Genomic DNA, 203,155 nt, shown 5'->3' on the forward strand with positions numbered 1-203,155 from the left:
GGCTAAAGGATAGAAACGAATGGCATCAGATCAGATGTATTGCTTCTACCCATCATTAGTTGGAGGTAATAGTCAAAGGATAACACATACATACGGCCTTCCATCCGGCCCAAAGATCCTGATGGGCGTAGCGCTTGATGATCTCGCGAGCTTCCTTCAGAATGCCGTAGTCTCCTACGCAATTGAGTTTTGCGACCCGACAGCGGGGTGGTAGGAGACCGTCATAATCGATTCCTGTGTTATTCAAGTAGGTCCAGTATGCCAAGACACTGAGATGCATCGAAGACAAATTGTCTGGAATTGGATAAAGTTCTGCGGCGTCCAAGACTTTAGTCGTCAAGCCAAATTGGGTCAATGGACAAAGTTTCGATCCACACTTGCCGACATCCTTGGTGAAAGTGTTATGCAAGGCGGTTTTGCATGTCTGTAGGAGCTCTTGAAGTACGGCGGTACGGATTTGACCGGCTTGAGCTATATGAAGGATTAGCATCTATGAGATGGCAAAAGTAAGGCATTGTGCAAGGAAAAAAACGGAACAGACCTGCAGCCTACATCAAGATGAAAGCATGCAAAGTAGATGATCCAACGTCAACGTAAGCTCCAGGGTGTTCAATCCTTTTCCCTTGACTGATCTCGGCCTGTGTACTCACCTTGAATACGTGCGGGGAAGTCAGCTCGGACATGCACTAGCTTATCATTGTGTACCACGCAGTAACGCTTGTCTTTATCGACGGAGATCTCCATGGCCAGCTTATTGATCAGGTATTCGTAGTCAGCCGTGAGCCCGAACGCGGCCGTAATCATCGTAAAGTCTTGAAGATCGATGTCGGAAGGCCAAGACACGCCACCGTCTTTGTGTTGTTGGATCCAGTTCTTCAACTCGGCTGCAGCATGTAGGAGACGCTCGAGGTCGTACTTGTCGGACAAGATTGCAATCTGTACCAGCTCCTGCTGTGACAGCGTTGCAGGTAGCTCTTGAAGTTGCCAGTGAGCGATTCGGAGGACAATATGGAAGGCATAGGCTGAATCCTCAGGAAAGGCGATCTCGGACATGTCGCTCTCAGCCCAGTTGCCGCTCATCATGGCGTCCCAGGCTTTGCTAGCATGTCGAAAGACACCCTTGTTGACTTGATAGGCCTTTTGACCATCAACGTGCTCCGGAGACCCTACGATCAGGGTCAGATCGTACTGCCTGTCGATCGTAACGATTTCGAGGCCAGGATCGGTAATTTTTCTCTTGTTCTGGAGGTCAAGTGGGTCATCATGGAACTCGAGCGACTCTCCATTGTAACACCCACTACCGAATATGGAGTCGTCGTTTGCAGCTGCAAGAGTGGATTGAGCATCTGATGTATCTTGTAGGCTATCGCTAGGGCTGACAGCACTTGATGGTGTGGTCATGATGTAGATGGCCTGAAGACTCGTGATGGTTTTTGAGGGATGCTTTGTCGATACTGTATACTCGAAAGTATAGGGTAGAGTTGATGTTAGAGTCCTGGAACAGACCAAGTAGGCGGTAGGTATATATATTACCGGTCGGACGATCAGCTAGCAACAGCCGAAGCTGTCAGGCAGGTGAGAGAAGCTTGAACGATACCATTTTCCCCGAAGTCGTCTGTTCGCCACCGGATCTGAGGTAATAACTTCATGCATCGTGGAAGTACCTTTACCAACCCCTTCGCTGATTGTAAGGCGATGTATACCTAGTGACCTGGTATTGCGGTAGATTTTAATACCTAGAAGCTTGAGTCGTCACCCACGTATCCCATACCCTTCCTCCACCAATTCCAAACACTCATCTTCTGCATACTAACTCCGAAGTCTTTCACGCTCTCCACTTCTTCTAATTTCCCATACGCGACGTTGTCTCCCGCCTCTTTCCCTTCGACCTCCTTTCCGGCAGGCTTCTTTACGAGTTGGAAATCCTTGTAACGCAGTCTCTGGACACTTGCTACCCATTCCTTTACACCTGCTTCGGAGCCTTGGCAATACATGATGCCTGGACAGCCACCATACCGTAGTAGAGCGTAAATATGACAGTTGGATGCAGCAGCTTTCAGCTTGGCCACTTTCTTGCGAGAAGTTATGTGATGGGTTCTTATTAGCGCGTTATAGATCGGATGCGACATGCCATCGATAGGGGTATACCCAAAGCAGAAAACGGACGTTGTGTTCGCAATGTCATGGTTTGCGAACGACGCACGAGAATGAACGCGGCCGCACGTGACGTCACTAGCGCAAAATGATTTTCCAAGATCGCCGAACGCCAATGACGTGCGGGCGAGACGTGAGCGATATTCTCGAACAACTTTAACAACGACCGTATGGATCGCTGCCGTATACGGAACTCTACGTATGGAAAGTTATGAAGCCTACTTTGCTTCATAGAGTCGCCGCCCCATCACCGTCGGTTCTGAGCTTCCTGAGGGCCCAAGTCACCAATGCGTTCGACCGACCGCTGGCGCAATGCGCACGAGTAACCCAGCAACGACGCGGGTATGGGACGAATCCTGGGACGAGATGGGCTCCTGGAGATGTAACATGCAGGATAAAGACACAAAGTTGCAAGAGGAGAGAGGGCAGTAGGACATTCGCAACTTCGCAATGTCTCCCGGCCAGGAAGGTTTCACAATCAGTCATCGAGACTTCGCTTGCCGTTCCACAGGCTACGGCTCTTTCAATTCGAGACGTAGACCCTCAGGGCCACCGCAGTTTCTCTACGACACCTTCAAACAATGGGTGGAACATCTTCAATTCAGCAAAGATGCGAAAACTGGCCCAACTGCAAGCACCGCAGCCGCCACCAGAGGAAACTTCGTCAGGCACAACAGGGTTCGGCAGCAGCCTGGGGCGTATAATGCGACCTACGAACGAGCTCAAGATGCGGTGTACGGAACTTGACGAACACGGCAATGTCACCCTTGTTAGCGGAGAGTTCAAGAAGAGCGAGCTGATCGCTAAGGTACGCATTGAAACGGACCTGCCTAGAATGCATGACTGATAGTTGAGAGTAGTACGGTCTACTTCCTCGCGATCTGCGCAAAATCGATTCCTCGCTCCTCCCACATATTCTCGTCCGGCCGTCTGCGATCCTGATAAACCTCCTCAACCTTCGTGTCCTCCTCAAGCACAACCGCGTACTTGTCTTCGACGCCTACGGCACCACCGACTCAAAGTCGCAGTCTGTCTTTATGTACGACCTCGATCTCAAACTCCGCCAGAAAGAGTCCACAGTCAACGGCACCCTCGCCTACGAATTCCGAGCACTTGAAGCTGTCCTCATAAGCGTAACACTGAGTCTGGAGAAGGAGTTCGAAGGTGTCAGTGAGCCGGTGGTGAGAGTTCTCAGGGAGTTGGAAGAAGACATAGACAGGGACAAGCTGCGGTACCTGCTCATCTACAGTAAGAAGCTGGGTAGTTTCGAACAAAAGGCACGACTAGTCAGGAATGCGCTCGAAGAATTGCTGGAAGCGGACGATGATCTCAGCGCCATGTACTTGACTGAGAAGGCTGAGGGAAAGACGCGCGAAGACGACGATCACACGGAAGTTGAGATGCTCCTGGAATCTTACCACAAGGTCGCCGACGAAATCGTTCAAGCAGCTGAGAACTTGGTGTCGAGCATCAGGAACACCGAGGAGATGTATGTGGTCTATTCTTCTCGTACAGTCTCCTGTCACTAACTCTCCACAGCGTCAAAGCGATTCTCGACGCCAACCGCAACTCCCTCATGCTTCTCGACCTCAAATTTTCGATCCTTACCCTCGCGATCACAGCCGGAACCTTCGTCGCCGCTCTATACGGTATGAACTTGAAGAACTTCATCGAAGAGTCCGATCTTGGTTTCTTCGGTATAAGCGCCTGGTGTTCAGTCTTCGGCTTCTTTGTCGCTGTATACGGTCTGTCGAGGCTTCGAAAGGTACAACGGGTCAGCATGTATGGCCATGGACCTGGTGCGCTCGTTAGCAGGGAGCCAACCAGGCCGACTGTAGCTCCAGGCGGAGGATGGGGCCTTGGTGCGTGGGGTGGTGGCAGTAGAAACGGGGTCAGCCGAGGAGACATGGGCAGCACGATGCCGACCGGAGCACCGGATCTGGGAGGAATAACGAAGAGAGGTGACACACTAGCCAGTGTCATGGAAAGAGAAAGAGCGTTGGCGAGGAAGTTGGCTAAGGTCGAGCAGAGGGCTGACGATGCAACAAGACGTTGAGGTTGGCTTCATTAGCCCGTGTGGAAGGTTCTTGCATTTTCTCGATCTGGTTTTGATCTCTGCTCAGATATCCCTCCTTTTTCTTAGACGCTTTTTGTATGAGTAACGCACGGGTTTGGCTGCATAGCGATGGCGTTTGGGACTGATGATAAGACGAGCATTCTAAGACAGGATGCTCAAGTTGTATCATCAATGTATAGTAGTGTACGTGTCCATGCCCTGCTTGAGCCTATGCCATCCTCCAAGCAATCATAGTCGATTTGCATGCAGTCCTCACATCGTTTGTTTCGTGAAGCCCAGTTTTCTGCCCCTATGCGCCGATAGTCCTGTCCATATCCTTGTCTCCACCGTACCCTTGCTCTCTCCTCTGCTTCGCCGCATTCTCGTCATCGTCCTTCAACGCCTCAGTACCGCCGAATCCACCTGCTCATGATTAGCCTGCCATGCACAACTACAACATCTATTTGCCGTTGACGTACCTTCCGCGTTCGCTTGGCCCGTTGAGCTTGTTGTCTTACCACCCATACCGCCTTCTTGGATACTTTGTCCGTATCGAATCTTGTCTGCGGGGGTAATGCCTTGGGTGTTGGGCGCGCCGGGGTCGGAGGTCTTCTTGTTGACTGAGGTGCCTGTTGAGGGATCTGCGGAAGCCATTGGTTAGCAGTTGCACATTGACAGGGAGAGGGAGGAAGTCATACCACCTAGTTGACCGGCTTCCTTCGTGTGAGGCTCAACGAATGTGTGAACGCCTTCGTACTGGTTCTGGCGCTCGCCGCCGGGCTCGGTGTCCATGAGTTTGTCTGACATGTTTGCACGTATGGAACTGTTCTTCGTGGGTATGGAAAGATTTGTGTGCGGAGGACGTGTACAAGAATTTGGATTGTGTGAGGTGGTAGTGGTATTGAAGCTCAGAAACTCGAGGTATGGGGAAAGCTCCATGCTATGACGTAACCACCAAACGCCGAACGCGAGACGCGCTCTGCAGCGCCAGAACACCCTGGTATGATGACACATTATCTACTTTTCCTCCACGTCTGGACCGTATGTGTGTGAATGCACGACTATGATGAATCGAAATCGATGCCCATGGCGTAGCTGCGACAGTTGTTAGTGTAGGCCTGACTTTCTGGAGTCCAGTACATACCTCTCGTACAATCTCATGTACTTTGCGACGAAAGCCTCCAAATGGAAGATCTGCTTGGCGCCCATCTTACACCTGTGCTCGTAGAACGCTGCCCACTTGATGACCTCAGGCTTCAGCGCATCTTCCGTCATTGGTATGAGTTTCCAGGTAAGCGTTTTTATGATGGTCGTGGAGTCGATGCAATGCGATAGCAGATCGTAGAGTGACGCGCGGACTTGCAGAAGGCGTTGAGGAGATCGCTCCTCGACGATTTGGCGGGCGATTTGCTGGATGAGTGCTTCCCAGTCAGGCGGTGGAATGTGCGTCTGGTCTGTGATTTTCTCGCTGTTGACACGTTAGCATGAGATTGGGGGTGTAGAAGGAGATGAAGCCATACTTTTGAGCGTGCACTGCCTCGAACATCAACAGCGCTTTCCTCAGGTTTCGCCCGCTATCCTTCGCTATCCTCTGGTTCAGACTCTCGACATCCTTCCATCCCTCCTTCTTGCCCACTTTGCTCAACACACTACAGATCTCGGTCTCTGTAGGCGCTGAAACCCTCACAAGTAGCGTCCTACTCCTGATGGGCGCGATGATGTTGCTCGTAGAGTTGGCGAGCAGAATCAATCGCAAGTTGGGACTGTACTTCTCCATAGTACGTCTCAGCGCCGCCTGCGCATCTCTCGTCAGATGGTCTGCCTCATTGATCACTACGACCTTGAAGCGCTGCTTTGCGCCCAAGTCGACCTGTTGTGTCTGTGCAACTTCCTTGAGCAGGTCTTGGACGACCACTCTGTCGTAGTTTCCGACATCTGAAGGTGTGATTTCGAGGTGGTATACGGAAGCCACGATGTTGAATTCGAGTTTGCGGTTCGTGGTAGTCTGGAAGACGCGCGCGTCGATCTTGATCTTTTCGACACCGGGGCCGTAGAGCTCTTTCAGTGTGGCGACTATGCGCGTCTTCTTTCCTGCGCCGGAAGGACCGTATACGAGCAGATGTGGGAAGTCGCCGCTTTGTGCCTACACAATGTTGCGTTAGTTGCCGCAATCGATGGGGCATTTAAAGGTTTCCTTACAAGAGCTCGGAGACGATCTGAAAGCTCGGGATGGTAACTGAGCGCCTCAAGATTGCGCGGTCTATGCTTGTCTACTAGGAGCGCCATTGTTTGGGTACGTCGTGGTGTTGTTCGTGAATTTGCGGCTATCGGTGGATGGTGAGTTGGACGCGTCCGGCCGACGCGTAAAGTGGTGGGCTAGCTTGGCAGCCCACACGTCGACGCCTGATCGCGCTCTTCATCACATTCCATCCTAAAGCAAAGATCTGATTGTTTCCAGTACAGCGATTGCGCTTCAACAAATGGATCTATCATTTAGCATTCTACTCAGTGAAGGAAAAACCCGTCCATCGATCGAGCCATAAACCCGTTACCAACACATGTGTCTCCTCGGAATCCAAATAGACTAACTACTTCAGCTGACGAAGATTCTTCCAATATCACCCTCCGTTACTCAGTCCATGTCCTCATTCTCTCTGGTTAGACCAACAATGGTCGACGGGACCACCATCACACGCCCATTCGGTGACCGCCCAACCTCTTTGTCGACGTACTGGAGACATCCAGAGTGTACCGGGGCGCAGATGCTGACTGAAGCAGTCGCGGGTTCCCTATCCATGGGACCAGGATCGTTGCGCAAGCCCTCACGAGTGTCGCCGACCCACATCATACCGATAGTGCAGCTGTTATCCAGAGTCACCTGCCTGAGATCTGTGGGTGAAGCAGCAACGTCAGAGCCTGATGTTGGTCATTGTGTCCTGGGGTTGCTTACCATGAAAGTCAAATCCGTTGGATATGCGTGTTCGCGATGAACGATTCTTGTTTTTGACTCTGGTTATCGAGGCGTTGAGGTGAAAGTATGGGATGTACAGAGCGAGTGCCGCGATTATGATGAGAAGCCAAAACTCGGTTCGACCCATGGTAGAGGCTTGATGTTGGTATAGATGGCTGTCATGTCGTGCATGTGGAAGAAAGGGGAGTAGGTGTCGATGTTTAGAAATAGTACGATCCGGGTTAACCTAGTCAGAAAGTGAAGGTGAAAGAGCCAGGCCGATCACGTATTGGGGCAAACAAACATTGCACGGAAACGCGAATATCACCAGTAAGTAGGTGCAGGATCATAACCCGAAGATTCGCCTGTATCAACTCAACGTTCTCAACCTGCTAGGTCTTCTCTACTCATGGGTACCGACCTCTTGCGTTAAGTGAGACGTCTCAGGAGCCAGATACTTGCCTTCTAGAACCAGGCGAGGGTACTGGAAAAGCCGCGTTCAGCTGAAATAAGCGGTGAAACAGTCGGAGCACAAGTACCTGTCGCTAGCACAGAGTTCCATCACGCAGCGGAATCACCTGGATCATACATATGGTATATTATCATATTCTTCCTCCCTCACAATGGATCAAAACACATTCCAGTCACTTCAACGCAACTGCGCGCTTTCAACTGCAGGGTCTCAGGTGCTACTCAGAAAGATATCCACCAAGACGACGACAAACTTCCCGTCGACTTCAACTTTCCAACTTCGAAACCGCCATGGCAGCATTCCATGGACCTTCTACCACGCCATCAAGCGAGCTGAACTCCTCAGAGTCCGGTAAGCTGATGAGAAGAACATCAAGCGAGTCAAACGACTATGATAGTGAGTCTTCCGGCACAGAGCAATCGTTTCGTACTGCATACGCCGATATGCCTCCAAAGCCTAGGCAGACTCGTTTCATCGAGCGCTTCGAAAGCGTAAAGCAGCTGACGGAGAGTAACCTCGCTGTGTTACAGGCTGGGTATACGGGCGCACCACCACAGCCTACCTCACCTTTAGACGGCGAGCTGCACCTCAGACCATCTCCACGCGCAACGGCATTCCTCATCAAACGCAAGCCGCTCCCAGATACAGCGCAAAAGGCACTCATAGAGATAATAGATGGGGTGGGTGCAGAGTCACTTACAAGAAGCGCAGACGAAGCTTCCAATCAAAATAACACACTTGGACATCCAAGTCACGGCCGCAGACCATCTTTCCACCGAACGAATACCGTGTTCACGGATTTCTTGCCGTACGACCAGGTGCGAACTTGGCAACAGGTTGATAACGAGGAATATCAGGACCGACGTAGGCATTCTCTCTCAGCTATTGCGCTGGACAGAATGAAAAAGCTCAACCTAGACCGCGATGCACTGTTGGATCAGAGCAAGAACGCTGCGAATCAGTTGAAGAAGGTGATTAAACAGCACATACTTGACAAGGAGAAGTCAATTTTATAGATCTTTAACGAACAACAAGTTGTTGCGCGACGCATATCAGGTTGGGGGTTGTAGAAGTTGTGCTTGATAGTAAAAAAAATATTTCTACGACTGATGTACCTACCGTCTGCAAACCTAGCATTCCATACAAACTTCATGAGCAAAAAGACTGTTTCGTTCCGATACTTTGTGAGCATTACCGTAGCGTGCATGAGCAAAAAGAACATCGCCCGACCAGGGACTCGAACCCTGAGCCTTGAGATTAAAAGTCTCACGCGCTAACCAATTGTGCCAGCCGGGCTATGATTTGTTGATGAGCAAATTCCACGTAAGATAATACTAGTACTCAACGCAACTACGGCACATCTGCGAAGTCGAAGTTTGCCAAAGGAAGTTTGACACAAAGAATGTTAACCGGTTCCACGGGGTCACGCTGCGAACGATTTACCTAATGGTTGGTAGCAGTGGTGGGGTGGGTCCACGCATTATGCGTCATCGATTTGCTCCATCAAAGGAACCATACAGGCAACATGAACAAAGAATGTAGTTATTCGCATGCCTCACAGCTAAAGCGTCGAGCGAAACCCAGAGAACAAGTTTATATGTTGTTAGATGTAATTACACATCTCCCAGATCCATTTACAGAAGAAGGCACTTTTGTGCTATATATCCAACATGCTTAAGTCGTCATATCATGGATGCCCCAGGCAACAACACTTACTGTGGGGCGTTGACCTTTCCAGCAACAAGCGCAATGAGCGCAGCACCAACACCGGATCCATCCTTCGCGATACCGATCCTGACTCTCTTCTCGCCCTTTGCACCGATTTCGGGCACCGCACGTAGCGCCTCACGGATGTACTTCTCAAAGTTGGGGTAAAATTCAACGAGCGAGCCATCGACACCGACATCGATCTCGTCGCCTTCAGTGGCTTCGACATCCCCACGTGCAGGCTCAATGCCTGACTTTTGCTCTGTGGTAGCTGATCCCGAGGACTTGTCCAGACGACCTGTGTTGATGACAATACCGGCGATGGCGACGGCAGCAAGACGCGCCGCGCGGCGACCGATTGCCCCAGCGATTTCGCGGACTGCTTCTGCGTCCTCTTTGCTGGCGGCGGAGATTTTATACTTATCAAGTTCCTGTCGGAGCATCTGGTTGCCAGGCTTGTCATCGCCAGCGCACACGCTGAGCAAGCTAGTGTCGAGACCCCACTGCTTCCATATCGGGCTATCGTCGTGAATTTGAGTGGTGCTGTGGACATCGTTTGAAGACGAGTTGTCGTCAGTGAAAAGCGGAACATTGGGGTCCTTGATGAGCCTGAGCAGGGCAAGACGTAGAAGCTCTCCCAAGAACATGCCCGACACGCGCTTTTCGAACATTTGGATTCCAGGGTTCACAGAGTCCTTGTCAAGCTGAACGTCGTAGGGGCTGTTGGGCAGAGTGCGGAGAGAGTTGTCAAACGAGCCCCACTCAGTGTTGACAATCATCTCCCCGGTTGACTTGTCGTATGCGCCATCGCTGGTGTCCTTTGACATCTTCTTGACCTTGTCCAGCTTCTCAACGTAGGCTCCGTTGGTACCAGTTCCAAAGATGGCACCCAGTAATGTGCCAGTTTTTCCGGGCGAAGTGTATGAGCGCGCCATGAGAGTTCCGACAGTGTCGTTCACCAACGCAGCCACCTTGACAGGGAGGTGGAGCTCGTCAATCTCCTGCTGCAGCAGAGCGCATACATCCTTGCCAACCGCATCTTGAATGTCGAAGCCCTTTGTCCAGCGCATCAGCATACCCTTGTTGATTCCGATCTGGTGTACAGGGAATGAGAAGGTGAAGCCCAGGTTGAATATCTCCTCATCTTCTGGCTCGCCTGCCTTTCCGTCTCTGCGCCTGAGTGTTCCAGCGTAGTGTTCTTCGTGGTGCAGTTTGAGGAAGGCTTCGATCTGTTTCGCGAGGAAGGAGAAAAGCTCTTTCGATGTCTTCGCGACCATCAGCTCGCGGGGGATGGCTACCTTGCTCTGGGTGAGGGAGAAGGTGGTGTTGCCGCGGAGCTCGATAGAGCAGACGCGGAAGTTGGTCCCGCCGAGATCGACGGCCATGTAGAGGCCCTGTACAGCATTAGATGACGGTGAAGACCGGCGCATATAGGACCCATACCTTTTCCGTGCCATTGGGGACGGCAGTGACGTATGTCGGGATCTGGCTCATCTCAGTGCCTTCCTTCTCTAGACCCTCGTCTGCGCGTCGTCAGTGACCAGTTGCCCACTCCATATTCTCGTGCGTACCCATCTCCCGAATAAACTCCTTGACGGCCTTGTTGACGGCATTGTCGTCGAAGTCGAACTCCGCGGCGACGCGCTTCGCCTGGTCTGCGAGTGTCATGCTGCGCTTGTATTGGGTGTTGAAGGTACCGACAAACTCGACCTGCTGCTCAGGCTTCGGGCAAGTACTCGGTTCCTGGAGGACGATTGGATTCCGGAGGGTGAAGGAGGGAACTTGTTTGTTGATAACAGTGCGTAAGACGGCGTTGGAGAAGTGGGGTGCGAAGAAACCGGTACCCAGCGCTAGCAGCAGAACAAGGACGGTGACTACCGTGTGGGTCGCGAAGGGACTTCTTGTAGGTCTTGGGCGATCGGGTCGCGCGCTCTGTGTCGGGCTCTGAAGCGGGCGCGTGGCTTTATTGGGGCGTGACAGCGAGCTGATGCTCATTCTGCCCCGCGTTGTCCAGCTATGACGGAGAACGAGGGGTAGGCAAGCTTGGGCGTGCAATTACCATGCATGAACACCATCACTTGCATGCCAACGCGTTGGGATACGAGTCAAATTCACTCCCGGGACGTGCAATTGGTTTAAAGGCGGGACGAGAGCATTGCCTCTCTGTCGGAAGCTCTTTGCACGGCACGCTGCGCTAGTGAAAGTAACGAGCGACCTAGCCGTCGGCATCGTGAAGTGAGGAGCTTGAGCACGTGCACAATTTCCCGTGATTTACGTAGGCGGCTGATTCCGGAATTACGGCACTACGCAGTCTCCGCACAATCACAGAGCCCAGAACTTGGCAACAGCTTGATATCCTCTGTTAATCTCTTGCCTCCCCTGACAAGAAATCAGCTCGGGCAGGACATCTCGCCAGTCACGAACAGAACATGGGGGAACATAGTCAGGAGAAAGGAACGTCTTGCTTGCTTTTGTGCTCGTCGGCCTACATATGCTCAACTACGAAAATGCTTCTCCATCCAGCCTTCAAAATGGTACGCGCTACGGCTTGTGTAGCTATGATAGATATACACAGCACTTGGGAATAGGATAAGCCCATGGGGGCAAACAAAGGAAAAAATGAATGACAAGGTACAAGCAAGCAAAATCCATATGCATGTATCAAACTCCGTAGTATAGCAAACAAGTGGTAAAGGGAAATAACCCAACCTCCACTGAGCATAAAACCCATGCAAACAAGGAAAACATGATTAGCGGGCTGCCACAGTCTGTGTGTGAAGGAGAAAAAGGGAGGCTGTTGCCGCCGCCGTAAGAGCGTTCTACAAGTATGTACGATATAGACAAAAGAGAAAACCCGAAAGCAAAGGCTTCAGTCGTGCGAGGCCGGTTTGTGTACGTCAAATGTGTCCCTTGCCGGCCCAATTCTATTCGTCATTAGGACATCCACCATCTGGACGAGCCTCTGGCTGTCCATGAAGCCTCCCGGACCGCCATGGAGAGTCTTGTCGGCCGGATGGTGATGCTTCGGTGCGTATACGTGTTTGTGGAAAAAGGTGTCGAAAGAGACGTCTAGACTGCTTCGCTAGCTGTCTTAGACGAGAAAGGATGTGTGTCGAGTGAGGACCAGTAGATGATTTCGCCAATGTCGTCGAGGTTGAAACAGTGTCCATGCCAGATGCCAACATTCAAAACGGATGGCCGCCAAATCTAAGTCGAACATTATCCCAATTACCGAACGCCAACCGGGGGACGGGGTCCAAGGCTGCTTTGGCTGCTGTGCGCAGAGTTTTCCGTGGAATCTACTGCTTTTGCGCTAGCGGAACTATTTGATGCGCTTCCAGTCAGACTGCGAACTTGGGGACGAGACTTGGGCGGGTAGAGATTGCTCACCCCAGCGTGTTGTTCAACTTGTTGTGGTGCCACCTCGTTTCCAGGGTTTCGTGGCATGGGCTGCCTCATGCCAGGAGGCGATGGACGCCCGTTAGGAATCATTCCATTTGGGGGCATGCCGTTAGGAGCCATGCCATTGGGAGCCATGCCGTTTGGTGGCATGCCGTTGAAGCCGTTTGGCGGCGAGGGTCGGCCCATGGGTCGCGGGCCCGGACTGAGCGGGTTGCCAGGTGACTGGCTCATGCGACGGGCGTTTGGTGCAGGGTAAGCACCGTAGCCTGCGCCCCCTGAAAGCTCATCTAGACGAGCCGATGTCAGTGAGTTGGTTCTGGATTGCGCGCCCATAGCACCGCGATCGACGTGTCCGTAGCGGTCGGAGGAGTAGCCCATGAGGGGATTGTTCATGATAGAGTCGTGGAGACCAGGAACATCTGCCATCAACCGAGCACTACTCCGATTCTTGTTCATCCCCGGACGTCCAAATGGGCCCCTGCCGCCCCGGTTTGGTCCAGGCGCGAAGCCTGCGCCCTCAGGGTTTTGACGAATCTGCTTGGCGCTGGGTGCTGAGCGGTTGCGACGCGACGTGACGCTCATCATGTCGAAGTTGTCGGGGTCGATGATTGGGCCTCCACGACCGCCCATGGGATCGAAGAAGTCATCGCCATCGTCATCATCGTCATCAAATCCGCCCATTGATGGGGGTGGCGGAGGACGTCCCCGACCACGACCCATCGGACCCATCGGAGGACCCATCGGAGGTCCCATAGGGCCGGGACCCATTGGACCGCCACGTCCGCCTCGCATGTTCATCTCCTGCTCTCTGATCTGGAGTTCTCTCTGCCTAAGCATCAGTTCTCTCTCGCGAAGTGCCAGGTTGTTGGAAGAGCCTCCGGCGCTCTCATAGGGACCGCCATTGACAGCACCGTCTGGAACCATGTCGTCGTAGAGCATGAGGTGGGAAAACTCCTCAAGGTTGCCGGGGTCCTCGAAGGAGGGACGCCTGTTGGGACCTCCGTTCATCCTAGGGGGGTAACCGTTGGGGCCCGGGGGCGGACCACGACGCATCATTGGAGGACCTCCGTTGATTGACGGAGCACGGCTTCCCGGGCGAGGGCCGCCCTTCATACCGTTACCGTTCATCATGGGCCCTTGGGGAGGGGGCCCACGAGGCATCGGCGCCGAAGATTGTCTGGGAGGGGGTTGCATGCCATTTTGAGGAGATTGTGTGGCGGGAACTGGAGCAGCTGGGCGTGTTCGATTGACGATGTTGAGGTGATGGAGTGTGGCATACAACGTCTCGATCCGAGGCACGGCGACACCAGTTTCTTGTGCAATCTTGAGAGGGGACCCGAGATACGTCTCGATTTCCATCGGGCGCTTGGCCTCAAAGTCCATCCACATGGTGCTGTTGTTGTCCTTTGGACGGGTCATCTCTTGAAGCGTTGTCTCGCGGAAATCGTCGGGGAATGTGCAGTTGGAAGCATTTGCAAGCGCGATCATCTCATCGAGCACTCCGGTGATGAGAGCACGCACGCCGACCTTGTCCATGAGTTCAGCGTGGTTGGGTGTCTCGAATACGACACTGGCAGGGTGGAAAGCGATTGGACTGTGGAACGTTAGTTGATGATGTGCGACCATGGCACAAATGACATACCCTATCATTCGCTCGAACTGCTGCTGTCGTATGTTGGACGAGACCTTGCAGTCGACCTGTCCGGAACTCAATGTCATGGCCAGGGCTTCGGCCATGTCTGACTGGATCTGCGCAGGAATGTTGGCATTTTTGTTGGCAGGACCAACCCAGATGTCGGTCGCGCCTTTGTGCTCGAATTCGCTAGCTCCGAGCTGCGAAATTTCTGCTCCCGATACCAATGAAAGCACGACGTTTGTGGGAAAACGCTGCTCGAGATAGGATTCAACGCCAAGGCTGTGTGTAGTGTTCATAAGGATGCACGTATGCTGAGGAGAGACGACCGACTCGATGATGTTGGCGATATCGTATACATCGGGTAGGGCTTTTACGCAAAGGAGGACGTAATCAAAAGGCTGCTTGGAAGAATGGGCGGCATCTTCGGGTGTGCGGACGACTGAGGGTGTTAGCTGTACGTCAAGGATAACCGTGAGCTCGTTGCCTTACCAGCATGGGGCTTGAATCGCTCGTTGCCGTACAGGGCGGATCTATGGCCGGTTAGTGAGTGGCCGGAGCAGGTGCGGTGGCGGGAGGGCCTACTTGAATGATATGCCGTACTGGGCAACGCTCTCGTATCCCGACTTCCATACGAGGGTGACGTCGCAGGCATTGGTTGCTTGCAGTCGCCATGATAAGAAGGCCGAGACGGCATTACCGCCCACTGGAGAGAGTCAGCAGTTGTTCGGGCGCTGTGATGACGCGGCCCAACGCCCACGATGCAAGAGCAGGCATGGGCGGCGTATATGGTACAAGCAGAGCGTGTGCGAGGGCAGCGGAGCCGTCGGCTGCCGTGCGACGCTCGCGGGGAGATGACGCACCTGACAGAATGCGTAATCGGGGGACTGCTGGAGCCATGTTGGGAGCGCCTTAGGGTGGGCCGCGAGGTGACAGGCGACAGCGGCGGTGTGGTGAGGGTGAGGAGAGCCAAAAAGTTGGCGTTGGGAGCGCGCTTCGATGTAGCGCAATTGGCGGGCAACAACGGACAGCGGCAGGTGAATTATCGATTAAGATAGTAGCGGAAACGAGTGTGCGGCGGCCTGGGAGATGAATCACTGGGGCGACTCGTAGCAGAACATTAAGAGAGAGGCGCGGGTGAGGAGGCAGGACGGGACAAGACCAGACGGACTGGGTCGTGACGGGCGCAGACGGCGGAGGGTCAGGAAGCTACCACGACTGCTGGCGTCGGGTCAGCGTGAGAAGGAGCGCACGGCGGGACGCGGGTTCCACGGCAGAGTCTCTACAAAGCGAGCGGACGCAGGCAGCAAAGATGCAGTGCAGGGCAGAGGACAGAGGATGGGTGAGGATGCTGGGTGTCGAGGCAGCGGTAGCGGTAGCGGTAGCAGACAAGCAAGCAAGTGCAAGCAAGGTTGATGCGCTGCCACGCAGACTGGCTTGATATCCCGCTGACTGCCTGCTGGTGCCCACTAGAATGCTTTGGGCACAGGCCCTGCACTTATCGCTGTCGACGCCAAATCCATCGCTGATTTATTATGGGCGGGGCCGTGCCCGTCGTCATTGTTTTTTTGCTTCATAAAAAGGCATATGCGCGGCGTGGCGTGCACATTGCGCTCACGGTGCTCATGATTGCGACAGCGCGAACGCAGATCACGGATAGGTTGCCATTGCCTCTGCGACGCGCTGCAAACTGAGTGTTTTGTTAAGCGTCTTGCTGAGAAAACGCTGGAAACACGCTGGAAACAAATCCACCTCGCAAGCCCTGGCTGCTGGATGCGTGCGCGGCATCATCCCGGCGAGCCATGGAGATCCGCTTCGCCCACATGCACTCGACGATCTGAAGCCTTCGCCTATCACGAAAACCTGCTGCACCTCGCGCTTGGTGTCGAGCGCGCCGGCCATGGCTAGCTTTATGTCGCCCTTCATACACGGCGCTGGCACGCTGCCTCAACCACCTGCGCGCGTCTGGTTCACAACTCACCACCGTCAGCGCCAGCCCGCAACCGTGCTAGGCCCAATCAAACTCGCGTGCTAGTCGTCACTGCAGCTCCGCGCGTCTGACGTCGACGTTCGCTACGTCTGGGCCAAGACCAGACCGTCCCAACGCCTATTCCACCGTCGAACTGGGGGCCGTGCGACCGCTGTCAATTCCCATCCTTGGTCCATCTCTCAACGGGCAGCCTGAAAATCCTCTAAAAGGGGCTGCCACTGTCCGAGATACAGCCCCGCCCAGATAGGGCTATGGCTAATTTCCACCTGGGCCGTTTGCACTGCTCGGAGCTTCATTACGCCCGCTGCTGCTCCGTCGAGTTTAGTCCTCGCGCAGCCTTACTCAGTGGAATAACCAGTGGGCCTAGCTGTACCTTGGACTCGGTCTTTTCACCACCACCTCACCGCGAGCGGCAGTGCCGCCCGGAGCCACTACCGTACCATTTCCTGCGACTAAACCCACCGACTGGAAATGCACGGCTCGACTTGCTTCCCGCACCCGAGCCGCGTTGCGAGCTTACAAAATCAGACCAGAACTGGAGCGCCCAACATAGCCCCGGGTACATGTGCCAGCAGCCAACACAACAGCAGCAATACACAGCGCTCGCCGTGTCTGAGGTTGAGCAACCCATCAATCTGCACTCCAATAATTAGCTGTCGCTCTTGCCACATTCTAATACGCCACCAGCTGCGTCGACCACTGTCAGCAGCCTGTGATATCGCCGCATGCAGCAGATCCGCGACTTGCTCCTGGATAGGACATCTCGCCAAGACATGCGCGAATCACTGTCCATGATCACTGCTTCCTTCGCCTACTCCGTGTATTCCTACCCGCACAACTGAGCTTCAACAGCTTCACATAATCAAACTGTGCGAGTTTATCTGGAAGCGAAGCCATCGCTCTCGCGCGGTCGACACCCGACCCACTGCGATCGAGATCTCGCTTCAGACGCGACCGCTCCTTCCTCGCCCATCTCATCTCTGCCAGTTGCACTTGCTCGGTGGTCGCTCCTTCTACTTCCGTTACGTATCACATCAACGCTAGCCTTCACTTACTTAGCCCACTCTTTGGACTCGCCCACGGTCTCCTTTCTCACCATGGTACGTCTTACATACAGAAGTTGCCGCGCGATGCCGGTGACTCTGACAGCGGGCGCCAGGAGGCGGGAATCACTACCACTCCATTTCGTCCGTCAACGTTGAAAAGCTTAACGCCTTAACCTAGCTAAGCAATCGCGCCTTTGGTGTTCCCTGCGCGCGGGGCAGGGGATCCCGTATTCGTATCCTCCCGCTGCGTTGGAAGCAGTCGAACTACTAGCAGACGGTGGACGTGGAAAACGCGTCCAGCTAGGAGGCACGCGTTCCGGCCAACGGTCGCTCAGCATGTTCCATAACACGCGTCGTATACACGGGGAGCGGGACAGCCTAGATGTTTCAACCGCTAACACAGCATTCATACGCGCTAACACTACAGTCAAGACGCCACATGAATGCGATCGAACATGTATGGGAAATGGCGACTGCGATTTTGCAAGCCTGCCTATAATGCAAACCCCTACCATATGCGGTGAGGCAACCGCTTTCGGAACGCGATCTCAAAATAGATCCCTTCCCCTCTGCCCATCACTTTACACGCTGCCTGAAGCTTCATCTGCAAAGGGGCGACACGGCTCGCTCCATTATCAGCAAATCGATTTGACAGACGTCTCGCGATAGTCACTGCATTATTGAAACACGACTCTGCATCTCGTTACCTCTTATCGAATCACAAACTATGTGGCTTTAGCCTTCTGACATTTCGCTACCCATGTCTCATTTCAACCTCACTAACCGCTTCTGAGATCCTCGCTCGTGCTCCTGAGCGCCGCCCCGCCACGCGAGTCACTCTGCTCTTGTTCCTGACATGTGGCGCCACTGCGGCCCGGCAATGTGCGCGGCTGCCGAACAAGGGACTGGGTCGCCGCTGTCGATCTTCACATCACGAATTTCCGCAATAGAAATATCGAAATAGCAACGCGGTGATCATCGCCTTATGTTGAGCCCGACCTTATGGATGGTGGTCGCGATACGCGGCAGGCCCCTCCAAACCTTTGTCTCCCGCACACACCGCCTACCAACTTTACCAACTTCTGTCTGTCGGCTAAAGAGAGACCAATAGTCCCTGATGTTGACAAAATACCAGTGATCTTCATTTCACCAATCGTCTCGTTTAGGGGCACCCGCGGCTCGTATCGCTTGCTCGGAACTTGTCGCAGCCGTGCTCTATGCTCCGCAACCATATTTTGACGTCTATCAAATCTTATTGATGTGATATGCAGGTACGGACATGCCGTTGATGCTCGAACGGGAGTTGCAGAAGCGAGATGAGCTTTGGTAGCAGCCCTTGCCCGTGAGAGCGTTCAGCATATGGAACCCGCAGGCATCCCGCCAACTTTTCTCCGCTGACCTGCCGCACCAACAACTGTGCTCATATCGGATATGAGTAATCTATGCGATACCCATAGTATAGCCAGACGTAGTATACACCAAGTGGAGAGCGAATCTTATGTCATGTTCTGGTTATGTATCGGCTCGTAGATCGGTACATGTTCCCCGTGAACATATAGACTGGGGGCTTGCTTATAGCTGATATGCGGCTCGGGGCCCGCGATCTAGAGAAGAGAAGCTGTTTCCTGATCTACATTCGTAAAGCACAGTCTCTGTCGCAGCGACTCTATCATCCTCGCTACAAGATTGGCCGACTATCTTACAAGTTCTTCAAGAGGATTACATGAGTCTGGTAGGCACAACACGAAATACCGAAGCCTTCAAGCTCATGGTAGGATCATGCCGTTTCCGAAACCAAGCCATTGCTAGAATCTGTAGTCGCGTTTGCTGTATGGTGTTCTGACTGGTCGGTTCCAAATGGAACATTAACACGAAACTCCACAGCTTTTCGACACTGCTCAGAGTAGGCTGAACGTCTGTCGCATAGTGAAACCGCTTATAAATTCCCCGCACAACCTCGAGAGCAAGCAAACATGTATCTAGCAGCCTTTCCCTACAGAATCACGTCTCAGCCCTCGGTAACACCATGAAAGAACACTTCAAGCACACCCGACTCCCGTCCCACGCGTTCGGTAACCCATCCACAAGCCATCTGTACTTTTCTCTACCAAAATGCACATATGCCCTTTTCAGACAACTGATCTACAGACCCTGAAGCGACGATAGTCGCTTACTGCGGCAGTAGCCGTGGTTGAGGAAGAAGCAAACGGGAAAAGCCCTCTTCTAGCCTGCACGCTCGAGCACGAATGAGCCTATAATTAGGAATACGCTGAGAGAGACAGAGCTTCGGACTCCGATGTCCTTTCCATTTCTTCTTTGGCACGCGGCACTCTTCGGAAGCAGGGCGTGTTGGGCCTGCTTCTGCGATTGCCCGAGCCGAGAGAATGTCGTGCTCAGCCAAAGCAATGCGGGTAGGAGAAAAAGGAACGAGGTACACTGTCATGTTCGTGCGTGATGTCTAGAGCGTCGGAACGTTGAGATCACATTTGCGCAAAAGAAGTTATTGTGGACAGAAGATTCGCATATCAATTTCTTTGGTTCCTCTCATAGCGAGATAATAACTCTTGAAGACTGGAATTCAGAACAGCCTTCACCAACTTAAGAACCACCTTGCGCCGTTGCTTACGTGTTCATTGCACCGAAGGTCAATCGTGACTTTTGTCCAAAAGAAAGAACCCTCTCCTGCACCTTTTCCGTCACTCCGTCCGGGCGGATTTTAGTTGTCCATGTAGGTGGACGAGTTGATACCATCCTCGGGGAACTCAGGAAGCTCGACCTGGAAGCGCTCTTCGATCGACTTGAGGACAGCCTCGTCGTCTGGGCTGCTCACAAACGAGATACTGAGACCCTTGGTTCCGAAACGACCGGCACGACCGACGCGGTGGAGGTAGGCATCGGCCTTGTCGGGCATGTCGTAGTTGATGGCCACGTTGATGCGCTCGACGTCGATACCACGACCGAAGATGTCGGTGGAGACACAGATACGGGTCTGGAACTCCTTGAACTCCTTGTAGCGCTTGATACTAGAAAAGAATTAGTTTTGAGCTAGCGAGTGGAGTACAGTTGAGTACATACCGCTCTTCTTGGCTGATGCCAGAGTGAACAGCAGTGCTGGGGAAGTTGCACTCGCGGAGAAGCTTGTCGAGCTCGGAGCAGCGCAGAGTGGAGCGAACGAAGATGATGACCTGGTTGAACTCCAAGCTGTCGAGAAGGTCGTTAAGCTTGCGGTTCTTCTCCTTCTCGTCAAGCTTCATGTAGTACTGCTGGAGACCGTGAAGCGTCAACTTCTTCTCGTCATCGACGTAGATCTCGAGCGGGTTCTGCATGAACTTCTTGCAAACAACGCGCACCTCCTTGTTGAGGGTGGCGGAGAACATCATCACCTGCTTGTGCTGGGGTGTAGCGCGGAAGATGGCTTGAACGTCGTTGCGCATGTCTGCAAAGGGTTAGCGGAAGTCGGCCAGGACAGACGGTTTGTACTAACCGGGCTGGTCCAACATCTTGTCGCACTCATCGAGGACGAAGTGCTTCAGGTTGGCGAGGCGGAGATGCCTATCGCGGACGAGGGCGTTGATACGACCGGGAGTACCGACGATGATGTGAGGGTGAGTGTCCTTGTTGCTAAGGAGCTCGATGTCCTTCTGAACGGGAGTTCCTCCGTAGAAGACACCAACCTTGACGTCAGGCAAGAACTTGGCGAAGCGGTTGTACTCGTTGCGGATCTGGTAGGCCAACTCGCGAGTGTGGCACATGACCAGGATAGTGGCGGTACCGGGCTCGGGCTTCTCGTCCATCTGCTGAAGGGTTGCGAGAACGAAGACGGCAGTCTTTCCGAGACCAGACTTGGCCTGGCAGAGGACATCGTTTCCTAGGATGGCCTGGGGAATGGTAACTTGCTGGACTGTAGGGCACACGTTATGTCAGAATGGTCTTTAAAACGGTCGAAACGAAGCGTGGGAAGCGAAGCGTCCGTCCATCTTGTGTAGCCGAGGTTTTCCATCTAGCGCGCGTGCCAGTCTGTCTATCCTCCCCATACGCTCAATGGTGTGCCTCCTCCTGTACACCTGCAACATGCACTCCTCCTCTGAAACCAGTCCTTCGGGACCACGGTAGTGGGCCAATAGGCACCACTGGCTTCTCAATGCATATACCGGTGCGCCTGCGAATGCAGTGCGCGTCGACGCTCGTTGGTAGCGGAAGGCACTCGGTCCCTCGCCACTTTGCTCGAATATAGACAGACCAGGCCGCATTACAGATAGTGCTCGTTTCGTAGATGGACAGACGCTTGTAGGTGGATAAGGCTGAGGGGAATTATTAGACTAACCCTCGGAAGGATGTTCGAAGCCACAGTCCGTGATTGCTCGTACGAGCTCGTCCTTGAGCAAGAAGTCGCGGAAACCGGTCGAGTGGATGCCGACGTAGCTGCCCTTCTTGTCGCCTGCAGCATCACCGGCGGTGACGCCGCCCTTGCTTGCAGCTGCGCTGCCGTTGGCGGGCGCATCAGTCGTCTGGATCTCCTCGTCGGAGTAGTCGATGAGATCTTCCTCGTGAGACATGATGGATTATGTGTCCGTGTAGGAGTGTGTGTGGTGTGTAGAGTCGGTGATTGCGCGTGTCGCAAGTAAGGCTGCCAAACAAAGTGGAGTCGCGACGGTACCGAGGCGAGGTATTATACTAAGAGCTACGAGTAGAAGAGATCAGCAGTTGTTTCGCGATTTCACGGTAACGCGAATTCGACGAGGTTGCTGTGGCTTGAGAGGTTCGTGGTGGGCGGTGGACAAGAGCGTTCGCCGGTTGCTCATGTCGAGGTAAAAAGCTCGGGGCGCCTTGCTGGGCGCGCACTAGGCCGCAAGCGGACTGCTCTGAATCACGACCCACCACTGCCAAATCCTCTGATCTTCTATCACCTATCTGTGAAATCGTAAGCTACGTACAAGACCAGACGACAATACAGCGCAGCATCATGAGCAAGGTCAAAGCACCAAAGACGAAGGGCATCCCGAACAAGCATCTGCACGCCCGCTCGACTTTTCTCTACCAAGCAGCCACCTATCTGACGCTGCAAACGGCTACGCAAGAGGACGTCGCAGCTGATGTCGCAGGAGACAAAGACAATGGATCGATCGAGACCCCACGACATTCGCCGCTGGCACTCGAACTCGGATCCGATCTTCAACAGGTATCACGGAAAGGCCAGCTACGGCTGGCTGTCGACTTGAAGCGCTCCATGTGCAAAAGCTGTAATACAGTCCTTGTTCCTGGACGCACTCTTACTCAAAACATTGAGAACCCCAGCAAAGGCGGTAAGAAGCCTTGGGCAGATGTACTCGTCGTTACTTGTCTCATTTGTGGCGGCAAGAAGAGGTTTCCAGTGGGCGCAACAAAACAACTCAAGAAGGCTAAGAGGATGACAACCCATACAAATTCGTTATCAAAAACTGCTTCGGAAGATGGCCAATACTCAGAAACTACCTTTGCGACGGCCACTGACTGACTTGACGTCACGGTGCGATTTATTCCGCTCATTTACTACATGCCATGCCGGAATCGCTCAATTGAGGAACCCATGAAGGCCTCCAGAACTCCCAAATCGATTCACCAGGGAAGATCTGAAAGCTGCTATGGCTCAGACCGCAGAGATCACAGTGAAATACACAGGAGCATTTGCCGCCTCCCAACTATGCTCGCTCCACGCACGTCCAGTTACGCCACGAGGGGATCTAAAGTTTCGCCTGGACAACTTCTCCAGTCAAAAAGCCGAGCGAAAACATCGCATGAGAACAACTTGATCTTCACCAACCGTTCTCCTCAACGTAAACGGTCATGGATAGTCAAGCTCACAAGGAAAGTATCTCGCCTCTCCAGTCTCTGCCACAAGAGATCCTGTCAAGCGTCTGCAGTTACCTACCGCAAGGGGCTCTCTACCAACTAACCCTCGTCAACAAAGATATCGGTCAGCGCGTAGTACCAGCCCTGTACAGTTCCTTCAGCCAAAATGGAGGCGACAGCATGCAAGTTCGACAGTACTTCAGAACCGCGGTGCGGGAGCCTGAGTTAGCTGAGCATCTTCGCGAGGTTACTATTCAGGGTTCTATCAGGATAACCCACAAGCAAATGCGGAAATGCCTCCAGAAATTGGACAAAGATACCTGGGCTCATCGGCTTCACGAACAACACCCCCGTCTCGCTTACGAATATTTTCCGTATGGACCAGACCTGGCCATTGCTCTGTTACTGAGCTTGGAACCCAAGATACACTCTATTCGTGCTCTGCATCCTCCGAACCCCATAAAGAAAGGGAACACATTCAAACTCCCTATCTACCTCGAACCCATTCGGGGCATTCTGGCAGCAGGTTCTCCACTACCGCAATGGACCAATGATCTATCCACGTTAGAGATCACCGTTCGGACCATATCATGGCCGTGTATTGCCCCACTGTTCCGGCTACCGGTACTCAAGACGCTGATCCTGAACGGTGGAAGCGATTTCAACGATGCAGAAGACGACAATATGAACCACATGACTGCTACAGAGCTAGGAGCTTCGATGCAATCATGGCCAATAATAGCTCCGACTCATTCATCCCCGGTCGAGGTGCTTGACTTTGGAAGGTGGGTGGGCTCCTTGACGACGATTGCAATAGCTGTATCTGTTTGCAAATCACTGCGTGTCCTACGACATAGCGATTGCGACAATTGGGCGGCAGCTCATCATTTGCATTTACTCCAGCAGTTACATGAGCATGCGAGCACGCTGTCCACCCTCAAAACGTGCTGCTGGCACGCCCCCAAGAGCCCTTCAACTAAAGATGTGGTACTGGCGGACTTCACTGCTCTAAAAGAGCTCGAGGTGCACTATTCTCATGTCGAAGACGACCTCCTACCGCCAAATCTTTGCCGGCTCGTCGTATGCGCAACTACTCGCGACAGGAAATGCATCATAAAAGACATGGAAACACTAGCACAAAAGCTCGGCAAGCGATCAAACCTCGACGCAACACTGAAGTATCGGCACTACAGGAAGTTAGACTACAAGCTTCCAAAACTAAGCGAACTGCCATCCATATTCGCCATGTCAGATCTCAAGCTATCGCTTTACGTGTATTCTGATGTCGGCTCATCATGTAAGTTGCCCGTAGCAATGTCTCTTCAGAACGAGCTAACAGTCAGAACAGGGTCCTTGATCGCCAAGTTCGACAACAGTGCTGCACGGTTATCGCAGAGGCCTAGCAACATAGTCTCAAATGAGCTGAGAACTTGGTCGAAGCGATTAGATTCGACGTACAATTACCGGGACATTGTGCTCGAGGAGATCAAATGTATGGTCGGAAAGCACGAGAACCTTTGGAAGAGCAACGACTACGATCTTGACTTCATGCTACCTTATCTATCTAGAAACAGGTACAAGGCCTGAGGAGAGCAGTCAGTTAATACGAAAACGTGGGCGGAAGGGTTGATCTGTCACGGATTGGAAGGTGGATTGGAAGAGCACTGAATGGTAGCTCTTTCTCCAAACTTGACCTCGTTCTGAAAACATCATCGGCGCTATCTCTATGATCATCGCCTACTTACCTTCACCACCTACTACCCACCACTTCTTCCTAATCGCTCGTGAAAATTCTAATACCGACTCATAAAACGCCCACCTATTGACCTGCCACCCCTTCCGCCCCAAGACCCAGGTTCTACACATCTCAGAAACAGCACCTCCTGGTACCGAAGGCCATGGCATCCAACAACGTTGAAGACTTCAACTCATCAGCTGACTCCGAATTTCACGAGGAATACCACACCAACGAAAACGTCCGCAAGACCAGCAAAGGGAAGACTATGCTCAAGATATGCATCCTCGTTCCCTTAACCCCCTTCATAATAGCCGCGTTTGCGCTCGATGTGGGGCTCGATGTGGGAAAAATTCTCGCAGGTGAGCAAACTGCCATACTGCACTTTATGTTACGACTTTTTTGCTAAACTAGTACCTAGAGTCGCTTGTAGAAGGTGGGCAGTCAGTCAAAGGCCGGATACGGGCACACCAGGATGCAAGGGCCAGAAAGTGGCTAGGAGAAGCTGTCACTTGAGTAAGCAAGAGAGAGGAGTTCAAAGGGTTTGCTCTCGATTCAGCTCTCTATCATGCTGCCGTGTCAGCTTAGTCTTCCGCGGTACGGCTATACATCTCTTTGACGGAACGAGCCCTAAGACGAGAATGGAGATAAACATCGATACTGCGTTGTACCTAGGCTGCAATCAAGACGCTTAACTGTGCAACTAAAGCCTAGTCTACAATCGTAGTAAGAGCCTTGTGCTGTGTCCTCCATTCGGTTCACTTTCACCACTCATCATTCACATCTCACAGGCTGCAGCTTCTTCAAAAGCCACTAACAAACTATAGATCATATCACCTCAGCGACCTCTCCCTTGACACTTCAAAGCTTCGCATCCTACCTACAACAACCTGGAAAACACGAAGATGAACTATGGTCCGCCACCCCCCGGAAGCGTTCTGCCAGCTCCTCCCCATGGCACTGATGGCGGGGGCTTGGGTGCTTATTACGCCCATCTTCATCGTTGCGCCGTTTGCAGCTGCCCCCGTTTTTGCGCTCGCACAAATCTGTAGTGGTAAAATATAAGCCCTCCCTTTGCTCACATGAAGTCGGGTACTAACAGTTTGAAGTTCCAATCGCTACGGTCATCAATGCGATGTGTGAAGGAGTCGTTTACGCTGCCAAAGCAGCAAAGAAGGAAAGCTTCAACGAATACGAGGGACAGAAGTGGCATCACTGGCAGGGATATCCCGTTGACACTATCATTTGCAACGTTGATGGGGAATGTGTGGAGATCAAGATACGGGAGCGAGACGAGTAGATCATCGCCATTACGAAATGGAGGCTACAACGGGCAAATCTCTACTCCAATTGCCAGACTTGTCTACAAGTACGGATATAAAGGTCGATGTGAGCATTTTCGATTGGAAGATGATCACATCCAGTTATATGTACACGCAGTCTATCCATGTGGTATATAACAAATGTATCCCATCTTCTACAACCCCAACACACCCCTCAACCCCCTAACCTTCCCCCTCAAATCCCCATACCCCAACCAAACAATCCCCTCCGCCATCTTCCACGCCTTCTCCCCCGCCCCCTCCCCTCTCAACGGGATATCCATAGGCGGCGGAATCGCCGTCTTAATCCCCGCCCAAGCCCACCGATCCCTCGTAATACTCTTCTGATTACACAGACTCCTCAGTCCCTCTTTACCCGCAAAGCGACCATACCCACTACCCTTTGTACCGCCAAACGGCATCTGAACCATGTAGTAGACTGCAAAGTCGTTGACGGCAACCATGCCGGCTTGTAGGGAGCGGACGACGAGTTCGAGGTCGCGGGTCGAGGTACCGAAGACGGAGGAGCCGAGGGCGTAGGTGGTACTGTTGGCGATTGTGATAGCGTCTGTGACGGATTCGGCGCGCATGAGGAGGAAGACGGGGGCGAAGAGTTCGGTTTGTGCGATCTTCATGGTTGGGGTTACGTCGGCGATGAAGGTGGGTGTGAAGTAGTGGCCTTGGGGGTGGTCGGGGTGGGTGTAGCGTTTTCCACCTGCTAGGAGGCGGGCGCCGTTGTTGACGGCATCTTGGATGAGCTCTTCGAGCTTCGTGTAACTCGCGTCGGAAATCGATGCGCCGATGTCGATGGGTGTGTCTGAGGTGTTGTTGAGAATGGAGCCTGGGCGGAGTGCCTGGATCTTGGGTGCGAGGTACTCGATGAAGCGGTCGTAGACTTTGGGCAGGGCGATGACGCGCTCGATGCCGATGCAATTCTGGCCTGCAGACTGGAATGTGCCCCTCATGAGGATACTGGCAACGCGCTTGAAGTCGCTGTTGGACAGATCATCCAGTACTATTGCCGGGTCTTTGCCGCCCAATTCCACGCACACTGGTGTCAATGCCTTCGCCGCCGATGCGCAGACATGGTGGGCTACCGGTCGTGATCCAATAAAGGTTATGTGTGATATCGACGGGTGCGAAGTAAGGTGATCGGCGACGTCAGGCCAGCAGACGACAGACTGGACAATATCGGGCGAGTGACCGCATGCTTCGAGGGCGCGAGTAGCAATCGAAGCGAAGTATGACGAGGACCAGGCAGTTGCTTCAGAGCCTTTGACGATGATGGCGTTGCCGGCGAAGATGGATGCTATTACGGGGCTTATAAGGTTGTGGAAGGGGTAGCTAGAAGCCTGTTAGCCGCCATGATGAGATTCAGTGACCTTTGACACTTACTTCCAGCTCACGCAAGCCGCAACGACGCCCAGCGGCTCATAAACAACCTCATTCCACTTGTACATCATGAGGAAGTTTGTGTCCCTCTTCTCAGCCTTCAGGCTCTTTTCGCCATGTTTGATCGTCCACCTCAGCTTTTCTACCGTCACCAGGATCTCGCCCAAACTCGCGTCCACCATGGTCTTGCCAGAGTCCAGACATGCGACTCGCGCAATCTCTTCTTGGTTCTCCAGAATGAACTTAAGCATAGTGCGCAGCACCTTTCGCCTCCTGAGGAAGCTTGTCTGAGCCCATTGTACCTGGGCTGCCTTGGCTTTGGCGATTGCGCGGTCGATGCCGTCGGCCGTGGAGGGGTTGATGCGCCCAAGGGCTTCACCAGTCGCGGGAGCGTAGCATTGGATCAGGGAAGAGCCCGGTACCTGCTTAAGTCAGCTACCGAAATCAGAACATAGGGAGTTTAGTTGTACCTTCAATTGCGGCTTCTCAAGCACCTGGCCCTTCCATCCTCTGCGTGCCTGCTCAGGTGTGTCGACTTCATACTTGACAGGCTCCTCTGGATCAGCACGACAAGTAATCCATATAAAAGAGAGCGCAGCTATCCAGAGCGCGCCATACAAGGCGACATTGAAGTCGTTGTCAGCGCGTGCGGTAATGCGGTCCATGTTGCCGATGACGGTCTGACCAGATGTCGCGTGGTCCAAGAAAGTCCGATCCTGGCCGCCTGGACCCTGAAACGCCATCCCAACGCGGATGCGCTAAGACGCGTGGTCATCTGAAACTACTGCAGGCGTCGAGGGCAAACTTCACCGAACGAATCACTCCTCCACCTCATTTCCAATTCCCATACTCACGCTCGGTCAGAAAATCCCGAACGAATTGCATAGAGCTTCTTACTTACGCTGTTGGGCAATTTAAAAGAAGTGTTGATTGCAGTGGAAGACGTCCCGTAGCCACTCAGCGCACTCCTCTGTGAACGGTCGTCTATAAGCTTCTGTGGCAGCTGCATGAGTCGCGTTCTTGACTTCATCAGAGTTCAATGTCTTGCCGCGACATCTGCAATAGTGAGCAGTTCGTGCTAACGTACAATATGATCGTCAAGAAGAGTAGGAGTTTCACTGGTGGTATTGTTCGTCATAAGATTTGATCTCATATATCATACATCCCTCATAGCCATGATTCCCTGTCCGTGGGCCTTGGTACTCTTCTGATCCTCGGATAACTTGACTCTTTGAACCCGCATTTATTTAGCGTTGTTCTTGGGCGCCTCGGTAGGTGGTCCGTCAGGCGTGGTGTAACACCTGGTCATGCCACCATCGATGACGAAATCGGTGCCGTTGACGAAGCTGCTCTCATCGCTGGCGAGGAAGAGGACACCCTGAGCCTGCTCTATGGCCTCACCGAAGCGACCAGTGGGGAAGTGGACTTCGCGACGGTGACGCTTAGCCTGGTCGTCACCAAGCCAATCTTGCAGGAGTGGTGTGCTATTCATGTTAGTATGTCATGAGTAGCACGTTGGTTGGGAAAGAACCTACTTCAACGGAGCTGGGCATAGCGCGTTGAACCTGAAGCCCTCACGTGCGTGAACCATAGCCAACTCCCGTGTCATAGCCAGTACGGCACCCTTGCTGGCGGTGTATGCGAGCTGTGGGGTTGCGCTACCGACCAATGCGACAACGCTGGCGGTGTTGATGACACTGGTCTTCTTCTTGCCGTTCTTCCTGAAGCTGTTGACTGCGTGCTTGCAGCCGAACCATACACCCTTGACGTTGATGGCTTGTGTCAGGTCCCAGATCTTCTCGGGTGTGTTGACAGCGTCATCGTCGTCTGAGTGCATAATGCCTGCGTTGTTGAAGAGTACATCCAGACCACCCCATGAGTCCACGTGCTCAACCATAGCCTGCACATCGGCCTCCTTGGAAACATCGGTAATCTTAGTCTCGACCTTTTTGGCCTCTGGAACAATCTCTTTCAGCTTGGCCGAAGCCTTCTCCAGGGCTGGGCCGGAAATATCAGAGAGAAGAACATTGGCGCCTTCCCGAGCAAAGAGGATGGCAGTCTCGAGACCGATACCGCTAGTGATTGTCAGTACGTATGCGGCATGATTCTGCGTGTGCTGCTCCCCGCGTTGAAAAATGATCACATTGGCGTTGAAGCCAGTAATGAAACATGGTCAAAAGGGTATATGACTGCAAAAGAAATGCTGATAGAAAATCTGTCGTGGGACGTGCGGGATCGGTGCTTACCCAGCGCCTCCAGTGATGATGCAGTTCCTGCCTTCAAGACGACCCATGTTGAATGTTTGGTCTGGTTATTGTGCTGATAGAAGTGTAGTGAAGGTGCTGCAATGCGGTCAATGGATATGAAGGGTGAGGCAAAGTTTTGTGGAAGCTGTGAGATATGACTAATATTTTGCTAGAGGAAGCGTCATGAGAACAACACGCGGGCCTGTGAATGGGGAAGGTTTGCCAAAGGCGCAAACAGTGCCAGTCTCCACACTCACCTATGAATCGGACTTTGCAGTGCGGGCTGGCGTATGAGGAGCGTTGTCGGAATGGAGAGTGCGAGGAGATGGAGATGACGAACGGGTAGTCTCGGACAGCGTGCAAGTCATTCAAACATCAAGGGTCCCGAAATCGGCCCATTGCATTGATAGACTACGATAAGGGCGGGCTATCGCGTTGGCGGCTGTCATCTTTGGGCACACGACGAAGGAGCGGTGGGCGAAGGCACGATAGCAGCCTCGAATTAACATCTGTCCTACACGGCATGGATGCGCCAAACGCCGTTAGACGTCAGGGCTGATGAAGTATGGCCACTACCCCGCCATGATGGATGACGTGCGTGCGTGCCCGTCTCTTGCATGCCGGCGCATCATCACGTTGTCGCATAGGGATTCATGTTGTCGCATTGGGAGGGTGTCGAGGTGTCGCGTAGGAGAGATAGCACACACACGCGTGACTATGCAAGATATAGCCTGTACGCGCATGCAAGGCCAGGCTATGATGTCGTTGGATGCATCGCAGCCCGCATCCCGATAACCCCTCATTGGCCCACCCCAGCTGTCCCGCCTATCGCATCCTAAACGCCTTGGGCCCTTAAGCTCTCTATCCGCGCAAACCTGATTGCGACGTGATATCTCTTACCAACGACACTCCTTTCACTCGTACGCTTCAACAGCTACATCTCTCCAGCCCCCTCCATCCTCACCATGGCTGCCGAATTCGATGCCTCCAAGCTGACGGCCGAGCAACTGCCCGAACTCCTCAAAAATGACCTCGCAGTCAAGGTCGCAGGCATCGATGTCGACGGCGTGTTACGCGGCAAGCTCATGGCCAAGAAAAAGTTCCTCAGCATAGCCAACGAGGGCTTCGGTTTCTGCAGCGTCATCTTCGGATGGGACATGCACGACCAGACATACTTCAAGGAGCTGGCCATCTCCAACAAGGAGAACGGATACCGCGACTTGCTCGCCATACCCGACCTGACGTCCTTCCGGAGGATACCATGGGAGGACAACGTGCCCTTCTTCCTCATCAGTTTCCACGACCCGGACACCAAGAGCACCCTCAGCGCATGCCCGAGGAGTCTGTTGAAGCGCGCCGTGGACAAGCTGAAGGAGAATGGATATGGCGCGATGGCTGGTGGTGAGTCCAACGCCAGTTGAAGAGCGGGTGCTGCGCGTCGTCAATGAAGCTGATGTGTTACTGTGTAGCCGAGTATGAGTTCTACCAATTCCGCGCGCCCCAGAGCCACGATGGCTCAGAGAGGAACACATCGAGCACCGCCGCCTTCTTGCGCGACAACCCCGTCAACTCGCTCCCAAGTCTTACCGAAGGCATGTTCGGATACAGCATCACGCGACCCGTTCACAACCAGGAGTATTATTACGGCATCTTTAACACATGCGCCCAGTTTGGCTGCGGCATCGAAGGATGGCATACAGAGTCCGGTCCGGGTGTCTTTGAAGCGGTGGGTCTATCAACTCGTGGGCACAGGCAAAGCAGACTGACACAGCATAGGCTCTCGAATTCGGAGAGATCCAGCAAATGGCGGACAAAGCGTCGCTCTTCAAGCTTGTCGTCAAGTCTCTCGGATCCAAGTACGGCATAACACCGTGCTTCATGGCAAAGCCGCGTGAAGGCCTCCCAGGAAACAGCGGTCACATGCACGTTTCCATCGTGGACAAAGAAAACAAGAACCTCTTCTACAGAGGCGAAGAGGACAAGAACGCGCCATACTCAGACATCGCGTACCTTTCGGACCTTGGTCGGCATTTCCTCGCAGGTTTGATCGACGGTCTCCCCGACATCATGCCTATTCTAGCACCCAATGTCAACAGTTACAAACGGCTGGTGGAAAACTTCTGGGCACCCGTCACTGTGTCATGGGGTCTCGAACATCGCGCAGCGTCCATCCGCCTCATCTCCCCTCCTACCTCTTCTGGCAAGGCAACACGCTTTGAAGTGCGCGTGCCAGGCGCAGACACAAACCCACACTTTGTCCTTGCTGCCATTCTAGCTCTTGGCTGGCGAGGTATCGAGAAGAAGATGGAGATTAGCATACCGCCCCTAGGCAAAGGCGAAGATGTTGGCGGAGAAGCGGACAAGGGCGAGCGCCTAGCCAAGAGCTTGAAGGAGGCCACAGAGCGGTTCATGAGGAAAGAAAGTGTTGCGAGAGAGGTATTTGGCGACCAGTTTGTGGACCACTTTGGCGGTACCAGGCAACACGAGATTAGGCTGTGGGATGAAGCCGTGACTGACTGGGAAGTGAGAAGGTATATCGAGACGGTATAAGTTCTTGATCGTGATTGAGGTAAGATTAAGGAAAGAGGTGGAACCTCTTACTATGTAACCTACTGTTGGCTCTATGATACCACATTCCTATCCGCGACACGCGTTATCTTGCATTGATCAATGCCCTTTCCAAGAGTTGAACACCAGTCCCAAGACTCGAATGCGAGTAGCACCGGAAGTATTGACGCCCAGAGGAATACATCCGGGAAAATTTCCCGGTGCGTCATTAGCGGCAACGAGAAGTCACACTACACATGCAACTACCTGATCCTACCAAGCACTCCAAGCTTCGCTAGAACACACGAGGCTACTCTTCGGCGGGCACTGCGCCGAAAACTTGAGGTCTGGGGTAGATCGCCGCTCACGATGCGGAGGTATTTCATTGCGGGTGCAATTATCCGGCTCAGGCGTGCGGGAATCTTGGAAGGTATTTAAGTCGATGTTAAGTTGAGGGCGAAGTCGTCCTTGGATGCGCCTGTGTTGTGTATAGATCAAGATGAAGGTAATCAGCTTCGTCGTAGCGTATCTTGCCACGTGTGTAAGTGCTGCAGTAACGAAACGTAGCAAGACAGTACTTTCTCCTAGTATGTCAATCATGCTTTCGTACTCCATGTTGCATGTCTTCTAACAGTCCCAACCAGACGCACAAGACCTGTTCGATTGGTCTATGCACATCCAAGATAACCGCTATGACGCCTCCTACAACTTCATCCAGTACTCTGACAAAGGGCCATGGTCTGTTCGCTTCACAGCATGGTACGTAGCCGGATTATTGCACAGAAACCAGGGAGATGATGTGAAGCATGCAGAAGCCTCTATCAGGAATATGTAGGTATCATTCGAACATAGGAGAGTCGAACGAAAAGAAGCTCGAGACTGACAATGAAAACAGACTGGCCTGCCAAATGACAGATGATTTCGACGCTCCATGGTACGGAACATACAAGCTATCCCCCGATGAACCAGATCCAACGCCCGATTCAGGGTTATACGTACCGAAGATATACGTACGTTGACCAGCATCTAATGTCCTCCTCCCAACCCTCAAACTAACAGAAACCCTCCAAAGACGACCTACGACCCCAACTGGCGCGACTTCATCGGCACACAACTAATCCAAATCCTCTCCGAATTCTCGTCCCTCCTCGCCCCCTCCCTCATAACCTCCATCGAAGATTCGCTCGAAGTCGCCGCCGTGGGCAGTATGCGCCGCAACGGCACCTACCCCACAATCGACGACAACCTAACAATCGGCTACACAAACCCAGCTATGATGCGCGCTCTCCTCTGCGAATACATCGGTACACGTCGATCTAACAACACGTATCTTTCGTTTGCGGAAGACCAAGGAAACAAGATATTGCAGTTATTCCAACGAGAAGGCGCGGAGACGGTCAGCGAGTACAACGCGCCTACGTACTACGGAATCGATGTCTGGGCCATGGGCGCACAGATCAAGTACGGGATTGGTAACTTCAGCATGACGCAAGCTGCGAAGTATATTCTGCCGCGGATGATGGGTGATTTAGCGGCTCATTATAATGGGTATTTGGGAAATGTGGTCGGGCCGTATGATAGGGCGTATACGAGGGATATCACGCAGCATTCGTCTGTTTTGTCCTTGGTACTGTGGGGTCTCTGGGGCAGGGAACGGACGAGCCAGCCGAAGAAGATGGAGGGGGATTTACTGTTTGATGTTGCGCAAGGAGCGGCTATGGCGCTTGTTTTGGGGGGTGTGGAGGAGCTTCTACCAGCGCATGTGGAAGAGGCGTTCACGACGAGGGACTTCATTGGAGAGTCAAGGTGGCTGAACCGAACGGTCTGGGATGAGCTCGAGGGAGGTGAACCGAGGATCGCGTCGAGTTGGGTGAGCAAAGAGTTGATGATTGGCGGGCAACAGGTGGATGAGGACGTGAATAGAGGGGATCAGTTCGTTCCTGCTATTGTGCATTGGGCGGGTGATAAGGAGCATAAGCCTTATCCGCTTAACACCTTCTTCGCCCTTTACCCGTCTGCGTCGTCGATCCACGCTGTCGCATCGCCGAATCATCTATCTGTTAGCTATCCCAACCGGACGCAAGAAGGAAGCGATATCTTCACGTTTGCGCTGTCGAATGTGCCGCCGAGTTGGACGCTGGGAACCGGAAGACGGATTACGGGATTTGAGGATTTGCCGTGTGTGGATATTGAGATCGAGGCGGGGGGCTTGGTGAAGCAGAATGTGACGTATGGAACGGCGCTGAGGAACCACTTGTTCTACAATATTTCGTATGTGGTTCCGGAGGATTTCGAGGGCGTGCCGAGGGTGGATTTGGATATCAAGTATACGTGCTAGCTAGCTGGCGACGTATAATATATCATGACTACCCGTTCGAGAAGGCGCTTATCTCCGGCATTGAACTTGTCGTGGTTTATGGCTCAAGCATCAGACCTCTTCCATAGCATCCTTCTCATGCTGCCCAAAGAGTTCTTCTACCAACCCAACAAACTCGGCCATGGCATCTTTCTCCCCCTCTTTTCCCTCCCCTTCTCTTATGCCCTTCAACTCCTCCATCGCGTCCTTGTCTCCCTTCTTCTGGGTCCAATACTCTTCCTTCTTCTCCTGCCCTCCATTCCAGCCTCCGCGTCCACCCCTCCATGCCCCTCGGCCCCTTCCTCTCATACCTCTTCCTCGCGAAGCGTTCCGTTCGAGCATGCGCCGCCGACTCTCAGCTTCGGGATCTGGTTTTATGGTCTTGGCGTATACGCGTTGGAGTGTCGGGAGTAGTGTTGGGTGTGTTTTGAGTAGCTCTTGAAATTTAGGGTTCGTTGCTAAGACAGAGAAGTCGGTGCGCGTCTTTAGGTAGCGCGGTACTGGAGCAGGAGGTGGTGGTTGTGGGAGAGCGGGCTCTGCTGGCTTCGTGGCGGCCGATGTGGTTTCGGGATGTGTTGTTTTGTGCGATTTGAAGCATGATAATGAGCAGCTGTATGCGATCAGTGTTGTAGATCCGAGAGATCAAAAATGGCAACGAACTATGGAAGCGCGCAAGTCGGGCACTTGTATTTCTTGGGCTCTGCGTTGCAAACGCCGCAGAGAACTTCTGACATTGTGCTATTTGTTGGCGGGGGTCGCAACTTCAAATTTAATAAGGAAAAGACGAATGTGTGTCGTATGAATGGTGGTGCTGGGCGTGTCGAAGATGACGTCCGCAATCACTCGCGACTTTTGCGCTCCAAGACGCGTTCCCAATCGGGCTAAATCCCGCGGCGAACTTCCATTGCTCATCACTCCGCCGAGGTTTCGTCCATTGGCTCGTTGACTCTTACAACACAACAATACAACATGTCTGCCGCATCGCCATTACGACAACTTCCCTCACGGTCGCTGGGATCCTGGACTTGCCTGTCATGCTCTCGCTCGCTCAATAGGATCCCGCGCGCCCGCAATCCCGCCTTGACCGCACGAAGATGGATCAACAGCACAAATCCCGCGCGGCAGCATGGCACCGTGCCAAGAATGGACCAGATGCATGCGCAATATAAGATGAAGAACCGCACAGTCATGTACGTGCAAGGTTGTGTTGGCAGAAAGCGCAATCGCTGACCGAGTATAGGAACTATGTCTTCAGTGTAATAATAGGCTTCACAGCGCTCAGTTATGGCTCAGTACCGTTTTACAAGATGGTATGGTCATAGATCATGACCTTGTCGACAAGAACCCAATCTCACAAATTCTATAGATCTGCCAGGAAACTGGTTGGGGAGGCCAGCCCATAAAGTCAGCGGCCCACGGCGGCGATACTTCCGTCGATCCCTCCGAGCGCCTAAAGCCCGTCGAACACCATCCACGTATCCGAATCACATTCAATGGCTCCGTATCCGACGTCCTACCGTGGAAGTTCGTTCCTCAACAACGCGAAGTCCGAGTCCTCCCCGGCGAGACTGCCCTCGCTTTCTACACCGCGACCAACAAATCGTCAGAAGATATCATTGGCGTAGCTACATATTCTGTCACGCCAGGACAGGTCGCCCCATACTTCAGCAAGATTCAATGTTTTTGCTTCGAAGAGCAGAGACTAAATGCTGGGGAAACGGTGGACATGCCCGTCTTCTTCTACATCGATCCCGAATTCACAAAGGATATTAACATGAAGGGCATTGAGACCGTCACACTGAGCTACACGTTCTTCAAGGCGAAATACGACAAGGATGGCCATCTGACGCCTGTCCCTATGTGAGGGGGGTGGGGTATGTACAACATTTGTATGCATCAGTATGCATCAGTATGCATCAGTATGGGATAAGGCTTCTCCGCACATGCAGGCGAAAGCACTGTTTCCAATCAATGTATCATTACGCCTAGTCATGAGGTCTGGCAACAGTTGGATAGTAGACATCTCACTGCATGGTTACCAAAGCACTGAGTTCGTAACAGGCATTACGGTATACGGTATTGGATTAAACAATCGAAAGCGACCTCCACAGTCTCGACAGTAGCGACGACGAAACAACAACGGGTTCTCCATGTTCCTCTGACCCTGCTCTCGGTGCCATGTCTTCGTCTGTCTCTGACACCATCGGTGTCTCCAATGAATAGACGTTCTTCATCAACGGCCTCCATTCTTCCTCCATCCGGATGTGATTGCTTGCAAACTGCCACAAAGTTCCTGTAATACACGCGTGTTGGAGGCCTAGTGGATGTGCTGTCTGCAAAACCCTTTTGTAGATTTCCATTAACGTGTAGGTCTCCTCTAACTTGGTGCAGTTGACGAAGCCATAGTCGAGGCTCACTTCCGGAACGGGCGGATACTTCACTGGGTCTTCGATGTCAAGGAACCATTTCAAATCCCACACGGAGAAGCGCGAGCCGGAAAAGAAGACCTCCAAGAGTGGCAAATTGGATCGAAGAGTCTTGAGGCCTTTCGAATCCATGAGCTGTATGAGTGTTCCCGCTTCGTACGCTTTCCAAAATTGCGTCAATCCGACAGGTGAGTTGTGGTCCCTTCGGCTGTTGTAGAACTCGTAAAAGTAACTGCCATCATCCTCAAGAAGGAGAAGCTGGTAGACTTGCAGGAGTGTGTTCTCCTCGCTCTTTCCACGACAGGTCACAAACCCAAAAGAGTACCAGTTTTGTTCGATCGGATTCGGCGACATCTGGTGAGACACTTGAGCCAGCAAGGTGAAGCTATCCCGCTTGGCTTCAGGCGTCAACTCATCAAGCGCTCTGTTGCGATCTTCGATATCCAAATACGGTCTGGCTTTAGCAAACATGCTTGCGACGAGGTTTTGCGTCGCCTGTTGTTTGGTCGTGGGCCGCTCGAAGGCAGGGAGGTTTTTCAAGAACCAAGGAAAGTAGCCTCCGCGGGAATCTTCAGGAAGGCTGTAGAAGAACTCCTTGATCTTCTCGGTGAGGATACCTTCGATACGCCAGTTATGGAAGTCTTCCGCTGAGAATCTGCCGGACAGATAGAGACCGGCATATACACCAAAAAGGTATGATCTTCCTTGACCAAACTCCACACCGTTGAACCCAAAATCTTCCAAAACATCTTCTTCCTCTGGTATGAGGTCTTCTACTAATGATCTCCATAAGAAATCAGCTGTCGTGAGCGGGCGTTTCGAGCAATTGAACACATGCCGCGAAGGCATCTTGTCCTCACAACGCTCGCTGCAGAAAGAGTCCTTGTTGCAGAAACCGCATCTTCGAGTCGTTCGCTTGTAGCATACGTCACACTCTCGGGCCGTATCCCGTCCGTCAGAGGGGGAGTATCTATACTGGGCTGATCTGGTTGGGTTTTCGCCTCGTCTGTGACGGTTAGACAGGGGCCTAATACGAGCAGGAACCGGCGACATCGAGAATTTGCAGCATCACTGACCTGCGGAATCTTTCTAAAACTTTCTCGTGTACACCTTTTGCTTCCATTTGGTCGATCTGCGATCTTCTTGATGGAGTCTTTTCCGGCCACTTACTCACGATACTACTTCCGCCAACTACCGAAGTTCGTTCGTGTCGAATATGAGTCTCGATCGACTCCTTGAGCTTTTTCTTGAGCTGCTTTTGGACCGACACGAGAGCTCTTGCGATGCGATCAGACTGTCCCGGCAATAACCCCTCTGCATTTGGTACGGTCCACGGTTTGAAAAGACGTCCATGGCATCCTCTCGTAGTAAATCGCCCATATGCCTGTATGAAACGACTACACATGAAACAGCTCAATTTGCTGCACCCAAAATATGGAAACAGATCCGACTTCACCGATTCGTTCGCAGCCAAAGCTATCAGCATCTGCACCTCGGCGTGCACGTTGAGGTTCTGCTTTTGCAGATTCTTGAACCTCTCTTCAGTCTTACCGACGGTCCAATCATTACCCAGGACTTTCTTCATTATGTTAAGATTCAAGTCCAACTTAAGCATTCCCAAAGTTTGTTTTAAAGTTGCCGGTCGTTGAGGTGGTTTTGGAGATACAGCAGGACGGGGAACGAGGACGAATTTGATGTGCCCAAAACTTGGCAAAGTCTGGGCTATTTCGATGAAGGTGCGATACGCCACGCGAACACGGGAGAAAAGGCAGATGCTGATCCACAACGTTCTCGACTTCAGAGTCGAACTCGCGCCGCTATTTAGTGCCTCTTCAACGGCAGCTTCCCGGCGCAGGTCGTACGACGCCACAATCAGCTTTGTGTGCTTATTGAAAGTACTGATGTCACTCGGCAGGCTATTGAACAGAACGTCACGCAAGGCGGATAGCTCTGCATCGACGACTGACCGATCTGGTGTCGTGTTGGCAACATGTCGCGTTTGTTCAGCGTCGTAAGCTTTGAAGCTTTGCCTCAGGTTGGGAATATAATCCTGTTTGATGCGGCTACTGTGGTACGAAACCATGTGTTCCCATAGGAGATCCTTGGAGTCCTGGACTATGAGCACGAGCCTCAGTTAGCGCGCGAGCGCACATGGCAGAGTTACGGAACTTACCGCCGTTGTAGGACAGAGAACTCAGTATCTCTCCCAATCTTTCGAAAACAGGACGATCGCCATTGGAAAAGCCGTCGTTGCGAGCGAGCCAGATGACGACGTCATTCTCAGCCTCTTTCATCGCCGAGCAAGCAACTGCTGTGCCGCCCTTTTTGTTCGCGGCGAACCCAGCCACGGCATCGAGAAACCGCTTCTTGAGTTTACCATGACCTGAGTCAGATATCTGGTTTGCCAAAGCAGTGTTGACGCTACGAGAATCCTCATCTTCTTCGTCGTTGACCTCCGAATCTAGCTCAGGCTCAGTGTCGAATTTCACAGTAGGCTCGACTTGGCCGCCATTGCGAAGTGAAAGAAGGTTCGCGAGTGAATGGAAGTGTGTCCGATTCAGTTCCGGGCGGCTCCAGTCAAAGTTCTCCATCACTGTGAGCGGTGGTGTTCATCAGCGTGATGCTGTGAAGTGTTATCGTGCGGGGAACCTTGTGACACGTTACTGAGCTGCCGTTAGTCAGCTATGCAGCTCGTCCTCGCTATTCAGCGAATAGTAACCGATTGAAATGTTGTCATAGTAAAGTCAAGACAGCGGTTGCTAGAGACGATCGATACGTACCGTATAAGTTATGACTGCGCATTGAGGCTAAAACCACGAGACGTCTCCAGGGCAAGGAACAAGCTATCAGGTAATGAGGCGAGTTATTTTCAGGCTTTAGAAGGCAATAAACTTTAGGGAAGTACAACGGTAATTGTCTCTTTTCCTCTAAACCCTTGTTTGTCTGATCAGCTTCTGGCATGTGTTGGGTCAGCCCAACTACTCACTCTAGAACCATGCCAAAGTGGCTGGCAGTCAATCGCTGGCCTATCTCACTCATTCAGATAGGAAGCGAAGTGCAGTGAAATTACAATGAGTGTTTGGGGCCTTTGCCGAAGTGCTATTGTTTAACAGTGCTACACCCTACTATGCATCATTCACCTCTTAAGAGGCCAAGCCACCCCGGACCTCCGAGTCCTTCGCGATTCTTCCATTGATTGACACCGTTCCCCCTGACGGTTGGAGTACCACTATCAACCCTTTACTTAAAGACTCCATACACCTCCCTATGGAAACTCACGTAGAAGAAGAAGAGCTTCGGGAAAGCTATTACATTCATTGCCGCAACAGGGGCTACACCGTCGAAGAAGCCTCCGAACGCAGCCTCAATTACATCAAACGTGTCCTCAACGCCGATTCTCTTACCTCAAAATGGTACCTGGAAGAGCTAGATCAAGCGAGTATAGCGCACCAGAACTATTCATCGTCTCCACTCTCGTATGACGATGACCCGCCGATGCATAGAACAAGGAGAGCCAGAGATGGCAGTGGATACGATGCTTTCAGTGGGATCTCCGGTATGATGTGGAGTCTTCTTGACGACAATGACAGCATATTTGCAGAGCCGCGATCGCAAGCTGAAGTAGACTGGAGCATACCAAGTGTACCAGAATATTGCGCTCCTCAGCACATCCCCTCCCATTACAACTACCAGGGCAATGTTCAGGAGCCGCAATGGCAACACGCGGAGGATCGGAGTACGCCGAGCTATCGCCGTCCGGATTACATCCCTTCTGCCTACGACTATCAGAACCATGCTCAACCATCGCGAGGAAACTCCGATAGATATACTGCTAGAGATTCTGGCCTGCAGCGTTCATCCTCTTATAACCCTCGTTTTCATGCATACAGCTGGTCTTCCTCCTGTAATAGAGACCGCAAGCCACATCCAGGCTATCGGCGTTGGACTGCAGAGTCGAGTCAACCCATGTACTCTTCCTCACCACCAAGCTACACATTCTACTCGTCGTCTGATTCGTATCCGACCAATTCTTCATACTCTTTCCGCCCCGGCGCTCCACCTAGGACCTCCTATGTACCACCACCACCAGCATCATCATCTCAACGCCCAGTCACGCCGCCTCCACAGGGCATCAAACCCGCAACAGACCTTTACATCGTACTTGGTCTTAGCCGAGGTGCCACAGCTGCGGATATCAAGAAAGCACACCGTTCTATGAGTCTAAAGTGGCATCCTGATCGCTGTCGTGGGCAAGATAAGAAGAAAGCTACCGAGAGGATGGCGGAGATTAATCAGGCGAATGATGTATTGTGTGATGAGGTCAAGAGAAAGTTTTATGATAGATGGGGGGTGTTGCCTAGTGAGGTGTAGAAAAAGCAAGAGACTTTCACAAATATAGATTCCCCAATGGAGTTCATTGATAGTACGGGCTGGGAGGCCCTCCAGCGTGAAGCTCGAGCCATTCGAAAGCCGTGATCTCACAATGAAAAGCATTTAGCCCTACTCTTACTCAAGGTACGATTCGACGCCAGGTTCAGGTCTGCCGTCCGATTTACGAAGACACAGCAATAGCTTCATTGCATCAGCCAAAGCCTCCCGCGGATATCCGTCGATAAACTGCATCCAGCCATATCCGTCTTTTGAGTCATCGTAGGCTGAGTGCGCAAACCTGTCAGCAATTATGCGCCGAACAGGAGATCCTGAAGGTGTGCCTTCATAGACGATGCTGACACTCTCTGGTCCCATACTCCAGCGCGAACTCCTTTGGGCGTCGAATATGGCCTTCACTACTGCATTCTTGTACTGAGTGTCGATGATCTTCTCCCCGAAGATGTATGCTTCGGCGAGTAGACAGAAAACTTTCTCCGCTTCTTCGGCCTTCTTTTCAAGCTTGTCGGCTCCAGCTTCGTAAAGTTTGATTGCTATCTTGTCGTAGTATAGCCACTTGATGTAGTCGATGACCGTGTTCGCGGAATCCTCCGGAAGAGTGACGACGTTCTCTTCCCGATTGGTCCACTCCGGCTTTATTGCGTTCTGAAGAAAGCCCGAGCTCTTACAGAGAACACCGCGGTGAACGTTGAGACGTACCGTCTCCCCAGCGCAGCTCGGGACTACCAACTGAATGATTAAGTCTGTCGGACTACGTCTGTTAGTGACTGTGAGTAAATTCATGGACTGCAGGGTATAGTCACTCCATTTTGGCCGCTACGTTGGATTGACAGTTGGTGAGTACGGATGCGCGTACTGCCGTAAAGTGTTGAGTTGTTGCTACGGGAGTGCGAGAGAGCGCGACGACGAGGGTAAAGTGAGCTGCTTGTCTGCAGGGAAGGTGTGATGTGACGCAATGTCTGGGTGCGCGGCTAACGATTGTCTTTCACACAGTGTGAGCGCGAAATCACTGCATTTACGGTGAGTATGATGTCTCAGAACGAAGCGTTGCTTTTGTCTTTTACTGACGTGTAATTTGGTTGATCCACATCGTCCCATGCCGTAGCGCGCAGCACCAGGGGGTCGATAGGGCTGAAACAGCGTATCATTGCCGTGAAGTGCTGTTAGGGGCCTATTATCTAAAGTTTAGCTAACAGAAGCATATTATTGTTAACATTGTGACTTTAGACGATAGCTATTTTCTAGCTTATATATTGTACAGGAGACGCTTTTAAAGCTCTTTTAAAGGTAATAGAGGTCACTTCTAAGTGCTTTTGCATAGATTCTAGTAAGGTATGCTAAGCTTTGGACGTGCCTACGCTCTAGATAGGTGAATGTTCTACGTTCTTTACTGCAAGTACAGTTAGGAGGTGCAGCGCGTTAACAATATATAAGACTCCTTTTTGCAGCTACTCCTGACGTCTCTTATGCTTGTTGTTAACAGCGTTAGTGGTGTTGTTGACGTTCTTAGTGCCCTCGTAAGTTGGGATAGAAGGCACTACCTGCATGCTTTAACAGGCTCGAAATTTAACATTAATTACGCCCCTAACATCTTTTACTTATAACACGACATTAGGGAGCTATTAGGGGCGACAGCTATCTCAGAAATATCGCATTTTATCACCCTATCCTACCCCTAACAACCCCCCTACGGTGCGCGTGACGGTGGTATTGCGGTGGCACAAGGCAGACGAGCGACTTACAACTTTCGAGATCCATATGCACCCTTACAACCAAGTCCTCTCTAATTGGAAGTATCTTTGATAGGAGTATTTGAAGTGTACCCAGGTAGTCTTTGCACTGTGCGGTTACTCGTAGGGATGATCGCCGAAACGTAGAGGTTACAAACGTGTTAAAGTCATTCCAACTTCATTCCTATTACCAATGCTTCACTACTGACGCTCCCCAGATTATGTGTATCTAGGCAGTTCCATAGACACTACCTACGTAGTTCCATCATCCAACGCTTGACGATACGTCACTAGCCAAGACCTGGTACGTCTCACAGCCCCGCCCCGTGCACGGTATCAACTGCTTGCAGCCTGAACACTCTGACCCTCCACAGCCTCTGCACCGTCCGGGTCTCAGATTCCTCCCGCACTCTGTGCAAAACAACGGCTGCCCTCCATCTCTCGTACGTGTCTCCTCATTCACTACCACATCCATTAGCCCCCCACTATCCCCACTAAAGCCTGGGAAACAGCAGAATAGAGGTGAGCATCCGTAGAATATATTAAATTGTACGTTGACGCACCCCACACTTACGGGCGCTGCCTCTGATTGAAGCCACTCCAACATCCTCCGCACCTAACGGTGTGTCTTTCTTCCGCTTAACCCTCATCTTGACTTTATTCCCCCCATTGGCAAGGCCAGCTCGCAACTGCGACTGATCCGGTCGTCTGACCTTTGACAAACGTCCGCGTCAATTCTCCACCGTAATATTAGGCATTCTGACCGTCTGCCGTTGCCCCAGCGGAGGCAAATACTCAGTCGGCACCCTAGAATATATATCTGGGCATGTGAAATTCGGATTGCTAAGCCACCCTTAGAATCTTCTGGAACACTCTGTTAACACCGCTTAAATCCTGGCTGATATCGCAGCGCATAAGCGTTGTGTAACCAGGCCGAGCCAATCCAGGTTGCGATACACTGTCACGCGCATGGAGACTGGCAAGCTGAGAGGTGCTAGTGTGTCTTCGGCTTAGACTGTTGCTTAGTCTTTTGGGGGTTAGATACATTTACCGCATGCGCTATGCTGTTCATGTCGAGGCTTTACCCAAAGAATACAGCAGTGGGATCTGTGACAGATGAGCACTTGCTTTCAGTGAGGGTATCTTATCCGTTCACGCTAGACTGAGGGATAGGCCAACAAGCGAAAATGAGATCAGTGCTGGCGCTTCGGATAGCACATAGATGTTTCCCAGAGCTCGCACCAGTGGATGCAGCCATATTCCTTCTCACTTTGCAAAATCGTAAGCTTCAGGCGCACAAGACACCAGGTGAGCAAACACGCTTTATCATATCGAACACCAATTGCATTTATGAGACTAAATGGTTCAAGACAAAGCTCGATGGTTCGAAGTACGGCGACCAGAGTAGGCAAAAAGACCAATCGAAGTCCGCCGGTGTTGGACTGCTACCGAAGCAGTCAAACATCGCGACATAGCTCTCAACAGACAGAATGACATCTCTCCTCAACTAGATCCAGAAGTCGAGCTCCTTAGCCACATCTTCTCTCGATAAGGACGGCTGCTTGTTTACAGAACCAGCTGCTGTCAGCGACGCGTCGGGCTGGCAAGCCGCGTCAATGTAATGGGGTTTCCGGCTTTTGTTTCCACGATGCGAAGAGGGCCGAGAAGCAATGGGAGTAGTCGAATCTTTAGAATTGTAATCGGGTCGACGGGAATAATAGATAAGAGGTGACTTTTCGACTACCGTCTTTCGCTCTCTCGTTGCATGGTCTGGCCTAGCGGATCGAACACTCGGCGCGTCTGGGGCAGATCTGGTTGGCGAAACTTGCGGATGCGTGCGGGACGATGCGCCCGGTTTGCGATCTTTGGGATGGCCTGCGGCACTCTGCGAACTACTCATGCCGTTTGCACTGCCTGGTCTCGGGTCCAGTGTCTGTACTGAGGCGAGAGTAGCTGCATCACGAACAGCGTTTTTCTTGCGGCATTTTCGTACAAACTTGTGGTTTTCCTTAATAGCCTTGATCTTTGCTTTCTCCCATCCCTCTCTTATCCTGCTATGACGGCTGCTAGTCAGGAATAAGTAACCTTGATCCTGAGGAAGTCTAAAGCGAATCTTGTCAATTACTTCGCCGTAGTCAGCGATATGTATAAAAGCTAAGGGAGCAGACAGCTTACTGCGGCGACGCTGGCTGTCAACAACATGCCCATCTGTGGAGAGAGAAGTTCGAACTTTTCCATGACATTTCATAGCCTCTTCATCAGTAGTAGAACTTCCTGAAGTCAAGACTCGGCTTTCTTGTTTGGTAATCGATGTCCGCTTTGACCCAATGCTCTCTCGTTCTGGGCCAAGGCATCTCTCGGCATCTTCTTCATCCCAAAGACGACTACGGAGTGACTCAGGGTACCGTTCTTCGGATGAGATTCGCTTGTGTGCTTTGTTTCGCAAAAGACCAAGTTTTTTGAGTTGCTCACGTACCCGATCGTGTTCTTGATCATCTACCAGCGCATCGTCAGCAAAAGACCTTCTCAACGACCCCATTCAAGGCTCACCAGGTTGGTGTAGTCCCGGTGCCTCCGCATGCGTGGACCCTGAATTACGGTATTCTTCCCATGCTCGTAACTGGGCTTCATATGCTTCGCGATTCATGGTCCCTAGATTGAGAATATAGTCGCGAGGGTGCAGATGTTCAATAGAGCTTCTCAAAGCCTAGAATCTTTTATATCACGTCCAAATGAGTCCACCGCAGTGCATGACTGACCCGAGTAGGAGTACGCATGGTCGTTGACGGCGTCTGTGAGTGACGCGTGAGAGAAGCTGCCTCAAAGGTGTACATGTTGAGTCTTCGTATGACGCATCGGTGTATGACTGCACGCGAACGGTATGACTCCGAGGTTTACCTCTTATCAGATACCGACTGAGAAAACTGAATCGGAGGGAGGAAGATACCCTGCAAAGATGCGTGCAAATCTTGGCCCATGAGATTGCGGCGTTTTCAGGCGCATGAAATGCCAGATCCTTTGCGCCACCGCCAGATTGTCTCACCTTTGGGGCCAACAACAATCACATTGAGCTTGGACTCCAGAGTTCAAAGCGATCGCAGCGGTGACGAAAGCCCAACTTGACATGCCACGTATCTTCCGCCTGGATAGTCCACCGTAAACCGGAAGACGCAGCGCACGCCAGTCCCGCGGAGCATCTCGGCATCGACCCTGTAATCAGTAGTTCCTTGGACGCAACCCTTTTGGGTGAAGACTCAATGCTTGTAGTGTTGAAATGCAATCGTGCGTCGAAACATGTTTAAGTATTGGCCCCAGACTTGCGCAAAGGGCAGCCCCTTGCGTATGCCCTTTGTTATCGCACAGCCCCCAGCCTCAGGCTTGGCCGAAATATCTGAGTGCAGATTGGTCCAGATTCAACTGCGCTGCAGGAGGAAAATTGGTGCCGAGCGTCGCACTCGTAGATTTAGCAGCTGGTGGTCGCTTTTGATGCATATCTAATAGGTCAACATCCAGCGTTTTATTTACCAGCGCTCTTATCAAGTTTCGAATACCGGAAAGACCTACACGCGATTTTATCCGCCTCCCCCGAGCCGGAACGCCTTCAGATTTGGATGACAACCGAAAAGACACGAGAGATAGAGACCGATGACGTCGAGATCTTCAAAATGGCTCAGCGGCTGTCGATGGATTGTATAACGACCTTGGGTAGCGAGAGAGAAGACAAGGAATGTGCGGAAAGAGAAGGGAAGGACGAGCATGCCAGGCCTGTGCTAGCTCGTAGGCACACTGAACCCATACCTTTTCGAACCACGAAGCCAGATCTGCATGTCGCAACAAATAACAGATCCGTTAGCGACTCTCACAACGTTGCTGAAGAGGCGATTTCGCTGGTTCATCACCACACATTCTATGCGCAGTCCTCCAGGAAACAGTGCTCGGAGAGTACGATCGAAGATCCACCACTGCAGTCGGAGTCTTCGTACCCAAAAAGCAGCCTGGCCTCGTCAGCCACATGGCCTGATCCCTGTGTCTCAGAGGATCACCGCGCCCTTGACGAGCGCACAGGAGCTACAGCAAGACGCCTTTTGAAATCGGCGATTAGTACGAGGCACTCAACATTGGGGAATATCCCCAGATCCGCCGTGCAGGCAAGCGACTTTCGCCTACCTCCTCAACAGCCGGAGAAACGCTTCGTTGACGACATCGGGATGTTGTTTCCTGGGGTCTCCGATCGTCAGCAATGTACTCGATCCGAAGCGCATTTTGTGACTTCCTTTCGCCTCTGCGAACCCACAGAGTACACGACTGCGCTAGCAGACCATGGTCTCACGTATGAAGATTATTGTCGCTTGATCACTGCGCTGCGGGACTTCTTGAACACGATCTGGACGGGAATAAGGAGAAAGAAATGCGCAGGACCAGTCTCGGCATCCACTGCTGAAGCCTCTAAACGCAAGACTTCCCGAAAGAAGCACGGGCCAGGCAAATGCGGCAGGTTTTGGGATACAACCGAACAGTTGAAGAAAAACCAGCAAGAGGCCGTTGCGCTCAATCAGCTACTCGAGGAAATAACGTGGAACCTCCAGGCTAAGGGCGTTTCGGTGATGGTTTGCGTGCATTCATTCTCGCTTTTCGCGCCCTCTCGTATCTCAGAGTCACATATTCAGATACTCCATGTCGACCGCGACCAAACCTTGCAAGCGGCACTGATGTCTGCGCCTCCAGGCAAGCCCAGTCAGCGTATGGGGCCGCGTCTGTCTTTCGTCGATGCATTTCCATCTGCTGAGGAGTCTGACCCAAGACCAACACTTGAGCGTCAAGCAATGTCTGCGTCGGAGACGATCGGGTGTGCAAATGACCCCATTCCCCACCACGCACAAAGTCGGGACCGTTCGAAGCCATATCCTCTTTGGCCTAATGCTGTCCCGCTTCGCAAACGGCAGGTTCTGAATGCCAACATCGACCGATATGGTGTCGATCCTTACTTTCGAACCTGGATGAGAGCAAGCATCAATGCCAGCACGCGGCGCAGTACATATGCAAAGTATCTGGCTGAGATGGAAGACAATCCTCTAGCGAATAGGAGGAAGCAGTATGCCGATACTACACTGAAGCAAGATATCGTTGCCGCGCTGGTGAGCGATGATCGAGCGTGGAAGGAGCAGTTTCCTAGTGCTGTGAACAGAACCAGCTACGAGCATAACAGAAGATTGGAATGCCGTCAGACGGTAGAACGAGGTACCAGACTCCGAGTACTGCGCTTCTCTTTTAGACATCCCATCTATCCACCTCATACACCTGAAATGGACGCGCTCGGTCTCAACAAGCATGCGTACCACGCAATCTTGACGGACATCGACCGAATGCACACGAAGATGCGCCTCAACACGAGATGTCCAGGAATGTATGTGTTAGCGTCGTTGATGAAGGTTCGGCGAAAGTGTACTAAGGATGCGGTTATGAAAGCGAGGGAGTACATCCGACGATTGAACGCGTCACAACGAGAACTTGTGTGGACCATTGAGAAGATACCCTGGGTGTACGATAAAGGAGGCGGGAGGAATCGTACAGAATGGGAAATCAGCGCTTGGAACGCAGCAGATCCGCTCGAGCTGCTCATGCAGCTTGAGAGATGGGGGATTATCCAGAACCGAATGAGTCTTGGCGATGAAGATTGATCACGCGTTCGCTCTGGGCGTTGAGGTCCGAATGGAAAGATTCATCGTGCTGCAATATCAGTGGCTCCGCAAAATATGCAGTATCAACCAAAAAGTGTTCTTTGGGATGGTGATGTGACAAGGAAGGTGGGAAAGCGCAAAGTAACAGCTCAAGAAGATGAGTGACGGCGCCCGCGGGCCCGCGGGCGTGCGCGCGACTTCCACACTCACGATCAGGATCTGGCTAGCGCCTTGGCGCGGCGGTGGATTTCCGCGCGATGTGCTAAGCAAACCCCAACATCAGCCTTCTGGCGACTTGAACCTGATCTATTGGCATGCCACCTTCGGTGTGATTACAGTATCAGCTTACGGCGATAGAGCCCTTATCATGCACTACTTCCGCAGCGAAGCTTCTGGAGAGTGCTTGTCGGACAGATTGAGTACACCGGCCTTATATCTACCCAAGCACCTGAGTGTCGACGAACACTAGTATCGTAAGCAATGACGCCACAACATAACCAGATTGCATACCATGTGCGGCTTGGATTCGGCCTTCGTTACTAAGTTGACGCGGTTGTACGACGCGGATTGGGAAGCAGGGCGGATTTGGGGATGTGGGGCCCTATACCTGCATCATAGCTATACATAATCACGTCTTCCTCGTGGTATATATGAGACAGCGTCTTCATCGGCAGAGTCAACCACACAATCCACGATACTAACAAGCTCAAGATCACTTTTCACACTACAATCTATTCAAGCATCCGATCTGTTCAGACTCCACCATCAACACTTATCTAGCATGTCTATCAAGAACGTCATCATCATCGGCGTAGGTACACCTGCCAAGCTTCTCCTGTATACAACAACTAACAACATCAGGCGAGCGGCAACCTTGGTCCCTCCATTTTGAACGCCTTCCTCAAAGATTCTTCCTTCAACACAACTGTCCTCTCGCGCCAAGGCTCCAGCTCGACCTTTCCCGAAGGCGTCAAAGTCATCCGCGCGGACTATGAGTCCCACGACAGCTTGAAGGAAGCGTTCCAAGGCCAAGACGCTGTCCTTTCAATCGTCGGCGGCATGGCACTGGGCGACCAAAACAAACTGATCGATGCCGCCATCGCAGCGGGTGTGAAGCGTTTCCTTCCTTCAGAGTATGGAAGCAACAATCTTGACGAGCGCGCTCACGAGATCGTGCCTGCGTTCGTCGCGAAGTTCGAGACGATCAACTACCTCAAGACCAAGGAGAAGGAGATTAGCTGGACTGGCATCGCCACTGGCCCCTTCTTCGACTGGGGCCTCAGGGTAGCGTTCTTGGGCTTTGACGGCAAGTCAAAGACTGCTACCCTCTTTGATGATGGTGAAGCTGTTTTCTCAAGCACCAACCTCAACCAAATCGGTGTTGCGACTGTCAACGCACTCAAGAACCCCGACTTGACTAAGAACCAATATGTCTACATTAGTGGATTCCAGACAACGCAAAAGGAGATCTTGGCCACAGCAGAGAAGGTCACTGGCACGAAGTGGACTGTCAAAAAGGTCAATGTGAAGGAGCACATCGAGCAAGGACGTGCCAAGCTCCAGTCGGGAGATCATATGGGTATCATGAATTTGATTCAAGGCGCCACGTTTGGCAAGGAACAGCAACTGGGTGACTTCGCATACAAGGGTCTTTGGAACGAGAAGCTGGGCGTGCCCAAGGAGGATCTCGAGGAGACTGTCAAGGCCGTGTTTACTTGAGAAGGGGACAGGTAATAGTCACTTAGTCGTCCGATGTACTCATAATATCCAAAACATCTTACAATCGAAGATCAGATTAGTTATAAGTAACTAGTGATATTTCCAAGAATTGCAATCCCTTCTCAATGTTGTCCTGCGTGCATGATCATCGTCCGTTCTATGGAGGGAAGATGTGCGCTAGCCTCTTTGGGCCTAATCGGACCTGGGGAAGATCCCGGCGAATCTCCATCTGAAGGTTGATAGAATGGCCGATGACCAACACGCGTAGAATTGTCGCAACACGCCATTGGAACCACTTTTAATATCCAGAATATCATCTTACCAATCGCAAAGATGGCAGATCGCGCGGCGAAACGCATGCGACGGATAAGCACCGAGCATGACGAATCCGAGGGCGAGGGATGGGACCAGCGAGGAAACAGCACCAGGTATGTGGCTGACAAGGCGAGCGAATAGCTTGCACCCATCGCCAAGGGCAGCGCAGCGAGTACAACATCCCCAAGAGGCCGTCACTGCCCCCAGAGGCGCCCCTCTCACCACCACCTTTGTGCCACCCGCCTGCACACCCCTGCCCCAGGCCAACGGACCCGACGGCCTATCTGACGCCGTCGCAATCCTTCCTATCTGCCTCCTCCCGCTTTTGCCGGCCTTGCTCTTCGCTCCTCTGCAATCATGCCTCGCCTCCGCGCGCGCGCACCGCCAGCTCCTCTAACAATCTCCAGTGCCCCGACCGCTTCCTCGACCCGCCCTCGCCGCGGCACTGCCAACCAGTCGCCCGCTGCGGCTGTCATACAGCGCTCCTCGCCCGAAGAGACGCGCCAGTCGATCCACCTCACTGTCAAGTCATCGCCCAATAAGCTCAGACAGGCCACTGGTGGAGTTGTACCAAAGGCAGGCGTCAGCAGGCAGAACATAGTCGCGGGCAAACGCGCATCTAGGAGTAGTCGCGTAGTGCGGGAGATCGACAGCGAGGACGACGATGACGAAGATGACGACGACGCCGAGGAGGTTGATGCCATGGACGTGGACGACGACTCCGACGAGCCAGACGCTGAAGGAGACGAGGATGAGGACATGGACGCCGAGGGGGATGAAGACGACGACATGGAGGACACACCAGCACCACGCATCACCGTAAATGCGAGCAGAGGGATCCCCGTCCAGCCAGCGCCAGCCATAAAGCTCACAAAGGCACAAGACAAGGTCGAGGCCAAGGAAATGGCCATGGACGACGATGATGACGACGACCTCAGCGACCCCGACTCGGACCTTGAGGAGGAAGACGCAGAGGGCGAAGACGAGGATGCTGAGGGCGAGGAAGACGACGACATGGGTGTCACACCAGGTGGAGACATGGACGAGATGGACAGCGACGAAGACCTCAGCCGCGACCAGACCCCCGATGTCAGCAAGATGACGAAGCGTCAACGCGCCCTAATCAACGAAGAAGAAGACGGCGCACTCCTGGCTCTCTCAAACGAGGCACAGAAGAAGAAACACCTCACAGCCGAAGAGCACGCCATGCGAAGGGCAGAAATGGCAAGGCGGAGGAAGAACCTCAGCGAGAAGAGGAACGAAGAGGAGAAGGTTTGTTGAACCCAGCATATCTTAGTATACACAGTTACTGACCTTCCACCCCTAGCTCGACACCATCAACCGTCTCCTCAAGAAACAACCCCCGAAGCGCGGCCGTAAATCCATGATCGAGCTCAATGAAGATGGCGAAGAGATCGAACAGGAGCCCGAGCGAGCGAACCCACTCTACGTACGATACATCCAGAACGCCAAGGGGACACAACTTGCTGTGCCAGACGAGTGGCTCCAAGCCCCTGTCGGCAGTGTCTTCTCTGGGGAGACGCAGAAAGGGACCCAGAAGCCTTTCAGTGGACGCATGGTTGAGGAAGTTGCTTAGCCTTATCATTGGGTACACTCATCGATGACAAGGGGAAGAGTAGATGTACATTTAGCGGTGCATAATCACGGCGTTATTTGTCTTTTCTTATATACCGAGCTTCGATAGATCAAATATCCTATTTCCTGTCTCTATCTACTTCACCTCCAATCTCATAGCGTCATACTGCACATATACCGCTTCAGGCAACAACGCACTTTCGTAGTTGGTTCCGTTGTACGGCAGGCTGAGTATCAAACTGTTCTCCCCTTCCTTCAGCATAGCCGAAGGGAAAAGGAATTTGTGCGCGAGGTTGTAGCATATGACTGCTGAGCGGACGGCGCAGGATGAGGATTGGTTGTATCTGATGAGTTGGTTAGTGCACTGTACGGCAGATAATGCGTAACGGACAGTGAGGACTCACGGAATAACCCAAGGCTCAAGATCCACCCCATTCACATTAACCGTATACGGCAGATTCGAATACGGCTCACTCGCGTTAAAAACATCCGTATTCCCCGCCGCCGTCTTCGCACCCGCAAGCTGCACCGTAAACGTCGCCGTAGTCCTGTTCTTGAGCTCATTCGCCTTAGCATCAAACAGGATAGTCCAGTTATACGGATGATCAGGCACAGGTTCCGGACGCTCGTAGTTCGCTTTCCCGCCATAAACAGCCCAGTGGACGTAGTTGAGTGCTTGAGACGCGTCGTCCGTACCGACTTTGTACGTCACGCCTTCGGGGAACTCGTCGATGAAATCGTAGGCGCCCCAGTAGAGGCGGTACTCTTCCGTGAGGAGAGGGTGTGTCGGGGACTGGGCATAGCCGTGGCGGTACTCGCCTGAGGATTTATCGGGGGTGCCGATGCGGAAGAGTTCTGTGCCGGCGGACTCGGGGGTCCATGTCGCTGCTATCGAAGTTTCTTCTCCAGCGGAGACGAGAACGTCGTCTTGGATGTAGTCACCGAAGATACCGTCGGCGTAGATTGTCAGACGGTAGTTCCCTGCTTTCACACGCGGGATGGTGACTTCGCCGGCGGGAGAAATGTCTTCCCAGTATTGGTATGCTTTGGTGTCGAAGACGTTGTCTTGGAAGTCGTGGCCGCTCTCTGTGAGGATGGCGATGGGGTTCTTGGCTCCGGTGGGCAGGTTGATCTTTGCGTTCAGGGTACCACGACCGGAGGTGGGGACGAGGTTCGGTACGTGTTTTGCGATGGAATCGTAGAAATCGGCGTTCCATTCCGGACGGAGACCATACTGTTCTGCATCTTCCCGGAGTTCTTCGAGCGAGCCGCCTGAGTTGAAGTGGAAGTACTGTGGCCCAAAGGTACGGTCGAAGCCATCGGTGATGTTGGGTGTTTGATCGCCATGGTGGTTGGAGACCATGTAGTTGTACACGATGCCATCGACGACGAGATCGGAATGAACGGGGCCGTTGAAGTAAGTCTCGACCGTGTTGTGTACGAGCCACGCGCCGTAAGTTGAGCCATTGGCGCTACCAGTACCGTCGGCGTACATACCATGGGCCTTGTGATCGCGCCATGTGTCTTGGAAGGTGTACTTGGTAAAGTAGTCTCCTACGCCGGTAACGTATGGATCTTCTTTGTTGGCTAGCCACCATGTAGCATCTTGAACGGTGACTTGTCCTTCGGTATCCGGGCGGGGTGCAGCAAACTTCTCGTTGGTAACGAAGTGCGTGAAGAGTGCTGGTTCATGGTTTGGCCTGAACAGTGTGCGAAACTCTTGCAGATTACGCAGGAAGGGAGTGGTCTTGTTGTTGTATACCACCCGGCTGAAGGTATGCAGTCCTGTTTCCCCTTCTCTTAGAAACCAGTACTGCTCTAGCCTCTGACCGGTCGGAGCGTAGGTCTCGCCCATGCTGATACCCCCATACGAAGTATTAGTAGAATCTTTGCCGTTGAACAGCTGGTACTGAACATTGCTTCCTCGACCAGGTGTCCAGAAGCCAGATGGAGTGCAGTAACAGTCGAGATATGGACCGACTCCAGTGTTGCCATCTTCTGTCCCGAGGAGGTTCTGCCCGTCAAGAGTAAGGACATTGATATATCCTCTTGTCTTGCTCACAGACGCAACTAGACGATCGTTGGCAATAGTAAGACTCTGATTGTTCTGACTCGCGTTTAGAAAAGCCCATGCTTTCGAAGACAACAAGAGCGCCGCCGCGGTCGCTGTGGTGGAGCGCATATTGTGAACGGAAGGCGCCAACGAGCACTACTTGCCCTCGGAAGTACTTCGCTCCCCATTCTTATACAGGTCTTATCCAGGTACACGGGAAAATTAATTGAAGCTAAGCTCGATGATCCTGGCCGTAATCCGGGGTAAAGGAGGAGAGAGCTATGGGGAAGACGCGCTACTCGGCCCTTCGGCGTGAAAGCGACCGAGGACAGGGTCTGTTGGAGGGCGGGACGGCCTACATGTTGCTGTCGGAGATGCGATGAGTAAACAGGCCGCACTGTATGGCCTGTTAGTGCAGATTGAATCTCGTTTTTGCATTGAGAGGTGTGCAGAGGTTGTTGACGTCGTTGTGGTGCCGTGCTCGCAACTACCTAGCTCTGCTTCTGAAGAGCTATGACGAAACGCGCTCTGTTGCCATCACGTCATCATACACGCGCGTGTCATCGCAATTCTGTACTATTAGATGATACAGGACCCCATCCGATATACTCAAACGCATACTCAGGTACGAATTCATCCTCAATAGCGCTCACAGGCTCACCTGCGTGGCGGACGGGAACTCGAGCATGTGCACCCGTGTGCATCTGGTGCCTGGATACTGGGCACCTATGCCGTCTTACTATTCGCTTTGCCCCTACCTTGATTACTCTGTGACAGTCTCGCGAACAGAATAACGCGTCTTTCGACTATTGCCTGGCTTTGTTTCTCACTGGCCGTCGCCACGCCGCATGCCGTGCCACAATCAGCACAAGGATTGGCCCGACAACTGTTACGAGCTCGATGTCTTCGACACAAGCCTCCGCATGCATAAGTACTGTACAGCGGAGCGACCGTCCACCGTTGCGCATCGCAGGCAACGTCTTCACGCGCTCTACCAAGAAAACAAAAGAATCGACGCGGCACGCGTTCACCATCGGCGCTGATGCGCTGTCTGAAAGAATACCTCATCAAAACTCTGATCGAAGCTCCCTATGGCCGCATAGCGGAGAGAAATGGACGCAAACGAGAAGAATTCCTTGACAAACTCGGAGCTGCGGCTAGTGCTAAATGGAGTGGACGCCTACCGTCTGGAACAAGCGCGGAAAGTAACGACCTCTTTGACCTCTTCTCAAGCGCAGACGTCTCGATCCAGCAACAATCCCCGCTCTTCGCAAAGTTGCCTCTAGAGCTGCGGAGGCTCATTTACGCTTATGCCATCGGCGGGGAAAAACTCCAGCTTGAACTTCATGAAGACAGTGATACCGAAGCCCCGTTCAGCATGAGATGTGTTGAGGCACGAAGGATCTTGGCTTTCACGAGATCATGTAAACTTGCGTGAGTAAACTATACCTGTTCACTAGCTCAACTCGTGGCTCTATATTCAGCATCTGAAAGAGCCGTCACAGATATATCGAAGCGTCACAGTATGTCTACAGCGACAATACGTTTCGCATTCCCAACATCACAGCATTTTTCTGCCTTCAGCGCCTTCTCCCAGCGCGCTGGTCTCATACCATTCGTTATATAAGACTGAGATGGGCATATATGCAGACGGGCGAAATGTGGGAGTTTGTCCACGGATACCCGCCTTACAATGCCTCTTGCTGGTCGCTAATGTGGTCGAAAATCTCGAAAATGAGAGCACTGAAGCATGTGAGGGTAGAGATGGTGCCCGGGTCAGCATACATCTATGCTGACTATGAATATGCTTTGTTTACTCCATTAGAAACCGCCCAGGGATCGAAAGAGTTTGAAGTTTACGCTAGTTGGCCTGAACATAAAGACCTTCACCGTCAAGGAAAGACATGGCCGTTCAAAATCACGCGGGGAGTGGAGTGGCATTTCCCAAACCAAGTATAGGCCCCAGCCTGAGTCAAAGGGGCATTCTCTTCTTCGTTAAGAGTCCAGTTGGTGATATGAGCGCAATGGTTCCGCTAGGCTAGTTGTCATCCTCCCGAAGGACATCAAGTGGGCTTTGCTACGTTCACGATGAGCTAGATAGATTCCGCTCATAATCAGCGAGGGGCCACCCTGCTTGAACCACGCCCCAATAGGACGGTTACTGTGCCGCATTCACTTCGCCACATCCGGTGATTAGGCACCAACTTACCATATTACTGATGTGCTATTTCTACTTCGGATTGAACCGTCGCTTTATTACCAACGACCTTTCCATGCTCAGAACAGCGAGCTTATGATATCGTTCTTTCTTCCCCTTATCCAATCTTCCTCTACTTTCCGTCAATGGCCATGCGACCAATCAAAGACGCAGGCTGGTATGTGCTCAGCAAGTTTGTGCAAGCAGTGATCATACCTATAATGGATAGGGGCAGAGCCAAGAATTTTCAGGAGCGAAGACGACGGAAAATAGAAGGACAGAACACGCTTCGGGCGAATTGGAACGCATCTTTACCACCTATACGCTCCGACACGGGAGAAGTCTCGGCATTGAGAGCAGCAACAGATGGAATCTCCACTCAGCCGCAATGCTTGTTCTTCATGAAATTACCTTCAGAGCTACGGAGGATGATTTACCTATACGCCCTCGGAAAAGAAGAACTTGAAATAGAGCTTTTCCCGGAAGAGATCAAATTGTGGAAATATTATCTTAATAATACTCACCCAGTACAGGTTTTCGATGTGAGATGTGCAAAGTTTCTGCAGCTCACAGCCTTTCCACGGTCGTGTAAAATGGCGTATGTTATTCCCTCCATCTGAGGCTTTGCTGGCCCACAGAAAATGACTGACTTCTCTGGGGTAGATACTCCGAATCCATACAGCATCTTTACGCGTCCAACACTTTCTACTTTCCTACCTGTACAGCATTCTTCTGCTTCCACCGTCTTGTACCAACCCACCACTTCCAGGCTATCCAATCATTGTACTTGAAGTGGGCGAGTGACAACCCCTGGAAGCTATACCTAATATGGGAGTTCTGTGATGGCGTACCGCCCTACGACGTCTCAAGCTGGAATCGGACCTGGAAGGTCATATCGAAGATGGAAGCTCTCAAGTACATGAGGGTCGACCTGGTGGCATGCGCTGATCGTCCCGAGCCATACTCCCATTTTGAAGACGTCTTATTTGCCCCGCTGAAGAAAATCCAGGGCCTGCAGCAATTCGATGTCTTTCTTAGCTGGGAAGAAGGCGAAACAGTACGTGAAGAGGGAGTGCAGCCTTTTACGATCAAAAGAACTATGGAACGTGTTCGATGAGCAGGCCCGGGCGCCGTGGATCTTTGGATGGACACATCGAGCAGCTCCCCGGGTAGTTTACCTATGTCAGATTGTCGCGTTGAGCTCCCGTCAGTCAAAGCCATAACAAACTCGCGCAAAAGTGATGCTAGGGACGCATGACCGTAAGAATTGACAGTGCTGTACTTATCCAAAATGTCGCGTTCCAGCGTCTCGGTGTTAATCCGGGACGAATGACCGGTGACGTCATCATCTGGGGGACCCGAATCCGCCTTGCGTACCTGCCTTCCGAAGCATCAACACCAAACATCGGAATCCTCGGGATCTTGTCAGCTTGCGCGGCCTTCTTCCGCAGTGATGACCTCTTCTCAACCAGAGAGCCAGCCGCTGCTGTCCAGCTCTCCAACCAAGGTCATAGCTTTCGAGCCCCACGATCCAGACGACCCCCGGAACTGGTCGAAAGCGCGCAAATGGCTAATGGTCGCCGCCATTGTTCCCATAGACCTCAGCGTCTCTTGGGGCGCGAGTGGCTTTAGTCCTGTCGCGAGCGACTTTGCGAAAGACATGGGCGTGTCACCGAGTGTCGCTGTTCTGGGACTGAGCATGTATGTTCTTGGGTTGGCTTTTGGTCCTATGACTTTGGCGCCACTTTCGGAATACTTTGGACGGAGACCTGTCTATATTGTGTCTTACGGTATCTTTCTCTTGCTACTTTTGGGGACGACATATGTAGAGAGCCTTGGGCCGTTCCTTGTTTTGCGTCTGTTCTCGGGTTATTTTTCATCCACAACAATCTCGAACTTTGGAGGCACCATCGCGGATCTTTTTCATCACCATGATACCGGGCCAGCGATGTCCTGGTTTCTCTGGGCAGCGACAGGGGGGAGTCCGACTGGCTTTGTGCTCTTCTCTTTCATCGCGCATGGCCGATCGTGGCATACGGTGTTCCGCATCATGTTCTTCATCTGCCTGTCTTTCTGGGTGGTCATGGTCATTGCGCTTTATAGCCTTGGGGAAACACGACATAGTGTCATCCTCTTGCGGAGAGCACGGGTCCTGCGACAGCAAACAGGCGACGATGGGATTGAAGTGCCAGACGAAATGAAGCAACGAGGACCGAAGCAGCTGTTTACTACAGCACTCGCCCGCCCATTCAGGTTCTTAGGCTCTGAGGCTATCGTACAATTTGGTGCACTCTACAACGGGTTCCTTTACGGTTTGAGCTTCTTGTTCAACGGCGCCTTCCACATGATCTTCGGCCCCAGCGGATACGGTTTTGATACTGTCGGCGTCGGTATCTGCTTCCTCGGGATTGTCGTCGGTATCACATCTGGCCTAGCGACCAATGTCTTACAGGAAAGACACTACCAAAGGCGAGTTTCTCAGGCCGGCCATCGTGACGTCCCCGAGGCGCGAGTGCATCATGCGAAGCTGGCAGCTATCGTGCTACCAGTGTCTCTTTTGGCTTTCGCACTTACCGCAACGCCAAACATACACCCCTTCTTCGCAGTCCTCGCCAGCGCGTTCTGGGGATGGTCGTTCTACACTCTCAGTAAGTTACAGAGATGATCCACGTCAATGATGCTGCACTAACAATTCGATGTAGTTCTCATGACGCTCACGTACACCGAAGACGCCTACAAGACGTACTCAGCATCGGCACTTGCCGGAATTGGACTCATCCGGAATCTCGCTGGTGCTGGGTTCCCACTCGTCGGAAGACACTTGTTCCTGAACGTAGGCACCAGAAACGCGAGTCTGGTGCTGATGGCGATCGCCATTTGCCTAGCGCCAATACCATTCGTGCTTGAGAGAAGAGGCGTATCATTGCGCAAGAGAAGCCCATGGGCGGCCGCGCATGAAGATGAGGACGAGAACAGCTGAACCTACTACCGCTTGCGACAGCTGTCTCGCATTGTATGGGGCTCAGTCTGTTCTGTTATGGGAAGGCGTTGGCGGGGCGTCAGATTCATGCTCCAAGTTCAAAAGATTTGGCCGTCATACGCTTCGACTATGGACCGCCTGTACAACAACTCGTACGCTGATGATGGCCGCAGTGTGCCTGGTCAAGCAGAAATGTCTTCGCAACTCTATACCTGGGCAAGAACGTGGAACGGATTCCTGTACCCGACGAACTCCATATTACAATCGAATCAGAGAGCCCTGGTCTACTCGCATTCAATCTTTCCATCAGCCACTGATATGCATTCCTCATTACTCAGCCCTTCGGCCGTCTAGGCAGCGGCAAATTAGCGACCCAGATGGTTCGATCCCGCGCACGTGACATTCACTCCACAGCAAACCCAACACACCCATTGGACAGAACAGAGCATGATGGCTACCTAAAATCAGCATAACAACGTTTCAACCACAACAGAACGTGTTGTTTCGGATCTGTCCGTGGTTTTAGCGCGTAATCCCGCTGAACGTTGCGGGCCAACCAACGCGTCGCGCAGCCGAGAGGGTCGGCGCGTAACGCTAGATCTCGCGCTGCCGACTACCCACCCGCGTATCCACCTGAGATATTCTTAGACCGTACGAAGTCTACATATGAGGCTCTGCTCTTGCGATGATAGTGCAGTATCCTCCAGCTTCAACCGTCTTTCTTTCCTTCAGTCGATTTTCATTCGGTTCTTTTCTTTTGAGTCTGTTCTGTGAACAACTCTGTGTTTCATTCTCGACATAACTTGCTTGTTTCCTTCAGTCAAGTCTCAGCATAGCGACGGAGTTTTTCTCTCATCTATCGTCTTTCGTCATTTCCCATTTTATTGTTGCGAGAGAAATTCCGACCAGCGCGCAAGTCGTGTCTAGTACCTACAACGTCATCTCGAATCACGACTACATCGCGACTCATCTACGAAACGATCGCAAGACACCTCGACAGCCTCTTCAGGAATTCCAAATACCCACAACAACACGATAAACTCTCAGTAACATCGCAAAAATGTCGTGCCAACCGTTCACTTCGGTCCCTCAACCACCCACCAACCTCCCATCGTGCGCCGTACCTGTCGGTGGCTCGAACTCTTCAATACTAGATGCATGCTGCAACGGGCACATCAACGCGATCGCGACTTATTCCGCTCCCGACTCAACCACATCATCACCATCCGCGTCCTCAACTCCAGTCATCGTCAACTCAGAAGACAACGACGGCTGCTTCCAATACTGCATCACCGATTCACCAGACATCGTCCAAAGCTGCTTGGCACAAAAGATGGAAGAATACGAGAAAGAAGGCGCAAGTGGCATGGGCATGTTCGGGTGCTTCAACACGGATAAGGCAGTCGGTGCGAGAAAGGTCGATGAGGAGCGAGGATATGCTAGTGCGGGTGTGAGGATCAGTGGAGGTGCGAGTTGGGCGGTATCAATGCTGCTGGGTCTGAGTGTCATTGGTGCAGTTGTCAGAGGCATCTGAGCTTCATTGAAGAGATCTGGACATGGCATCACCATAGAAAGATGCAAAATGCTTGATCGAGTTTTATACCAAGGCTGTTCTCTAGCATCTCCTAGCGCTGACGCTGGACGTAATGAATAATGACATATTTCAATTCCTTGACCATAGTAGCGGTGTGGAACGACAACAGTGATGAGATCTACGATAAAATGGTCTGAACGACTTGGTTGCACGTCCGAACCGCAGACATATTCGTGCAGTTCCGAAAGTAAAAAGCAAGATTTCCCCAGCCTCAAATCGTCTCCGACACCTACAAAGGCGGTGAGTGAGCAAAGGAAGACATCCATGGATTCCCCACACTCACAAAGCGCCTCAACAACATTGTGTGCTAAGAACTCCGATGCAGATCCCGTCACCGCAGTCGTAACTGCACTAAGTAGTAGTCGAGATAAATTATAAACACCCTTGGTGTTTCTTCTTACAAGTACCGTCTAAGCCTGTCGACCGGAGACCATGTCAAAAATGCCGGAGCAACCACACATCGTCAAATACTGTGACCAAGCACTGATACATCCACAACCTCGGCATCCGGTGCCCATTATCGAAATAGAAAGAATAGCAGCCAACGCTGAAAAACAAGGTTCTCCAGACCTAGCCTTCGCATCGCAGCAACAACCACAGGCGCAGCAACAGCCACAACCACAGACGAAACCAGACCAAATCCCCCAACGAAAGCGAAAAGACAGCGCGGCGCCTTCATTAAATTGTGGCTCCCCCGTCTCGGAACAATACGAGCAAGCTTCCGGAAACGAGCTGCTTGCTACCTCACACTCGCCTAAGCATGTGCCGGAGCATTTCTCCAACTCGGGCTTATTAGAAGCTGGGTTCAACCAGGAGACTTCTCGCAGAAATTCCAACTGGCGTCGCTTCTTTTGTAAGCCCCTGATCGTGAGAGATTCGGATGAGAAGTATTGCTAAGTTTTCCACCAGATGGTTCTCTAGAGTTCTTGATTCCTTTTGGAAGTGAATGGGATAGTCCGTGTTTGGCGTCCCGGAGGACTTCTGTTTGATTCGCACTCAGAGCAGGTACGCGACTTATGAATGAATGAAACTTCTAAATATGAGATCTTTTCCCAGTTGACACTGCAAGCTTGATGTGTACCTCATGGTGATGGGTCTGTGGCTGAGGGGCAGCCGATGTGGAGACGAGGGAAAGTTCCCCGCGACATTTTAGCGCTATCGCACCCCTGCCGCCGATGCGGAGCGTCATATCTTTTTCTCGAACGCGCAAACAGTCACAACCCAAATCCACACCTTATTCTCTCATAGATCTCGAGATGGCATCCGAAAAGAAGGTAGCAGAAAACATGCTCTGGGGAGGTCGTTTCACAGGTTTGTGCAGCCAATGGCTTTCTAGGGCTCACCAAAACTTGATATGACTGGTGCTAAGACGCGTTGCAGAGGGCCTTGACCCAGTCATGGAGCAATACAATGCGTCTCTCCCCTACGACCGTCTCTTCTACGCCGAAGATATTGCCGGCTCTATCGCATTCGCCCGCGCCAACAAGAACAATGGCATCCTCACCGCCGACGAGTTCGCAGCCATCGAGAAGGGCATGGCTCAGATCAAGGAGGAGTGGGCGACGAATTCCTTCGAGGTCAAGGCGAACGACGAAGACATCCACACCGCCAACGAGCGACGGCTAAGCGAGATTATCGGCAAGGACATCGGAGGCAAGCTCCACACAGGGCGAAGCAGGAACGAGCAAGTCGCGACCGACATGCGGTTATGGCTGAGGGAGCAGCTCAGGACACTAGAGGGCTACCTGAAGCTCCTGATCAAGACATCGGTACAGCGAGCAGAGGCCGAGATCGACGTGCTTATGCCGGGCTACACACATCTCCAGAAGGCGCAGCCCGTCCGGTGGTCGCACTGGATCCTATCGCATGCCACCGCTTTCGCCTCCGAGCTCGAGCGCCTCCGCGAAGTCATCAAGCGCGTCAATCGTTCCCCACTCGGCTGCGGCGCGTTGGCAGGCAACCCCTTCAACATCGACCGCGACGCCATGGCCAAGGAGCTTGGGTTTGAGGGCCTACTGACAAACTCCCTCAACGCTGTCGGAGACCGCGACTTCGTCTTCGAGACACTACAATGGGGATCGAGCTTCATGCTCAAGATGTCGCGCTGGGCGGAGGATCTGATCATATATTCGAGTCTGGAGTTTGGCTTCGTGCGGTTGGCCGATGCATACTCTACCGGAAGCTCCCTGATGCCCCAGAAGAAGAACGCAGACTCTCTCGAACTCATCCGAGGAAAGAGCGGTCGTGCTTTTGGACATATGGCGGGCTTGTATGTCACCATCAAGGGTCTTCCTACGACCTACAACAAGGATTTGCAGGAGTCTGTTGAGCCTCTCATCGATCACATCAAGACGGTCAGCGACTCAATCCAAATCGCCACCGGTGTTCTGTCGACCCTGAAGATCAACGCCGACAAGATGCACGCTGCATTGGCCCCGGAGATGCTGGCCACAGAGTTCGCAGACTACCTTGTCCGAAAAGGTGTGCCTTTCCGTGAGGGTCACCACATCTCTGGTCGCGTGGTTGCCTTGGCAGAGGACCAGAACGTTCCCATGGACAAGCTGAGCTTGGAACAGCTGAAGGGTATCGACTCCAGATTAGGCGACGACGTAGTTGAATGCTTAGACTACGAGCGCGCGGTAGAGCTGAAGAACGCCACTGGTGGCACAAGCAAGAGTGCCGTCATGGAGCAGATTGACATCCTGAAGGCGATCATCTAGACTAGAGGTTTGCCAAGCGACGCCTAAAACGGGTTTAGACAAAATTCACGTTGGTCACAGGTTAATGAGATATGAGAAACGATTACTACACCACTAAGATGTTTAGTGATGATGAAGTTGTTGCTTGCGTGTGCTGTTCGCATGTGCTTACCCCACTTCATCTGGCCAGCGGATCCGCGTTCCCATCGCAATGAACCATATGCTGTTGAATAGATCTGAATTCGCTTTAACTAACTCGCATCTTACTTCCAAGACAATCGTTAGAACCGAACATCTGCTTGAATAAAGTCACCATGCAACAAGATTCACACAACACCGATGTCATCGCCAACATAAACTACTTCCCTGCCACCGGCATCCCCATCCCCAAATCGGAATGGAAAGTCAAATACCTCGACGACAAAGATGAATACACCCGCCCGATGCTCATCCGCGACGTACGAAAAGCGAAGAAGACATTCGACCTAGACGTCAACGGCTTCACATTCGTCACACTACCACAAAAGCAGAGAGTCGACCGGCACAGCAGCGAAGAAGACGTAAAACGAGAATACTACCCTGAGTTGGAAGAAGTAGTGAGGAAATTGTATGAACCCTTACCCCCCATCCTCCATAACAGACATCAGCACACAGAAGCACGGAAGCACAGAAGACTAACACCCCCAGAACCGGTGCCCCAACCGTCCACGTCTTCAACCACGTAATCCGCGCACACACCTCCCCCTCCGCAAAGGGCATCCAAGACGCCCTCGGCCGATGGCAAGACATCCCCTCGGGCCACCCCCACGTCGACTACGCGGGCTCCGCGTCCGCACTCACCGGTACACTGACTGAACTCTCGTTGCCCGCTCACATCAACAATCTCTTCACAACATCCACGCGCTACGCCTTCCTAAACTGCTGGCGCCCATTGAAGACTGTGAAAAGGGACCCGCTGGCCGTGTGCGACGCGAATACGGTGCCTGATGCCGATTATCAGGTTAGGTTGAGGGAGTTTAGTCGCACGGGGAATAGGAGTGAGAATTATGTTTTGAGTTGTGGGGCGTTGGAAGGGAAGAAGGAGGATGAGGGGATAGGGATGGAAGAGGGGGTGGGGAAAGGGCATGAGTGGTGGTATATGAGTGGGATGCAGCCGTGGGAGATGGTTGTGTTCAAGGGGTTGGATTCGAAGAGGGAGGAGAGGGGGTGGAGGTGTCCGCATACGGCGTTTAGGGTTGAGGGGAGTGAGGGGGAGGAGGCGAGGGAGAGTATTGAGGCGAGGGTTGTGGCGTTTTGGGATTAGGGTGGCGGGGATGGGGTAGTGGGTATGTCATCTTCGAGGCTTTTTCTTAGAGATCTTTTCTGTAAATTCGCTTCGCAACGAGCTATCTAGGTTACTTGCTCTATTTTCCGGACTAGATTTTGCTATCGGTGTGCCACTCATCGTGTTCCTTTTTTCATTGCTTTCCCTGAGATGCCTCCGATAGGTAGATGTGCCTCGACATCCACACAGATCACTAATAGTTGGTCCACAGTCCCGGCCGCGCCGGCCTTGATCGAAGTGAACCTAAGCGTATGTTGGACGTAGACAGTGGCCTCGGGGGCCTCTCAGGCCGTTCGCGTATGCTGGGTAGATCATGAAGAGAGCTTGGTCTGCGTAGGTGCTCGCTGTTTCGTCGTGGTACATCAAGAAATCGGCTACTAGTCCTAGGTTCCGCCTGGTTGCTGGCTCTGAAATCCGACTGACCACTCGCCATCGCAGCCTGCTGTTCATCGCGGAGGTGTTTTGTAAAGACGAAATCTCTCCACTTGAGCTCTTTCTTCAAAGCGATAAACTTTGGCTCGGCATAGACCTCTCGATTGATTTTGGCCATGCCGTATTTGCAATGCTTGTGGTTGTAATCTTTGATTGCCTTGCCGAGCACTAGCCGAAGCGCTTCGCACGACCTTGTCCCAAGCTGGGCGACAACCATATCGTCAGAGACGAGTCGACGTGCAAGCAACTTCTGACTCTTGTCCATACCCAGTTTCCCCGGCAGGAGACCGCGACCCCGGGTCCAGAAGGACGGCTTGGTGTAGAGTAATGTCTTGTGATGATTTCCACCTTCACACCTGTGCATCCGGAAAGCGTACAGCTGCTCAAAGACGTAAGCGATGTCAACTCCAATGGCTCGTGCTGGTTCCATAATGAAGGTGCTGATGAAGTCGCGGTCGCTATCCTTTAGCAGGCTTTGCGTGTTGTCGACGACAGTCTCACACGCTTTGTGGATGACATCAGCGTATTCGAGAACTACGCGCGTTCCTTGGAAGGTCAAAAGGCTGGTATTCCGCGCGGAGAGGTTCGTGGTGGACAGTTTGGGCGAACATGCAGCGAGCGCATAATGGAGCTCGTGAAAGTCGACGTCGTAGCTGTATACCAGGATGTCGACGAGAAGGCGGACAAGGAGATCGACTGCGGCAGGCTTGTCTTGAGGAAGTTCCAAGTTTGTATCGTGGCCTAAGATTTGCTCTGGTCCGAAGGGATAAGACTCCAAGGGGTGGTGGGAGGTTTCGATCGAATTACGTGGTGTGATGGGAGGGCGATGGCTTGCGCTGTACGTTCGTTTTGGTTGCCCTGCGCTCAGGTTGCCTACACCCTCCTGAGACAGTTCCGGCATTACGAAGCCCTGTGACGAAATGAATGCTGATGAGGATAGCGAGAAAGACGACGCTGATACCGAGTGCGATTGTTCGCAGGTTTGACAAAGAGGAATGGAGAAAGGGGAATCACAATCACGAGGGTGCCTCTGAGACCCTTTTGAACTTCCTTACATCGAACAACGTAACCATCGTCAAGTTGTGACCTGTAGGGGTCCAAAGCGGAGTCGTTGGTCGTCTGACTGGCTATCCACAGCGATGTATTGCGCGACTTCTGGCATCTCAGCGGATGATTTGTTGAGAAAGTCTGAATCACATATTCAGGGTCGATGATGATGGTACTATTAAGCTTGCCTCAACCGTGAGTGCCATTCACAGTAGACCGATGCGTCGATTGCTTCTAGCAAAGTCTGTCGGTTAGTAGAGAAGGCTGAAGGTGTGATCAGCTTGGAAACATGGTCAGTGAGGTTTAAGTTGGTCCACTGCTGCATCGAAATAATGAATGAATCGCTGAAGTGAAATTGGTGGAGGTATGAGATGGAGTTGGGCATGTGAAAGCACCTGGGCAGAAGGCGAGGGGTGAATGCAGGGTGGCAGGGGTGTGCTGCATGACGCCACAGCCGAGGAGCCAAAATTACTGGCTTATCGATTAACAAAATTATCGCCGTCCCACTCTCCACCACCCACCAGACTGTGCAGCGCAGAGTCCTGACATCGCATAGTCAAGGTGGCGTCGATTCCTTTCCGATTTAAATCAGGTGGCAGCGGCAACAATATGGCGCCCATGGCTGCGACAGCGCACCACCACCGGAGCACGACCAAGAAGGACAAGAAGGGCTTCAAGTCCCGCCATGCCACCAAAGGCGCGCTGAAGGAGCAGAGCAAGGGTCAGTCGCTCCTTCCCCGCCACCGCGCCCAACGCTGCTGACTGTTTCTTCTAGGCAAGGTCAACTCCCTCTCGTTCGAATTCGGCAGCCGCAAGACCCCCCACCAGCAAGTCATGAGCAAGTTCGACCGCCGCAACCGCGCCAAGCAGATGCGCATCAACAAGGACCACGAGCACGCAAAGTCGTCCAACGTGTTCGCCGGCAAGGACGGTGCGCCGAGGATCACCGCTCTCATCCCGCTATGCTCGGACGTCTCTACCGCCGAAGCTGTTCGCAGCCTGAACGCCAGCCTGGACATTGAAGAGGAGGTTCCCGAGGCAGGATGGACTCGCACAAGCGTCGACCGTTTCAAGCAAAAGGTGCAATATTTGATCGTCAAGAGGGATCTGCTGGCCGCTCTCGACGCCTGCCGCGTCGCCGATTTTGTCGTCTTCATTCTGTCGGCGCACGAAGAGGTCGACGCAAAGGGCGAGTTGATTATGAAGTCGGTTGAAAGCCAGGGCATTTCAAACACCTTCACAGTCGTGCAAGGACTGGACAAGGTCGAGCCCGCCAAGGCCAGGCCTTCAGTCGTTTCGTCGCTCAAGTCGTACATCACCCACTGGCTACCCGCGACCGAGCGCGTCTACTCTCTCGACAACCGCCAAGAAGCCGCAAACCTCGTTCGATCGCTATGCACAACTACCACAAAGGGTGTCAGGTGGAGGGACCAAAGGAGCTACATGTTCATTGAGGATATCGCGTGGCCTGGAGGCAAGTCGGCCGTCAACGCGGACGGCACTGGCGATGTTGTCATTACCGGTGTAGTACGCGGGCTTGGGTTGAAGGCCGACAGGCTGGTGCAAGTGGGAGACTGGGGTGACTTCCAGGTCGACAAAATCGTAGCCGCCCCACTAGAGACAAGGAAGAAGCACAAAGAGGAAGAGATGGCTGTTGACACAGAAGGCGATGGCATCCTAGAGCGTCCCACAGAAGACCAAGACGACCTAGCAGATCTCGCACCCGAGGAAACAATCATGGACGACGTGACCAATTACGCCACGTCTATTGCGCCTTCTGAGCGCAAGGGTGTTTTGCTAGACGACCACCACTATTTCTCAGATGAAGAGGAGGAGGTCGCGCCGGCCAAAAAGAGGCGGCTACCAAAAGGCACAAGTGAATACCAGTCAGCATGGTATCTCGACGACATGTCCGACTCGGGCTCGGATCTGGAAGACTTCGACGACATGGAAGTTGACGAAGACGCCCAGAGCCAGCCTGCGCACCCTGCAGATGGTGTAGAGGGAATGGACGTCGATGGCAAAGCTATGACCGAGGGCGCTCCTTCAGAATACCCACAATCGGAGATGTTCCTAGATCCATCACCAGAGGACGAGGCCGCACAGATCGAGGAGTACCGGAAGTCTAGGAAGACAGAAGAGGACGAAGATCTCGAGTTCCCTGACGAGATCGAACTACACCCCAACGTGAATGCGCGAGAGCGTCTCATTCGCTACCGAGGACTGAAGAGTCTGAGAAACAGCACATGGGAGACAGAAGAGGATCGGCCATACGAGCCGGAAGAGTGGCAGCGGTTGCTCGACATTTCCGACTACAAGCGCACAGCCACCAAGTTCATGCGCGAAGCCTGGGCTGGCGGTGTCAAGCCCGGAACTCGGGTCAGCGTTCACATTCGCGGTGTCCCGCTACAATTCCAGGAGACGCAGTCACGACCAATGGCCATGTTCTCACTCCTGAGACACGAGCACAAGCGCACAGCCGCCAACTACAGCATACTGCTCAGCTCTGAGCATGATGGCCCGATCAAGTCGAAGACCGAGATGATCGTGCAGTGCGGACCAAGGAGGATAGTAATCAACCCTGTAAGTCACCTCAAGCCTCTTTTCTATCCCTCAATACTAACAGCATCCAGCTCTTCTCCCACGCCGGCAACACACCGAACAACGTGCACAAATTCTCCCGCTTCCTCCACCCCGGCCAATCGGCCATTGCATCTTTCATCGGACCGCTAACCTGGGGCAACGTCCCTCTCCTCTACTTCACCCGCACAACGCCCTCTCCCGACCACCCCTCCTCCCTTCGTCTAATCGCGACCGGAACATCTCTCCCGCCCTCCACCAACCGCATCATCGCCAAGCGCATCATCCTAACAGGCCACCCTTACAAGATCAACAAGCGCGTCGTCACAGTGCGTTACATGTTCTTCAACGACGGCGACGTCAAGTGGTTCAAGAGCTTACCGCTGTGGACGAAGCGCGGAAGGAGCGGTTTTATCAAGGAGAGTTTGGGTACGCACGGATACTTCAAGGCTACTTTCGATGGCAAGATCAGCCCTATGGATGCTGTTGCTGTTAGTTTGTACAAGAGGGTCTACCCGAGAGGCGCGAGAGCGTGGAGGGGTGAGCTGGACCAGGCAGGTGAGATGGAACAAGCTGCTTAGAGGCTTACGACGCGTCAATGACTTTTATGATATCATGGGGTTTTAGATAGGTTAAAATGGGTATGGAGTTTTGTTGTTCGTTCTCTACGAAGTCAGTCCCTCGGTCAACTATGTGTGAAGCAGATCCGTGAAATAAACGCCGTGAAATGCTGATAAAGATTCGTACTTTTCACCGCCAACGCCAACATGAAGTTTGAAACAGCATCAAGCCAATTCTCCCCAGACTCACTTCCTAGCAAACCTCTCAAGCGCGGGTCCATAATCCTTCTTCAACCTCTCCTTCCTCTCAATCTGCCTCTTCTGCATATTCTTCAACGCCTCCCTCGCCCTCTCCTTCTCCTCATCAACCACATTCTTCGTCCCACTCTTCCTCAAATACCTCCTCAGCGCCGAATTTCTACCCTTCCCCCTCTTCTTCAACATATCCACCTTATCCGGCTCCTTCTCGCCCCTCGCAGCGCGGTACTCCCGTTGCCGCTCTTCATTAGACGCGAGATCGAGGTTACCGACGAAATTGGGGTCGAGCGCAATCATCTCGGGTTGGATCTTCTCAAGCAGGGCATGCACTTCTGTTTCGCGGCGCTGCTTGGAGGTTTCGTAGGGGTTGGTGCCGGGCTCGAGGGTGTCGGGGTTGGCTTCTCCGGCGCCGGGCACGATGATGGAGGAGAAGCCTTTGTCGTGCGATATGCCGAGGACGTCTTCGAAGGGGCAGAAGCGCACGCGGCTGACGTTTAGGCCTTCGCCGCCCCAGCCCATGTACGGCATGATGGGGGGTGCGGCGTCTTCGGGGTTGCGGCGGAAAATGTCGTCTTTGTAGATGGAGGTCTGTGTGCCGTAGCCGACGGCTGTGAGGTTGCGGTCGGAGATGGAGAGCGTGGTGCCCGGGACGCGGAGGTGGGTTTGGTACATTTCCTTGAACATGCGGACGTCCCAGACGGACATGCGTCGGTCTTGGGATGTGCTGACCATGTATGTTCCTGATCTGTCGACTGCGATGCTTCGAACGGGGCCGCGATGTGGGAGGAGTTTGACGAGGGGTGTGGCGCTGTTGGGCGACCAGAGTGTTACGAGACCTTTTTGGTGGCCGACGTGCAGGATGGCGTTGTGTGAATTCTGTGCGAAAGCTGTCGCAGGGCCGAGTTTTGTGTATAGTTGTGGTAGGGATTGTCCTGTCGAAACATCGGTGTATCGTATTATACCCGCGGTCGATACCGAGGCGAGGAGGAAGTGGTAGGGGAGGTATTCGAGGTGTGTTGCTTCGGAGTGGTTCTTAAGCTTGTGCATCTCCACGCCGTCGCCCGAGTAGATGTAGACACAGTTCTTCTGCGCGACCGCAAAGTTCTTCTGGTTGCTCGTGTGCAGCCATCGCGCGTCTCGCACCGTCTCGTTGAGCTGGAGTTCGCAGCCGACCTTTCCGTCTCGCCAGTCAAAGGTCGCGACATGTCCTTTCCTGCCTGCGATCAACAAGTCACGGCCGTTGCGACTGTACTCGCATACGTCGTAAGGACCCAGACCGTCCAATTTCAATTCGAAGCCTTTCTTTGCTGTCTCCAGACCAACTTCCCGCTTGATCTCGTCTTGTCGCACCTTGTATGTCCTTTCCAGCTCATTCTCGGTTTCCAACAGTCCTGGGTTGTTCTCGAGCAGAACTTCGACATTCTTCGCTTCTATCGCCGCCTGCTTGTTCTTCGCCTCAAGCGATGTGATGTTTCTCCGCAGCTTCTTGTCCTTGACTGTTTTCGGCCGTATGCGGTCGCCGCGCCCATATTGTTTTGTGGCTGATTCGGTGAATTCTGCGATCGCGCGGGTGTCTTCGTCGTCTATGGGCGCTGCGTTTTGCGACTTGCGCCGCGGTTGCGCTGTGCTGGGCTTGGAGCCGCGTTCGGTGGCCATAATGCAGTTGCGGTGGCTGGCAGCCTTTTTGCGACAGGGGAACTTCGATCCGCTTCGTAAGCTAGTTTTGTGATTGAGGAATTGCCTGCACGTATTCGCTGAGAGAGTATGCGCAAAAGGTTCCTGGTCGCGAATGCCCCAATCCTAGAATTATTTCTGCCGGCATTCACCGCTTCGAAATCTTGGCGACACTAGTGATGCACAACCCAAACTCCACGCCTCTCTCAGCATTGCTAAACTTCTGTTTCGCTGATTTCACGTGAAATCCAACACTATCCCCGCTGATATCCGTCGAAGTCCTTAGGCCGGGTCATCTAGATTATCTTGATTAGGCATTGCAAGCAGTAGCATCTCAGCGTGACATTCACTTTGTGCCTCCGCACGAGTTATGTTTGTGTGCCGACATCCTTCCTCTCGGGGTTTCCAAGGTTCGTACTGGAGGTAGAGGTGACGTTGGAACCGAATGTACCCTTTGTCTGTTTATCGGTGCTTGATGTAAGGTCCATCGCCTCGGCATTGCTCGACATTTGAAGCTGAGGTAAGGGTTGAGCGGCTGCTTGAGCTTGAGCGTCAGCTGCTGCTTGAGCTTGTCGAAGCTGGTGCGCAGCAGCGCGGGCACGCATTTTAGCCTTTCTGGCCTCTGATGGCTTCCCAGATTGTCCCTTACGACCCATGGCAGTAGTTAAAGAGAGATTGGGAAAAGATTGAGGGGCCTGGAAACCCTGGAGATGTAGCAGAGGTTTAGACAGCTTCAAGGCTGTGTGCTCAGTGTGTATGCTCAGGTATTTGTACAGGACTCCAGACGATGACTGCTACTCAGCGCCGAGATCGCAGTATCACATGCTACGCATGTGTTGGGCAGCTGCAGCTTCTCTCACTGGCTCCTGCCTTCACCTTGAGTTCGGCCCAAACAAACAACGTGTATCCTTAGGCTTCGCTTAGGCATCCCTCTCTTATTCCCACCGTTGTACAGGGTCTCAGGGTCTCTCATGAACCTCATTGCACTCTCTCGTTCTCATACTTCACGTACTCCTCTACAACACCAGTTGCCAACGATGGGAGGCCGCCGCAATGTGCACGCTTACAACCAGGACGAGATTGACAGGTACGTACAGATAACATTGACCGGAAATGCCAAAGACAGCATGACTACTATTGAAACAACCCAGTCGTTGTTCAATTTGACGCGCTGCTAACTAGTCTTCCCAGGCTCCAGGGTATCCCGCTTCCCATGAAGATCAAATGCGGCCGGTGCCACAAGAACCTCCCTCAAGTCAAGTATTCCACCAAGCAGCTGACCGATGCGCGACACCAAATCAAAACCTCAAGCAAGATCACCAAGCCCATCAACTGCCACAGTTGCACTGGGCAGCAGAAGGTCGAGATCGAGTGCACCATGTGTGGCAAGACGAAGGGCTTGGAGGAGTTTGCGAAGTCTCAGCGCGCCAAACCCGACACTGCCAAATGCTTCAAGTGTGTTGAGCTTCAGCTTGCTGATGAGGCCGTTGACGGAGACCGCTATGAGGATCCGACTAGGTCCTTCGTTCCGCCCGACCACTCCCAGGGCCAGTTTCCCGAGTACTGGTCCGCAGCTACGAGTGAAACATCTTCTACTTATGTGGGTTTCCACAACGGCTGTATGTGGCGGCTTACTGACCTCTATAGGGAGACGATGAGTGGAAGACTGTTAACGGCATCAACCGACGAACCGAGCGCAAGGATATTGAAGACGGAGGTATTGCGCTGTCGGCTGGCTTCCAGAAGGCCATGTCCATCAACGGCTCAGCAGACGAGAGCCTCATCGACACCGAATACTCCTACCCGGCTGGCCATGGGAACGCCAACACCGACAGCTGGAGCGAGGTCCGCACCAAGTCCTGGCACACCCAGTCCAATGCGGCTCCTAGTGCGAGCTCAGGCTTCAACCCCAACGCCTATCGTCGCTCGACTTCCTCCGTCACCGGCTCGTCCCACACTTTTACCTCCAGCGTGGCTGAGCGATCTGACACTTCGGAGATCCGCCCCAACGGATGGGCCAAGATTCGTGCTGCTCCCCGAGGTCCTCCTATGGTATGTTTAACGAAGAATCCTTAGGATCATGAGTCTTAGCAAAAACAATACTGACCATGTCATAGATGCCTATGGGTGATACTGTCCGACAGACAGGATCCACTGTCGATGCTTGGGACTCGGATGAGGAGGAAGACGAAGAAGACGAGGACGATGATGACAGTGACGACGACACAGTCATCTAGTCACTTGGCCTCGGTATATGGAGATGACAGAGGTTGACAAGTATGCACAACGGACAAGATCCTGTTCTGCGAGGGGATGCGGGAGTTTGGATTGGATTGGCGTTTGATGTGTACTTGGATGATATGATTTAGCTGTGGTCATGACAGCGAATGGTCTACCACGTGCTGTCCCACCGGAGGGACGTACATAGGACTACAAAAGTTGAATTCCTGAATCGATAGCGTTATGGATAGCCCTATCGCACGACTATGGTGACGGTGAAAGAAATGCCGTCAGGGGTAGACTAATCCGGAAAAAGCGACTAATCGCCACCACGTGATTACGCGCCGCCGCCCCAACGCGCCTTCCTGCGCATGTCCCACCCCACTCACACCCAGCGCAGTCGCACCACCACGACTGAACCGCAACACCTTTCTTTCAAGTCACTTTCGTTTCAATCGCTCTTACAGTAAGAAATAGATACAGGCATCATGCAAGTCAAGATTCGCCATTCGAATCAATGAGCGCGCAAGACTAATGAGTGGCGACAGGAGCGGACGACGACCTAGAGGCGCAGGCATTCGAGGGCCGCACTCTGCCTTGACAGATTTTCTGGCGGTGAGTGACATCTGTTCTGGGGACAAGCATGCCCAACATTCGAGACTTGCGACATGGAGATCGAAAGCGGCTGGGTTCTTGCTCGATAGCGGCCGCGCAAACCTCAATGGGCGAGGCTTGAGAGGGACACTCGCTAATACCTCATTATCAGGCGAACAACATCTCTGCAGCAGAGATTCGCGATTCGTACGAACAGCGCCGTCAACAAGCCGAGCGAGACGCAGCAGAAGCAGGAGATAATGGCGAGGGACCTTCAAATGCTGGTGAAGATGACGAAGAAATCGAGGAGGACCTACAAGCCGAATCCTCTGCAATGGCAGCCGAGCGCACCCGCAAACGTAAACGCAACCAAGATGAGGCCATAGCGAAGATCAAGAAGGGCAAGGCGGCGAAGAAGGCATCAAAGAAGAAGAGCAAGAAGAAGGGCTCAGACGATGAATCCGACTTTGAAGATGTCATGGACATGTACAAGAAGGCGAAGCCACTCCCTGGCCAATTGGAGAACTGCGAAATTTGCGACAAGCGATTTACCGTCACACCCTACAGCAAAGCCGGTCCAGATGGTGGGCTCCTGTGTACACCGTGTGGAAAAGAGATGGTCAAAGATGCAAAGTCAGAGAAGAAATTGGCTAAGCCCGTCGTGCGAAAGGGTAGAAGGAAGATTGAGAGCAACCGCCTTGACGGTATGACACAGCGCGGACCCAAGACACTCCAACAATTGTGCATTGAAAAGCTCGCGAAACATTCGGAGGACATTGACGAGCTGGGCGAGATGCCAGAGGGTATCATGAACCGAATCAGCGAGATCTTTTCAAAGAAGCGGGCGATGAACTCCAACACGATGAAGCTGTTCCTCCAGTCAGACATGCAGTCAATCGCAATTCATGAGGCGGCATACCTAGAGACGGAGGACTACGACCAGATATTTGCTGTTTGCCCCAATGTCAAGCGTCTATCACTGCGCAACTGCTGCCAGTTCAAGGACAGCAACATTGACTACATGAACGAGAAGGCAAAGGCGCTGGAAGAGATACAACTGCTAGGAGCCAATCTTGTCTCCGACGACAAATGGATCGAACTCTTCATTGCTCGGGGCCAAGATCTCAAGTCGCTGAAAGTTGAGTGGTTAGACGCCGCGTTCGGCGACCACGTAGTTGAGGCACTCTCCACCTTCTGCCCCAACCTTGAACGCCTCAAGATTGAGCGCTGCAAGAAGATCGGCCCGGACAGCATCGACGCCATTGCACACCTGAAGCATCTGAAGCATCTCACACTCCGCTTCTACGACCCCATTACCCGCGAGAAGCTCGTCCATCTAGTCGATTCAGTTGGCGATAATCTCCGCACCCTGTGCCTAGAGCATTTCCTAGACAACACAACAGAGCCTACCGATGACGTTCTCGAAGCCATCCACAACAAGTGTCACTATCTCAGCAAGTTCCGCTTCACAGAGAATAACGAGTGCACCGACGCCGGCTACGTGAAGCTCTTCACTGACTGGACCAACCCACCGCTCCACTACATCGACGTCAACTCAACCCGCGATCTGGACAACACAAACCCCGACGGACCCGAAGACGAGCCAATCGGTCTCGGCTCCAACGGTTTCCGCGCCCTAATGGCCCATTCTGGCTCGCGCCTCGAATTCCTGGACATCTCCTCCTGCCGCCACATCTCCCACGCTACTTTCACAGAAATCTTCGACGGCAAGAGAGAATACCCTCATCTCCGCGAGATCAACCTCTCCTTCTGTCCCGTCGTCGACACTGAGATCGTAGCAGGCGTCTTCCGGTCGTGTCCTGCTATCAAGAAGGTCGTTACTTTCGGTTGTTTCCAGGTCGCTGACGTGGTGGTGCCGAGGGGTATTGTGTTAATCGGAGCGCCGAGGGCACAGGACCAGATTGAGCAGTTTGGTGAGGTGGTGTTGGATTATCAGAGGGAGAATGAGGAGAGTATGGGGCATATGCGTGCTATGGGGCGTATTGTTCCTGTTGTGGGTTAAATGATGTCGGGATTCTCGTAGAGATGTAGGGAATGGGTTCTTCAAAAATGGTGTATGGGCGCATGTATGGTATGGCGTACTGGAGTATTCACGTGTTCATGGCTAGTGGATGTTACAGCGGGTATAGGCGTTCTTTTTTCGTTGCTTGTGTGCGACATGATTTAGATACATATAGATGTCAGTCAGTACGCATAAGACTCTCTGCATTGAGTATGCGAATGCGGATGCTGGATGCTAATAGATACACAATACATGGTACTCCTCAAACGCGACCATTACCCTCGCGTGGACTCCTCGCTTGCCCAAATCGTCAAAATGGTAATAAGTGACAGCGTGGCTGCGCGTATTCTCAAGTCCACTCGATGAGCTGAGTGGGACAAACGTTGTCCTCTGCGCCCCCAGCGTAGATGTACTACGCCACTTTCTGTACCCCACTCATACCTTGCTCAACCAAATCATGAACCCAAATTGCACCACATAGCTATACACAAACAAAAACTGCGTCCTCCTCGACTTCTGGCCAGTCTTGATATCCTGAGGATATCCCACGGGAGCAGGAGCGCCAAAGGCGTCTTGTGGTTTATTGTCAGGCAACAGCACGTATTTCAGGCTCCTCAACAAGAAGAACGAGTTCGCGCTGAAGCAGTAAAGGAATATGACCCAGCCGACCCACGAGCTACTGAATCCGATCCAATTGGCCAAGTTGGTGATGAGCAGAGATACGATAACGTGGACGAACTTGTAGCCGCTGTATGCGACGAGGTCGAGGAGTTGCGAGGAGCTGCTGATGGCGAGGAGGAAGGTGCCGGTTCGGATGATGAGGATCTCGAGTAAGGTGACGGCGATGGCTACGGTAGCGGTCTTGCCCAGGAGTTCAGGGTTGAAGGCGCCGCGTAGACCTGCGAATAGTGTTGACAGCAGGATGTAGGTCACCAGGGCCATGGTGGGTATGTACATGTCTGGTGAGTTTACATCTTCGCGGGGAGGTTGGTATAGTAGTGCGGCGGAGGCTGATGGATCGGCCGTGTGTTGCCGTTGGCGCGACCAGGGACGGTGCCACCACGGGAAGAGGATGATGCGTAGTTTGTTGAGGACGTAGGAATTTGTGACGTTGAAGTAGTGCTTCAGTGCGGATACTGAGACAAGGCGTCCTAGCTGGAATGTTGTTAGCAGGCTGGTCATGAATGGGAGGCCTGCGCTATGCCGTGCGGACATACGTTCTGTTCCATATAGTGCTGCCCAGCGTCCACGGCGCTCTTTCCCATCTGAAACCCTAACTGAGCAGTCGGGTCGTTGATGAAGCCTCCGAACGACGGGTGCACGCCATATCCGCCTTGCTGAGGCGGCATACCTCCTGCCTGTGACCCGTAGCCATATCCGCTCTGGGGTTGTGAAGGGGGTTGCGGGGGAGGTGGTGACCGTAGCTGGGGGACTGTGGAAACGTGTTGTGGGACGGGGTGGTGTACTTGATGGAGTCAGTACACGGCATCTACAGGAGGCATGATGGGACGCGTCCTAATACGTACAAGGTGGTGAATGCGCCGGTGGTGGGTTGCCGTAGTTGGGACGCTGCATGGCTGCGCGTCGGGGTGCTGGTCGGTGTAGCGAGTGAGGTGTCTAAGAGAATGAAAAAGACGAAGAAGCCCGAGTTTTGTGATGCGCAATTGGACACGTCGCCGTCAATGTTGGTTGAATTTCTGCCTTGAGCTGCGGTGTCGTTGGCACCTCCGAATTCCGACCATCTGGCAAGAGCGTGCACGGCCCGTCGTCATATCCCACATGTGCCCGCCGCACCACCACGTCTCTCTTCCGCAACCTTCCCGCCGCCTTTCACCCTCGCCATGTTGGATACCTTCGAGATATTGACTACCTCCGGCGTAGTCTTGTGGTCGCGCACATATGTCCCGGTCGGTGCAAACGTCATCAACAGTTTAATCCGGGATGTCTTCATCGAGGAGCGCGTGCAACCTCACGCCGAAGATGCCGGCGCCAAACCTACATACAAGAAGGAGGGATATACTCTGAAGTGGACGGCGGCGAAGGATCTTGGCCTCATCTTTGTGGTATGAACGCAGTCCTCGTTCCGTCAATGGGTCGAGATAGGACCACGGCGCAATGCGACGTAGATATGCGCAAGAGCTGACCGTGCCATAGGCCGTATATCAAAGTCTAGTACACCTGACATGGGTCGACAAGCTCCTCGATAACGTGCGCGCACTCTTCGTCGGCCTCTATGGCGAGCAGCTGAAGACGGAGCACAGCAGTGTGGTCAACTGCGACAAATTCGGCGCCTACTTCGACCGACAGATGCATGACTTGGAAGGTGCCAGCGACTCTGGCGCACCAAGCATTAAGCTCACGACTCCCGAATCGAGTACCGATAACGACAGCGCCGACGAAAGCGTGCCCAAGCCAACGGCATTACAGAAACCACAGCAGTCCTTGTACGATACGAGCGCCGATTCAACACCAGTGCCCACGCCAGACACCTCGAGACCTACTACGCCGGCGCAAAGTCAGCTTTTGACTGGAAAGGCAAGACCGTTTGGAGGGAAGATGTCACGGCGAGACAAGAAGAAGGCGTCGGCATTCAGCTCAGCACCAGTGTCATCGGGTGACGAAGCATCAGCCAAGAAGAAGGGCAGGGGCTCAGCCAAGAAGGGCAGAGTGTGGGGCGAATTCGGGGCCGAAGAACAGGACGACTCCGTGCTCGACTACTCGCAATCAGACATCCAGGGCGACGCCTCTGGGAACGAGGCGCTTGAGGAGATCCGGCCAGAGACATGGGGCCACAAGACAAAGAAGGGCGAGTTCGTGCTCAAAGATCTCGACGAAGAGATGGACGAGATAATCGCAGCACAAAACGCGAAGAAGGACAAGGAGACACCCGCTGCTTCTGGCGGGCTAGTCGGGTCCAGTCTGGGTGCCATTGGCGGCCTGTTCAGGAACGTGGTCGGCGGCAAGACACTCACCAAAGAGGATTTGGCAAAACCACTTAAGGGAATGGAACAGCACCTCCTTCGCAAGAATGTGGCTCTCGAAGCTGCGGTGCGGCTATGTGAGAGCGTCGAGCGCGATCTCGTGGGCATGAAGACTCCCAGCTTTACCAGTCAGTTGACACGCCTATTCCTTACCACACCCAGCTACTAACTATCGTAATAGCAATCGAGACGACGCTCAAGTCCTCCATGGAAAAGGCTCTCACCAAGATGCTTACCCCTACGTCCTCCCTAGACCTCCTCCGCGAAATCCAACACACCAACGCCACAACATCTCGACCCTACGTGATCTCCATTGTCGGTGTGAACGGCGTCGGAAAATCGACAAACCTATCCAAGATCGCCTTTTTCCTGTTGCAAAACCACCACCGCGTGCTCATCGCAGCAGCGGATACCTTCCGTTCTGGGGCTGTGGAGCAACTCCGCGTACACGTAGATAGATTGAAGGAGCTATCGCAAAGAGAAGGAGGTCAGGTCGATTTGTTCGAAAAGGGCTATGGCAAAGATGCTGCCAACATTGCAGCGGATGCCGTTACCTTTGCCTCGAAGAACAGCTTCAACGTAGTGCTCATCGACACCGCTGGTCGCCGACACAACGACCAACGTCTCATGTCTTCCCTTGAGAAATTCGGCAAGCTAGCCAACCCAGACAAGATTCTCATGGTGGGTGAAGCGCTTGTCGGCACAGACTCTGTTGCACAGGCACGCAACTTCAACGCTTCTTTTGGCGTAGGGAGAAACCTCGACGGATTTATCATTTCAAAATGCGATACCGTCGGCGACATGGTGGGTACACTGGTGTCCATGGTGCACGCGACAGGCATTCCAGTGGTATTTTTGGGTACCGGGCAACATTACAGTGATCTAAGGACACTTAATGTTAGTGCCATTACGAGACTGCTCATGAGCTAAGTTTTCTACGGATTACCGGAGCCCTGTATTATAGTCTATCAATTTTAGTAATGATGAATCTCTGACCAGAGTAGGGAATCGCAACATAAGAACCCACTGCCCCCAAGTTGAATGCCAATGCAAGCCCATGTCCAGTCAAGCTTCAAGCGTGACTAGTGACCCACAAACCCCATTGTGGCGCCTGGAGAAAACCTGATCTTCGTCCCGTTGAAGCTTAGATGTGGCTAAGTCACTGCGCCATAACCGTTTTGGCAGAATTTGGCTGTAAGGCCCGCCCGTACACATACACTCGCAAAAGATCCTCACACGATGTCAACGACGATGTTGTTGGCCAGCGCTGCACGGGAATTGCCGTTGAACGGCAAAAACGGCAGGCTAGGTGTAACGGAGCAATGCCCAGCAGCTCTTGTTGAATGCATGACCTTGTTTTGCAGAGATTGTGCGAGTTTCGCGTTGGGCAAATGACGACACAGACGCTCGCCCCCGCGTGCGCCTTCGACGTTCACGCCTCCCAAGCTTTACAGCATGCGCGCTATCGTCTTGGATCGACGTAACCGGTAGGCTAGACCATCCTCCAGCCTCTAACCAACCTGCGTTCCAGCCTCCGGCCTCGCGCGACTTGCCCCTGGTTCATCTTGTTTGGTAGAGCATGCGACTAGTCGGAACGCGTGTGCCGACCATGTACTATGACATTGAATGTTTATGGGGAAACGCCAGAGTCTGGGTGCTATGATGCAAGCGCCGAAATGGAAAGGGTGTAACCAGGGCCGATACATCAAAGGCAGCTCGACCTGCTTAAACCACACTGAAAACGACACCCTCGTTTCGTGGCCTCATTCACATCCTCGACGTCGCGCACCATGTCTTCACCCAGCGCGTCTTCGCGGTCGGGTAGCCACCGCAGCAGCTCTTCGTCAGTATCTGCTTTGTATTCAACGCTGGTACCATGTATAGTGGTCTCTGGAATCCTCGTGGGTGCTTTCTTGCTATTGCGAGCAAAACAGAGGCGGTTATACGCACCACGAACCTTCCACGATGCACTTTTCGAAGAGTACGTGCCATCTTCTATTCACCTCTGTATCTCCAATTGAGACTGACGTAGACCACAGTGAGAAGACTCCATCGGCGGGTTCGAGCAAGTTCGGCTGGATCAAGAAGTTCATGCACATCAGTGATGATTACGTCCTCAACCACCACTCCCTCGATGCCTACCTCTACATGCGCTTTCTCAAGGTGCTCACACTCATGGCCTTTGTCGGTGCCATCATCACTTGGCCAGTGCTATTCCCTGTCAATGCGACTGGTGGAGGTGGTGAATCCGGCCTGGATATCATCAGCTTCTCCAATGTCGAAAACGACGTTCGCTACTTTGCCCATGCGCTCATGGCCTGGGTCTTCTTCGGCTGGGTCTTGTTCCTGATCGGAAGGGAGATGTTGTACCTTGTCAAGGTCCGAAAGGCCTACCTGTTGTCCACCTGGAATGCCAGTCGCATCTCGCAACGAACAGTTCTCTTCACCGACGTACCGGAGAAGGATCTATCGCTCGAGAGCTTACACACCGCGTTCCCACAAGTCGCGCAGATCTGGTTGGTACCTGACGTGAAGGACCTAGAAGATGACGTTGAAGAACTTGAAGAGAATGTACCCAAGCTGGAGGCCAGCGAGATCAAGTTCATGTCAGCTGTCACCAAGCAGCAGCAGAAGAAGGGTAGCGAGAAGAACGCAACCTACGACAAGGCATTGCGACCGACGCACAAGCTGAAGCCCCTCATTGGACACAAGGTCGACTCCATTGGCTACTACCGCAACCAGATCAAGGAGCTTCTGCCCAAGATTCAATCGGCTCAACAGTCCCATCTCGCTGGCCGGGAGAAGCTTGCTAGTGCCGTCTTCATCGAATTCGATACCATGGCCGCCGCCGAAGCCGCTTTCAACGAACATCAACATCGCAGACCAGCAAGCTTTGAATCCCGCCAGATGGGTGTCTTACCTGATGAGATCGTCTGGAAGAACCTCGGCATGGGCTCCAAGAACAGAAAACTCCGTCATATACTTGCGAATATCTTCATTGCGCTTCTGATAATGTTCTGGGCCATTCCTGTTGCGATTGTTGGTATCATCAGCAACGTCAACTATCTCACAGAGAACGTGCCGTTCTTGGCATGGATTGACTCCATTCCTGGACCCATTCTTGGTGTAGTCACTGGACTTTTGCCTACTATTCTTCTCGCTGTACTGATGGCATTGGTGCCTATTATCTGCCGCTGTAAGTTGCCCCTTAGTTCCCTACTCGTAATGCATACTGACAAATCTTAGTCGTCGCCAAACTTGCGGGAGCTGTAACTCTGTCCGAAGTCGAGCAGCAGACGCAAACCTGGTACTTTGCATTCCAAGTCATCCAAGTCTTCCTGATCACGACCTTCACCTCCAGCGCCACCGCCGTCGCCAGTCAAATCGTCAGCAATCCGGCCTCGGCTGTACCACTGCTGTCGAAGAATCTTCCCAAGGCTTCCAACTTCTACATTTCATACTTCATTCTGTACGGACTTGCAAACGCCGCAAGGTATCTCTTCAACTTGATGGGACTGGTAGGCGTGTTCATCCTGAGCAAGTTCGCAAAGACCCCGAGAAAGAAGTACATGCGCTACGTGTCTTTCACGGAGCCATCTTGGGGAGCGGAGTACCCGAAGTGGACTAACTTGGGCGTCATCGCGATCTCATACGCCTGTATCGCACCACTCGTTTTGGGCTTCGCGACACTCGGTATCGGTTTCATCTACCTCGCCTACCGTTACAACATGATCTACGTCCACGATACCCACGTTGACACCAAGGGTGGCTTCTATGCTCGCGCGCTCGAGCAGCTCATGGTGGGTGTGTACCTTGGAGAGCTCTGTCTCTTGGGTCTCTTCGGTATCGGTATCGGCAACAGTGTCACATCTGCTGGTCCTACGGTGCTCCAGATAGTGCTGATCGTAGCTACCATCATCTTTCACGTCATGATGAAGCGCAAGATCAAGCAGATGAACTTGCTCGATGACTCGAACCATCCTCAACAGCAAAACGACGCTGAAAGACATTCGGAAGGCAATGGCATGCACCCTGGATACAACAACGTGAAACGTTCGCGCGAAGACAGCAGGCGATCTGAGCAAGCTCTTGTTTCTGGCTACAGAGAGGAAAGCCGCCAGTACGCCGGTGAGCAAGGCGCTGGCATGGCTCCACCGTCCAACGCCCCGCCACAGCGATCCCTACTCAAGAAGATGTTCTCCCCGCATACACTTTCCGTCAGCGAGATCTCTGCTTCTCTGATTACACGCTTCCGCCATCCTGTACCAGCCTATACCCAGCAAGACGTTCTCGAAGCCTACCTACACCCCGCTTTGGCGCAACGCGAAGAAGTGATCTGGCTCGCGAGAGACCAAGCTGGCGTCAGCAAAAACGAGGTTGCGGAGCTGACAGAAAGCCTTGGAAGCTATGGTGTCGAGGTCACAGACGAGGGCGCAATAATGAATGAGAAGGGCAAGGTCGAATGGGATGACAACAGCGTGAGGCAGGCGCCTCTTTGGGATCACAAGGTTGTTTATTAGGGGTTTCCGTTTGCTGTAATGAAGGAAAGGACGACGATGTTTACGCGACACCAATAATTTGTATTATACCCTTAGCTGACACGATAATATATTCAAATCACACATTCCACGTCCTCGCACCTACCGCAGTCGATCATCCAGCCGCTTTCGACCCACACCGCCATTGTTACTCGTGGAAAGTCGCCCCGGGCTCGAGCGCCAAAGCCAGAACTGGCCTCAGGTACGATGACACCAAATGTGGGGGAATACGGACTACACTCGATCAGGTGCGGTGCCTGAGAGGCTTGCTGGACAAAAAAGGAACCAAGTCCACTACTTCGATGCCGGACGCTCTCCGGTCACCGCCTAGTGGGCGCCTAGTGCAACGCAACGAACAATAAACAAAAGCTATGACGTCTTTGAACCAGAGACCTAGAACTTGGGGTTGCCAACTTTCAAGTACCTAGTAGCTGGTATATGAAGGTGTCGTGTTGAAGCTGGGGTAATTGAATCATTCTTGCTACACAGCTTTGTACTGTTCTTGACCTCTAAACTACTTAACCTTTCTTTCGAATCTACGAATTGAACATCATGCCTCGCAACGGAGACGGATCTAGCGACAATGGCCCAATTGAGGGTCAAGAGCTTCTTCACGGAGCTTCTGGTGATGTACGTCTTCCAATGGACCGAAGACTGAACAGCGACTAACACGTGACCAACAGAAAACACTCCAGCACACCAAGCACGTAGCCCCCATGCCCGAAGTCGAAGCAGGAGACGGTAAGACAAAAAACCCAAAATTGCCCAAACCCGTCCATCTCGCATAGCTAACCCCACCCCAGCCCTACCCGGAATGGGCGCCGGCGGCGCCGCAGCCCCCATCGCCGACAACGCGGAAGAATTCGGCGTCAACGAACCCAAAAAGGACCCTCTCGACGAAGAAGCCGACGACTCCACGTCAGACCCGCTCCCACCCAAGAAAGACACATCCTCCTCGAAGAAGCGCACAGAACCGCACCACGGGGCCACCTCGCCCGAGCGCTCGCAGCTGGACCAAAAGTTCACAAAGCTAGATAAAGACGAGGTCGATATTTCGACGTCGTCGAGCAAGGGGCAGGAGATGGATGCAAGGGCGCAGCGTGTGGCTGATGCTGTGGGGAAGAGTAAGGGCGCGGGGGATGAGGTTGTGAGGAAGAATGGGGGGCATGCTGATGTGGAGGAATTGCATGGTGCGACGAGTTTGGAGAGTGGGGATAGCAGTAAGGATGGGAAGAGCGGTGAGGCGAAGAAGGGTGGGCAGGATGAGAAGAGTGGAAGTGGAAGTGGGAAGGGGGTTAAAGGGGATGCGGAGGGTGTGGAAGCGCATTTGGGGGATAAGGTGCAGAGGGAGCAGGCTAAGAAGTTTGGTGTTAACCTTGATAATTAGTTTGGAAGACTGAGGAGATTCGAGTTGAGATAAACCATATTACGTTATATGTAGTCTTTGGATGTGGTCGTGATGTATCGTTGTACTGTGGAGACAATGTCGGACAGTTTCAGCACCCAACCATTTCTAGAGTCTGTCTCACCCACTTAGAGCACAAAGCTCACTACACCCATCGTGACGAGTGTTGACCAGACGGCCCACGCATTTCCTCTTACGCTCGCAGCAGCACCTTCGAACTCGGGCAGCGTGTTGTTACTATGCCCACCAGGCACAGTACCATTGCCGCCGCTTTCCGCGCGACACTTTGCAATGACCTCCGGGAACAGCGCAGTAGTGTTCGCATCGACAACAAGATATTGGCAAATCTCTGCCGAGCCATCCAGAACCGCGTCGACGTACTCCTCGCTGCAAGAGCTGAGATCCCAGGTGTAGCAGTATGTCAGTCTTTCGCTAGTGAAAGCGTCGAATTGCACATCAGGGTCGGGGCGACCGGTGCTCATGTATGTGCTGCTCTCATCCGTTCCAGATGTTGATTCGGTACCAGTAGCAATGTCGAGATTGAACAGCGCGCGCGTGAAGATCTTGAACGCGGTTTCGGGTTGGTATGCTGGAATCGCGTGACCGGCTTGGTACGTGCGGATGTAGCTCAAGTTACCGTATTGTCGAACGAGGCCACCGACGTAGGAGTCGTTGGTCTGGATCTCGGCGTATTGTGCGGAGGCATAGCCAGCTGAACCAGTCCAGTTGATTGCCTTGGCAACGGCGTCACCGCCAGCCCAGGGGCAGGCAAAGTCTAAATCTCCGTAAACGAGCGAGACTTTGATGCCGTTGTCGAGCAGAAAACCAAGGTCGTCGAGCCAGTTGTCACGTGGGTAGTCACCAATGTCGCGGTATGCGGAAGAGGCTTGGGGCGAGCTGCCGGTCCAGTTGAGCGGTACGCCGAGTTCAGCTTGCACCCATTCGCGGTTCAAGTAGCCTTCATGGAATGGCGGTGGGAATGGAGGTGGCGACGGGGTCGAGATGTCGTAGTAGTCTCGGCCTGCATATTGGTTGTACGGGCTGACGATTTCCGCGCGACAGAACGATTCTGCATCTTCGCAGATTTCGTTCACACCGGCATCAATACCCAGGTTCTCGGGGTCGTCTTGTCTAGCGGCATCGCGGCAGTTCTGGATGCGCTCGAGACATTCAGGCACTGCTTCAACCATGGCGTTGTATGTCGTCTCATTGACGGCTTCGATACCGTATCCGTTTTGACGGAATGCTTGCTGGGGGTAGTAAGGGTACTGCACGTAACGATCAACGCATCCTGAGATGAGGAGCAAGGTGTCGAGATGCATGATGTAACCTTCTTCGCCCAGGGTACCATTCTCAATGCGCTGGTTCTGCTCTTCCCAGAAGGACATCATGGCGGGGCCGTAGCGTCCGCCATACGACTGAGCTGCAAGACTGATGCGGGTGTCGTTCGGAAGGTAGTGAGGAAATTCTTGGAACCAAGCCTGTGCAAACTCCCAGGCTGCTACGGCTCCGTTAACACTGCCAAAAGCGGTGTTGTTTGGCTCGCGACTGGGGAAAGTTCCGGTGAGCAAAGTGGTGTTCTGCTCAGGCACGGTAGAGGTCTCGTTGAGAAGCGTGACCTCGCCGGTAACAAGGTTCCGAGTGATGTTTTGCAGGGTATCATAGGAGCTGCGAGCTGGAGTCAACAAGAAAGTCCCTCAACCAGAGAACATGTGAAGTGCTTACAAGCCGACTTGTACCGGTTGGTCGAGATAGAGCATGTTCGAGGCTCTGTTCCAACTCCATTCCGCTGGTCGTGTAGAGTTGGAATCCGGGTTCGCATAACATGGTCCATTCTCTTCGAGAATACCATACATGGATGAAGAACCCGGTCCTCCATTCAGCCAGATGGTGAGCGGCGCATTCGTCGGATCCTCACGAGCTTCAAAGAACCAAAAGAACTAGTTTGCATTGGTAAGTGAGAGCTATGTAAGCTTTGGGCCTGCACTCACGGTGTTGATCGGGTAATCCTGTCCTTGACCCAAGTCCGCGGTTCCCGGAGGCAGATAGACGTGGCCGGAGTAGGACTTAACACCGGGCGTGGTTTCGCAAAGCGAGTTCTAACATGTACATATTAGATAAGAAGTATTGCTAATTGTTAAATCGCACGAACCTCTTTGAAGGTGATTTTCACACCATCTCCAAAGCGCGATTCTAAAACTTTGAGACCAACGGGCTCCGCTGGAAACTGCGCCAAGCCGGGCGCGGCGGAAACCAGCAACGCGACGGCTGCGGAACGAAGGGTAGGAAGCATTGCGAGGCTGTCAATCTTGAAGCTCTAGAAATCCGAAGCCCATCAAGGTTTATGTATGCGCCCGACGGTACCATCGATGCCAATGGCTTCCAAGCTTGTGTTCATCCTCGCAAGCCGTGTTATCGGCTTTGCAATCAGGCATTGTTGTGCTATACAGTCTTGGCGATGGCTTGGGTACATTCAAAGTGGGAGCGTTGAACTTTGGTTGACTACATCAGGAAGGTGGAAGAGGTGGTTGCCAAGTACCAAGTCTCATCGTGAGCGGGGCGTTGTTGTTGCGCGCGGTAGTGCGAGCCGAGCCTCGTCATCGTGCTGTAGCGACGGAATACCGCAACAACCCGTCATTGTTCAATTCGACTACGAGCCGTAAACAATAACTCCGGTCCTCAACACTGTAGTGTATTTTCCGGCATTTTCCGCGTGAGAACCGTCGCGTTTCATCACCCGAAGTATGGCTTCCCGTGTTTAATCGTTCATCGGGCCGTCGGAGCTAAGAAAGTTACTTCAGAGCCTGCTTATCCATGTGCTCAATGTGAGATTGAAGCACGGCTGAGCCTATGTCTGAGTAAATAGTCTTCAGCTTTGATCGGAGATGAAAGGCGCCAAAACACTTCTTGTGCAGAGTCAGGCCGCCATTGTTTTTGAAGGTCTCCGCCGTAACGTTTGCAGGATCCCAACTAGACCGCCGGATATGCGCTGCCATACCTGTATAGTCATGTGATTCGAAAGTCAAAATCTGAGCAGAGTGCGCGAGATCGTAAAGCTTCTGGATGCTGAAGGGAGTTTCGGAAGCTCTCCGTCGTGCTGGGTAGAGATCATTCTCCAAGAGGAAAGAGATGAAGGAACCCAGAACCATGGCTCGACACTTGGGCTCCCATGATTCATCGACCTGACAGACATACACGTGTATGATATCGTCTAGAATATCGTAAAGGACATCCAGCATAGCCGAAAGTGTAGCTTCTCTGATTTGCAACATGCGCTCTTGAAAGTTGGTTAGCATATCTGCACGATTGTTTCGATTGAGATTGAGATTTTCATACCCAGAAGCCCTGGAGGCATATACTTTGGAAGCTTTTGGCCGTCGTCCATGATAGCGTTCCCGTCGTCATCTAGCCCGATCTTCTTCACTGTAAACCGGGTAAGACGTTGAAAGCTGTCCTTGTAGCCAAAAGTCCAAGCAACGTAGAACCAGCCGGGATCGCATCGTTCTCCGGAGTCCGTATCGGGATAGTGACACTGCGCCCATCCGTAGAGATCCAGAAACGGCCGAACAAGCTTGACAATGTCGTATCTGGCGCACACGACAGCGAGCTCGAGTAGGGCATCGATTGTAAGACCGTCTTTCCGTGGTATCTCATGGAAGCGTAGATGCGCGATTCGAAGTGCAATGTACAACGCATCTACTTCGTCATCCCGGAGCGGCACCTCAATGGCACCGTTTTCTTTCCGGTGTCGCTCGAACATCGCCTTCCATACCGGGCTCGCCAAGGTCATAGCTGTCGAAGATACCTGGACCGGCTGAAGACCAGCTGAATCGGTGCCGACCAATAGGGTGGCGTCGCCGCTATCGTCGAGAACAATAGTCGGCTGCAACTCCGACATATCGACATGTCTGTCTTCCACCGATGCAGCTACATCTTCCGGCGTGTCGACCGTGCACTGCACTGCAGGTGTTGTTCTCTCAGGGGTAGGACGCGCTCGGGAAAGGAAGCTAGACCACATGATCCAGCCTCGCGCTTGCTGAGACGAATAATGATGTCCTGTGGTGGCCAAGGTGACGTCGCCAATTGTGTAATTCCGGTTGGAGTGTGAGTGTGTGGCAAGCTGGCTACGCGTGCAATGATGTGCACGCGTCCCGAGGTCGGTGCACAGTAGACGCGTCGGTGATCGCGAGGCTAAAGGGCGCTAGTGAGAAGAGGTTTCAGATGTTCGTTTTTTCAGCGCAAACAAAGACAGAACAGCCCTTCGACAGCTACCCCAGCAAGCTTCCAATTTTACTTTCGCGCGCTGCCGCCAGCCGCCACACTTCGATTGAGGCGATGAGGGTCAATGCCAACCTTGGAGAGGTCAGCCTCGCCGAGTCGTAGCCGACGCCTCATGCTTCCACAACAGGGCTCGCCCCGTACGATCCCAGATGGACGGATTGTACACCCTGTGTGTTCGTGCCTCCAGCCTCGCCGACATGTGACGACAGTGTTACCACACAGCGCCTCATAGCTTCCAATCATGGGGAACCCGCGCAATCATGCCGAACGTCGGCTCTGGCACGATCATTCGCGGCGCGACCCAATCTCCGGAGTAGTATATCCACAATAATTATACTTCGATGAACGTTCGACCCTTCGGTCATCTGGCAGTGTTGCGGTTTGAGCAGAGCTCTATAGGCGGCGATCTCCGTGGCCATTGAGCTTTGATACAACAGCCGAGCGGGTGCAGCACGTTGCAGCATGCATGTCTGCGTGCTTGCTTCCCGTACCGCGCAGCTACACGTAACACAACGACAGATTCTGGCGAGGTGCAAAGTGTTCATTATGGATCAAGTCACCACGACCTTCAGTAACTAATCAGCGGATGAGCACACCAGGGTCTCGATCCCTATCATATCCTACCCGTGCCCCGGGTCGCCCAGAGCGAACGACATGTGACCAAGCCACTGACTCCATATGAAGCTGGTCGTGCGCCAGATGTGGCCTGTCTCGGCTGTAAGAATCGATGTGCATCACCCTTTCGCTCGAAAGATTAACACTAGATGACTCGATCTGGGACCACTGCACGCGTAATGCGCATTCGCCGATGTACGCTGCGGTCAAATCCGCTGCCATGTCGAACGACCGTCTATGCGTATGAAAGCTCAACTCAGTGTTGCACGCATTTTTCGCGCATACCACCATTGCAAGGGCAGGCAGGCCTCATACGTCTAGTGTTCTGTTGGCACCACACGGCTACTTACGGTTATGGTTGCAGTCTGAGAGAGATTCGTCATCGCGTTGGCAGAATCCAGACGAGCAGGACCACATGTCATCTGACACCTACGCCTCAGGCCCAAGGCATCCAAACACCGCATTTACCCGTTGTATCGGATCAGAAAACCTCATACCGGCCAAATATCACCCTCCATAGATGAAGATGGATCGCGGAAGATACAGGTCGTTTTCTAAACTGCCGATCCAGATTGCGTCACAACTGCATATCCGATAGAGTTCCACTCTGGGTCGATTCAATGCAAGTACGCGGTTACACAGTGTTTGCAAAGACTAAAGCAGGTGTTGAAGTGACTGCGTCTCGAACACGATGCAAAGCATGTTGCATCAAGAGGCGGATGAACCGGAACGAGTCAGCGTCTTGGGCTTCATCGGGGTCATTAGCAAGGACCTCATGGCCGTGCACGATGATCTCCTCATGTTTAGAATGCTCGAAGCGAAACTTTATCACAGCATCATCGAATCACGACAGGTTTCAAGCGTTCGAGGTCCAAAATACACGTAACGTCTATTCAACGCTGCTGTGATTTCTTCACAGCTGACGAATGAGATGAAGACCATGGCTTCCCGACGAGTGGTAGACAAGATCCGGTTCAGCTACATAAATCTACGGGCTAACCGGTGGCTTAGCTTCCGCTTTGGCCTGTCCGGCTTGTCGGGTCCCCTACCTCATGGTGATCATAGCTGCAGGTTAGCGCAGCATCATCACTGTTGATACGATGGACACGAGTGGTACCCAATCGGCACAGGCACATGGCATGTTACCATGCCGGTAGCCTAGCGAGTATGATCAGCGCATCACACCGCCCAGTAACAGTTGAACCGACACATCGGACACATTCTACGCCACAAAAAGCTTCCATGACTGAGCCCGTAGCGTCCGTGTGGTAAAGCATGCACTCGATTGCATTGGTCGCAACTCATGTCACCGGAGATGGCGACAGGCCGCTTTCGTCCAGTACCGTCCCCATTACCTGTCAATGCAACTCGCAGAACCTGCAAGCATCAACTAGTCGATGTCTTTCCATCATGTTCAACGACCAGCAAGAACGTCAATCTCAACGTCATGGGAGCACATACCGGGAGCGCCCTATCACAGCAGCCGACATGCAAGGACGTTGAGCTAACCGCAAACCAGTGAGCGTGGGAGCCCTGACTACTAGACGTTCGGTACCAGTCTATGGCTTCAGCTTCTGAATCCACTTTCAAACCCCCACCGATTGTCGAGTGCGTCTCTAGATCTCATTGTCTCGGCATCGGCAAGAAAATCTACGTCCCAAATCGGGTTTGTGCCGACTGTCTTCAACGACACGATCCACAACAGCTGCGAGTTTGGGCTGACGCCAACACTACTGCCTTGCAACTCATCAACGACGAAACTGCGCGCAAGCACATTCTAAAACGCAACATCGAAGCTCGTGGTCGCTATCTTTGCGTCTTTGAAGATCCTGATTTTCAGCACTGCAGGTGGCGACTACATGACCTGAACCTCCGCGGCACTCGCCTGGACTGCCCTTCTGTCCGCAGAAAAGGTATTGCGTGTACCAGGTGTTGGAGAAGGCGTCTGCGGAAGATCCGAATCGCACAGTTCTTCACGCCGACAGGCCTATGCCATGAAGAAGCAGACAAGCTGGTGACAAGGTCGGCAGGTTCGGAGGAGGGCAGTGAGGAGTCGGACGATGACGTGGAAGGCTACAACACAATAACGAGTTGAAGCCATACCAGAAACTGACCTGGTAAGTCGCTCTGCTAGGTTGTCGGCCACGCTAACAGATAAGGTGTACCACTGTACGACCTGCTTGTCATGCTAGCACCGCCGCCGAAGCCACACTGTGCATTCGGTACCGCTTGTGGCTCACGTCCAGGAGGACAAGAACAAGGAACAGACATATGTTCATGGTGCAAGAACATGAGCTTCGACGCACTGTACAAGCAAGCCGAAGCACATCCAGACAAGCCGTTGCTGAGGTACCGCATCGATGTCTACAGGCACCAGCTTGAGCGCGACAGCTCCGAACGCATCAGGAAAGGCTGGACATATCTCTGCGCCTGCAAAGACCCAGAGTTCCGCTTCTCAGCATGGCGCAACGATTTCAACCCCCAAGATTCCCGCCTCTGCGGCACAGTTCGGCATCGCGGACAGCTGTGTGCACGATGCTACCGCAAAGCACGAGAGCAAGCCTGCCATTGGCTTTCGGAATTCGATGGCGACCGAGTGGGGTTTCCGTGTGTCTTCGAGGACCCACGACTAAGACGGCCCGTCGACAGCAACTGGAAGATTGGACCGCGGAATCAGCAGGGTGAGGCGGACCCAAGCTGGGAAAAGGATCCAAGGAGGGATGGACGCTGCGACAGGACGAGGTTTAGGAATCAGCTTTGCCAGAAGTGCTTCAATCGTATGTGCGAGATTCGAGGGTTTGGCCGGTACTTCGATACGGAGTGGGGTATACTGCGGCGTAACTATGGGGTGTGATCGCAGCGCTATCGACGAACCGATCTGAGTCAACCATCTTATCGGGTACCCTCAATACGTTTTCCGTACACCTCAGATGAGGTTCGATCACAGCCCTGGGTCGGCACACGAGCTTATCACCCACGAACGACAATGAGTTCTCCGAACATGCGACAGTACCACACCTACGGCTACTGCTTCTGGTACTCCCTTTAGGCACGGAATCAGAGGCAGACTGCCCCTTACAGCGTTATCGTATTCACAGTGTGGTCGATAAGACGACACGACTAGTGCGTATAGCACATTCCTCCGCATCGGAAAGCCAGACAGCAACACCGACACACAAGAAACGGCACATTGCAAGGGAGCCGCAAGCTGTTTCATTTACTGGATGCTACAATCGCTTCTCAAAACAAGCACATCGAGACAAAGAAGTTCAATTCTCCGCGGGATATGCCGACACAAAGATGGACCCCAAAAGGCACATTGTCTCCGCTGGTAGCAGCGCTCAGATGCAGGCGCATAGGAGTAAAAGTCGCGGCTGAGTCGAGCTTTGCGGTAGCATACCTTACACCCCTTCTGAACGGCCTTTTCCTCGGAGTTGCGGTAACTACCATTGTCGCAAGAGGGAACTAGAAATTGGTCGACTATCGGTGTGCATACATCTGGCCTGGAGGCTTGCAGGCCAACTCTAGTGCTAATCGATATGGACAAAGTGCGTCGGAATGTAGGGAAAGGGACGCCTGTATGGTCGTGGCTGTGTATATCTTGACAGTGCTAGTCTTTTGCTGTCTTTTATTCGAGAGTGTATTGGTATAGGAATTGGTCGGATTGCTGGGATTCACTCGCGTACGGATGTGTGAATCCAACCCGAACCGCGGTACCCGTGGACCTTCTAAGCAGCTACCATCTTCGCTAGGTAAAATAATACGTATTTCCCCACACATCGCTTTATCTCGTCTTCCCAACAGGACTTGCTTGCAAGTATTCGCCGATACAACATCGCACAATATGCCCACAACCTTGACTCGCGCAGAAAAGTCCTGCATCTGTACTCTCTTCGCTCTATTCCTGAATACGAACCTTAATAACGGAGAACTTGATGACATAGCGCGGGGATTGACAGTGCTTCCTCTCGAGCTTGCCGAGATCGAGATGATGTTTTGGGATGACCTATTCCCGACGCTGATTTGGAACCTACTCAGTATCCACGGACAACAGCATGCATTTGAAGAAGACATAGTCTGTGAGAGGATCGAAGTCGCACGAGCTGGGCCTCCTAAATTATATATTAGCACATTTACAAAGAAGCTCCTCTTCGGATGGATGGTGTGGCTCGACTGGATGCGTGTCAAACGCAGGTTAGTCGATACTCAACACCTGTCTTGATGCTGACTGACCTCTTGAACAGGTATCTCGCGGAGAGAAAAAAGCAGCGTAGGCGGGAAATAGAGAGGCAGTTTGACGCGACAAAGGTTGGTAGACTCGTTAGGCGAGTTGACTTTCTCCGAACGGTCTTCTCGAGCGGTCCTGATGGGACTACATGCTCAGCGGGTCCTATGAGCAGTCGTTATTCTGGATTTGGATCTTCCGCAATGACGTTGTGTTTGAGTATTCTTAGAGCGGGTGGATGGGCTGTTTGGTGGGCTGCAAGAGGACCTTTGGTGTCGGCTTGTCGGCTACCCAGAGCGCATGGCTCAGTCTTTTAGCTTTCTGACCAATCGACTGAATAAATATATATTCATGTTCGTAGAACAGTCATTCGTTCCCTGCGAATAACTACGACGGCGCGTCTTGCGGGCTGTGCTCGTTGATCGGATTACACCAACAGTCAGACAGTGCCATCATAGTCATGACTTTAGTCATTGAGACTCACTGTGCTGACTGTAGGGAGATTCTTATGACTCCACAAAGCTTTATAAAGAGCGCATTGCACAGATCCGATACTATTCTTCACAGCTTCGAGAACCCTACTGCACAGCATCAGACAATCGACCCAAAGCGACCAGACAAACGAGCTACCATCGATCTTTCAACACAACATTGCAATGGCCCATCAAATGCGGGAAGTATGCAGTCTCAAGCCAGACGCCTGTCTGAATCCGAAGGAGTTCGAGCCTGGCACTACACTTTGCGGATACTGCGAAAAGATGGACCCGAGCGTACTCAAGCTCAATCTGGATCTCAGCCGTCGGGTTGACAAATCCAGCGAAGACCTAATTGCGCAAATGGCTCCAAAGGCGGAAGCAGCCAGGCAAGATGCTATGAAAGAATCCAAACTTGTCTGCGCCATGAGAAATCCTAGGTTTTATGGGCAAGAATGGCGAACAAAGTTCCGACCTGAGACTGGGGAGCCATGCGTATTACTCGATGCTCCTGGAGCCGATGAAGGTCGTCTATGTGCAACTTGCATGGCCCACGAAATTCCAAAAGATTCCAATTGGGCAAAAGATTATATCTTGCGGCCCAGCGACACGAAGGGCAAACATCCGTACGCCCGTATCAGGTTTGATTGCGTGTGGAATCGCCCAAAACCAGCTGGCTTTGAATACCCAGATGGAGACTTCCGAAAGTGGTGGCACCTTAAACTTGGGTTCCTGGATTGTATCGACAAGAACACCTACACCAAGTTACCAAATGCCATGTGCGAATGGCACAGAGTTGCGCTCTTAACCTGGGACGCTAAGGACTATAACACTGGAAGGAAGTTCAATGAACACTTTTGGACAGATGGCAGACTCAAAGCCGACTATCCCGACGAGGAGTTGGCTCCTACGGTGCCTGGCGGAATCCCATTCGACCAATTGGAGGACTGCCATTTTGATGTTTTCGCGAAAACCGGGGAAGGCGTTCCCGGCTAATTGTGGTGGGTAGTGGAGGGAGAACGACAATTTAGCTTTTCGTTACGGATAGAACGATGGTTGTACCTTCCTTTAAAGTCGTTGTCCCTGGTGCTGTGTCTTTCACTGTAAAGAAAGTTCAAGCTTTCTGAGTTGACCATGTTCAAGCTTGCGCTACCGTATTTCGGAACGGTACTAATTATTTCATTTGCCTCTTAGTGCATGGCGATTTATTCGTGTGCGCCAGACGAGGAGGAGGTGTGGTAATGGAGCACGATGGTCTTGCGAAGGGGTCAAGGTGTTGGTGTTGGTGCGTGCCATCAGTGACTCCCGCAATGACTATCCGTGTCACCGTAACCAATGTGACTCAGTCTAGCTATTTAGCAACACCAAGAGTGCTTCAAGTCTTCTTTGAGTACTTCGCGGGAGACTATAGGCAGCAATTCAAACCGGCCATCTATCCTTCAATACATAATCCTGCCAAGAAGCCACGACGAGCGAACAAGTCCCTAACTATGGCTTCACCAACGCGAGAAGGGACGCAACCCGACGGAAAAGACAAGGAATTTTGCTGCACCTTCTGGGCGTACTATGAGAACTTTCCGGACGCTGGATGTGATCCCGATCCGGACCAAGTGGCAGACCAGCCTTGCCAGCATTGCATTAAACAGCATCCGTATCTCTGGGATGAAGCGAGAGAGATTCGTCATGAGCTAAGAAAGTCCTCAAGCGACCCCATCGACAACACAAGTCTCGACAAGCAGTTCAAAAAGCAAGAACCCGGGGTTTAATGATCTCTTCAAAGAGATCGACGCAATGAACGAGGACCCCTACACATGCGTTACCCGCCGGGAGCGATACGCGCGCACCAAGATGGCAGCACTGGTGGTCGAAAGCTGGAAACGTCGTAATGGTTTGACTTATCCCGAAAAGCCGGGCCTGATCTCCTGCAGGGGAACGGCAAAGGAAGACACCTTCTGTCATGACTGTTGGAGGTTTATGGAGCAATGCGGTTATGAGGATTACTTTAATGGGGACCGCACGGTGAATGAGGATAAACTTCTGAAGGACGCGGCTGTTTAGGACCGCTTTTGGCCATCTATGAAGGCGGTTCTGGATACAGTCATGGCCCAGGCGGCAGGTGTCAGGAAGCGAGATGTTTGCTGTATCTACAGACGTAGTGATTGTCCAGGGTTCCCATCAATGTAAAACGAGGTTTGGTAGTCTAATGTACAAAAGAGTCTCGCAATGACGTGTATGAGTTGAAAAAAGTGTGGAGTTTGGTAAGACTTGCTTCTAGAAGGAATGATGTTCGCGCGCCTTCCCCCATTGAGCCGCTAATGCCGGAGAGGAGGGGCATTACGCCGCCTTCGGCCCTCAATAAATTGCGAACACAAGACTCATACCAGACCCCGATATCTCCGCGCACCCTTACGACTGCCCATACTGTGACTCACAGTTGTTTCATCTATAAGGAAGTCAGTTCCTGGCTTTGTGCTTTTGTCACACACTCCAACTTTTCGACTTGGTATTCAGCAACATGGACGGCATTAAGAAGACGTTTGCGCAATGCAAGAAGGAGGGCAGGGTATGATCTGGCACAAGCAGGAAGAGGCATAACAGGCTGACATGTGTGTAGTCTGCCCTCGTCACCTATGTGACTGCGGGTTTCCCTACGGCAGAGGAGACGCCAGACATCATGATGGCCATGGAGGCGGGAGGTGCTGGTACGTAGGACGAGCAATTGCTGCCCCAAACGAAGCGAAGACAGTCAATTGACACGCGCAGACATCATTGAACTCGGCATGCCTTTCACGGACCCCATTGCCGACGGCCCAGCAATTCAGACTGCCAACACTGTACGTTGACTTACTCGCCACCATCCCTCCGAAACTCCTCCTGACACCATGTGTCTATAGCAAGCCCTCAAGAACGGCGTCACGATTGGCCATGTCCTCCAGATGATCCGCGACGCGAGGAAGCGGGGCTTGAAGGCACCAGTCCTCCTCATGGGATACTACAACCCTCTGCTCAGCTACGGCGAGGAGAAGATGCTGCAGGATGCGAAGGAGGCCGGAGCCAACGGCTTCATCATGGTCGACCTGCCACCGGAGGAGGCTCTGCGCTTCAGGAACTTCTGCCGTAGCTACGGGTAAGCACACTATCCAGACAAGCTTGAGACGACAGCTAACAAGACAGTCTCTCCTACGTTCCCCTCATCGCACCCGCTACGTCTGAGCACCGCATGCGCGTCCTCTGCAAAATCGCCGATTCCTTCATCTACGTCGTATCGCGCATGGGCGTCACCGGCGCCAGCGGCACAATGAACGCTGCCCTTCCTCAACTTCTCGAGCGCGTCCACAAATACTCTGGCAATGTTCCGGCAGCCGTCGGTTTCGGTGTCAGCACACGTGACCACTATCTGAGCGTAGGCAAGATCGCTGAGGGTGTCGTTATCGGGTCCCAGATCATCAACACATTGATCAAGGCTCCAGCAGGAGAGGGCGCAAAGGCAGTTGAGAAGTACTGCGACGAGATCTGCGGCAAGAGCACCCGCGAGACAACCCGTGAGGTCGGCATTGTCGAGACATTGAACGAGGCGAAGGAGCCCACCGGCGTTCACGTCGACAAGGTCATCACAGATGCCGACACACCAGATGGCCCCGGTCTCGCCGACCAGCTGGAGATGCTCAACACTGACGAGACGGACGGCGCGAATGGAACCAACCAGCAGAACGGATTCGACGAGAAGCACAAGTTCCCCGCACGATTCGGCGAGTTTGGCGGGCAATATGTGCCTGAATCTCTCATGGATTGTCTCTCTGAGCTCGAGGAAGGTTTCAACACAGCGATTGAAGACCCCAAGTTCTGGGAAGAGTACCGTTCTTACTACGACTGGATGGGCAGACCAGGACATCTGCATCTTGCCGAGCGCCTTACCGAGCACGCTGGAGGCGCCAATATCTGGTTGAAGAGAGAAGATTTGAACCACACCGGAAGTCACAAGATCAACAACGCCCTCGGACAGGTACTCATCGCCAGGAGACTGGGAAAGACTGAGATTATTGCCGAGACCGGAGCTGGCCAGCACGGTGTTGCGACAGCCACTGTCTGCGCCAAGTTCAACATGAAGTGCACCATCTACATGGGTGCCGAGGATGTCAGGCGCCAGGCCTTGAACGTCTTCCGCATTAAGTTGCTCGGTGCGCAGGTCGTTGCCGTCGAGGCTGGTGCGCAAACCCTCCGTGATGCAGTCAACGAGGCCATGCGCGCTTGGGTCGTCCACCTCGACACAACCCACTACATTATCGGATCCGCCATCGGCCCTCACCCCTTCCCTACGATTGTCCGTACTTTCCAGTCGATCATCGGAAACGAGACCAAGGAGCAGATGCAGGCCAAGCGTGGCAAGCTTCCCGACGCTGTAGTTGCCTGCGTTGGTGGTGGCAGCAATGCCGCGGGCATGTTCTACCCCTTCTCCAAGGACATGTCCGTTAAGCTTCTCGGTATTGAGGCTGGTGGTGACGGTATTGACACAGACCGCCACAGTGCAACACTCTCCGCTGGAACGAAGGGTGTGCTTCACGGCGTGCGTACCTACGTTATCCAGAACCAGCACGGACAGATCAGCGAGACTCACTCGGTCTCTGCTGGTCTCGACTACCCCGGTGTCGGCCCAGAGCTTTCCAGCTGGAAGGACAGCGACCGTGCCAAGTTCATTGCCTGCACCGATGCTGAGGCCTTCATTGGTTTCCGTCTCATGTCTCAACTCGAGGGTATCATCCCCGCACTGGAGACTTCGCACGCCGTTTTTGGTGCTATTGAGCTGGCCAAGACGATGAACAAGGACCAGGACATTGTCATCTGTGTCTCTGGACGTGGTGACAAGGACGTGCAGAGTGTTGCGGAGGAGCTGCCCAAGCTAGGACCCAAGATTGGCTGGGACCTGAGGTGTAAGTCTGACAGTATCCAAGATGGTTGAACAATGCTAACATTCTACAGTTTAAACGATGATGTTATTCACGCGACACCAGGGAAATGATTGTATATAGCTCAAAAGTGAATAAAAGTTCAAGCAATGTTCGCTACACACATTTTCAACATGATTTTCCAACTGTCTTGGTCCAAGTGAGGCGCAGAGTCATTTCGAAGACTCATCGCCGTACCGTTGATGTACATGGAGACGTACCAGCTGAGAATTAGTCGTCGGCAAATCACAGTCATCACATCCCAACCACCCAAAGTACCTTTCAAAGTTATTGCAATCGGATCATCACGAGACGAGCGCGCCAACGAGATGGTCAAAGTGAGGCTCAACAGACGATCTACCAGATATCACACGTTTTGAAGCGTGATTGGCGCAGAGGATTGCGGGCGAGCTATGCGCAACGATGATGCAGGTCGAGTGGTTTCGGCATGGGTGGGATGCAGGCCATGACTAGCTGCGGCCAGGAGCGGGCCATCGCGAAGACATGCAAAGGTCCCACTGAAGTTGACTGAAGACGAGACGGAAGCTGCATCCCATGGGACGTGGGGTTTAGGCGCGTGACGATGGACGAAGACGCTACCTGTCGCGTATCCCGAGACAGTGTATGGGCGTGGGAGGTGTGGGTGCGGGAGCGCGGCGGAGGGCCAATGGCCGGCCCATGTGTTCCGGCGCGGCCCTGGTGTGCGGTGACGAAAGGCATCCACATCTTCAGGCCAGCGCCGAGAAAGGTTCCGCGCCAATCCCACACATCTCAATGCCGCATTTCCACGTGCTGCACGCCACCTGACCGCCTGCGACTACGCCCTCTAGCCTGCCTGCCGTAGCGTCTTCGCGCTGAAGACTGCCTAACACTGCTCCTCCACAACCCGCAAGCCTCCACCCTGGACGCCTTGAGCCCTTACCGTGACGCTGCGCCCATCCAAGCCTTTGAGCTTCAACCACTCGACCCTACCCCAAAAGAGACACAGCGGGAGACCAAGAGGGAACAAAAGCGACGGGAGAAGCTCGAGCAGCTTCGCGAGGCCGACGAGATGAAGTTCTCCCACAGCCTGCAGTTCAATGCAGTGCCGGACTGGAGCAACCACTACATTGCCTACAGCAACCTCAAGAAGCAGTACGTGGCGCGTCTCGAGCACGAGGGGGGGTTTCTTAGTAAGATCGAGGGCTGACGCACTATCTACAGAATATACAGCCTTGAGACGCAGCTCAACCAGAAGCAGGCGCATACCGATGCCGAGTCCTCACCACTCCTCAACGGGGCTGCCGACGACCCTGACAAAGTCTTCACGAATACCCTCGACACGGAGCTAGAACGCGTCACGTCTTTCTACAAGCTCAAGGAGAATGAGATCTTCGAGGAGATGGAGGCCCTGCTCAAGGACGAGGAGCTGTTCGAGTACCACCAGGAAGAGTACAATGAGGAGAACGAGAATGCGCCGCCAGGGAAGAAGATGCGTAGTGGAAGTGTCTTCAAGGCCATCGGCTTCAACCGACCGCGGGCCATGAGCGGTGCAAGCGGGCGATCAACAGACCACGGCGCAGAGGCAGATGGAGATGAGGACGATTCGGACGAAGACGTCGACGAGACCGCACAGCTGCGTAAGAAGAGCCCAGACGGTCAACGGCGACGCAGACGGACCACCGACGAAGACATGGCAGCCTCGCACGTGTCCTCAAGACGGAAGACGAGCGTCGCATTCGAGGACTACAACGACATGGCTTTCTCAGCGCTGTACGACGAAGGCGTGTCGCTTAAGAAGCGGGCCGTCAGTGTCTACGTTCTCCTATGCGAGCTGCGGTCCTTCATCCAGCTGAACAAGACGGGGTTTGAAAAGGTGCTGAAAAAGTACGACAAGATCATGGACCGCAAGCTCAAAAAGACATACCTGAACAAATACGTCTACCCGGCATATCCCTTTCAGCAAAGCACCATGGACACGCTCACGCGGAACCTCGAGCGCATGGAAGAAGCGTACGCGCAGATCGGCACAAAGGGCGACATTGTAGAGGCGAAGCGCGAGCTGAGACTACATCTGCGAGAACACGTTGTATGGGAGAGAAACACAGTTTGGCGAGAGATGATTGGAATCGAACGGAAAGCACAAGCGGCCAATATCGGTATTAGCCATACACTGCTCGGACGCGATACAACGGGCGGCAAGATCAGGCGACAAGGAGACGAGGTGGAATCAGACATGAAGGAGGTGGACACCCCGATTGGAAGATATCGGTGCCCGCAATGGCTCGTCAGCAGGACCTTTTGGATTCTGCTTGCTTGCATAGCGGTCTTCATTGTGCTGCTCGTAGTGCCCATCATGGAGGCGCCTGAGCAGCAAAACTGTCTGGCCATGGTGATCTTTGTCAGTTTACTGTGGGCCACTGAGGTATGCAGAATGTTTGTAATCCTTAGTTCCATGCTAACCACCACAGGCTATACCTCTCTTCGTCACTTCACTCTTGGTACCTTTCCTCGCAGTAACGCTGAACGTAGTACGAAGCGACGTGGAACCTCACCGAAGACTAGAATCCAAGGCAGCGGCGTCCTACGTCTTTTCTGCTATGTGGACGCCAGTCATCATGCTACTATTGGGCGGTTTTACGATCGCCGCCGCGCTATCAAAGTACAACATCGCCAAGATGATGGCTACCTTTGTCCTCAGCAAGGCTGGAACGAAACCAAGGACCGTACTCGTGGTCAACATGTTCGTCGCCATGTTCGCCAGTATGTGGATCAGCAACGTTGCCGCACCCGTGCTCTGCTTCTCCATCATCCAGGTACGTCACCACCTTTCCAGCCCTTCTAACAAAGCTAACATCACAGCCCATCCTCCGTAACCTCCCCGCCGATTCCGACATGACCAAAGCACTCCTCATGGGCATCGCCCTCTCCTCCAACATCGGCGGCGCCGCCTCCCCCATCGCCTCGCCCCAGAACCTAATCGCGCTGCAAAACATGCACCCAGAACCCTCCTGGGGCGTATGGTTCTTCGTCGCACTCCCCGTGTGCATCATCTCCATCCTGCTAATCTGGGTCTTCCTCCTCATCACCTTCCAACCCGGCCGCGGCACCAGCATCGTGCCCATCCGTCCCCTGAAGGACAAGTTCACCGGCGTGCAATGGTTCATCAGCGTCGTTACGCTCGTCACCATTGTCCTGTGGTGCGTGAGCCACCAGCTCGAATCCATCTTCGGCGACATGGGCGTCGTAGCTATCATCCCCATCGTCCTCTTCTTCGGCACCGGTATCCTCACCAAAGAGGACTTCAACAACTTCCTCTGGACCATCATCATCCTCGCCGCCGGCGGTCTGTCCCTCGGTAAAGCAGTCAATTCATCGGGACTGCTGCATACGATCGCAGAGTCCATCACCGCGGGTGTCGAGGGCATGAGTCTCTACGGCGTTCTCGTCGTGTTCTGCGCGCTGATCGGTGTGGTCGCTACGTTTATCAGTCATACCGTTGCGGCGCTTATTGTGCTCCCGCTTGTGCAGCAGGTCGGGCAGCAGATGCCCGAGCCGCATCCTAATCTGCTGGTTATGGGCGCGGTGTTGATGGCTAGTGGGGCGATGGGGTTGCCGACTAGTGGATTTCCTAATATGAGTAAGTCTTCCTCCCTTCTTGAGCGTGTAATATGATACTGACCAACTGTAGCTGCGATTATGATGGAAGACCAGCGTACCGGTCAACGCTACCTTGCCGTGAAGCATTTCTTGACAAGAGGTGTGCCGGCGAGTATTATTACTTTCTGTGTTATTATTACCGTGGGTTATGGGTTGATGCTTGCTGTGGGTTTCTAGGAAGATTGCGCGCATCGTCGCATTGTTGCATCGTTTTGGACTGTTTGTCGAGTAAAGAGTTATGTTTCCGCATCTTTAGCGAGGGAGGCGGGTTTAACGAATCGAGATATCGCATTTCTTGACGGCTTTGCAATTGAGTTGTGAGCACTGACCTATCGGAAGATGCAATGACCATGCATTGTAGTCATACAATGTGTGACTGTTCATTGAGTGATTGTTGGTGTTTGCACCGTGCCCAGCACGGATGCCTTTTGTAACATACAGTATAGGAAACCGTCCCCCCGTCTCCTCCAACTCTGTAGATGACTGTTCGGAAATGACTGTTGTAAGGAAATCAACGTGCCCTGCACGGGTGTGTTTCGGAAACATAAGAGAACCCATTGTCCCCTCCGTCGTCGAGTACATTGAGCTTCGACCCTCCGCCTGTCAGGCTGTCAACTCGAGGCTACTTGTATTGCTTAGCCTCTTTTAAACTAATTTTCCCTTCCCAATAAAAGCTCGTCATTCTCTAGATACTCTAGCTTCATAACTCCGTTGTCATGGAAAAGCTCCTTGAGTCCGGCGTCGTTGCTGTCCCATACCGCACGTTCACACAAGTCGCACAACTTGAACTGAGGAGAGACACGGCTACAAGGATGATAGTTCTTTAGTGTGTATTGTGGTTCTGTTGCAATCCACTCTTCCCTTGCCTTCAATAATCCCTTGGTGAAAATAATACGAGAGTCCGGGTTTTGAGGATCAATGTATTGAAGCCAAGAGACATACATCTGCCGACCCACGCAAGGGAATTTGCCCTCCTTATCGGGACCGTCGTTGTCGGTTTGCAATTTCGTGATTTGCTTTTGGAGTATGTCGTACAATTCCATCGCTTCTTTGGCTATGTTGCTGTTGTGCTGATCCCCAGGCGCCCACTTTTCTTTCCACGCATCCAGCGCTTCTTGGAGACTTGAAGGCAGAGTCTTCTCGCAATGTTCACAGGGATCGGTCTTGTCACCGTGACGTATGTTTCCGACGAGCTGACAACAAATTCCTGCCCTCTTGAATATACATGGGTGCGGGAAGATAGGTTGAGTCATGGTGTGGTATTATTCAGTGTCTGGCTGGGTTGGATCGTTAATCGGCGTTCGTAGAGTAATGTTCAGCTTTGTAGGTTGAGTGAGACTTTGAAGCTTCTCGTTGATATATCGACTTGAAGACTTGAGATAGAGGATGTGTATTGAGTACTTTGATGTCTATTCTCTGCCATTGTCTCCAACGCTCTTTATACTCCCCATTCTTGCGTTCAGTCATAGAGTATGACTTCGTGGGTGTGAGTAGATTGATGGCTTTCTAAGGTATCGGACTTCTAGTGGGTCTGATCTCGGTGGCGCGTGGAGAAGGGGTGACTTGCGTATCCATCAATTCAACGTCGTGGAAAGACTCATGGCTGATGTTGATGGCTTGGATCGCGAGCTCGTGGCGTATGGAGGTGCGAGGCGGATCGAATTTGACTTCTTGACACGCGTGTGCGGCTCATGCTGTGCGTGAAAAGAGAAGACTCAGTATCGTCGATGAGTGTGTTCTGAATCACCTTGACAGATGTATCATCGACGCGGTGAAGCGCTTGGACAGAACATATCCACCAGCATCGTGACTGCCCAGGTGGGTTCGACGACACGGCGTCAATAGCTGCTAATCCTTCTTACTGCGAACGCGTCGTCCATGCGCGTCGATCTGGAGCCGCACTTACTGTCTTCAGACCCATTCTCATCCTTCAGAACTCCTCTTAATCATCTTGACCGCATTGTTTTTCCCAGAACACTCTCCACACGTACCTACCTAGGCAGATGGGACGGCGGTAACATCCGGGTATCTCGATCCCCATTGGCGCGGCAAGCGGCGTAGTCCTGCCAGCACGATTGTGAGAATCGAAAAATCCGAGTCGCCGTTTCGAACATTCGATCTTGCAGTGTGGTAACCATTGGTGTTGGGGCGCGAACTCAGCCTTGCGTGCCTGGGTAGGCTACCCAATCATGATCCATACCTAGGTAGATGTCAGCTTACATGCATTAGCGTCACGGAAGCCTCGAGGAACATCTCGCGTGGGGCCAATGCCAACTTCCCCCTCCGTTCCACTCTACTTTCATCGTAGTGCAATATATATCCAACGATAACGGACAAGCAAGACGCTGGAGAACTGCTATGGTATTGGGTACCTGCCCCGCGGATTAATGCAGTCAGCAAATCCTCAGCAAATCCTCAATACCATTGCAATGTCTAAGCCACGATTTTGCTTCCGTTGGGCAGGCCCATAACCATGTCGAGGAGAGCCCTTCCTTCTCTGTGCTCTACCTTTCCTTCGCTCTCCATGGATGCCAGCCAGATGCCATGGAAAATATTATCGCCGCAAGAATAGCAGTGGATGACAATCCCGGTTCACAGCATAGCGACGTCGACGACGCAGCAAGTCTTGCCGACAGGTCACCCTCAGTCCAGAATCTGCATATGTTCACCAAATACGATGGGAGCTCTTCAGGTCGCGCAAGCGCGTCGGGAAACCAATCAGATCATCAAAATGGAGCCTCAGGTCCTAACAGGCCCTTCAACTCACCAGGCATCTGCGACAAACCGAACGATGCACAGCCTTCTTCACGAAACAGCAAACATCGACAGAGGGCATGCTGGAAGACTGTGGGCACATTTATCGGGTTCTTTCTTATTGGTCAGTCTCGTCTGTCGCATACACATGGCCCCACTGACGTTCTTCGAGCTCTCTTCGCAGCGCTAGGACACTTCATGCTCGTCAAGCACCTGAATGGGAGGGCGGTCGACACAAGCTTTCTCACACAGACACAGGTTTCGGCAGTCTCTATCTTGCTGAGCACAATATTCAAAGCTGCATTGACTGCTAGTATGGGTATGTGTTTCGCACAACATCTTTGGTACCTCTTACGCGGCACGGCGATGTCTCTTTCGACAGTTGAGATGCTCTTCATCATCCGCACAAACATTTTCGCGCTACTCAACCCACACGGGATCTGGAGAGCGCCTTTACTTTTCTTCATGGCACTTTTGATCTGGTGTGTTGGGCTCGCAACGATTTACCCGCCAGGAGCACTTATTGTGGTATTCCAAGCTCAAGAGTTCACTGAATCCCGCAATTTGTCGGTCATGAACCCACCTCTTCCGCTGCATTTGGATCTGGCTGGGAACGACAACTTTCCTACTTTGAGCGGCGTTGCACTGGAGACAGGGGCAGCGGGAGCATTCGTGGGGGAGCCCGAGAATCCTCCATCTCGATATTTCTCCTACGGGTAAGTCCAACATTACGACTAGTCAGTCGAAGCTGACTTCCTAGTCAACCTTTACCCGCACTGATGTCTATTGCGCAGGCAATGATTTCCAATAATCAGGTTTTCACTCTCCCGAGTCATCCAGGAGAGAACTCCACTTATCGATTACAGTTCAGAGGACCGCACTTTAGATGTACCACTACACAGTATGATAGCACCGTCACACTCAACTACACTCCGCCAGCTTCTCTTCTGGCACCGATTTTTACAACGGCATGGGATCAAGAACGAATGATGTACATGTCCAAGCAATACGACATTGCCAACTACAGTGTACAACGCGATCTTGACAGCGAGGCACTCGTGTGGGACGCGAATTGCGTAGTCGATGAACAGATCTGCATATCTGAGTCAGTGCTCTACAATCTTAGTGTCACGTTTCCGCGAGGCCTTCAGACAGTCGATTATTCCTTCAGCGATTCAAAAGCACTGTCAAGAAAGGTCAACCCTTTCGGGGCAGAATCATATCTAAAGATTGATCTTCCACCGAAAACGCAAGCATTTCAAGACTGGTACCAGAAACTATTAACGATTATACCTGTCTCCAATGAGTGGGCCATCCTAGATGCGATGGGGGCACTCATCGAGGGCACATCATGGAGACGGGAGTCAGTACCATCGCGTTTGTCATCGTTACCCGGTTATCCACCTCTGGAGTCCGTTTTGGGGCAGCAGTGGAAGGGAGGTACAGAATGCCAGCAGAAAGAGAACTCGTCAAGTCGTACACTAGTATATGATTGCGGACCCTGGACCGATGGTATGGATTATGACACACCAAACTGTAAGTCTTCTCCACTTACTGTACAGCAATGTGAAGACTAATCAGTTTGGAGCTTTACTTAAGGGTACCATCTTCCATACCACTCGATTCGACCGCTATGAGACTGTTGCCGACTTCGACCCCAGAGAATTGCTCAACATCACCGAAGCCATGCTCAATGAGGTATTGACGAACATCACTATTTCAGCTATCTCACTCGGCACCTGGTGGGACATGGTGCCAGTGACGAGTACCAAATACCGCAGTACATACTTGCTCAGTAATCCACTTAATCTTATCCTTCCATACAGTATATGTCTAGCAGCAGCGACTGTCTTCATGGCTATTGGGATGTGGTCGCTGTGGCGCAATCGTGCGCCCGCGGTCGATGGAGGCTTCCTCCAAATCATGGTGGCGACCGTAGGCGATACGGAAATGAGCCGAGTTGTACTGAAAGAAAGCGTAGCTGCGATAGATGACATGACCGATGAGTTGAAGAGCTTGGAGATTCGCTACGGTGAATTGGTAAATGCAGACATGCTAGGGGCAGGAGGCAAACGGTTGGGATTTGGAACAGTAGATGAGACTAAACCGCTAAGTAAGACGGTGTGACAGTTTCTGGATCTCGAAGCCTCCTATCCACGCAACAAGATACCAACTATGTGTCTCATATTCTTGCTACTGTACAATGATGATTCCTACTTCATAGTCAGCCCATCAATCTCCCCCATCCGGGTCCCTCACCCACTCACCTAACTCGCCATCCACCGGCTCACAAACGGGATAATCGCCGCCGCACCAAAATGCGGTGCCGCAAACCCCAGCCCAGCATACTTCATCGTTACCAGCCCGTCGACAAATCCATCCACCGCCAACATCGTCGCCATCAACGCGACGGCCTTTACATCCCCTCGTTGCAGAAATATGCCCGCGATGATACCAAACGTTAAGTTGCGACCGCCCATACATTGGACGAAACCAGATGCGAAAGTGTCGGGCTCAACGGGCATGCCAAAGCCAGCTGCGAATGTGGTGGGTGCGAGGAGGGCGAAGAGGCCGGTGCTTAGGAGGAAGCCGGTTACGCCATAGTTGGCGAGGAGTTTGAGTTGGGTCGACATTTCGGGAGGGTTATGAGATTGGTAGAGTGTTTCTGGCATGGAAGGAACGATGTTGTGCTGAGGCAGGTACCTACGTAGGGAGGCTGGACGTGACGTCATGATGTCATTTCCTTCGCCGCAAACACCATCAATGCCTTTACATCTTGCTTCCATCGCTTCCAACGACCGCCCATTCGAATCCAACCATCAGCGTCCATGGCATTTGAGACTGTTAGGAAGTTGATGTCAGTGGTCGACAAGCATGAGATTGCGGCCCAATGTTCACACCAATAAACCTCCTAAGGCAAGGTGCGCTACACCATTATCCATACCACACCGACGGAACTACACGACGAGCAGTCGATATGGGAAGTTGGATAGATGAGTAATCCGACATGGGGTGTTGTTTCGCCAAGCTTTTAAGATGTGTCGCCGACGAGAAGTAGGGCCGACGTTTGCTTCCCACTCCGCACGTCTACATGCTACAGCTGGCGTTATGCGGTATGTCCGGTGTATCTTGGTAAATCCAACTTCCCTAGTAAGACTAGTTTGAAGGCAGAGTGTCAATGCAGGCGGAAAGAGTGGTGATATTAGCAAGGCACCCTTCCTTCGAGCTGTGTTCGAAAGGCGTCCGTAGACACCGTCTCCGACCTGCTTACGGATGGCGGAGTTTAGGTAGTTGAACAACGGCGTTTCAATCAAGGACTTACAAGGTGAGGACAAGGAGCGCATTAATTGACAACGGCAAGAGTGTATAAAAGAACAGTACTTCTCATCTGTTGTATCCTTCATCAAACACTACAGCTTTTACACTCGATTACCAACTATCTTCCCAAGTGCAACCGCCAACATGACTACTCGTTATGTCTCCGCCCATCAATCGCCAAACGGCCCCGGTGACCAACGCCCTACGGCCTCTCAGATCATCGCAGATGAAAACCTCCAAGGGAAATTGTCGGACAAGACAGTCCTCATCACCGGCTGCTCTTCTGGTCTTGGTGTTGAGACCGCGAAATCGTTGTTCGAAACCGGTGCGACGCTCTTCCTTACGGCTCGAGATCTCAACAAAGCCAAGTCCGCACTCGGAAATCTGGTAGAGAGCGAGCGCGTTCACCTCTTGGAGCTCGACCTCAACTCTTTGGCCAGCGTGCGCAAATGCGCCGACTCGTTCCTGGCCCAGCACGATCGTCTCAATGTCTTCATTGGAAACGCAGGCATCATGGCATGCCCAGAAGGGCGCACCGCAGATGGCTTTGAAACGCAGTTCGGCACGAACCACCTGGCTCACTTCCTGTTGGTCCAACTTCTTCTCCCCACGTTGGTCAAATCCAGCACTCCAGAGTTTAAGTCGCGAGTTGTCATGCTTGCGTCGACCGGTCATCGCATGGGCGGTATCCATTTGGACAATCTCAACCTCGAGGGCGAATACCATCCCTGGATAGCTTACGGTCAGAGCAAAACAGCCAACATCTACACAGCGACCGAGCTGAACCGTCGATACGGATCCCAAGGTGTACAAGCGTTCTCTGTCCATCCCGGTTTGATCTTCACCGGCCTCATGACGCATATCGACAAGGAGACGATGGAGTCATGGGACAAGAACCCTAACATCGGCAAGGCGCTCAAGAGCCCGCAGCAAGGTGCCGCGACTACGGTCTGGGCAGCTACCGCGAAGGCTTTGGAAGACCAGGGTGGCAAGTACCTTGAAGAGTGCCAGATCTCCAGCGTAGTAAATCCTGACGTTGCATCCAACGAGCCCGGTTATGCGCCTCATGCGTACGATGAGGAGAAGGAGAGATTGTTGTGGGAGAAGTCTTTGGAGTTGGTGAAGCCTTTCATGGAATAGAGTGCGCGTCGTCTATCGTGCCTGTATTCGAAGCGCTCCTTTTGCTAGATTCTACATACTGTACTTCCTTAGCAATATACAAACGCGACAAGAACTTGTTTTGGCCCATGTTTGTGCGAAGATCTCGCGAATTTTGTGCACAGTCCGTACTACAATCACACGCGAATTGATGATACATGAACAAGCCACTGTTTCGAAGTGTTCAAGAACGCGGTTGCGCATTAGCGCGAAGATTTCGTGAAGTACGGTTCTGAAGGTACGAGACTGCGTTGCGCGTACAGGCTTCGTCACGTGCGTAGAGCCTTCTCCATAGAGTGATGTAGAGTTTTTCGATGTCTCCAGTGCGAAACCCTTCGACGCCGATATTGCAGCTGTGTTAGAGCGTTCGGGACTCTCTGGGGAGGACTATGTGCCGCTGCCTGCAGCATTGGAGCTGCGTCGGGTCCACGGGTCCCGCGGACTGCAGAGACGGGACAAGGTGGTGGGGACGCTAGCTACGGATGGCGGATGAGTGGGGCACGCGAACCCAACGCGTGGCTGCCAGCTCGTCCGCCTTCTGCTCCCTCTCGCACGCCATAACATCAATACACGACTACCTTCATCATGTGTCTGAGGCTTCTTGTTGTCGACTCACTTTAGAAGGTGCGGTTCTCTCTGCACTAGCTCCAGATCTGGGATAACGCTGCAAAATCTCCTCAGACGTGGCGCGTCAGGAAACCAGCGGACGGCGCTCACTCCCTAACTCCGCAATGCTCTTCAACCGCCAACCCGAGTACTGCATCTTTCAATAAAAGATGACAAACGGTTCCATCCGAGTTCAGCAGCGCTGAGGCTTCGGACGAATGTATAAGGTTACCTAGGTAGGCGTACATAGGCTCCTTTTCATCGCGTAACTGTGGATTACTCAGCGGATAGTGTTCGCTATGATGGCGAGTATCGACGTAATTAGGCCTGGGTGCTTACCGACTTGGGTGGCCTGAGTGCTTACTGAAGAGTGAGAGACGACGACAGAAGCAACAAGAATTGCTCGGGCGTAGCCAAGGCCCAACAGATAATGCACGATCAACCCGTACAAAAAGGAAAGCAAGCTTCTTTTTCGCTTCAAGGGTTGTACACAGATAAGGGGTTCTTCGATCACCGACACAGTACTCGGAGACAGCGTGCCTTTCAATCTCAACCCAGCTCTCCTGAAAAGCCCTCAATCAACCACCGGCTATGCAACACTTTCGCGCCAGAATGAAGCTCGTGTCCATCTTCTCAGCCCTCATGGCCTCGACATTTGCCACGAATGTTTCGACGGTCTACCAATTTCCCAACGGCACATGGGCCGAAAACATTGCTGCGATGGGCAACGGCTCCCTTCTCGTGACAACTCTCGACACTGCTCAAGTGCTTATCGTCCACCCGCAAGGCTCACCTGCAAGCTCTTCCGTCATCGCCACCTTCCCGAATGCAACTGGCGCCCTAGGGATTACCGAGTTTCAGGCGGATGTCTTCGCTGTGATCGTTGCGAAGCTAGTTCCTGGAAACGCGACGAATCCACAGAGCTTTTCCTTGTGGGAACTTGATGTGACTGCCAAGGATGAGGGAGTCAAAGTCAGCAAGATGTCCGAACTGCCTGACATGGCTATGCCTAATGGCATGGCGGCATTGAATCACGAAATGTTGCTGTTGGCAGATTCGACATATGGAAACATTGCTGCATACAACGTCAGCACTGGAAAAACGGAAGTCGTTCTCGAGGATCCTAGCTTAGCAGCCAACCTCTCTGCGCCTGGCCTACAGCTTGGTGCCAACGGGATCAAATTCCACAATGAATACGTATACTACACAAACACCGCCCAGGCTCTGGCTGGCCGCGTTCGTGTCCACCCATCTACTGGCAGACCCAACGGCTTTTTCGAAACCGCGCGCGACTCAACCTTCAGCGCTCCGGACGATTTTGCAGTTGCAAAGGATGGCAGCATGTACGTCTGTGCGCCATTGGCAGCACCCTTAGGCGACAAAATTCATCACATCGAACTAAATGGCAAAGTTACGACTATTGCTGAAGGGGGATTGGTGGCAGGCTCTACGTCGTCGACATTTGGAAGAACGGAGAAAGACAACAGTACCCTTTATGTGTCTACCATGGGTGGCTTTGGACCGGATGGAACAGCGAAGGCTGGTGGGAGGGTTATTGCGGTAAAGCTGCATTAGCAGTACCTGAAATGAGTGAAGCCCTCGGACTCGAGATGGTGCTTCGGGGGTCGGGGTTTACGACAGTTGGTAGGCCTTCACAGTATGTGTACTTTGAAAACATTTGAATACCAGTGTATAGCAGAGAGTTACATATCAAGGGATCATGACTCAGGAACTACTGACGTCTGTATATGGAAGGAGAAAGTCACAAGGCTTTAAGACATTTACGGGTAGAAAGCCAAGAGTCTGCAAGCACACCTCTTCACTTTGATCGACTTTCTCATATGACCCACTTTATAACGACAAACTAGGACATATGACAAGGCCGCAACGCTTTGTCAAAGCCACACTTCTGCTACTCAACGATCCCATTCAGTGTATTGCGTGCGCTTGAACAAGAGCTACACGTCCGGCCTCCAACACCTCTCTTTCCGTACATCACCCAAAGTGCGACTCGAGGGCGCTACCTCGATCTTGCAGCCGATGCATCTCCTCACTATCTGCGCTATTGCAGTTTTCGTTATCGCGATAGCTTGTATCATGTACAGCTTCATTATTCCCGTCATCGACAAAGCCACGAACCCCCCGACACCAGATCGCCGTTACAGGCGACGTAAGTGCTTTGGATATAGGCGTAGGTGTCATGAGCCAAGTAGAATCTTGTTTTATCTGCTGACAGAGAGCTATATCATAGACGGAGACCTCAAGTATGCATTCGCCGACCGACGAGAGAGACACGACCTAGGAGATTTTTCGGATCACGAACTACTCTTGCTTGGTATAACCACGAAAAACAAAAAGAGAAGAGGGGAGTACTATGTCAAGGAATTTTGATGCACGGAGCTGTAATACACAACATACAAGGACACATCCGACTGGAATGGCGCCCAAGTGGTGATATGCAAGCTGCATAGACATCTGGAATACTGGTAGGTTATACCAATACACACGATCATTATAGCTCGCATTATACTATTGGTCTAATACTTACCTTGTTCTTCGCTGGATAACTCATCATATCATTTCCTTGCAGCTTGTTGTCTCAAGGCGGAGATATCGAAGCGCTTTATCCTGCACGTTCACATGGCAAAAAGAGCAAAGCTAAGCCAGTCGCACGAGATGGGCAATAAGACAGAATTGGAGGTGATGTCGTGAATTGCTACAAACCGCTGCGTCGGGCCGTAATGTTGGATAGCAGTCGCGCAGCCTCTCCGTGCCTTGCGGCAAAATCTACTCTAGCTCCAAGTACAAAGCTCTCAGCCGTTCTTTCTTCGAGACCTACAAATAAGGCTTGATATCGCACAGCGTTGCCTCTTAGTTGAAGTACTCTAGCAAGTGACGGAAATACCCTTGATAGCCGGGCCGAGGGCGTAGCAGTCTCCAGGCCTGGTGACATTGGCGAACTGATTCACGCTGGTGCATGTAGCATCTGTCCAGATAGCCACTAATTTTTCTTAGCTCCATTCATATCATAGTCCGATGCATGGGCTCGAAAGATAATACTCACCCTTGCAACCAACGTTGGCGTAGTTGAGCCTCAAGCTAGCTTGGCAAGCGTCGGTGATGGCATTGCATCCGGCGTGAAGATCGCCTGAGCCAGCCTTGTTGCAGATGGTTCCAGTGCAGCCACCACCAGCGTAGCGGTCGACGGAGGCAACAGTGGCGACCTGGCGAGGCGAGAAGTCGGAGGCGGGGGAGGCGGTGGCCAGACCGAGAGCGGCGACAATGATAGTGAGAGCGTACATCTTGAGAGTTTGCAGAGTGTGAGAGTTGAAGAGAGGACTTTGTGACTGTTGGCTTGAGATTGTTGTAGCAAAGAGCGGAAGGAAAGGGCATTCTTATACTTTTGATCACGTACAACTCAGAAGGATGACCATCAAGCGAGGCTGCAGTCTTGAGGCATCAGCAACTCTTCGGATCATCGGGAGGCATAGCCTCATCCTTCGGTGTGTTGTCGTTGTTGGTGACGAGAGCTCGGATGTACAGCGGTTTACGGTCTACCCCACGCATGGCCAAGAGCATCAGCGTAGTGTCAATACGATTATCAAACGCCAATAGAGATGGGAATAGCTGACTGAGTTACATGTGGCTTGTACTAGCAGATGTGGCTCTTGCGTAGCGTGGGTTGTGACGGACCAACGAGCGGTAAGATAGTGCAGCAGGCAACGTTATGTGATATCCGCGGAAGGAGCTCCGGCATCATGGATCATCGCTAGAGGTAGTTGGTATTGCTCCTTGGTAACGTGGTAGCGATTTTCGCGGTAGTCTGCAAGAGAGAAGACCGTTACCGGTATGGAGCTACTTCTGGAGGTGCAGAAGAGTGGTAAGTGTTTCTCTGCTTTCTCATAACCAAACAAGCCGGGATTCTGAACAGCCTGTGCAGGACAGCCAAGGCCATGGTAGTACAGCGTTAAGACCAGTTTGGCGCGACATAACAAAGTCCTATGCTCTTCTCAGCGGTGGCGTGTTTGCTCTGCGATGATAGGACCATTGTGCGCATTTCTCACACATCTTACTGGTAGGTCTTCCACTCAACGAAATCTCTAACACTTACGTACGCTACTGACTACCCAATGAAGGGCTACGCAAAGACGCGGGTGTCGAACAAACTGAACGTGTTGGCTGACGAGTCGGCAATCCTGGACTGTGCTCATCTTGCAGTCTACAACGTATACGAAGAGGCTCGGTCATCGAGCTGACCATAGGGGGTCGAGCATCATCGAGATACCATCGAATCCTGCAGCTATAACAGGTGGTTTCCATGCCTGCAAGTTAGGCATCATAGTATGCAAGCTCTCTGTTGGTACGATCGCGTGCGGGCTGACACATGAATTTGGTTGGCTATCACGAAGAACACTGCCGAGTATGTGCTAGTCATACCCCTAGTGTTCGTCTTCAATAGTCTGGACCTCATCCTGACTCTGCAAGGCGGGTTCGTTTGGTAAGAAATACTGTAGAGGCTGAGAGTTCTGCAGGCCTTACTGGCAAGTTCGCATGCCAGATGTCTCAACAAGCCTTCCGAAGACTAGCCTTCGGGCCACAAGCAACTGGCGGGCCGAGCCTGTTGTGTGCTTCGGCTGCCGCGTACTGCATCGCGTCTGCAGTATGTAAAGCTAAAATTCCAATTCCAATCCTGGAACTTTTGACTCCACGTGGGGCGTGCTGTCTTCACGCTGCGTAGATAGTAGACCCCTGAGGTGATCGGTAGCTATGACATGAAGACCTAGTCGTATACCTCATTCCTCTGCTCGTCCATCCGACAGATACTGGACTGTGTAAGATTATAGGTGTCCGGCCTAGAAGCGATGGTAGAATGACCGGGTAAAGTCGGTCTCGCATAATGGGCGTGCATGCAGACATCGTATTCGACCTGATAACCTGGTCTGTGGGTGCATAGGCGGTCGACGCCGGATCCCCGTCCACCAACAATGGAGCTATGTGTTTAAGCCGGTGGATTACGAGCTCGGATCGAGAAAGATGAACAGTAGGTTCCGCACAAGACGCGAGAAAGACTTGGCATCTGATGTAGATGGTTGGCGGTCCGTGTGCGGGCGCCTGACTGCTGATGCGGTGTCGAGCAGTGATAAGCGTTCGCCATGAGTTACAAAGCATCATTCACCTTGATCTGACCACCAAACGCGTCTGTCGGAACTTTCCTGACCGGATAACGTTGAAAGACGAGATGGGGCATTGTAGAGCGCGTGCTGGAAGCGTGGAAGGATGGAAGCCACGGAGCCGCTGTCCGCAAGGGCCATCTCGCTTGCGGCTTAGTAAGCCGATTCACGTGATGATGTCATCTCGACGCGTCCACCCGTGGACGGGTGAATTTCAACTTTCATCGCTATCACGTCTCGAGACATTTCCTTATCATCTGGCAGATAGTGCATCCTTGAAATAATTATGAAGTCAACCTCAGACATGCATATTTGCGATTGTATAGAACAAGGCGCTGGGGTCCACAAGCAGGTGATGGTGTAGCACAAGTGCAACGATTGCTCATATCCTCCACTTCAAATTAGACTTGACGCCTGAACCTCCTCAAGGGTCTCTGTTGATCGGCGGGTTGATCAGGATCCCAGCCAACCAAGCAATTCACAGTCTCCGCTCCAAGCCCAGGGTCGTTGATGCGGTCACCAGTCGGCATGCGGAACTGTCCCATAAGCTTGACATACGAGTCGAGCGCATCGACCATAGTCTTTCCAAGAGCCAGAGCTTTCTCAGCCCTAGTATGCGAATAGAAAGTCAGCAGTTCAAGCGCATCCTCTCGCATTCCGTTCTCCACCAAAGTCTTAGCGCTGCGCTCAACCCACTCCATATCTGCGAATGAGGCGTTTTCAAATCCGTGGAGCATGTTTTGGACGATGGGTAGGTATGACTCCGGATCTGAGCAAGTATAGTAGAGCACCTGCTTGAAGATGCGTCCGGCGAAGTGCGTGGCTTCTTGATATTGGTAGTCGGTATCCAAGAAGGTGGATGCGGCATCTTTGTAGAGATAGCGATGGAGGCCGTACTCAGGTGGTACGCTCTTCACACCTAGCCACCACGGGTTGAAGGGTGCGGTCACAGATCCGGTCGGAGCGACCCAGATGCGAATCAGATTCGGGTCCATGTCTGCGCGAAGAGACACGACCTGGCCATATCCGGCTTCATCATCTGAAATCCGGTAGTCACGAACGCGCTCGATGAGGTCTTTCTCGGTCACCGGAGCCATCGCGCGAGTCGCATTTTCGAGGGCAGCTTGAGACATGTACTTCGCACCTCCGTCTCGCGCGGTGTACCCCTCCGCTTGGTAGGCATACGCATTAAAGATGTTGAACGGCTCGGTGCCATTCGGGTTCCACCAGCCTTGTTCGACGGCAAAGCTCACGATGTTCGGGCTACCCATGTAGTCTGTACTGTTTTCGAAATCGACCGGGAAGTCCTCAATGTAACCTGGGTAAAGCACACGTACGTCGTTCTCGCCGAGACGTTCTGCAGCCCAAAGCTTCTTGCCTCCTGACATCTGCCATACGACCCATCCTTCGTTCGCGTCTGCGATGAGATGCGAGTTACCGCCGTAATCAGCATATCCGTATTCTGCAATCATCTGGCCAATGAGCTCAACACCTTCGCGTGCGGTGCTCGCGCGTTCCATAACGATACGAGCTAGGTCGGAGTATTGTAAACCTGTCTGGGGGTTCGGCGTCATGGCAATGAGGTCATCTCGGTTTTGTGCCCAGATGTCCCTGACAGCAACGCCCTTCTCATTAACACCGCCGTTCGTCAGAGGAGGTGGGAAGCCCTCGAAGTCAGAGTATTCCATGGAAAGATAGCGGAATGTATGCGGCACTTGGGATATGTTCATCAACTTGCCAGGCATCGATGCGTCTTCGGTAACGCCAACTGTGATTGTCGCATTCGGGGCGTGATCCTTTGCTGGGAAGATTTGAAGCCAGTGTGAGGACACTTCTTCTCCGGTGCCACCCAGCATAACGCTGCCATCCTGTGTTAGATTCTTTCCGACGTAAAATCCATAGCTTGCTCGGGCGGGCTTCGCGAGGCTCAGAAGCCCTACTGCAAGAAGCTGTGTAAGCATGCTGCCGTCCGGTGGTAAAGATGAAGATGCAAGAACATCGAGCAAGTATCTCGGAGTTTTTCTTGCGGATTCTTTCTCACAGCAAGGGTGGGGGTGCTTAAAAGCGGTCCGACTACGTCAGATAACTCCGACACGGCACATTGCGGAGATCACATCGACTGGAGAAGGTCAAGCTTGTGGTGTTGGAGATGCGCTATGCAGGAACCGGTTCGGTGGGCCTTGGCACCTGAGTCGTGAACTACTGTTCGGAAATATTGTCGGGCGCGGCGGCCGCTTATCGTACACGTGAGTCCAATGACCGCTGTGGCTTCACAGCTGCACTCATCCTTGACTGCTGAACGTTGCAGCGTCGTGATCTAGCAGTGTTGAGGAGCGCGTCTCGCAAATTGAGGAGGCGGGGTTAATTCGCAAGCCACTACGCTAATCATGCGCGAAGGAGCGGGTCGTCGGGTCTGACTCTTTCGTTTCGTTGTCTGAACTCCGTCGCCAGCATGCATCCAGAACTTCTCCGGTGCCTATGAGTTCATTATGCGGTGGCTTCAAACGCTATCGCTCAGAGTGACTCATAAAGGCTCATGTCTTCCGCATGTAGCAATCTCCATCAACACAACGGCCATCGTGAAGTTTTGCAGGGCTTGCGATCTCGAAAGGAGCGTTATGTTGGTGCCTGGAGGGACCGCGAGAGCGATGAGGTAAGTCTATGAGCAGACTAGGAAGGTCGACAACGCCCTCGCCGTGTTTTGCGCAGGTCGCGCCCTTGAGAAAGGCGCTGTGTTGGTATCTGGGAGGATCGCGAGGATGGTAAGCTACCTACTCTTGAGTGCATACGCTAGGCAGACAAATCGACCTGTAGGAAGGAGTATAAGTATCTGAGGCATCCAGGCTGCAATGTAGCAACCCTACACTTCCCTTCCCCAGAGTACCGGGGCCCTACAACTATCATCACATCTTTGTCATAATTGCCTACGATGTCTTCGCAGTCGGCACCCTCTACTATTCCGCGTCAGCGCATCCGCGATCTGTTACCAACTCTGCATCTTGGTCGCTACCAGCCCGGTCCAAAGAACAGTCTAACAGACATCCCCGGTGTGCTCGTACACACCGAGTCCATCCATTCATCCCCTGCCTATCCCGATGCCCCACCGAACGACATCAACACTGGGGTGACGACCATCATTCCGCGTAAGGACTGGTTTCACAAAGCTTGTTTCGCGGGCATGTTCCGGTTCAACGGCTCTGGGGAAATGACTGGAGCGCATCTGATCGAAGAGATGGGCCTTCTTTTCTCCCCAATCATCATTACGGGGAGCTTTGGCGTTGGCTCAGCGTACAACGGCATCTACGAATATGCGATCCGCGAGAACTGCGACAAGAATGGAAAGGTCGATTGGTTCCTATTGCCTGTCGTAGCGGAGACCTTTGATGGTTTCCTACACGATGTGTCCAAATTTGCTGTAACACCGAAGCATGTCGTGGATGGCATCGACAAAGCAAGTAGCGACCCTGTAAAAGAGGGAAACACGGGCGGTGGGACCGGTATGGTTTGCCATTACTTCAAGGGAGGTACTGGATCTAGCTCTCGTGTAGTGCCTGGTGAAGATGGCAAGAGTTACACAGTCGCGGCGCTAGTCCAAGCGAATTACGGCAAGATGTGGGATCTCAAAATCGGAGGCGCGCCCATCGGGAGACTTATCTATGAAGAGCAGAAGCGAAAGATTGAAGAGAACCCTGATGATCCAGAACTACTAGCACAGGCAAACCTACTGTTCAAGGTGAAGAAGGAGAAAGACAAGAAAGATGGATCCATCATAATCATCCTGGCCACGGACGCGCCGCTTCACCCGCAGCAACTGCAGAGACTCGCCAAACGTGCGACTGTCGGATTGTCTCGCGTGGGTGGGTACGGCACGAACTCTTCCGGAGATGTCTTCCTCGCGTTCTCTACCGCCAACGAGTTGAATGTGCAGACAGTCACAGCGGGGCAAGCATCTGTCGATCCGTACAAAGCGCGAGAGGTATCGGTAACCATGACCGACGATCAGACAATCAATGCCCTATTCGAGGCGAGCGCTGACGCAGTCGAAGAAGCAATATACAATGTGCTATGTATGGCGGAGACAATGGACGGCAATGGAAACAAGATTGAAGGGCTGGACCTGGGGCGCGTGAAAGAGCTGATGCAGAAGTACCTGTAGCGTAGTGCATAGTTCCGAAATACTGACCCCCGTGTGCTCGATATGATGCTTACAAAATGGTGTTATTTGGGCGCGTTACCAAGCCCACCGTCTGCGGTAGCTCGTGTAAGGATTGGGCAGTTGTACTAATTTTGATAGTTCAAGAGAGCCTGATACTTGGCCAAGGACGTGGTGCGTGTGTCGGTTGCTGTACCCTTTGATGCGATTTGACAGCTGATGCTTGTGTAGCGTGGATCGTCATGCGTGATCCAGGCACGAGCCTCATGATTGATGGCTGAATGCTCCAAGTCGATGGAACAGGATCTGAGTGCACGTGCTGGGCACGACGGCCACGAGGCTGCTCGTTTCACAGCATGGAGATCAGCACCTTTGCCAGCGCCAATGGCAAGGCTGCGCGAATCTACCATGGCCATGATCAGCAAGAGTGTGTGGGGAAAGGGTACCGATCCAAGCGAAGAGACATTCCCTACTCATCGCGCGGAGGTGTGGCGCAGAGATGCACGGGAACCGGGAAGTCGTGTGGGTAAGCTAGAGGCTGGCGAGATGGCGCGCCGCTGTATCGGAGATGCACGAGCAGTCTAGGCCTTTGGCCTACATACGAACACGATCGTCGAGCAGCTTTCGATCGGTAAACCCCGGTCGTGGGTTACACACTCAAGAAACACTGCAGTGTAGATGATGGCTCCTGACTGGAACAGGGAGGTGGAAAGCAATTCCGTAGCTGCTTCATGTATTTGAGTGGTGGAAGGGCGGTCAACTTTAAGCTTCCCGGGAATCATTCCCTCGGCAGATAGCGCACAAGGATCATACGTTGATTCTGGAGCGCGTATAGCTGCATTGAGCGGCAACACGCTGGTAGTGAGTGTTTGGGCCACATGATCCGCATCGTTGTCTTTGCGTGGTGTTCTGAGGTCTGGACACAGCGCGGTGCTGCTGCTGATGTCGGTAGCACGCTGGAGAAGACCGATGCGCTCAGCAGCAATAGTTAAATGAGATGAACAGCAGCAGGACCGAGCCGTCTTAGCAATACGTGCTCAAGGAAAAACACAAACACCATGGGCGCGTCGTGTGACGGCGTCTTAAATTCCCATGGAAGTTCCTGCCCTGTGGCAGAAACCGGCTACTGCCACTAGCGTGTGTCAAAAGTGGGTCCGGGCTGTGACGTTCGAGGCTCTCCCAGAACACCCTTCTTTTCATCTACGAGGTCTGGATCTCCGGCCACGACTGCGCGCTACCCTATAACGTCCATCTCAGCTTCAGCCCGCCTGTAAGGCCATAGTTGCGGCATCTGTCATGCCGTGTGGCAGCGCTCATATATGCCATTTGTCCCTTTTCCCATCTTCTTCCACCACAGACGTCACCCCTCATGGCGATCCCTACCTTTCCGAGTTCTTCTGTCCCAGACCTCACTGAAGTCTTGGAGCGACTTGGGCTCACTCAGTATGCTCAGGTTCTAGCTGAGAATGGGTTCCACATCTGGGAGACGGTTGTAGACATCACGGAGGACGATTTAACAGCGCTCGAGTTTAAGCTTGGCCACAGGAGATTACTACAGCGCGAGATTGCCACGTACCGCGGCATCCCTCAATCACTATCACTGGAGCCAGATAACAACTCGCCTGAGCCGACGTCATTATCGACCTCCGCCTTGGAAAGCTTCACCAGGCAAACAACGTCCCTGCCACCACGAGAGAAGAGGAGGTACAGGCGGCATCCACGGGCAGACCCAAATGCGCCAAAGAAGCCAAAGACAGCCTGTACGCTCTTCGTACATGAAATCATCAAGACTTGATCTAACTTTTTGTCAGATGTAAATTTCGCCGACCAGCTTCGTACTGACCCTGAGGTCAGCCAACTATCCTTTGTGAATATAGCGCGCGAAGTCGGTCGCAGATGGCAGGAGCTTCCTTCAGAGAGAAAGCGTATCTGGGAAAGCAATGCGGCCCGAGCCATGCAAGAGTTTGAAGCCCAAATGGACGACTACAAGAAGACGGATAACTGGCGAAAGTATCAGGCCTATCTGAACGAGTTCAAGTCGCAACAATCGACTCCGAGCACTGGCAAACAACGACCAACGAACAGTCGCTCGACCACCGACACTTCAAACAACACCAGGCAATACTCACGTGCTAGCCCGAGCTCTTCAGACAGCCCGGTCTCTCTCCAATCATGCAGCATATCAGCCGGACCCGAAGCCGAAGCATGCCATAATGCTCTAACGCTGGCCTTCAGTGAGTTGGTCACTCTCAGAGGCGAAATACTCAATGGATCCGGCCAGCAATTTAGTCAAGCGTTTTTGCCGGCTGAGGATCGTGTTCGGCGGTCAATGTACGCGTTCGTGCGAGGAACTGGGTCACTGCTCTTCATGTGGACCTACGATGAGGTTAATGAAATACTTGACCGTATCTACCGGCCCCAAAAGAAGTTGGACGACATGACGCTTGCCGAATGCTTCACGGTTGCTGCTATGGGCGCACATTACGACATCGATGCCTTCCCTGATCGGATGCGCCGATTGCTCTACGCATCTGGGACCCTTCATTTCAACGAGCAGACTGCCAGACAAGACTATTTCCGCACAATGCGCCTGCTTTTATCATTGTCCTTTTACTCTTTGCTCGAGAAGCACATGAGCGCCAAGTATCTTATCGGTATGTTCAACTCGTGCACTTGATCATGTGATCGTACTAACAAACCACAGCTGCAGGACTACAGATCGCCCGTTGGAAGTATCCGGCTCTGCAAACTTCGTCTCGCTCAGCAACGGACGACCACTGGAGAAAAATATTCCGTAGCCTCGTGTTCATGGATTCATGGCTTGCCTACACCCTTGGTTATCCTACTGAGGTGACAGCCAGTGACATCCAGGTATGCCAGGGCAAGCCTACATTGATTTTCATGATACTAACATGGCCAGGTCGCCTGCATTGCCCATCGCCAAGATCAACTGTCCATCGATGAACTCATACACATGCAAACCAGCAAGATCAACCTGATAGCCGCCGAGGTTGCCAAGACACTGGCATCTCCAGAGCTAGCTACCAAGGGGAATATCACCATGCTCACAATGAAGCTGGAAAAGTGGCGTGAAGAAGTTCCGCAAACGTTACAGATCCCTACGCTTCTGTCTAGTGCCGCACAAGACATGACAGTCTTCCAAAGGCGAGCGGTCTTTATGTTGCACGTAAGGAAACCTTCCATCTTCGTGTATCATCATTGTATTGACTGATTCAGATCATGTATCTTGGTGCACTGGTCCTGCTATACCGCCAGCTACTAGTGGCTTCAGCAGAAGCCCAGCTTATCGACGGCACTCCATCTGCGTTGAACAACATCTCAGTCGAAGATGTCAAGATATACCGACAGGAATGTGCAATGGCTGCCCAGAACATTGCTCGCATGTTGAGCCTTATCTCTTTTGACGGTACGCTGACAACGCGTTGCTGGATCATGTAAGTTCATGCACAAAACCCGAATACCCCATGAACTAACGATCATAGTATCTACTGGGCATTCTCAGCTGCAATTTGCCTGCTCTTCAGCGCAACGACTAAACTCATGGACGGTCAGACTGAAGGCGTCGAAGCTGATCTCACGTACGCCAAGTCGTGCATGGACATGCTCGAGCCATGTAAACCATGCGAACCCGTTGCCGCGCGATACCTGGAGACACTCTGGCCCCTATACGACCACTTGCAAGATGTACATCGTCGGATGATCGGCAGATCAAAGAGCAGCATCTTCGCCATCCTGCAGCCTGATCCGAGTCTGCTGAGCCCACCCATACCCGTGTCAAAGCAAGAGATGGGTCCAATCTCCGAGAAGCTTACAATGCTGCTCACTGATCCTTTCGGGAGGAAGCAGGCTGCCGACGGCACCCAAAGACGCATCCTTAGTAATGATGGGTCGTACTCAGTTTTCTGGTTTAGGTGAAGAAGGCTTCGCTGATGTTGTAATCTTTCATCATCGACGAGAAGAGATTCCGGCGACATGATCTACCCAAACAAATATTAGAGTTCACCAAAGGTGCCGCTGTCGAGATCGAGTTGTAACAAGCTGCAAGAAGCCGATGAATAGCTTTGCCCGTTATCTGAAGTCCACTGGTTGCCAGGCCCGGTAGATGCAAAGTCTACATCGGTTGGAGCCGTTTGTTACAAGACGAATCTGTCATGCTACTAAATATGGCATCGTTCTCGAACGCTTGTCACTCCGGCTTGCGCTACAAGACAATTGATCGATAGCGCGACTGCACGTTTCAGTCGTTCCTGACTAGCAGCCGAATCGACGGATTACAAGCCGATGCGTCTGCACGTCCCAGGGGTCTCCTACTGTACTGGTGGATGAGCGTGGGGGAAAGAACGAAGACCGGAAAGGGGGAAGAGGCGTCGATATCAGCCGTGGTACTGGCTGGGCATCGTCATCTCAACAGCGAAACTGATAGTCTGCACCACGATAGTGTATCTCAAGCAGGAAAGTTGAGACTGCATCGTGCTGTAGCGTCGATCACGGGAGCGCCCGTCCTCCGTAGCGCAAACGCCATCGTCAGCCAATTCCCACTCTCAGCCCGTATCAGCCTGTATCTGAATCAATCATTGTAGCGTCATGAAAATTTCACCACCAATCTTCCGTTCCACGCAAACATTTCTGTCCTGTCATTGTAGCATGTTGCGATGTTGACGGGTCGGACCCTGTTCACGGCCGCGGTACCAGCAAGCGATACGCGTAATTCGGCTCCATATTTCATAAACCGAGCGATATCGCCAGCGACGCAGGGCCGAATGGTTCGCAGTGCAGGTGTAAGAACCATTCGCATAGAGATACAGGCGGTGCGTCCATGACATCTGCAAGTCGAGAGATGGCGCAGCTGAGGTGGTGATGTCGGCCGATACGCGCTTCCAATAGTGCGGCAGTTAACAATGTCGCGATATCTAGTGCCCCTCGCGAACCCTTGGGCTACTGACGATCTTTATCGAAACGTGTTTCAGCGGGGTCGTCCTTGTCAACCGACCGCTCTACCCACGACGTCGTTTTCGTTTCGATCGCGATGTTCGGGTTGATCGGCCTCTGTGCGGTCGGGTCGGTGTAGCTGCGCTTGCATCATTGAAGATCATGCTCGCAAATTGGTTTAGGGGAAAGGGAGAGAAGTACGTAGGCGCGGGTACACCTGCTGTATGAGATACAGGAGGCAGTCCGCTTCCCTCAAATTAACGAGGCCGCAAAATAAATGCTCCACCGCTTCTTCGTTGTTGATGCCGCTGAAGTGCGGAGAAAAGCAAGCTGTTGATGCGCAACAGGGGACTAACCGCCCACGCCGCGTTTTCTGCCCGAATCCGAAAGGCAGTACTTCCCGGCCGGTGGTGATGCCATCTGGCGCGAGCTAGTTGGCTACATAAAGCAGTCGTGAGATACGGGCTCTGCACAAGCGTGGGCGGATAAGGAAAGGGGGGTGCGCAATATGCAAGTCTAGATCTACAGCAGTCTCCACCCCGGCAGCGCAGCAGCGGGTGGAGCTCCTGGGCATGAGGGAGGCTCGTTCGCGTCATTTGGGGGGTGAAATAGGGAACGGCCGTCCGTTGCAGGGAATAATGATAATACCCTCGAAGCCTTCTTTCCCTGGCATCTTGCTTGCTTTGCTCTTCCCCCTCTTATTTGCTTTTTAGCCTCGTCGTGCGAAGAAGCTTGTTCGTTCTCGTCTGCCTTTCGACTCGAGATAGCCCGACTGCATACCGATGCGAAGCGAGATAGCCACGCCGACAGAGAGATACGATGGACTACAGATACGCTGTGCCGATGGAGAGCCCTTTTGTGATCCCACATGAGGATGTAGAGGCGCTGGGCGAGTCAAAGGCCTTTTGCGCGCTGAGGAGGCATCTGGCTGGTGATGCTGAGTATGTTCATGTTCCTGTTTCTCTTCCCCCGTCGCGAGCAGCTTATCGCGCTTCGTATCGCTTCTCTCCACCTCCACATGCCTATCCACCCCCAGCTCCACGGCAAACCTCAATCGCAGTATCAAGTACTAACAAGCATGCCAGCTTCTGCGCAACACACACGCAATGTTCTCCCCAGGCGAAACAAACCTACATACTCCACCGCGATATCCTCCACGCCCTCATCATGCCCGTCGTAACCCTCTTCTCCCGCGCATCAACACTAGCCTCCGCAGCACTCTGCACACAACGCGCCTCTGATCTCGAACTCGCCTTCTCTGGCGAATCCCGCAGCGCATTCATCGGCCTGCAGTGCTTCATAACCGAAGAATCAGACTGGTGCCGCACCCGGGGCTGCCCAGCATGCGTCGTAACAGCAACCCTCAGCACCGACAGCCACATCCGCTTGACCATCGCTGCGAGTTTGCTTAGCACAGCAAACATCGCGACGCCAACGCAAGAAGAACCGCCAAAGCACATCGAAGACAGAACACTCCCTCCGCTCCCTCACATCCTCCCCGCGCTCCAACACGCCGTTATAAACGACCCGTTCTGGGAGGGCTCGGAGATCTGGGGCTACATACTCTCGCGTGCGACACAACTCTCCGCTGGCATCCAGGCTCTCATCGCTGAGTGCGTGAACCTCGAGTCCCTCGTTTCGTCGCCTACGACCGAACGCCCTGGCTCGAAGCGTGGGCTCACACATCCTACGGTGCCTTTTGTGGTATCTGGACAAGCGGTTCAGGAGAAGGGCGTCAAGCTCAGAAAGAGCAAGCTGGCGAAGCGACAACTCAGGCTGCGCGATGAGGAAGTGGAGCTCATGCGCAGAGTCGCAATGCAGTGTTGGGCGAAAGCCCAGGTACCCAAGCACGTCAGGGGCGAGGTACTAGGCTTGAGCGATAGCAAGAGGACGAGAAGTTTGACCTGCCCGTAAGCAGCGGGTCTACACGGTCTATCAGCAGTGCGTCTGATGGATCGCAAAGGTGTTATATGGCGTTTTGAGGGCTCGCATATGGATGATACCACAGCATACCACTTTTCCTTGGGTTAGGCGGCATCTGATGTCGTGGGACTGGTTGGTTCCGCGGCTGGGTTGGGGGGGCATATACATGGTATGGGGGTATTTCTTTTGTTTGGCATTAGATACTACTGGGGCACAAGTGGTCCTTAGAGGTCTAATATATCTATATGTTCGCTCTAAGTAAGTGCCCGTTCATGTCCCTTCAAATGCCTCGTTCATCCTTGTGCCGACATTACCCCGCCAAAGGCTCAGCGACATCGTACAGTGGATATTGGGGGCCATATCCGCGCGTGACGGCTCGCCAATCGGCAGGTGGGTGGCGCGGTTGCTTGTAGCTGCATGCCTTCACATAGGGTGAGCATTCCCTCCCCGCTCCCCATCTTTCCCATCTTTCTCATCTTCCATTGACACAACAGATCTTCGAACTAGCCAAATCTTTCAACACAGTATCGAACCATGCCAGAACGCAGCATCGTATCGTCTGAGATCGAACGACTGGAAACAAGCGATGACATATCCGACAAGACAATTTACGAGCCACTCCCAGCGGGCGAGTTTATACGCGTGTTGAAACTGCAACCCGGCGATACCGACCACGACATCAAGTGCAGCCTCGAGATTGTCGACTTAGAACAGTCCAAGGGCTCATATGAAGCGATATCATACGTTTGGGGCGACCCCAACGACACTATCGACGTGCAATGTAATGGACAGCGGGTGCCGATTACCTTGAGCCTCGCAGATGCTCTTCGAAACTTTCGTCACACATCTGAGCCTCGGCTACTATGGGTGGACGCTTTGTGTATCAACCAGGAAGACAAGAAGGAGAAAGGACACCAAGTCAAGAGAATGGGCGAGGTGTATGCGAACGCAAAACGTACGCTTGTCTGGCTTGGTTGCGATGATCAAAATATTGCTAAAGATGCATTTGCCCTCATCCTCGAGGCGAATGCATACTTTGCGGATTCATTCTTACAAGCGAACCAAAGAACGAGCATGATGGCGCCCTTTGTGAAACCGTATCCTATTTCTATGGACCGAGAAAGATGGTTAGGGGTCGCAAGCCTCTTCAAGTTTCCTTGGTTTAGAAGAGTATGGACTGTTCAGGAATCCGCCATCGCTGAGGAATGTCACGTTTATTGGGGCTCAGCCAGCATTGATATTGCCGATGTGTTGGAAATATGTGTGTGGCTTTCGCAAAGGCAAGATTTCAAAGGGACCATCTGCAACGTCGTTAGAAATTTCAATTACCTTGGGCCGAGAAACATAGGAACTTACCTTCGCTACAAGGCACACCGGCCAAAACGATGGCAGCAATCCCGCATAGGATTGGCTTACTTGGCCACCAAATCCGAAAACAGCACGTTTATGATGGTCCTTCAGGCTTCCCGATACCTAAAAGCAAGCGATCCCAGAGACCATGTTTACGCGTTCTTGGGTTGTCCAGCCGCGATTGACAGTACAGGCCGCACGTTCGTGGAGGCAGACTATACTTCTTCGATAGACGATCTCAATCTTCGTCTCGCCTATGCGTCAATGAAGAATGCTGCAGAAGGACCTTTCTTTCTTTCGGCTGTTCGTCACAACAGTAGAGACAGACTTCTGGACGGCGTGCATCCTTCTTGGCTACCGGTATGGCATGTTGCTGGGGAATATTGCCGGGACATAGCGAACCCGACATTTTGGTTCCAAGCTGGCGGCATCAGAAAACTCTTTACAGCCACTGAGAACGGCGAAAGGCGATTGAGCATTGGTGCTTGCACCTTCGACACCGTCATCTGGAGGTCGTCTACGATACAAAAGGATCGTGCAGACCTCACTCCCACTTATGTATCAACTAGCGGACTTCATGGAGTATTCATCGACACGTTATGGGATGATGTGATGCGGAGCTCATCACAATTGGGCATCACAGTACAATATGCCGATTTTTTCCGCAGCTTAATGATAGGCTACCCAATCAACGATGGCTTCTCTTCCATTTCCGACGAAGAACAGCAACGCATGATTGATGCATACAGAAAGAGGACCAGTGTGGCGGGACGGGGTAACCAGGAGGCTGTGATGGATGTAGTAGAGAGACGAGACGCAACATGGGTCAAGGGTATCCTTTACAATATCCACAATGCAAGCATGTTTCTGACTAGGGGTGGACGTATCGGAATAGCTCCACTGGGTCACTTGGTCGAAGTCGGCGATGTTTGCTGCATCGTCTTCGGGGCAACTGTGCCTTTTCTCCTCACGCCAGTAAGAGAAGGCCGGCACAAGCTTATAAGCGAATGCTACATCAACGGTGTGATGAATGGCGAGATCATGCAACAGTTCGCCGGAAGCGACGACCTCAGCGAGCATTGTATCGTCCTTGAATAGGCCTCGCGACGTGTTCCTGCAACAAGGCTGATCGGTGGGTGGCACACTGAGTTGGTTGGATGCTATTGGGAGACCTCATGTTACTCGGCGTGTTATTGATTATCGTAAGAGTCCTGATAAGCTGATGATATATGGATTATCGCCCTCACACACTCTCATTCAACCACTTATAGACCACTCTCGCGTCCTTCCCTTTATACCTGTCATCCTTCATTGCCTCACCAAAAGCCTCCAACGTAGGTTTATCGAGTATAGTCCGCGCCCCAACCATCTCCGCAAGCTGACTCCCCATGCCCAACACCTTTGCGCAAAGCTCGATCCGAAACCCGCCTTCGTAACCCCGTGAACTCGGTACATTGGCTTGTATACCCGGTACCGGATTGCTCTTACTCGTGACCCAACACTGACCCCCGGAGACATTGATTACATCTGTAAGCAATGCAACGTCCAACCCCATCTTCGAGCCGATGTTCAGGGCTTCAGACGCCGCGAGCGATGTAATGGCACTGAGGTAGTTGTTGATGACCTTGAACGCTGTACCTGCGCCGATGTCGCCGCAGAGAAATATCGCATCTGGCTTGCCCATGTGGCTCAGATAGCCCTTCACAGTAGGGAAGATGTCTTTGTTGTTCGCGCCTGCCATGAACGCCAGCGTACCATCCTGCGCACCCATGGGTCCACCCGACACCGGTGCATCGACAAATGTGAGCATTTTGCTTGCGCTGGAGTTCTCCACTGCGTTCGCTACCTCCAATATCGTAGCTGTTTCGATGGTTCCGCATTCCATGATCAGCTTTTCCTCTCCACCTTCTGGTAGTTTCTCCGCACCGGCCAGGACTCCTGTTTCTTTATCAAGATACACCTTCTTTACGGCATTCGAATCTGGGAGCATTGTTATGACGGTGTCGGCTCTTTGAACAGCATCATATGCGTTCTTTACTACTTCCACGGGACCCTGACCTGAAGCGTCTGATTGGAACTTCTCGAGCGCGGAGGTGGATACGTCGCAGATTAGGAGGGTATGGGAAGAGTCGAGGCCTTTGCGAAGATTCGAGGCCATGGGATAGCCCATTACGCCGAGGCCTGCGGTCCATCAGTATGATGATCGCAGAAGTATATCTAGGTAGGAAGGAACGCACCGATGAAGGCGACGGTCTTGCTCGGTAAAGACATGTTGTGTGAAGTTATCTGCTTCCGGTGCGTTGATTTAAATTGTTGATCAGTCCCTTCGGAACGTAAGAGTTAATTTCGCAAGCGTGTTCCCAGATCTGAGTATCTTGGTGTCAATGTGAGTAGTGTACTGAGTAGCGCGATGTTTACCGGGGTCCTTCAGAATTGCAGTCGCGATGGACTCACCACCGTCTTTCCCCGCACACCACTTTCCAACCTGACCACTTATTCCCAAACAGCATCTTCCTGATCAAAGTTCGCCTCGTACCAAGCCGCGTCGTGCTTCCCCAAGCCTAGCCCCGCATCTCACCCCCGCATTGGGGAACACATGGCTTCTCCACCTCCGCAACGTTCGCAGATCGGCAATCCGGCTAATACTCTACACCCTGCCACCGACGTCGACATGCAGCCTTTCTGTGTCACTCACACTTCAGGCGTCCTGCGTATCGAAGCGAGTGATGGAGGATTTATGGAAGTTGGAGAAGCAGCCAGGCCTGGACGAGGGACACGAGTAATGGGCGCAGGAAGGCGCATAGCGTACATACACACCGGATATACGCCCTGCTATTGAAGATGCATAACAGACGAGACTGCTTGAAACTTGGGTTCGTAAAGCTCTCGGGAAGCACTCCGCTACTATTTTCCTTCGCTTTCTGACATCCTTCGGCAATGGCAACGCCAGACCTTCAACGCTCGGTAACCGACGAGAAACACGAACAAGTGCAGCGCGAATACCTCGCGCAAGATGAAAACCCAGAGATCATCGCAAACAAGAAGAAAGAAGATGCGCTGCGACGAAAGCTGGATTGCTTCGTTGCGCCAGTCATGATGATGCTGATGCTCATTAGCTATCTGGATCGCGGCAACATTGGGTTTGCTGCGACGCAGGGTATGACGACGGATATTGGACTGAAGGGGAGCGAGCTGAATGTACGTTAGGATCGCGATCTCGAATGTTGGACAATGTAAGGCTAATCAAAGTGTAGACTGCTGTATCGGTGTTTTACATTTTCTACATCCTTGCCGAAGTATGTGCTATCATCAGCTACAATTCGCATATCTGACGGTAAACAGTTTCCGACTTCGCTACTTGTCAAACGTCTCCAGTTCAACCGAGTGATTCCAACAATCACTTTCTGCTGGGGCATCACATGTCTTTGTACGGGCTTTGTGCAAAACTTCGCTGGCCTGGTTACCACGCGCATCTTCCTTGGCTTCTTTGAAGGGTGTCTCTTCCCGGCGATGACACTGTTCTTATGCAACTGGTATACTAGAGAAGAGCTGGGTATCCGCATAGCGTATCTTTTCATTGCGTCGGCATTGTCGGGAGCCTTTGGTGGCCTCATCGCATTCGGCATTCTGTATATGAACGGAGTTGCTGGGTGGTCGGGGTGGAGATGGTGAGTTTCAGCTTTCGCAACTTTAGTGAGCTTTGGACTAATGCATAATATAGGCTATACGTGATCGAAGGTATCATTACCATTATATGGGCAGCCTGCTGCATCTTCCTCGTCCCCAAGTCCTTCGAAACAGCCTACTTCCTCAATGATGATGAGAAGGCTCTCATGCGCCAGCGCGCACATCGGACACAGGCCTACTCCGACTCCGAGGGCTCTGGGCATTATGGGAAAGCTGATATCAAAGAAGCAGCGAAGGACATCAGGAGCTGGGTGCATGGCGTTATTCAAATCGCCGTTGTGACGATCCTGTATGGGTTTGGCACATTCCTGCCTATCATTATTAGGAACGGGTTCAACTTCTCTACCAAACAGGTAATCTTTAGCCAACCAAAGCTTTAAATACATTGCTGACACGAAAAGGCGCAATACCTCGTTATTCCCGTCAACGTCTGGGGCGCCATCGTCTACGCAATCGGCGCATACCTGTCTGACCGGTATCAAACACGTTTCCTGCCTCTGATACTGATGGCGCCCGTAGGCATCGCAGGCTATGCCATCCTCCTCTCCCCAGTGAGCCCATACGTCCAATACTTCGCCACCTACCTTGTCGCAACGGCCTGTTTCCTCTGCACCGGCGGCAACATAACCTGGTTATCTGCGAATTGTGCACCTGATGGCAAACGCGCCGCTTCTTTGGGCATTCTGCTCACACTCACCAATATTGGCGGTGTTGTGTCAGGCCAGATTTATCAAAGCAATGCAGCGCCGAAGTATACCTTAGGCCATGCGTGGAGTCTGGGCTGTTTAGCCTTTGCGTGGTGCGGATGGTGGGTTGTTAGGGCGATTTATAGAAGAAGGGAGAAGAGGAAGGATATCAAGCTCGCTCAAGGGTATACTTTGCCTGCTGGGAAGCAGTATACGGACCGCGAACCGGACTTTAGGTATCAGATATAGCTGTGCAATCGCCTTAGGGACTTCAAGAACTTGAGGACGTCATGTGAATTGAGTCCAGCCTGGAGGATGTCGCGTGACTTTCAAGTTTCTTGTGTCAAATTATAGAGCAGCGTGATGTGCTTCAAGATTTCTACAAGCCATATGAGCAATGTTACAGGGTAGCGAGTCCTACTTCATGCTCTTCACGGACAGTATATACACTACCCACAAGCCTTAAAGTACACCAGGCTCCTACACGACATTACTCTTCGACCACTCTCATGACCCCCAGGCAGATACCAACAGTCCCACTTCCTACGGCTTCAGAAAAGACATGTTCTTGATCTGCTCAGTGACATCCTCCAAGCCTTCCATCTTATCCTGTATCAGCTCAATAGCCTTCTGCGGATCCATCCAGCCAGCGAACTTCTCAGGCATCTGCACCTGCATATTGCGTACATCCACCAGGAGAGCTTTCACTAATGGTTGATTAAACAGCTCTTCCGAGAGATAACTCGGTACTGTCTCGTCGATGGAGAGATTACTAAAGCCCGAGAAATTGCCCTTTGAGAATTGGTCTTGCGCGTGCTCATTCTGAAGGTCTTTCGCCACAACCTTCTCTTTCTTCTCCTTGTAGATGATGAACTGCATAGCCCAAGCAGATCCATGTTTCTGGTACTCTTCCACTGGCATCTGCCGGGCTACGCTCCAAAAGTCGTCCGTGGCGTATTCCTGCGGTGGAACGCACGCTTCGAGGGCTTTGACCGCCGCACCCATCCTGCCCCTAGCCTGCTTGCCCCAATGCACCAGATCATACTGGCTTGTGCGCCAAAGTCGAGCGATCCAGTAATCGCGCTTCTCCTTCCCGTCGTACTCGATATGCATCGCCGTTTCCAGCCATGCGCCGACGAACTGTTCGAGGAATACAATGAGTTTCTCTGCGAGAAACTTGCGCGCATTAGGCGTGTTGAGGACGATATGGGCTAGGAGGACGTTGAATCGGACTTCCTTGTGCCAACTTGAGAACGACTGGGTCTGGCTGATCTGCCAATGCCATGTTGCCATGCAGACTTTGATGTCTTGGTCGTTCTTTCGCGCGAGGAAGTTGGCGGCGGCGAAGTCGTTGTAGTTGGCAAACACGAAGTCGAGCTGCAGATTCGGAGGAATGGTAGGGACGATGAGGCTGTCTGGGTTCTCGTAGATGTCGCGGAGGGTGGGGAGGCGGCCTGAGGGGAACACGCGGCTGGGGATTTTGAGCTTGGATAGCTTGTGTTTGAGGAGGTGACCGGCTTTGTTGTGGAGGTCGAGGAGTTGTTGGTTGGTAAGCACCATCTTGAGGATGGGAGGGTGAGGAAAGATAGGTGTGTGGATTGTGACACGCAGAGTTGGTAAGGTCGATAGAAGTTGGTTTTATGGTACAAAATCGAGGTGAAGGTGAGCCGCTCGCGCGACAAGAAAAACATTGATGACGCCATGTTCTTGATCGAAAGTAAAGGTAGGTTGGCAACCTGAGAGCAAACGCGCGCGATCCTCGCTCACCTCGACACGTCCTTTAACGCCGTCACCTCATACAACTCAAAACTCTAAATAGGTCTGCAGCCTACATCAACACAAAAACCTGCAAAGTAGCTAGCCCAACGTCAACGTAGTCTCTAGACCTACTCAGACCTTTCCTAGATTAACGTGCTGTGGTATTCAAGAAGAAAAGGAATCGCCAAAAACAAAGTAATGGCGCTGACAACCTACTAACACAGAGTCGTACTCTATAGCGTGCTTTCTGTTGTCAACTGTAGTGAATCGAACCCACGAGCGACCATGGGTATGACTCTTGCAATGCTGATAGCCAGTGTGGGTGAGACAACTGACTAGACTAGCCGGTAATGCGCATTGCTGTCTTCTTCGTTTCAATGAAAGTCTCTCCAGTGATGGGCTTTATATACCCGGAAAATGTCGCGATGCACTCACCACAAGCAATTTTGGGGGTGAGGCGGCGGGCTGCGATGTGAAGTGAAGGGCGCACGTCATTATGGGCGTGGACGGGAGAGTCTGTGCGGAGCTGGTGGGTTAGGCGAGAGTGTTGATGGTGGGAGAGATGATGAGCTGCAGGTGAGAGGGCGGGAGCGCGGAGACAGTGGGTTGGGGATGTATCGAGATGCTTTGGAAATAAGAGCGATTGCAACGTATGATGGAGAGACTGCAAGACAGAGAAGACAATGGGAGATAACTCAGTGACAAGAGGTGACAAAGTGTCCTAGGCGAGGCATTGGAAGTCGAAGTAAACATGGAGGCACCGATGACATAGCAAACGAGAACGTCAGAGTGGGGAGATGCTGATAGAGCGGTGAGAGAAATCATCGTATCATGCAAGAGTAAACAGGTGCTTTGCCGACTACATTGGTTTAAAAGTCAAAGTTACGCAAGGTCCAAAGGTAATGTAGACTCCTAGGTGATACGTATTTAGCTTTGTCCTGGTATGAAGTGCTCCAATCCAGATATCCAGTCACGACCAAGGCCAGGGTGACGGGCACCTTGATATATATTTTACATTTCTCCTGCTTCAGTATCTTACTTTCATAGTAAAACGCCACGCGTCTCTCAATGCGAAGATCTAATACAGTGACACGAAGTCAAGCCAGCGTTAATCACGCACTTCCTCCGTTCATGTACTCGCCTGCTTCAGCGCTTCTAGCTTCTCAACCTGCCTCCTGAGCATAACAAGCGCGCCGAGACTGATCTTTCTGAGTCCATCACGCTCACCCTCCTCACTGCCTTCGGCGCTTTGCTCGACAACGTCCTTAGCGGCTTCGATGGCCTTGTCGAGGAGTTTTGGCGCACCATCTTCTTGGCTGCGGTAGAGGTACTGTAGCTCCTCTTTGAATGGCGCGACCTCATGTGTGAGTGCGTGATGGATGAAAGCGCGGGCGCGGAAGTAAGCGCGTTCAGTGTATAGAGCGGAACTGAGCTTCGTCTCTGGCGCTGAGCGGTGAACGTCGTAGCCAGCTTCGTTGTAGTAAGGTTCCTTGACTAGCACAAGTCCCATGATGGATACTAGAACCTGCAGTAGCGTGCTCTTTGCGGGACTCCAGCTCTCGTTCCGCTCATCAGTATGCCATGTACCCAGTAGACTCAGACAAATCTTGCCGTCCTCGTATAGGTTCGGGTTGACAGGTCCGTTGCCGTTTGTCCAGCTGTGGAAAAAGGCTGATGGTGCTTCTTGTGGGTATGCCGATCCGAGATGGAAGTCGATGACGAAGGGCGCGTACTCGTAGGGTGTGTCGTTGGGGCCGATCATGAGGACCCGGAGGAGATCTAATCGAGATTCCCATGTGCGGACGTAGATGCCTGGTGGAAGTGAGCTTCGGAGGATCTTGTGCTCTTTTGCTATCCGGCGCATGAAAGCTGATGATGACGCCGATGATTGAGAGATGTAGTGATGAGAAGCCGGTGGGGCATCTTCAAGGATGAGGAACGAAGCTGGCCCCTCTGTCGGCTGTCCCGTGTGATCATCCAGCGCTATACCGCCGTCTTCATCGGGTTGCTCTTCGGGAGTCGTCTTCGATGTATCGACTTCTTTCGTGATGTCGACAAGATCGGGCATCGATGTATCCGTGTTGCCATCATCTTCTTCCTCTTCGTCCTCATCCTCCGTCGACCAATCTCCTTCGTCACCAACAGGCTGTTCACCGTCCATGCCCTCATACTCAATCCACATCTCGTTGAATGACGCCGTGTCAAAATCGCTCTCATCACTCTCGTCAGAGTCATCGATGTATTCACCTTCTAGCGGATCCATGTTACCGAAGTCATCAGCCATGTCGCTGCTGTAGGCAAGAGTGACGCGTTCGTAGGGAACCTTGACATCAACGACAGGCTTTGCTGCGCCAAGGCGGACGGTAAGTTTTCCGTCAAGACCCAGGTCGATGACTTCTCCAAACCAGTCGGGGCCAGTGACGTTGAGCGGCGTCTGTACACCTTCGATTGAGTCTGGATGTACAAGTACAAAGTCGCCGCGCCTTCGTGTTAGTGCTGGGAAAGAGTAAATGTCGTATAGACTGACGTCTTCAACGGTCTCGTGTAATTCCCCTGTACTTGACGGAGGAAGTAGGTCTGGGCCAAAGAACTCGATGGAAGGATTCTTGAACCATCGCACAGTGGCTATCCGATCTCGGCCCTTGACTGTTTGGACAACACCCACTTTTGAAGGCTTCTTTGTCGCAGAGTCATCAGCGTTGTCACCCTCGCGATTCTCTTTGGAGAAAACAACTTCACCAGGCCAGACCTCGTCGTCGTCTTCTACATTGGGGTCTGGCAGTAGAGAAGAGCTGAGATCGTGCGTTATGGACAGGTCTTGCCATTGAACGGTGACCCGACTGTGAGTCTGCATCACTAAGAAGACATTGAGATCGTATCCCAGGCTTTCCGTCCGCGCGATGCGTGTCACCTTCCCTTGTGGATATCCGTTGGGTAGTTCCCTCGTGCCGTCGTACTTTACAGCAGCGCCGGCGATGTCCTTGAACCGTACCCGATCACCCACGGCCACATCGGTAACATGGTATGACTTGTCGACGCCGTTTTCCGAGACGGGAAGTGTTGTGGCTGTACCTCCTGAGGCATCGTATCGGTAGAAGTTAGGGCTCTCGAATTCGTCTCGACCGATTGTCGCCGGAGGCTCGTCTGCGTTGAAGGCGACGTTGCGCGCGCCAATGCTTCTTGCTAGCCACTGCACGTCGATCTCGGACGCTCTTGTCTCGACTACCATGCCCACAGGCGGTACGCTCGGATCGTATGCGCCGAATCTCCAGTTTCCGCGCCGCAGGTTGCCCTTCTTGGTCTTGACTGTGTCGCCTACGCTGAGCCGCTCGAGAGTGGTGTCGTCCTGTTCCAGCTCGGCCGGGTCCTCGACGACCACGACTGAGTTGTTGGCCAGCCTGATGGCGACCTCGTCGTATACGTTCTCTACCCGCCCCACCCAGTCGCCGTAGACGACCAAGGCGCCCTCGACGAATTCGTGTACGTTGATGAGCTCGTCGGCCGGAATGTTTCGTATGGATAGATCGTCGGTGGTTGTCTGTGTGATCTGGCCGCCGTTGAAGAGGGTCGCGGGAAAGAGGGTGCAGACTGCCTGGGTGCCAATGACGGTACCACTAATATGATCCTCGGCCTTCCTCTTGACCACATCACCTACGTACAGCGCGCGATCTAGCAGCTGAAGCTTTGCTTCTGGTATGAGTTCCGTCTTGTACTGGGTCTGCCATGACACTAGGACGGTACCCCGCGGTGGGATACCGTCTTTCATGAACTTCCAAAAATCTTCCCTGGGGATATCGGTGTGGCGTTCGATGTCGTCGGGGTAGTCGCGCTGTGGCCGGGGCTCGTGCGAGTCGACATCGCCAAAAGACCTCTCTATGATGCCGACGCTGTACTTGTCGTCCTTGAGCCCCACGGTATCCTCGACACAGAAGACGACATCCTGCGCGCTTTGCATTTGGCGTGCTGAAGTATGCGGTGGTGTGATTCCTGTCACTTGTGCAGTGTCGACTGGAATTTGCGGTACTGAAAAAGTATTTGAGGCGGTGAAGAAAGGCACGAGGTGATTCGAGGGTAGCGTTCGCGGCGAAATCGGTCGTGTTGGTGCAGCTTCGTCGTCGGCGGCCGAGAGGTCTGTGAGAAAACGATTCTGGAACAGCTCAGCGAGGAAGCGCTCGACTGCGTTAGGTTGCTGTGGTCTGTTTGCGTCGTCGTCCGCGCTATTGGGGTTGTCTGTGTGGGAGTGGCCGCGATCCATGAGTCCTGCGGTTCCAATGTTGCGGTAGCGGCCGCATGTGAAGTGCAAAGGGCGCTAACGCGGCAGGGGTCAGCCTCGTGGCACCTCCGCCCGCAACTCGACACCTGGGCAGCCACCCCACGCTGCCCTCGACACGCAATTCAACAGCTGCACGCGCCATTGGACGAGTGAAACGCGACAACATGGCGGATCCCCTCTACGAACTACTGATACCCTACTTCGACGCCCAGGACGCGCAGCTACGGCCCTCCCCCAATGACGCCGTTACCAACACGTACCTCTCCCGCCTCACGACCCTGCCCTTAGCGGCCCTCACATCCTCAGAGCAACAATCGCTATCACAGAGCTCGCAGTCCATACTACGATCACTGCAAGCTCTCTCGAAACGGTCGCATAAACCCATAATATCCTCGACCGACCACCTCCTACACCTCCGCAAGACACTCCCGCAGATAGGCCAAGATGCAGGCACCGTACAGACGCAGCTGCCGAATCTGGAAACAGCCGCGCAGAACTTCTCCGAGAAATACAGCAGAGGCGCAGATAATGCGATACTAGATAGACGGAGAAAGGCAATGCTGCTGTCCCGCAACATTGACCGCGTATCCGATGTGCTCGACCTACCGACCCTTCTCTCGTCCGCCATCAGCTCCTCTACAGCCGCCGCCCAAGCTTCGTCGTCAACGGCCACCGCCAACGCGAATTATGCCTCGGCTCTCGACCTCCACGCACACATCAAGCGCCTCCACACCCTTTACCCAAACTCAGAGCTGGTCTCATCGCTCACTGCCCAGGCTGAGCAGGAGATGAAGACTATGACAACCAATCTCATAAGCTCGCTCCAGACTCAGGGCATCAAACTGGCAGGTGCCATGCGAACAATCGGGTGGCTTAGACGAGTGGCCCCAGAACTGGATGAAGCATGGTCAACAAAACAAGCCGGCATAGGCAGTGGAGAAGGCACACTGGGCGCATTGTTCCTCGTATGCCGATTGGTCTGCCTGGAGCTGATGCTCAGCGCACTAGATCCTCTTCGCGAACTTGCAGATCAAGAGACAGAAAAGCGAACGACCAAGGCAGCGAAAGGCGACGCTGGCTGGGCCGTAGGTCAGCAAACAGAAAAGTATCTGAAGAAGTACCTCGAAGTCTTCCGAGAACAAAGCTTCGCCATCATATCCATGTACAAGAGCATCTTCCCCTCCGCCTTACCAGCACCAGGGTCCGACGAAAGCGCGCCAGCTGTAAAGCCAGTCAACACATCCAACCCCCTACAACCGATACCATCGGCCCTCGCAACGTTTCCGCTACACCTAGTAGAGATGCTCTTCGACACTCTGCGAACATATCTTCCAAACGTGCAAGATCGGTCACAACGGGACTCGCTCCTCACCCAGGTCTTATACTGTGCTGGTTCGCTGGGTAGACTGGGTGGCGATTTCAGCATGATGATTGCCCTATTGGAAGAGGACCTGCGGGCAGAGCTAGGAGAAGGTACGGAGGATACCGAGGTGCAGGAGGTCGAGGAAGAGTGGGTAGAAGTCATGAAGAAGCACCGTGTCCAGGCATCCAGACTTGAACTACTGGCTTCTGGTGTCGGCGCCGGAAGAACAAGTAGTCCTGTAGACCGAGCAGCGAGTCCAATGAGATAAAGCTTTTGCTGTACTCCGGTTTCAATACACGCCAGATGTCTGCATGGGTGTTTGTCTCATCGGCACATCCATGTGAAGATCCGCGAACACCTTCCGGGTGCATTACCGTAACCCTTTTCAAGAGCGCAAATCCCATCGTATTTCTTTAGCACGCGCACATGCCGTACACCCTTTGGACTTAGGCCGACCGATTAGGCCTAGCGTACATGCATCCCGGACACTCCTTCCAAGGGAAGCCGGCCGGGGAGCTGCGCCATCCTTACATGTGACAACGCGACTACCTCCTCGATTCATCATCAGATGTAGTTTGAGCTTGCAGTCTCCCGTGTATCCTCCTGGCGTAATCACCTTACGCTGCGCAATCAGAGATATGCCACATGTCACAAGGCCTTTGCCGGAGACATTGATCGTGGGCTTGCTCTATGCTCCGTAGGAAAGACCATGTATATCCCAGGCTACCCTTTCCCACTTAGGGTTAAACTTCAAAGCACCGTTGTAGCCTCTACGGGTTATTATACCTCACTGAACTGCTGGGAGGTAGGTCGACGTATTCATCAAACCGCTCCTGCATGCTACGGGTTTCTTCCCAAAGAAGTCAACGAGGAAGCTGCAGACCAACACTTCTGGGAAAGAGTAAGCCGGACTTCAAGCAGCAGCGCATGAGCACCTGCCCACGTTGTAGCTGCAATGTAATGAATCTCGCTCCGCGTCCTGTTTCCTGTTCCCTAGCACCCACAACAAGGGAACAGGTATGTGCATTTTTCTCAAGGCCTTTTTTTCTTTCACTGCAATTCTGCTTCAATGCGCTAACAATTATGTATCTATGTAGCTATCAACACTAAAAATCTCGCGAAAATGTTCGCCTGGCTCGACTGGAATCAAGTCGCCAACAAATGTCTCGGCGACTGCATCGCCGTCATGATTGGCCTGTTTCTGGCCTTTTTGCTGTGGCGTTTCGGCCCCGACGGGCTGTGGCTGAGGTTGGGTGGGGCGCTCGAGCGTCGCATCCTTGATGCGATGGTGAGGGAGGCGTTGAGGGAGGCGAGGAGGCAGATGGAGAGGGAGCGGGAGGAGATGCAGGAGGAGATGCGGGAGGTTTTGGCGCTTCTTCACCGTGAATTGTGATTTTCTACACTTATGCATGTCGCAACAGACCTACCTGGCAATACATGATACCACTACAAGATTCACACCTCAAACCAACTGCACGAGGATAGTATACACGCACCTCATCGCTATATCTTCGGCTCTAGTAGCCAGATCACCTCCATAAGCTCATCGTACCTAGCAAGCCGACACTCCTCGGATCTGGCTGGACAACAGCTACCGCCTTCCGCTCTAGCCATACAAGACGTCGTTCGCAGTCGAGTGATGTCGCAATCACTCAAAACGAACCCATCGCTTCCGCAAAATCTTCGCAACGCTTCCGCAGAACCTGATTTACTCACTCGATTATGGATGTAACCACTGGTCAGACCATTGAGTAGACAGTAACATTAGATAATGCAGCCCAAAGCCATACTCCAGACTCATCGCATATGTCCACGATACTGCGATGATTCATTGCCAAACAGCTACCCATCACCCCTAGAGCTCATCTCATACCTGTAATCAAGCAGCAATAATCCAAAGACGGAGCTATATCAATGCCAGGCCTGGCCCGTACGAGTCGACCTCGAGAGCACCCTAGAGTCTACATCAATGTTGCATCACTCACTTTGCATGGTCTCATGTTGTTGTAGGCTGCAACCCTGGTTAGGATTCTCCGTACATCGGGTGGAAGGCTCGACCTTGGGAGCACCCTGGTGTCTACATTGATGTTGGATTACCCACCTTTTCCGTGTATTTGGTGGGAGATTCGACCTCAAAAGCACCCTAGAGGCTACATATATGTTGAATCACCAACTTTGCGTGGTTTTATGTGTTGTGGGCTGCAAAACTAGTCAGGACTTTGGGTGGGAGGTTCGACCCGGACTCTACCTGGGTAGGTTCGGTTAGTCTTCTCATTCGCTACAAGGTTGCACATGCACATGCACAGTTCTTTTTTGGTAGCGAATACTGCCCTGGGCAGGCTTGAAATACAGAAAGACTCTACGAGCTGCACGAGACGCACTCCTTTCAACTTATTGCAACCCATCTAACCTTCCCAACACCGCGACCATGCCGATCATCAATCTTGGACCGTTCGGACGCTACCGTCTCTCAAAGCTACACGACACAGCCGAACAACAAAGTCTACTAGAGGATAAAAAATATTCAAAAACTGGTGGCACTGCCTCGAAGTCACTACCTTCTTATACATCACAAGGTGAAAACTGCGTGCCTCTGGGCTTGCCACCGAAGGAAATAAGACACTGTGCTCCTCCCAAGGCTCAAAAGCCAAACAGTCAAGTTCAGCAGCTGCAGCGATACATCCTCGAAATCCTCGCGATTACTTTCTCCGCAAATTTCGACACGCTCAACAGGGCTCTCCAGCATCCAACATCAGAAGGCACTACTACAATCCTCTGCGACGAAGAGCGATCGGAGCTTCTGGCGCTATCGGGTCTTGTACGCAAATGCCACGATCAGCTACATCGCGTTCCGGAAATTCGTATCGAGGCCAAAGACGAGATGACACTAAGCGACAAGATCTTCCGGCCCGGCCAGCAACTAGAGTACAACCTGGGCGAGTACGCCTTGGAATTGATAGAATGGTACGGATCCTACACTCGTGCGTGTGGGAATAGCCACAGCTGGCAATACACGATACCTGGCTATTGGGAGAAGAACCCTACGATGGGTTTCAACAATCTTAAGGAAAGCATGCGTACGTTCTCTCTGATCGTAGAGCACACGGCGCCTAGCCAGCATGTTTTCGACATTCTGCACGAAGCATGGGATGTCTGCCGAGAAAATCGCGGACTCGAATGCGAATACGAATTCCTAAGGAGCAGCAATCCGATCTACTGGGCTAGACGGAACGGATATCATCTCATGGGATCGATTCTGTCGCTGTATATTACGACGCTTGAAGTTGCGGGCAACGCGCCGGTGAGGCCGCGATTTCTGTGCGGAAAGCCACCGCGATTCCTGTGGAAAGCCACCTGGGGAGGAGGTGGTCGGTAAAGGATTTTTTTGAGTACAATAGATCTGCTGTCAAGCAGCCTTCATAAAACGCCGATCAAATGTAACACATGCCACTAGAATTTTATGCTCACCTCATACATGAAAAGACTGAACCAGGTCTGAACACTACATGGATAACATGCAAAGTGGGGGATCCAACATCGATGTAGGCTCCGCGCTCGTCGTTAAGTTAACATTCCATGCCGCTACCGTCCTCCCATCTCCTTATCCAGCACCTCCAACCCCACATCCAAAGTACTAATACTCAACAACGTCGCCAACTCCAACACCTCCATAATCTCGTCCTTCGTACCCCCATAATTCAACACATTCCGCATATGCAGCTTCAACCCCGGCTTATACATGTGCGTCGCCGCAGTATCAAACGCACAATATATCAACTCCTTAACCTTGGGTTCAAGCACGCCCTTGCCCCCCTCGTTCGTCCACGGCACAGAACTAAACTCTGTATACGCGTCGAAGAAGTCGGGTGCGATGAGCAGCATCTCTTCCCATAACGCGTTCCAGTATCCGCGTTTCGTCTCGAAATCTTGCTTTAGCGCGAGTTGCTGGGGGCTCATGCTCGCCATGCCTTTTGGAATGGCTTCGCCGCGTTCCTCAAGGACTTCGAAGAGAATTGGGACGCCCACTGTGGAGGCGTGGATGCCGAGGGTGGATGTGAGACACAGTGTTTCGACGATTTCAGCGCGGGAGGCGCCTGCGGATAGGGCGGCGCGGGTGTAGCGGTGGACGTTGGGGATGTGGAGGTGGGTTGATGATGCGCTTACGGCGAGGGAGATTAGGGACTGGATTTTGGGCGATAGATGGCTGCTTCGCTTTGGTATGGCTGTTAGGCGTAGCGATGCTGCGAACATCTCGGGTGAGTGTTTTAGCATCCGCGCCCAGGACTCATCGTATGCTGCGGAGCCAAGCTCGGTGTCGAAGCGCTCTTTTAGGCGCTGCTGGTCCGGTGAAAGAGACATGCTTTGTGATAGTATTAATATTTCCAATCAAGGCTTTGGGTACTGAGCATGAACAGTTCGCGCAGAATCTCTGGTGCGGAAATTACAAAGACAGTCGCATTGGAGCTATTGGACGTCATATAAGATCTCGGCATTGAAACATACACGCGAGTAGTATCTGTTTTGCTATTTCCGAGTAGTAGTCTGTGTGGATATGCCTGCCGCCCCTCAAAACGGGTATCCGAGGATGGTTGATGTTGGTGAGCAAGCAAGCCCCACATTTCCCCAACTCTGCCGTGTGGGGAAGCACAGGGATCAGCACACCACCCTGTGGCCGAACGAGAAGGAATTCAGCTGTGACGGATACCCCATATTGCGAGTCTGCAAAATGGTATGTGTGAAAGATGGTCGCTATCCCGATATACTGTTCAGAACAATTGCCAGGTGATGTCTTGAGTGCTAACAACTAATCATCCATGCTTTGCTCCGCGCCGAAGAAACGCGTCTTGTTCTTTGGGTCGTTCTCCCATTCAACGTCATGTGCAAAGATGATCTCAACCCCTTCTTTCTCCAGGGCTCTGATTCTGTCAATCGTCGCCTCAGCTTGCTTTCTGTCGGCATGTATGCAACAGACTTGTCCATGAGCATCATTCCATTCTCCAATCGATTTCTCGCCAGTCAACAGTCGTCTGTCGTGACATGCATCTCCACCCATATAGATTTGGTGATCAGGAGATGTCCGAGCAAGAAGATTGATGTGTCCTGGTAGATGACCGGGCGCGTCGACGATGAGCAGTGAACCGTCATTGAAGACATCCAAAGTCTGAGGGAGGTTTCCGTGCGTTTGCCAGGAGCCACTGAGGTTGATATCGCCCGTTCCCCTACATGAGTCGTGCTTCGTCAACACGTTTGCCGAAGGTTGCGATAGTTGAATCGTCCGCTCTTCTGGCAAAAGATCACGTTCGAAGAAAGAATGGCCACCGCGCAAAGACGACGATGTGCCATCCAACAAGGCAAGTGAGCCATGGCCGGCAACGAAGGTAGACGTAGGAAAGTCTCGAGGTTCGCCAATATGATCCCAATGCACCTGCCGTAGCCACGTTACCTACCATCCGTGAAGCAAGTTCGTGTGACTTACGTGCGAATAGATCACATAATCAATATCCTCGGGTACTAGCCCGCCTCTCGCGAGGCTTTTGGTGACGTCCGGATCGGTACTCATTGGCTGTCTCGTCTCGACATGCTTTTGTATTGGTGGCGCGTATCTCTTGATGTCTCTCCTCAGGCCTAGATCGAACACAAGCCGTGTCCGCTTCTTGGTGCTTTGGTTGTAGTGCTGTATCAGAAATGCTAACGAAGGTACGGTCCGGCGTGCATCTCGACTAACAGGATGTACGAATTGGTACTCCGGAAGTGAAAAGTGACCACACGATAACGCGTGCATAGTGACAACGGCCGGCGCTGCATGGTCGGACTGCTTTTGTGAGACAATAGCAGACATTTTCCAAAGATGATGGAGCTTTTCGTAGCTGATGTCGTCCTAAGGCAGAGGTTGCAAGACTGGCTGTTGAGAAGGATAGCCGCAGGTGATCTCATGCACTGGCAAATCGATATGGCACGTGAGATCATCGTTCAGCTTACCAAGGTACCTATGGGGGTACTAGGAGTTGGCGAAAGAGTGGGTGGGATTAGTGCGTCGTTATCCGTTGGAGAAACCTCTACCCCGCTTCACCAGCCGCGGCACGCTCACGACGCGTTCTGATGGTAGAGTGTTGACGTGTTTCTCAAAATCTCCAGATCTCGTATACACACCATTTTCCCACTCGACGCTAACTCTGTGTCGTCCCTGAAAGTACTCTCAGCTCCAAGTCAATCCCTTACCTCTATCTGGCACACGCATTCGTCATGACACATTCGCACGAGTTTGAAAATCTGGGCTTCATCGGCCTCGGGGCTATGGGAAAACCGATGCTTTCTCATCTTGCCAACAAATTGCCCGAGGAATCGCGCATTTGGGTTTATGACGTGGTCGAACAGATGGTAGACGATGCGTGTGCAGAGTTTCCCGGTCGAGTCTTGAAGGCAAAAAGCGCCAAAGACGTGGCGCAACAAGTCGTGAGTCCAGAAGCCACCGTGCGAAGATGGTAGCTAACGAGGCAACAGGACACAGTTGTAAGCATGGTGCCTGAAGGTGCACATGTACGATCCGTATATCTCGATCCTCAAAACGGCGTATGCAGCACCGATATCTCGAACAAGCTGCTCATCGACTGTTCGACAGTAGATACGGCAACCAGCCTCGCTGTGAAGGACCACATTGCCGCTGAGTTTCCCTCTGCGTCGTTCTATGACTCTCCAGTGAGTGGCGGCGTAGTGGGAGCTGTCAAAGGCACGATCGCATTCTTTCTAGGTTGTGCAGAGTCGGACCCTAATCTTGAGCGCCTCACATATCTGATGGGTTTGATGGGTGGGCAAGTGATACCTTGCGGAGGTCCATCCCTTGGACTTGCAGCGAAGCTGTCGAATAACTACCTATCGGGTATCATCGCCATAGCTTGCTCTGAGGCTTTCGACATGGGAATGCGCAGCGGACTGGATCCCCGCACTCTGGCCAAAGTATACGCTGCGGGTACTGCCCAGAACACTATTTGCGACAAGTTTTGCCCTGTCCCACATGTATACCCCGAAGCCCCGTCCTCAGGAGGCTGGAAGCAGGGATTCAAAGTGCAGCTGATGCGCAAAGACTTCGGTTTGGCAGTTGATATGGCGAAACGAGTAGGGTCGAGAAACGTATTGGGTGACGTTGGACTACAGACATACGATGGGGCAGCCAACGATCCGCGTTGTAGAGATTTGGACTCACGGGTGGTATATCGCTACCTCGGTGGCCAGGAGGACTGGCAATCTAAATCGAACGGCGCGTGAGCAGCAACTTGGGTTGTGACACCCCATAGTCGTCATACCCGATGTCGCTGGATCTCGATGTGCTGTGTGTGACTAGTCGCATTAGCGCCATGTTGAAGTTGGAGAAGGTTGGGGATGCTTGGGGTAATGCCGAGGGCGGGCAACCGTGGGATGAAGCTACCATCGCGGGGCAAGCATGCCAGTCTTGTTAGCTTGTCACAGTGCTAGTACTACGAACGTACAGTAGAAAGACTATCGTCATTCTCATCCTGTGCATTCGTCTTGAGATAGACAGCCTCTTTCACGTCAAAGCCGCAACAGCTGCCATCGCACCTCGAAGCAACCGACCGCAAGCATGTCGACCGATCCGAAGCTCGACGAGCTACATAAGCAGCTCTTCGATGAAGGACTGAAGATGAGACGGAGTGTGGTGGGAGATGAATACGTCAATCGCGCGCTGGAGAACGGGTCCACTGAGTTCTCACGAGCCGGACAGGAGCTCGTCACCGAGATGTGTTGGGGATACGCTTGGACGCGCCCAGGCCTCGACAAGAAGCAGAGGAGTCTGATCAACATCGGCATGCTCATGGCACTGAATCGCGCCCCGGAGCTCGCCGTACATGTGCGCGGGGCAAGGAACAATGGTCTTTCCGAGCTTGAGATCCGTGAAGCCATTATTCACGCCACAACATACTGCGGTGTGCCGGCTGGGGTCGACGCGATGAAGACAGCTGAGAAGGTCCTGAATGACATGGCAGAGAAAGGCGAAATGCCGCGAGAATTGGGCGAAAGGAGCAAGAAAGCGTGAAGATTGTTGGCTTGTGATGCTGGACAGAAGACGCGTCGCGTCGCTTTGGACTGTGGCTGGGGCAAGTGGCACCCGGGATCATCCGGCCCGGGCAGGCACGATTTAATCGACAGTCATCGTAGCAATACCACCATTCTCCATACCTTGCTTCTGCGCGAAAGTGTCAAAACAACATCTTACACCTCATCCATTCTATCAATATGCGTGCATCCTGGACTGTGGGTACCTGTCACATGTGTGATTGGTGGCTTTCCCACCTCTTCCCAGCACCCCGCATGTGAACCGTCGCGTCCCCGCGCTTCATTCCTTTCCCCACAATCTCACGTCCCGACTTCGTGAAACACGACTTGCAGTCTCCAAACTTCGTCCAAGTGCTCAGGCTGCTCCAAAACTCGGCTATCGCCTACTAAGCCAGTCGCAATTTGGCCCTGTGTGAGCGAAAGCGTCGCGATTGGTCTTTGATGGAAGCCGCCGCTACCAGTGGAGAGCAGGTCCCGCAAGCTCAACCGGGGAAGAAGGAAAAGCGATTCCAATGTCCACACTGCCAACGGGCCTTTGCTAGGCTGGAGCATCTCCAGCGTCATGAGCGCATTCGTAAGTCGTGCGGCTCGCGTCGTAAGCCAATTCTAATATGCGTCAAGATAGCGGTGTGAAGCCCTTCAGCTGCGCAGCATGCAACTATTCATTCACACGCAGGTATGATACAGGCAGCATCGTGTACGGCAGCAGCTAAAGACTCAATTCAAGTGATCTACTCGTTCGCCATGAGCGACTCACTCATCGCAAAGAGCAGAGTGCACAGCAGAATCACCAGCATACTCCCGCTGGAGATACATATGGCTCGGTCGAGACTCGGCCGCACAAGCGCATGCGGTCAAGTTTCGATGCTGGACGTCCAGTGCCCGAAATACCCAGTATGATGTCCTCGCCTGCTGTTTTGGACGTGCAATCGTCGCAACAACCCGCAATGTCACACGCCTCCATGACGTTCGGGCACAACAGCCCCTACTCTTTGACAGCATTGTCCATGGCTGCCGAGTATCAAGCTCTTCAAGGCAACATGGCAAACAGCTCTGCTCATGATGCGATGCCAACCCCAATGCCTTCGCATGCTGGCACGATAGCCGCGAGTGTTCAAGGCCCACACTCTACCATGCTCACGGAGCCGTCTGCTCACAGCTATGAGTCGACCTTTGGAGAGTCACTGGACAGTCTCACCTCTTTCCTTGACAGTGAACCGCTAAACTCGTACCACTTTGCGTCTCTGATCAATACGGAACAGCCCATGCCTTTCTTCTCTCCAGATTCATTCGGCTACGGTCAACAAATGGCGACCGAGCCGGAAGGGCCAACAGCGCCTACCCATGGTTGGAGACCAACCCAATTAGAAGAGCCGCCGTCGCTTTCACGCTTCGGCTCTCGTTTTCCTTCCTTGCAGCCGGACGATCAATCCGCTCGGAAACGATCATTCGCAGACATTTCACACGAGGATCGGCAGGAGATTCTCGAGATGCTCCAGCCCTTCTCCATGGTCATACCCAGCGACTTCGTTCTACCAACTCGATTAGCACTGTGCAGATACATCGCTGCATATATTAACGGGTTCCACGAGCACATGCCTTTCCTCCATATACCCACAATGTCCGTGGAGACGTGTTCGATAGAGCTACTCCTAGCATTGGCGGCTATTGGTGCGCAATACACTTTTGAGGGCGAAAAGGGTGTCGAGCTGTTCAACGTAAGCAAAGCAATTGCGACACATCGTATCAGGAAACGGGATACGCGCCTGGTGCAGCTCCAGCATCATTCTGAGTCGGATCACTCGTCGCCCCACAATCATCCGAGCGACCCTCGTAGCCCTCAACGTAAGGGTTCCGTCTCGGGACCGCTGGGCCTGCCTTCCCAGGCTGATGTTCCTGTACTTGGCGAAGATCTCATGCAGACCGCTCAGGCACTACTCTTGCTTATGGCACTGTGTACTTGGGCCAAACACAAAGAGATTCTCAGAGAGGCGTTAGCAATCCAAAGCATCCTAGCTACCCTCATTCGGGATGACGGACTCGAGACCGAACCTCTCCATGAGACCATCTCATGGTCGGACTGGATTCGGCGCGAAACGATCAAAAGGACCAAGTTCATCGTCTATGGCTTCTCCAACCTCCATTGCATCGTCTACAACATTCCTCCATTCATGCTAACGAGCGAGGTCAAGTTGCCCTTGCCATGCAGTGCCGCGGAATTCAAAGCTCCTACAGAAGCTTTGTGGAGGGAAGCGAGGAAGAAAAGTGCGCCTGAGGTCCTGTTCCAGGATGCACTGAAACGTTTGTTTACAAAGCAAGGCCGCGACGTCACCGAGGTCAACTCGTCGTCTGGGAACTACGCGTTGATACACGCCCTGATACAGCATGTTTTCTTCCTCAGACAAGTGGCACGATGCCGTTTTGAAGGACCCGGTGATCTCAGTGCAGAAGACGTCGCGTCGCTCGAGAACGCTCTGCGGAACTGGCAGACCGGATGGCGCCAAAATCCTGAATCATCGCTCGACCCAATGTCGCAGAACGGTCCTGTCGCTTTCAACTCAACTGCGTTACTTCGATTGGCATACATACGACTCTACGTAGATACCGCAGGTCGAGCTCTCGAGACACGCGACCCTGTGCTGATTGCCAATGCCTTCCGCGCCGGACCTACAATCAGGCGCTCGCCAAAGATCACAAGAGCTGTACTCCATTCGGCTCACGCACTTTCCATACCCATCAAGATCGGCTATCGTCTCGTAGCAAAGACACAATCGTTCATCTGGAGCATCCAACACTCCTTGTGCACGCTCGAGTGCGCCTACCTCATGAGCAAGTGGCTCGAAGCACTGTCGGTACCAGAAGCAGACCCACCCGTCACAGAAGATGAGCACAGAATCATCGCGATCGTGAAAAGCATGTTGGATGAGACTGAGTTTGCCGTACCCGCCGATATCACGCCCGATTCGCCCAACTTTACACGACATCTCAGCGCTGGGGTGCTCAGGGTCTGGGCGATGATCTTCAAAGGATCTCAAACATGGGCTATCGTTGATGTTATCGGGAGCTCTCTCAATCTGTATGCGGATATTCTGGAGTCTGGGTGAGCAAGCCTATAAAGATGCTCGATTTTACCAATCACACGCAACGACTTTTGTGGACCTCAGCCGAGGCGGTTGGCTTTCCTGATGCAAACCAGGGTTGAGCATCGAATGAAGCCAAGCCTGAAGCACCATGGGCACGGTAAGGGGTTACGGTATTACCAAGCAGAAGCAGGAATAGAACTTCGGGTCTCTTCACCAGGTGTACGGGGGTCAGTCAGCCCACTGTCATCGATGCGCATCGAAGGGGTCCTTCCTTCAGAACCAGCACTGCCACTTCCACAATGGAGCTTGTGGTGCGAAGCAAGACGTGGAATTGACGAGGCGCCAGACATGCTTCGAATGGGTTGTCGCTGCAATCTAGTGGACACGTCCGTTTGAGGTGTGTGTTGCGTGGGATACAGCCACACGCTGGTGCGACTGTCAGCAACAGTGCCAGTGAGTTGGAAATGGGTATGTTCCAGATGATCCCGAATATTGCACGCGCTTCTGGTGGTGTCGAGATAGCTACCCAATCACCGAATCGGCACACGGTAGCTTGGCGATAAGATGGAGGCGCACATCTTCAAACAGCTTATATCCATGCCGACTAGCAACTGTTGTTGAGACATGATCTTAGCTCTTGTGCTTGGCTGAAGATGAAGTTGTAGCTTAGAAAGCTTTCGACGGATATAGATGGGGCTGATAATGAATAGCCATGCATTCTCCTACAGGAATGTCATCGGGACGGAGTTGCTCAACCTAGCCGCGAGTTAATACCTTTCGCACACCCTACCTCAAACAGCGTGGATGCTCAATCCAACTGCATGCCGCGCCATCATTCGTGAGTCCAGTTAATTACCGTGCTGCCGGGCGTATGTGCAAGGTTCAGTCCAACTGCATATCGGTTAAGACAGTGGCGCATCGGCATGGCGTCAAGCCTATCCTCGGGTTGGAGTCCCAACCCTTGCGCGCTTTCGGTATATCTGACATAAGCAGCGCCTGTACATGCAGTGAAATGGATATGATTTGAAGTGGCATGTATGGATGGATGGTGTATTTGCCTGGCAGCGTGCATTGTTGTTGTCCAGCAGTGAATGTCTCATGGTGGTGCAGTGACAGCATCCCGGGTCCATGTTGATCACGATGCGTCGTCGTGGTGTAATGTACCAAGTCGCGTTTCGATACAAGCAAGTCGATAATCGTAAACACGGCGGCTGATTGTATTGACATCTACTCAAGTCGCTCCACTGGTATCTTGAAGTCTTGCGTGATTTTAGTCATGTTGTTGACCACTACGGATTGAACGAGAGTTAGTACAAGGCCTGCATGTGTACTATACGTGCTACTTGCGGTCATCAACGTCGACTGTCTGCTGATTGCTTCCGTTTGGAGTACCCGAGGTTGAAGCATCCATCTTCGGGGGGTTGGTGTCGATTTGAATTGTGACCTAGCAATGTCCATTAGCATTAGCAGGCAAAGCGGCACACACTCAGGAATTGTAATGCTTAAGTTGTACCTCGCCATCTAGGCAGGTATAATCCAAACCTACCGGCCCATCGTTAATCAAAGCAACATCCATCATGGCGGCAAAGAGTCCGTCTTTGACCTTGTCGGACTCGTAGAGAGAGCCGACCTTCTTGTAGAAGGCTTGGTATAGTGTCTTGGCTTGGTCGCCGTTTGCGGATTGGTGGAAATCCGGCTTGTTTCCCTTCTTCATAGAGGCCAGTAGCGTGAATTGGGAGACTGTCAACATTCAGCACACCGATTCCGCAGCAAAAGCACCGTCATAGACAGCCAAGAATCCCAGAGTGCGTTTCACACATACCACACAAAACCTCGCCATGGATATCGGTCACGTTGCATTTCCACTTGACATGTCAGTCTCAGCCGAGAGAAAAAGCATCGGCTTCATACGCGGCCCGGCGGGTCCTTGGAATCGTCGTCCCAGAGCTTGGCCTTGAGTATCTTGCTGGCCATGGCCTCAACATCCTTCTCCGTGTCGTCTTTGGAGACGGCAGCAAGGACCAGCAAGCCCTTGCCAATCGAGGAGATCAATTGGCCATCAACCGTGACTGATGCCGACTTGACCCTCTGCAGCACCGCTAGACACGCTTAGTATAGTCGTGGTTACGTGTGCATGGAGGCGGGGTCCGTACTCCTCATGATGGCGGGGTAGCAGGTGAGAGAAACTTGGTGGCTCAGTGTGCGATAGCCTCACGGTGATATGTGCAGCAGCGCAACGACGTCACGCATGGGAATTGCGACATGCGACAATTATGAGACGGGGCTGGAAGAGGGTGGAACGCGTAGATGAAACCAGACGCGTGGGGCCAATCGTGGTGGCTAGTGGCCGCGCTCTTGGCGAGGACGCTAGGCCAGCCCTGTGGCATCGCGTTACCTATGCGATACGTCCGCCTCCGCATTCAGCCCACGACAAACATCCACGCCATTACCCCGTCGGACGCCCTCACTCGCGCGCTTCGACTGTCCCACGGCCGCTGCCACCCCCAGCGACGCAACTATTGCCGTAACCACCGCGAAAGTCCTCACGACGAGGCTCGACCCTCGCCATGGCCGCCCGCAAGCTCCAGCAGGAGATCGACAAATGCTTCAAGAAAGTCGCCGAAGGCGTCGCGACGTTCGAGAACATATATGAGAAGATCATGCAGACGGGCAACCCCTCGCAGAAGGAGAAGCTCGAGGACCAACTGAAGAAGGAGATCAAGAAGCTGCAGCGCTCGCGGGACCAGATCAAGACGTGGGCTGCCATGTCCGAGATCAAGGACAAGAAGCCGTTGCTCGACCACCGGAAGCTCATCGAGACAGTAGGCTGACCGCCGCCTCCCGGCATGATGGGACGCTGACATGTGACAGCAAATGGAGCGCTTCAAGGCCGTCGAAAAGGAGATGAAGACGAAAGCATACTCCAAGGAAGGCCTGCAATTAGCGTCCAAAATCGACCCTAAGGACAAGGAGAAGATGGAGATGGTCGAGTTCCTGCAGCAGATGAACGAGGAGCTGGAGCGCCAAATAGAGACCATCGAGACCGAGATCGAGACATTACACGCCAACGTCAAGAAGACGAAGAAGGGGGACAATTCAAAGGCAGAGCGCGTGGCAGAGCTGGAAGAGTCGGTTGAGCGGAATAAATGGCATCAGGGCAAGCTGGACCTGCTGCATCGAGCGCTGGAGAATGGCAATGTCGAGACAGAACAGGTCAAGGAGATTGAGGACAGCATCAAGTACTACGTCGAGAGCAATCAGGACCCCGAGTTCATGGACGACGACACAATATACGACGACTTCAACCTGCAAGAGGAGGAGGCCATCTTCGGCCTGGGCGAGAACCTGGACCATGTGTCTTCACACGAGTCGCAGTCGATAGCAGACGACACACCCGAGTCAGACGTGCGACCGCCAGCACCCAAGCCGAAAGCGACAGAGGCAGTACAACAACAGGCACGACGGCCCTCGACACAGATGAAGTCGCCATTACCAGCACTAGCAACATTGCACACGCCGTTACCTGGCGTCTCGAATACCACGGCCAACGCGATGAAGCCCGCGCCGATACCGACAAGGACGCCGGGCGAGCCCTTGAAGTACGCCTCGGCCGCCGCTGCTGCAGCCGCGAGCGATAAGAATGGAGTGGGCATTGCTCCTCTGCCACCACCACCGGGAGGGGCCGCAGCACAGTCAGGCCTCATTCCTGGCGGCGCACGGGCAAGTGCAGCGAATTCCCCGGCAATAACACATTCCCAACTGGCCTCGCGCGCGCAGCCAGCCGAATCCGCACAAGCATCGCCTGCTCCCGCGGCAAGTATACCCGTGACGCCTGCTGCGGAGAAGGAGACCCTTTCGCGCGCCGTTTCGTCGGAAGACGCCTCCAAGTCCAGCAGAAGGACACCAGCTCCCGAGCCTGTAGAGGAGGAAGAGTCATCGGCTGCCACCCCGCCGCTAACGAACGGTGATTCTCATGCAGAAGAGGAGGAAGAGGAATCGGTGTACCATCTACCGTCGAGCCTACAGGACCTCCTGGACACGTTTGAGGCGACCAAGAACGACATATCCGCCTCTGCCTCGAAACCTCCGAATGAGCACATGCTAGCAGCATCCATGGCCACCGCGCCGGACTCTGCGGACACTGAGGCGCCGCGCCACTACCGACCCCAGAATCCCTATCCGTTTACGCCCGCGCACTACCCGCAAGAGCCGTTACCCATCTTCGATGATCCTCGCTTGTACTCCCGCATCGAGACGGACGCTCTCTTCTACGCCTTCTACTACCGCCAAGGCACGTACCAGCAATACCTGGCTGCAAAGGCACTCAAGTCGCAGAGCTGGAGATTTCACAAGCAATATCAAACATGGTTCCAACGCCACGAAGAACCAAAAGCAATCACTGAAGACTACGAGCAGGGGACGTACCGCTTCTTTGACTATGAGAGCACATGGTAAGCACCTAATTCTGTCCACCAGCCTTACGCGGGGCTGCCGTATTACAAACTCGCGCCACGCCGTGCTATTTCTGCACGTCATACAGTGCTAACCTCATTGCAGGATGAACCGTAGGAAAGCTGACTTCCGATTTGCCTACAAGTTCTTGGAAGATGAGCTATGAGCAGTCGGCTGCTTTCTTCTTACCGACCCGCATGCTCGGCTTGGGGTAATTGAGTTCTGTATTAAGATTAAGTATTAGGTAGTCCTGGAATGGGTCCCGTTGAGGGCAAACAACTTTTGCTCTTCGGATCTCGAATCGCTTCCATCAGGGCATCTTCGGTGCGTATTAATGTCCGCCCGCAGGCACCCGACCGACCACGCGAGGTGTAAGTCACGGTGAGACAATTATGCATGGATCAAATAGCACTTATTGAGGCTCACCTGCCAAGTGCAGGCCCTCCGCCCGCGACAATTTGGCCGTCCAAGGATGTTGTAGCGGTCTGAGCGCCGGGCGTAATCTGACATGATGTGGCTAACGGCTGCGGAATGTGCTCAATTGGTCCAGACGACGTTACACTGGGTTCCGCCCCCAATCGGTGGAGCCTACAGGGCTGCAGGAGGAGGCTGGTCGCATGTCACTGGCCGCTTAAGCGAAGAATCCTTCCGCGACGTTCAAGCTTCAGTTACGCCCCGTTACGCCCGGCAGCACTAACTCGTGCATGACTTTGAGTTGAGCGGTTACTGCATCAATCATTTTACGGCATTCCTGCGCCGGTGGAAGTCCATCGGGTTGCGGGTTAATTGACCCACTTACAGCAGCAGCAGAGACAGACGAAGACAGGACGCGAGATGGGCGTTTGATGACGGCTAACCGACTTGGAGACGGGCGGTCAAGCAATCTTTGATCTCAATGCGTTTTGAAGGCATGTTGTCATCACAAGTGCTCTGATAATTTCAAGCGATCAAGTGGTCGGGTGCGTTATGGAGAGCCAGCTGGAAAAGCCTCGAGCATCGCGAAACGACCATGTCGAACATGATAGACCTCAGGCCGATCGCTAGGCTCCAGGCCACGTTCTAGCGTAGCAGGGGTTCGTTCCTACACCGCGGAACGAAAGTACGCGAACAAGAGCCACGCATGCACATCCAGTCACACGGGGCCCATCGACCTACCCGCATGTGTGTTAATCGGTGAACCATGCCTATCATATATCCCGGTACACCAAGATCAGAACACCAACGTGTACGCATTGGACTATTCTAGCTATTTGCCTTGCCAAGCCATGACAACGACAAATGAAAGAGATGGTACAGTTCAATTAAAGTTGGATCGGGGCCTAGGGGTACTCGCCCTGCATCGCCATAAGACGACACAGATCTACCAGTGTCCTCGTTGTGCTTCCTACCTCTACACCTAGACCACTATTTCACCGCCTCAATTCTCCCACAGCATACGACAACATTAGGCCTTCTGATTCACCCGCGCCGCGACCAGACCCTACAATTCCATTTTCCGGTGACGGCACGGACACTAGTTGTCGTCAGCCCTATACCGATTAGTTGTGTGGGGTACCACCAAGCTGGTACTGGCTTCGCCTCGCCATCCTACGCATCCACCTCAGCAATCTTGGACTTCTATATTCACACATTTGGCCTCTGGCGTAGCGGTCCTTGTACAAGGAGATCGCAACGCTTACCAAAGACGCGATCGTCAAGCCCTGTCGAGCGAATCCACAACCTGATCCGACTTCTCGCCTTACGACACTTCTAACTTTGTTTCGTCATCGCCATGTTGGCACACTACGGCCCTCAGGGAGATGGCTTTGGGCGCCCGGACGGTTCATTCCCTCCGAAATACCTGTGAGTCGATGCGGTTCTTGAGGGTCTATAGCATAAGCTCTGGGGTGGCAGTGAAAGGTCTTTGCCGATATGAGGGAACGAGTTATGATGCTCGCTTCATATAAGACTCGAAAGCATGCCAGGATAGCAAGAGCAACAGCATCATCAACGACAACTTCTAACACCGGTTTCATAGATCTCTCGAGCAAGTTCAACTTCGTCCCCGAAGACACACTTCCGTCTCTAGTACAAGAAAGGCATCCAGACCAAACAAGCTACGCATCATCACTTCGCCCGTGGCGCCCGTCTATCGCCCTTCCACCACTACAAACCGTACGAAGAAGACGAAGACGATACGCCCGAAGCAGGAACAACCGCCTTCGCCCGCCATGTCCGGATACAGCGTAAGTCAAACTTAATCTGTTCGTCGTCACTTGCTTTGACTAATAACACCAGTATTCCTCTTCTGACCAAGGGAACTACAACTATCAAACGTCTTACCCAGCTTCATCAGTACCTCAATACACACAATCCCAGATCAACACATACTACGCACAGTATCAATGTTACCCACCTCAACCGTACCAGATCATCCCAGACTACTACGTGCAACCTGTAAATGTTGCGCCGACTACTGGATATCAACAGCCAGTAGCTAGTGGGTATGACGTTGGAAGTTGGCAAAGCCACGGCGGTGATCTAGGGATGAGTTCTTCGCAAGCTCCGACTAGGTAAGCATCTGTATATCGAAACTCAGTGCTGATATACTAACATCAAAGCAGAAGCAGCAGTCGCACAAAGTAATTACCCCCTCTCCCTTCCCCATGCCCATCCACTAACCAATCCACTCCACAGAACATGGACCTGCGACATCGCCTCCTGCACCTCCTCAGCAAACTTCACCCGCCTCGCAGACCTGCAACGCCACCAATCCACCGTCCACGGCGTCGGCACCCCAGAGTACCCTTGCAACGTACCGCGCTGCAACCGCGTAGGCGACAAAGGCTTCACACGACGCGACCATCTAGTCGAGCACCTCCGTAACTTCCACCACATGGACATTCCCAAGCGGAGACCAGGGGAGCGGAGCGCCTTCCCCTTTGGATGGCCCGAAGGAGGTGGCGCGGGAGGATCTCACCAGTGAGTCTACTTCACGTATGGGAAGGGAAGCCGGGCGAAGGTGAGAAAGAGGAGGCGCTGATCGGGGTGTAGGGTTGACGAGGGTGCGCGGTCGGGGGCGGGGGGCCAAGAACAGGGCGAGGGGAGGATTGGTCAGCGTATACGAAGTGGTGGGAGTGGGATTGTACGAGGGTCCTCTACTTCGTCGACATCAACGGTGTCGACGAAGAGTCACACTACTACTACTGTCACACGCGGTAGGGTCGCCAAACGCCCGTCGAGAAGAGGTGATAGAGCGGGTGGCAGGAGCAGGGGTGCGAGTTCCAGTGCAGGCATCAGTCGTTTGAGCGCTCAAGCTGCATCGGCTTCTTCTTCTTCTGCAGCAACGTTATCCTGGTTGGACGTCCCGCAAGAGCAAGGCTTGCACTCTTCGTTACATCAACATCCGCCTCCACCACCACAGCACCAGTCACACCCACCACAACTACAACAAGTACAACGCCATCCCCTCTCCTTTACAAACGCGGAACTTGCCGAACAAGACATCTTGCTTGGTGGGACCGGAGACTTGTTTGCAGCACCGGCCCCTGACCCAGAGACATTCCATAGGCGGTGAGGCTTAAACGACGATATGGCATGGGGTTTCGGTTAGAGTATATGCGGTGTGCATCGATCTCTCGTTTATTTGCGTTTTGGGTTATAGCATTGTTTGCACAGTTTTGTTTAGAGTCTTGGTTTGATTTTCGTTTTGCATAGCATTGCATGGTTCAGGGCATATACATACATGATTCAGGCTAGGAGACTAGAACGGCTAGAACCTGAGAGGCGCTTTGGAGATTCGTTGTTTTATTTTAGAATTGTTTAGCTTGGTTGCTCGCTTTTACGAGTTGGCAGAATATCAGGTTTTTTGTTCGTTGATACGATGTTGTTGATCAATCGGGCCGGATGGCAAGACACAGTGTAAGCTTGTACATTGTCTATACGAGCAGACCAATCTCGATTGCGCAAGCAGCTATTTCGACGATAGTGCTGTCTAGGCAGGTACACTTCCTGCCTACTTCTACGCGCATTGGTTGCCTAAAGACGTTAGTCAGCGGAGGTTGCCTCTGGACATCGTGACATCGTGTCTTCGAGGTGCTGCAAGAACGTTGACCGGTGCCCTGGCAGGATTGGCATCCTTGATGCTTGCTCGTGATCCTGCTCGCGTATTGCGGAGGATCCAGATGCGGGTTGCCTACGGACTCGCCATAAGTTGCTGTTTGTCGACTAGACAGGCGTGTTGGTGACTGCGCCGCATAAGCCTCGCTTGACCTGTCCATGCTCCCCACAGCAGTCGCATTGTCTTGTGCGTATGTGTGTGCGTGTGCGCTTTATTACCAAGCTGACGTCGACGCGAAGGGGGAGGAACAGGGGATTTGGAATCCAACAATGAGGATGCATGAATGATGTGCATTCAACCCGAAGGAAGGGGTTGCGTGCGTGGCGGCTTGGCACTGTGCCGCATGAGCCTTGCAGGCTTCCTCATCTCCCACGTTGCGGCGTCTGCCTTGGTTGCCGTCTACCGTTACGTCGGTGACGGGTATGTTCGGTTCACAGTACTGCAATGAGATGCCGGGTCGCAAGAAGCACTGCTTTGATGGTGAAGTCCTGTGGTTGGGACATGGGTGCCGTGGTGCCGAGACCAACATTTGCCGCTGTCATAGATAAGCCGATGGCCAGGTGAAGCGAGGACGCTCACTCACCCAAAGCACACAAGTTCGCAGACCGTATGCACAATAGACTGAGCTTGTGATAAGGTTCTGTGCCGCATCCATGACCAACCCTAACACCTATGTCCGCGGCGCATCGGTTGCCAGATGGAGATTAAACCCGAGGCTGAGGTCGAGGTCCAGCAACACGTCTCAGCCCGAGCCGCGGGGAGCGATCCGCTGGCACAGTTCTGACTCCACGTGGTTGTGCCGCTTGCAACACACGGCGGGCGTGGGGCATTTGGCCCCGTGATCCTGCTGTCTATTCATATCCATCGAGAGATCCTGCGGTGCACCAAACGGTCGTGGGTTGCGCGAACGCTGTCTGCGCCGCAGCTATTTCGAACAATCGATCCGCCCATCGCAACACTTGAGCCTCAATAATGTCTTAGAAGGCCTGATCGGTCATCGGAGGAATATGACGCCAAGGTAGGGCTGGGAGATGGTCTGAGATGCTATGTGCATCGCCCTCGCGACCGGTCCGTCGATGACTGTGCGCGGCTTCCTTCCGAGTGTATAATTAGTCGTTCAGGCCTTCATGTTGAAGACCGAGTATCCGCCATGCGAGCTAGCCCTGGAGGTGTTCTGGCGCCCTTGATGCTACAAAATGCATAGACGTAGAGGAGCCAATCAGCGATGCGGTCATTTAGCTTACAAAAGAGCGCCGCCAGAGGCTGGGTGCTCGCTGGATGACGATGATTGCTGAATTATTACATATGTTTACATTGTCAAAAGGTAGGAAGGAAATTAGCATACACTGTCTGGAACAAGACAGAACTGTAATGACGTAGGTCTTGGTTAGCGCACTTTGGGCAGCCATGGAATCGGGAGAGGTCGTATGGATGGATGAACATCTGACACTTGCAAGTTGCCTCCTGCACCACCAAACGTCCTCGTACCTTTGCAACCTACACCTTGGTTGCCTTTTGCTCTGACTCATACTCATGTCTTTCGCACCTCACTTATATTCCTACACAACCGAGTTTACAGACTCTTTACCTTTACAATAACTCCGCTTTCACATTGTGTTCCCCGCAGTCGAACCTTGGTTCCGCCACACAGAGCAAACTTCAGCCTGTACAGGCATATATAACATAGTTTCCACAGAACTCTATCAGCCATAGCCCGACATGCGCGATCTCCGAAAACAGGCTCTCGAGAGCCATAAGACTATGTCGCGCAAGGCCCGATCGCGCGTTGTATCTACGACAGCCTCCAAGACAACGTCGGCAGCAGGCTCGCCAGCACAGTCGCGTGCCGCCAGTCGCAGTCGACAGGACTCTTCAGACGAAGACGGCTTCAGCGACGGAACTGCTTGGAGGTGAGTTTCAGTCTGCGCATAACTTTTTTGATTTTTCCCACATCGCGACGGCACCGGTGACATCATCGTGCCTAGCCATCCTCGCGCCCTCATCTACTGACATGCTCACAGCACAGCATCCATCGACGATGTACTCAACGGCGAAGATATCAACATACCCGAAGACGCGTGGAAGGCCGAGCTCAACACGCGCATCGAACAAATCACCAACCTCAAGCGCAGCAGCACCGAGGGGCGCACCGAAAGTCTGAATGCCTACGCACACGTACTCATGGCCCGCTATGCGAGGGATGAGGTTGAGGGACATGTGAACGAGCTGGTCTCGTCGATGATTAAGAGCATCAGACAGGAGACGACAGAAGCTGAGGTTGTCAAAGCCCTAAAAGGTATGTACACGCGCAAACACCGTATATAGGCCTTTACTAACGCTCGCCAGCACTCGCTGTCACCGCCGTAACTCTCGATTCCGATAGCATCTACGACGACGTTTCCGACCAACTCAAGCGATCGATACAGTCCTCCTCCTCAGTCGCCATCAAAGTAAACGCAATCCACACACTCGGCACAACTGCCTTCTTTGCTGGGGCCGGCGACGATGAGATCTTGGACATTATGAACCTCTTCATTGAGATCATAGAGTCAGACGGCGCATCTATTGACGCCCAGGACGAGGGAAATGTCGTGATCGCTGCTTTGGAAGAGTGGGGTCTACTCGCAACCGAGATTGATGATCTGGAAGAGGAAACGGAGGCTGCAATGGAGGCCTTTGTCGAGCAGCTTGAGAGTGCCGACTCTGGTGTTCAGATTGCAGCAGGGGAGAACATCGCGCTCCTGTACGAAAAGTCCCTCACTCCACAAGAAGAGGACGAACAGGTGCAAGAAGAGGCAGACTCCGATGACCCAGAGCACGTCCGCGATGGCGAGCGGTTAGTCAAGCGCTACACAGTCTGGCGACGACAGGATCAACTCATGCACACGCTCGACGAACTCGCAAACGTTTCGACACGCCGCATATCCAAGAAGGATCGCAAAGCACTACACTCGTCCTTCGCAGATATCCGCAATTCGGTTGAGAAGCCATCGCGCGGTCCAGCCTATTCCACCGCTCTACATGAGGAGACTGGGAAGGCCTACGGGGCGGGCAGGATGAAGGTCAAGATCAACAAGAATGTGGAGGTCAGAATCGACAAGTGGTGGAAGTTACAGAGGCTGAACGCGCTGCGACGGACACTGCAGGGTGGTTTCACCTACCACTACGAACACAATGAGCTAGTATCGACAGCTCTCCCTTTCTCCATGTCGGCAAGACGATAATGTTGTGCGCATAGAGACCATGTTTTGGCGTTGGCGTCAGCTCGAAAAGTGCTTCTATTATTATACGCGTGGATACCTGGTTGCGAATGGCGTTTTTGAGCTTACTATTATTTTCGAAATGGATGAGATGGGTCAGCAAAGAGGAGTAGATTAGCGCCTGGAAGTCTAATAACATGAAGATGCATATGCCATGACAGTATTACTGACCGTTCGGGTGATGTTTGCGAGTTTAGCGCTGAGGCTTGCCGTGTAGCTTTCGGAGTCACGGAGTGTAGCTAAGACGAAGCCCGGTCACTGCCCCGCGTTGCCCCTCATCGCGAGCATCATGTCAATGTTTACATGACACAACAAGCTCAAGAAAGCTCCTTTACTGGTGATTATGCCGTCAAGATGAGCCATGTTGTTGTATAAATAGAGTACAGTCTTCTTAAAGAATCCAGCCAACCTGGTTGCGCCCGCCAATGTCGTACGGATGTGTAAAGGCGGGCTTGGCGCGGCATGAAGCTGTAGGCTGTAGCTTCCGTAGAAAGTTCTGGACAGCTATCACCGTGCTTTTCTTCAGCCTCGCACATAAACTCCGACTCCTGGACCTCTGTCGATATCCTCAGTGCTTGAACATTGATATCCTTCGCTCATACTACGACATACCCACCAAACATCTATAGCGATTCCGCGATCATGGCTGACACGAGTAAGTAACTTCAACACAAGCCTTTCTCTAGGCTATGAGAACCCAAGAGAGTCTTGCTAACAAGCTTCAGAGCGCCCTCGCGTCTTCTTCGACATCGCCATCGGCGGCGTGAAAGCCGGCCGTGTTGCTTTCGAGCTCGTACGTTCCCCAACTTCCTATACTTTGCACGCGCATACATTCCAATCCGCTCAACGCAAAACCTAACAGCCCTTTAGTACAGCGACATCGTCCCCAAGACCGCCGAGAACTTCCGCGCACTATGTACCGGCGAGAAAGGCGAAGGCGCATCCGGCAAGCCGCTGCACTACAAGAACTCAGGCTTCCACCGTGTTATTAAGGGCTTCATGATCCAGGGCGGTGACTTTACGCAAGGCAACGGCACAGGGGGTGAGAGGTAAGCTGTGGCCGTACGAAATGCATGTGAGACATACACTGACTTGGTATCTTCACCTCTGTAGTATATATGGGGAGAAGTTCGAAGACGAGAACTTCGAGAAGGTCCACGACAAGCCGTTCTTGCTCAGCATGGCGAACGCGGGCCCAGGAACAAACGGTTCGCAGTTCTTCGTAACCACGGTCCCCACACCGCACCTCGACAAGAAGCACGTCGTCTTCGGCGAAGTCATCAACGGCAAGAGCATTGTGCGCCAAATCGAGAACCTGAAGACGCAGAGCGGAGATAAGCCATTCCACGACGCGACCATCATCGACTGCGGCGAGCTCACCGGCGAAGACTACGATAAGGCGACAGAAAAGATCTCGGACGCAACCGGCGACCCCTACGAAGACTTCCCCGAGGACCAGAAAGCCAGCAGCGACGACGAATGGAAAGGCGAGGAGATACTCGAGATTGCTACCAAGCTAAAGGATATGGGCAACGACGCGTTCAAGAAGGGCGACCTCAAACTAGGCATCACCAAATACTCAAAAGGTATCCGCTACCTCCACGAGTACCCCGCCCCTCTCGACGACGACCCCGCAGACCTCTGGCCCAAACTGCAAGCCCTGAAGATATCCCTCTACTCCAACAGCGCGCTGCTTCAGAACAAGACGGGTGCATACAGTGACGCGGCGGAGAGCGCGACCAAGGCGCTGGACATCGAGGGTATCACGGACAAGGACAAGGCAAAGGCGCTCTTCAGGCGGGCGCAGGCCAAAGCAGGAAAGAAGAACGAAGACGAGGCGTTGGCGGATCTGAATGCGGCACTCAAGCTTGCGCCGGGCGATGCGGCGATTGTCAAGGAGTTGGATGTAGTGAAGAAGAGGGTGCAGGCGCGGAAGGAGAAGGAGAAGAAGGTTTATCAGAATGCCTTCAACTTTGATTAGCCGTCAGATCGAGAGACTTGTGAGAAGTGTGGGGGGTGCAAGCAGTGTAGGTAATAGTAGAGAAAAGGGACAGATACCAGTGTAGTCATTAGTATAATGAACAGCATTTTATAAACGTAGTCACCCCGGGGGTCATAGTGGGTGGCTAATCATATTCGGTTGCTTGCCGAAATCTACCATGGTATACTGTCACCGGAGCTTTGGCCCGAGAAATATCCTGTGCATTTCAACCAATCTGTTCTCTACATGGCCCATATTTGCGCCTTTCCACCGATTCAAGAGAGAATTCAGGCATCATCCGTATCGCTGGTTTTACGGGAGTTGTGAGTGGCTCGTCGTCTATAGGTCATCGTGTGGGTCACCGCACTACCGCGATAAATCCGATGGAGCTAGAGTCAATGTGGCTTCGCGCGCGAAATAATTGTGTGAGCTAGTAGCGAGGGAGTATATATGACGGCTGCTCGTTCTCTCTCTTCTGTAGTCCTACATCACAACGTCTTGATATCACTTCACTCGGCATATTGAGAAACACGACGCAAGAATCAACGTGTTAAGGCAGAAGTTCAAGTCTAAGAACAATATTCAAAGTCTCAAATACAAACATCGCTGTGTCGAACGGGAGACCCAAAGTACTGCGCACAAGACTTGAGGTATTGAGCGCGACGCCAGAAGGGTCAAGCGCAGGACTGAGAGTATCAAACGCGAGACCAGGAGTCTCGACACCGTTATATACAACATGGATATAATCTCTTGCGCCAATGCAAGCTCCGCACTCGCCCTGCAGAGCGTCTTACGTACCTCCGCAATGAACGCTGAATCCCAGATGCCATCGCACACCTCTTCGATCTCTGGTCCGTTGCCGGGCTATACATGCCTGTTCTCGCAACTACCAGGAGAACTGCGAAATCGAATATACGATTATATCCTAGAAGACGAACCAGCATCCGTCATACACGTGAACTACAATCCTAATTCAACAATGCCATTTCAAGAGCGATATCCAAAACATCAGTACATGGGTCTGACACAAGTCAACCACGCAACGCGTAGAGAGTTTGCACCTCTGTACGACAGCGGGCGTTACTTCCACTTCTCCCAACTAGCCCGCTTCTACCGTTTGGGTCTCGCTGGCAAGAACGATGCATATCCCGCCTTAGTCCGCCTCCTATCCATGATCAAAAAAGGACGTCTTAGACGACCAGCGGTGGCAGCGTTCAATTCGTCGAACCCGTGGGATCTCGACGTGACACTCTTGTTCCGACTAGACCCGTATACCTGCGATGTCACAGGCCGCTGGTTCCTCGACACAGAATACAAGAGCCACAAAAACGGCCTTATCACCGGCGTTCTGTGCCGCATGCTCGCATGTCTGCCGTCATGGCACCATTTGTTAGAGCCGGGAGCCATCACCAAGATTAGCATCATGAAGTCTAGCTACCGGAGTGGCAAACCATATATCGTCGTTACGGTAGAGCTCGATTCTGAGATCGAAATCTCGCGCGCTGCCATCGTGCATGCGCATGTTGAGCGCTCGTTGGTTGCAGAGATGGACTTTTCGATGCCTAATAGCGGACCGGCGGCGTCGCACAATTTCTTGAGGGTGAAGTGTGTTTGGAGAGGCGAGAAATGTAGGGAAAGACGCCAGGGCGAGGGGCGTAGAAGATCAAGAGGCGGATGACGAGCAGTGGCCGAGTGAATCTGGAGACCCCCTCCGGAATGGATGATTACAATGAATGTGGATCCACGTCATCGGGAAAGAGACAGAGCTTCAAACGCTGCCTAATCAGTCTTCTCAGTTGGTCTGTGTCCGCCCCGGGTACCTTTTAAGTACCCCTTCTAGTCTGCTTCTTACATACACTGTCTCAATCAACCACTTAAGAAGCGAGCTCAATTGGCATAACCCAACATGGATGGCGATACAACAATGAACGATGCCTCCGATGTGGAGGTGGTGTCGCGGCTTCTGGAGCTGCCCGGTGGTAAGCCAATCGTCACATCTGCTCCGAGATCTATGTGTACTAACCCATTGCGAAGAACTGCGCAACCACATATACAGCGTGATCGTCGCCGGAGAAGAAGATCGAGGATTCAAGCTGCACCGCAAGCGCCGCGGCCGTTCCCAACACTCGAAACATTCTCTGAGAGACCGTCACCCTAGTCGCCAATTCCTCGGTCTTGCTCAGACGAACCGCCTATTCCGCTCCGAGTTCTGGCCGCTTTACGCGAAAGCCCACCGCCCCATGATTAACATCGAGGAGCTTGCCGAGTACCTTGAGGTCGTTCCGCTCTCTGACGGAGCCATCAATGACTCTATCATCACTACTCTGAAAGCCGTGCGCCTCCTCAAGACTCCGAACGCCGTTGAAGCTCCCGGTATCGATATTCGGCCTCTTTTCCGCATGAAGTGGAAATCGTTCCCATTCATTGCTGCCAAACGGTTCACGTATCCGTATCGGTATCGCGACGAGAACGAAATACTCCATTGGCTTGTACACATGAGCTGCCGTCGGAGCCGGGCCTATAACAAGGTGCTCAGGAACGGAGTCGTTGCGATCTATTTGCATAGACGTCATAACACCGCTGACGTGTCTCCTGCGGTGGAAGACGTTATCACAGTACGCCTGAGCGACACCACAAACATGAAACTTAGCGGGGACAGAGTTAGCATCTTCCAGAGTTTCGTTGATACTACGAGAAACCTCCTAGTATTCGGTTCCTGGAGTTACGTCGTGATAGAATGTACTAGCGGTATGCAGAAGATGGTTGCGAGAATGGGACAGCCTATTCTGGTCGAACAATTGAAGGACGTCCCGGAGGTGTAAACGTACGCGGTGTCCAGAGAGCGGTCATGATATCTTGAGGAGAAGGGGGTGTGATTAGTTAAGAGGCTCAAGCGACTTGGAGATCCGTATTGGTAGATACGTATGATATTGATAATGGTGTCCACTTCGGGTACGATTAACTTCGTCTTGTGACTTGCGCTTCCTAAATGGCGATATCGGTAACAACAGTAGTGACAAATAAGCCAGACATGATCGGTCAGGGTTGTAGATCGACGAAGAAGAACAAAATGGGGACAAACTCATTATGATGAAGGGTACATGCCTTGCCGGAGACCCCGTGGCCTATGATGCTTACCGTGATAACAGCAATGATCGATCACTGCCGCGTCCTGCGTATATCTCTCTACGAAAACCAATGGCAACTAACGAGCGATCTTTCAGCATGGACGACCCAAGCAAGCATATGTCCGCGTCAACGATACACTTCATCAGCGGGATGTATGGTACCGCAATCCAAGCCGTGCTCATCGGAAGGTGACGCGCGAGCACCTTTTGCGCGATACGCGATAGATGTCCAAGACGACTGCATCGGAAGGAAGCAGCCGGCTTCTGGTAAGGTCTCGTGATGATGACGGGAAGAGCTTTGACGAGAAGTTTATAGAATGGGTAAAGAAGGGCGTGTTCGGTGAAGTGTACACCGATTAGTACTATATCGTGAGTGACCGCGATCGACTGTTTCTCGATCATGCACTAAGGTTTTCTAGAAGGGATTGGCAGGTACGGAAGGCGGTGGAAGGGTGTTCGAGTACGAAAGCTTCGATGCTAAGGCAGCATATCCTCCGTGTGTGCGCTTTGAAGAGGAAGAAAGAAAATCGTCGTGCGCTGTTTTGAGTAGTTGGTGATGCTCGTCATGCGTTCTTGTAGCATCGTCAACGTGCGCCGCATCGCAATTTCTCGACCACAAAGTCTGTGCGATCTGTGAATCATCTCTTGACCGTTCCTCGCGTTCGGTGGTGCTGCGGTCCGACTGGAGGTCGAATTGCGATATTAACGTGAAGGAACTTCCCGAGCGAATTCACCAAAGTATCTAGGAGCCGAGGCGGTATGTACGATTGTACAATAAGCGTTGTCGAAATCCCATTTGACAACAGGGCACGGATTGCGAGACCCCGAGTATTTGTTCTTTCAAGAGAACAGGCGAAGTGGCGTTTAGGAGCTAAGAAGACGTGAGTTGAACGGTGCGCGTTGGGCTAGTGGCGACTTCCCGAGTTCCCGCGTGCAGTTCACTCCTCCTTCCCTGTGCCATCACTCGCCCAGGGCCAGCGGCAAATGCAAACATGAACCCAACATCACCATTGCATTAATGCGCATTAACGTTCATTTACCGCCTTTGAAAACAGTAGTCGTTCAATCTCACATCAGACTCGAGTTTGTGTTGCTGGTAACAGCTGCGGCCGTCAGCCTCGTGTGCTGCAAGCCTCGCAGGCACAGCCTCAGCCAGCTGGCTCTTGGCTTGCACCGCTCATGATATCACCACCGCAATAACATACACAGATGCAACTACCGTGATTGCGCACTCACGATAGTACGCCACGAGACGTCTAGAGCGTCGGTCGCACTGGTGCTCAGTGTGTGAACCGCGCGGAACCCCGCAAAAGCAACCACTAGCCGCACCTGAAGCTATCCTTCACACGCGCCACGCACGACCTTGGAATTGGCCCGACACGACGCCAGGCCCAAGCATCGGCGACCCCACGCGGGACCTCCATCAGGCTCAAGAGGCGCGGCAGATGGATGCGATAAGCCCTGAATCGAGCTGATGGCTGCAAATGGAAGACTGCCGTGTGCATCAGCTGCAGGCTATACAGGTTAGCTTCTCACCTTGCCTTTCCATGTCGACACTGTCAGCTTTCTTTTCCTCCCTCCTCCTTGTTTTTTTGTCGGTGTGTATCTACACCCCTCCTCCCTGACCAGTTCTACCCTCGGGATATTTACATCACCTCTCCTGCGTGCTCTGGATGCGCCTCGATTATCGTGTTGCTCTACAACATGATCCTTCGTCGATCTCGTCTTCTAAACCTCAAGCGGCCTAACGGATAGCGACTCTGGCGTCAGCGGCGCAGACCGCCTTGCAACTCGACAATGCCATTACCGTTCAACCAGGAATCATGGATCTGGTATACATGCGCTGTATGCATGATTGGGGCAAGACTGTGAGTGCAGTTCCCGTGTATTATTCCATTACATCAGTCTATATTCATGATCTGGTTTCGCATTCGAGAATGCGGCTTAGCATGCGATGCAATGCGCTGGCGGGCGACGTTGGAATACTGAGCGCATCGGTGCTCTGCCCTTCTGCTGCTTGCATCAACTGCCTGCGATCTACCAATGTCTACCTGCTCATTATAGCATATGCATGCATTTACTGACCAGGTTCGTCATGCAGGATTTCGCGAAAGATGCTCTTTCGATCCGTCAAAGGCCTACAGATCGATGACTGGACTATGGGCCTCTTCGTCACCGCCGCCTACACCGTTATGATTGTGCTTGCGAACCGGTGGCTGAAAGTCCAATCGAATCTGGAACCGGAGAATTTCGACTTCAGCGCACTGACTATGGAAGAACTGTCGAGACGACGGTTCGGAAGCAAGCTCGTGGTTGTTGTTGAACAGATGCATATCGCCGTGATCTGGGCCTGCAAAGCATGTCTTTTGATCATGTACCATCGCATAACACGGACGGCGCTTCAGAAGGAGAACATCGCCATCAAACTGCTCGCTGCATATACAGTACTTGGATTCGTCGTTATAGAGGTCCTCTACTTTTCAGCCTGGTGTCGGCCTTTTTCCGCATACTACGCGGTACCCACTACTTCCTTCCAGTGCAACGCCTTGGTACACCACCGGATTACCAAAGCTGTGTTCAACATATCCTCGGATTTGATCATGCTATGTATTGCATTGCAGATGCTCATCCGATCCTTGCTACCCATGAAGAGAAAGATTATACTCTGTGGGATCTTCTCTCTCGGTATCTTTGTCGTTGCTGCAAGCATCATGAACAGCTACTACTCCTTCAGCAATCCGTACAAATCAACGTGGATCTACTGGTACGTCCGAGAATCCTCGACAGCCATCCTTGTTGCCAATCTGCCGTTCACATGGACAATACTGAGGGAACTGTTCGACATGGGTAACTTCGATGACACGAACCCTCCCCCATGGACCTATCACTCGGCTCGTACGGCTGGAGGTCGCAAAACGGCGCAACTTCTTCACCATCAGTCCGCGACAACGGCCGCACGTACAGGAGTCAGACGCTCTCCGAACAACAGTAACGGAAGCAAGATGACGCAAAGTATGACCATGGTTGCTTCAAATATTACAAAAGACCAAACCAAATCGCCTGCTATTAGCGACAGGTCTGATTTTGCAGAGAAGGATTTACTCCAGGAAGCCATCCAGTCTCATGATTTCGCGCCTGCAGTACTACGTACCAGTAAAGACGGTATTGTCGACATCGACCTGGAAACGGGGCTTGTTGAGGAAGTTGATGCGCGACCAGTCTCGCCGGATCACACACAGCAACGCAACAAGCTCGTCTCGGCTCCGCCTACAATTACCCAAGATGGTACCGGGGGCTTCTACGTCAACGACCATCCTATCTCACCACCTTCGCGCGCGCATCTCGTCCTTTCGATGAGCGGAACGCGGGATAGCAGTATATCAAGCGCGCACAGGAGACCTTACAGTCCGACATCGAGTCTTGTTAGTGGCGCTACAGGAAGTCGACGAGGGAGTGCGTCGACCCAGGGTGGAGTGGCTGGGCACACCGCAGGGGGAGGTAGAAGTGCGAGAGATCGAAGAGCGAGAACCAAGTTGAACGAGTAGGATACATTATGGATGAAACGATGACTAGCATATACCCCTTGTAGACGAACCGCCTTATGGCACTTAGACTAAAACCTCTAATGTAATATAATACCGCACGCTTATCCGCATTGTCTGGTCGAGGGCACATCAAGGGCGCAAGGTGCCGCATTCGGTGATAACTGCAGGACCGTACGACGTACCATGGGCCGGTGAGGTATCCTTGTAGGATACTTGGAATGTAACGTGAAGATCAAGGGATGGTGTATCCTTCCTTCCCCAGACGGCCCAGGTGGGAAGGCACGTGAGAGAGCGACTTCGGCAGGCGCTAACGGACCCTTCCCTTGGTCCACTGACGCGAACTGCAACCACTGAGGATGGCGCGATTACTGACCGCCAGCCGCTGCAGGTGAAGCGCCATAGCTGCGCTCTCCTGCGCGACGACGCGGAAGTAGCTGGCGCGGAGGACGAGTCATTCATCCGGTGTGCTCACTGTGGTATGTATGCCGTGCAGACTGCAGCCATGCCGCGCTCTAGAAGCTTTGAGGTGCGTTGGATGGCGACATGGGCTCGGCAGAAAAAGTGCAACAGCCGAAGGAAGCGAAAACCTCTCTGGCCCGTGACGACAGACATCCATCTTTCACCATGCTGCCCAATTCCTAAGCTGCCTGAGCTGCGACTGCTCCACCCAAGCATTACCAGGGCGGAACCTTAAAGTAACTTGGAACTAAATCTTTTCCATTATCGATAAGAGGAATTTCTCCGCGACGGCCCTCCTTCCTTCACTAATCTCCTCTTGCTATACTGCCCGCCGCGAAGTTAGCACACGACCCCACCACCTCCACCAGCCGTCAACATGAGGAACATTGTGGTCCTGGGCGGCAGCTCCCACCCGCAGCTCACCGAGTAAGTCGACGCGCGGAGAAGCGGGCCATGGCTGTGACTAACTGGGCGATAGGACCATCTGCAACCACCTCGGCATACCCAAGGCCAAGGTGCTTCTCGACAAGTTCAAGGGTGGTGAGACGCGTGTCGAGATCGAGGAGAGTGTGCGAGGAAAGGATGTCTTCATCATCCAGTCTGGCGGCGGTAAAGGTACGAAGCCCTCGTGCAGGTCGCGCGCGCATTCCTAGCCGCAGTGGTACTGCAGCGCACTTGGGACGGAACACAACTGAAGAACCCCGCTAATGTCTCGTGTTGCGCGCAGTCAACGACCATCTGATGGAGTAGGCCCATCCTCATGGTGTAGTTGAGTGAAGTGCCTGACCGTCCTCCAGACTTCTCATTACCATCTCGGCCTGCCGCACCGCCTCGGCCAAGCGCATCACCGCCGTCCTTCCTCTATTCCCCTACTCGCGCCAGTCGGACATTCCCTACAACAAGACTGGCGCGCCCCTCTCCAAGGTGCCTGGCACGCGCTCGAGGACCGGCACGTACACGTTCGATTCGCGACCCCAGACGCCCTTCCCTGGGCAGGCGGAAAGCGCAGGTCTCACCAATGGCTCGGCCGCGCTGCACCACCAGCTCAGTAGAATGAAGCTCGACGAGCGCAACGGCGGCCGCACCGATCCTACGAGCCCGGTCAAGCAGAATGGCATCAAGCGCACCGAAACGCTCGACTCGAGCAGTTCCGGTAAATCCGACAAGGGCGCATACTTCAATGGTGACCATGGAGCCAACGGCACCAACGGCTCAGTTGCCCCAACACCTGGCATCACGCGCGCGCCTACAACTACGAAGCCTCCTGCTTTCGAGCCCCAGGTTGGATACCGCCAATGGGTTGCTCAGGCGGGTACCCTGATCGCGGACCTTCTGACTTGCGCCGGCGCCGACCACGTTATCACGATGGATCTCCACGGTATGTACCAAGTTGGAGGACCTGAGATGGCTGTGCTGACAATCTGCTAGACCCCCAATACCAGGGCTTCTTTGACATCCCCGTGGACAACCTGTACGGCCGCCATCTCCTCCGCAAATACATCCAGTTCAACATCCCGAACTACCAACAAGCCGTGGTAGTCTCTCCAGACGCTGGAGGTGCGAAGCGCGCGACCGCCATTGCCGACGCCCTCGGCATGCCCTTTGCCCTGATCCACAAGGAGCGCCGCCCCACACAGATCAACGACCGACAGAACGCGACCATGATGTTGGTGGGAGACGTCCGGGAGCGCACAACTATCCTGGTCGACGACTTGGCGGATACATCCAACACCATTACCCGCGCGGCAAAACTTCTGAAGAAGGAGGGCGCTACGCAAGTGATTGCGCTCATCACACACGGTATCCTGAGCGGAGATGCTATCGAGCGCATCAACGCCAGTGCACTGGACAAGGTCATTGTGACCAACACGGTGCCCCAGGAGGATCACAAGAGCCGATGCCCCAAGTTGGAGGTCCTCGAGGTCGGCAATGTGTTTGCTGAGGTATGTTGAAACTACTAACGAGACGTCGAGACTTACACTGACATCCTGCAGGCCATTCGACGCGTCCACCACGGCGAGAGCATCAGCGTGCTGTTCGACTACAGTTAGTACCTGTACTCATGTAGTATCCGTTTCTTGGGAGACCGTGCTATCTGTCCCGCTATGCTACGCTCGGATTCTGTTACGGAGTACACTTGCGAAAAGTAGAAAAAAACTGGGTCGATGGAGTTGCTGCTGGTTTGTCAAAGATCACACTCTCTGTTGATTGCGCTCATTGGGAATATGGACATGAGGGGTGTTGCTATCGTGCTTTTATGTTTATAGACTGCTGAGGAGCAGTATATCAAATACCTGTACCTGCATTATGAGCATACGTGCATGGACTGGCGTTGGGGAGGCTGTTCTTTATAAAACTCGAGTATTGATATGACTCTGTGTGTTTTATGGCCGGGTCCAAAATAGAATGTTGGGTGTCTTGTTCCATTTCACTTGTATGATGCTGCTGTGACTCTGTTTTGATCTATTCGTTCGTGTATGGTACATTGGGCTATAAAGCACTCTTTACTAACATACTCTTCTCGTTGTTGAGAGTAGTTCATCCCTCTGCTCATCACCTATCATCATGCTGAAGCATAGAAGCCGACTCTATCTATACCAAACGCCCCAAGCTGTAATGCAATCATGGTCCCCTAGACGAAACCTCCATACTTCCAGCCGATGCCATACCACGTAGTGAGCAAGCATTACCTTACAAATACAATACATCAATAACCCTCACTATCCACCTTATCCCATCCCCATCTTCTCCAACCCCCTCATCTAATACCCTCCTCCCACCTCCCCACCCCACTATCCTTCCTCCTCCCATTCCCCTCCCCTACCTCCTCACCCCCCGGCGTAAACAATTCCGCACTCAACACCAAAACAGCAGGCACAACCGCCAACGCATCGATCGTGCCGCTCCGCCCCCTTTTACTATGATGTCGCAAATTCATCATCGCGTTTACTTCCCGCGATTTCACGCAGTCTTTGCGGATGCGCGGCCAGTCTTCGCTGTTCCGGTCAATGGAGCGCGGTGATGTGGGTGAGGTGGGCGAGGTGGGTGAGGTTATAGATGTAGATGTAGATGCGGATGAGGAGCTACGGTGGCGGAAGGGAGATAGTGAGGATAGGGTCCGGGAGCGTCCGCGTTGTTTTTCGGGTGGTGAGGCGAGCGAGGGGTTGGTTGGTAGTGATGGGTGGGTTGGCGTGGATGGAGATGTGCTGTGTGGTGTTGTGATACGGGGGAGTGGGATGTTTATTTCTGTGTAGAGGGGGCCTTCGTAGTGGACTGCGAAGGGCTCTGATGTTGATATTGATGTGGCGATATCTGAGGTTGAGGGTATAGGCGCATCATGGTCGTGTTGTGGGGTTGTCGGGGCGGAATCTAGGGCTGGGAAGGGCTCGTAGCATGGGCTGTTGTGGTCCATGATTGTTACCACTTTTCGTGTTGATTTTCTGGTTTATTCAACAGAGTTCCTTTCAGATCTTAAGGTCGCGAGAGCTGGAAGGACGAAGGACCAGAGAATTTGCGGCGTGATGTGTGTATATGTCCTGGAGGCGCGGTGATCAAAAGCGTCGCGCGGTGGGCACAGCCTCGTTCAGGCAACCCTTTGTTTTGTCACGTCGTTGACGCCCGAAACACGCGCGGGACGGCGATTATCTCAGATGCTTCGAAAACTGTAAGTTTGCAAAGCAGTGAAAGCTCCTGCTAGTCCACTGATTGGTATCGTCGCGCTGGTAGATATGCAGGTATTTGGAAATCGTTGTTGACAGTCAAGGCCCAAGAATCAACAACCCACACGAACGCGCCCCAAACGCGATACATATACGTCTAAACCAAAAGTAGGCTCCCATTATCTGCACTTCAGCTGATCGCAATAAGCCTCATTTCCACACGCGTGCGGCTCAGCGGCGGTGTCGCGGTTAGGAGCTTTCGCGAGCCGCTTAGCCGATTGACATGGCTGTGGGGGCTGTGCAGGTTCGGCGGCTGACATGAGGATGAGGCTCAGCGCTACAGTAAGACGACACTACAAAGCTGACGTCTATGTTCCGTTTTTTTCTGACGAAATTTGATGTTACAGCCTGTCAGATACTGTGATTGCGTCAAAATGTGACCAGCTACACGTGTATCAAGACAAAGTGGATGTGTGATTGAAATGTATTATTCATGTTGTCGTTGACATTATCATCGTTGACTATATACAAAGCTGCGTCACCGCGAGCTTACAAAAGGCTCAAAGTGACCTTCGCGCCCTTGACACCCCTGTGAACGTGAGGCTCACGTACGCTCCTCTTCGCGGTGCCGTTGACGGGCACACGGGCTGGGAAGCCCTCCCACGAGGTGGCGTAGTTGGCAACTGCGGCAGCAATACCGCGGGAGTGTAGGAGCCAAGCTCCCTCGTTGAGGTTGGTGACATTGTCGGCAGCCTGGTGGTAGTTCTGATCGAGGATCTCTCCTGCAACACCACCCCAGATAGCCTGCTCCTCGACTGTCTTGACTTCATCAGCACCAGTGGTGGTACCACCTGCGGGGATGTTGGCGTCAAGGAAAGGACCGTAGTCGGAACGGCCGTTGAACTCGGTAGCGTTGCTGGAGATGTTGAGATCCTTGAAGTAACCCTCGAAGAAAGCCTCAATCTGGTCGCTTCCAGCGGGTCCGCTCAGACCGTATGCGCTGCCGTCACCGTCGTAGATCTGGTGGACGTAGTTGGGAGACGCAATCATGTCGAAGTTGAGGTATGCGCGGATGTCAAGAGCTGCCGCAGGAGACAGGCTCTCGACGAAGAAGGTGGAGCCGAGAAGACCGGACTCCTCTCCAGACCAGAAGCCGAAGCTGACAGCGTTCTTGACGTTGTACTTAGCAAGCGACTTGGCGACGTTCAGGATGGCAACAGTTCCAGAGCCATCGTCGTTGATTCCAGGACCAGCACCGACAGAGTCAGTGTGAGCACCGAGCCAAAGCTGGTTGTCCTTGTCACCACACTTGCTGGTAGCAAGAACGTTGTTGGTGGTGATGATCTGGACGTCGGTCAAAACGTCCAATTCGCCGGTGATAGTAGCACCGCCTGCGACCTTGGAAAGGATTGCCTGGCCTTCTGCCTGTGACAGAGTGACAGACGCAACGTAGTCACCCTCCGGGCGGGGAGGGGGGCCAAGAGTTGCGCTGATAGTGCCGGCAACGTTGTTGTAGATGATAGCACCTACGGCGCCAGCGCTTGCAGCAAGAGCAGACTTCAGTCCAAACTCACATTCACCGCGCGAGATGAGTGCGATGCTGCCGGATACTTCCGCGGGGAAGTCAGACGCCTCGCAACCAAGGTTGTTGACCGGAACGATGGGTGCGGTGACGAGCCCATCGGTAGAGGCTGAGTATTCAAGGATCGTGGAGTTGATCATACGTCCGTCGATGGTGAACTTGTTGAGCGTGCCGTTCAGCATGACGTAGTTGGAGAAGGGCTGGAGCGTAACATCGTAGTATGAAGTAGACTCGAGCTCTTTCTTCAGCCAGTTGACGGTGTCATTGTGAGCCTCTCCTCCCATGATCCTGTTACGGGCTGGGTAGCTGTAGGCAAAGTCCTCAAGCTGCTGAGCACCCCTCATCAACTTCTTGATGGTGATGTCCTTCTGGAGAGCCGCCTACAACGATCGTTAGCATAGTCGTAACGCGACTGTTGGGGGTTGAAGTTCCATACCTTCGTGACCAGAGGCTTCTTGGGGCATGGCTTGGCGTTGTGACCATCCTGACGCTGCCTGATTTCCGCCGTAGGGACGGCTGCAGCACCAACGGCGAGCGCAGCGAGACCGAGAGTAACCCTCATATTGACAAATCTGCTCTATCTCGAGTGTTTGAGATGGTAGAAGCAAGCTGCGGCGTGTCCTCTCTCTGGAGTGCGGAACGTGCCCTTTATAGATCTCTGTTGCAGCGATCGTCAGGTCGTGCATGCGTCGCCATGCACAGATTCCGTGGGCCTGTTTCCGTGAACCAATTCTGCGGTCATCGCGTGCGCTCGCAATCAACGCCCTGTCTGCCAAGCAGCTCAATATGAACAAGCTCCTATCATTCGCCCATGGCTTCTCCACTCTTCATGCTTGATCAAGCAGCTGGTAAAGACAAGCCGCGCCAATGCCTGCTTCATTCCGGTCGAGTCCTGGGCGGCGTCTGGGCACGCCTGATAGTGGCGCTCAATTGCGAGGTTTCCGCAGCGCAATTGGAGAGAGAACTCATGCGGGTGGATGCCGGCGGAGGCAAGATCACGCTCGCCAAGAAAGCCGGATGGATGCTCTTTAGGAAGGTGGCCATGTCCGGCTGCGCGACCCGCATGAGACCCGTTCTGTGGCCGTTTAGCATCCACGGTGTATCGCGGAACACTCAAAAGCCGTCGTGAGGTTTGTCATCGTCGCCTCTTCCTTCAGGAACCCCGCTTCGTGCGATCTGGGCAGGTCATTTCGGGTGTCGAAATTGACGGCCGATAGCACGGCATGCGGCGCCGAGGTCCCTGAAAACGGGGAGCTTGTGCCTGGCGCACGGAGCAGCCGATAGCTGGAGGGATAACGAGACCATCTCAGGGCTCTACAAGAGCAATCATCTCGGAATAAAAAGAAAACGGCAAAAGATCTGTCGCGACAATCGATGCATATGAAAGAGATGCAGGAGATGAAGAGGGAACCGATGGCATATATGTCTCAGAGCACCATGTTGTCCTCCTCTTGGCGACACCATGGCCTATTGGGCAGCTCCAGCCATATCATGGTTGGCTGGGAACCTCGACAAGCGTTTGATAGCAGCTCCCGGACCCAAAGACGACGATCCTCACCTCACTATACGAACAACTCTGGGCTCTTCTATTGATTGCTTGACATTGAAATTATGAGTACGCGTCCGCATTACACTTCATGTGTATCTTTGATATACATCAAGACAAACAGCGTCGGAACAAGACAAGTCTACTACAAACCTCGCAACAATCAGGGGACTGGACATAATCCAAGAGGAGAGATCTAAAAAGAACGCCGACACAGCAACGAAAAGCCTACTCTTTCCGCGCATAAAACGTCAAGTTCTTCCCCCAATCATCAATAAGGTCGCCAGCATTTTTGAACCTACCCTCGTCATCCGGCGACGGACAGTCATCTGCAAACTCCCGACCCAGCCACGTCGCATTCATACACTCCAGCATCCGTCCAACTCGCGGGGTCCAAGTATCGAGCGCCATGATCTTCCCCTCCTGATGCCACGGATGGCTCATTATCTCTGCGGTGATGATTGCCGCGGGACTTGTCGGAAAACACATGTCCGCAGCAACCTGGAAGACCGGTAGGAAGACGGGTTGGTAGAGGCTTAGTAAGAGCGTAGAGGGCGTGATAGAGAGGTATTGGTACGGCTCTGATACCACCGTGATGGGAGGGTTGCACTGAGAAAGCGTGACCATATCCTCACGTTTATAGGCTATGTCGCGAGCTACAATTGGGATTGGGGTTGGTGTGGAAGTCGTGGTGGAAGTGGCGGCGTACCGCTGCGATAGGTAGGTCGAGATGGCGCAGGCGAGGACGTGCTGTGTAGCTGAAGTATCTTCCTTTCTGCCTTCCTCCTCTGTTCCGTGCATGGCTCCGAGGGCTACGCACACAATGTTGTCGACTGGTACAGTGAGAGCGTCGAGCTGCTGTCGTACACTCGCCCAGAACCTGCTTTGAAGCAAAGATGTCTCGAGGACTTTCGGGATTCCTTTGTACTCCTCGGAAGAAGAGTAAGGTAGGCTCGCCTGCTCACCTGTATTCTGAAGGCTATCGGGCTTCAGCGCCCTGGTATCACTGAAATCGTACTTAGTACCCTGGTGGGGAGTCCTGATGTGATACGCTGGACGCATCGTGTCAGAAGCACAAATGAAGACCCCGCTGAAACTCAGGCTGACCGCGGGCGAGGCACACGGTGGGACACGCTTCTCCACTTCTCCATTGCCTAGTACACGTGGTAAAAGCATGAACGGCATGTTCGGATCGCCTTTACGAACTATCTCGACTTGCTCTGCTGCTTTTTCGAAGAACGCACGGGTGAAGATTCTTCCGTTATCCAGGGAGGCTTCGAAAGCCCGAGCATCTTCGAAGACTTGTGGACCGTATGATTCGCATTGCTTTTCTCTGTCGTCTTTGACACGTTGGGCCATGTCGCTGCGTTCTTTCCCAGACGATGAGGATGTGGGGTGTGTGGGAGCTTCTCTTGGTCCTGTAATTTCTTTCTGGGCTGACATGGTGTAGTAAACTCAAGTCGAGATTCTCAACTGCTGCTTGGTGAACACAGGTCTGGTACGGCGAAGAGAACCTGATAACGTGCCTGTTTTCGCACAACTCAGAACAGCGTTGTTGCAGGACTAAACTTTAATTAACTCAAAGGGTGATGGAACCTTCACAGTGTTCAATGTAGAATGAAACAGTGAGCTTGCGCGTTTGTTAAGCGAAAGGCTTTGATGTTGGAGCTATGGGGAGTGATTTTGGAGTAAACATACCTAGAAAACGTGCATTCACTGGCGCAGTGATAGCATTATCCTCCCGGCAAGTCTGTGGAATCGCCATGCTCCTTATTTACAAGTCCGGTGTGAATGTCAGAGGTTGTGAATCGCGATACCATGGGATAGAGGTGATAGAACCAGATCGAGATGTTGAGTAACCCAGAATTCTGAGATGTAAAAGCTTCATTATCACGAACCCCCACAAAACCTTCACTTAAACTGATCCTCCGTAACACCCTTCCCCATAGCCGCCGTAGAACTAACACCACCCGACACCATCTTCAACAAATTATCCACATAATTCGCGCCACTCCACTTCTGATGCGTAAGCACATCGACCTTGTTCTCCGCCTCCGGCTCCTGGATAATCTCGCCATAAGCGCGCATACCCTGCTTAGCATACGCCTTGGAGAACGTATCGGCCATAAGCGCACTCTGGTGCAGACCAGCGAGCGTGATGAACTGCCAGCAATAACCCAGCTTAGCCAGGCGCTGGATGTAGGTTTCTTGCTCGTCGCGGGGCATGGCGGCTTTCCAGTTGAAGGAGGGGGAGAGGTTGTATGCTAGTCTGTTGAGATTGTTAGTGTGTGTAAGAGAGGGGCGTGGAAGAAGACGTACTTCTGCTCGGGCCAAACGGCATGCACGCCATCAGCGAATTCTTTCGCTTGCGCGAAGTCGGGCAGCTTTGACTCCATCCAGATCATGTCGCAGTAGGGCGCGTATGCGATGGCGCGGCTGATAGCAGTTTGGCAACCGCCTTGGTATCTGTAGTAGCCCTCGCGCGTCCTTGCGGCGTCCCAGTTGAAGTACACATCGACGCCTGTCAGGCCTGCGGCGATGGCGCGTGCTTCTGAGTTGCTTTTGCCCTTGCTCTTCTCCATGAACTCGTTGATCATGCTTTGCTTGTCGACATGTACACCGGCGTTTATTGTGTCGATGACGGCCTCGTGGTATAGCTTGAGGTTGGCCTCCTTCGTCCATGCATCTTCGATTGCTTGGAGCTCCGCGCCTGTCTTGCCGGCTTGTTCCGCGGCGTACATGAGTTCACCTAGAGGCTGAAGGGCAGGGTTTGTGCAGCCTAGAATGTAGTGGTGGTCGCGTGGGTCGATGGTAGAAGTGATCAGGGTAGCGGCTTCTGAGTCGGTTCTGGCAACGGCAAGTAGGTCGGTTCCTGTCATTCGAATGTCAGCCTATGTCCAATCTGATGCTTGGGGTTCATCGTCTTACCCATGATATCCGCCTGCGCCCTGATAGCGACCAGACGGTTGATATGCTCGCTGATCGGAACCAACACCTTTCCAGCCATATGTCCGCACTTCTTTGTTCCTGGCGCTTGATCCTCGATATGTATACCCGCAGCACCCTTCTCAATGAACAGCTTCGTGAGCTTCATGATAGCTGTAAGACCTCCATGTCCAGTATCGGCATCTGCGATAATCGGTCGTAGGTAGTCTACGCTGGCGACTTTCGCACGGTCGGCTTTCGCGGTGGTCAAGCGTTCTTCGCGTTGCTTTCGGTCGTGGAAAAGCTGCGCCATGAATAGGTGGCCAACTTTGTTGGGGACGGTTGTCTTTGGTTTATTAGCTTCCGCTACCCATCACCGTTCACTTCTGTGACTTACGTAGGGATAGTCTGCTAGATCAGGACCTGGCTCGTCGGTCGATGAAGCTGTTGACGATGCCTGCCATCCAGAAACGTAAACAGTGTCTAGATACTTCGCCATCTGTGTGACCATGACAGGATCGAGACATCCGTATGTGTAGCTCACATCGTTGTTCTACATATTGTCAGCTCGCATACTTGGAGTCTAAGATTACTACCATACCTTGAAGCGTCCTTCCACAATCTCCCAAAGCTTCTTCGACTGGTGATTGCTTGGGTAGGTGATCTTAAGATTACCTCTCTTCGAAACGATATCCTCAGCAGTAAACGGCCTCCTAGTATACCTCCATCTTGAGTCCGTCCACCACTGCTTAACTTCCTGAACTTCCTTCTGGAACTGCGCGTCCTCGGCGTCAATGTTCGCCATGATGAGTGATGTCTAAGGTGTGTAACAACAACAAAGAAGCCAAGTTATTTCAACACGACTGGTGTGTGTATGAAGAAATGTGAACAAAAAACAAGAGGGAAAGCTCGTTCTTTGATAAAGATGACCAGCAATGACACCACACGCACTCTAGCCTCGGTCTACGCAGCCAGGAACCTTGGGGGGAAAGCCAAGCGTCTTATAACCATAGCCATCAGCATACTCACACCAGCACGGCTAGCACAGCACCCCAAGTGAGCTCGGGGACGACCGGCTGGACGCACCATTGGCCCGACAGCTGCATCCTCGGAAGCTGGCAGCAACGTCTAGCGCTGGCCATGCACTTGCCTCGAGCGTTGTTTTGCGTTGCCCTCGGCCCAAGGGGAATTGACGTTTTGGAAGGCTGACCAGTGTAGATCGGGGTGGGGATGGGGGACCAGCGGAACCGTGACGGGGATGACGTTTGCCAATGGTCTTGGGTCAACTCGTTACAGACAGAGCTGCATCCTTCGTTATCATCCTACTCCTATATCGCGGTCCCCATCTCGATGCACTGGAGATGATGTCCAGTATGACACGCGACAGTATGCTGCAGCTTCACATGTCGACGTTGCGTCCCTCTGCTTAGCTGGTTTTCTGGTGCATGTGAAGACGCACGCCAAAATCTGGGGTCGCGTGTTCGTTAGCGTCGCGCGGGTTTTACCTCGGTTGATCCTGTCCGGAAAAGGCCTGAACCGCTATTGATCTGCGACTTTCACGAGCAGGCATCTTCGCTGTTTAGGACGCTTTTGTCTCGGAAAACACGTGAGTGGTGTCATTGTTGCGTCTGGAATATCTCGGATAAGTCTCGCTCGGCAGCAGTGACGATCCCGGCAAATGCTCGTGGGTGGGCGTTATACCGCCATGTGCACCACCGTTATTCGAGAAGTACACGAATTGGATTGTGATTGAGAGGAGAGATCTACGTTTCATCTATAGCCCTTCAACGATTCGTACATATGACACGAGTACACCGCCAACATGCTCTTCCCCAACGACCACCAACCCCAGTAATCCATCGCAAGCGCATTGGAGCATGTCGACCAATCCCTTCTCATCACCGAACCTTCTAAACATTCAGCTGACAGCAATCCCGGTGTCGAGCCACCCCAACTCATCAGCTGCTGAGCAGCAACATAACACAGCAAGATCCTGATCACCAAATCCACCAGCCCAACTATCTCTGTAAACCCAAAACAAAAGCGCTGTGCCAAGAAAAGCTTGGTAACGGTCCTCCGGTACTCACAAGCGTACTGCTGCCCGAAGTAACCCCGGACGTATCTGTCCAGCTCAGAGAATGGCCTGGTGCGGATATCATCTACATTGACCGCGGGATTCTGCGGCGTGACTGAGTATGCAGGGTCGGCGGGTGGGCACCTCAACTTCTTGAGCAACCACCATCTGAGCTCGTCCAGGTAACTTCTTCGCACTGGTGGCGCGTCCTCATCTTTGAAACGTATCGATGAGCGTTCTGAGAGTAGCAGAGGTAAGAGCTGGGGACGGCACAACCATAATGTCCTGTTCCGTTCGTCGGTGAAGATGCATTCGCGGTCGATGGCCTCTGATATGTAGGTGTAGTGAATGAGTCGCGAGTAGAACGCCGGTGTGAGCACACGGATCTCAATGTTCTTGTATGGTCGGTTTCGACCAGGGACGTGTGTCGTAGCGATCTTGTCGGTGGGGATGTTGGGAACCGACGCCTTGAACGTGATGCAAAAGTCTACTTCGGTCTGGTTGACGAGTACGTGTAGGTAGTTTCTGAATATTTTGTAGAGTGTTCTGGGACTGTTAGTTGCATTCGGGTAGTGCTTCAACCGTACTTACATTTCAGCGGAAGTGGGAAGCCGACCAACGCTCGACGTTAGCACCTCCGGTCGGAACCACACATGCAACTTCCTCTTGAAGAAGATCTTGCCAGCTTCTCTGACAATGCGCGGGAACGTTACAAAGCCCACCCACCACCAGCTCAGGATGAACCGCAGAGTTCCGAGGAACCCCAATTGGTCCGGGTCAATAGCCTTTCCGGTAGAGAAGAGGCGAGCTACAAGCTTCCCATGGTCCTTGGAAGACTTGAGAGTAATCGTGTTGTCGATTAATGGGTTCTCGCAGTCCACAGACGGGAAAGGGTTCTGAGCTTTCAGCGCATACGAACCCTTTCGAGAGTTGAACGGCGAAACATGGAAGTCTTTCGTCCACACATCGGTGAACTTTGACTTCGACCCAACAGGTACCTGCGGTCCGTGTTCTTCGGATCCAGACGTTTGTTCGGAATCAGATGTGCGCGGCGGACTGGCAGGGCTCGATCCGTCAAGCAGATACATGCGTCTTTCTCCGAATGTGTTGTTGACTTCGAGTATCATCTTCACAAGCTGATGTTCGCGATCGTAGATGTACCAGAACGAAACCGGGTTGAATGCATAGCCAAGGAAGCGCGGTGCCGTCACCAGATAAGCGTACTCCCATTCCGCATCTTCAACATGCTGAGCCCGCAAGTACGACCTCAGCTTCCAGTAAAATCCATCTCTGCCGCCACCTCGTTCCAGATAATCCTCCGCTCTTATCCGCAACCACCATTTACCCAAAGTCTGATCCTCTCCGCTTGCGAACTCTATCCTCTGGTACTCAGCCCGGCTTGGGACGATGGGAAATCCGCACTGAAGATATGAGTATGTGAAAGCATGGCGCTTCGGAAAGATTCGCGCATGCGACGTTTGGCACGGGAAGATCTTCGGCTTTGGCGTTTCCACATCAGATCTCCATCGACTGATATCAGATGCGTTCGCAATTGAATCCTCGTTGCTGCGCAAACTGCGCCATAGGAAGATCGCGAGGATAGCTAGCGGTATCGCGATGCTGAAGATGGCATATGTACCAGGCGACCTTTCAGTCCAGCCCCTCCAATCATTCCAGCTCTTCAACACAGTCGCAACCAACTCCTCCCTCGCCAACCATGCATACAAAGCCCCAAGCACCGCGCAATCTGTGAGAACCCCGCGATCTCCACGCCGTCGTCTAAAAACACATCCTCCGATCCAAACCGCGAGCATCGGTACCTTTTGCCACCTATCCAAAGCAGCAAAAAGCAACGGCAACCCCACAGCCGCGCATTCGAAAAGGGAAACTCCCAGATCGCGACTGTTACTAGCAATCCGCATCAAAGAACCTTTGTGTTAGTATTACCGTGACATTGAGAAATGCTGTGTGGTGGAATGTTGTGGTGCGATAAATGTCAGATCGAAGCGTGGTTTGACGCTAGACCATTCTGATGAAATGTATATGCAGGGTCCCTGAGCAAAGCATAGCCGCCGCGAGAATTCCCCCATCGGGATTTAGTCAGAGCCAGAGACGCATTGTCGAGGACGGCGAGGAGCTTTGATGAGATGGCGATGTAGGGCTTTTGTTTAAACGCCGACTTGTAGAGCTGGTGGGAAGGTAGACAGGAGGCTGAACCGTTGAGGCAGGTGGGTCTAGAGCTATAGCTCGGCGATAGGTGCGTCATCGGGGTTAAGTCGGCATCATCATCAAAGCTATCACTATCATACCGTATGCTCAAGTACAATCTCAGTGATCAACCCGGACTGAGGCCAGGCATCAATCTAAGCTAAAGGCACACTCTATTCCTCAAGTCGGCACCGTCGACGTCTGAGACCTCCATCACCTCCCCTCCGCCTCCTCCACCCACCCAAAGTCGGTCAGATGGCGAACATCAACATGTATCGACAACCACATAGGAACCTGCATCAATTCTCTATTCTGTATCTCAGGCGGCTACGAGCGACAATTGTCATTTTATCTGATGTACTCATATACGCGTGTAATTTGGGCGGGAGGCATAGCTTATCCCGAGCGCGACGCGACGCGGCGCCGGTAAAAGTCTACGCCATGACCGGACTTCGAGCCGGCGCCACGATTTGGAATGATACCTCGCACACAAAAGCATCCAGCAGTGCCGACGCATGCATCTTCTTTCACCCAATACTAATTCAAGGCGCAAAAGCTGTTATTCCATCTGGACGGCTTCTCCCCTTCTCGTCCCCATACAGCGGATCAGAAATATCGATTCCCCCTCTGCCCAAGCTCATGCCCCAAGCCGCGGGGGAGTATAATCACAGTATCGACAAATGAACCTGTCTCGAATACTAATCGCGTAACCGATGGTTACACTGAACTCCACGTTCTGGGGCGGCTTACCTCAGCCAAGAACCAGGTTCGCCCACAGAGGAGGCGCCATCGACGTCTGAGACCTCCACCACCTCCCCTCCACCTCCCCCACCCACCCAGGCTTATCTCAGCCGAGAACCAGGTTGGCCCACGAGCGAGCGGTGTTGGTCGCTGACAGGTAAGCGATTGCCCAGGCAACCTTGGAATGAACAGTGATGTCCGGTCTTGGTGTTATTACGCCCTGCCCAGACATACGATGCGACCCATGGTTGCGCGCCTGCTTTGGGATCTGGCCCTGAAGCTTTCTGCGCGTAGCAGCTAATCTTACACGCCCACGCCAACCTAAGAAAAAACTAAACACCCTGGAGCCTATGTTGACGTTAGGGCACCCACTTTAGAGGTCTTTGTCTTGATGTAGTCTGTAGGCCTGTTCAGTTTTTTTTTCTTATATGAGATGCGCCCGTAAAATTGAGAGGTCTCAAATGCTGCCTCAGATCAGCGCAGAGAGCCTTGCGGATGTTCTAGTGGTATTACCGGCACACTGGAACCAGGAACCGTCGGTCCAGAAGCCATCGACACAGGCCGAACAAACCCAGGCGTCGGACTTGTAAGCGCACGAATACGCGCTCTGAGTTCTTCCTCTTCCGCAGCATGACCAATAGCAATCCGGTCCCGAACTCCGTCATCTGCATCTTCCTTGGCTGGACAACAAGCCCGCGTCGGCATCTCCAGGGTACTAATGCTGTCTCTGCGGAATCGCAAGTCTCTGTCGATCTCCACGGCAGGTAGTCCGGGAAGCGAGCTGCGCGCCCCGTAGTAATAGTAAGGGCTGCGAGATTGGCGGAAGCCGAGTATACGGTTCAAGATCCGTTTGAAGATAGGTTGGATGGATGGTGCTGATGCGCAGATGATGGCTGTGTTGATCTCGACTTGGGACCTAGAGTGCGATTAGTAGCTGTCTCAGATCTACGTCCTGTATGAGTTTTACTTACCAGAAGATGATGTATCCACCGTAGTACCGAGCATGCAATCCGCTGTTTGCCCAAAGATTCAGCCCGCAAAGCCGTACTGCAGATGCAATTGGGATGAGCAGACTCACAGCAAACACGGCTATGACGGATAGGCGTTTGGCTGTTCGCATACGCAGTGAAAATAGAAGGGGCATAGGAAGAAGTAGAATGACGACGTCGGATCCGATACTCCAGCCTGCTTGCCAGTACAAAATGATTCTCAGGTCGAAACAGTGGATGGAGCCCCTGTCTCGCAATATAGCAGCGCCGAAAGCGACGGAGGGCTTTTTGGGACATTGAAAGGCGATAATAAAGATCAAGGCGATCGTAACAGCGGTGACGATGACGATCGATATGTGGACTAGTCTTCGAAAGGTATGTTGGGTTGCAAAGCCGAGGTAGACTGGAGGTGTAGGGATTAGATTGGGGTGCATTCGAGCGACGTAGTCAAGGAATATACTCACAGACGAGTATTGAGAGCTTGATGAGACCCATTATGAACTGATAACCGATATGGTATGCGTACCCTTCGAATAGTCAGAATGACCTTGCGTTTGCTGGCACAGCTACTTACATGTTGCTACAGCACCTAAGGCGTAGCGGTCTAATTTTGACTGCTCTGCTTTGGACTTGTGATTTGCTTAGCATACTGCTGTAGCACGTCCGATACTTTAAAACACTTATCCTTACCTTTGATCTGACCCTTGGGTTATAATCAACCCCGGAACCAAATAGCAGCTGATAATGGTTGCAGGCGCAAAGCCCCCAAGTGAAGACCCACAGTCGATCAGTATATGACAGTTCACAACTTGGTTTTAACTTACTAATGCCGTTGCCATTAAGTAGTCACTTAGATTAACCTTCCTGATGATCCATCTTCGCACGTAGAACCTAATGTTGATGAGCACAATGGGACAAAGGTAAAACAATGAGTATAGAGGACGAACCGGACAGCAAGCACTACTGTCGAAAGGGTCACCAGGACAAAAGCTGTGATCTCGATAGTGGGCCGTAGATCGTTTGGGCTGAACATCTTGACTGATCCCATTCTTGCCCGGCATCGGAACAGTGACGTTGTAGCGGTAGTGGTAGTGTAGGGTGGACGTTTGTAAACTGAGGTATGGGCGACCTGCCTTAGGTGTATGATACGAAGCACCTAAACTCGTACCAGGCACAGCGCGGGCTAATCATGAATCGAAAGACCAGGAATACCCGTACATTTAGCGAGCCACGAGGTAAACCACGGGCTGGGGACTTGCGCTTTGGTAGCGCCACGATCATCTTGAATACCCAGTGAGCAGGGCATTCCTCGGCATCCGCAAAACCGTATACCCCACGACCGGCAACCACCATGGGCGTCAGTCTGTAGCCATGTCATATCGGTATCTGTCAGATGGTACAGTCACTGTGATTAGTATCCTGTACCCCAGCTAAGATGCTGTATATCGGAGAAGTGAAATGATGGAGAGCGATGATGGCCAATCGATCTAGTTACTTCGTACGTTCACCCTTCTGCTGAACTTGATGGCTATTTCCGGGAGTTGTACCACTTCATTACGGAGTTCGATTGTGCTGCTGAGCTGACACCGGCATTCATTGACTCCTGCGTGTCAGGTCATGCAGGCGCAGGCGATAAACTTTGCGCAAGTGGTAGGCCAACCAGGATGGCGAAAGCCGATGCGGCGCAGTTGATGACGGCTCTCATCTCGACAAGGTTCTGGAATGAGGTGCGGTTGAACAGTGTTCACGTGCTTTGTGCAGGTTTGTATTGGGGCGCCCGTTCTCAACGTGATGGATGATGCCTGCAACTCGGGGGGGTATGATGAGGAATTGACCATGCACTTGACATATACGTGAGGCGAAGACGGATTGTGATGCTATGCCACCAAGGGATGATACCGTGCCTGGCCTCCCATAACTGTAATTACCCGCGGCTAGTCCGAGGTTGGTGTTTGGCGGGTGCAGCCACTACGAAGCGAGCAGCCCCACGGCGCGCCTTGGAGCTGACTGGACGAGTTTGCCTCGCGAGTGCGTCAGAACCAAGCATGAACCGTGAGAAATTCTGCGTCCACGAGACTCGCCCGATTGTTGGGGCTTTGCCATAAACTGTCGACGCAAGGTCGAACTCTCGATCGGGAGCAGGGATGTTAGACATGGTAATCGAGGCCTGGTGAGCGATCACAAGAACTTGGTTCGACCACATGGAGGGGACCGCGGAGAAGAAAAGCGTGGAAGCATGATGGAAGCGCAGAGGTCATTCAACGTGAATGTCCTGCATGCATGCGCATGGAGGGATCCGGAGAGCGACCAGGTTGTGCCAATGAACTGTGCCGTCACCAAGCATAGAAGAGTGGCATTTCGATCAGCGAGCGGAAATGATGGTGAACGTTTGATGTGAAACGTGAGCGAGACTCGTCGCACGTTGAAAGGCGTTGTTGTTGGCGGGCATTGGCAAGGCATTGGACAGCGGGCGGGCGAGATGAGCTAGGGGAAGCGTTCTAGTCTCCCAGGCACATTCAGGGTCTTGGGCATACGTCAGCACGCCGTGATGATCAACAACCCAAAGTACGAGGGAGAGGAGATTGTCAACACAGACCTGCGCAGTGCTATACTACGTGCAAACCTCACTCATACAGTCTGCTAAAAGTCGTTATCATTCATCAACATTAAATCTATCGATATCATTCACTGTAGCGCAGGACACCCAAGGCCTGTTGATTAAAGGTCAAGGGTGTATCCCACTCGGCAACTTCCCTGAACTTGGAAAGCGACGATAGCCACCGCGTGACGACACAGGGACAGGTTTATTGCTTGCCATAGGCCCGACTCGCAGCTTCTTGTATAGGGCGCCCATCTCGCCTCTTGCGCTGTTTTCCACCTCGCGACACGAACAGAGCAGATATCACCATGAGCGCAACCAACACGGCAGCCGCAGCCCCTCAGCAGCCCAACCCGCCCGCATCCGTCACACCCGCATCGAGCGCGACCAAGTCGACCGACGATGGCAGCATCCTGAGCAAGGGAAAGAAGCTCCTGGGCCTAGGAAAGAAGAAGGATTCAGAGGCCGGTAAACAGCCAACAGAGAGCGCATCAACTACCACGACACCGACACTGCTCCCCTCGCCCCCAATGTCACCGCCCGAGCAACGAGCATCGCCGCGAGGAAGCCCGCGCATGCTGCCCATTGGCGCATCTCCTGGACGGCGCATCCGCTCTACGTCGCCCGGTCTTCACAGTCCCGCCTCGTCGCTCATCTTCGAGCGCAATGTACAGGAGCCCGAGCCCTCAGCCGACGTGCCTGCCCACATCAAGACGGAAGACCACATACCCCCTGCACTGGATGCGACGTCACTGGCAATCACCGACAACCACCTCAACCCCGACGAGGTGGAAATTATAACACACACGGCGCATCAGCCAGCCGCCGTCGCAGTTGCGGGCAGCATAACCGACTCCCTGCACTCGCCGCCTCTCCCTCACACCGAATCTGTGGCGTCCAGCCACGCTGACGTGCCGGACTCAGCACCTGGATATGGCTCACTGGACACGGCGGATCCCCGGCGCTTGAGCTTCATCTCATTCGCAGACGTGGTGCAGGCAGAGCATGTTGAGCACGACAGACAGGAAGTGTTGGGCGCCACGTCGACAGAGGCTCTGCAGTTTATGAGCCTCTCGTCGACAGCGAACCGATCGCCCTCGCCAGTGCGGTCTGCGGCGTCTTCGCCCCCAACCACAAGCGGAGCGGCTTCGCCCAAGCACGCGGATCTGTCGCGCACGCGGTCACCGGCGAGTCCTACGTCACCTGTCGTGCTCGGCAGCCCACACCCAGCGTCGGGCGAAGAGCTGCCAGTGCAAATTGAAACGATGCGACAGGCGCTGCGCAAGACGCACTCGGGCGACCTCAGCGGTGCGCGCTCGCAGCCATTGAGCGCGGCGAGTGTGGAGGAGAGTGCGGCTGACAAGCCCCCGTTCAAGTGAGGATGTAGCATGGAGATTGACATGGACATGGACTAATTTGGATTTGCGCAATGTTGGGAGGTTATAGGCAGGCAGTGGGGTTATTGGGAGGTTCAGATATCCACGGCGCCGTAGTTGTTCGATACCAATGCTGAGAATGCTGAGAGAATCTATGTTATATGTTGCGTGTTATATTATGCTATGATCTGCAGTCGTGTCTCTGTATACATGTCGACTCTAGAATCGGTGAAGCAGATAGATGAGACGTCGGGCACAGGGACGTTGGGCACCCAAGCGCAGCTGGGTAGAGTCGTCAGCTGGCGTCGCGGTGCTTGGGCCGGGGCGCGGTGATTTAGCGATGCATCTCAGCTTTGCCAAGGCTGGGTGCTAGTCGTGGCCATGTTGGCTCGCTAGGGCTGGCGGTGGGCCTCTGACTACCTAACGACAGACCATTTTGCCCGCGCAACGAGGCCTGCGATGCGCCTCACGACACCAGACGCCAGTCCTGCCGCGCCCCCGCCGCCCTCGTCCGCCGTCACCGTCATCCCGCCAGCGCAACGGCTACCAGCTGCCAGAGCCGGGCCGCCTGTCGTGTGTCAATGAGCAGCAGACGACACCGCAGCGGTCCGCATCCATGGACCAGCAGACGCAGCAGCGACGCAGCCGGAGGGAGGTGAGCGCCTCCGAGGCCGCCCAGGGCGTCTACTCCCTCCACGACCGCGACGACGTCCGCCATGCCCACACCATCCGCACCGTCACCCCCGACGACCCGCCGCCCTCGCAGACCACCGGCACTACCACCTCGACCGCCACGGCCACGATCCCCGAGGACGGCCTGCCCGTGCAGACGTTCCAGTCCCCGCCCAACAGCCCCCGCTCCCACAACAGCCAGCTCTCCAACTCGCAGCGCACCGCCAACCCGCGCCAGTACGTCGCCCGCGCCTCGAGCGACTCCGAGTACCGCAATGCGCGCGAGCAGACACGGCCCCGGACCCGCACCCTCGAGGAGCGCAGCACCCGCGAGCGCTCGCCCTCGTCCGTCTTTGGCTCCGGCCGCCACCGCATCGGCTCCGTCGCCAGCAACCAGAGCAACTACCAGAGCCTCGAGGAGTCGGTCGTCACCTCCATCGGCCACATCTCCACCATCTCCCCGCCCCAGCAGCCGCCCCGGACCTCGAGCACCAACAGCCGCAGCCGCCTCACCAAGCAGCAGCAGCAACAGCAGGCGGCCGCCCACCGCTCCACCTCGCCCGTCCTCTCGCCCTCCAATGTCCCGCCCGACTCGTGGGTCTCGCCCGTCCCGGCATCTGACGCTAAGAAGCTCAAGGCCCTCATGCGCTCCACGTGCGGCAAGATGCAGGGTCTGCTGGCCTTCCGCCGCGGCGAGCCAAACCCCTGGGGCCTGTCGTACTGCTACATCAACGACGAGGCCGGCAGCCTGGTCTACGAGCCCAAGAACGACACGTCCTACACCCGCACCCTCATACCCGATCTCCGCGGCTGCCATGTCAAGAGCGCATACGACGGCGAAGCCTACACGGCCTACATCCACGTCGTCGTCCACAACTCGAAGCTCGAAGTCCACCTGCGCCCGCCGACCCAGGAAGAGTTCGACTCGTGGTTCGCCGCGCTCTTGTGCTGGTCGCCCATGCGTCCCAAGGGCATCCAGAACAGGATGGCCAAGCCCCAGGCGCCCGTCATGATCGAGCGCCGCCTGCCAGACAGCCGACGGCATTCCGAGGTGTCGCTCCTCAAAGACTCGCCCAAGAAGGAAGCGCCCATCATCAAAGTCGGCAAGATGATCTACTGGGACACTAGTGTGACATACAGCAGCAATACAGGCACCGCCAAGAACAATGGGCCCGGGGGACGCCCCCAGGCGTACAGAGTCCAGAGCCACGGATCCCGCCGCTGGAGAAGAGTGTCGTGCACGCTCCGTGAGAACGGAGAGCTCAAGCTCTACTCCGACACCGATGTCACCCTTGTTTCCACCGTTCAGCTTTCCCAGCTTTCCCGATGCGCCGTTCAGCGATTGGATCCCTCCGTTTTGGATAACGAATTTTGCATTGCCATATATCCCCAGTATACCGCTGCTTCTTCTCCTGCATTAACAATCCTGCGTCCCATATTCCTATCGCTAGAGTCACGAGTTCTGTACGAAGTCTGGATAGTCCTCCTACGCGCCTTCACCGTTCCGCAACTATATGGTCCAAAGTCGCCGGACGCCATGACCGACGAGGGCACTTTGTCGCCGTCTTTCGGCACCCAAGACATGTTCCGCATGGAGAAATCATTGTTCGTAAGGGTCATTGAAGCGAAACTGATTCCGCCTGTAAGCCCCAAGGTCTCGGATAGCAACGGAACAACCCCAATACGACCGTCTTCGTCTGCCACAACCAACCCGGGTGGCTATCTTGTTGAAGTGCTGCTAGATGGAGAGACACGTTCACGAACCACGGTCAAGAGCGAGGGCAACAATCCCTTCTGGAGAGAGGAGTTTGAATTTCTGGATCTACCCGCCCTGCACACCGCTTCATTACTCCTGAAAAAGCGACCGCCGAGCTACAACCGCACCGAAAAGAGCGGTTTTGAGGCCACCAACTCCGACCCATACGTCTCCGAGGGTGGTTACGCGGGCATCTCTTTCGATCAGACAGTAGGAAAAACTGACATTTATCTGGACGACCTCGGCCCGAATCAAGAGATGGAGAAGTGGTGGCCGCTTATCAACATGTATGGAAACAGTGTCGGTGAGGTACTCGTCAAAGTCAGCAGCGAGGAATGCGCGATTCTCATGGCTCGTGACTACTATCCACTTTCGGAACTTCTTCACAGGTTTTCCAACGGAATCACACTTCAGATCGCCCAGATGATCCCGAACGAGCTCAGGAGATTATCAGAATATCTGTTGAATATCTTCCAGGTGTCCGGGGCAGCTGGCGAGTGGATATGCGCGCTAGTCGAAGAAGAGATTGATGGCACATTGAAGGAGTCACCTGCTAGTCGGTTACGGTTCAGTAAAAGACTGGGATCAAGTGAATCGAATGAATCTTCGCTGGCCACCTTTGGTTCTGCGAGCGACCGCGAGCTCTTCGTTCGCGACATGGGCAACAATGCCAAACTGGAGGCCAATTTGCTCTTCCGCGGTAACACCTTGCTCACGAAGTCACTGGATCTGCACATGAAGCGACTTGGGAAAGAGTACTTGGAGGAGACCCTGAGCGAGAAGTTGAGAGAGATCAACACCAAGGACCCTGATTGTGAGGTTGATCCAAACAAGGTCACTTCACAACATGAACTGGACCGGAACTGGAGAAGGCTGATCAACTGTACTGAAGAAGTTTGGCGAGCCATCTACAACTCCGTGGCGAGGTGTCCACAGGAGCTGAGATTGATCTTCAGGCATATCCGGGCCTGTGCTGACGACCGCTATGGAGACTACCTCCGGACGGTGCAGTACAGCAGTGTCTCTGGCTTCTTGTTCTTGCGCTTCTTCGTTCCAGCGGTGCTGAACCCGAAACTCTTTGGCTTACTGAAAGGTGCGAAGTTCTCCACTTCTGCTTTGACCATCTCGCTAACAGTCATCTAGATCACCCCAAGGTCAAAGCCCGAAGAACGTTCACGCTCATTGCAAAGTCACTGCAAGGCCTGGCGAACATGTCTTCATTTGGCACCAAAGAAGCATGGATGGAGCCCATGAACCAATTCCTTACCACGCATCGGCAAGAGTTTAAGAAGTATCTCGATGACATATGCTCAATATCAACCACGTCGCAACCCGCACCGCCGATACCGCCATCGTACAGCACTCCGATTGCCATTCTCCACCGTCTGCCTCCGACGTTCAAAGAAGGGTTCCCATCATTACCATACCTCATTGATCATTCACGCAACTTTGCAATGCTAGTCAACCTCTGGTTAGACAACACACAGAAGAGTGCGCCTGACATACAAGCCACGGACGGTGATCTCCTCCGTTTCCACAACATCTGTCTGTCTCTAAGCGAGCGCACCAAGGATTGCCTGAACCGCGCTGAACCTGCCGAACGTCCATCATCGTCACTGAGTGTCAAGTGGGAAGAGTTGGTCGAGCAGCTACAAGGGGCGCAAATCGACACGTCACGAGGTGCAGCAACGAGGAATCGTGGGCCAATACTGGAAGAAGAGATAGAGGAAACCCCGCTATCTCCTGGCGGCGATGACTATTCGTCTTCGTCTACGAGCACACCTATCACAATGCAGCCACCGCCACGGGCTCGGCATCAGCAGAATTCGAGCATCTCAGCATCTCAGAGCTCTTTGAAGAGCAACAGCTCGGCCACCATATCTTACACCAATCCCTTTGCGAAGAAGCAATGGTCTGGTCAATACACGCCGTCAGGAAACGACTCGGTAAATGCCTCTCAGTCTGCGTCTGCTTCGGCCAGTGCATCAGCATCCGCAACCGAGGACACACCACCGGGGTCCAGCGATGGTCTTCACATGGCCCCTGCGCCTTCATACCCGCAAGCCTTGACTACGACAACCACGACCACGATATCTACATCTACCTCTACACAGTCCTTCAACTACAGCAATCCAAACTCTCACATCAATCAACAAAGACCTGCCGCTGTGTCCACAAACTCCCTTGTCGGAAGACCACCTCGTTCAGCAGGCGGTCAGAGTATGGAAAACAGCGACAGCGGCAGTATCGCAGAAGAGGAGTACACAACCGCCCTCCCCGCCTTCTCCGAGAAAGCCACGAAGGAGAAAAAGGAACGCGGCTTCCGAGGCGTCCTCCCCTTCCAACGCAAAGGCAAGCGCAAGGACAAAGACAAAGAGAAAGAGGACAAGAAAGACAAGGAACGAGACAAGGAAAACCGCAAGGACAAAGGCAAAGACAAGGATCGCGACCGAGACCGCAGCGCCGAACGCGGTACCAGCGCCCTCGGTGGCCACCAGAGCTACAACGACATGGGCAGCATGCGCGGCAAACACACCACCCGCGGCGAAGACCGCGACGAAGAATTCTGACTCCATGGATGGTTTACCGAGAGTCCTCGCGCGATCGCTAGACGCGAAATCAAGAGAAGGAAGAGTGCGGGTGAACTTTTGGATAAAGCGAGTCCATCGTAGTGACCTTGCTTTCGGACTTCCTTTCCGTTGCCTGTTTCTTTGGACCGGCTGCGAAGTCGATTGGAAATCATCAAAAAGCCAAAAGCTTGTACTACATTATACATATACATGTTTGCGCTGCGTTGCGTTGCGTTGTCTTTTAGGTGGCTAGACATCGTTGGAACAAAAACGCTTGCATGAGCATGGGCATAACATAACAACAAACCGGGAGGCTGGTTTTGGGACGACTTCACCTGAACCATCTTTATTGCTCGCGACGAAAGTTTTGACGTTTTTACAATGGCGCGTTAGAGCGATGACTTATTTGTTTTCGTCTTTGGGTTTTCAATTCGTTTAGATTCTCGTTCTAGGGGGGTGACATGAAAAGGAAGCCGGGCGGTAAGGCATCCTTGGTTTGGATAGATCGATGGATGGTTGACGAGGTAAACTTTTTGTTAGGGTGTATATAGCATTTGCGGGTTTGGGTTATGCATAGATATCAACGTGGTTGTTTGTCATGAACTTCTGTTCCACAATTGTGACTGTTGTGTTGGTGGTGACTACCTGTATAAAATGCTGTTGATTACACAGGAGAGTAAGAATTTATATAGACTGCGTGCATCTACCGTCTTTCTCCCTCCCCTTCTTCTTTCCTACTTCCTATTACCCTCCCTATAACTCTCCCCAAACACATCGCCTTCATCGTCAGACTCGCCCATCTCCTCATCGCTATCTTCGTCACCACCGTCACCCCCAGAGTTTGAGTCCTCGCTCCGTCCCACCGTGTGGCTAGATGTCTCACTCTCGTCGTCCTCATCCCTGTCGCTCCCAGCATCCGCCATGCTCTCATCTGAATCTCCTTCATCCTCACTAATCTCCTTCCCGTCATCTTCATCCGCTGCAAGCGTAGACTCCGACGACTCCGACCGACCTAAGGTGTGACTAGACACATCACTTCCTTCACTATCGCCAGTATCTCCACTATCTCCACTATCTCCAGTATCCTCGACATCCTCGACATCCTCACTCGCTGGACATTCCGCCAAGCTATCCCAGCTCCGACTACGCCCAGAGGCCGATGCGACGCCTTCTTCTGTTGTGCCGTGGCGCTCCTCCACTATTCCTTCGCTTGGACCGTTTCGGCGTTGAGTAGCATGCGTTGCGCCAAGGCGAAATGGGTCGTCTCGGGTTGATGTATCTGCGGCAGGGTTGTAGTCGTGGTACTGGCGTAAAGTACCGTTGGAGCGGAAGCTGGTGGCGATGAGAGGACCGAAGGGGCTGGCGGGGGTGGTGTGGGTTGGTTTCTGTGGTGGGGTGGTGGGCATGACGGGTGCTTTTGCGGTGATGGTGGTGTTGATATGTGTAGGGCAGACGGTTACTTGTTGGCCAGATCAGAAAAACTAGAGAGACTTATGTATGCCAGGAGAACCTCAATGAGAGACATAGTCTTGCAGTTGGTTTTCGAAGGTAGGACAGGAGCGTTCGAGGGTCTCATATCGATGTTTCGGTTGATGCAGACTTGAATAGAAGAAGAGACAGGTTTCAGTTCTGAGTATCAGACATCTGGGATAGAGATACTAGATGTTGCATCTCACTTGATGACAGCAGAAATCCCCAAAGTTCAAGCGCCGTCAGAAGAGTGGCGACAGAAATCTAGATCGTGTACAGATACCTTGGGTTATCCTCGCCCATCTCAGCAATCTCCTCTTCAGTCTTACCCTCGATCCTCCAGTCCTCCTTACCAGAAAGCTTCCTGTTGTTCTTCATACGGAAGTAGAAGTGCAGCGCAATGTAAATCGCAATACCGAGCGCCAGCAGCCCGATAGTAGCGCCGTAGCCCGGAATGTATGTTGGCGCGGTGTCGGCGGCGTACAAGAAAGGTGCCGCAACACCTGAGCAGTTACCGATGGTGATCTGCATACCGCTCGCGAAGGCTCGCTTTCCGTATCGGGGATTGTTAACAGCGATCCAGGAGAAGGCGATGCCGGTGGCGACCCAAAGGCCAAGTGCGACGATGAAGCAGCCAGCGAAGCTAAGGCCGAGTCCCTATACGCATGTCAGTACAGTCGTTGGCATTGTGGAATGTTGAGGGGCCTACCTTGTTTGCGATGAGGAAGATGTACCCGATCATACTAACAGCAAGCCCACCTATACAGTAAAGACCTCTGTTTTGCGACTTATCGCTGAAGTATGCGCAGATGACGTAGGTAAGGAAGCCGCAGACGTAGACGGGGATCGTCAACGCCTGAACCACTTGACGGCTCCATCCACCTCCGAGACCGTTGATGATGGTAGGTAGGAAGACGGAGAAACTGTAGAGCATGCCCAGTCCAACGAATTGCGCAATGGCGTAGGCGTAGACTTTCCAGTCTTTCACACCCTTCATGACATCCTCGCGCGCGAGTTCTTGCCCAGATGTTGTTTGGCCGACTTCCTTCATTCGGAGCAGAACAAGGTTCCGGCGGTCTTCCTCGGTCAGAAAGCTGGCCGTCTCGGGGCTGTTGGGTAGGACGAATGGTACAGCGATGGCGGTGATCACAGTCGGGATGCCGTTGATCAAAATGATCCATCGCCATCCGTTCCAGCCGGCTACACCGTCGAGCTCACCGATTGCGTACGCGACAACACCCTGGGCTTGTTAGAGCCTTTCCCTTGTCTTGTGGAAGCGATACTTACACCCAGTCCACCTGCTAGTGCAGATGTGCCATAGAAGCACGCCTGTCTCAAGCTAACGTTGCGCCGGTTGTAGAACATGCTCAGGTAAAGAATCACGCCCGGGAACAAGCCGGCTTCGAACGTGCCCAGCAGAAGGCGGCAGACGATGAGCCCGGCGAAGTTGTTGACAAAGCAGGAAAACGTGGCCACCATGCCCCACATGAACATGAGACCTCCGAGATATCGAGCGGGCTTCATTCGCTTCAAGATCAGGTTGGACTTGGAGTTGAATTAGCATGTAAGGCTAGTCTCTGGTGGACGCCAAGCTTACTGGAGTTTCGAATATCTAGTACACGGTTAGTGGGGGCCAGTGACATCGGGTGAGAGTAATACTTACGACGTAAGTGACGAACAAGATAGATACCGCAATCTGGAACTGATTGCTATCGGGGTCCATCCCAAGATCCTCCTCCATTTTGTAGAGACGAGCATTGCCAATGTTAACTACGCGAATTTGTCAGCCTAGATCTCAAGATGAGCATATCGTACGCACCTCGATCCATAAAGTTCATCAAGTAGATCCAGCATATCATGGGTACGATCCGGATGTCCAGCTTCCTTAGCAGTTTTGCTTCAGTGACAGGATCAATGTCAATCATCGAGGCGGATTGTTCGACATCTTCGAGTTTGAGAGGCGGGTTTGGTGATGTGTCCGAACCTTTCTCGTCCCTGTACTCCGGTTCCGTGAGCACCGGCCCATCTTTGTTTGCGTTCATGCTGTCAACGAACGAAAACAAAATTGTATGAGTGCGATCTCAAGTTGGACGAGTTTCCAGCGGGGAGGTAAGTTGTTGTGATCGTCGTTGGAGGACCAAAAAAGTATTGGAACCAGTCTGACCCTTATAACCCGAACACCTGGGGAAGGGTGCCCCGGCCCCATGGGGAAGCGAGATATGCCATGCGCTTGGTATACGGAGACGCGCCGTTGGCATCGATCAGGCAGAAAGACCGAAGCGAGTTTGTTAATCTCGTCGTCGAAGTGCCGGTAGCCGTTCTTCCGCCCTGGCGTGCTTGGAGGCTCTGGATAAGGGCGCAATGGGCGCCTCCAAGCTTCTGAAGCTGGGGTAGTAGGTGGTTAACCAAGACCTCCACTTCCTTGGAATCTTAACCTCTTTTGGCAAGGCTGGACGCGGATCGCGTCAACGGGACCAGATCTTCGGTACGGAGGAACGGGTATCTTCTGTTGTACAGCCTATCATCTTGCGTAACGCAAGGGTATTCGCAATCCCGTGTGCCAGATGCTCGTAATCCCTATACTCAACAGCTTTCCCATGTAACGTGCACAGACACAAATGCCTGTCTGTACCTACAGCTTCCGCACAACTTTGAACAGCCGAACGATAAAACAATTTGCGGTTGAACACGAGAACAATATGCACAGAGCCCATCAGTAGTATGTACTACCGTGAATCGAGTGAACTGACCTTTGATCACTGTCATGTTTGGTGTGTGCATGCTGCGATCCGCAGTAACCCTCCTCTTGATGCTCTGAGAAATGCCACAGATGCCACGTCTGATTTGACCGGAGGACGCACTGAATCTAGTGAGGAGTACTTAGTCCGAGAGATTGCATACAAATACTACCTTCCTTTGCTCCGTGAGTGTTGTTGTCATGCTCGATACCAAGTCGCCAAGTCCTTAGCCTGCGTTCATGCGCTTGGCAGTTGTGTCCTATGCAAGGACGTCGAGCTTCTCCACACATTTGAAGTCGCTACTGTATGGGTTGAATGAGAACAACAATAGCTAATTTTCGGTGAACGAAAGTGTATGACAGATCAGTGCGTTTGGATATGCTTCCAGAGAGAACGTCGCAATGCGAGGCTCTTCGACAACCTTTCGTTATTCTTGCCCAGCCGGATAGATCGGTATGAGATGCATCGCGGCTGGGTCTGTACAAATTGATTCGAGCGGGAAGGCTGAAACATTGCAGCAGTGCTGCGCCTCGGGCGGAATGATAGATGCTTGTGCGGCGGGCCTCTGCATTCAAGAGGAAGTACGCCTGTTGTGCCGGACGGGCAAAGGGATGTGATAGACGGCCAAGCACCGAATCGTTGCCCAGCATGAGGAGGATCAGTAGAGATATGGCGCCGCTGACGATGATGATGAGAGATGATGGAGGAATGAAGGCGGAGGCTACTGCCCAGGTGGTGGATGATGGGACGAGGCAGGGGCAGCGCGTCTTGGAAGGTGCGTCGCTTAGTCATCACGCCCTAAAACTCACGGTGCGAAGGCACACAACGACTTTGGAGATGCAGTGCTAAGCTCTCAGGACTTACACATGAGATCCAAGGCACCATTCGACCGATTTAGCCCCACGTGGTCATCCCTGCTCGCCATGTGTCCGTTGCAAAAAACCCGTTTGACAGACCTGCGGCGAAGTATTGGCGTGGAAGAGGGGAAGGTTCATATG

General features: G+C 52.9%; 75 protein-coding genes and 1 non-coding gene across 76 annotated transcripts; 44 read left to right on the forward strand and 32 right to left on the reverse strand.

The window, feature by feature from the left end:
• Positions 1-90: 90 nt before the first annotated feature.
• J4E93_010111 (uncharacterized protein) lies at positions 91-1,401 on the reverse strand (the record flags this gene model as incomplete). The annotated part of the gene is made up of 2 exons (XM_049347997.1): positions 91-471; positions 651-1,401. Coding segments are annotated over 2 exons (1,132 nt in total), but the record flags the coding sequence as incomplete, so codon positions are not given.
• A 1,363-nt stretch (positions 1,402-2,764) lies between these two features.
• On the forward strand, positions 2,765-4,210 carry MRS2 (magnesium ion transporter; the record flags this gene model as incomplete). Its single annotated transcript, XM_049347998.1, has 3 exons — positions 2,765-2,962; positions 3,015-3,643; positions 3,694-4,210. 3 exons carry the CDS (start codon positions 2,765-2,767, stop codon positions 4,208-4,210), a joined length of 1,344 nt encoding a protein of 447 aa, XP_049194731.1.
• Positions 4,211-4,520: 310 nt separating this feature from the next.
• Positions 4,521-5,017, reverse strand: J4E93_010113 (uncharacterized protein; the record flags this gene model as incomplete). The annotated part of the gene is made up of 3 exons (XM_049347999.1): positions 4,521-4,633; positions 4,690-4,851; positions 4,909-5,017. The coding sequence occupies 3 exons, from the start codon at positions 5,015-5,017 to the stop codon at positions 4,521-4,523; spliced, it is 384 nt and encodes a 127-aa protein (XP_049194732.1).
• Positions 5,018-5,271: 254 nt separating this feature from the next.
• On the reverse strand, positions 5,272-6,496 carry J4E93_010114 (uncharacterized protein; the record flags this gene model as incomplete). The annotated part of the gene is made up of 4 exons (XM_049348000.1): positions 5,272-5,305; positions 5,355-5,678; positions 5,731-6,353; positions 6,410-6,496. 4 exons carry the CDS (start codon positions 6,494-6,496, stop codon positions 5,272-5,274), a joined length of 1,068 nt encoding a protein of 355 aa, XP_049194733.1.
• A 1,526-nt stretch (positions 6,497-8,022) lies between these two features.
• Positions 8,023-8,648, forward strand: J4E93_010115 (uncharacterized protein; the record flags this gene model as incomplete). Its single annotated transcript, XM_049348001.1, has 2 exons — positions 8,023-8,028; positions 8,097-8,648. The coding sequence occupies 2 exons, from the start codon at positions 8,023-8,025 to the stop codon at positions 8,646-8,648; spliced, it is 558 nt and encodes a 185-aa protein (XP_049194734.1).
• A 206-nt stretch (positions 8,649-8,854) lies between these two features.
• Positions 8,855-8,928, reverse strand: J4E93_010116. The gene has a single exon. It is a non-coding gene; the product is annotated as a tRNA-Lys (tRNA).
• Positions 8,929-9,344: 416 nt separating this feature from the next.
• J4E93_010117 (uncharacterized protein) lies at positions 9,345-11,334 on the reverse strand (the record flags this gene model as incomplete). Its single annotated transcript, XM_049348002.1, has 3 exons — positions 9,345-10,733; positions 10,783-10,862; positions 10,911-11,334. The coding sequence occupies 3 exons, from the start codon at positions 11,332-11,334 to the stop codon at positions 9,345-9,347; spliced, it is 1,893 nt and encodes a 630-aa protein (XP_049194735.1).
• Positions 11,335-12,567: 1,233 nt separating this feature from the next.
• Positions 12,568-15,274, reverse strand: J4E93_010118 (uncharacterized protein; the record flags this gene model as incomplete). The annotated part of the gene is made up of 5 exons (XM_049348003.1): positions 12,568-14,335; positions 14,384-14,816; positions 14,867-14,907; positions 14,960-15,080; positions 15,238-15,274. The coding sequence occupies 5 exons, from the start codon at positions 15,272-15,274 to the stop codon at positions 12,568-12,570; spliced, it is 2,400 nt and encodes a 799-aa protein (XP_049194736.1).
• Positions 15,275-20,126: 4,852 nt separating this feature from the next.
• Positions 20,127-21,966, reverse strand: SUB2 (Suppressor of the cold-sensitive snRNP biogenesis mutant brr1-1; the record flags this gene model as incomplete). Its single annotated transcript, XM_049348004.1, has 4 exons — positions 20,127-20,433; positions 20,486-20,846; positions 20,895-21,311; positions 21,735-21,966. The coding sequence occupies 4 exons, from the start codon at positions 21,964-21,966 to the stop codon at positions 20,127-20,129; spliced, it is 1,317 nt and encodes a 438-aa protein (XP_049194737.1).
• Positions 21,967-22,373: 407 nt separating this feature from the next.
• Positions 22,374-22,904, forward strand: J4E93_010120 (uncharacterized protein; the record flags this gene model as incomplete). Its single annotated transcript, XM_049348005.1, has 1 exon — positions 22,374-22,904. One exon carries the CDS (start codon positions 22,374-22,376, stop codon positions 22,902-22,904), a length of 531 nt encoding a protein of 176 aa, XP_049194738.1.
• A 1,457-nt stretch (positions 22,905-24,361) lies between these two features.
• Positions 24,362-24,826, forward strand: J4E93_010121 (uncharacterized protein; the record flags this gene model as incomplete). Its single annotated transcript, XM_049348006.1, has 2 exons — positions 24,362-24,536; positions 24,588-24,826. The coding sequence occupies 2 exons, from the start codon at positions 24,362-24,364 to the stop codon at positions 24,824-24,826; spliced, it is 414 nt and encodes a 137-aa protein (XP_049194739.1).
• A 311-nt stretch (positions 24,827-25,137) lies between these two features.
• J4E93_010122 (uncharacterized protein) lies at positions 25,138-25,490 on the forward strand (the record flags this gene model as incomplete). Its single annotated transcript, XM_049348007.1, has 2 exons — positions 25,138-25,336; positions 25,396-25,490. 2 exons carry the CDS (start codon positions 25,138-25,140, stop codon positions 25,488-25,490), a joined length of 294 nt encoding a protein of 97 aa, XP_049194740.1.
• A 961-nt stretch (positions 25,491-26,451) lies between these two features.
• Positions 26,452-28,431, reverse strand: J4E93_010123 (uncharacterized protein; the record flags this gene model as incomplete). The annotated part of the gene is made up of 3 exons (XM_049348008.1): positions 26,452-27,640; positions 27,692-28,110; positions 28,159-28,431. The coding sequence occupies 3 exons, from the start codon at positions 28,429-28,431 to the stop codon at positions 26,452-26,454; spliced, it is 1,881 nt and encodes a 626-aa protein (XP_049194741.1).
• A 500-nt stretch (positions 28,432-28,931) lies between these two features.
• On the reverse strand, positions 28,932-29,981 carry J4E93_010124 (uncharacterized protein; the record flags this gene model as incomplete). The annotated part of the gene is made up of 3 exons (XM_049348009.1): positions 28,932-29,172; positions 29,224-29,763; positions 29,935-29,981. 3 exons carry the CDS (start codon positions 29,979-29,981, stop codon positions 28,932-28,934), a joined length of 828 nt encoding a protein of 275 aa, XP_049194742.1.
• Positions 29,982-30,899: 918 nt separating this feature from the next.
• Positions 30,900-34,819, forward strand: J4E93_010125 (uncharacterized protein; the record flags this gene model as incomplete). The annotated part of the gene is made up of 7 exons (XM_049348010.1): positions 30,900-31,335; positions 31,404-31,660; positions 31,711-32,465; positions 33,049-33,068; positions 33,126-33,312; positions 33,377-33,491; positions 33,554-34,819. The coding sequence occupies 7 exons, from the start codon at positions 30,900-30,902 to the stop codon at positions 34,817-34,819; spliced, it is 3,036 nt and encodes a 1,011-aa protein (XP_049194743.1).
• A 90-nt stretch (positions 34,820-34,909) lies between these two features.
• On the reverse strand, positions 34,910-35,571 carry J4E93_010126 (uncharacterized protein; the record flags this gene model as incomplete). Its single annotated transcript, XM_049348011.1, has 2 exons — positions 34,910-35,447; positions 35,522-35,571. 2 exons carry the CDS (start codon positions 35,569-35,571, stop codon positions 34,910-34,912), a joined length of 588 nt encoding a protein of 195 aa, XP_049194744.1.
• Positions 35,572-35,980: 409 nt separating this feature from the next.
• Positions 35,981-36,701, forward strand: J4E93_010127 (uncharacterized protein; the record flags this gene model as incomplete). The annotated part of the gene is made up of 3 exons (XM_049348012.1): positions 35,981-36,027; positions 36,078-36,147; positions 36,204-36,701. 3 exons carry the CDS (start codon positions 35,981-35,983, stop codon positions 36,699-36,701), a joined length of 615 nt encoding a protein of 204 aa, XP_049194745.1.
• Positions 36,702-36,921: 220 nt separating this feature from the next.
• J4E93_010128 (uncharacterized protein) lies at positions 36,922-39,854 on the reverse strand (the record flags this gene model as incomplete). The annotated part of the gene is made up of 3 exons (XM_049348013.1): positions 36,922-38,047; positions 39,060-39,378; positions 39,437-39,854. 3 exons carry the CDS (start codon positions 39,852-39,854, stop codon positions 36,922-36,924), a joined length of 1,863 nt encoding a protein of 620 aa, XP_049194746.1.
• Positions 39,855-41,769: 1,915 nt separating this feature from the next.
• J4E93_010129 (uncharacterized protein) lies at positions 41,770-42,460 on the reverse strand (the record flags this gene model as incomplete). The annotated part of the gene is made up of 2 exons (XM_049348014.1): positions 41,770-42,403; positions 42,456-42,460. 2 exons carry the CDS (start codon positions 42,458-42,460, stop codon positions 41,770-41,772), a joined length of 639 nt encoding a protein of 212 aa, XP_049194747.1.
• A 7,381-nt stretch (positions 42,461-49,841) lies between these two features.
• Positions 49,842-50,779, forward strand: J4E93_010130 (uncharacterized protein; the record flags this gene model as incomplete). The annotated part of the gene is made up of 2 exons (XM_049348015.1): positions 49,842-49,871; positions 49,922-50,779. 2 exons carry the CDS (start codon positions 49,842-49,844, stop codon positions 50,777-50,779), a joined length of 888 nt encoding a protein of 295 aa, XP_049194748.1.
• Positions 50,780-51,112: 333 nt separating this feature from the next.
• J4E93_010131 (uncharacterized protein) lies at positions 51,113-52,691 on the forward strand (the record flags this gene model as incomplete). The annotated part of the gene is made up of 3 exons (XM_049348016.1): positions 51,113-51,207; positions 51,502-52,366; positions 52,422-52,691. 3 exons carry the CDS (start codon positions 51,113-51,115, stop codon positions 52,689-52,691), a joined length of 1,230 nt encoding a protein of 409 aa, XP_049194749.1.
• A 135-nt stretch (positions 52,692-52,826) lies between these two features.
• On the reverse strand, positions 52,827-54,872 carry J4E93_010132 (uncharacterized protein; the record flags this gene model as incomplete). The annotated part of the gene is made up of 2 exons (XM_049348017.1): positions 52,827-53,034; positions 53,095-54,872. The coding sequence occupies 2 exons, from the start codon at positions 54,870-54,872 to the stop codon at positions 52,827-52,829; spliced, it is 1,986 nt and encodes a 661-aa protein (XP_049194750.1).
• A 2,661-nt stretch (positions 54,873-57,533) lies between these two features.
• On the forward strand, positions 57,534-58,057 carry J4E93_010133 (uncharacterized protein; the record flags this gene model as incomplete). Its single annotated transcript, XM_049348018.1, has 2 exons — positions 57,534-57,538; positions 57,604-58,057. 2 exons carry the CDS (start codon positions 57,534-57,536, stop codon positions 58,055-58,057), a joined length of 459 nt encoding a protein of 152 aa, XP_049194751.1.
• A 336-nt stretch (positions 58,058-58,393) lies between these two features.
• Positions 58,394-59,920, forward strand: J4E93_010134 (uncharacterized protein; the record flags this gene model as incomplete). Its single annotated transcript, XM_049348019.1, has 2 exons — positions 58,394-59,588; positions 59,643-59,920. 2 exons carry the CDS (start codon positions 58,394-58,396, stop codon positions 59,918-59,920), a joined length of 1,473 nt encoding a protein of 490 aa, XP_049194752.1.
• A 1,060-nt stretch (positions 59,921-60,980) lies between these two features.
• J4E93_010135 (uncharacterized protein) lies at positions 60,981-61,454 on the forward strand (the record flags this gene model as incomplete). Its single annotated transcript, XM_049348020.1, has 1 exon — positions 60,981-61,454. The coding sequence occupies one exon, from the start codon at positions 60,981-60,983 to the stop codon at positions 61,452-61,454; it is 474 nt and encodes a 157-aa protein (XP_049194753.1).
• Positions 61,455-62,868: 1,414 nt separating this feature from the next.
• J4E93_010136 (uncharacterized protein) lies at positions 62,869-64,234 on the forward strand (the record flags this gene model as incomplete). The annotated part of the gene is given in 2 exon segments (XM_049348021.1): positions 62,869-62,875; positions 62,895-64,234. The coding sequence occupies 2 exon segments, from the start codon at positions 62,869-62,871 to the stop codon at positions 64,232-64,234; spliced, it is 1,347 nt and encodes a 448-aa protein (XP_049194754.1).
• Positions 64,235-64,527: 293 nt separating this feature from the next.
• On the forward strand, positions 64,528-65,516 carry J4E93_010137 (uncharacterized protein; the record flags this gene model as incomplete). The annotated part of the gene is made up of 2 exons (XM_049348022.1): positions 64,528-64,820; positions 64,901-65,516. The coding sequence occupies 2 exons, from the start codon at positions 64,528-64,530 to the stop codon at positions 65,514-65,516; spliced, it is 909 nt and encodes a 302-aa protein (XP_049194755.1).
• Positions 65,517-65,780: 264 nt separating this feature from the next.
• Positions 65,781-66,870, reverse strand: J4E93_010138 (uncharacterized protein; the record flags this gene model as incomplete). The annotated part of the gene is made up of 2 exons (XM_049348023.1): positions 65,781-65,914; positions 65,961-66,870. 2 exons carry the CDS (start codon positions 66,868-66,870, stop codon positions 65,781-65,783), a joined length of 1,044 nt encoding a protein of 347 aa, XP_049194756.1.
• A 755-nt stretch (positions 66,871-67,625) lies between these two features.
• J4E93_010139 (uncharacterized protein) lies at positions 67,626-70,177 on the forward strand (the record flags this gene model as incomplete). The annotated part of the gene is made up of 3 exons (XM_049348024.1): positions 67,626-67,737; positions 67,792-69,599; positions 69,650-70,177. The coding sequence occupies 3 exons, from the start codon at positions 67,626-67,628 to the stop codon at positions 70,175-70,177; spliced, it is 2,448 nt and encodes an 815-aa protein (XP_049194757.1).
• Positions 70,178-70,402: 225 nt separating this feature from the next.
• J4E93_010140 (uncharacterized protein) lies at positions 70,403-72,070 on the reverse strand (the record flags this gene model as incomplete). Its single annotated transcript, XM_049348025.1, has 1 exon — positions 70,403-72,070. The coding sequence occupies one exon, from the start codon at positions 72,068-72,070 to the stop codon at positions 70,403-70,405; it is 1,668 nt and encodes a 555-aa protein (XP_049194758.1).
• A 1,055-nt stretch (positions 72,071-73,125) lies between these two features.
• J4E93_010141 (uncharacterized protein) lies at positions 73,126-74,325 on the forward strand (the record flags this gene model as incomplete). The annotated part of the gene is made up of 4 exons (XM_049348026.1): positions 73,126-73,175; positions 73,280-73,688; positions 73,736-74,140; positions 74,206-74,325. The coding sequence occupies 4 exons, from the start codon at positions 73,126-73,128 to the stop codon at positions 74,323-74,325; spliced, it is 984 nt and encodes a 327-aa protein (XP_049194759.1).
• Positions 74,326-74,842: 517 nt separating this feature from the next.
• Positions 74,843-76,925, forward strand: J4E93_010142 (uncharacterized protein; the record flags this gene model as incomplete). The annotated part of the gene is made up of 2 exons (XM_049348027.1): positions 74,843-74,923; positions 75,075-76,925. The coding sequence occupies 2 exons, from the start codon at positions 74,843-74,845 to the stop codon at positions 76,923-76,925; spliced, it is 1,932 nt and encodes a 643-aa protein (XP_049194760.1).
• Positions 76,926-77,360: 435 nt separating this feature from the next.
• J4E93_010143 (uncharacterized protein) lies at positions 77,361-78,500 on the reverse strand (the record flags this gene model as incomplete). Its single annotated transcript, XM_049348028.1, has 3 exons — positions 77,361-78,080; positions 78,143-78,390; positions 78,452-78,500. The coding sequence occupies 3 exons, from the start codon at positions 78,498-78,500 to the stop codon at positions 77,361-77,363; spliced, it is 1,017 nt and encodes a 338-aa protein (XP_049194761.1).
• A 266-nt stretch (positions 78,501-78,766) lies between these two features.
• J4E93_010144 (uncharacterized protein) lies at positions 78,767-80,836 on the forward strand (the record flags this gene model as incomplete). The annotated part of the gene is made up of 3 exons (XM_049348029.1): positions 78,767-78,988; positions 79,080-80,034; positions 80,088-80,836. 3 exons carry the CDS (start codon positions 78,767-78,769, stop codon positions 80,834-80,836), a joined length of 1,926 nt encoding a protein of 641 aa, XP_049194762.1.
• Positions 80,837-81,871: 1,035 nt separating this feature from the next.
• On the forward strand, positions 81,872-84,426 carry J4E93_010145 (uncharacterized protein; the record flags this gene model as incomplete). Its single annotated transcript, XM_049348030.1, has 2 exons — positions 81,872-83,102; positions 83,153-84,426. 2 exons carry the CDS (start codon positions 81,872-81,874, stop codon positions 84,424-84,426), a joined length of 2,505 nt encoding a protein of 834 aa, XP_049194763.1.
• Positions 84,427-85,160: 734 nt separating this feature from the next.
• On the forward strand, positions 85,161-85,831 carry J4E93_010146 (uncharacterized protein; the record flags this gene model as incomplete). Its single annotated transcript, XM_049348031.1, has 2 exons — positions 85,161-85,185; positions 85,248-85,831. 2 exons carry the CDS (start codon positions 85,161-85,163, stop codon positions 85,829-85,831), a joined length of 609 nt encoding a protein of 202 aa, XP_049194764.1.
• A 146-nt stretch (positions 85,832-85,977) lies between these two features.
• Positions 85,978-88,142, reverse strand: J4E93_010147 (uncharacterized protein; the record flags this gene model as incomplete). The annotated part of the gene is made up of 4 exons (XM_049348032.1): positions 85,978-87,517; positions 87,575-87,789; positions 87,841-87,948; positions 88,002-88,142. The coding sequence occupies 4 exons, from the start codon at positions 88,140-88,142 to the stop codon at positions 85,978-85,980; spliced, it is 2,004 nt and encodes a 667-aa protein (XP_049194765.1).
• A 499-nt stretch (positions 88,143-88,641) lies between these two features.
• On the reverse strand, positions 88,642-89,867 carry J4E93_010148 (uncharacterized protein; the record flags this gene model as incomplete). Its single annotated transcript, XM_049348033.1, has 2 exons — positions 88,642-89,126; positions 89,186-89,867. 2 exons carry the CDS (start codon positions 89,865-89,867, stop codon positions 88,642-88,644), a joined length of 1,167 nt encoding a protein of 388 aa, XP_049194766.1.
• A 3,063-nt stretch (positions 89,868-92,930) lies between these two features.
• On the forward strand, positions 92,931-93,599 carry J4E93_010149 (uncharacterized protein; the record flags this gene model as incomplete). The annotated part of the gene is made up of 1 exon (XM_049348034.1): positions 92,931-93,599. One exon carries the CDS (start codon positions 92,931-92,933, stop codon positions 93,597-93,599), a length of 669 nt encoding a protein of 222 aa, XP_049194767.1.
• Positions 93,600-95,638: 2,039 nt separating this feature from the next.
• Positions 95,639-96,439, forward strand: J4E93_010150 (uncharacterized protein; the record flags this gene model as incomplete). Its single annotated transcript, XM_049348035.1, has 1 exon — positions 95,639-96,439. One exon carries the CDS (start codon positions 95,639-95,641, stop codon positions 96,437-96,439), a length of 801 nt encoding a protein of 266 aa, XP_049194768.1.
• A 1,519-nt stretch (positions 96,440-97,958) lies between these two features.
• Positions 97,959-104,202, forward strand: J4E93_010151 (uncharacterized protein; the record flags this gene model as incomplete). The annotated part of the gene is made up of 10 exons (XM_049348036.1): positions 97,959-98,006; positions 98,058-98,145; positions 98,207-98,277; positions 98,338-98,570; positions 98,618-100,371; positions 101,280-101,520; positions 101,590-102,790; positions 102,837-103,181; positions 103,228-104,005; positions 104,057-104,202. 10 exons carry the CDS (start codon positions 97,959-97,961, stop codon positions 104,200-104,202), a joined length of 4,905 nt encoding a protein of 1,634 aa, XP_049194769.1.
• Positions 104,203-110,241: 6,039 nt separating this feature from the next.
• On the forward strand, positions 110,242-111,237 carry J4E93_010152 (uncharacterized protein; the record flags this gene model as incomplete). Its single annotated transcript, XM_049348037.1, has 1 exon — positions 110,242-111,237. The coding sequence occupies one exon, from the start codon at positions 110,242-110,244 to the stop codon at positions 111,235-111,237; it is 996 nt and encodes a 331-aa protein (XP_049194770.1).
• A 1,215-nt stretch (positions 111,238-112,452) lies between these two features.
• Positions 112,453-113,436, forward strand: J4E93_010153 (uncharacterized protein; the record flags this gene model as incomplete). Its single annotated transcript, XM_049348038.1, has 1 exon — positions 112,453-113,436. One exon carries the CDS (start codon positions 112,453-112,455, stop codon positions 113,434-113,436), a length of 984 nt encoding a protein of 327 aa, XP_049194771.1.
• A 1,310-nt stretch (positions 113,437-114,746) lies between these two features.
• J4E93_010154 (uncharacterized protein) lies at positions 114,747-115,163 on the reverse strand (the record flags this gene model as incomplete). The annotated part of the gene is made up of 2 exons (XM_049348039.1): positions 114,747-114,862; positions 114,926-115,163. 2 exons carry the CDS (start codon positions 115,161-115,163, stop codon positions 114,747-114,749), a joined length of 354 nt encoding a protein of 117 aa, XP_049194772.1.
• A 2,270-nt stretch (positions 115,164-117,433) lies between these two features.
• J4E93_010155 (uncharacterized protein) lies at positions 117,434-118,993 on the reverse strand (the record flags this gene model as incomplete). Its single annotated transcript, XM_049348040.1, has 1 exon — positions 117,434-118,993. One exon carries the CDS (start codon positions 118,991-118,993, stop codon positions 117,434-117,436), a length of 1,560 nt encoding a protein of 519 aa, XP_049194773.1.
• Positions 118,994-119,961: 968 nt separating this feature from the next.
• Positions 119,962-121,188, forward strand: J4E93_010156 (uncharacterized protein; the record flags this gene model as incomplete). The annotated part of the gene is made up of 1 exon (XM_049348041.1): positions 119,962-121,188. One exon carries the CDS (start codon positions 119,962-119,964, stop codon positions 121,186-121,188), a length of 1,227 nt encoding a protein of 408 aa, XP_049194774.1.
• A 1,366-nt stretch (positions 121,189-122,554) lies between these two features.
• J4E93_010157 (uncharacterized protein) lies at positions 122,555-125,121 on the forward strand (the record flags this gene model as incomplete). The annotated part of the gene is made up of 6 exons (XM_049348042.1): positions 122,555-122,945; positions 122,997-123,839; positions 123,890-124,056; positions 124,106-124,372; positions 124,423-124,640; positions 124,689-125,121. The coding sequence occupies 6 exons, from the start codon at positions 122,555-122,557 to the stop codon at positions 125,119-125,121; spliced, it is 2,319 nt and encodes a 772-aa protein (XP_049194775.1).
• Positions 125,122-127,069: 1,948 nt separating this feature from the next.
• On the forward strand, positions 127,070-128,049 carry J4E93_010158 (uncharacterized protein; the record flags this gene model as incomplete). Its single annotated transcript, XM_049348043.1, has 2 exons — positions 127,070-127,076; positions 127,172-128,049. 2 exons carry the CDS (start codon positions 127,070-127,072, stop codon positions 128,047-128,049), a joined length of 885 nt encoding a protein of 294 aa, XP_049194776.1.
• A 543-nt stretch (positions 128,050-128,592) lies between these two features.
• Positions 128,593-130,506, forward strand: J4E93_010159 (uncharacterized protein; the record flags this gene model as incomplete). Its single annotated transcript, XM_049348044.1, has 1 exon — positions 128,593-130,506. The coding sequence occupies one exon, from the start codon at positions 128,593-128,595 to the stop codon at positions 130,504-130,506; it is 1,914 nt and encodes a 637-aa protein (XP_049194777.1).
• A 145-nt stretch (positions 130,507-130,651) lies between these two features.
• J4E93_010160 (uncharacterized protein) lies at positions 130,652-131,679 on the reverse strand (the record flags this gene model as incomplete). Its single annotated transcript, XM_049348045.1, has 2 exons — positions 130,652-131,589; positions 131,646-131,679. The coding sequence occupies 2 exons, from the start codon at positions 131,677-131,679 to the stop codon at positions 130,652-130,654; spliced, it is 972 nt and encodes a 323-aa protein (XP_049194778.1).
• Positions 131,680-132,345: 666 nt separating this feature from the next.
• J4E93_010161 (uncharacterized protein) lies at positions 132,346-134,030 on the forward strand (the record flags this gene model as incomplete). The annotated part of the gene is made up of 5 exons (XM_049348046.1): positions 132,346-132,606; positions 132,663-132,704; positions 132,751-133,076; positions 133,130-133,448; positions 133,497-134,030. 5 exons carry the CDS (start codon positions 132,346-132,348, stop codon positions 134,028-134,030), a joined length of 1,482 nt encoding a protein of 493 aa, XP_049194779.1.
• A 294-nt stretch (positions 134,031-134,324) lies between these two features.
• Positions 134,325-135,341, reverse strand: J4E93_010162 (uncharacterized protein; the record flags this gene model as incomplete). The annotated part of the gene is made up of 1 exon (XM_049348047.1): positions 134,325-135,341. One exon carries the CDS (start codon positions 135,339-135,341, stop codon positions 134,325-134,327), a length of 1,017 nt encoding a protein of 338 aa, XP_049194780.1.
• A 1,327-nt stretch (positions 135,342-136,668) lies between these two features.
• On the reverse strand, positions 136,669-139,794 carry J4E93_010163 (uncharacterized protein; the record flags this gene model as incomplete). The annotated part of the gene is made up of 1 exon (XM_049348048.1): positions 136,669-139,794. The coding sequence occupies one exon, from the start codon at positions 139,792-139,794 to the stop codon at positions 136,669-136,671; it is 3,126 nt and encodes a 1,041-aa protein (XP_049194781.1).
• Positions 139,795-139,976: 182 nt separating this feature from the next.
• J4E93_010164 (uncharacterized protein) lies at positions 139,977-141,443 on the forward strand (the record flags this gene model as incomplete). Its single annotated transcript, XM_049348049.1, has 1 exon — positions 139,977-141,443. One exon carries the CDS (start codon positions 139,977-139,979, stop codon positions 141,441-141,443), a length of 1,467 nt encoding a protein of 488 aa, XP_049194782.1.
• A 2,160-nt stretch (positions 141,444-143,603) lies between these two features.
• Positions 143,604-144,551, forward strand: J4E93_010165 (uncharacterized protein; the record flags this gene model as incomplete). The annotated part of the gene is made up of 1 exon (XM_049348050.1): positions 143,604-144,551. The coding sequence occupies one exon, from the start codon at positions 143,604-143,606 to the stop codon at positions 144,549-144,551; it is 948 nt and encodes a 315-aa protein (XP_049194783.1).
• A 206-nt stretch (positions 144,552-144,757) lies between these two features.
• Positions 144,758-145,534, reverse strand: J4E93_010166 (uncharacterized protein; the record flags this gene model as incomplete). The annotated part of the gene is made up of 1 exon (XM_049348051.1): positions 144,758-145,534. One exon carries the CDS (start codon positions 145,532-145,534, stop codon positions 144,758-144,760), a length of 777 nt encoding a protein of 258 aa, XP_049194784.1.
• Positions 145,535-145,979: 445 nt separating this feature from the next.
• Positions 145,980-147,014, reverse strand: J4E93_010167 (uncharacterized protein; the record flags this gene model as incomplete). The annotated part of the gene is made up of 2 exons (XM_049348052.1): positions 145,980-146,600; positions 146,652-147,014. 2 exons carry the CDS (start codon positions 147,012-147,014, stop codon positions 145,980-145,982), a joined length of 984 nt encoding a protein of 327 aa, XP_049194785.1.
• A 677-nt stretch (positions 147,015-147,691) lies between these two features.
• On the forward strand, positions 147,692-148,438 carry J4E93_010168 (uncharacterized protein; the record flags this gene model as incomplete). The annotated part of the gene is made up of 1 exon (XM_049348053.1): positions 147,692-148,438. The coding sequence occupies one exon, from the start codon at positions 147,692-147,694 to the stop codon at positions 148,436-148,438; it is 747 nt and encodes a 248-aa protein (XP_049194786.1).
• Positions 148,439-148,772: 334 nt separating this feature from the next.
• J4E93_010169 (uncharacterized protein) lies at positions 148,773-149,225 on the forward strand (the record flags this gene model as incomplete). The annotated part of the gene is made up of 1 exon (XM_049348054.1): positions 148,773-149,225. One exon carries the CDS (start codon positions 148,773-148,775, stop codon positions 149,223-149,225), a length of 453 nt encoding a protein of 150 aa, XP_049194787.1.
• A 1,153-nt stretch (positions 149,226-150,378) lies between these two features.
• J4E93_010170 (uncharacterized protein) lies at positions 150,379-152,349 on the forward strand (the record flags this gene model as incomplete). The annotated part of the gene is made up of 1 exon (XM_049348055.1): positions 150,379-152,349. One exon carries the CDS (start codon positions 150,379-150,381, stop codon positions 152,347-152,349), a length of 1,971 nt encoding a protein of 656 aa, XP_049194788.1.
• Positions 152,350-153,667: 1,318 nt separating this feature from the next.
• Positions 153,668-154,042, reverse strand: DTD1 (D-tyrosyl-tRNA(Tyr) deacylase; the record flags this gene model as incomplete). Its single annotated transcript, XM_049348056.1, has 2 exons — positions 153,668-153,772; positions 153,875-154,042. 2 exons carry the CDS (start codon positions 154,040-154,042, stop codon positions 153,668-153,670), a joined length of 273 nt encoding a protein of 90 aa, XP_049194789.1.
• A 191-nt stretch (positions 154,043-154,233) lies between these two features.
• On the reverse strand, positions 154,234-154,488 carry J4E93_010172 (uncharacterized protein; the record flags this gene model as incomplete). Its single annotated transcript, XM_049348057.1, has 2 exons — positions 154,234-154,427; positions 154,482-154,488. The coding sequence occupies 2 exons, from the start codon at positions 154,486-154,488 to the stop codon at positions 154,234-154,236; spliced, it is 201 nt and encodes a 66-aa protein (XP_049194790.1).
• A 407-nt stretch (positions 154,489-154,895) lies between these two features.
• On the forward strand, positions 154,896-156,946 carry J4E93_010173 (uncharacterized protein; the record flags this gene model as incomplete). The annotated part of the gene is made up of 3 exons (XM_049348058.1): positions 154,896-155,150; positions 155,200-156,779; positions 156,886-156,946. The coding sequence occupies 3 exons, from the start codon at positions 154,896-154,898 to the stop codon at positions 156,944-156,946; spliced, it is 1,896 nt and encodes a 631-aa protein (XP_049194791.1).
• Positions 156,947-158,990: 2,044 nt separating this feature from the next.
• Positions 158,991-159,745, forward strand: J4E93_010174 (uncharacterized protein; the record flags this gene model as incomplete). The annotated part of the gene is made up of 5 exons (XM_049348059.1): positions 158,991-159,005; positions 159,058-159,259; positions 159,305-159,332; positions 159,384-159,401; positions 159,457-159,745. The coding sequence occupies 5 exons, from the start codon at positions 158,991-158,993 to the stop codon at positions 159,743-159,745; spliced, it is 552 nt and encodes a 183-aa protein (XP_049194792.1).
• A 2,853-nt stretch (positions 159,746-162,598) lies between these two features.
• Positions 162,599-164,103, forward strand: J4E93_010175 (uncharacterized protein; the record flags this gene model as incomplete). Its single annotated transcript, XM_049348060.1, has 3 exons — positions 162,599-162,789; positions 162,901-163,175; positions 163,226-164,103. The coding sequence occupies 3 exons, from the start codon at positions 162,599-162,601 to the stop codon at positions 164,101-164,103; spliced, it is 1,344 nt and encodes a 447-aa protein (XP_049194793.1).
• Positions 164,104-164,781: 678 nt separating this feature from the next.
• Positions 164,782-166,120, forward strand: CPR6 (peptidyl-prolyl cis-trans isomerase cpr6; the record flags this gene model as incomplete). The annotated part of the gene is made up of 4 exons (XM_049348061.1): positions 164,782-164,794; positions 164,865-164,932; positions 165,010-165,188; positions 165,253-166,120. The coding sequence occupies 4 exons, from the start codon at positions 164,782-164,784 to the stop codon at positions 166,118-166,120; spliced, it is 1,128 nt and encodes a 375-aa protein (XP_049194794.1).
• A 1,906-nt stretch (positions 166,121-168,026) lies between these two features.
• Positions 168,027-168,942, forward strand: J4E93_010177 (uncharacterized protein; the record flags this gene model as incomplete). Its single annotated transcript, XM_049348062.1, has 3 exons — positions 168,027-168,099; positions 168,155-168,453; positions 168,877-168,942. 3 exons carry the CDS (start codon positions 168,027-168,029, stop codon positions 168,940-168,942), a joined length of 438 nt encoding a protein of 145 aa, XP_049194795.1.
• Positions 168,943-171,362: 2,420 nt separating this feature from the next.
• J4E93_010178 (uncharacterized protein) lies at positions 171,363-172,793 on the forward strand (the record flags this gene model as incomplete). Its single annotated transcript, XM_049348063.1, has 1 exon — positions 171,363-172,793. One exon carries the CDS (start codon positions 171,363-171,365, stop codon positions 172,791-172,793), a length of 1,431 nt encoding a protein of 476 aa, XP_049194796.1.
• An 835-nt stretch (positions 172,794-173,628) lies between these two features.
• J4E93_010179 (uncharacterized protein) lies at positions 173,629-175,303 on the forward strand (the record flags this gene model as incomplete). Its single annotated transcript, XM_049348064.1, has 6 exons — positions 173,629-173,678; positions 173,731-173,867; positions 173,980-173,998; positions 174,050-174,630; positions 174,681-175,195; positions 175,247-175,303. 6 exons carry the CDS (start codon positions 173,629-173,631, stop codon positions 175,301-175,303), a joined length of 1,359 nt encoding a protein of 452 aa, XP_049194797.1.
• A 2,157-nt stretch (positions 175,304-177,460) lies between these two features.
• Positions 177,461-179,055, reverse strand: J4E93_010180 (uncharacterized protein; the record flags this gene model as incomplete). The annotated part of the gene is made up of 2 exons (XM_049348065.1): positions 177,461-178,873; positions 178,930-179,055. 2 exons carry the CDS (start codon positions 179,053-179,055, stop codon positions 177,461-177,463), a joined length of 1,539 nt encoding a protein of 512 aa, XP_049194798.1.
• A 1,621-nt stretch (positions 179,056-180,676) lies between these two features.
• J4E93_010181 (uncharacterized protein) lies at positions 180,677-181,482 on the reverse strand (the record flags this gene model as incomplete). Its single annotated transcript, XM_049348066.1, has 2 exons — positions 180,677-180,695; positions 180,749-181,482. 2 exons carry the CDS (start codon positions 181,480-181,482, stop codon positions 180,677-180,679), a joined length of 753 nt encoding a protein of 250 aa, XP_049194799.1.
• A 468-nt stretch (positions 181,483-181,950) lies between these two features.
• On the reverse strand, positions 181,951-183,769 carry ICL1 (isocitrate lyase 1; the record flags this gene model as incomplete). The annotated part of the gene is made up of 5 exons (XM_049348067.1): positions 181,951-182,308; positions 182,359-182,911; positions 182,968-183,310; positions 183,362-183,517; positions 183,566-183,769. The coding sequence occupies 5 exons, from the start codon at positions 183,767-183,769 to the stop codon at positions 181,951-181,953; spliced, it is 1,614 nt and encodes a 537-aa protein (XP_049194800.1).
• A 1,113-nt stretch (positions 183,770-184,882) lies between these two features.
• Positions 184,883-186,165, reverse strand: J4E93_010183 (uncharacterized protein; the record flags this gene model as incomplete). Its single annotated transcript, XM_049348068.1, has 3 exons — positions 184,883-184,929; positions 185,052-185,584; positions 185,630-186,165. The coding sequence occupies 3 exons, from the start codon at positions 186,163-186,165 to the stop codon at positions 184,883-184,885; spliced, it is 1,116 nt and encodes a 371-aa protein (XP_049194801.1).
• Positions 186,166-191,883: 5,718 nt separating this feature from the next.
• On the forward strand, positions 191,884-192,954 carry J4E93_010184 (uncharacterized protein; the record flags this gene model as incomplete). The annotated part of the gene is made up of 1 exon (XM_049348069.1): positions 191,884-192,954. One exon carries the CDS (start codon positions 191,884-191,886, stop codon positions 192,952-192,954), a length of 1,071 nt encoding a protein of 356 aa, XP_049194802.1.
• Positions 192,955-193,567: 613 nt separating this feature from the next.
• On the forward strand, positions 193,568-197,949 carry J4E93_010185 (uncharacterized protein; the record flags this gene model as incomplete). Its single annotated transcript, XM_049348070.1, has 2 exons — positions 193,568-196,472; positions 196,523-197,949. The coding sequence occupies 2 exons, from the start codon at positions 193,568-193,570 to the stop codon at positions 197,947-197,949; spliced, it is 4,332 nt and encodes a 1,443-aa protein (XP_049194803.1).
• A 1,734-nt stretch (positions 197,950-199,683) lies between these two features.
• Positions 199,684-201,461, reverse strand: J4E93_010186 (uncharacterized protein; the record flags this gene model as incomplete). The annotated part of the gene is made up of 6 exons (XM_049348071.1): positions 199,684-200,076; positions 200,129-200,659; positions 200,707-200,964; positions 201,017-201,031; positions 201,083-201,189; positions 201,239-201,461. 6 exons carry the CDS (start codon positions 201,459-201,461, stop codon positions 199,684-199,686), a joined length of 1,527 nt encoding a protein of 508 aa, XP_049194804.1.
• Between the last annotated feature and the right edge of the window lie 1,694 nt (positions 201,462-203,155).

The sequence above is a fragment of the Alternaria ventricosa genome, assembly GCF_023758065.1.
Source record: "Alternaria ventricosa strain BMP 2768 chromosome Unknown scaffold_27, whole genome shotgun sequence".
Taxonomy (NCBI): Eukaryota; Fungi; Ascomycota; class Dothideomycetes; order Pleosporales; family Pleosporaceae; genus Alternaria; species Alternaria ventricosa.